Source organism: Eupeodes corollae, chromosome 1, assembly GCF_945859685.1.
Source record: "Eupeodes corollae chromosome 1, idEupCoro1.1, whole genome shotgun sequence".
NCBI classification, from domain to species: Eukaryota; Metazoa; Arthropoda; class Insecta; order Diptera; family Syrphidae; genus Eupeodes; species Eupeodes corollae.
The window spans coordinates 186,024,750-186,313,107 of record NC_079147.1 but is presented as its reverse complement, the minus strand read 5'-3'; the positions used below and the strand labels follow the sequence as shown (position 1 = coordinate 186,313,107).

At 33.5% G+C, this 288,358-nt stretch overlaps 5 protein-coding genes and 2 non-coding genes across 19 annotated transcripts; 3 read left to right on the top strand and 4 right to left on the bottom strand.

The window, feature by feature from the left end:
- Positions 1-73,116: 73,116 nt before the first annotated feature.
- On the bottom strand, positions 73,117-233,652 carry LOC129940075 (kinesin-like protein KIF21A). Of its 9 annotated transcripts, XM_056048307.1 has the most exons (21): positions 233,217-233,652; positions 232,577-233,063; positions 184,252-184,837; positions 93,813-93,951; positions 92,958-93,744; positions 92,688-92,890; positions 92,272-92,620; positions 92,050-92,211; positions 91,796-91,987; positions 91,532-91,734; positions 90,482-91,470; positions 90,035-90,119; positions 89,843-89,937; positions 89,548-89,670; positions 80,729-80,885; positions 80,175-80,608; positions 79,802-80,111; positions 79,121-79,311; positions 78,634-78,699; positions 77,316-77,822; positions 73,117-74,643 (listed from the first exon to the last, which is right to left on the bottom strand). In XM_056048307.1, the coding sequence occupies exons 3-20, from the start codon at positions 184,305-184,307 to the stop codon at positions 77,657-77,659; spliced, it is 4,707 nt and encodes a 1,568-aa protein (XP_055904282.1). In that variant the 5' UTR covers positions 184,308-184,837; positions 232,577-233,063; positions 233,217-233,652; the 3' UTR covers positions 73,117-74,643; positions 77,316-77,656. The 9 variants fall into 9 exon arrangements, with proteins under 9 accessions (XP_055904282.1, XP_055904284.1, XP_055904283.1 ...); XM_056048309.1 differs by lacking the exon at positions 77,316-77,822 and having other exon boundaries at positions 232,577-233,652; XM_056048308.1 differs by lacking the exon at positions 78,634-78,699 and having other exon boundaries at positions 232,577-233,652.
- Trnaa-ugc (transfer RNA alanine (anticodon UGC)) lies at positions 106,399-106,470 on the bottom strand. The gene has a single exon. It is a non-coding gene; the product is annotated as a tRNA-Ala (tRNA).
- On the top strand, positions 115,984-116,055 carry Trnaa-ugc (transfer RNA alanine (anticodon UGC)). Its single transcript has one exon. It is a non-coding gene; the product is annotated as a tRNA-Ala (tRNA).
- A 5,687-nt stretch (positions 233,653-239,339) lies between the features above and the next one.
- Positions 239,340-241,300, bottom strand: LOC129947715 (uncharacterized protein K02A2.6-like). Its single transcript, XM_056058380.1, has one exon. It carries the CDS (start codon positions 241,203-241,205, stop codon positions 239,340-239,342), a length of 1,866 nt encoding a protein of 621 aa, XP_055914355.1. The 5' UTR covers positions 241,206-241,300.
- A 4,122-nt stretch (positions 241,301-245,422) lies between these two features.
- LOC129954276 (interferon-inducible double-stranded RNA-dependent protein kinase activator A homolog) lies at positions 245,423-261,433 on the top strand. 4 transcript variants are annotated; one of them, XM_056068119.1, is made up of 5 exons: positions 245,423-245,582; positions 245,791-246,420; positions 246,479-246,776; positions 247,131-247,268; positions 259,360-261,433. In XM_056068119.1, exons 2-5 carry the CDS (start codon positions 245,813-245,815, stop codon positions 259,606-259,608), a joined length of 1,293 nt encoding a protein of 430 aa, XP_055924094.1. In that variant the 5' UTR covers positions 245,423-245,582; positions 245,791-245,812; the 3' UTR covers positions 259,609-261,433. The 4 variants fall into 4 exon arrangements, with proteins under 4 accessions (XP_055924094.1, XP_055924098.1, XP_055924096.1 ...); XM_056068121.1 differs by having other exon boundaries at positions 245,428-245,582; positions 245,795-246,420; XM_056068120.1 differs by having other exon boundaries at positions 245,428-245,586.
- A 3,765-nt stretch (positions 261,434-265,198) lies between these two features.
- LOC129942159 (ovarian-specific serine/threonine-protein kinase Lok) lies at positions 265,199-272,992 on the bottom strand. Of its 2 annotated transcripts, none has more exons than XM_056050977.1 (5): positions 272,546-272,992; positions 272,254-272,411; positions 266,859-266,967; positions 266,090-266,762; positions 265,199-266,015 (listed from the first exon to the last, which is right to left on the bottom strand). In XM_056050977.1, the coding sequence occupies exons 1-5, from the start codon at positions 272,739-272,741 to the stop codon at positions 265,706-265,708; spliced, it is 1,446 nt and encodes a 481-aa protein (XP_055906952.1). In that variant the 5' UTR covers positions 272,742-272,992; the 3' UTR covers positions 265,199-265,705. The 2 variants fall into 2 exon arrangements, with proteins under 2 accessions (XP_055906952.1, XP_055906953.1); XM_056050978.1 differs by having other exon boundaries at positions 265,206-266,015; positions 272,600-272,990.
- A 3,365-nt stretch (positions 272,993-276,357) lies between these two features.
- LOC129940688 (stAR-related lipid transfer protein 7, mitochondrial) lies at positions 276,358-278,217 on the top strand. The gene has a single exon (XM_056049103.1). The coding sequence runs from the start codon at positions 276,648-276,650 to the stop codon at positions 277,761-277,763; it is 1,116 nt and encodes a 371-aa protein (XP_055905078.1). The 5' UTR covers positions 276,358-276,647; the 3' UTR covers positions 277,764-278,217.
- Positions 278,218-288,358: the final 10,141 nt, after the last annotated feature.

Genomic DNA, 288,358 nt, shown 5'->3' with positions numbered 1-288,358 from the left:
TAGGCTTAAAGTCTTATAAAAAACATCATTTGAGTCTCTAAAGAGTTTTAAGAACTTAAACGATCTCTCTCTACTTTTTTTGCATTCGTTGTCATACCAGCTAGATTTAAAAATTGTTCTATTATTGTTTGAATAGCTGACCGAAGACATTCTTATAGTTTGAAAAACAAAATTTGTAGCTTCATCTATTGTAGACGTTATTTGATTTAGCAAATAAGTTGAATACTGATATAAGTTACTTTTGTAAACTTCACTTTTTTTTCGTTCCAACGAAGCCTTGTATTAAAATTTTCTTCGCGAGTTCTAATAAAACTTTCATGAGGTTTAAACTCACAGGAGACATAGATAGGCAGGTGCATTGAGTAGTTAGCAGGCAGTACTAAAAAATCTTTTACTATATTCAGCCATTCACCTTTTACAAGGCAGTAGTCAATGACAGAGCAACCCTGTGACGATATAAACGTGAAATTCCCATTAATATCCCCTCTAGAAATACCATTTAAGATAAAAAACCCAAAATCCTCAATCAAATCCATCAAACGGTTTCCGTTTGTATTAATAGTTTCGTCTAAAGAGTTTCTTTCAAAAGAAAAATATCCATTGTTCATAAAGGGAGAGTTCTGATAATTCGATATCCTGCCGTTTAAGTCCCCAATTAGTAGAATATTTTCATTATTTTGGCTTAAAAGGAAATTAAGGAGTTCTTCAAAGTCAGAATTCCAATTACTATAGTTAAGGTAAATAGGAACTATTAAAAAGTGTTTTGAATTAATAATAAAGTCTATTACAACCTTGCTATCGACAACTTTAAATGTAATATGTTTTATAAAAATGTTGTTTTTGATTCCACACAACATGCCACCGCTAGCTCGACCAAGCCTATTATTTCTAACAGCCGAAATCCATCTTAAATTAAAATTTTCAAAATACTTAGAATATTGCAACTCTTTACCATCTTCTACAAAAGTTTCTAATAATATAAATATATCAAATATATACAAATAAAAAGAAACAAGAATTATAGTTACTTACTTACTTAAGGTGGCGCTACAATCCGGGGAGGACCTGGGCCTTAACCAACATGCGTCTCCAGCCAGCTCGGTCCCTAGGTAGCGGTCTTTCTGTACTGCGCCGTCCCTCGGGATTGGATTCGAAGACCTTCCGGGCTAGAGCGCTGATTTCCATGCGTTCTACATGACCTAGCCATCTAAGCCTTTGGACTCCAATTCTGTTGACTAGGTCAGTGTCGCTGTACATCTTCTCTTCTGTCGTTATATCTTCTCCTCCATTCTCCATTATGCGTACGGGACCAAAAATTCACCGAAATCTCTCGAAGCATCCTAAGACGATCTCTCTCTTTCTTTCATACGGCCATAAATGAGAACCGGGATGATCAGTGTCTTATAGATTATGATTTTAGATGCTCGAGAGAGGACTTTACTTCTCAATTGCCTTCTAAGTCCAAAGAAGCAGTGAGTTGCAAGAGTTATTATTCGTTTGATTTCAGCGCTGGTGTTGTTGTCTGCGTTATAGCGGTGACTAGATCGACAAAGTCCTTAACTACCTCAAAGTTATAGCTGTCCATGGTGAAGTTTTGTATAAGACGTAGTTGTTCAGTGTCCTTTTTTGATGACAGCATATACTTGGTCTTTGACCCAGGCGTTCACATAAAACGGCAGAGAGGATCTTATACGCAATGTTAAGGAGACTGATGCCTCTGTAGTTGGCTGCAATTTAGAGGGTCTCCTATTTTATGTATCGGGCAAACTATGCTGAGATTCCACTCATGGGGCATGCTTTCTTCCGACGATATTATGCAGATGAGTTGGTGCATGCTCCCTACTAATTCATCGCCTGCCGTATTAAATAGTTCGACAGCGATGCCGTCAGCTCCAGCAGCTTTGTTTGACTTCAGTTTAGATAAAACTGATGATCTTCAAAATTTGTATAAATCTGGTCTATATACCTCAGCGATGGAGAGATGTAAAAGTAGTTTTCATTCCCAAGGCGGGCAAATGCTCGCATGTCAACCCTTAAGATCTAAGACCTATTAGTCTATCATATTTCATTCTCAAAACTCTGGAACGATTGATCGATATCTATATACCTAACAACATTGAGAAGAGACTATCAATGTCTCAGCATGTTTACTGCAAAGGAAAATCGGTACAAACAGCCTTGCGCACTCTGTTAAAAACTATCGAATACTCCCTAGAGAAAAAGGAATATACTATGGTGGCCTTCCTCGATATTGAGGGCGCTTTCAACAACGTTGACACATCCGCTATCACCTCTGCTATGACGATTTTAAACGCCGAATACTCAACCTGCGACGTGATTAATTTAATGCTAAAAAGCAGGATCATCAACTCTAGTTTGAAAGATTTTTGCAAAAAAGGTCTGTCAGTAGAGGCACTCCGCAAGGTGGTGTTCTGTCCCCTCTCCTGTGGAACATAGTGGTTAACGAACTACTAATATCCCTTGAGAGTAAAGGCTACAGAGTGGTTGCGTATGCCAATGATGTTGCTATCGCCGTCACAGGGGAACATCTTAATACACTGAGAGACCTCCTCCAAAATGCGCTCAATATGCTCACTAGATGGGCTGATCACTGCGGACTTAGTATTAATCCTCAAAAAACAGACCTCGTCCTTTTCACACGGAAATACAAGATCCTAGTAATATGTACCTCCTTCAAAAAAAGGTATACCACTAATTTTTACCAATGAAGGCAAATACCTTGGTCTGATATTGGACAAAAAATTAATTTGGAAAACTAATATACAGGAAAGAATTAAAAATCTACAGCAGCTCTTTTCCTTAGCAAGAAAGCTATAGGAAGCAAATGGGGTTTTCAACCTCGCATAACCTACTGGCTATACACATCGGTCATCTGACTAATACTTATGTACGGGGTTGCAGTATGGTGGACTGCACTGGAGAAAGTCACATACTACGACAAACTCAGCAGAGTCCAACGCACTCTGTCTCTGCATAAGCATGGCATTGAGAACTACACCCTCAGCAGCCTTAGACACTCTCCTCCATCTGACACCCTCGACATCTTCAGTAAACAAGTGGCGAGTACATCGATAAGACTCGACGACTCATCTCAATGGACCAACAACAATGTGGGGCACTCCATCATTTTGAACCTCCTTGGTTCTATACCAAAGTAAATAGACTACACTATTCCTAAACCCCTATTTGGAAAAAACTTCCAGGTATCCATCCCATCCAGAGATAAATGGGAAGACAAAAAACTCCTGGATAACAAAAGTAATCATTTTTATACAGATGGATCCAAGAGAAATGAGGGAGTTGGCAGTGGTGTGTACTCATAAAAGCTTAATCTAAGCATCTCATTCCGTCTCCCTAATCATTGAAGCGTATTCCAAGCGGAAATTTAAGCGATCAAAAAGGTTCTCTCCTGGCGAAGAGAAAACGTGATATTAACTTCTAACATCCGCATCTTCTCTCACAGTCAGGCTGCTATCAAATCCCTTGACGGGCGGCATCTCAACCAAATCTCAAACGGCCCTCGACTGTCGATCGTCTCTTATGGAGATGGCGCAGCAATTTAACATTCACTCTGTTGGGTGCCGGGCCACAGAGACATCACAGGAAATTGTAGAGCCAATAAACTCGCTAAAAATGGAACCGTCATACCTATTTCACCTGAAAGGGAGAAGATAGGTATACCGATAGCTACATGTAAACTTCTTATGCTAAAAGAAACAGCTTTTGCGATAGCAAATTCTTGGTGGCACAACTTACCAACTTGCGCAGCCACAAAACTCATATGGCCTTCACTGGGCCTAAAACGCTCTAAAGACTTGTTATCTCAAAGCAGACTTCATATGTTAGCTCCCTAATAGGTGTCCTTACGGGACACTATCTTATAGGCAGACACGCAATACGACTTGGTGTAGCCTCAAATGACTTCTGTAGGAGCTGTATGGACGAAGAAGAAGAGGAAACAATCTCTCATCTCCTCTGCACTTGCCCTGCTCTTTCACTGAGACGCAAACTTCATCTGGGGGACTACTGATAATCCCAGTGAACTAGCGTAGAAGGATAACAAATATCTTCTTCGCTTTATAAAAAGCTCAAAATGGTTCGACTAGTAAGAAGTAATTCTCTAGATTCATGTGGTATCACAATGAGCCTTTCTCTTGGCCTAAGTGTGTGGATTTTAATCCGCAGCCACGTAAACCTAACCTAACATAACCTAACTTGACTTCGTCTAGGTCAGGTAGGCGGAATCATTGATCTGTGTCGCCTAGTTGAGTGGTTCTATATCTCCCTTACAGCGGAATTCGGTTCGTCATCGCCGTTATATAATTTACAGAAATGGTCTTTCCATATTCTCAACATAGACTGCGGTTCTACTACGATGTTCCCCTGATCGTCCTTACCTGCTTCGGTCCGTGGCTGGTTCCCTTGGAAGGTTCTTTTTTACCTTTTGGTGAAATGTACGCACCTTATCCAGAGAAGATTGGGAGGATAACATCGTGTCGATAGGTTATGACACAACCATCTTTACTGACGGCCCAAAGATGGAGTGCGGAGTTGGTTCTGGGATCTTTTCTGAGTCCCTAAATGTAGCCAAATCCTTTAGGCTTCCTGACTTTGCTAGCGTTTTTCAGGCTGAACTGCTGGCAATAAGGGAGGCATGTAAGATACTTAAACAAAGCCCAAACCAAAACCGAAATGCCGCTATCCTTAAAGACAGTCAGGCAGCTGTCAAAGCCATTAACTCCCATATCCTCATCTAAATTGGTCCAGCAATGTCGCGATGAGCTTGTGAGCCTGGAGCGTTACGGACATCTGGTTTCGACGGTGCCACATACCACACAAGCCATAGCCGCGGCTTTATTGCAGGAGACATTCCGCTTAATTTCTCGTCGTGGCGCTATCAAGTGGCAACCGAGATCAAGTTATTTGACACCGCTAGACATTTTTTAGTGGTTTATGAAGAGAAGCCTTTAACTCTTGAGCACTTAAAAACCAATATTCATCAAGTTATATGTCTGATATGCTGCCCAATATATGCCAAAAACTGGTCGAAAATTATTTTAAAGGCATCGATGCTTCCAAAAATTAGAGTGGTGGTAATTTGACCTGTTTTATATACGTTTACTTTTGAAACCGAAAAAAGCATATTTCATAAATCATTAGATCAAAACGATAGAAATAGGAAAATTTATATTGTTTTGTTTTTTAAAATAATACGAAATGGAAGTTTCTTCACAAAAACTACCAACCTATAAAAATACTTGAAAAGATTGGAAAACTGATTCTCGATACCAATTCCAATCATTAGCTTCAGTGAAATACATTGTATTGAAACCAGTTTTTTCTATCTTGTACAAAAAGCGTTGTAGCTAACATTTAGCATAGTTTTTAAAAAAATCAAATCGGTCTTTTTTGTATCAGAAATTAAAACTTCCAAACAAATGTTTAGTATTTTAAGGAACCAAAATGGGTTTCCATAAGACAAAATGAGAAACAATGTTTATAACGTGTTTTTTTCTAAAAAAAGTATAGAAATAAGGAAGTAAGAAACTGGAAAATGCAAAATGCAAAATGCAAAATATACATAAGTTTAATAAGATATTAATGTAAAGCAGCCGTCTGATTTTGATCTTATTTTTGAAATGTTCAAGTATAGTTTTATGACAATAACTATTTTTTGTTTTTATGAAAATTAAAAAAATTGTACAAACATTTTTAAAGATTAACGATTAAAGAAATACAATAAATGAAAGTAACGAGTAACTACTGTGCCGAACAAAAATTAACGAATATACCAACTTTACTTTGCGCATCATTTTGCTCCTTTTCATGTTCAATAAAAAAACATCATTATAATATAAGGTCCGCCCTCTACAACGGTAACATTTCGTGTAAGTGTTATATTTTATTTTGTTTCACTCATTTTTTGTTAATTCCATTTCAAGTCTATGATACTGATGAGCAAGGAAAGGGGTAAGCAATTCGTGCCCAGGTTTGTGTGTAAGGAAGAAAACAACAAAGAAATTTGAAACAAAAAAGATTAGCTCAGAAACAGAAGCCTTTTTCTTTTTCTGATCGCCTGGTGAATGAGAGATTTTGGACATTACAAATCAATTAATGAAACAAAAACTTAGCGCTCAATGTGGCTTTTGGTGGTGAAGGGGAGGGATGTAAGATTGTTTGGATGTGTTTTTAATAAGAGAAATCTGGTCGGAAATTGACATAAAAAAATTTAATGTGCAAACTTTATCCTTTCACAGCTCCATCTTCTGGAACGAAAACATTTCGTGTCAGTGTTTGTACCTCTTTTCATTTTGTTTTCACACTGCTATTCGCTAATGCCATGACAGGGAAGGAAGGGGGTAAGCAATTTTGTGCCTAAGTTTATGTGTATTTAAGAAAACAAGAACTAAAAAACAGATCAGAAACAAAAGCCTTTTTGCTATTCTGACGGACGGGTGCATGAGAGCATTGTAGACATCACGAATTAGCAGCATTGTCAGTATTTTTCAGGGTTGTCCTTTACAAAAGGTACAAGAAAGGTTTACGATCTGATCACCTTACATTAGTTGAGTGAAAAAAGAATCATTCATTAATTTGAAGAAAATAAAGTGAAATTGCGTTTTTTGATTCATTTAATTTTGTATTTCTTGTTCACGTTGACATTTTTAATTCCAAGGGTGAATTATTTGTATTATTTTGTATGTATTAAATATAAGTTTTATTATTATTTTAGTAAAATTATAGCTATACTCAGTGATTATTATTCCTACTTCCAAAATGTCACTTTCAACGTTGTCAGTTGTCATCTAATCTTATATAAAAATGATATAGGCAATTAGTACTCTAAGAGTAATTATATAAAATTTTAGGATATAAGTCAATTTAAACCCTGAATATTTAGTTATTTGCATACTTAGCAAAATTCATTTAATTCTTACAAATGAAAGATAAAATTAAACAATACTGTTGTCCTTTAACAAATTTACTCATTTTAGTTAGTAAATAAATAATTCCGTTTAAGAAGAATGAGATAGTTAAATTATACAGACTTAATATTGTCCTTTTTACATTAGAAGTGTTTCAACATATGATTAATTCGATATTGTTTTTAACATTTAATTTTGTAAGAACTTGTCATTTTTAAAATTAAAATATAAACCCTTAAAAAATACTACACAAAAATTTGTAAAAACTGGACTTGACTCGAATATTTAAAGATTAAATGAAGGTATCGGCTTCAAAATTTATTCATTCATTGCAAAATATTGTAGTTAACATAAGAAAAAGAACTTAAATGTGCAAAATATCGGTTTTATAAGGAATTACTTAACAATTACTATACAATTAAATTTATTTATTTTGACACGAGCCTATTTGTAATTTTTTTATTTTAAGAACATAAATAAATGTAAATGAAAGTAACGAAAACTACTTTCTCGAAGAAAAACTAACTAGTAAAGGAACTTTGCACATCACTATGCTGAATGTTATTTATGTTTCCATTTTCTTGTTTATACAGGCAAACACACAAAATGGCGAAGCCTAGCTAAAACTATTTACCTACATACTAATGCATATAATCCCAAAAATTTGCTGAGAATTAGATTGCTGGTAACGTGTTTTTGTTGGCGGAGGGGGAAGGATGAGGCTTGTAACTTGGAAGATGTATTGAAAGAAAGATCACAAATTGACAAATGAAAACTAATAATTTTTTGTAAACTTTCTTCATTCGTTTCATTATCTAAGCTCCACCCCCTTTTACCTTTTTTATTTTATTTTATTTTCACTCTTCTTGATTGGGAATTTCAGTTCTTGTTATTGATTCCGAGGAGTAAGGAAAGAGGCAAGCAATTTTTGAGCTTGTGGCTGTGGGTAATAAAGAAAATAAGAACGAAATTTGTAGTAAACAGATGAAATCAGAAGCCTTTTTCTTTTTCTGGTCTCCTGGTAAATAAATAAATTTCGGACATAACTTGCCTCACTTTTGCTCTTGTCAGAATGATGAAACATGATCAAAGGCCTTGGGGGAGGGCCAAGGGGAAGGATGTGAGATTGCTTAGGTGTGTTTGGATTCTGATCAGAAATTGACTAAAAAATGTAATTTTTGTGTGCAAACTTTGACAATTGTTTGTAAACTTTATTTATTCATCTCATTATCTAAGCTCGACCTTCTGGAACGGTAACATTTCGTGTAAGTGTTAGTAGCTCTTTATATTTTATTTTGTTTCCAACCTTTCTTTTTTGTTTATTCTATGTCAAATCTTTGATACTGAGGAAAGGACAAATAATTTTGGGATGAGATCAGAAACAGAAGACTTGTTTCTTTTTCTGATCGCCTGGTGTATGATAGAATTTCGATCAGTGATATAGTGTCATGTTTTTACATTTTGAATGACACTACAAGGAAGGAAGGGGGTAAGCAATTTAGGGCTTTAGTTGTGCGCAACAACATTTAAAAGAAAACAGATGAGATGAGAAACAGAAGCATTTTTAACTTTTCTGATGGCCTGGTGCATTAGAGAATTGTAGACATCACAAACACATAAAATAAAACTTTGCTCTATGCTGAATTTTATGTCTTACAATTTTATTGTGGTTAGAAGACTATTTACTCAGTTTCTTATCATCATCGCCTGGTGAAATTGGAAGAAATTTTGACAGAAAGCTTATTTTTCTTAGTTCTTGCGAAGGGTGTAAGATGAAGAAGGTAGACAGGAGCATGATCAGAAGATAAAAAAAGAGGCTGGGATGCGACCCACACTGATAACTTCCCATCCCGTCTGTCGATTTGTCTTGCTCAAAAGATTGTCTATATGTACTCGTATCAATTTATACCAAATTTTCGTACTATTTTTTGTAGATTTTATTTTTTATGAAACTGTTATGGACTGTTGGATTTTTATATAAAAATTACTGAATATTGAAAACAATATTTCAATTTTTTGTAAAAAAAACTTTCTTTTCGATTTTTTTCAAAATTTTCCTGAATGTTAACAACAATATTTTTTGAAAGATAAAAGTGCATTAAAGCCAATATCTCAAAGTTTTAAACAGATGTTTAAGTCGAAAATCAATTTTTACCACCTTTTATTCATTTTTTTTTTAGGTTTTTAATTTTTGTAAAAAATTGTCAATTCGATTTTTCTCAAGATTTTTCAAAATGTTGAAAACAATATTTCTTATAAGTTAAATTAAGTTTGAATCCTAAATTTCAAGTTTTTGAAAAGATATTTGAATCGATATTCAATTTTTACCAACTTTGAGTAATGTTTTTTTTTTTAATTTCTATTTTTATAAAAAAAACTGTCAATTGGATTTTTCTCAAAATTCTATCAGATGCCAACAAAATTATTTTTTGCTGCACAAAATTGTTTTGGAGATGAAATCATATTTTAGTCGTTAAATTTTCGAGCTGAACATTTTTTTTTATCAGTTTTTTTGATCTATAAAAAACCGTTAAATGGATTTTTTTCAAAAAATATACTTCTTTGATATCACGTTACAATACATCATATAAAATTCAAGTCTCTAGCGTTTTTGGTTCGTAAGATATTAAAGGTTAACCAAAATTGTCACCTTTTTTTCAAACTGCTATAAAAAAACTACCCACTTGAGAGCCCTTTCTGCATTTTTCTGCCTTATTATCTGTGTACCAAAATTTATTTGAAGTCGATATCTCTTCTGATTCTGGAGCTATGGAGGATGAAAAAAAACATCGCGAACTTACGGACGCACAAATGTACTTACACGCGCACGCACAGACATCTTTCTAAAAATCTTTTTTTTCGACTCTAGGGACCTTGAAACGTCGAGAAATGTCAAAATTTTCAATTTGACAAACTTCCTATGGGAAGTTAATAAATAAAAATATAATGCGATTCATATCCATTAACGCTATACGATAGTTTTGAAGTCAAGGGAGTTCATAGGAAAAAAAATGATCTACTAGGGGGAGGGGGCTCATGACCCCTATGACCCCCTCTGGATCCGTCATTGGGTGTGAGAACCTGATTTTCGATGACATACACCAAAAGATTAACATCAAAATGTGATGTGAATTTCACTTCAAGTGAATCCAAATACTTAGAAAATAGTTGGAGAAAAGATGATTGCGTTGTTTTTGAGTTCAAATTGTTGGAGATTGCAAAATTTGAAGTCCCAATCCTAAGTTTAATTCAATGAAAACAATTTTTATATTAAAGTCTTAAAAGATTGCATTCCCAAAAAATTAAACCGAAAGTAATAATAAATGAACACTTGATCATTGATTTTTCGTACCATTTGAAATTTTATACTTCTTCTCACTCTTCATTCCAGTGCCTCATAAATTCCTATTTTTGTCTCAACTTTTAAGAATCTGAGAACAAAAATATCGTTTTAATTAACATTTAAACTTTAAAGAATAATTTATTTTTGTATGAAACGAAACGCCCAAATTATTTGACTCCTGAGGCTGATACACACCACATTTTTCCTTTGATTTTTCGTTAAGCGAAACGGCAAGATCAAGGGTACTACTTACATACATCTTTTTTTTAATTTCGTATTTCCTTGAAAACTTCAAAAGTTACCTTGATTATAAAAAAAATTTCATTTAATCTCATGTTCAATTAAAATCCACCTCTCACAAAAAATTCCAACTCCTGAATATTTTCACAAGAGTGTGGTCTTGTATAGTTGCACAGCACATAAAAGAACCTCATATGATCGCATAAACCCTACCCAATATTTTGTTATTAATTTAATTACTTCATCTTTGTACACTTTTAATTTATTCAAGCTCATGTAGGTATTTAATTTTTGTACTGAATTAAAAAAATCTCATAACGCCTATAGCCAATATGATTTTCTGAAACAGGCATCAGTAACAGTACAAAAAAAAAAAACAAACCAACCCCAACCCACATCCCGAACCCAACAAGGGCAACAATTTTATGAACTTCCCATGGTACCAATCACTCAAAACAGAATACTTAATTAACTTCATTAAAAGCGAGAGGGCTGCTTCCTTTTTTACTTTGCAGCGAGTTTTGTTTTATATAATAAACTGCTGCCAACAAATTAATTAAATGTGGCAGGCGGCCAGAGCGGTGGGCACTTGGCAGCAGCAATTCCATCGAAGTTATCTATACTTTTGACAGACAAATTTATAAACGCCTTGACCCGGAATATCGAACATAATTAATAAATAAATAATCGATTGGTTCGTTGGGATTATGAAATGTATTTATAAAAATCAAAAATAGCAATGTGCATTTAAATTAAATAAATCTTCAAAAGTTAAAACGAAAATTAATTAAATTCACAAAAACGAAAAAATTTTATCTGTAATCAACTAAGTCTCTCTTTTGAAAGTCAGTTTTGTTGGTTTGTCAAAATAAAAAGAAAATTTTGTGACCTTCTTAAGGACTTATTTTTGTTTTTCTTTCCTTTGTTGGTTTTGATTTAAATGAACCCTTTTTTGTTATCAATTTTGCAGAGCTGTCCACATTTTTGTCCTGTGTCACACCATTTTTCACATCACAAATTATTTCTTCCTTTTATTTCTCTTGCTTTTGCTTTAACCCCTCACCGTTAAAAAAAAATAATAAATATAAAAAATAAATCAAAAAATATTTATAAATTTATGTATATAGTATATTTTTATGAAGGATCCTTGAAGTTATTTACTGTTGTGATGTTGTTGTTAAGGAGACTCCATTACATCATTCGTTTGACTATTATACTTGATGGCCCTAAAAGTGAGACAGTATGAGATTAGAGGGAGTTGAATTTTTAATTTCCGGGTTAAGTGTTGGCCAAATAAATTTGAAACTTTTTTCCTGTAAGGTAGGGTAAGAGAGTGTATACTGTATATAGTGTACATGGTACATGGCACAAGGCCAGAGGGTGTTTGTTTGTTATTATTGTTGTTGTTATATTTTGTTTGTATGGCCATTACTTTATCCGTCCCAAATGTTAGAAAGTTTGCTTTTAAAAATAAAAAAAATAAACAAAATTGTAAACATGACCAGGAGAGTTTTGTTTTCGTATTAAAATATAAAAATAAAAATGAAAATTCCTGTAAGTGGAAACTTTTTTTTATACATATGTATTTACATGTATGTACTGTACATACATTTTCATCAAATATGATTTTATAGTATGTTTTCCTAGGTTCCTGTAAAATGAGGTCATAAAAGGATACAATTGTGTACCTTTGGTCTACATGGATGCTATAGTTCGAGAAGTTGTGTTGGTATTTTTCCTAATTATACTCGTTCTTTAACAATAGGAACAAGAACATGAGTCCCAAAAGTTAAACTACCTAAATCATATAGAAGAAGTTTTGGATTTTTAAAAAAATTCATGATTCGAGGTCCTTAAAAGAAAAAAGAAAAGAGAACGCGGACAAACTTAATCGTATAATTATAGAAGTTGTCTGTGACTTTTTAATTGAAGTAAAATTTTGTTAAATTTTTTAACATTTAAACAATACTAGAAAAAACCAAGTCCGATGTTTTGAAAAGGCTGTCAAAAACTTTCAATCAGATGTTGGATACAATCATTTTTAACTACTTACATTTCTTATACATTAAAAATTGTGGGTCAACTTTGTTTATTTTAAAATATGAATTTGGATTTTTTTTAGACCATGGTTACTTTAGGTTAAAGTGGCTGTCCGTGATAGAATAGGACATACCTAGGCCAGTTTAATGGCCCATTGTGATAACACATGAATCTGGAGGCTTACTTTTAAGCTTAATGAAACCAGTTTGAGTCCCTTACGAAACTTGAGAATCTTTTAATGCTAATCTAATTTAGATTGTTAAAGAAAAATTGTCCTAGGTAATTCTTGCGTTATTGAATTAGTGCAGGGCATGTACAGAGAAGGTGAAGAACTGTTTATTCCTCTTCCTCGTCCATACAGCTTCTGCAAAAATCATATGAGAATAACCACGAAGCCTCGTGAGCTTTCCTATTAGAAGTTGCCCGGTTATGTCAACTAATTTTGAGCTTATAAATAGCAAGCACCTTTAAATCTAGTGTAGCTCAGTTGTTTTTTGTGACCTGAAACGTACTGATGTTATTCCACCCGGTGTTGGCCTTCTTCATATTGTCCTGCATTAGTTTACATGTAGCGATTGGTATACCAGCATTTGCCAAACGTGGTACCATAGAAGAAACTTCTGAAGCCTCCAGGCTGTCTGAAAACTGCAGACGGCTCCGGGACTAATTCAAGTGAAGATTCGCTGAACTAACACTGGATACTCACTTTCCTAGTAGTTCTTTAACCGCAACTTGCAACAATAATATTCGTTCAAATTTCAATATAACATATCTACAAGGTCTGATCAGAAACGACAAGCTGTAGGCTCTCAACAGCTTCGAACCATTTTAATCCAGATGGGATGATACGAGCCGAACTACAAAAAGCTTCAATCCTAAAGATTTACGACCTATAAGTCTAACATCATTCTTTCTAAAGATCTTAGAAGGATTGATTGAAATCATTTAAGGGCAACTATTGATGGAAGACTTTTGTCTACATAACAGCTTGCCTTCTGTAAAGGTAAATCGGTGGAAACGGCCTTATACACACTAGTACGCACCATCGAATACTTTCTCCATCTTACAGCGTTCGCTATGGTTGATTTTCTTGACATCTAAGGTGCTTTTAATAGCGTGGACACATCTGCAATCACATCTGCACTAATATCTCTAAGCGTAGAGAGTTCGCTTGAGGATTTAATTCATTTGATGCTGAGTAGCAGAATAATTAAAACAAATCTAGGTAACTCTTCTGATAATTCGTTGTAGAAGGACACCGCAAGGTGGTGTTCTATAACCTGTTCTCTGGATCCTAGTGATAAATAAAATCCTGGTCTGGATACGGAGGGTTTCAGAGTGATTGCCTATGTGGACGACGTTGCTATAGCGGTTTCAAGAAAGCATCTGAGCACCCTGAAAGAACTCTCACAAAATGCCCTAGACAAACTAATACTTTGGTCTGATCGGCGTGGACTGGGTGTTAACCCACACAAAACCGAATTAATCTTATTTTTGAAGAAATACAAAATTCCATTAGTTAACCTTCCTTATATTAAAGGAATGTATTTAAAGTTTTCAGACCAAGGTAAGTACCTGGGTCTTATTTGAAAAAAGAAAAATTGGATCTGCAATATAGAAGAAACAAACAAATGGTTGGAAGTTGTGCTATGTCCTTCAAAGCTTCTTCGCAGTGGATTAGCAACAACATTGGCCACTCCGTAATTCTTAGGTATTAAGAATCAATTCCAAAGTACACATTATACAATTTGACATAAATTTCCAGATTTTATACTTTCCATATCTTTCTGGGAGGCTAGGGCATAACTATCGGTCATCTCTAATGAAGATGCCCAACAGTTTAATTTTCACCCTTGCTCGGTGCTAGGCCATAGAGATATTTCAGGTAACTGTAAGGCAGATGAACTTGCCAGGAACGAACAGTACAGTACAATCCATTCTTTTTAGAAGAATCTCATCGCAACTCCAATCGCTAAAACATGATTTCTTAGATTTAGATTGTTGTAACAGAAGTACTTAGCTATTGTTCAGACAATCATTCATGTAATCAAGTAATTTCAAGAAGGTACAGTTTTTATGCCTAGAAAGCACTTTTCATGGCAAGCAATACTCCTGAAGAATTTGTCAATTGCTCCAAGAGGCAGAACCTACCCGTGAAAAAACTTAGTTGGCACAGCAAGGGTTTGAACTAACCTCTGACATGAAAGTCTTAATCACTAGACATTACGTACTGAATCAAAAATCAAATGGGGTGGCGCAACAGTCCGTTGTGAACCAGGGCCTAGTGACTTACAACTCTCAACCATTCCTGTGTGCGAGTACTGTTGTCGGAATGGAAGGGACCTACAATTTAAGGCCGAATCCGAACGGCTAGTTTGAGAAAGCTCTTTTTCATGACAAGAATTACTCTTGAAGGATTTGTCAATTCCTCGCAAGAGGCAGTACCCGCGAAAATTATTTTTTTTTTTTACGTACTGAATACTAAGCAAATAAAGTGCTGCTCTTTAAAACTGTGTTGCTTATGCTTGGTGTTCTTAAACTAGGTGCAAATCCAAAGTAGTTGTTATAGTAGTACCATAAAGCTGATGGTTTATGCGTACGACTGTCATTTTCTCGTGCGAGGAATTTGCAAAACCACTCGTCATGAAGAGATCTTTCTTAAACTATCAATTTATAAACTGTAGGTCTTCTCCATCCCTGACATATTTGCTCAGAAAAAGTTGAGATTTGTAAGTCACTAGGCGTTAGTTCTCTACAGTCTGTTGAGCGACCTAAAAACAACTAACTAAATTGATTTTTAAGATAAAGATACAAAACTCGGAAGAAGCTCAAAAGCAGCAGGTAAATGGGTTATTTGCAGTGATAGTCTTTCAGTACTCGAAGGAATGGTCTACAACAGAAATGACACAATAGTTATTGCAAAATTTCGAGACATATTTGTAAGATCACGTATAAATTAAAAGCTAATTTGGAAAACTGGCCATGTTGCGCAGAGGCAGAGAGCTCGAACAATTCTAAGCCCTCTGCTCTTAAGGGTCGAACGTTTACAATAAAACCTTCCCAAGTCCTGACTTTAAAAGAACTACATACAAAAAATAGTGCCACAGCTAACGGATACTTTAGTGAAAACATTACATTAACTATTTCTTAACACTGAACCAAGTTAATTTTTCTTTTAAAAAAGAACCACAACCCTTTGTTTCTTTTGCAAAAAACAAAATAATAAACAATTTAAATAAAAAAAAATTAGATGTACTCGTATAAATACACTTGTCGGAGGAACGCCTGCGTTTTCCCAGATCTTATTCTTAGTTGCAACGCTAAGAATTCGTCCAGGTTATCTATTCGTTAAAAAAGAATTAATATATCCTTTTTATTTACTTGCGTTAGCTGATGGATTCCTTGAATAAGGACTGACAAATTGATTACTATTCTAGGTCCTGTAATCTAACAAGCAGTTCTAAAAATGTTGGCCCAACAAACACACATTTTCATGTTTTGGATTTCTACTAATTTTTAGGTATTTGTCAGTCTTCGTACTCCCTTTAACTTGTTTTTTTTTTTTAATGTTGTTAATTTTGGTATTACTTCTCAACAATACTTGCTCATCTCCTCAGGACTTAGAGTGCATAATAATGGTACACTGGGCGTATGAGTATTTTTTTGTATTAATATTTTTTTAAGAAAATATTTCAAATGTAGAGAGTAATCACAATACCTGTTTGTCTATAGATAGAAACATTACAAGAATTCTATTTAATTTCTAAAAATGCATACCAAAGAAGTTAATTTTTAGAAGTTCGTCTGAGCTCATTCTTATCTCCTTTTAATATAAATTTTGAATAAACTCTTCCAAGAAAGAAATGTAAACAGAATATCTACCTTTATCCTCAGCTGGTAGTTTTGCATATATATACCTTCCCATAATTCTTAAGTCCATCTTATTAAGATACAGATATTTAAATTTTTAAATGACATTTCTAGGAAAGGAGTTAAAGAGATTCATAAAACCCTAAGGAAGATGCCGTTTGAAGGTATACCTTATACTTTTTCGAAGAACCTTAAATAACAACTAAATCTCTTCCCTTAAGATATGATTTCAATTCCAAATAAAGAATAAAATAGAATATAAAAACTTTAAGCCCGAACAAAAAATAAGATTTTTTGCACTAACAAAATAAAATAATACAGATACAACTCAACCCTTGACAACGACTCAATCTCCAATAACCTCGGTTAAAAAAAGGATTCTATGGAGCAGGCAAGACTCTCTTTCGCATCCACAGCCGTCGCATCGTCGTTGGTGTGTATAAACATATATTTTACGACTTAGGTTTTTATTTGTAGCTCCTTTTTTATTTAGTAATGCCTCATTCATCTTCGTTTGGTCGGAAAGAAGATGAAGAAAAAGAAACAAAAAACAAAAATTGCGGATTGGTTTCTGCGTTGCGTATATAAAATCTAAAATCCTACCAATCATCCAATGTGCATCAGCTTCAGCTTCAGCTTCAACTTCAGCGTCAGGATCAGCAATAGACGCGCTGATGCTGCCATACAAAGTGAATGTTCTGCGTTCTGTCTCTGATGCCATTTCGAATCGCATCGATTCGAAGCCAAAAGGGAAAGATTCATCTCAGAATATTCTGTCGTACACAAAAATGTTAAACGTAAGAGAATTTTTCGTATTCGTATTGTCGTTTGTCGTTTGTCGTTTGTCGTCAGGACGATTTCTTTTTCCATTCACGTTTTTGTTGCGCTGTGTATTTTGTATTTCCGTATAGATACAACAAAAAAAATATATATATGTACATAGGTACTAGAGGTTGCGATGTGGCTGTGGCTGTGACAACAAAGGGATTGTCAACTATCATTGCCTAAAGGACGACATGTGATCAAGAGTAAGAAATTTATTATGCGGATGGGTGAAATTGATTGGAAGGATTTGTTGAGTGGAAAATTTTGTTGGGCTATATATATTCAGATAAGACAGAAAAGATTTTATTTTTGTTTTTGTTAACTTTAAAGTTGCTGCAGGTTTTCAATGTGATTTTTTTCTTGCATTCATTTTCAGTTTCTTATGTGTACTTATGTTCGGGCGTTAATATTAAGCTTCGAATGTATCAACGAACCTCTCAATTTAATGGAAAACTTACTTATATTCGAGGAAATTGAAAGTTTCATTTGTTAACGCTCCCTATTATAAAGATATCCAATTAAATTTATCAGACTAGGCTAACTACAAGGGTCTTAAGAAAGAAAGGTTCAAAAAAGCTACAGTAGCTCTCTTTTCTTGCAAAAAAGATATTGGTAATGAATGGGGCTTATAACCCAGGATCACGCATTGGCATACACATCGGTAATTAGACCGATTTTAATGTGCGGTGTGGCAGTATAGTGGACTGCTTTAGAGAAAGCTATAAACCGCGATAAATTAAATGAAGTCCAACGTTCCTCTTGTCTATATATATAAGCGGATCGCTTCGCACGACCCTATCTGCTGCACTCGATGCTTACTGTACCTAACGCCTCTTGATATATTCAGCAAACAAAAAGCTGTCAAAGTCTGCTATTCGCCTTAAAGCTTCGTCCTAGTGGATTAGAAACAACATTGGCCATTCCGTAGTTCTCAGGTATTTAGGATCATTCCAAAGCACACAGACTACACCATCCTCCGAATGCAATTCGACAGAAACTTCCAGATTTCTATACCTTAAAGATCTTTCTGAAAGGATATGGCTTTCCTGGTAAACGATTCAATGAATGTTTTTAGAGATGGATCAAAAACAAAGAAGGGAAATTAACTCCTTCATTCCGCCTTCCCAATCATTGTAGCGTGTTCCAGGTGGAACTTTTGGCGATAAAAGAAGTCTTGTCCTAGCTTAAAGAAAACGTGATATCAACATCTAATATCCGTTTTATTTCATATAGTCAAGTCGCTATCAAATCTTTTGGCTCTGTCTCTACAAACTCTATAACAGTCCATAACTGTCGATCATCTCTAATGGAGATGGCTCAAAAGTTTAATATACCTTTGCTGGGTGTCGGGCCATAAAGCATTCCAGGTAACTGTTAGGCAGATGAACTTGCCAGGAACGGTACAGTAAAATCTGTTCTACCACATTTGACAAATGCTGGTATACCAATCGCTATTTGTAAACTATTGCTAATGCAGGACGCTATGAAGAAGGCCAATACCAGGTGGAACAACATCACCAAGTGTCAGTTCATATCTGGCCTACACTAGATTTAAAGCTCTCCAAGCAGAACGCGTACAAACTCGATAATTGGTGTCATAACCGGGCACTGTCTAATAGTACCGCATGCCAAGCGCCTAGTTGTAGTCTCAAATGACTTTTGCAGATGCTGTATGGACGATTAAGGGGAGGAAACAGTTCTTCATCTTCTCTGTACATGCACTAGCTCAAAAGCGCCTCAGTGTGTCCTATTTCATAACGGACAGCCACTTTAACCTATAACCTAACCTAAGGTGGTACTAATGTCCTGTGTGAACTAGGGCGTCACCCAACAAACTTCTGCATCGAGATCAGTGTGTTCTAGATTTGTTCAGTTTCGCACTCTAAGTCGGTGAGATCACTTTCCACTTTTGAGCTGTTCTGCACTATATTGTAGGCGTGGATTTAAAGACTATCTGGGACGGAGCATTGGATTCCATGCGCTCTACGTGACCTAGACATTCCACTCGTTGGAGTTTTATCCTTTTGGCTAAGTCCACGTTGCTATAAAGCCCGAACAGCTCGTTGTTCCATCTTCTTCTCAACCCGTCTTCTATGCATATAGGACCGTAGATCACACGAAGAACTTTTCTCTCGAAACGATACCAGGTGCTTTCATCCGCTTTTGTTAAAGTCCATGCTTCTGAACCGTATAGAAGGACGGGATGATAAGGGTCTTATATAGCGAAACGTTAGTCGCTCAAAAGCGCTTTGCTAAAGCCCTATTGACATCACAATAAGTTGTTCCAATTATGTCAATTTCATCAGCATATGCGAGTAATTGGACAGACTATTGAAAAATAGTGCCTCTAGTGTTGACGTGGCAGCTTTGCACTATTCTTTCAAAGACGATATTAAATAAATTACATGACAGACGCATAACCTTGTTTAAAACCTTTTTTGACATCAAATGGTTGGGTTAAATTATCCGTTGCTCATCCTGCACTAATGGATAAGTTTGGCAGGGATACCAAAACTAGACATGGCTCTATACAGCTCGTTCCTATAGATGCTGTCATATGCGGCCTTCTTGGTTTTTTTCCAGGATCTGCCGTAATGTGAATATATGATCGACTGTATACTTTCCTGGTCTAGAATCACAGTGTTGAGGACCTATCAGTTTGTTGAGGTTGGGCCTAAGATGTTTACATATTACGACAGAGAAGATGTTGTAAGCAATGTTAAGTAGACTGGTTCTTCTAGTTGGTGCAGTTTTAACGATCTCCTTTTTTTTACAGTCCGGCAAAAAATACTGAGGGTCCATTAAAAGGGCATACTTTGCTCCGTTCATATCTTAAAGATAAATTGGCGCATGCTCCTCACCCAATTATTTCAAGCCGCTTTGAAGAGCTCGGCATTCAAGCCATCTTAGGTATGCCAATCTTTACTTCGCCTTACCGGGAAGGCGGTATTGTTGGTCGTCTCTGTTGAGAATGGATCATCCTGCCTGACAGTGGAATTCGGTTGGTCGTCGTGGTCCTTCCATATCCTTGGCATTGACTGCGGTTATACTATGATGGTTCTATTATTGTCTTGGGTTGGAAGTTTATTCACTTTATGAACTTCGCTTCATCTGCTAATTAAAAGTTCGAACTACATTGTTGCTTCTGAACCTTTCAACATCTTCGACTTCACGCTTTTCATGTTCTCCCTTTTTCCCTTTGAGAAGTCAGTGTTACTCTGTCCCTTTCTACTCATATGGACCTCGTAAGCGATTCTTGTCCTTCTATGGGGCTCCACTTTGCGTGCCTGTTGTTTGGCTACAGTTTCCTGTCAACATTCCTCATCAAACTAAGCGCTTATTGTTGGTGGCTGTTATTGTTGATTGACTTTATGAAAAAGATAATATTTACGCAAACTAAAAGCTTAATTCATCAAGGCTTGCAAAAAGATCTCGTCTTTTTATCTAGTTAATTTTATGTTTAAAACTATAGGAAGTCATAATTCTTCACAAAACAATTTCTCAAGAAATGTCACTAAACACAACAACACATTGACAATAATTGCAATAAGGATCAACAAAGCATACCAACCATGTAGAAAATAAATATTAAAAAGTTATGTGTTCATTTAACTTTTCTTGTTTTTTTTTGTTTAAGTACATACGAGTGCAGCATCCTTTCTTGCAGAAATTTTGTCTTAATTTTTCTTTGACTTTGCTCATCATAATCATAAAAGTACACACACACAAACATTTATACGTATGTATATGTGCGATATTTGTGTGTGTGAACTCATGATTATGTCTTTTCTAGTTTAAGTTGAGTAAACATTTTTATACGTTTTTGTTTATGTTGTCAAAAAGTGAAGTGGAAACAAGCCAAAAAGGATAAAATAAAGAAGCAAAAGTATACATTATATATATACATGTACATACTTACAGATATGAGTATCCTGCATGTTAAATAAAATAAAACAAAAATATTTAAATTAAAAAAGAAACGAAGGAATTTTTACATGTTTGTGATGTATGAGAATGACATGAGGCGTGATATAGAAGCAATGACAAGGGATAAAAACATAGGGTATGTGTATCATCAAAAAGATATTTGATAGAAGAAATAACATCACAAAAAAATTAAAAAAAAAAAACAGAATTGCTTCTCTTTATTTTCTTTCAAAAACAAAAACCAGAAGAAGAATTATTTCTTTTAACTGAACAAAACAATTTTCATTTGGAAGAAATAGAAAATCAAACAATGGAAATAAAATGATCACATTTTTTCAGAAAATGCATAACTTTTACCGAAATTGATAATAGTTTAACCGTTTCTAGAAGTCAAACTATCGTAGTTTTGGGGTAAATTTTTAAATTTAATTTTAAACATTCTATTTTTGGAAATTGCGCTGCTTTCTACAATTTGTAGAAATAAAACATCAAAAATTAAAAAAAAAGCTAACATGGTAAAAGAAAATCAAAATATCATATAGAGATATTCCAAGTTATTTAGTAATCTTTCCATTATCAAAAGAAACAAAGAGGACTACGCTGCCTATTGTTAAAGTGCTGAAGCACGACTTTTCTAGATTCACCTCCCATAATTTTATTGTTTGCCCTTGCGCCTTGTGAATTGTAGTAGACTCTAATGGGAAGTACTTATTTATTTATAATTCGTTCAATACTTACATTAACAATTCTTAATATATACTTAAAATCTAAACCAGACTGTTGAAAAATTTTTAATTTGCAATTCAAACTTTTCAAATTATTATTTGGTGAATTAATACAAGAGTAAAATTTATTATAGATGTCAATTAATTGCTTCAAAGGGCTATGTACCCCATAGTTTGATCTGCTAAAATTAGTATTCAAAGATTTCTGGAGTCCACCAAGAACTGTTGGTGATGAAATTTGTGCGTTTATTATTCCGACAATAAAACTAAACTGCAAGTACATCCTATGATTTGTCAAAGAAGGAAGATTTATAGGAGAAAGTCTTTGTGAATAAGGCGGTAATGTATGAATATCATGAAACTACGGAAGGGATCGTAGACAAAAACGCAAAAATCTTTTCTGAATGACTTCGCTTCTTGTGACGTGTACGGCGTAGTAAGGTGACGATATTGTACAAGCATATATATATTCCAGGACTGGTTCTACAAATATAACAAATAATTTTAAAACATACGGATCACGGCCAAATCTCTTAATAAAACCCATAACTCTATTTGCTTTTTTAACTATGAGGTTAATATGTTCATTGAATGTTAGTTTAGGATCTTAGACAAAACCCAAGTCAGAAAATACATGTACTCTACTTAAAGGACAAGAATCAAACACGTCACTAAAAACGATTGGAAGTTCAACATTTAAAACAAGACGAATATTATTGCACCATTCCCTGAATAATATTAAGTCTTCTTGCAAGAGAAGACAGTCAGAAGTAGAGTTATTTTTTTTTTTAATTTTAATGTCAATAAAATAAATAGAATAGGACCAAGTTGACTGCCCTGGGGGCACCAGAATTCACAGCAAATGAACTTGGACACTCATTACTAAATTTTACACTATAACGTCTATCTTGCAAGTATTAGGAGAGCCAGTTTATGAAACAGTTATTAAAATCTTGCTATGATAGTTTTAAAAGTAATGTTTTATGACACAATTTATCAAAGGCCTTGCTGAAATCAGTAGAGATACAATCTACTTGTTCACGTTTTTCAAAAATATCTAAACAAGAGGACGTAAAGTTAAACAGATTAAGAAATGACGCTACATACGATTGACTCAAATAGTTTAGGTATCAAAGATAGTTTAGCAATAGGTCGGTAGTTCATTATTTGTTTTTTTAGGACCTTTTTTGAATACTGGTATTATGAAGGAGCTCTTCAAGATAAGAGGAAACACCGAGTTATTTAAAGACGTGTTGAAAAGAACACATAACGGGTGTGCTGAATAGAGCACATTTCTTTTAAATGGATGATGGTACACCCTCGGGATACTATTAAGGACAATATCTTCACTAATAACGAAATTGATATTTAAGTGGGGAAAATTTAAAACAGTGGTAGATGTGTTGGGAAAACTGATAGTATTATAATCTACAAAAGCATCTTTGAATCAGTTTGCAAACATGTTCGCAATTATTCTCGGCTCATTACTATTTGATGTCTAATCAGTCATTAAGTTAGGGTAACCACATGATTTCTTCTTACGATTAACGAATTTCTAAAAACTATCAGCATTAGTTTTAAGGTTAAAGGTTACGTCTTATAATCATTATCAGTTCTTGTTTGATTGTATTTTATCCAAGCTTTGTTCCTTTTGCTTGTTAAGTTTTTAACGTGAGAATCAAATCATGGTGGAACACTCAAGTTATTTCGAGTCTTTTCAAATGGAATCGTCAAAAAGAGTTAAATAAAAAATGTCAATATTTAAGTTACAAAATAAGTAATCCCAATTGATCGTATATAATAAGTTAAAAAGGTTCTAAAAATTACACCTACTAAAGTTGAATTCTAGTTTGTTGTAATTAGATAGCATATGAGGTGAAGCCGTGTTTAAATTAAATGCTATGTCTAATGTAGTTTGGTGGCAATTTTCGTCCACAATTTTGACAGCAGAAGAAATCACAGCTGCTTCAGAGCATATGGTTTCGGAGAAAAATACCAGATCGAGTGTTTCCAAAACGGTTTTTTCACACCATTTAGTTGACTTAAGCCACATGAAGGCATACCATCTGTTAACAAAAACTCGTTTGAAGATGACGCGTTTATTGGAACGTAGAAATTATCGTCGTAAATTTGAATCCAATTAAGATTGGGTTCCAAAAGGATATCAATACTTTCTATACAGTTGTTTAGTTTTTCATAAATCTCGTTCTTAGGAAATTGAAGTCTTTTAAATTAGAATGGCAAATCTGTTCAAATAACTGGGATTTTAGAACTAATATACATTTAAAATCGAAGGGCATCTAAATTTCGCATTAGTATTACTGGCAAACCTAATTTCAATTGCAGCTTATATGAAAGCACACCCGACAGCCCAAGTTAAGCTAAGAAACTCTACTAGGTATGAAGTGCTCAGTTCTGAGTCAATGACAGTGTCTGTAGACAAATTTTTCCTCATATCTCTTGCTATTTCATCTAATATGTTTGTATTGGTTTTCCATATTAGAATATGGAAAGACCACTTCTTCAAATTATATAACGGTGATGACGAATCCAATTCTGGTGTAACTTCAGCCTTGGCGACGTAGATCACAATTCCGCCTACCCCACTTTAACATTAGCATTTCGGTAGATCTTGGGAAAAACCCAGGAACTTCAAACCGACCATCAAATCCACCATCTCTTTATCAATTTTAAAGTGGCATACGTCAGCATCTATAGAGGACAGCTCCACAGAGCAATGTCTAGTTCTGGCATCCCTGTCAAACTTATCCGTTTGTGCAGAATGACGATGGATGTGGGAAAAGATTTCACCGTTGGATTTGATGTCAAAAATGTATTAGGCAAGGCCATGCACTGTCGTGCGACTTCTTCAACATTGTTCTGGAAAGAATTGTGCAAAACTTAACCGTCAACACTAGAGGCAAAATCTTCCAAAGGTCCATCCAATTACTTAGATACGCAATTGATATTGACAAAGTTTGAAGATCAAAGCGTGATGGCAGTGGAGCGTTTTGGAGCATTGCTACGGAAGCGGAGAAAACGGGTTAAATGGTCAATGAGGGCAAGATTAAGTATATGCTGTCATCAAGGAAGAATAAAACTTTTCCATGGACAGCTATAACTTTAAGGTAGTCAAAGACTTCATCACCAGAGCTGAAATAAAGAGAACAGTAACTCTTGCAAGGCGCAGTTTCTTTGGAGTTGGAAGGCAATTGAGTATCAAAGTCCTCTCTCGAGCATCTAAAATCATTATCTATAAGAGACTCATCATCCCGGTCCTCATTTATGACTTGGACCCTTTCAAAAAAAGATGAGAGCGTCTTAGGATGCTTCGAGCGAAAAACTCTTTAGGCTGATTTTTGGTCCCGTCTGCATAGAAAAAGAGTGGAGATTAAGATACATTACAAACTGAACGGGCTGTGTAGCACCACTGACATGGTTAAAAGAATGCAAATCCAACGACTTAGTTGGCTGGGTCATGTAAAGCAAATGGACATCAACGCTCCAGCCCAGAAGGCCTTCTAACCCAAACCCGAGAAATGGTGCAGTAGAGGAAGACCACGACTCAGGTGGCGCACGCAGGTGAGAGAAGCACTCAACCAACTTGTGAAACTGGAGACAGCTAGCTGGGAACCGAATATAAGATAATTTTGAAAAAAAAAGTTTTTCTGAGCTGTAAATATTTCTTCGAAAATTCAAATCTTTATCGTATAAGCATTGCTATACGATTAAGCCAATACTAAGAAACAAAAGCCTTTTCTAGCTAAGTATAAATAGCAGAACTCTGTCTGAACAAAAAGCTGAAGAAGAGCTAAGTATGTAATCTACTCCTAAAAGTTATGGATACCTTTTACGACCACTGTTTGGCCAAACTTATATGAAATACACTTTTTTCATGTAAACCATTCTCATGCAAAATTTTATTAAAGCCAACAAACTAATATTAACTAAAACCAAGTATTGTATTAAGTGGCAGGTCGAAAACCTCTTCAAGCCTCTAACTTCTAATATATCATCAATTATAGTAGAAAAAAGATCCCAAAAACACTCATCTATAAACTGTGATATTGCCTTCACACATGAGGAAAAACAAAACAAAAAATATCCAAAACTGAAAAACAAATTAAAGAAAAATAAAAACACTCAATATGTCTATTCATCAGTTTTTCTCGCCTTAATTCTTATCTTGCAACGCTTCCCAAGCCAAGCGAAAATCCAATTAATTTTATTTTTCTTCTCATTTTTATATTTATTTATATTCATTCTTCAGCTTGTTTTCTATAAATTTGTATCTCTTTTCCTTTTTGTTTTGTGGCCTTTTTCAAAAATACGAATTTCAAAAAAAAGAAAAAAAATAAGTTATCCTGTCGTGAGACGATTTTGTTTATCGTTTCAGCAGTTGTTGTCTCATCAGGATAATGGCACACAAGTAAAGTAACGTAAACAAAAAATGAAAAGCGAAAATAAAAAAAGAACGAAACCCAGAACTTTTGGGAATACCCCGTGTATATTTTTGGTATATTCTTTCCAAAAAACATCCCCGAAGGATAATATTTCAATATTGAGAGAATTAAAAGAGGAATCTGCTTTCACTTTTAGCCCAAGCCATGTCAACATCTGTAAATAATTGCGGTAAACAAATTGCCAAAGCGTGTATAATTTATTGATCACTCGGGCGTATGAGTAATCACACAATTTTGGTGCTTTGAGCTTTTAATGATGGCATAATGTGTATTTGTGTCTGTATTAAGGAATGTATGGCGGCAGCATGAGTGGCATTCGAGTACGCTTTTGGGTAAAGATGCGACGCATTGATTAGCAACGCACAGAGTACTCGTAAAAGTTTTATAATTATCTTTCTTATTCATCCCTTTGGATAGGGGATATTTTTTTTCGTGTTCGTTTTTCTTTTTTTTTTCGTTTTTCTCGTTTGCCTTTTGGATTTTTTATGACTGTATGTGTCTTTCGTTTGACGTTCTCGTTCTCTGTGGAAACATTTCATTTCGAATTAAGTGAATAATTAAGGCTTTCGTTTTGGAGAGATTTTGACGATGAGTATGATGATATGGCGACAACTATACGACAAGAGTGCTGCCATTGCCCCCGAAAATGGGGTCCTTTTTATTATACAAAAGAAACACGATGAAGCAAGTAGCAAACACATAGATATTCACCATACTTTCTCTTCTCTAGATTCAGATTTACAAAGTGCTACATAACACTGGAAGAGAGGGATCAGGATCAGCACAAGAAAGCGAAGGGTTTTTGTTGTTGTTGGATTTCCGTATAACTCGCATCACACTGATTATATTGTACGAGTAACTGTGCCTGTGATGTTGTCCATGTTTGACATCAGATGCATCATTCATCATTCAACGCTCTTCGTTCTTAATTACAGAGTAAACATTTCACTAAAAGCACAGCACAGTATCTATACTACTCCTCGAATAGGACGTAGTCGGAAATTTGCTTCATTCATTCCGGATGCATTTCTGGCAGGCAGGCAAGAAGTATTATCAGACTAGATGTAGATATTATAGTGTTTTGAAGAGATGTCGGAGAGGAATCAGAAGCTGTTTAAATTTTGATAGCAGACTCTCACTAATTAGACTTTATTGCAATTAATTGTGACCAATTTTCAATGAAGGGGATACATTTTCAGTAATTTATTGCATTGTTTATGGAAATTAAAAGAAAATACAAATATCGAACAGATACACGACTGATTGTACGAACGTGCTCTAAAAATTCAAGAATTTTAGAAATCAGCATTTTCGACATAAAAACAACTACGAAAACAATAACAAAAAGAAGCTGGAATGCAGCTCACACTGATAAGTTTCTATTCGTCTTTTGATATTTAAAAAAAATGTAAATATCAAAATTGTTTGAAAGTCTGAAATCAAAAACTTTCTTTGTTCCCAAGAATTTTAGTCAAAAATTAATGATTTAAAAGAATAATGTCAAATCGAACATCAAATTTTACCAATGTTGTTTAAAAATGTTTGTAGATTGTTATTCTACTTGATGAATCAATGATTCTAGACAACTTTCTCCAGATGAATCGTGAAGCCAAATGACGTTCATATATTTTTACTTCCTTACTTAGTTAAGGTGGTGCTACAGTCCGGGGCGGCCCTGGGCCTCAATCAACATGCGTTTCCAGCCAGCTCGGTTCCTAGCTAGTTGCCTCCAGTTTAGCACGCCAAGTTGGTTGAGGTCTTCACCCTCCTGAGTGCGCCACCTGAGTCACGGTCACCCTACTGGGCCGTCCCTCGGGATTGGATTCGAAGACCTTCCGGTCTGGAGCGTTTATGTCCATTCGATCTACATCGAAGGCTCTAGCCATCTAAGGCGCTGGACTTTAACTAGGTCAGTGACGCTGTACAGCCCGTACAGTTCGTCATTATATCTTCTCCTCTATTCTCCACCAAAAATCACCCAAAGAGTTTACGAACCTCATAACTTGGCTACAACGAGGTAGTGGTCCGAGTCAATGTCGGCCCCTCGAAAAGTTCGGATATCCTGTATACTGGAGAAGTGTCGTGTGCCGATCCCAATGTGGCTAATCTGGTTGCCAGTTTATTGATCAGGAGATTTCCATATCCCCTTTTGGATATTAAGATGTGTAAACTGCGTACTAGCAACCAGAACGTCTCGCCCGCAGCGAAATCGATCAGCCTGAATCCGTTGTCGGAGGTGGTGTCGTGCAGGCTGTATCTCCCGATTGTGCCACCAAATATGTCTTCTCTTCCTAGCTTGGCGTTAAAATCTCCTAAGATAATTTAAATGTCATAGCCAGGGCACTGCTCAGTGCTCATATGTCTTGTCCAAGAGCTCGAAGAATTTGTCTTTGGTGTCTTCATCTTTCTCCTCTGTTGGGGCATGCGCGAATATTATGTTGGCGAATTCACCCTTGATGTGGATTGGCGTGATGCGCTCGCTCACACTGTTGAAACTCAAGACTTTTTGCCTGAGTCTAGTTCCAACAATAAATCCAAACCCAAATTGAAGCTGTCTTTGTTCACGGTAGCAGTCGCCGTAGTATACATCGCATTCTTTTAGTTTGCGTTTGCATCCCATCGCACTTCTTGGATTGCGGTAATATCTGCATTGCAGCAGTTTGAGGCTTCCGCTAATTGTTCGGCTGCACGTGGTCTGTTAAGTTACTTAACTTTCTACGCACAGATGCGGAGTTCGTTGTCCTTATTCTGTTTGCGTTGAGTTGTCAACAGTAAATCCGTCCGTACCCGAGGCTTGTTGATGCTTCGCAACTAAGGTATTTTGTACGTGGCCAGGAAGTCACCCGGACGGCACAACCCCCAACCTGGAGGGCCAGATCCTTAGTATAACTCCAAGGACGAGGAGTCAGATAAACCGCTCCTTATAGGCCTGGGCTTCGAATAAGTCGTAGAAGCCCTATTAGGTTTTCACTAACCCTACTGAAACTGTAGACGCCACTCGTGAGTTCGTCCTCAGCCGTCTGGATAAGGAGAGGTGCCTTAGTGGAAACACCTCTTCCCCCCTCTCCCGTTTGCTCCTCTACCCCCCTTCCACAATCACTACCTCCTCTTACATAGGGACGGCATACGAGCCCACGTCATCAATTCCCATCTCACCTCTCACGCTGAAATGGCGAAAAAGCTATCCAGCGTTCCTTTCCCTGGTGTTTTTTCTTATGGTCCTAACATTAATTGACTTCTCACCCTATCTCTTCCTTCCAACGGCCTCTTATTATTATTGTGCTGGATTTAAGGTGTTAGACGACCCGTGTCGATGATCAGGCTGGCTAGGAGCCCAATTAAAAAATAGCTTAGTCTTTTTAATGCAGTATTTCGATACCTTTTGACCTCCGGATAACTAGCCTTATCTGTATAATGTGAATCTCTGTACAGACAGACCCCCTTTATTCGCAACTCGTGGGGCCAATATGACCCAAAATAAACAAACCTAAGAAAAAGAAGATAATGTTAAGACTGATATCCCTTCTAGACCGGGCGATAGGTTGGCGCTAAAGCCTGTTGCCGTTTCTCCTTCGGCCAACACAAAGTAAGAAGCGGTGGCTATCCATGGACCCTTTTCTGAATGCTGAAGGAAGCAACGAGAGTAGAGGTAGTGATATCTTATTCCAGAAATGGCAGAGTTGTGAACAATGGCTCTACCACTACTACTGAGATTACACCTCTATGACAAAAGTCCAGAAATGGAAAGGAGAGACTCTCAAAAACCCAATATAAACACTGGTTGCAAGAACCTGAAGGACTTAAGTGTACTATTGAAACCTGGAGGGATACACCGTAGCAAACCGCTTGCGTTTAAAAGCGATAGGTCTCTGGAGTGGCCACATCGACACCAAAGCGGCTTCGTGTGCACAACATCAGCAATCTCTTCAATCCCACTAACAAGCCGAGTTACGAAGGGCAAAGTATTGGTTGGGAGCATTGATAGAAGCGATGATGATGGCACAATTTCGTCTGATCGTTGGAAGTTGGTCAAAGTTACGTCCTCAGGTGGCTTTTTAAACATTTTGATTGGCCGAAAGCAAACATTTTATAGAAAAATCAAATCGTCATTTTATTTAAGGGTTAGGTTAAAGTAGCTGTCCGTGATGGAGTAGGAGACACACTAGGCCAGTTAAATGGTTTATTGTGATACCACATGAATCCTTAGGCTTTCTCCTAAGCTCAATCAAATCAGTTTAAGGCTTTTGAAAACCTGGGAGACTGATTATGTTAATACGATTGAGGTCGTTTAGATCGTTATAGAAGAATTCTCCTACTTATTTCTTGCGTTTTTAAGCTAGAGCCGGGTATGTACAGCGGAGCAGAAGAACTGTTTTTCCTCTATACAGCTTCTGCAAAAGTCATTTGAGAATAAGGGAGCACTATCAAAACAATACTTTTAGGATTAAGATATCATAAACTCGCACCTCGACTTTAAATTTTTCTATCACATCAGGTTTTTAAAACATGACTCTATAAAAATGCTAAAATCAATTAAAAACGGGTTTTTAAAGGCTAATTTTTTCTTCCATATACAATAAATCATTTCAGTATCTTAATTAGTTTCTGGAAATTAGTATTAGTTATGAGTCTTTACTGGACTCAATATAAAGTTTTGAGCAAACATTAAATTCAACATTTCCATAGTTTTGGAAAAGAAGTTTTGTAGAAAATTTTAAGTGCTGGTTTCGAATCCAATCTAAAATGTTAACTATTTGCTCAAGTTTTAAAAATGCCTGTTTTCACCATAAATTGCGTATTTTGTATTATATTTCAAAAACTTGATGTAATAAAATTGTTTAGACAAAAGATTCGTTACAAGAAAACCGATTTAGCATCTATAATTAATTTTGTCTTCCAGAGTTTTGTAAGAGAGGTTAAAGTAACAACTTATGAGGATTTACGGAATATTATATTTTCAAAGTTATTGTGGATTTGGAAAACTGTCACGAAATTTACTGATCAGTTTATGAATTTTTAAAAGTAATATGTCAAAAATTTGACATATTAGTTTTAAAGTCTGATATGAATTAAGGTCATCAAAACCCGTTGGAAAAGCGCAATCGCATTGACAGTAAGAAAACCAGTGTTATCTTTTAAAAAAAGTAAATTTCGTATCACTTTTAGAAAATAACACATGTTTTATTTCATTTCAAGAAGTGTAAGGTCAATTCAAAAACGATTTCAATTGCGTATTTACATGACTGTAGAGCCAATAGACCTTTCGTTATCGCTTTATAGTATCTCTATGAGATGAGTATACCAAATATAAGCTTTCACAATTATACTCAGTTCTGTAACATGTTGCCCAGTTTTTTACAAGTTTTCGAAAGGCAGACTGGTTGATAGTCAAAGCTGAAGGTCTCTGTCGTCTGTTGTCGTTTTTTCGGACAATAAAAATACGAAAAAAAAACACTTTCATTACGGTTCACTCTGTCTCTTTTAAAGAATCATTTCATTCACGTTTTTAAGAAAAGTATAATAATAATATTCCCTTTACACTTTTTCTCTATTTCCAAAGTATTTAAATGGAAATGGATAGAAGAAGCCAAGGAGCTCTCGCCTAAGTGTACAATCTGCATAAGGGTTGAATTCAGTTTTGGGACTGAAAAACGAAAAATAAAATAGAAATGAACCAAAGCAAAAATACTGAAAAACTTGATTTTATACAAAAGTGACGACGTGGAAAACTTTAGTAGGTATATATTTTATTCATTTCAAAATTTCATTGAGAAAAACACCTTCATTTATTTTTTTTATCATCATCATAATCATCATCATCAGCAGCAGCATCAAAATCAGTAGAAGTAGAAGCAAAAACAGACCTATAACCGATCTCCACCCCTCGTCATCAGAAAGAACCCCATCCAAAAAACCCAGCGCTTCCAAGGAATTTATTTTTGCCATCAAAAGTTCTGCTCCGACTGCTGAGCAAGTCCTTTGCCTTCATCTATACCTAGAGTACAGGGTACAATAGCTTGTGCTTTGCTTGCTACAACCGACGACGACGGCATTGAGGTGTTACTCAGAGGGAAAAAAAAGAAGAAAATGCATAACCTGGTGTACGAGCAAACTCAATTAGGTTTAGTTTCTTTCATTTGCCGTGTCATTTCTATGCTTTTTTGAATGTTTCATAAATCTAAATGAGCATGATTTTCTTCAAAAATGTGAAAAAACGAAGGAAAAATATACGAAAAAAATAAATTTTAGAAGCGTGAAGTATCTAGTTTAAAAAAGGGATGCATTTCATAGTTTATGTTGCCTTTTCAACAGGAAAATTTATATGAATGGAAAATATGTATGTACATCTATATTTATCATGTAATAATTACCTTTAATAAAGTGATTTTTTAAACGGGGAAAGGCTTTGGTATTACTTTGCTTTTTCCGATCCAGACTTAAGGGAAATGAAGAGGAAAATGTACAGCATTTTAAAAGAATACACTAAACAATAATTAATTAGGTATCATGAATTTTCATTAAAAGTTTCTTGTAAGATTTTCTTTGTAAAACATTAAGTTTATAAAATAAAGATATGTAATTTCAAACTTTAATTTGCAGACTTTAACTTTACTTCCACTCGAAAGATTTAAAAAAGAATGAAAAAATACTCAAAAAGACATTTTAGTAACTTCAGTAAAAAAATTTAGTTAAGTTTGATATTAAGCGGTTATCTACTTTGCGGTTTTAAAACTATAGGGCTGGAATTCGACATTTGTCAAACGCCGATTTTTTCAAGAAAGTTTCAGCGACTAAGCACATTGTCGTATTTAGGTTGAGGATCGTCTCAAGCAATTATAAAAAAGAGGCCATTACATCCTCAAAAAATCACTGTTTGGTGCGATCTTTGGTCCGAAGCTGTGATTGGACCTTACTTCTTCGAAAACGACAATGGAACGATTGTCACCGTCAATTCGGAGCGTTAAGGTCATATGATAATAGACTTTTTGTAGCCTGCTATTGAAGAATACGACTTGGTTTGAACAAGACGTTGCCGCATGACATACTACTCGAGCGAATATGGCTTTATTACAAGAGACATTTCCTGGCCTCGTAATTTCTCGTCGTTTTGTGGCAATATCAACTGATCACCAGGATCATACGAGTGCTATAAGCATATCCAACTATTGAATTTATGTGGTTATTCAAGGTTAGAGTTATGTTAAAAAATACCACTACATTTTAATATTTTTCAACGAAGTTCCTTTCAGCATGATTGATGGAAAGTAGGATACGCTAAATGGTATTTTTAAGATCTCTAGACATTTACATTTATTTGAATTAAGAGACAGACTGCTCAATAGGAAATGTGCTCAAGATCTTCACTAAGACTGCAAAACACAGCTTTCGGTGTGACCTAGGGATTAAATTTTATATATATATTGAAGCCTCGGGGCCTCCACATACGGGGGGCCGCCACAATAGGCACTTCGGAAAATGTTTGTTTTCTAACTATTAAACACTAGCAAACATATTTTCCTTTGATATGTATTTTTTGTTTGCTCTTTTACCTTAATCTACAGCCTTGAGTGTTTTGTACATGGATAATTATTTAATTATATTGATCTCAAATAACAAAAATCATTGATCTATATTTGTTCAATCCAATCAGACAGTCAGTGAAATATCAAAATCTTAAATGGCTTCGATAAGAAGAACTTCCAATTCTCTACCCTTCTTGAAGGAGTACACGAATCGCTTAATGGCTGAGCAGGGTGGTACTTGCCCGGAGCTTGGGTATTCAATTCCGTGCCTCGAAATTGTTGTTCTTGTAGATACATGTACATTTAAATTAATTGCTGTATATGAAGAATCGGTGTTCTTCAATTCAATAATTTGTCCATCGGCTGTTCAATTCTTTGATTTCTCGCAGAATTTGTACACGTTTTTCACAGTCAGTACAGAGCCACACAAAATTTTGATTGAGAAATCAAATTTTCATCGGAGATGAAAAGCGTCCAGTTTTTAGTCTTTAAAAAGTTCAGTGGCACTCGTTGGCCTTGTCGGGCTGAAGCTACGAAAGCATTATTCAACAGCTATTTGGAAATCGAAGACGCTCTAACCAGCATATCTTTCAATTAAGAGCAAAAAGACCACGAAAGGAATGAAGCAAGGCACCTTCTTTAGAAGATGAGTGATCTCGAAACCGCTTCGTTTGCAACATTTTGGTTCGATGTCTTAAAGCGTTTCAACGCTACAAACAATATGTTGGAAGACCCGAAAATAATTCTTTAATCAGCAATGCGTGCACTAGAATCATTGAATCCAATTGAAATGATTTTGAAAAATACGAGGAAGCAGCCAAAAAAATATCCCATACTGATGAATATGTACAATCACGCACCCGCACGAGAACGAGAAATGTGAGGTTGAATCCTTTTGATTACGGGAGAGCACAAGACGCAAATCTGTCACCCAAGGAAAAATACAAAGTATCCGCCTTCATTTCAGTGATTGACCAGCTATCCGTTTCTCTCAATGAAAGATTGCATGCCTATGAAGCTGTACGTTCGAGATTCCAGAATCCCATCGAGAAGAAGGTTTGACTTATTCAAAAAGGGAAAGGACTATGGAACAGATCAATCGCCGGAACTATTTTACTACCAAATTCTCGAAAATCAAAATTTCAGAGCTACATTCCCAAACCTCGAAATTGCATTGAGAATGTATTTGGTTTTGATGGTATCAAATTGCACTGGAGAGCGCTCATTTTCAAAAATAACAAAAATAAATAAAAATAACCACTATGGGACAAAACCGTCTATCGAAGCTTTCTCTCCTCTTTTTGCCGAAAAAAGCACGAAAGGTTCCGTTTGTTAACCCTAATTTTAGATAATTCTTAAATATATAAAATGAGTGCAATATTGAGATTAACATACTGATTCAAAGACAGAATGAGTACGACTTTTCTATGTAAAATTATTGTACTGATTTTTCCATTGAATTGCATTGAAATTTCTCTAGAATGGTATAAGTTTTCGTGCGAGGATTACATTATGATTTACATAAGACAAACGCATAATAAACAAATATGAACTGACTACAGTAAGATATGAATGCAGTAAATACAATATGAAACTAATCAAAAAATGCAATCAAACATGATTTGATTCAATACAAATCTAGCTTCAAGGTTATGTAATGAGTACAAACGACTTGTATTAAATCAATAATAATTTATGTAATTTTATTTAAAGTGTGGCAGAAATTTCAAGTTTAATTCACTGAGTTATGGGATCAATACAAGCAACATATAATCATATACATTGAGTATTGCACATAATTATACAAATTCCCAGCTTGAATATGCTACTCATAATCTTGTGCATAATTTTATGCTTGGATGGAAAGCATCGGCAACATTCAACTTCCATAATGCTATGGATAACATGCTTACTCGTTGTAAAACCAGGCGTTCTTTTAAGTTTGTTCTAATATGCGAGCTTGAACGAATTATTTGGGAAGCAGCGAAGTTTATGAAAAATACGAACAAGTTAAATAGAGAAATGTGAGTGAGCAATTGAGTAAAAGACCATTAGCTGTTATTAATCTCCCCAGAAGATATGAAATTCCTAGTGTAAGGTTAGATTACATGGAGATAAACAAACTTTACAAAAATACGTGTAAAGAAAATAAAAGGAACATGAAGAAAATTTAGCGGATTACTTAAGTCGAAGTAAAGATTCAGCCGAGTTTCGGGCTATACAGAGGAAACTAAATGGAAATTCTGAAGTAAAAGTTGCAGCAGCTGTGTCATTGTAGTCGTTAAGTTATCATTTCGCTTCATTTTTAAATTCTTCAACTCAAATATCTTGGAGTTATGCACGACCTTCAACTTGGATTGAGAAATTCGATAAGAGTATAACTGAAAATGAGGTAAGTTGTATTCTACAAAGAGATGGCAAGGCCACTGGATGGTATACCAGTTAAGTTCTTTAAAAATAGCACAATTTTGTTAAAGATCAAATTTACAGAAGCGCTTAACATTATGCTGATATTTAGAACATTTCCCGACAACTTTTTTGAAGGCTTAATAATGCCAATCCATCACGAGAAGTGTGACGTAGAAGACCCTACAAATTAAAGGTAATATCGTTTCTGAATGCAGCCCTAAAAATATTCACAATCGTTCTTTACGGAAGACTGAAAAGTTGGATGCAAGATGAAAACAAGCTTAGAGAATTCCAAAGTGGTTTTTGTAAAGGATAATATCTTTGGGCTTTGTTCACTTGCGCAGTGGAAACTCGACCAAAATAAAAAAAAAAGTACGTCTTTTTTGTCAATTTCAAAGCAGCTTTTCTATCAATAGAAACGCTTCACTATTAAAGCTATTTAACCTAGGAGTGTCAGCTAATTTTGTCAACATTATTAAAAAACTGTACCAAATCACCGTAGCATACATTTAAATCGGAAAAGAAAAATCATAGAGGATTAAAGTGGACCAAGGAGTAAGACGAGGCTGTAATATGAGCCCCTTGTTATTTGCACTTTTTCTAGATGATTTGATTGAGTATCTCAATTGTGGATTGGAGTTTGCTAACAAACGGATCAAAGTGATCAAGTATGTATGCCGATGACATTGTCATTCTGCAGTTGATGGTCAATAAGCTGGAAGAATATTTGCAAGTGTGGAATCTAGAAGTTAATCCGGAAAAATCAAAAGTCCTATTTTTTAAGAATGGATCTGGCAGAACGGCGAGAGACAAGTAATGGAAATATGGCGAAAAATCTTTAGACGTAGTTAAGTCTTATATTTATTTGGGAACGAAGTTCACATTAAATTTAAAATTAAAAAATTCTCAAAACCAAACTAAAAAAAAGAATCTATAATATCAAAAGAATCTATAATATCAAGCTAATAGCGACTGACTTAAAATATAGTGTGTTTAATGCACTTGAAAGCCTATTACGCTTTTTCTTAAGGAAAATATTCTTTCTGCCGATAAACCCCCCAAAATGTATGTATTATTTGGAAACTGGTTTTCCGACACTGTTTATTTTAACCCTTAAGCTAAATGTTGACTACATTGTCAGAGTACTAAATATGGAGGAGCATAGGCTACCGAGAAAGATGATGGAGAATGCGATTTAAACAAAAAAGCTGTCTGTAAAAGATTGAAACTTGTTAGCAGAATCGCAGTATGAAAAAGTTTGCTTATCAACGAAAAGGCAATATTATTCAAAGTGCGTATTGAATCTCAACGACAGAAACTATTTCACCAGCGAATATAACAATTCTATCATTGGATCCATATTTAAGATATGAGGAGAACTGATCAGACTAAACTTTAGGCCCCATCGTAACGAGGTTATTGATCTTTGCAACCTCTGTAATCAGCATGAGTGAGAAGATGTATTACACTTCGTAGGCGTTTGTCCATTGCTGACGGAGATAAGGCGTGTACACGTTGAAAAAAACATTCTGCAAGTTGAAGAGGTTGTGCACTATCTGAATAGTGCGAACTGGATGCGCATTATAGGCTGCAAACTTTTTTCTAGCGACTTATAGGAACTATGTACATACATACGCACATGGTAAATATTTCATTCGTAAGCAATTTCTATACGGTAGAGAAGCCGAAAAAAGTGGATCCGGCCATTCCGCCCGTCTCTTTCTCTGTCTTCGCCCTTGCAGCCGAAACCATTGGGTCGATTGATTTCACACTTGCAAATTAAGGTTGTAAGCAGATGCACGTAAGACCAAAATAAAAAGTTACTCGATACAAATTATTTGATTCAATATTGAATTTTTTCGAGAACCACTCGATAGATTCTTATGGTTCTTTTTCCAAATCTGACTTTTAACATTTGGCTTCTTTCAATATAATACTTATGATTTTAATCCATTGAACCGTTATTTGCTTTTAGAAACATGGTATTTTATAAAAATTCTATTAATAATTTCGAAAATATATATAGAAGACTAGCAAACCCATTTCGCCACAGATGGCTTCGTTTTTTGTAAAATTTCGTTTGGGGATTAAAAGAAGAAGAAAAATTATATTTTTTGTTTTATATTTGAAAACGAAAAATTTTATTTCATTTCACAATAGTAATGAATTTATTTCGATCCAAAGTAAATACTGAATCAAAGCGTTATACTTGTCCGCAAATTTATGTTTCATTGAAGTGCTCTTTATTAAACAACATTTTTTAATTTTTGGTCTGACATTAACACAAACAAAGCTGATGGTTTCCCAACTCGTGAACACGCAACGTATAGCTGCCCATGTGAAAAACAATGATTTTCCAAATTTAGCCCGCAAAAACTAAGCGATTGGCCTTGCGACTTGTTAATTGTCATTGTGAACGCAAGGCGAACCGGAAATTGCAATCGTTTGACTGATCGTCAAACGTAAGATCAGTCGGAATCATTTGTATTCAAGAAATACATACATTTTCACATACGTTCTTTCCGTTAATAATGGTTGCCCTGATCAAATCACAAATCTTTTCACCGCAAGTCGAGTACCGTTGCAAGTTGCGGTGGATTCAAACTACGCAATATCATAATAACTGAACCAACTTTAAGTTGCAAGTTATGTGGTAGAAATCCTGGTTACTCAAGAGACATCAAAAACTCCGTTGGATAATTTACTACATCATCGGGATTTGTTATGGAATCAACGGATTTGTTAAGGAATTAAGGGATTTGTGTGTCAACAAATCGGCAGCGATTTTTAAATAAATGTTGAAATTCAGTGCGTGTACATCATTATTCTTTGCGGCAAGAATTGCTCGTTGACTTAACAAAGCACAATTCTGATAATTCTCACTAATGTTTGGGAAAACAATTTCAATTGAGAGTATACAAATCGGCAAAAGTCGTTGGTAAGAGTAATTAATCCAGTTTTCGCATCAACTGGCACTTTTCTATTTCCAACAGCTAACAACTGCTTGGAAAATTGTACAGCACTTTGATCATTTTGAAGATGAACTCTCTTTTTACGTATTCGACAAAAGCGATGCCGTCAGTCAAGCATTCAATTCATTTGATGGCTTTCCACGGGGAATAACTGGCAACGTCTGCCTGAAATCGCCTGCCAACAATATAATCAAGCCGCCAAAGGTGTTGTTACTTCGTCGAAGATCATTCAATGTGAAGTTAAGTGCTTCAAGTGATTTCTTACGTGCCATTGTGCACTCATTCCAAATCATGAGCTTGCATTGCATCAACAATTTTTTCCATTGCATTGGATCGGGAAATATGGCATGTTTGAGTATCAATTGTGTTTAAATTGAGAGCCAACTTAAGGGCAGAATGTGCAGTACGAACGCCATCTAGAAGAGTTGCCGCAATTCCAGATGATGCTAACGCCAAAGCTATGTCACATCAAGATCGAATAGTGGCCAAAATCAATGAACTGACAAATGTTTTCCCTGTTTCTCTAGGTGCGTCCAGTAAGAATAGAAATTATTGTCCACCGCTTGCGTTATTGTTTCGTATACTTGTTTTTGCTGTTCATTCAGCAACGGCACATTTTTTCGAACGCATCAACATTGTATTGTAGCTCTTGTGCATCGATCGATTTGGCGCAATCATTCCAATCATTTCATCAGTAGCTTGTTTGCCATCGTGAAGCATTGATCTTTTATCCTTCATTGTAAATTTCATACTAGAAATATGGTTTACCAAAAAAGTTTCCCAAAAGCCCTTGAAACGTCGAAATTCTTTTTGAATTTTCAATTCCACAAATCGGAACTTTTACCATAGCTTTCTATGGGAAGCTAAATGGAGTTCACCTTTTTTCTGTTGAAATTTTTCCTGAATTTTGTCTGCTATAAACCTCACCGAGCCCGAGACTTTTTCAACACATACAAAACCGTGAAAATCGGTTCGTGCGTTCTGGAGTTATAGCGTCAGGAAGGAAAACCCGACACATTTTTATTTAGTAGATTCACAATATTCACAATAGGAATTATCCAAATTTGCTTATTTAATATTTTAATTAATTTAATTATGTCTAACGCTATTTTAGGTTCAATGGTTTTAAATTCATTGAGGACATATTTTCACAATTCAACAATTTTTTGAACTAAGCTTGCTTTTTGATTTTGTTCCATTCACAAAGCAAACATTCCACGACTTAAAAATAATAATTATTGTATCTTTACTTTAAGCCTTTCAAATTTCTAATTTACTCTACAAATTGGTTAAATATTATGTTCCTTCTCTTACACCGACCGGTTCCATTTGTTCTGCACCATTAACTTTCATGTTAAACATAATCGACTTTATTAGAATTATAAGCTCTTAAAAGGTATACCCATTACCTTTAAGTTATAACATGACCAATCTCAAACATTAACCAAGCAATTATTATTCATAAAGGCTATGAGTAAGAATTTCTCTAGAGAAATGTCTTATGATTTGAACTCATGTATAAACGACATTAATATTATGTAGGAATTTTATTCCAAAAAGAATGTTTCGTCTTCTAAGGTATCTATGTACATATAAATCCTGATTTAGTTTCAGTCTTTCTCCACTCTCTGTCTCAAGAACAAAAAAAAAAGAGATGTTATGCTATTCAACCTCAATGGGAGATTTTAGTCAATAATTAGGTAGATAGGTATTTCTAGAGTATCTCTTCTTGTGCTAATAATAATAATAATAAGACAACCTTACCTAAGCTCTATAGTAAGTATATCACTGATGTTGTAGACGTTATAACTAAATTATATAAGCTGTTGTTTTATTTTATCATTCCATAAGCAAGTTAGGATACATTTTGTTGAAATAATAAGCAAAACTTTGACATTCTACGCAATCATCAATTTTCGACCACTAATTGGATCCCAAATATATTAAGACTTCTAACTACCTAGTAGCTTTTATATACCTTAGACCTAACCTCAAGAGAACTGTACACCCTATAGGAATTATATTTATTTTCAAAACTTGAACCTTCAATAAACTTGTAACATGAAATTTAATTTGTAAGCCCAGAAGTTGTTCTGACTATTTTCCTTAATAGTTATGCGTATATACTCTTGGAAGATGAACAACTTATAAGGTTGTCCTAATTAAGTTATCCTTTTTCATAAGGGATGGGACTTCTTAATACTTTATCATTTGTCCTGTCGTCGTCGTCGTCATCATCGTTGTCGCCTACGTCTTGGCCCTCTACAAAAGGATATACCAAACCTTAGCTGTGTTCGAAATTGAAATGCGACGAAAGAGGTTTATCAAAAGATAAGTTCATGAGTATATTTGATTTTGATTTTAAAGGGGATTATCGTAAGCTTTGTCGATTTTCATTCATAAATTATTTCAACTCATAAACATCTATCATAGAATTATTTTGAAATCTGTAAGTCCGTCGTCGCCTCGCCGATGGGAATAAACACCGTTTACGAATCTTTTGAAAACAAAAACACACACGGGCAAAGCCATATCACATATGAGCTTTTTTGTTTCTTTTTTGCCGTTAATTTTCTTCAAGGTACCTTTTTCTTCCTTCTCTTACACATTTTTGTAACACAGAGTTTAAGCTGGAAACCGAATTTTCTGGGTTGAATTTTTTCATTGTGGTGGGTGAAGGCTCACTTCAAGGATACGGTGTGCATAACATACCTATAGCATTCATTTATTTCATTGCACCATACCATACCATCATCACCGTTCACCGCTAACAAGGATTCACTTGCCAGAAACTAGCAGTTAAGAGATCCCATAAATTTTGGCGCGCTCGCTCTCTTTACAACCACAAGGTGTTACATGGTGTTGTAGATGGTTCTTGTTTTTTCTTTTTTTTTAAATCTTCTGGCATAAGGATGTTGCCAAAGAAAAGAAAAAAAAAATTAATGTGGATACCGCAATGGAGCGTTTTAATTTCCGGCAGTACGGTATATGGAGTTAATGATGTTGTAATTAAATTCATTAGCAACCCAGTGTTGTCAAGTTAAAAACGTTGTTTAAGGATATTCGAGTGTGCGATTTTATGTATGCCATTTCCTGCATCACCTATACCTATAACTTCCGTGTGAATGTGAAGATATATGGGAATACCTAACAATTTTTCTGGAAGCACCAGCTGTGTTGGAGAAAGAAGATAATTATTATTGGGAGAACTATAAGTCCATAAGTATGTGTAATATACGCTTAATATGAGCACTTGAGTACACTTAAGATATGATATGTTATACATTTAAATAAGATTTTTAAGTCAGCGATCGAGGAGAGGGATGCATTTGACACACTCAGCAACATGTTCTTCCACTCTAGCAAAAGCACTGTGTAAGCTTTTCCATCTCTCCTATTCTACTGGGCTCGTTCCGAGTAGTTGGAAATATCACTAACGTCCCTTCTTTCTAAGCTCATGAAAACGCTGATTAATTATCAGCTTAACAAATATCTTAAGGAACGGAATCTTCTTAGTGACCGGCAATACGGTTTTCGTAGCGATAGATCCACTGGGGATCTCATGGTTTATCTCACCGAATAGTGGAACAAATCTTTTCATCGTTTTCGAGAAAGTAAGATTATTGCACTTGATATTTCAAAGGCATTTGATAAAGTCTCTTCATCTTGCTCTTTTATCGAAAATGCGTGCTTTTGGTAGTGACGAATCTCTTCTTCGTTGGATTAGAAATTTTCTTTCGAAACGTTCAATACAAGTTGTTTTGGACGGATTCAGGTCTGAAACCCATAAAATAAATGCTGGTGTTCACCAGGGCTCCATTTTGTCTCCGACCCTTTTCCTCATTTTTATAAATAATCTCCTGTCTGCTACTTCTAATCCAATACATTGTTTCGCTGAGAGCAGCACTCTTAGCTTTTCAGACTCGTTTCTAGACTCACAACCTTCCTCTTTCGGATATGAAACTGCAATGGCAAAATATGATAAGCTCATTAAATTCCGATCTACACAGCATTCTACAATGTGGAATAAAAAACCGTGTGGAACTTAAGGCTTCGAAAACACAATGCTGTCTTGTATCGTTAAAGCGAGATATACCCTTTTTGCCACTATACATAAGTGGCACTTACATCAACAAAACTTAAAACCATAGTCGGAATGTGCATCAGCTACCACCGTTTGTGAAGCGATCACATACGCGATGTCGCCAAAAATGCCGCAAGATGTCTAGGTTTTTTAAGAAGATGCAAGAAATTTGTCTTTAATTTTACCTTCATACCTGGCTTCTAGGAATACCCATCAGTTTACCTTTGAACCCAACTTCGGCCGTACTATGAAGTACAGAGATTAATTGTTTAGCCGTACTACGCGAATGTGGAATGCCTTGCCACGCTCTATCTTTAACTATGATTGAAATGTTCAGGAATTCAAAATCAATATACACCAACACCTCCTATCTAACCCTTCCCTCTTTTCCTAATGCTCACACTGTGTCTTTGGCATATTAAAGGAATACAAAATCCCTTTCATTTTCGCTTATTATAAAAAAAAACCAGAACTTTTGAACTTCGATATGTATAAAATAAAACATTATAAAATGTAGTCCCAAGTTTTTCTAAAAAATCAAAAATGTCAATGTCATTTCACACACCTTTTATATCATATAATTTAATTTAAAATAGTGTTGGTGCTAGGACACAGCCTTGTGGTATACCGGTTCAAATTTGTTAAATTTATTTAAAGCAATCGACTTTTACCATGTTCTTGCTCAGCATTAATGAGTACACTTTAAATTTTTAAAATTCATTTAAACAATCACTTCGACTGAATTCTGTATTAGTTGCGCAGCATAGTTGTTCAAATGTATATCCCATTCATTCATGTAACAACCTTTACTCTATTAAATTGACAACCAAAAATAATTCCAAACCTCAATAAAAGTTTCACACCTATGATGACAGAAGCTGTCTAAGAAGAAAAATACTACTACTGTAGAAACCATGTTAGTGAGAGTAAGGGTATAACACTACACGTTAAAATCATTGATATCCTGCTGTAAATCCTGTGAAATGGAGTGTCATACTCAGCGATGATGACGATGATGATGATGCACCCAGAGAGATGGGGCATCCTTTCGAATCTATTCCGGTAGAGCATCATCATCATCAGCGTCAGCATTCAGCAGTAGATATTCTCGTTCTCGTCTATAAATCTGCCATAATTGACAATGTTGTTGTATAGGTATGTATGTACTCCTCCGTACCGTACATGTAGCTCGATTCCGTCCTGATTCATCGTAGATACAGAGCTCAACAACAACAAGAACAACAACAAGAGGATTCGGTTAGAGAGAGGATAGAAATGCATTTAGCATTTTAAAATGGGATTTATGCAGACATAAACAACAATCTTCGATAAGGATATAGGTGGGTGATGCGATTCCTTATTTTGGTGATGCACCAGGCTGAAGTTTGAAATGAGGTTTCTATTACACAAAATTTAACAGAAGAATTGATGTTGTAAATGAATAAATAATTGTTATGTTGCTGAGCTATACGAGTTATGTACGTAATACGAGCTACGAGAAGTATGTAGGACAAGCAAAATAATGAACCCCATAGTAAGTTCTACAAAATCGTACATTCCGCATACTTTTCCCTCAGTTCCACTTCCAATTTCAGTCCCTATATCCCAGTTCCATTTTCACTCCCAGCCTCAATCTCTATTCTGTCAATGATGCTTACAAGTTCCTAGAATTTGATGCATTTGTGGATTATTGAAATGCAATAAGTCTTCAATTTGATGACCATTTTCAAAATTTGTAAAATATTTCTTCAATTTTGAACACAAAACGAAACAAAAACTATCATAAACAAACAAACAAATTGTTTTGAAAGACTTGCCTGACAGACCTTTCAACACAAATAAATGGGGCATATTATGACCATTCCTTAAAAATGACGTAACAAATCGAACTTTATATGGAAGACAAAATGTGATGTGTAAGGATTTTTGTAGAAAACTTAATGAACTACACTTTTTGAGGAATTGAAATATTCAGCTTATCTCATTGTTCCAAAAGAGTAAGTTATTGTTAAATTGTTTAATTAGTTTATTAAATGAAAGACCTAGTCAAAAGGCTGAGGGAGTTCTGAATTATTGGTATTTTGGTTTGTTAAAGTTAAGTTAAGTTTAGATTGATGTTATGACAAAGATCTTTCCAGTTTTTGAACACAATAGCGCAATTGGAAAGTAATTAGGTGAACACAAATTAAATATAACATGGAGAACATTTTACAGTCACAGTTCGCAAAACTTAAGCACTTTTGGGTCGTGGATAGGAAAGTTTTTCCAAAAAAAAACACATAAAGTTCAAAAACGTGAACGTGAAATAAAATGTTCACCGAACTCGTGGATTGTGGCACCGTCTTGTTAAAACCACATGTCATGCAAGTCAAGCTCTTGCATTTTGGCATAAAAAGTTGGATATCATCTCACGGTAGCGATCACCATCCACAGCTTCGTTACGATTCGAATCATCTTTGAAGAAGTACGGCCCAATGATGCCACCAGCCATAAACCGCACCAAACTGTGACTTTTTCTGGATACATTGGTAGCTCTTGCAATGCTTCTGGCTGATATTCACTCCAAAATCGACAATTCTTCTTATTTACGTATACATTAAGCCGATTCAGTGGTTCGATTAAACTGACCATAAAATGGAAGAAGCGATGAACTTTCTTAACAGACCACGCATTTTGATAACAAAAGCCAATAATTTGCAAGCGTTGTTCGTTTGTAAGACAATTCATGGTTAAATTAAAGACCAATTTGAAGATGTTTAACGGTGATACAAAACACGAAACGAGTGTCAACTATTTAAACCAGTGCTGCCAAAAAGATTATAGCTAAAAAATCACCCTTAAGATTTGAGGTATGTATTTCGAACCCCGAATATTATGTTCAGCTTGAGAACCTGGATAAAAATTCCATCGCATTTAAAAAAGCAAAACTCTTGTGAAACCTGCATTTTATTAATCTAAAAGCGTTTGGAATTCAATCTTACAAATGATTCAAAAACATTTTTCTGAGACAACCGCATGAATACAATTGATATCAAGGCTTAAGATCCTCTAAACCATTTAATAATTCATAAAAATCTACATTTGTGTATTGAACCAATATCAACCGTAGGGTCAATATCTGATAGAAAAATAGGCAAACATTTTGTAAAAAGCTCGAGATTTTTTTTGTAAATCAGTAGACATTTCTTTTTTAAAGTTGAATTAATAAAACTCTAGCAGCGTTTCGAATCACTCTTAAGATTGAGTTCAATATTAGAGATACAATTTTTGTGGAAGAATTTTCCGATAAGCATGAATTCTTTCGGAAATGTACAAAATGTTTTTATCTTAATTTTATACTTAGCATATGATTTATTTTTAAATTGTTACAATTAGACAACCATTTGTTTACCACCAAAGCTTTGAGACGTTCTTTTTTGTCCTAGAATTTACAAATTAGTTAAAAGCTTCTCTCTGTTACACAAATAACGAAACTATCTTAATTTGCTCGTAGTGAGAAACAATTTCCTGATAGTATTATTTTTCGATCACAATCGGCTACCAAGATCCTGTTATTTTACACTTTGACAAAGGTTCAAACATTTCTTTCACCGCCGTCGGAAAAATTCTAAGCATTGTAAGAGGTGATCTGTGATGCACATACCGAGTTCATGAATAGTGGCATAGGCGATGGGTTACGCCTTAACCAAAGTAGACAGCATTGAGTTTTTGAAGGATTAAATTCTGCAACGTTAATAATTGTCCATTTAATAATACTGTCGAGATATGAACTTAATGAGATTCTCATACGCTTAAGTTGAAGTTGCAAATCCGAAAGACAAGGATGTGAATAGAAATAAATATGAAAAGCGGAGAGGAATGTCATCAGCGAAAAAGTTTAATGGATAAGAATTGGCAGATAAGAGATCTTGTATGAACATGAGGAAGAGATTCGGGGGTCACCAGCAATTATTTTATAAATTTCGGACTCGAAACAATAGAATGCCAATTGTATTGGACGGTTAGAGAGGTTGTTTCTAGTCCAACGAAGAAAAGATTCATCCATACCAAAAGCACAAGTTCTCGATAAGAGAGCTGGGTGTTGGACTCTATCAAATGCTTTTGAAATATCAAGTACAATAATCTTATTTTCTCCATAACTGTTCGGTTAGATAAATCATCAAATCACCGTTGGACTTATTGCTACGAAAGCCATCAACGTTTCCATGCCCAAAGAAACAAGGACGTGAGTGCTAGTTGACGATAGTTAGAGAGCAGAAAAGATTTAACTTTTTAGGGACAGAAGGAAGTAATCTTGCAAGCATTGTAAAGAATATGGCTGACACGTATGGATGGTTAAATTAATTAGAACAAACTTCGATAAGGCCAGGAGAATAATTAACATTTGTAATTGTATATAGTCTATATGACAAACAAAAAATTAACTCTTTATCACATATCAACCTTTAGATCGGTAATAAAGAATACAATAGACAGAGTAACACTGCAAAAATGATAGGTTCTAGAAATCGTTTACTTGAGAAGATCACTGATTTGTATTTTGCAATAAAAAGTTCAAGAAATTGCACCAGGTAAAAAGAGTGTTGAAGAAACGAGTAGTCTTTGGTAGAAGTGATCGCCTTGATTATTTTTATGTCGTCAGCATAGATAGAAATATCAGAAAAAAATGATGCTACTCACGTCATCAATGGCAGCCGAGATGGCTGCCCTGCGAATGCGAAATTGGATCAGACACCAAGTTTATAAAAACAACTTTATATGGACGATTTTTTAAGTAAGTGTTATTCCATTTAATAAGAAATGTTTGAAAACTTAAATAAATAATTTGGTACCTGATATTGTCAAAAGGCCTTACTAAAATCAGTGGTCATAACATCGACTCTGAGCCAAGTTTTGCAGCCAATCTTTGTAAGATAATTCGTGGTGGACCTGCTTTTAAAGAAAACGTGATAAAAAGGGAAACAATAGACTTCCAATGCAATTAAGAAAATCGTAAAGAATACTTTCGAAGAACTTTGGTAATGCAGAAAGTTTAGCAATTGGACGGTTATTAGAGATATCATCAACCCTTTTTGAAAATGGGAATGTTAGAGGATTCTATCTAAACAGACGGGAGACGGGACTCACATGGTACAGTAGAGCATTATTGGGATCCCATCTTTATCATAGAGCGAGCTTAACTTATCATAGATGGAAGGGGAAAGAGGGGGGTTCAGATCTATAAAATTCCAGATCAGGTTATTATTTGTGAAGGATGGAATAGGATCAAAAAGAATTACTATGATTTTTGTATAAAATGTATATTATGTATGCATATCATACACTGTTGAAGAAGGTTGAGCGTTAAGGGAAGACCATATAATTTCTTTTGACATTATTGAATTGGTGAAAACACTTTGGTTTAGTGATATGACAAGTCTGCATACGATTTGGGACTGGTATAAAGCTAAAAAGGCAGCACAAATATTTTAGAGGCGTTTGGAACTTTAGTTAAGTTTACCATAGCATTTTTCTGAAAGAGCTATTTCGATAGGGGTAGTTAAAGTGGTAAAAATGAATGATGTTTATAGAACCGTATTTAGTTGATGACAATCGACATTACAAAAGTTGAAGGTGGAACAGTTTTATGACTCAATTGTTTTAGAAGTATCATCCAGAATGTTGTTGAAGACTATGTTCTTGATTGTTCTTGATATGTAACAAGATCTATGTAAACCGTAGTACTATAAATATTTAAGTATTCATGGAACCTGGTGTAAATATTATTTAGAGTAAAAGGATCAGTGGTTTTAAAATTTATGAAATTTATTAAATTGTTTTTATTTCAATAAATAATGTTCTCAACAACAACTGTTTCGATCTATTTATACTGTTGTTCACAATCAACATCTAGAAATAACATTAATTAACACTGGGAAACTGCAAAACCTTCATTAATTAATGTCTACTAAAAATCTTGAATGCTTTCTGGTAATTCTAAATAAGAACTGAATTGGACATATCTTGTAATGATTGCATTTTAAAATAGGTTGTACAGTCATTTTAAGTCGCTCAAGACAGCAGAAGAGTAGGGGAACCGAAAAGGACGTAAGATAATACAAGAGGTGGATGAAGGTCAAAAATGTAAGAGTAGTTGAGGCACTATGTGCCCTTGGCAACAGCTTAATTGCCTTAGTGATATAAAATGTTAATACATTCAAATTTGAAACACACATACTTATATAGCAAGGGGGCTCAAGGCACAATTTTAACTGAATTCAAGCAATGGTACATTCCTCGGGGAGTGATTCAAAAACTCTCAGTGAAAGAGTCTTTACTCTTTAAGACTCATTATTAATCTCTGACTTTCAACTCGTTTGGCCATTTCATGGTTTCTCTATTAATTAAGACCGAATTTAAAATTTCACTTTATTGCAAATACATTGTTTTAAAATCAGTACCTTTTCCTTCCATTTAAAAATGACTTTTCGGATTTGATAATTAATTTCACAACTTTAAAATACTTTAAATTCAATATTCTATGCTTTACCATCTATACTTATCTTCTTTTAGTTAAAAACAAAACGCAAAGAACATACATACAACTTTAAGGAAATATAACCCAATGCTCATACCATCATTATGGGCAATTTCAAAAGAACATTCAGATGCTACGGAATGCTTTTTTAAAAACCTCTTAATTACATTCATAGAGAGCGAAGCACAGCAGTTTTAATTATATTATTTCGTTTACCCAGAGAACGCCATTTACGTCTTTTTTAAACCCAAAAAAAAAAAAAAATAAAAAAAAAAACTTCAAGACAAAATGCAACAGAATTCCTTTTGAAAATATGTCCTCAAAGGACACGAGACACTACACGATACCACGAAAACCGGACCTCAAACCGCACAAAATTCCACATCATACCCAGCACCCAACCCAATCCAGTTCAGGCCAAACCGAGAAGAGAAGAATCTGCACAAACCACCATACCATACCAACCAACCGATATAATTTCACACTGAATAAGTTCCATTTGAAAATTGAGCTGTATCTTGGAGGGTTTTTCATTTTTTATTTTTTAATTCGTCCTTTTTGTTTTTGCTACTTTGGCATGACCGCATCTCGCGGCGTATCGCAAAAATTCAGCGAGGGAATCTCCCATTGAATTCAAAGGGAATTTTAGTTTTCTCATTTTTTGGGACAACTCGAACCCAACGACCACCAAGTCATCATCTCTCTTTTGGTTTCTTAATTTGCTCTTGTTTGATAAACACCCCGTTTGGTATACTACACGAATTTAAGGGATTTGCAATTCAAGGATCTTAAAACTGCGAAACAGTATTGGTGATGGTGATGGAGATGGTAATGGTGAATGAGGAACAACTCGTCTTCTGTCTTGTCCTTGTCTTGGGCTTTATTCTTTCAGCCATAGGATAAAACAATTCAATTTGGCAAACGAAGTAAGAGAATCCGGTATCCGTTGAGCTGATTGCCAGAAAAGCTGCCGGCAAGCGAATATACCAAAAGCAACTACTACTTCGCTATTTTGTCTTTTTGTTTTTTTCTTTTAGTCAAACCGAAGCGAACCGAAGCGAAACACACACAAAGTTAAAGAAAAATATACAACTTGGATGACGGAGTGGAGGCTACGATGACCTACAGGCTTTCGATTGAAAGGATCAAAGAAGGAAACTTCTTCGTTTCCTTCTAGATAAATTTTCTGTCTTCGCTGGCGATGGATGTAGATATATTTTATGATATTATACCACCAACAGCTTGTGGTTTTAGGAATTTTGTGGCTTCCCAAAAGTACGGGGTTATGCGACGCTACGACGCATGAAGATGCTGACGCTGATGCTGAAGACCAACGATGAAGATGAAGACGAAAAACGCGACGCAACGGTAGCAGTTCAGACAGAGGCGTTATAATACTTTGGCGAAGGTAGAATAATAAGTTTGAAATTTTCAGTGATTTTGCTTTCTTTTTTAACTACTTTGTTGGTCGCTCTCTCTTCTGTAAGAATTAGACGGATGGGGTTTGGTAATTTTGAAATTTTTGTTCAACATGCACTCGATATAATTTGTGGGGTGAACAAAGAAAGTAAAAGAGAAAGAGAAGTTGGTATCTATGTTGTATTTGTCGAAAGTATTTCAGATTAAATCAAAGTGAATTCATGCACAAGTCAAGCTTGAAGGCAAAGCAAGTTTTCAGTTAAGAGAATGTACGAGTAAGGATAAGATTGTCAAATATGATTATATTATCTGTTTGAAAGACTTTGGACTGATTTTTTTAAAAGCCAAAGAAAGCTTTAGAAAGAGTTTTCCTAGAATTTCTTTAAAACTGACCAATAGAGAAATTTGTTTGAGTGGAGTGGTGAAGTGCTTGTATTTTCACAACTTCTAACACATATCCTCATTTACCTCGAAAGTTATAAGTTGTTTCATTTCAATTTTGTAATCGTTATTAAGGTTCATATCGGTCAATATGAAGCCCGAAGACTTAACACACTGGGCTGGTAACAAGACGAGGCTTCAGAGAAAAGCTTTCAAAAACGAAAGTAAATTGAAAAAATTTCAAAAATGTGATAAAATACTATTATTATTGATGTTAAACAATATTAGAAAATAGTTAAACTACTGATCGATAAATGAATTGCAGACAATACCTAAAAGAGTCTTTCACCTTTTATATTTTATATATTTTAGCGACCGAATTCATGAAGTTCAAGTATGTTACTAGTGGCCCTCATATATTCTTGTGAAAGGCCTTCACACTTTTTAAAACAATATTGGTGAGGTTCTTGCACAAAATCAATCAATTCTTTTTTGGTTCCCAAACATAAACAAATTGGTACGATGGTAAGAATTCAAAAATCTCAAAACAGAATCAACTAACAACAAATATTTATCGTTGGGTAAATATGCTTTTAGCATTTAGGTTAATATTTTGTTAACATTTCTCAATGTATGTTCTTTCAAAAGTTATATGTGTTGCCAAACTTTTGAAGTCTATTTACTTCTAGCTTAATAAATGGCCCCCAACAAATAATAACACTTTGAAACTTCAAAAGACACTTCGTAAGAATCGGTACAGAGTAGTGAACTAAAGTACTAAGACTACCGTGTAATCGGGTCCAATCTATGAAAGATCGGAAAATGTTTTGTTCTTTTACATTTAAAATTCACTTATCATAGTACTTTCCCATAGCTTTTATGCCATCAATTAATGAGGATTAGTTCTTCTTTGTCTCTGAACATTGTCTTGTAACATTTAAGACAATCTCCAATTCGAAATCGGTGTGACATTGCAGTCACAGATTGTGTGATGCAACGTGCTCAATTTAAAGGTCACAATGTAGAAGGCACTTTTATTGTTCCCCTAAGGACTTTGTTTTTAAATTATTAATTTGTTCAGCATTTGTTTTCTTCATATACCGCACCTTTGTTGGATGCTATAATTCCAAACGGGTTTTAGTACTTGTATCGACTTCTTTTTTATTAACCAGTACATTCTTCCGTACTTCTAGCTCAGGTTTTCTCTTTTCTTTTAAGCTTTGCGTCCAGAGTCAAGGTGTTTGTCAGGAATGAAATAAAATACTACTGTAGTTTTCTTGATTAACTAATTCCATATTCGTCGTTCCATTTAATAAACTGTAAGTAATGTGTAACCGTATTTGTTGGAAATGGTTTAAGAACTTTTACGAGATGTTCAGCAAAAAGATCACATTTTTTTTCGAATCTTTTTTAAACGCTTTGCTGCTGACTTCCACAAACTGTATTTAATAGAAGCGTCTGCATCAACAGACTTTTCAAAAATGTTTTTTAATCTGAATCATTTTTGAACTCACTGATTCTTTTTTTTAGCTCGTTGTTTTGGTGTTCAGGACCGTCTCATTATCTGGAATTCTCGTAGTTTGCCATTTTATTCGAGCAACAATTCAGTAAAGGATTCGTTTTAACTACTCTCTTTTAACTTGAGCTCAATGGAATGGGCTGATTCACGTTCAAGCATTTACGTAATTTTTTCGCAGAAAGGGGGGATACTTTTATGAGCAACAAGAACTAATACAAGAGGAAGATCCAGCGGGGGACATATTATGGGTATAAAAAAGATCTAAAAAGTTCAACATATCACCGTCAGACTTATATTGATTAGCTCAATAGGCGATTTTAACGCAAAAGTTGGTGAAGTTTCAGAAAATAATCAAGTTGGAATTGTGAGAACATCGAAAGACAGAATTCTCAACGGAACCAGTTAAGAGGACCCCTGTGAAAAATATACATTTGTTGGAGAACAAGGCTAATCAGTATTTGATTATGGCTTTGTAAGAGGCGAATGGTGGAATAACCATGTTGTCTATTTTAAAGTGCCAAAAGAACCGACCACATGCCAATCGTGGTGTACTTTAATATGCTTAGGGTGGTCAACTTACAACTTGGATCTTCTACCTAAAAAATATAATTTAAATCTGAATTTGAATTTGAAAAAGTATACTGTTGATGTCAGATTAAGGACTAAAATTTTGCGTAACCATTTTCAACAACTCTTGAATAATACCACAAGGAATATCTTGAAGTTTCACTATGCTCCACCTGACTACTACGAACCTGTCCTGGACTCACCGCTTTCGGACGAAGAGTTTTCACTAGCTGCAGCTGGACTCAAAAATGGCAAAGACCGAATACCATTTGAATTTTATAAGTACGCGACAAATAACCTTATCCAAAAGTATTGTTGAGTCATTTCTAGCAAGAATTGAAGAATTTGCGATGCTCTTATTTAGAAGCTATACGGACTTGGTATGACTCAAAAGTTTTCAAAACTAATTCAAAACATGAACAAAGACACAAAGTCGGCAGTTTGGAATGGAAAAAACAAATACGAGTGGTTTTTTAACTCAATCTGGATTCCGACAAGGTTGCACCCATAGTCCAGATTTATGTTAACCTGGTGATGCAAATTCTCCGAAACTCTACAACTTATGATTAACAAGTTAAAAGATATCAGGAACTGTAAAGAAGGGAGTTGAAATATGAAAATGGTTAGGCATTTGAGTGAAAAACTAATAATTGAAAAAATAGCTATAGATGCTACTTGGGAAAATTGCTCCAATAACAGCCAAATAAGCCACAGCTGCAAGTAAAGCGTTTTTGACATACGGAGGAGTTTTTCATTTGAAAAACTTTTAAGGTTCTTCTTCAAAGAATCACGACGCATATGTTACACAAAAGAAGAGGATGTTTTGAGGTATCTCATGAGCTAGCATGAAACATCCGATATGGATCTGAATGTACATGCAGAGAAATTAAGTTCTCGAAAGAAATTGCTGTATGAGTTGATATAGATCTAAATATGAAGAAGATGCTCCCTCCACCGATCATTATATAATCTTCTTGATTTATCTCTTTAAACAAAAAATTATTTACGAGATGAAAACGATAGAACCTAAATATCACTTTTGTTCTGACTGCGAGGGAAATTATTGGATCTAAATAACGAAGCGATCTTCCAGTCTCATGTCAGCATTGTAACCGAAGACAAAGAAAGGATATCATAAATTTTCCAGGGCAATGTCCAATCTTGAGAGAGATAAGACGAAAAATATTCGGCAATAAGTCTTTAAAGGAGGATTCGTGTACTTCACTGTAAAATATGATGGATGTTTATAAATTATACACATAATTCAAGATTGCACTTAAATATAGGAACCGTTTACAGACCAACTATTTAAAAAACACTTTTATTTAGAAAGAAAATGACAATTTTACGCAACTAAAAATAAAATATTTACTAACTTAAGGATTTAAGGATTTATTAATGGGAATGTCTAAATCTAATCAATCAAAATTGGGTGCTTATTCGAGTACAAATGATTGCAAGAAGTCGGTCAATCTTTTAATAGAAAAATTATCGACGATTTACTTCCAAGTTTTGGCAGATATAAATTCCGTATTTATATAATTGGTTAAAATGTTTTCTGAACAATTTGCTAATGCTAGAAGATCTTCCAAAGTCTTCCATTTACATGTCGTCTGTTTATGTGTAGCATACAGGATCCACAATGATTTCCTTAGAAACAATACTCGAAACAATGCTCACATACAATTAACATACAAATACTTGAAACTTTTTCATAACGTCTATTCCCTAGCGATGTTGTTCTTATAATTCTCCCTTAAATTACTTTTTTAAGAATTACATTTTTCAAGCTTCCACATGTACAACAAAAAATACACGCTTAAGATAACTATACTGGAAACTCAAAAAAAAAAAGAAAAACTAAAAAAAAGTTCCACATACACTACAGTGCACTGAAGAAATCATAAAATTTTCTCACACAATTTCTACAGTTTTCCATTCAGGCAACACTTTTGTTGAAAATTTCAACGAAAAGTTAATTAAAAGTTGGCAATATTTTCCAGTGATTAAATGCTATACACTCTACATTCACCATCAAGATAAAACGAACACTTATTCAAATTATAACTACAAACACACACACACGCGGAAACTATACACACATATGTTCATATGTATATTTGACTACTTTACACAGTTATTCATCCAAAGCTAAGCCTGATTCAGTGTTAAAAGGAAATTAATATTTTTCCGTCTTATTTCCCATTATAATGGAAACGGTTATATGCCTCCCGGAAATACTCGCGTTCCCGCTGTCGGTCTTTGTCTCATATATTCCTTTCTCTTCGTTTTTTACTCATACTCTTTCACGCTTCATGAATAATTTACGAAAATTTTAATTGAAATAAAGACACTGTGTTTATGTTTGTGTGTGAGTGTGTTTGTGAGTGTAGTCAAATGAGGGTTTTATGGTTAATTATAAGCTTAATCGTTCACAAGATAACCTTATTGGGTGCTAGGATGGATAGGATATATGTTATATAATTTTTCATACAAAAATATAGACGAAAATTGTTTCTTTCTATTTAAAAGAAAAATAAGGTCGTACGTCGTCGTTATAAAAGTTGCTGTCGTCGTCGTCAGAATGGATGAGAAGTCGTCTTCATTTTTGAAAAGGAACATTTTTCTTTTCCTGTTTTTGGTTTTTTATTCCTTGGTTAACTGGGAATGTAAAGAAAAAGTTACTTTAGTTTTTTATATTTGTGTTGGTCCTTGAGATGAACATCCTGTTTCACAGCAGGGGGTACTTCTTCTGACGAGTAAATTAAAATTTACAGCAAAAATGTTGCATCAACTGAGAAGAAGGATTCTGCAAGGACCAAAGGAAGAAGAGAAGAAAAGAAAAACTTTGTGCAACAAAAAACCACAGGAAGTCGCTTGAAAGCCATTTGAAATAAAAATACGTCTCGTTTTGTGAAGTTTAAGGGTGCATTTAAGATTTACATACACATACATTATAGTACAGTGCCTACGAGACGAGCAAAGTACACATGAAGAATTAAATTTAGAGGCTTCTTTCTGAAGGCAAAGCTCTGCACTGCAAGGAGCCTTCATTTCTTTGTTTATTTGTTTGTTGTTTGTTGAGTTATTTTCTATAAGAAAAGTCAACTGTCTGCTGTTGACACTTGAACTATTTAGTTCCATTATAACCGTTTTGCTATGTGTTCTATTGACGTTTCGACTTCTCATTGTCACGTGGTTCACTGTACACTGTTCACCAAAAACTGCTGGAATGCAATATATTTTGTAATAGAAAAATTTTGGACGGAAAAGTTGTTTTTCTTCGATCGAGTTGAGAAATGAGATATACAAGTATTTTCTCTCTGTCCATTTTAAACTGATCTAATGTCCTTCTCACACCTAAACAAATTTTTCAAGACCGTTGGACATATTTTTTTTATTTATAGACCATCAGGCGTAAGAACTCTTAATATAACGACCGAAAATGGCCAACACCAAAAATTTGCTCATCTTAAGTTAAATAAATACAACATTTAAATGAGTGGCTGAGTTCAATTTAAAAGTTTAAGCATTCAAGAAAATGGCGCATGCATGCTATAATTAGTGCGCTGTTATGATACATGCAATAATTTTAAACTACGGGTATTGTGGTTACCTCCATGGTATTTTGAAATTATATAATTTAATAAATCAGGTGCATAAATTACACCAATTAAAAGTTGATGAATGAAGGCAATATCATTATTAACACTCCTTTGTGATAGAGGCTTTATTTGAAAAAGCTATATCCGATGTTTATAAGGATCTACGTATATCGTACATAAAGGTTTATAAGATTGATAGCTATAAGATAAAGTAGTAGAGTACCCTGGGAAACTTATGATTTGGCAATTAAAGGGTTTAAGTAAGAACTTCAGCTACAAACCTTCAGTTTAAATATGATGATATCATGAGACCATATGCGGAACTTGATTATCTACTCTACCTAATATCTCTTGATATACGAGAACACACAGTCCAAAAAGTCTGCATATACCAGCTTTCTTTTTGTTGATTATAAGATAAAATATTTACTACAACAATATATAAAAACAGGTTTTTGAAAATCACAATCACAGTTTTTTAAAACTTGGTAAAAAGATGAAGGTAGAAATTAACTTTTTTTCAATGTTTTTTTTACATTTATTTCTAGTCCTTTTTTCAAAAAAACACTACGCGTACTAAGCAAACAAATAGCTTCAAGTTCTGCTTCTCACCTCAAAGCTTCATTACAGTGGGTTAACAACAACATTGGCCACTTCGTAATTCTTAAGTATTTAGAATCGATTCTAAAGCACAGATGCTAAATCATCCACCCAAATACAATTCGACAGAAACTTTCAGATTTCTATACGTTTTTTCTGGGAAAATAAAGCAACCCTGGAAGATGAGTCAATTTACAAAAAACTTAACTACATTTAAAACGATCATGATTTTTGTTATCTTGTCATAACAAGGCACTGTCTAATAGTAAAGCACGCCACTTTTGCAGAAGCTGTTTGGATGAGGAAAAAGAGCAGCCCTACTATACACAAAAACCCAAGAACTAGCTAGGAGAATTCTTCTATAACGATTTAAACGATCCCAATCATATTAACAAATTTGGTCCTTATGAGAAAATTGGTATTGGCAGAGAGTATTGGAGCATTCACACAAAAATGTTTTCAGCATCTGCTACAATTTTTAAAAAATTCGCAATGACAGTTTTTTTAATTAGAAATAAAAACCTAAAAAAACATAACTCAAAGTTGTTAAAAATTGATTTTCGACTCAAATATCTTTTCAAAAATTTACGACTATGGCTTAAAATTAATTTTGCCTTATACAAAATATTTTTTTCAAAATTCTGTAAAATTTTGAGAAAAATTGATTTGACAGTTTTTTTTACAAAATATAGAAACCTAAAACAAAATTAACAACCGTTAGTAGAAATTGATTTTTGACTAAAATAACTTTTCAAAGCTTTGAGACATTGCCTTTAAACTAATGTTATCTTATAAAACATATTTTTGTAAACATTCATTTCAACATTCAGTATAATATTGAGAAAAATCGATTTGCCGGTTTTTAACAAAAAATAATTACCTAAAAATTACTATTGTTAGTAAAAATTCGTAAAAATTGATATTCGACTTAAATATCTTTTTAAAACTTTGAGAATTTTATTTTATAAAAAATATTGTTTTTAACATTCAGTAATTTTTTTAAAACAGTTTTTTTCATAAAAAAATAAAATCTACACAAAATAGTACGTAAAATTGGTAAAAATTGATGTTCGGTTCTTGATACTTCGTTCATAATAGAAAACATTGTCTTCAAATTAATTTCATTCATGCAATTTGTATTTGTTTACATTAGAAATAAAAACTCTAAGGAAATGCTACTTAAATTGGTATGGGAACTTTTAATATAAAAATTTGTAAATGTGGCATTAATTCAAGTTCCTTAATAAATAATATACTTACTATTCTCTCTCAATGCGTCAATTGTCTCTTCATCGTGTATGCAGAGGCACAGTGTGAGAACTAGGAAGATAAGAGAGGGTTTAAAAGGAGATGTCGGTGCACATTGGTTTTGAATTCCTGAATATTGCAATGACTAGGAAAGACAAACTGTGGTAAGGCATTCCACATTCGCGTAGTACGGCTAGGGAACGAATCTCTGTATTTGACAGTATGACCGAAGTTGGGCTCGAGGGTATACTGATGAGCATTCCTAGAAGCGCGAGTATTACGGTTGACCTGTTTAAGGGGAGGAATGCAACTGGCTATTTCACTAGAGCCTAAGCCGTCAGCCAAGAGACCTTACGACGATGTTCAAGCGAAGTAAATGAACTTATGATGATATTATCACCTATCAATTTAAATGCTCTACGTTCAATACTATCCAATAGGCTTAAGTAAGTTGCAGGAGCACCAGTCCAGAGATGGGAGTTATATTTAAGCTTTTGGCGTACGTAAATCTTGTAGATAACAGCCAGATCAGAAGGGGTAAAATCTTTCTTACTACTTGAATTGATCGATTCGAAAGGTAATTACTAATCCAATGAAGTAAGGATTCATGAAAAGTGAAAGCACGCATTTTCGATAAAAGAAACTGATGACAAACCCTATCAAATGCTTTTGAAATATCAATTGCAATAATATTACTTTCTCCAAAACGATGTAAAGATTTGCTCCACTGTTCGGTGAGATGAACCATGAGATCACCAGTGGACCTATTGCAACAAAAGCCGTATTGCCGGTCATTAAGAAGCTTTCGATCTTCAAGATATTTCTTGAGCTGATAATTAATCAGCGTTTCCATGACCTTGGAAAGAACGGAAGGAACGTAAGTGCAATCGGTCGGTAGTTAGAGGGTGAGGAAGATTCGCCTTTTTTGGGAATAGGCTGGACAAATGCCGTTTTCCATCCGCTAGGAACGAGACCTGAGCAGGAGGAGCAAGGATAAAAAAGCTTACGCAGTGATTTTGCCAGCGTTGAAGAACAACTCTTCAGAACAATAGCGGGGATACCATCCGGACCAGCGGATTTATCTAAGGAATCTTGCCACAGAACGAGTGCGAAAAAAGATTGGTCCCATAGAATCACTAACTCGCTCAAGTACAAGCGGAGTCATGACACTCACTGGCAGCGTAGAATTGGCGGCGAACTGCCTAGCAAAGAGATTAGCTTTCTCTAAAGAGCTAACAAATGGAGTGTCATTAAAAACGAGCGTAGGAACCGAAGAAGAGGAAGAATTCCTCATGTGTTTTACAAATGACCAAAAATTTGTACTGCCTTTGGGACATTGCAGTAGTTTTTGCCGTAAAATTTGGTCCGCCTAATATGGGCGTTGCAAGCCTTCCTGGCTTGTTTGAACTTATTCCGGCTTCCTCTTTGACCCTAATAACCTCTTTACAGCTCGCATCAAACCAAGCGTTTTTGCACATGTTATCAGCTGAATAATTTGAAGCATGATCCATCATGTTAACGTTTGGCAGACTTACAGGGTGATTAATTAAATTAAAGAAACTGCATTTTCTTTACATACAGATAACAAAGAAGGCAGATGCAGAAATAACGTTTTAAATTGGAGTGGTTGGTCTTTTTGTAGCAACTTATTAAAAAAGAAAATTTTTCTTTACGCCAAATATCTCAGGAATCCATAACTCTAACTCCTTAAATTAAATTTTATATTATGTAATATAACGTGATACTAAATAAATAAAATTTTGAATAAAATTCAAATACGTTATTTTTATAAATCAGAAAAAAGTAAAATAAATATTTTGTACCTCCAATAAATTTCGAACAAAAAATTATTTTATAACAACGATATCTTATCAAATTTTGTGAAAAATCAAATTGATAATTTTTTTTTCAAACTTCGAATAATTTTTAAAATCACTTCAAGTTAAATTAAAGCAACTGATATACGTGGCTCCCAACCAAGTGAACCTGTTGAGAACGAAAAGAAAACCAATAGTTATATTATTTATTAGGTTTATTCCAATGAAGGTTTAAACGAAAAATGAAGAAGTTATACATTTTTAATAGCTTAACCAGTCATAATAATTATTTTGTTTAGAAATAATGTCTCAGCTAAAATGATGCACTCAGTTTAAAGGTAAAATGTATACTGAGGAAGCAGCTCGTTTTCAATATCATTCGTGCTTCAATCCCATTATTAAATATTTTGAATTTGCGTGAATGGGACGCCATAACAGTATTAAAACATGCGAACTAATAATTAAATATTTTAAAGATGCAAAAATCCAACGAAATATTGCATAAATTGTAAAAACTTCTCCGACAGTGCAACATATAATTGAACGTTATGTCCGTTAAATCGGAATAAAAACAAAAAAAAATGTTCCGATAGTGATTGCCGATGGATTGTAAGAAAAGTGGAGGAAGATCCTACTTAAAGTGCACAAAAATTTGCCCAAGAAGCATATAAAGTGAGAAAATACGCCGGATCTAAAGGGATGCCGATTTTAATGGAATGCCCGAAAAAAGTCCTTTATCAGCACTAAAAACAAAATAGAAAGAATCAACTTTGCTTGTGAGCATCTTAACATGGACGAAATTTTTAGGAACACCGTAATATTTACTGATGAAAGTGGATTTAATCTTCACGGATCGGATGGTAAGGGGTACGTTTGAAGGCACCCAAATATGGAGCTGCAGCCGAAGAATTTGCGTGGGACATTGAAACATGGTGAAGGCATTTTATGGTGTGGGGATGTATGTATTCTTCTGGCGTAGGAAACATGGTTTTTATCGAATGTAATATGGATAAAAACATGTATCTAGATTTGTTGATGCAAAACTTGTTGCAAAGTGCTGAAAAACTCAACATAAAGGACAGTTTCGACTATATTAAGATAAAAACCCTATACACAAGTCTGGAACTGTGCAAACTTGGTTAATCTTTAACTGCCCTCATGTCATGCAACCGCCTGCCCTGTCGCCAGACCTAAATGCCATTGAAAATTTATGGTCGAAGCTGGAGCGCGAAACTCGAAAACATGCGATTTAATCTAAGGAAGATTAAAAAAAGGTTTTTTTGGAAGAATCGGCCACCATATCCTCGGAATACACCTTAAAGCACGTTAATATACCAAAGAGACTGGAGTTGGTGCTTAAGCAAAAAGGGTACCCAACGAAATGTTAAGAAGATTTTACGACTTTTTTCAACTGTTAAAACAGCTTTTTCAATCAATAAAAAATTTTGTTTATTGTCAAATATTGTATAATTTATATATTAAAATTTGTTTTGTGCCTTTTAATAAATAATTATAAAATATTTTTGTTTTTTTTTTATTAACACTTTGTTGATGCACATTTCCAAACACAGGTTGAGAAAGACTCTGGTATCGAAATATAGTTTTTAAAAGAACGTTATTTTTGGTATAGAGAAGACTTTTGAAAAATCGTTTTAAATGCTTTATTCCTTTTGTAAATAAAAGTAAGAAAATGCAACTTCTTATGGCTTAAGTGAATTCTATATAGAACTTAAGGTTTATTTCCTTTAAGTGAAAATAATATTGCTTTTCAAAAAATGTTCTTGTCGAATTCAAATCACACCAATTAAATCTGTTCGAATTTAAAGCACTTGGAAATCGGTAATGTCGAATTGTAGAATACGCAAATTCACTTCGTTTTGAGTTCGAGAAAAATGAAATTGATATTGATAAAAGTGAATTTATTTAGAATCGATTTTAGTTTTATTTCGAGAGAAAGTGAAATGTAGAACCTATAGCTGCTATAGTTGGCACTTTATCTTTGGAAAAATGTAAAAGTATGGTTAAGATATAAATTATATTAAAACTTTTCCCGCCTCCTTTACAGAATATTAAAGAACATTTTTAATCTGTTTTTAAAAACTCGTCTTTATGTTAAATGTGTGACACCACCCTGATTAAAAGTATGGGTCTACCCTTGAACACAGATCAGTTAATGACATCTCACAACATGATCCATTAATATCAACTTATTCAACAATTATAAGTTATTTTAAAAGTGAATAATCGAAATCTTGACAAAAAGTCAGAATTAAAATGTTGCAAATTTGGGAAATACTGAAAACATGCTCTAAAGCCCTACAAGTCCGTTTTTTGAAAATGAAGTGTAAGCAGTAAATTTTGCTCAATTAAATTCGATTTGAATTAAAATTTGTTTACAATTCCTCAAGTCAAATTGCGACGAAATAATAAAAGTCCTTTGGAAGGTATTTTTCGCCATAGAATACAATACATTTAATGGCTTTTAAGAAATTTAGATTTTTACTGAGGTAATACTCAACTCTTTATCTGGTAGCAAACTATATCCTTTTTCCCGTAATTCAATACCACTTTGTCGAATAATTCGTGTGTATTACACATAAAGTTGTCCAATTTCCAAATTGGTTTCAACTATCTAACCGTTTGCTGGTATTTGTCTCAACATCTAAGTGCGCCAAAGTTCCTTTTTGATTCCATATATCGCCTTTTCTGTTACAATTTAGACAACAAGAAAAACAGGACGAAAAGAATCCAAATAAAATACCTACATGTTACTCGTATATGGACATTACACTTCAAATTCAAGTAAGTTTTCTATATATAGTTTTTTTTTGCGGACTTCAGAGTTGTGTTGCATTTGGCGATAGAATAGAATAAAGTCATAGTAAAAGCATTGTCATTGTCTCTTTCCGAAAACAGCATTCTTTTTATTAACTCTTTCGAAATTGACAAAAATAAATTTAGAAAAAATAGAAATACAAAAAAAAAATCGTAAAAGAAAAAACAAATTTAGCAAGAAAATAACATTTTAACTGATTCTGAAACTAAAGAATCCTTTATGGTCCTTTTTTGTGTGTTACATCCCACCACCACCGTTATAGTGGAGCTTCTGTTTATTCACTGTGTCGTTGAGAAAAACAAATAACTAAACGTATGTACATTGTACACACACTCACTTTAAAGTTTATTCCTTCTTTCGTCCTGTGGAACAAATAGCTAAAGTTTATTGTCCAACATAGTATGGTGCACTTACTACTCTTTATATGTATGTCTTTTCGTTACAAAAAGGAACTACGACAATGGCTATATAACGATACGACCGCCATACGAGTACGACAACAACCCAAAAGAATATATCCTACGTCAAGTTAAATAGTGAAAAGAGACAACTCCTCGAAAGGAATTTATGTTTCATGGAGCATCCTTATTGAGAACAATTTCCTATTATAGTTTTGGTTTGGACGATCACAAATATACTCTAAAGCTTTAGTCCAGCTCCAGCCCAATATACCAGCTTCAGACCAATATACCCAAAACACATATACATACATATGTACATATCTATACAGATATGTAGGTTTACAAAATGCATTGTTGTTTGTTATAGAGGATATCATTTAAGGATAAAATATATAAAATATAAAAAAAAAGAAAACACTCGAAGGATAAAGGATAGCTCACTTATATATCGATCTTATATTGGTACAAGGGGAGCCATTTAGGGATTTTTTTTTAAGGATATTCCAGAATAGTGAACACAAAAGACGGCTTGGACGAAAACGACGACGACGAAGTCTCAGAAGACGAAAAAGTGAACACCATAAAAGGGACAATTCTACAAATAAAATCCAAATAAAATAATACATTATGAAATCTAAAATGTTGTCGTCGTTTTCCTACAATTCGACGAAAATCAAACTCCTGAAGTGACTTACAACCGTGAGTCATATAATTCCTCTGCTTCTTTTTGTAGATTCTAGCTTCTACTAAACTTTGATTCACTGAGATTTTTATATTGAGGGTTTTCCTTTCCTTTTTATTATTTTTTCTTTGTGGTTTTTATAGACCCATATAATACCTTCTCTTTGAAATGTACTTTCAAGAAAAGCTGAATTTCTGGGAAAATTTTAGAAAACAAGGTGCATTGAGTCTTATTTAAGGAAGTCGATGTTTTCAAATATTGTTTCGTTTCGGTTTTTTTTTTTAATTTTATTTTCTTTATAAAAGCACATTGCATTGAACATTTTCAACTCATGGCTAAATAACTATTTAAGTGTATAGATGTATAGTATTTTATATAATGTCAAAACGAAATATTTCATTGTGAGCAAAAGCTTATTTAAAAATTAACTTAGGAAGGGTTGTGATGCTCTTTTAGAACAGTTTGCTGAATTAAGTATTTTAGTGTGAAATTTTCTTATAAAAATAAATTATTTAATACCCACAATAAGCAAACAAAATCTGCACCACATCATACAAAGAATATTTCATTTAAGAATCGATTAACAACAAAAAAAAAGTTTTCTAAGAGACTTTTTTATAATCGAATAATCGAAATGTAAGTATGTTAATCTTTTTTTTTCTTGGAAGAAATATTATTTTGAAAACTATTATGCGTTCATATTTGTTAGCTTTCAAAATAACTAAATATTAAGTGTTTATTTACCATCAAGATACCTTTCTTAAATGAACTGTTCAAGTTTCTTGATATTCTTAAGTCGTTGATCAAATTTATATCGAAGATAAAAAAATTCAAATTAAGGATTGACATTAAATAAGAAAGATTTGAAAGACAGAAATGGCCTACAACTGAGATGAATATAAAAAAAATATATACTTTTCTAATAGGATACACACTCTGTGACGGCGAACAACATCAATTAAGACATTTTTAAGCTCAGCTGTATTAACAATTCTAGTGACAATGATCTTTGTAAGCTCAGCCAAGTTAATAACTTCCGATAGTTTAATAATTTTTCTTCTAAGAAATGAAATATAGATCAACAATTAAATGAAATAATTTTGTAAGCTTAGGTTTAAATTTTTCAGCAAGTTAAAAATTATTTAAGAAAACATTAGTTTTTCTATTGATGTTGTTTTAGAACTGAGCTGAATACATACAAACTATAGATAGTTTGAAATTCATTTATAAGCAAGTTTGGAATTACTAATGATAAATTTTGTTTACCCGTTTTACCATGTTTTTCTTATTTTGAAAATCTATCAGGTGTTTCAAACGAATAAGATTTTGCTTCGAATTTAGAATTGATTGTTAGAAAGATAGGCTTGTTCAGAAAATTTCTCTAAATAAATGTTCCCATTCCTGTTATGGAAACAGATTGTGAATTCTGAGCCTTCGATTTTCCTACTAAATGTATGGTCAATGATTTCCGTGCTACGACTTTTACTCCTCCTCCAATCGATTTTTTTATAGGAATTGAGTAAGCGGGTAATAAAATGTCAATCACCGTTTTAAAGCAATTTTGTTTTCAGTCGTCGAAAAACTAAATTTTTAACGTTTTTGTCGAGGTCGAGGGAAAAGCAAAAGGGTTTAATGAGTCAGAAAGAGCCAAGACAAAGGCTATCTTCTGTGATTACAGCACCTGATAAGCGAATTATTTTGAAGTTTCCAATTTACACGACTCAACAGAAAAAAAAAAAACGGTATAAAAGCAAGCGTACGGACTGAAAAAAAAAACTGCTTCTTAACCAACTTTGAAAGACACAGCGCCTCGATATCTGCATAGCGCATATGACCTGGACGAAAGAATGGCAGTTTCTAGTGTTTTCAGGGGGAAAACAAATAATTAAGAGGGTTCCGATGGATTCGAAAGGAGAAGCAATATCTTTAAGGAAAAGCACCAGCTGTGCTGGTGGTGTCATGGTACGGGGAGTCATTAAATACTATGCCACTATTGAATTGCAATTTCTTACTTATCGTATGAATGCCACAACATACATTGTTATAAAAAAGGCAATCCCTACAATAAAGGATATTTTGAATTAAAGGCCATAAAATGGATTGAGCTTCAAAAGATGCACTTACTAACCTTACCGCCATACTCGCCCGGCCCTTACATTTTAAAAAATGTTTGGGGATGGGTAGTACGAAAGGTATACGAACTTCGAACGCAATTTTCATCTGAACCAGAAGGAATAAAAAGTGCCTGGGGGACTTTTTCATTAGTTTTCATAAAGAAACTATAGGATTTGTTACCCAAGGTGCTTCCTATATCTAAGCAGCACTGGGGTGCCAGCACGTAACTTGATACAATCGAGGATTGTCGATCGTCGATCAACTCGAAACAAATTATTTTTGACAGCACGTAATTTGAGACGAGTTCCATTGTGGCTTTAACTTAAAAAAGTCATTGTGAACTATAAAAGATCTACCAGAAGACAGAAAAAGGACATCAGTTCCACCAGTTCTATACAGCTTTGTGCAACATTAAATCTCCTAGCCAGTAGGAGTTACCAAACCAGTGTTGGAACAAATGTGTTGCTAAGTCTGGCACAGACAACAGTTTCCAAGTTCTTTCGCCGAACGTTGAGTCTACTGGAAAATAAGTATTGTCCGCAATGGATTAAATTTGATAGCTCTAAATTTGGAGACAGGATGGAGTTTTATTATATTATAGAAAATTTAAACTACCGGGAATACTGGTCTGCGTTGGTGGTGCTCATATTTTCTTCCCTTGGGCAGTTTTAAGAATTCCCCCTTGGTCAAAATCTCAGTCTGTTTTTTTATTTATTGACATATTATTTTGTCTTTCCGTTTTCCTAACACAAAAATCATCCCGACGATAACTAATTTCTGTCGAGTGAAAACTTTTGTTTCAAACGTTAATTTGAAGTTTGTATGCTGCCGAATCTGGCGAAACAATCGAGGACACTCGATTGAACCAAAATGTGTGCTGCCAACGCTCGATTGTATCGACTAAACTCGGTTGTATCAAGTTACCCCTGTCTAAAAGGATAGCACGCCACGTGGATGGGGGTTCCCATTGACTTTTGCAGAAGCTGTGGTGATGAGGAAGAGGATCAAGCAGTTCTTCTTCTTCTCTGCACATGCTCAAAAACTCAAGAATTACCTAAGCGAATTCTTCTATAACGATCTCAATCATATTAAAATAGTCAGTCTCTCACGTTCATAAGGGATTCGAGCTGGTTTTATTGAGCTTGAAGAAAGCCTCAAGATTCATGTGAAATCACAATGGGCCATTAAACTGGCTTAAGTGTGCAATACTCAATCACGGACATCCACTTTAACGTAACCTTACCTCACATATTACACAATAAGATGTACGAGGCCATGGTTTTCTGTTAGAATTCTATTAATTGAGTTACTACCTTAGCTTAAGCTTTTTTCGGGTATTATCTAAACTTTCATTTGCTAATAATTCATTTCAAACGTTTAATTTGCTGAAATGAAGCTCCAAACCCAAGAAGCATAGGGAAGTTTTAATAGGTTTTTTGGCAATGTGCAGCGCTACATATATGTATGTATGTATTGCTAGAGCTTGAAAATTAATGTATGTATGGATCAAGTCCCAAAGCTTATAAATGTCGAACTCATTAACAAAACTGGAAATCATTGTAAGTAAAATTGTTCTAGACAAATTTTCCGAAATTCTAGTTTTCCTCTTTTTTAAACGTTAAAGATTCTAGAGGGTGTTTTTCTTACAACTTTATATATATGTATGTAGTTTTAAATCGAACTTAAAAATTAAGTAAAATTTGAAATCAAGAACACTTGAATTACAACTTTACTTCAAAAGAAGAATGATGAAAATCATTTGATTAAAGCTGAATAAACAAGTTAAGAAATATAGACAAACACAGAAATCTTTTTTTATAACAGTGCATTCACAAAAAACTAAAAATACGAACTATATGGCAAGTTTTGCATTCGTAAGAAATTTCTAATTCGAGATTTTAATCACACATGACATTACAATGATAGGAGCCCCTACAGCCTAAACTGTTCACGTTAGGACTTTTTTTATTTTCTTCTTAAGATATACACATAGTCCAGAAAGTCTCCGTACAGCAGCTTTCTTTTTTATGATTCGAGATAAAATATACTTTAACAGTACGGGTTTTGAAAATCACAATCACAATTTTTTTAATTTTGGTAAAAAGGTGAAGGCGGAAACTATTTTTTTTTTCATTTTCAAACCCACATTAGTTTTTGCATGTATTTCCAGTACCTTTTTTCAAAAACAAAAAACACTAAAATTAGGCTGCTGCACATAGACTTTTTGGACTAAGTGTAGGTTAACATACAAAACTTGGTCAAAAACTGTAAATTTGAATTGCCTCAAAAACGAAAGGATAGATTTTTATAAAATTTCCTTTATATTTTTATTTCTTAACATGTTTTTCTTCAATAAAAAAATATGTTTGCAATGCTCCATAAGAAAAGCCCCATAGAACCAAAATTATATTTTTAAATTTTCTCAGTATCTCATAAACCGATTTCAATAAAGCTGAAAAATGTCAATTTTTTTTAAACATCTCAAAAACGGGTAAACATTTCTTTACGAAAATCAAATATAAAATATACATAAGTATGTTCTAAAAAACTGCATGCTTTCTTAAAAATTCTTTTTTTTTTAAATTAAATTGCATTTAAATTTTTGAAGACAATATAATAATAATAATTATTATAATAATAATAATTATAAAAATAATAAACATAATTAAAATAAATGATTTAGGCTTTGTGATTGTGATGAAATGCAAAGTTTAACCAATGCATCCAATTCTATGGACATGGACATATGGACATTCACTTAGAAATTAGTCAATCTGTACTTTCTTTACTTCAATCATAATTTTTTTAAAAACCTCGGTTATCGAAGAAAGCACTTTATTCCGAAAAATTGAAGCCCACCAAAAATAGTCGGGCATGTTTTAACTAGCAACAGAGCTAAGATGCAAATGGAAACTTACTCCCACGTTCCGAATTTCGATCGAAAGCGAATTGAAATCTCTATTCAATTTCACGTGAAATGAAATTGCATGTTCTTCAATTCGATCGATTTCCAAAACTTCGAAATTGCTTCGAACTGTCAGAACTTAAGGATCATCCATTTTTATTTTGTTTCTGAAGTAAAATGTTTGCTGTTTTGAAAATGGATGCAATATTTTTGGCAATTTTAAGTGAAAAAATGAAGCCGAATTCAAGAGAAAAAATAACAAGACGAATTTTGCGAGAAAAGTGTGTGAAAATTATGTAGAATTGTTTTGACAAATAAAGTAAAATCTTGACGCTTTTTTATATGTTTTAAGGGAAATATAACCTTTTTTAATACCTTCATCGATTCCTTCAATTCAAAAACTTTCTGCAACCCTCCGATTTCTAGAAGAAAAAAAGCTGTCCAAAATCAGTTCACAGAAATAAAAAATGTGATTTGAATACGTTCAAAAAATGTAACAAACCGAAATATAGAACATCCGAATTGTGGAAGAACCAAATTCACTTTCCCAAAGTGTATTCACAACAAGTGAAATTGGCGATAAAGGGCAATATTCTCCAGGTAGATTAACCCATGTTAATAAACTTGAAGCACCTTCTTCTGAATCGATGAAATGATGAACCGTGCTGGAGCCTACATAGTGGATGCTAATTTGTGTCCTGTTTTTCATAGTTATTGTAACTGTCGAATTTTAAATTTTCAAAGTCGAATTCTCTAAGATAGATAAATAAGTTCTACATTACAGTCCCTGGCCATATTATTAGACGCACTTTAGATTTTATGCAAAATTGTAATTTCCAGCTAATTTAATCAGGTTTTCGAATATTGTAATGCATTCAAATTATGTTGTATGCAGAATATAAACTACTTCCCAGAAATAAAGTAACAGATTTAAAGAATTTTTATAAATAAATATTTTCAGTTTTTGTATTTTGTTTTTAAATATTTTGTTGAACCTCCTTTTGCTTTAATAAGAGCCTCAATTCTTCGCGCCTAACTGTCAATGCATGATTTGACTGTTTCCTGCATTTGTGCGTGATGATTCCACAAGTGAATTACTCTTTCAATAAGTGACCGCATCTTTAGCTACTTCCCTCTTCATCAGCTCTCACTCGTTTTCAATGGGTCCAAATCAGGGCTGTTTCCCGGCCAGTCCAACAAATGGATGTTTTCTTCCTTCAAATAAGTTTTAATGGAACGGACTGTATGACATGGAGCTCCATCTTGCATAAAAATGTAATCTTACATCCAACATTACAAATATTGCGTATAATCTAATAATTATAAAAGTTCTGCAGTGCGTCTAATAATATGGCCAGGGACTGTAGGGTAGGACGGTAGGTATACCATTGTCCGTCTTGCCTACCTCAAGAACCAATAGAGAAATCGATTACAAAAACAATTGTTTTACAAATAATAACACAGAAAGATGCAGAAGAGGCTCGCACAAAAAATTGAGTTCGTGCTATTTTACCATTTAAAAAAAAACTTGAAAATTTTGGTTAACCCAAGATATCTCAAGAACGAATAAGATTAGCGACTTAAATTTTATATTATATAATGTGGTGTTATACCAAAGAACCTTAAAAAAAAAATCAATTAACTGTTTTCTTATAATTCAAAAATTCTGAAAAAAATAATTGTCAAACCGAATATTTTATGAACAAAAAATTATTTTGTCTTCAAAATAATTTCATACAAAGAAAAACAAAGTTTTTGATATCTGGTCAAAACTACTAAAAGTGGGTAAAACTTCAGTTTCGACTTAAGTATCTTTTTCAAAACTAAATAATTGGCTCTAAGCTAGTTTCATTCTATACAAAATATTGTTTTTAACATCCCCTTACATTTTGTTTAAGATCTATAAAAAATAGTACGCAAAATTAGTAAAAATTGAATTTCGATTCTCGATATATCGTAAATAAACTGATGTATTGACTTCAAAATGATTATTCTGTGCAAAATTTTCCTAAAAAAATCCAATCTGTACTTTTTTATATAAGTGATAAAAAGTTTCAAGAATTGCTAATTGGTAAAAATTGGTTTTCGAAAAAAAATCTTGTTAACAATCAAAGATTTTGAGTTCAAACTTATTTTATCATTTTTGAAAATATTGTTGGTAGTTTTTAGTTATTTTTTTTAGAAAAAGTTCATTTGACAACGTTTTTAACAAAATACAAAAACAGCTGATAAGAAATAGTTTTCGACTCAAGTATTCTAAAATAAAGATATTAACATCAAATCATCTATCGCGCACAAAAGATTGTTATGATATATTATATTTGAAAGTTTAAAGCGAGACAAATCGACAGACGGGTTGGGAAGTTATCAGTGTGGGTAGCATCCAAGCCTCTTTTTTATTTTGTACTTAAAATTGATCTATACTCAATAAGGTTTATTCTTGAAGACCTAAGCTGTGCTTCAAAAAATATTTGCCCGCTTTGTATTAGTTACAGCTTTTGAACAAAATTGTTTGCTCGCTTTCGTTCAACGTTTTTTTCCACTAACTAATTTTTTTAAAAAATATCAATTATAAGGTAATTGGAAGTTGGTACCCGCAATAAGTGTGAATATTATCATAACTTGTTACTTTTAAATTAACGTAAGTGTTTAACATCAAAAGAACAAAAATTTACCAGCGGTAAAACTACTTTGAAGGATGTAATAGAAACAAATTGTAAGGTTTGATAAAAATTCGGTTATATTTTAAATGTTTAAACAAAACAATCCTTAGAATATAATATTTTGTGAGCTGAATCACACAGAAAAACTGCTGTTACATAATAATTATGTTTATCCTTTAATGTACCCAAATATGAATCAAGGTTATATTTCAAAATCATTAATCTTATACCATAAAATCTATACCCACTAGAAACACTTTTTATCACTTTGCTTCAGTTAGCTGAATTGCTTAAATCGCCACTTAAACACTTAAAATTTTACCTATAAAGCAGTTTTAACCCTTAAATATTATATTTTTAATGGTGCTTACAAACCTTAATGACATTCGAACATAAACAGATCATAAAATGTCATCTTAAGAGAGGGAGACATAAAAAGATAGTATTAAAACAATAAATAAAACAACATCGAGTTGAAATAACTCTGGCTTACACATTTATTGTGCAAAGAGCGCATTTATTATTATTATTATAGTTTTTTATTTGTTATTATTACATATTGTCTTTGTGAATATTAGGGTTTTGTTACATTGTTTTCTTTATGAGTTCTGTAGGCGCATGTTTTAGTATATAATGTATAATGTAGTATGAGATGTTATTAAATTAAACATAATTTGTTCATCTTTTACAATTTTTTTTGTAGCAAATAAAAATATAAACACAATTATTTTAAATTTATCATATTTTTTCTATAGTCCATATTTGTTAAAAATTATATATAGGTACATTAAAGTGTTCCATTAGTTTTGTATCTTTTTGTTAGCTAGTCAAGTTGAACTGTTATAAATATATAGTTATTAAAGCAAAATAAAATATCTTGGAACGTATACGAAGATTCAAACTAAATGAAATTAAATAATATAAATTATTATCAATATAATATTTGATATGCTTACAAAATATGAACAAAAAGTTGTTTATTTCTTCATTTTTCTCAAATCAAAAATGACTGCTTACAAAATTATTGAAAGTATATTAAATAGTTTTATATTTATTAAGTTAAAAATACTTCGTTAAATATGATTTGAGATGTGCTTACAAAAAAAAACTTATCGAATAGGAAAAATTATTCAATCTCTTATTGTTCTAGACAAAGCTTACAAATTAGTTACATGTGCTTACAAAAAATATTGAAAAGCTTATTGTTATATTTGTTCATTGTTTTAGTTACAAAAATTGTTTGCATTTATATATATGTATGACTTAAAAATTAATTTGTGAATTGTTAATAAAGTTTTTGTTTCTGCTTTTTAATGGAATGATATGATATGTAAAATAAAATAAAACAATTTAATTAACTTAAACGCAACAAGACCATACCATAAAACAAATAAAATAATATACACACATTAATGAATCATAATTTATTGCCAAATGTCAGCAAATTATTTGATGATGTTGAGAGATTATTGTGAGCTGGACGAAGCGACGAACGATAAACTGGCGAGTTAACTCGATTGGGAAGACTGCCGCGCAGACGCAAAGGAGCATGTGATAGATCTGAACGACTACGAGCGTTCTTGCGAACAAAATTAACAATAGCCGATGGTGACGCCGCCGTCGCCGCGGGTGAGCTGCGTCCACTTGGTGCAGGTGTTCTTGTGTTGTTGGCCCCAGCATTTGGTAAAAATGTTCCAGGTCCCACACGAACTGGGCTGTTAGTTGCGCTTCGCAGTCGTCTCTTTGCCAGATCCAAAAATGTGCTGCTGTTTGTGTAATACGATGATGCCGGTGATGACGATGATGATGATGGTCCAGCTAGACCTAGCGTCGACGAGGACAGTCGTTTCAGGGAGCTTCGTAACTTCGAATTGCTTCCGCTGAATTCAGCGTCATTCGTCGAGTTTGTTCGCCGCAAATCGGCCGTTTGTCAGCTACTATCGAGGGAGCATTGCCTCTTAAGGGCATTGGTGAACCGCCACATCCGCACTTTGCCATCACTGATCGATCCATCCAGATGCACACATACACACAAAATACCAGACACGAGACGATGATAAAATGATGACAGGCGAAGGACATCACATTTGAACGAAGGATGAACGAAGAACGAACGAACGCAAGATACGCAAATTAAAACATGATGCCATGTGTGTTGTGTATGTGCACGCATATCACAAAAAAAATCATGTGAAATAGACGAAAACAGGAGAAAAAAGAAAGAAAAAAAAACAGAACGAAAATAACATAACCGAACAACAAGAAGAAGCAAAAATACAAAAATATTTAACAATTATTTTCAATAAATTTTTTTAAAAAATAAATAATTTTTTTTTTCAAAAAAGCAGCTTAAAATATTTTGTGTATAGAAATGAGGTGAGATGAGATGAGATGAAAGAGTATTGTATATGAAGAAGGACAAATGGAAGTGGTAAGGTTTATTTTCATTTTTGAAGTTCAAATTAGAAGAATAGAGTTTAAGGAAGAAAGAAACGAAAAATAGTAAGAACATGCGAACTTATAAAAGTAAGAAACAGAAAGTTAAAATTCAACATAAAAGCAATTCGAAAATAAATAATGAATGCAATAATCAATTTCGGACTTTTTTTAAGCAGCGAATGTTACAGCTTTGGTAAGGTTTAATGAATAGACAAAACAAATTCTTTGATCCGATGTTTTCGTTTAAAAATCGCACGTTTCAAAATCTAAACATCAAACGACAATTTAACGAAAGTACAATAGGAAATTCAATTACAAAGTGCAAGAGGCGTTTTCAAAGAACGAACAAATTATAATTCTAGACTCAAAAGGCAATACATAAGTCTTTCTTAAAAACTTAACGAAGAAACTACTTTTATTGTGCACTTTTTGCTTCCTTTTATCTTATTTAGGAAAAATATTCCCATAGTAAAGTAAATGAGTTGTTTCCATTGATGTAAGGTTAAATTTGAAATAGTTTGGTATTTTTAAAAAGTGGAGTTACACGAAGGAGTGGAATGCCAGACAGAATTCGTGAAAATCATAGCTTCCCCCAAAAACTTTGAGTCGGATTTAGTTAAGTTCTTTATATTTTTATATTTTTTTAAATTTAGAACACCGTAATATTACACTGGCCGATTAGGCTTTCTTGCTGGCAAGAAAGTGGTTTAAATGGCCTTCGATGGCTTCAATTCAAATCCAACTTCAAAATTAATGGTTTTTAAGATATCACTTTTTTAAATTTGAAAAAAACACATATTCAAGGCTTTTTGAGGTTATCTTAAATTATTTTTTTTAAATTAAATTATTTCTTCAGTATTCAGTTAAAATATTTTCATAATTTCATAAAATATTTGAAAACCCTGCATAAATTGTTAGATCTCACCTGTCTCAGCACATTCTGAAAGGAATGCTTTAACATTTATGCTAAAATTGTTTTCAACAGACAAAGGCAAAACGGTTGGAATGTAAATTTTCTCCTTATAACAAATCTTTTGTATCAAGTTTCCGAAGAATATTAAAAAATATACGTTTATTTTTAAGTCTTGAGTTTGTATACGAAAAGAAGCAATAAGATTAACTCCAAAACTATGAAAGAATTAAATTCAGTTAAATGCTTAGAACTTCATGTAGAGTCAATCAAAGATTCAAAACTAAAGGAAATTTCCAGAAACTGATTTAAAATGTTTCTTTGTAAAATTTTTAAAGAGGTATATTCTTAAAAATATAGGGATATATAGAAAAAATTTTAAGGGAATATTCGAATTAGGGGCATCGTATTTCTTTAACAAAGCATTCTTTTGTTCAGTTCTTCACAACGAACAAGTCTACAATATTCTTTAAGAACGAATTTAAAAGTATCTCTATTCTGTTTCCAAGCTTACTTTCGTTAAACTAAACTTTGGAAATAAATTACATATTACAAATTAGTTGAAAGTTGTTTTCGCAAAATCTAAAAAAACATACATATTTTCTATATACATCTAGCATACTAATATGCCGCGAACAAGTCCGACAGGCTTGATATGAGCAAAATATCCATTATTCTTTTACAATATTTCTACCGATAGGAAACTGAACACTTTACTAAGAAATTTTATACTTTCTCGTTTACGAAAATACCTATTCAGCAAAGGAAATTCCTATTCAGCAGAGAATATTTTATCCTTAACTTTGTCTAGACATCTTTTGTATCAAATTTCTTCAACTGACAACAACTGACTACATTTGCTTACAACAAAAAAACAACAGACGGACTTAACCAAACCCAATTAACCATCATTATTCTAATTACAATTTGTCTCTTAGTCAGAAGAAAAACCCCAATCTATTATTTAGCTCTTTGTAAAACAAAATAAACATCTACTTATAACTTTTGTGGTGGAATGACTTATATAAAAACAAATATTAACAACAAAACATTAATAAAATATTCAATTACAAAAACATGCCTTGCAGCAATAAAAGTCATCATCCACCATGATGTGTACTAGTTAAAGATACAGCAGTATTAAAAGCAAAAATATGTGATGCATGTGAATGAGAGAGAGAGAAACAGAGACTGAATGTATATTATATTTTAAACCTTTATGTTTTTTTTATTTTTTATGATGGATGCATAAGTGAAAAATATTGATTTTTACGTTAATTTAAAAAAAAAATAGTGAAAACAAAATACAAATAAGAAACTTACATCAAATTGTGAATACTGAACATCAAAATATAGTAATTTGATTTTGCTGAATTACGATTTTCGTATGTTTTTTTTACTATACAAAAAATGTTTCAATGACTTCAACAGATGACATTCAGCTCCCTTACTCCATACACACACATCCACACACACCACCACAATATCACAGAGGGGGTGTGCTTAATGTTTTATGCGTGGTTTTGCTGAATTTGTATGTTTTTTGTTTTTGTTAAACAAAGCAGAGTGGAATAAGAAGTCATTTTTGGTTATTTTGGTGTAAAGGTGGTATAAACATTTCCAAAAACTGGAAAATGGATTAAGCCTCGACCTTATTATCTTTTTTAATTGAACGTTGGTGGTAATGATGAAGTATGCCAAGTTAAACCGTGCTGACATGAACACGCACAATCACATTTAGAACGCGGACAAAATCCGCTTAAAATTAAATTCACCAATTTTATCAGCAGCACAAATATAAGACTCCAAATGATTGAACGTGGCCAAAATCTAAATTATATTGTATTGTAATATATGCGTGACGTAGTATTGAAATTTTGATTTAAAAAAATTCATAATAATAAACAAGAAAATACATAAAATAAATATTCATATACATACAATTGCAGAATTAAAAATGCTGAATTGAGAGGTGAAGACGTTTTTAAAAGCCACATAACAACAAACAATAATTATAAAAAAAAATAATTTGTAAATTATTTTGTTAAAGTGAGAGAAAGAGAGTGAACATACATTAAAATATCGCGCTGAATTCAATAAAAACACAAAACATCTGCTTGCAAACCAAAAAATATACAACAAAAATAACTCAGATGTAAAACGTGCAAATTTTTATGATGACAACATGAACATGAATTTGAATCTTGGTTTTTCTATGAATGAATATTTTCCTTCAAATGTTATTTTGTTAATAATATAATACTTTTTTAAAGCAAAATTTAAAGCTGCATTAGTTAGAAAAGCAATAAGTTAAATAATTTAATAAATTAATTGATAATTTCATAGTGCTGAATAAGTATTAAGAAGAATTTCAGTTAATTTTATTTAAATTTTTTTCACCAAATATTGACGTCTTCTTATTCAGCACTATTAAAAAATTATCAATTTATCATCCTTGCACTACATATTATTAAATTTCTAACTACTTAAGTGTGTAGCTGAATAGGATAAAATTTGAGCTGAATTAGGATTTTTGCTTTGGTAGTAGTAGTAGTGGTATTGAATATTAGTATTTCAGATTATTTTCGTTTTCTTATATATGTGAATATATTTTGTTTATGATTATTTTTTTTCAATTGACGTTGTCATTTGCGATGTTGGAAAATTTTCTTGTGGTGCAAAACGCCAAATCCGTACTTCACCCGAGCTAAATTCATGAAATTCATTTGAAACAAAAATAAAATCAATAATTAACAATAATATTTAATGAAAAATAATGAAAAAAAAAGATTTAAAAACACAACACACAAATAAACAATAAAATAAACAATAGAAAATACAATAAAAATCATATAAAAAGAAGAAAGAAAAAAGTAGAGAGAGAAATAATTAGATTAAAATGGATTTTGTTTTTGTTTTTGAAGATTATTTTTAAATTGTTGGTTTCGAATAGAAATATATATTTATAAATTTATGGGTGGAATGGAATTGGATTTGATTGCGGATTGGATGAAGAATTTGGAGTTTTATTTTATTTAAATTTGATTTGCTTTTTAAAATTTTGATTTATATAAATTTTGAAATTATAAATACTACTAACTAAAATTAAAGAAACATGAAAAACTCACCTTGATGCAGTGAAAACACGCTGACCAGATGCAACAATGTCATTTATCATTAAATCAGTCTTCAATTCGGCTAAACTTTCACAGGTTTTGACATTCCATAAACGTATAATGCCACCACGACAGCTAGAAAGCAACACATCACCGGAAATAGCCATTCCGGAAACCCATCCCTTGTGGGCGTTGTTGAGGGACTAAATCAAAACAAATAAAGATAGATAAATCAGTCTTCGTTTTAATTTTTCAGAGCCAAATAAAAAAAATGCTGAATAAAATAAAAAAAAATAAATAATATTCCGCTGAAATCGAGAAAAAATGTTAGTAATCCGTTCGTCGTTTGTAGAAATTTGAAATAGGTAGGTTTTCTTTTAGTTTAAAGACGACACACTTTCCCTATCGCGCTTACAAGTATTACCCCAAGCGTTTTGAGTTTTAAAGCTATAAAATTTTGCACATTCAAGAAACATACCAATGAGAGAAAGTAATGAATTTATGAGCGAGATTGAAAAAGAGAAAGTTAAATTCGAATTACAAAACAATATTTATTTCGATTACTTTGAAACGAAGTGCAAACATTTAACAGTGCGCTGCTGAATATACCGAGTTTGTTCATATATTTTTTTTATTCTCCAAGCACCAAAAGAAAGATAGTAATTTGTTGGTGGATTTTTAAGATAAACTTACCTGCTTGAGTTCTCCGCTTTTAAGGTCCCACCGCTTAATACCGGAGTCTCTACTCCCTGAAAACAATTCAGCATCAGCTCCAAGAGCATCCTGAGCAACAGCCAATGCTTGCACACCATCATAATGTGGTGGTTCGAGATTCAGCAGTGGATAAACAACACCACCGGCTGTCGGAACTTCGAATACTTTAACATAATGATCTTTGGAACCGGTCGCAACAAAATCTGTGCTTCCACCAGGACCCTCCCAAGCTGTAACACACATAACAGCAGCCTGATGACCACCGGATAGTTTTCCCAAACAATTTAAACTAAAAACAGATAGAAAACAAAGTTAATAGGTGCTGAATATGGTGCTGAATTAAGTAAATTACCTTTTAAGATCCCAAATTCGAACTTTATCCGATGCTGCAACATACAAGTTACCCGAAGCGCCCAAACAAAGTGCTGTTATTGGTGATTCTCCAGGTATTGTTCCAGTGACATTAGCATTACCCGGTAAAATTTGACCCGAGGAACTTAAAGTCTTAATTGGTCTTGAATTGCTCGTACGCAAATCCCAAACTCTTACAAATGGACCCGAGGCAGAAAATAATAATCTTGTGCGATAGTCATTTTGTACAGCAATAACTGGTCCAGGATGAGTCGAGAGACAATGTTGGGCAGTTTCTTGATTTAAATCCCAAACTTTAACTGTTCTATCAGCAGCTGCTGTATAAAGAATATCATCATCAACTTTAATCGATAGAACTGAATTATTATGGCCCGAAACAGTATGAGTACAATAAAGTGGTACTCCAATGCGAATCTAAAAAATAAAAAAAAAATAATATCGAATTTAAGTAAAGCTTTTTTTTTAAATAAAGCGCGCTGAATAAGAATTAAACTCGCTGAATAGCAATAAACAACATCTTATTAGTTTTCTTACCTTTCCAGTAACCTTTTGGATGCTGCCGCCTGGAGCTGGGTCTTGTGTCCCGGCTCCTAATCTTGCAAAAACATCACCTCCTGCGTTATTATCTTCACGTGATATCATCTTTCGGTAGACTGGTGGTGACTGTGGTGGTGGTGTGACATCTTCCTCCCTTTGGTTTTTGTTTTGTTTGATTTTTGCATTTTTTGCGATTTTTGTTTTTTTTATTGTTCGGGGAGGATTTTGCAAGCGTTTTGTGTAAATTTTGTGTCGGATTTTGAAATTATTTTATTATTTGGTTTTGGGGGGACATTGTTTTTTTTTTAATTCGAGGGGAGGGGGTAAATTGTTTGTTAAGTTATTAAAAAGGAATTACAAAAGGTTTTGTTTGATTTATTTTTATTTTTGGAATAAAAAGAGACAAAGGCAAAAAATCAAAGCATTATGGTTAGTGTTATTTTATTAATTTTAAGGAAGTTAAGCATTTTTAATAATAATTATAATAAATATATGAATGTATTTTGCAAGCACACAACATAAGTTAGTATTTCATCTAAGTAATATTAAGAAATGAACAACAAACTTCTTAACCATAAAAATAAATACAAAATATTTAAAATGCAAAAGAAATATGAATTTTGTGAGTGGGACCAAATGTAAATGAGCACCAGGAAAATACAAAAAAGAAAAACAGAGAGTGCTGAATTGAAATGAAGATAGATGCAACAAAAATTACAAAGCAAAAAGAAAATGAACGCAAATAAGAAAACAAAAATAGAATGAGCTTTAAACTACAGAGGTACATAAATATACGACGAAGAAAATGACGACAACCAAGAGAAAACGAACGTGAAGCCTAGATCCTAGAATATGAGATGATGGTTCTGTAGATGGAGCTGGAGCTGGCTGTTTATAAAGCAGTAAGGGATGATTTTCATTTGCTTTGAGGTGATTTTAGTTATAACAAAGACTGCATACAAATGGAAAAATTATGAGTTTGTCTTCTCTTTCCCTAAACACACACACACTTACAAATATAAGCTTACATATAAAGATTGAGGATGAAAATTTTTCTTCTCATAGAATACGAACGAGCAGGGTAATTTTACGTTTATGTGCTGAATTTATTTTAAGTGACTTTTATGTCGACAATTTTTTTTTTAACTTTTTGTGTATTTTTGTAAGCAGCACTTTAAAGAAGTTTTATTTTACCACCGGAAAAATAATGATTCGTTGTTGATAGAGAGATATAGAGAGGGTGGTCTGGGCGGTGGGTGTGGTGTAGGTATATTTTTCTATTAGAGGAAGGGAAATTATCAACACAGCAGCAGCGAAGATGTTTTTCTTTTTTTTAATAACAATTTTCAAACGGATATTATAACGCAGACAGATTGTGATTGTATAATGTGAGGGGGAGGAAGAACATTCTGGGGAGAGAAGAAAGGCCACTTGTTTGAGTTTTTCACTTTAAAAAAAGTAGTCCTTCCCTAGTCTAGAAATAATGCATAATAAACCGCTTCTAAATATAAAATGGACAAATAATAATGTTTGTTTTATGTTTTTCATTTTTACTAGACTTTGTTTCTTCTTCTTTGAATTGTATGAAGAAGAATGAAAACAAATATTTTAACTAAATAAAAATCATAACAATTTTTCAAAATCCTACGTGATTTTTTAAAATAAATTGACAATGACATGGACTTTGACAATGAAAAGAAACAATAATTTACTTAAATCGAAATTGTAAGACATTTTAATTAAAATGTGTTCCCGACTAAATTCATGCCAAGTGGTTTAATTTTTTGAATCTACACGCTCCATTTTTTTTTTGAAACGATATTGATAGGAGGATCTCATTGGTGTGATAGTCAACGTCTTATGCATTGACACTGTTAACGTTGACGGTGCGTTGGCAGAGAATAAACGTGACTTTATGAAGATATCTAAATCAAAGAAGTATCCTTTTTCAATAAAATCCTTGATGATTTTCTAAATTTAATGATTTCAAAAAAGGATTATATCCCATTCTTCAATAATTATCTCAAATATACATATGTACATATGTATATAGGATTTCATAATTTTTTTCAAAAATCTTCATACGTGTTTGATTTAAGCTATCTTACAAAAATTCAAAAAATGATAACCATTTATGCTAAAATACTTTTCAACAGAAAAAGACAAAGCAGTTTGAAAGTAAGCTTTGTTTTTGAAATGAACCCGTACTAAAATGATCTAAATTGTTTCTGGATGACAAAAAGATTTTTTTGCGGTTTCAAAAGTATAGGACTGGATTTCGAAATCTGTCAAACAAATTTGTTGAATCAAATTTTATTTTTCCAGTTAAAAGGCTGACATTTACGAAAATGGGATCGATTAATTATCTCACAATGCACACAAATTGGTAAAACCTACTACAATAATGGTCATTCTGCCACAGTCACATATCGTGCTTTAAGAGGAGATTATAGTTTACATAATCAAAGCAATTGGAAAAATTGTGGTAAAATTTTAAGAGACTAGATTGGTTACAGATATTGTAAGTCCTGGGTATCATCGTTTCGGTCGTACCACTAAAAATATCGCTACTGCAAGTGAAAGTCTTGCCGAAAACTGTGTCGATTCGTCATCGTTCTCAGGATTGGATGGACGGTGATTTTGCGAACAAAAATTTCTTCAGCGACGAAGCACAACTCTCATTCGGTGGGTATGTTAATAAACAAAATTGTCGTACTTGGGGTTTTGAGAATTCTCAAGTAATTGAAGTGAGGCCTTTACATCCGCAAAAAAGTCACTTTTTGGTGCGCTCTTTGGTACGAAGGTGTGATTGAACCTTACTGCTTCGAAATCCACGATGGAACGATCACGCCCAATATATGTCATAGTGTCGAAAATATCCTCAAAAGAATCGATGCTTGCAATAATTCGCGTGGTGGTCATTTAAATGACGTAGTTTTTCACACATAATGTCAATGTTCAAACTTTATAATGAAAAAGGAATATCATGAAAAAAAATATTGTATGTTTTATTTACGTTTAATTTTGAAACTACAAAACGGATAACTCTGTATAACAAATTTTATTTGAAGTCGCATTCTCTGCTGGATCTTGAGATATGGACGACGAAGCATGGTAACCCATACGTACCGACATCTCTCGGAGACATCTTTTTAAAAATAGTTTAGATTTTATTGACCTTAAAAATTCGAGAAATGTGAACATTTTCAATTCGACAAATCGGACCGGCTATAATAACTTTCTACGGGAAGTAAACCACCTAATTTTGCTGAACAGTAAATATGTACAAAAAAATACCTTACAGCAGAAACTACGATGTGTAAAGTTCTATAAAAATTGAAACAGTTTTGCGAAAATATTAACAATGTTTCAAATTTTAGTTCCTTAACGTAAAGAATGCATACGCCAATTTCTGAAAAACAAATATTTCTCGATAAAAGGAAGAATCTTTTTCAATTCATTCCCTGGAAAAACCGAGTTCAAATTTGTTATGGATATTTTTTAACAGAAATCAAATTATTTTGAGTGAAAATCATGTGCATGGACTGCGCTATAAAACCAAAGTCAGAATTTATAGCTATCAATAGCAAGATTATACTATGCTCACTTTATTAGAACTTTAAAATGTCAACAATTTTTCAAAAAACATTATTTGTTTCACATTCACTCAGAAGGATTTTTTCACTTTTCGAAAATTGTATGAAATTCTAAAAAATTTTTTTGTTAAAATTTTTATAACTGTAACGATTGTTTTAGTTAAGTTTATGCATCATGAAAAGAATTAAATTCAAATTTTACTGGAGATTTACATGGTTTTCAAGGTATATAACAAGACCAGTTGTAGGTACAATAACTGACGTGTCAAATTTTTACTTTAGCACATATCTTTTTAAATTTTCCGATGAATTTGTGCGACATTTTTTACCTTACTTATTTCTGTAAACAAATAAAACTGTTTTTGTTATAATTAAAATGTTTTCAAATAAAATAAAATAAATATTTTTTGTATGAAGAAAACGTATTTACATCTTTTGAAATAAGAAATATTTAAAATTTTGAATTATTTCCTTTTTTTTAATAAGGCATCAAGAGTGAAACGAATAATGCGAATGTGAATAAATAGCATTAAAAAATATTTGGTCAACAGTTTTTTTCCTAAAAATGTTTGTGTTTGTGGTTTCTGAATTTTAGTTTTGTAAACAATCCGAGTGTCTTTTGACACATTTGGCACAATATAACGATGAATCAGTTTTCTTCACTTTTTCGTAGATCCTAAATTTTGTTTGATTGACAGGAAATAAAAGAATAAAAATGATTTTTTTTAGAATATTTCTTTTACTTTAAATATAATCGTTGTGCGCTTAGAGACTTTAAGTATAATACCGAAATACAGCATGTATCCGTAGCTTAGGCATAATTTGGGCTTGTGGTTAAAAAATAAATGTAAATGCTAATTATTGAGTTTAATTTTTAAAAATAACTTTGCTTTAATTTGAAAAGAAATGTAGTTTGAGCTACGAATTAAAAAAACAATTAACATAACATCTTGGCCATTTAATAAAGTCAATCAAAGTGAATTATAAACAAAAAAATGAATATTGAGCTAATTAAATTTAATCAAAATCATTTGAGTCATTTACAAAAATATAACAAAAGAATTAAAATCCTTTCATCCGTCAGTGTATAAACGTGTATAAAGATAGCAAAAAAGGGCTTACGAATTTAAAGTTTTTATTTCCTAAACGTTTCTAAACAATTTTACCGATATTATCGCGTAATGCGTTTAAATTACCATTTTTGTACTAAGCTTTGATAATCTCAAAATCTTGTTCAATTAGCGAGCGATCCATTAAACTTATCGGAAATGAGAAACATTAAACTAATATTATATGACTTAGAATGACAGTTGACTTTTAATGGTGTTAAATGCCAGCAGCGCTATCAATTTTAAACGAAATGAATTACTCTTTACAATAACGCATCAAATTTAAATATGGTAATCGGATTGAAAGCTTTTTCTAACCATGATTCCAACGAAAATGAAATTTTTTCATTGAAAAAAGTGTTACCTCTGGAAAAATTTCAATTGAAAACAGTAATTTACTGTAAATCTCTCTCGAGACAAATTTGAAAAACAAAACCAAATAAGAATGCATTACTATATATTTTTTCTATAAAAACAAATTATGAGGATATCTGTAGGGCATCATTCAAATTTACCATGTTTTACAGAAAGAAAAGAAACATTTTTTTTCAAGAAAAGCTCCCTTATCCTTCTCTCATTATCAAAGAATTCTTATTCTTCTTTATGTAATATATAACAAAGACCGATATTTGCATTGTTTTGATTTGGCTGTAGGTTTGCAGTCCCTTGCTTAAAAATGTGTCCTGTAATATAGTTTGGGAAAAACTCTGATGTCGAAACTTAGTTTTTGATTGTGTCAGTTTATTTAAGAACATGGAAATGTAGAACACAAAAATTCACTTCGTTTTGAGTTCAAAACAAGGGAACTTCAGAACTTTTATTTATATTTTGAATCGATTACAATTTTATTTCGAGTGAAAGTGGAATGTAGAACCTAGCTGTATATTATTATTAAGTTTTACAATCAATCAGAAAAAAAAAGAACTCAAATATCGAATCTACACTTAGGAACGTTGAAGACCAGAATTTAAAGTAAAATTTAAATTTTTTGAAGACTTGGTAAGACACTTTTTAGGTTTTATTCTGAAGGGTAGTCCTACCACATTTGATTTGAAACTACCACAATATTTTATAGGACTATAACGAAATTGAAAACACGAATTTTTATCGTTCCTAAAATTAAACATGTAAAAGACCTGCTGCTTTAAAAACGTTTTGGCTTAGGAGAAATTACACAACTTTCTATGGCACCAACACGACATAAAATGTTACGTTTTTCTTATACAAATCTTTTTAATCTGTCGTTCCCCTTTAGTTTGGTTTCAGATAAGAAGTGCAGCGAACAGCAAATTGCGTATAAGTTTCCACCGAAAAATGTTAAGCAACAAACTACTGATCATACTTTACACGAACATAAATTCGAGATACACAAGAGTTAACAATTGTGCTAACATTTACATTTTAGGCAGGACCAAACTTAAAAATTCTATCCAAAATTGTATTCTACTTTCACTTGTATCTAAAGTGAAGAAATTATATTTGTAACTCGTGTAAAATCATACCTCACTATGGATAGTTTTACCAAAAAAACGCCCCTATTGAAATCAATCCGCATTTTGATAAGCAAAGAAAACTAATCATCTAATCGATTAAAGAACAATCAGCGACTTTTTTTGAGAAAAAAAAGTTAATTCCAATATTTTTTTTTTGCTAAAAATAAATTTTTTTTGTTTCCTGATTAAATAATGTCAACAAGTGAATCTCATGACAGATTTCTTACAGAATAACGTGCATCGCATAAGAAAGACTGTACAAAATTTCAAATTTTCTAAAACAAAAATCTAGATAACCCTTAATAAAAGCTTATATCATATCATTTTTGAAGACAAGAATAATATTTTGATACATTTTGCTACGGATAGTTCTAACTATTGATCAAATAATAAGAATATCAACTAGTTTCCAATTACATTTTGCAAGAACTTGTTATTCTAAAATAGGTTTTTAGGAAATAAAAACCCAAAATACAACATTTTTGCTCAATACCTTTGTCAAGCTGATAAATATGAATAACCGAGCAAAAAAGTCAAATCAAACTAAATTTAAATCCTTAAAAAATATACGTACATACAACATGAGGTTAAAAACAACACCTAACAAAATTTGTATGAATTTGAAACAAAAAAAAAACTAAAAAACAAAAAACACTCATTACACACCATGCTTAAATTACACTGGTCGACAAAATACCTTTTTTTCAAGAGCTTAAACAAAACAATACTTTTTTAAAGGATTAAGATAATTTTATTTCGAATCTCGCCTTTGAATGCTTCTATCACATCAGGTTTTTAGAATATACCCCTTTAAAAACGCTTAAAACAATAAAAACGGAGTTTTTAGGGTTAATTTAAAGCTCAAAATATCTTTAAACAATAAATTGTATGATGATTTTGCAAAGTACACATTTTTTTCTTCTATAGATACAATTAAAATCATTTTAGTATCTTAATTAGTTCCTGGAAATTCTAATTGGTTATAAGTCTTTAATTGGCTATGAATGTAGTTTTGAGCAAACCTTGATTTTAAAATTTCCATAGTTTTTTTAGAGTTTTAACTATTTGTTTAAATACCAGTTTTCAACATTTTTGATATATTTTTGTTACATTTTAAAAACTTGATATAAAAGAACTGCTTAGACAACAAATTCGTTACAAGAACATAACTAAAGTTTAAACTGTTTTGCCTTTTAGTGTTTAAAACCATCTTACCATAAAGTGTTGAGTGTGTTTCTTAAAGATTTTTTTAAGACAGGTGAAATATAAAAACTTATGAGCATTTTTCGGACATTATATGAATTATTATAAATATTTTAACTAAATATTAAAGACAGGGATTATAGATTTTGAAAACTATCACGGATTTTTCTCGAGTTTTAAAATATGTAAAAAACCTGACGTGATGAATTTATTTTTATGTCGGATTTGAAGCAAAACCCATTGCAAAAGTTAAAATCTATTGTCGACCAGTGTTGTTCCTGAATTAAAACTAAAAACCAGCACACAAAATTACTTTGCAGTAAATTTGCCCTCACGAAAAAAGAAGAATATATTTAAATATATTACTATATTTTACATATCAGTAATTTTTTATTTATTAAAATTATAAAATTATTCCTAACATCTTAAATTATTAACTTTTATTCATTAAAAAAATAACAAAGAAAAAAAGTAACAAAACAATAAATTAGTAAAACCAAAAATTATAAATCAAAAGAAAACATTTTTGAAACATCAACAAAACAAAAAAGGAAACATAATGAAAAGTATGTATGTATGTATCGACGACGACGAAGTAAATGTTTTAGTTGGTGTTGTATTTTGTTTAAGTTATTTTGATGTAGAATGTATGAATGTAGTAAAATGATTGATATAAAATTGTTACATTCATTTTGTTTATCAACTAAACTAAAGTATTTGTTATAAATTAAATTTATAATTATGATATTTTCATCGATGTTATAATCATCATCATCATTCTTATCATCACAATGCTCATCATCACCTAGAAGACGACGACGAGGACGAAGTAGAAATCGAGACACATTTTATCATCATCTCACGAGACAAATCAAAATATACTGAAAAATTAAATTCGAAGAGAAAAAAAAGAAGAAAAAATATAGAAACAGAAAAGATAAAATATATAACAAAAAATAAGAAAAAGATACATAAGTAAAATTAAGAAGTGAAGAAAAAAAAAACAAACTTTAACACACAAAGAAACAACAAAATTATTTACACGTGAGTCTATGACAAATGTAAACATTGTTGTAGATAATTAAAGAAAATCTAAATGGTGTGGATAAATTAATAACTCAGACACAAATCAATGTAAATAAAATTAATTAAAAGAAAATTAGGAGAAAAAGAAGCGCACTAAAAATGTTTTCTGTAAAAGCAATAAAGTCCAGATGTCATATGTACAAGAAAATAATTAAAAATCATCTTCATTTCGGTTTAAACCTCTCAATTTAACAAAATAATTAAAAATTAAAGTATTCATATTCATAAACGATTTAAAGGAAAGGAACAAACGGATAGATATATAGATAAATATTTATATTTACAGTCAATATTCATTTTTAAATTGTGTTTTGTGTATATGTACTTACAACCCTGGTGATCCTTTGGTTGGAAATGTCCTTCGGCTAACACGTGGTGAGACTGGAATCGCTGTTGCTGCAGCTCCATTGTCAAGAGTCTTTCGTGTTAGCGATGGTGAGTTGAGTGATTGTCTAAATAAAGTAGAATGTGCCAGAAGGAAGAAAAAGAAACAAGGGTGCGACATTAAGGACAGAGACACGGTTTCTTGTTTAAAGTGCAACATATAACATTTTGAGTGTGTAACTTTAAATGATTGATGATTTGTTTTGTTCCCATGCATAGGAAGACAAAGGAAAAGCTTACTTTAAAGATCCAGGCGCACTTGGGACACGTGCTAATGGAATAAAGCTACGTGTAACAGGTTCCAACTGAGTGAAGGATTGTGTCATTGGATCATCCTGTGAATACAAATTAAATATAAATCATTAAACAAAAGAATTTAAAGGATTCAGATTTTATTGTTTCACTTCACGACAAGAGAAATAACAAACTCACCCCATTGTGACTGACTTCAGTGTCTCCAAAGAGAAGTTCTTGTGGTTGGGCTGTTCGTCTTCTTATCTTTGATGTCCTTTCAGTCCTTCAGAAAACAAAGACAGACAAACAAAAAAGAAAAAAAGAAACAAGCAAAAACATTAAGTCAAATAATTATAAATTAACTTTATTGAAATCTAAAAAATTCTTGGAATTAAATAAATTTCAAAAACGTATTTTTTGAAAATTCTTTTTCTTCATCATCAAATAAAACAGCTTCAATGGAACAATTATCTCGAATAAATTTTGTATTCATTCCAAGTGGAATTTCGATTTTTCTTGAACTTGTACTTGAGACTGATTTTTTCAATTGATTTTGATTCTTTGGATAACTTTTGAGAAAAAGAAACCATACGGAAATTGCATTTTTATTTAAATAATAATAACAAAATAATAAATTATACTTACAAATCAATAGTTGGTGCTGGTGAAGGACTTCGGCTAGATGAACGATTTTGTACAGCACCTGGTCCAGGTATAACTCCATCCCAAAAACTAGAGTTACTAACATCGGCCAATGGAATGTCGTAGGTACTATTGCTGTTTAGAGATTTTGTTGATCCGCTCATATTATTAGCCGAAGTTAGATTGAGAGTGTCGAAAAGATCAGTTATTTGAACGGAAGGATTTTGAGCGAGGAAATGTTGCAACAGCTGTTGTTGTATTCCACTCTCTTGTTGGACTTCCTTCAGTAGAGTTTCATGCTCGATCAGACGACCTTGCGTGAGAGCTGTATCGCAGGTTTGATCTATGGCATTGTTGGCTAATTCTTTTAGCAGATATTTTGCCTCTTCTACACTCTTGACATTCTCAATCATACTCTGCAAAGAAGCCAAATCATTTGGTGGATCTTTACCTTCTTCAAATTCCATAATGGCCTGTTGGACATGGGTTATGTTGTCCTGAATGAAATTCAAATTGGCCTTCAAAGAGTCCTCTTCGCTGGCCAAATCTGCAGATTTATGTTGACGCTGGCGATTTCGAACGTTGGCTATGTCCTTACTCAGGGTCTCACGTTCGTGTAGCAGTCTTTCCAGTTCTTTTTCAAGTTGAACAACAACTTGTTTGTTGCGGGCAGCACGATTAATGCTTCGATGGAATTTTTCTAGCTTCATCCGAGCATGACGTTCGGAAAAGATCGAAGATTCTTTCTTCGGTGGAACTCGACCTGATGCTTTGAGACTTAGCATACCCTTTTGGCTGCGACGCAGAGCTGTTACTTGCTCGGTTTTACGCTTGAGAATTTGGTCTTTGGCTTGGACTTGGGCTTGTAAGGATTTCATGGTGTTTTGTTGTTTGCGCGATTCTTTGCGCAATTGTGCGATTTCACGGGCTTTGCGGGTTTCTTCTTCTTTGTGGCGATTGGTTTCATCCGTCATTTTGCGAATCAAACGGGTCTAAAAGATAAAGTTATTCAGTACTTAATGGGGTGGATTTTTAAAATTATAGTAAACTTACCTTGATGTTCTTTAATTCAGCAAGTTCATTGCGAAGAGTTCTTAGTTTGGCTTCCTGCGCTTGAAGTTCTCTTTGCTGTCGCAGGTGTTCCCTTTGGGCTGCTTGTAGTTTTTTCAACTCTCGTTGCATATCATTGATCTTTCTTTCATATTCATCTCGAACTTTTTTAACTTTATCACTTGAAGGCGATGTTTGATTCGAACCTAAAAACAAAATTATTAAATTACCTAAATGGAATGCTAATGCTAGAATTTCAAAACCTACCCATATTGGCAAGAACTTGATCACGTTCCTTTTGGGTGTTCATAATTCTATTGTTAAGGACATTTAGTTTTTCTTCATAATGCTGACGCATAAGTTGCATCCTCTGTTGGGATAATTCTAGCTGTTCGATAAGTTTTGACTTAAGTTCGATGTCAGAACTGATATCGTTGAGCTCAGCTTGGATTTCTCCAGCTATTTGGAAGAAAATTATATGAAAATATTTCTTGGAGTAGAATAAGTTATATAAAACTTACCTTTATCATCAGATTCTGTGTCACTATCACTATCTGAATCGTTGATATTTTCAACATTTGAATTATGGGCATCTTCATTGAAGCCTGGCAGCGAACGGGACATAAGCATTTCACGATTTTTTTCCAACTCTCGTTTGGCAACATTGATTAAAGTCTCTGGGTCTACACGAAAACAAGAGTCAGTAAAAGAGACGAGGATTATGTCTTTATCTTTAAACTTACTATCAAAACATGAATTCATTTTAGAATTATTTCTTGGACTTAGGGCAGTGGATTTCTTTAATTGTTGATACATTTCTTGGGATTCAATAAGTTTGGCTTGTAGTTTCTCAATTTCACCCAAATAGCCAGCAACCATGTCAGTAACTGATTTATCACCATCAGATTTGGTCCAACCATTTGTTGCCTTCTCAACCATCAGTTCTGTGTTTTTCTCGGTCAGAGCATTGATTGTCTCCTGCATGGCTTTCAATCGTTGTTGGAGGCGTTTGTTATCGGCCATAAGCATTGCATTCTCATGGAATGTATCAGAAATTGCTGAATTGCCTTCGGCATCGATACTTCGTTTGCCCTTAAATTAAAGTATTTTATTGTAATGTTGGTCTTACATTTAGGCTTTCAGCCCAAGATGGACTTACCTGTTTGTATTCGACAAGTTCCAATTGTAGAGCAGCGATTTCTCTTCGAAGTTGTGAGATAGTTCTTGAACTTTGATCTTGATTAAGTTGTACCTTATTCTTTATGTTACGTGCACGATTGGCATATTTAAGGGTGTTCAAGGTCTCCATGAAATCTCTGTCACTTGGTGACACACAGGCAATCATGAGTGTTTGACTGTTACCTAAAATAAATAAAACAATAAAAAAACATAAACTTTGAATAATCTTTCATTTCAAGTTAGATCTTACCTCCTAGAGAATCCTGCAGAAGTCTGGTTAGTTTTGAATCCCTATAAGGTACATGAGATGCCTTCTTTGACTTATCACCCAGCGCAGATATAACATTACCCAATGCTAAAAGGCCACAATTTATGGAAATTCCCTCCCGGGCTCGTTCGCCTGTTGCTCCAGTTCGTTTCAATCGCTCCGAACCGGCCAAATCTACAAAATGAAACTTCGATGTCAAAGTTTCTAAATCGCCCTCAGGTAAACCACACTCCTCAGCGGACATAACTCTCTGTCTGCGTATAAGAATCGTAAAGAGAGCATGTGACCTAGAAGATTGTTCATTCATTTGGGTTGAAGCTGTAGTCCGAGCTAGGGCACCTTGTTGAAGGCACTTCAGAGCATCTTGTGGCCCGCCGATAGGCTTAATGGTTGCTCCAGCAACTGTTATCCCTCCAGTTCCATCTTCGTGGATTTTAAACACTCGTCCCTTATTATAGGGATCTAGAAGATCAATAATGTCTTCATTATATAGCTCCATAAATTGAGCGGCTACACTAAATTGCACTCCACCCAGGGAAACACCATCTTCATCGACTACCCCAGCTTGCATACTTTCGATCCCTTCAAAAATATGACGCACAGCTCGGGGTATGATTCCCAATTGTTGTTCAATGAGATCACGATCGAAACCTGTGCCCATTGTGAATGTTTTCCCCGATCCAGTTTGACCATACGCCAAAACTGTGGCATTATAACCTTTGAGAGCGCCATCTACAAGTTTTTCTACACAATTTGTATATACTTCAGCCTGGAAAAGGGATATTTTTGTTTGGAATGAAAAGAAAAAAGAAGGTAGTTTAAGAAAGAGAGACTTACCTGTTGTGAATTTATATCGAAAACATAATCAAAGGTAAAAGCTTTGTCGGTACCCAGGACAACATGAGGTTCACCTGGTGTCACTGTGGTACAGATACGGCACAAATCGATTACTTCACGTGGAATTTGCGGTCGAATTCTGAAAATGAAATGGAAAAGTAGTTTAAGATTTTTGTTATACTGTAAATATGAAATAAGGGAATCATTCGTTAAAAAAAAAACTGGATTGAAAATAGCAGCAGGAAATTTTATGTGCCCGGGTAGCTCAGTCGGTAGAGCGTTGGACTCCAACCCGTCAAATCTTCGGTCGATAAGTCTTCTTCCGAGTATCAGCAAAGTTTTCGAAAAGATCATTAATAGGGCTCTGACTAAGTGGGCTGCGGACAACAAAATAATTCCGGATAAACAGTTCGGGTTCAAGGCGGGTCATGACACAATTCATGCTGCGTCTAAACTCGTTTCTGATATCCAATGGAATAAATCAAAACAACAATGCACAGGTGCTGTTCTGGTTGATTTGGAAAAGGCCTTTGACACCGTATGGTTAGAGGGTCTTTACCTAAAACTGAGCAGGCTTGGCATAAGCAAGCCATTGTTGTACATACTTTATGATATGCTTAACGGTAGAAAGTTTGTTGTCAAAAGTGGCAATGTAACTTCTACCACAACATTCTCAATTAAAAATGGTCTTCAACAAGGAGCGGCGAATTCGCCGATTCTCTTCAGCATTTACACCAGCGATCTGATAGGTAGTCTTACAAAGGCAATTGCGTACGCCGACGATCTAATTGCGTACAGAACGGCCCGAAAGGTTGAGGTTATTAGAATTCTCTTGCAGCGTGATTTCGACAAGATTCAGCGATATTGCGACGATTGGAAACTGAAAATAAATGTCCAGAAGTCAGAGACAATTCTGTTCCGGACTCCGTTGGCTAGGGCCACGAGGGATACGTGTAAGAATTGGCGCAAGATGGTCATCGTTGATCTTCACGGGCAGCCATTGGCGAGCAAAAGTGTAGTGAAGTACCTCGGTATCTGGTTAGATCAGTATTTATATTTCGACAGACATATAAATGCTGCTCTGACCAGGGCCAGAGGAGCCTTCGCTCTGACGAAACGGCTGTTTTTTAGCAGTCGGCTTGACCCCAGAGTGAAGGTAATTTGCTACATGGCCCTCATACGGCCAATGATCGTGTATGGTTGTCCTGTGTGGTTCAACGTTGCCCCTTCCCAGATGGAGAAGTTTCGGGTGTTCGAGCGGCAGTGTTTACGACGCTGTACCGGCTTATATCGAACAGCCGAATCTTCTTATGTGCATTATTATTCCAACGAGGTCCTGTACAACGGGGCTCGAATCAACAGAATTGACAATTTCGTGATAAAACTCGTTCGAGGTCACATTGCAAGAGCTATGTCTTCGACCAACAATTTAATTTTCGGGGCGTTCTATCCGAACGACGAGTATTTAGAGAGTGCACGCTTGAGCGGCTTCATTCCACCAGAGGCATTCCTCTTTTTAGACAAATGCGGTCTGATACAGGATAGATTGGCAGTCCCGTTAATCTACCACGTCAGACGAAGAACCGTGGATAGGCGACTCCTGTACAATCGGGACGTCATGGCACAAGGCGGAGCAGAGCTCCTTCGGTTCAGTAGGGCTGTGTCCGAACGAGACCGAACTGATAGGGTGAAGCAGGAGAACCAGTTTTGGTGGCTTCAATCGGCACTTGATAATGGGTAGGTCGGGATGGGGTTTAAGCCTTGGCCGGCTTACATACTTGTTTTATAGTTTTAGGGTTTAGTTTTAAGTAGAATAGGCATGGTGGCACAAAAAAAAAATACAAAAAAAAATTAAAAAATAAAAAGAAAAAAAAAACAAAAAAAAACAAAAGAAAATTAAAAACAAAAAAATCAAAGAAAAAAAAAACATGGAATAAAAAAAAAAAAAAAAAAAAACATAAAAAAAGACAGTAAAATATAAAATCAAAAAAGTTAGATTTGCTGCTGTGGTTGTTCTAGTTTTAAGTAGTTTATAGGTAGAATAGGTAGTTTAAGTTAGTTTTAAGTTTTATTTAAGGACCTAACTTTAAGTAGTTTGTAAGTAAAAATAAATAAAAAAAGGATATTGATATTAGTTTTTTGTTCAAATTTTCTAATAAATACAAAAATAAATGAAATAAAATTTAAATGAAGTAAAATAGATCTTAGGGCCGAAAGGCATTAGTTTTAAGTGTTATAGTTTAACTTAGAGTGTCCGTATGGGACCATTAAGTTAGTTGTAAGTTATGGATAATTAGGCTAGTTTTATGAATTTTTGTCTAGCTTTAAGATAGGTTTAAGATTGAATAAATAAAAATGAATTAGAAAAAAAAAAAAAAATGTAGAGCGTTGGACTTTTAATCCAACGGTCCAGGGTTCAAGTCCCTGCTCGGGCGGCCTTCTTTTTTTCTGTATTCTTGTTAAACTATAAAATTTTACAATGAAAAGCTATCCTAACATAAACTGCTTCATTAAACTCAAATGTTCTTTTATGGATGATCCTCTGAATGAAATATTTCCAGAAATTTTAAGAACGAAAGGAAAACTTAAACGTTTTCTAAAAAGTATCCCACGAAATAGACGTTTATATCGCATTTTTTTACAAATAAAAAGTGTTCCAACCAATGAACCGAATGAAGAAAAAACATATTTTCAGTTTTAACTGGAATAAAAAGTTCCACATACGCCCTAGTGCACACCTAAAATAGATAATTTTCTTTTTCATACTAGGTAGAGGATTTTTATTTAGGTTATTAAATCTTACGAACTTTATTAAGCTTTTATTCATAATCAAACAAAATCCATCGTAGGATAAATCATAAGTTTCTTACAATTAAACGAAAGTGTAACGAGCTAGAACTATGCATATTCGTGTTTAATTTACCAGATTAATTTTCTAAGTGACCTGTTCCAAACAGTTCGCCATTGCAAGTCATTTCTATTGTGTTCAAGAGTTGAAATTAATTTCTATTGAAAACGTCTTATTCCACGGTTGAATGCTAAATATTTGAAATTGTGCAATTAAATTATTTAATAAGTCCTAGCTCTATAGCTACATTATGTATATCAATTTCGATGTTAGGTTTTGAAGATTAATCAATCAAGCAAATATTTATAATTTACGAACGTTTTTGAGGCTAGAGAATCCTGCCAAATATTATGGTGTTGCTCACATAATGAATATGAAAATAAGCAAAGTTAGTGAATTAATAATAATTGTGTCCAGTCTTGCTTCTTTTAACCTTCTAAAGCCTTTTTGATGGGCAAAACTAATTGTTTTTTTAATTTTAAAAATTTTCAGAGTTGAAATCATAAAGTTGTTTCCTAATTTTCAATTTAACAAAGGAGAAATTTATCAAATGAAAAACTCTACCAAATGCTTTTAAATATCAAGTTAAATAACACCGGTCAACAAAAATATTGTAGGCGGCAATTTAGTTTGAATCTTATTCAAAAATCAACCTTTAATAATTTGAAAAAAAGCTTTCATAAGGCTTTCTAAAGCTCAGTAAATTCAAGAACGTAGTTTTTGTTAAAATAAAATTAGTGATACATTTTTAGTATCTTAACTTCTGCTATGGAGACCCTAAACGTCGAATACTCAATCTGTGATTTGATTAATCTGATGCTAAAAAGAAGGATCATCAACTCTAAGATGGAACATTTCTGTATGAAAAGGTCTGTCGGTAAAGGCACTCCGCTAGGTGGTGTTCGTTCCATTCTCCTGTGGAACATAGTGGCTTACGAACTACTAATATCCCTTTAGAGGGAAGGCTACAGAGTGGTTGCGTATGCCGATGATGTTGCTATCGCTGTCACAGGAGAACATCCTAATACACTGAGAGACCTCCTCCAAAACAAACTCAATATGCTCACTAGATGGGCTGATCACTAGGGAATTAGTATTAATCCTCAAAAAAGAGACCTCGTCCTTTTAACACGGAAATACAAGATCGCAGTAATTATTCCTCCTTCAGCGCACTGCATGTCTCTGCATAAGCGGGGCATTGAGAACCACACCCTCAGCAGCGTTAGACACTCTCTTCCATTTGACACCCCTCGACATCTTCAGCAAACAAGTGGCAGCGAGTACAGCTATAAGAATTCACGCCTCATCTCAATGGACCAACAACAATGTGGGTCACTCCATCATTTTGAACCTCTGTGGTTCTATACTAAAGTACACAGACTACACTATTCCTAAACCCCAATTTGGAAAAAAAAATCCAGGTATCCATTCCATCCAGAGATGAATGGGAAGACAAAAAAACTCCTGGATGACAAAAGCATCCATTTTTATACCGACGGATCCAAGACAAATGAGGGAGTTGGTAGTTGTGTGTACTCAGAAAAGCGTAATCAAAGCATCTCATTCCGCCTCCCTAATCATTGTAGCGTCTTCCAAGCGGATCAAAGAGGTTCTCTCCTGGCTAAGAGAAAACTTGATATCAACTTCTGATATCCCAATCTTCTTTGAAAGTCAGGCTACTATTAAATCGTTTGACGGTGTCTCAACCAAATCTCAAACGGCTCTCGATTGTCGATCGCCTCTTATGGAGATGGCGCAGCAATTTAACAATTACCTCTGTTGGCTGCCGGGCAACAGAAACATCACAGGAAATTGTAGAGCCGATGAACTCGCTAAAAATGGAACCGTCATACCTATTTCACCTGAAAGGGAAAAGATAGGTAAGTCGATAGCTACATGTAAACTTCTGCATTTTATACTGAATACAAAAAACTTAGGTTTTAGAAAATAGGTAAAGAAATTTTATAGTTATCTTTCCGCAAAGTTTAAAAACATGACTCACTAGTAAGCTCTGTAAGTTGAAGCACTACAAAGAACAGCGTTTCTGAAACGCAAACAATTTCAAAGAAATCTGATAATTTGTAATCGTTATCTTCATTCATTCTCTTATTTTGCTCTGCCGCCGGGCTTAATGCGTGACTGACTGAATATCCGTGTTTTTCCCGAAATGCTTGGAATTTTAGGCGCTCAAACTACTATTTTTTAAATAAGTAAGTCTGCAAGATATTTCTGAAGCTGCTTTTCCATGAAGTTAGAAGAAATTAAATTGGCCCAAATACAATTTTTACTTTTATTTGAATATTTTTTCAAGACTACCGCATTTAAAAAAAATCATTCAGAAGACTCAAGTACGTTAATGGAGCACCAGCCCAAATATGAGAGTTATACTCAAGTTTTGGCCAAATGAATGCTTTGTAAATTATAGCCAGATCAGAAGGGGTAAAAAACTTCTTGCATCGTTGGAGAAAACCTAAACACCTAGGACTGATGGTTGTTCTGTTTCCACGATGCAAGTACAACTCATGGAAAGTGGCATTGGGGGAGGGTTACACTTTTGCGACAGTAGACAGCATTGAGTTTTCGAAGCATTAAACTATACACGATTTTTAATTCCCCATTGAACAATGCTGTTAAGGGTATGTCTCCCGCAGAAGCGAACTCAGAACTCATGTAAATGAATTTGAATGTATTAGTGAAAGATCGTTACTCTCTTCATTATCAAATTCAAAATTTGAATTTCCAATTACTCTATATTTGCCTCTTGATCTTTTTTGTCTCTCAGAGCGAGGGATATATTTCCGCACAAGCAGCCAATCAAAGAAATAAGAAATAGAACAACGTTGCATGATAAACCGGTTTTTTTTGGTATGTCTAGTTAGGTAGATTTGTTGTTGTCTTTTGCATATGGTTCGAATTTTATAAAGCAAGTGGGTATTTTGCTATCGAAGGAGATGTTTTTTTCTTGAATTTCTTTTTTTGGTCGACATTTTCTTATTATTGAAAATACCTATTTTATTTTAATATTTTTTTACTTCCCATTGGAAATTATTGTAATGGGTCCGATTTGTCAAATTGAAAATTTTGACATTTCTCGAGGTTTCAAGGTCCCTAGAGTCAAAATAAAAGGTTTTTAGAAACATGGCTGTGCGTGCGTGTGTACGTACGTTCGTACGTCCGAACTTTCGCGACGTTTTTTTCGTCCTCCATAGCTCAAGAACCAGAAGAGATATCGACTTCAAATAAATTTTGTTATACAGATAATAAGGCAGAAAGCGCTCTCAAGAAAATTGCGTAGGTGTTTTTTTTACCATAGCAGTTTAAAAAAAAAGGTGAAAATTTTGGATAACCCTAAATATCTTACGAACCAAAAACGCTAGAGACTTGAATTAAATTTTATATAATATATTGTAACGTGATATCAACCAAGTATATTTTTTGAAAAAAAATCCATTTAACGGTTTTTTTATAAATCAAAAAACTGAAAAAAAAATGTGTCACCTACCAAATTTTACGACTAAAATATGATTTCATCTCCAAAACAATTTTGTGCAACGAAAAATAATGTTTTTCAAATCTGATAAAATTTCGAGAAAAATCGAATTGACAGTTTTTTTATAAAAAATAAAACCCCAAACAAAAATTAATAAAAGTTGGTAAAAATTGACTTTCGACTCAAATATCTTTTCAAAACTTTGAGATATTGGCTTTAATTTACTTTTATCTTTCAAAAAATATTGTTGTCAACATTCAATAAAATTTTGAGAAAAGTCGAATTGACAGTTTGTTTACAAAAAATTAAAAACCGAAAAAAATTAACAAAAATTGGTAAAAATTGAATATCGATTCAAATATCTTTTCAAAAAGTTGAAATTTAGGCATCAAACTTTTTTTATCTTATAAGAAATATTGTTATCAACAATGTTGAGAAAATTGAATTGACAGTTTTTTTTATACAAAATAAAAATCTAAAAAACTTTACTCAAAGTTGGTAAAAATTGAATATCGATTCAAAACTCTTTTCATTTCATTTTTATATAAAAATCCAACAGTCCGTTTTTTCATAAAAAATAAAATCTACAAAAAATAGTACGCAAATTTGGTCAAAATTGATAGAAAAACTTATAAGCAAGACAAATTGACAGACGGGATGGGAAGTTATAAGTGTGGGTCACATCCCAGCATCTTTTTTGAAATAGTTTGACAGGATTGTGCACACTGATAACTTCCCATCACGTCTGTCGATTTGTCTTGCTTAAAAGTTTGTCTATCAATTTTTAGCAAATTTGCGTTTTATTTTTTGTAGATTTTATTTTTATGAAAAAACGGACTTATGGATTTTTATATAAAAATCACTAAATATCGAAAACAATATTTTCTGTGAAATAAAAAAAGCTATTTGAGTCGAAAGTTTTATTTTTTGTAAAAAAACTGTCAATGAGATTTTCTTCAAATTTCTATCAAATGTTGAAAACAATATTTCATATAAGATAAAATTAGTTTGAATCCAATATTTCAAATTTTTGAAAAGATATTTGAGGTGAAAATCAATTTTTACCAACTTTTGTTAAATTTTTTTTTAGGTTTTTAATTTTTTGTACAAAAACTGTCAATTTGATTTTGTTCAAAATTTGACTGAATGTTCAAAATTTTCAATTTAACAAATCGGACCCATTATAATAACTTCGTATGGGAAGTTAAAAAAATGCAATACCCAGGAGTGATAGTACGCAAAAAAAATCAGAGGATGGGCGGGCGAAATTCTTTTGCAAAGAATTCTCTTCTTGAGCGCTGAGATGCAGTGGCATTCTTGGGAACTGGAAACTTCATTGTGTGCGTTTACAAAGAAATTTGTTGTTAAAAAATGCAAAAGAAAACAAAATATATGACAGCGAATTCACGATACCTACAATACCTCTTTACCCTTTTTTAGACCTACACTACAATGTGCAACCACAAAACTTGCCGAAAGTTGAAAGTTGAACCAAAAATCAAATTCTGCGTATACGATTGACTACGTAACACCCAAATCACGAGTCCATGACCTTACATCATACCACAACTAGAAAAAAAAATATTTCTAAGAAAAGTCTTTTTTTTGTTGTATTTTCTGTTATTGTATACCGCAAGCAAAACAAAGAATACAAAAACTAAATGAGCCATGAGACCAACAACAAAAAAAAAATCTGAGAGAGGATGGGCGGGCGAAATTCTTTTGCAAAGAATTCTCTTCTTGAGCGCTGAGATGCAGTGGCATTCTTGGGAACTGGAAACTTCATTGTGTGCGTTTACAAAGAAATTTGTTGTTAAAAAATGCAAAATAGACCTCTTTTATAAAAATTAAATTAAATAAACAGTAAACGCAAGAACTTTTTACTTTTTTAAATAGAATAAACAAAATGCCAAAAAAAAATAAAAAAAATATTTTGGAATTATATAAGCTCCCGATCCCTCACAATTGCACCACAAATGTTGTTATATTGAAATGCATTTTTAATTATGTTGCGAAAAATATTTTTTTTTTTCAAAATCGATAGTAAGAGTAATATATATGGACCTTTTTTTTTTAAAAAAAATTAAAACTAAAAAAACAAAAATCAGCTCGCCCCATGAATTCGCAAAAAATTTTGGAAAAAAAAGAATGCATTTTGGATTTTTTGTCTAAAAAAGTTACTATAACTATTTAAAAAAAAAAAATTTAAAAGCAAATATCTGAACATATATGTTGAATTTGAAAAAAAGTTAAATTGACTTAGCTAGCTGTTATACTTTGGAAGTTTTATCAAATATTGCACCTATGCCACAATGCAAATTTGCCCTATTTTTCATAGTTTTCTACAATTTTTCTTGGAATAAATAAATAAATTAAAAAAAAAATAAAATCGATACTATTTATAAAAATTTATTGTTTTTTGGAAAAAAATATAAAAAAAATAAAAAATTATATTTTACACACTGCCCCATTGATTTTCGCAAGTAACTACCTGAATTTAATGATTTTTTAGTGATTCTAGTGCTGTTAAGGAACAAACAATTTTTTTAAATTTTTTATTCCTTTGTACATATTTAGCCCAATATATTTTCAATCAAAACCCGTTTATTTCGTTTAAATATTTAAAAAAATGTGAACGCTACAAAGCTAAGCGCAAAGCACCAATCAATTTTTTTGCATGCGACATGCCCTTAAGTTCAGGATTTAATGAGCTTATCATACGCTGCCGTTGGTAGTCCACATCCGAAGAATAAGGATGAGAATCTAAAAACGAATATGAAAAGCTGCTTTTAGCTTTTAGTGGGTTAAAAGTTTCTGACAAAAGATCATTTATAAAAATAAGGAAGAGCGTCGGAGATAAAACGGAACCATGGGGCACACCAGCGTTTATTTTATGAATATCAGATTTGAATCCGTCTATTACTACTTGAATTGAACGGTCTGAAAGGTAATTTCTAACCCAACAAAGAAGAGATTTATCAATACCAAAAGCACGCATTTTCAACAGACCTAGTAGCTAGCCCCAAACGACCATACGCAGCGTCGAAAAACCATGAATGGCCACGTGAATAAGCACAATTCCCAGATTTAGGAGCACACCAATCCAATCGAGTTGTACAAGGTGCCAATGTATCAACAAAAAGTTACTGTTTGGTGTGGATTTTTTGTTAGAGGCGTCATCAGCCTGTACTTCTTCGAAAATTAGGTTGGCCAGGCCATCACTGTCAAACATCGATCGCTATAGGTCGATCATTATCAATTTTTTGTGACCTGAATTGAGTAATTTTCAGACAGAATAATGGTTTCAAAAGAATGGCGCTACGTTGCACACAGTAACATGTCAAGACGCAATCGATATTCTGCACAAGCTGTTTCATGGTATGGTTTGGTTACCTCACGTCGCGCCGAGGCGAAGTGTGATAGTGCGATTTGACTTTTTTAGATCTTTTATTGTAGGGCTTTCTGAAGTCTCTAAACTTAAGTCAAACAAAGGTGCTGGAGCTGACGGCATCGCTGCCGAACTATTCAAAGCAGCAGGCGATGAGTTGGTACGGAGCATGAACCAACTTATCTGCAAAATATGGTCGCAAGAAAGCATGCCCGATGAGTGGAATCTCTTTGGACTTAGAAGGCAATGGAGAAGTAAAGTCCTCTCTCGAGCATCTAAAATCACCATCTATAGGACACTCATCATCCCGGTTTTCATTTATGGCGCTGAGGCCTGGACCCTGTCAAAGAAAGATGAGAGTGTCTTAGGATGCTTCGAGAGAAAAATTCTTCGGGTGATTTTTGGTCCCGTACGCATAGATGGAGAATGGAAGAGAAGATATAACGACGAACTGTACGGGCTGTACAGCGACACTGAATTAAAGTCCAACGGCTAAGATGGCTATGTCATGTAGAGCGGATGAACATCAACGCTCCAGCCTGAAAGGTCTTCGAATCCAATCCCGAGGAATGGCGCAGTGGAGGAAGACCGCGACTCAGGTGGCGCACCCAGGTGGGAGAGGACCTCAACCAACTTGGCGTGCGAAACTGGAGACAGCTAGCTAGGGACCGAGCTGGCTGGAGACGCATGTTGGTTGAGGCCCAGGTCCGCCCCGGACTGTAGCGCCACCTTAAGTAAGTAAGTAAGTTTCTCAAGTCTATGCAAATAAGCCTCAAAGTACATTGGTACTAAAAGAAAACATATTCGATTCCATCTGTAAAATTCAGTACAATGTATGTGTCCAGGTCACCGAAAATTGCATCTTTCTAATGTGCGCAGTCATTCAAACGATGTTTAATTACACATACATACATAATAACAGTGATAGGGCTTTCAAATAAAGATAAAACATTATTGATATCTCATATACAGCATATTTTATTCAATTTAAAAATCGATCCATCTCTTAATAAAAAACCCTTTATGCACAATCAACAAGCCACTTGACTTTCGTCTAAAAACAAACTTTAAAAAAAAAAACAAAAGTGTTTGTCAAATGCCGCTTACTTTATTGTGAACATTTAGTCAAGTACAACTCAAATGTACAAAAATGTATAAAATCTAAACAGCATACTTCACTTTTTTAACGTGTGTAATCACATCTCATACCTGCTGTCCTTTATTATTTTATACAAAAACATCAAGTATACTGATTACATTTTGTAATATACTTAGTGCACTCATCTCTCATCTAACAACAACAACAACAAAATTAAAAAATTAAAACATTACACATAAATAAATTTCTCATGTAACGAGTTATTGGTAAATAGTCCTTGACCCCGTAGTACATGCCTATATTTAAACTCGCACAAAATTGCTCGAAACAATTTTCAATTACAATTTACCACCGTACGCCTCCAACTCTTCCCCTCGTTCCGTTACTGCCACCTCTGCATAAAATCTCATTACCTTACGCATTTAAAATTATCAACAAAAAAGGAACTGCCTACATACATTTTATAAAATGATATGATGTGAATTTAACTTAGGTTTAACAAAATTAAAATGTCAACTTGCAACAACTCTCCGATGCCGCACGCCCCCGCCACAGTCGCCGCCAAACATTCTGACAGCAAATTTTTAAATTGCGGTCCTCCATTCTGCTGCCTATAAACATACTTCCATATGTACGGCGCACGACTCCCAATGACCAACAACAATTGTGCACCCTATAACCATACTACCTCGACACAGCTCAGCTCAGTTCAACTCAGCTCGGCTAACAGACCACCACCGTCATCAGTATTGCTGCCACAACAGACATCGCCTTCAATTACTGGAAAATATGTTGTGTATATATACACATTGGATGTCAAAAGCTGTGCACTTTGACATTCCGGAAATTTTCGTGTCACAAGCGTAAACACCGTACACATATTGACGTGGGCCTGCTTGAACCCTAAAGCCCAGAGTTTATAACTACCTTTGTGTACACATCATGCTGCATGGAAAATAAATACGAACCCATAACCAACGAAAAAAGAGAAATGAAAACTTTAGGACCTGGCCGCCTCGCCGCCAAAGTGAAATGGCTCTCGAAAAAACATCAGCGAAGCCCAAAAACCGCATATATGATGCCAATATGTGTATGAAAACGAAAACGGAAGCGGAAGGGTCTCTGGCGGTTTGTCCCTCCTTTCTGATGGGATGCAACAACGTTTACACATTGTTTAATTTTATTCAATAAAATTCGTTACTCTGTGGTGGAGATAGAGAAGTCCTCTCATCGCTGACGAGGAGCGGAGGGAGCCACTAAAAAATTCTAATTGAATTAAAATGTCTGTGACATTATTTCTGCTGGCTACTGCCGGTCCTCACAAGTCTCTCCTGTGATAAATGATGCTCCTGCTGATGATGATGATGACGCTTCGGCTTCTTGTCCTCGCGGATAGAGGATGTAACTTTACGACAAATTCATGAATTTCATTGTTGTAACACCAACAAAATTCATCACCTACTAACCATAAGGATGGACCTGGCCTGACGGGCAGACGGACGTCAGGTTGGCTTTGTTTATGATACGCTGCAGTTATTCCATCACGCATGTATTACAATACCTTCAGCTTTTTCGTGACAGAAGGGAGGATTACCCTTCGTACTCAATAGAAAGGCACTAAGTTCATTAAAGATTCAACAACTAAACTTTTTTTCTTTTGTTGATGTTTCAGTTTGTGATGAATTCTTTGGACGACAAAAGCTTTTTGAATTAAACACACAGAGCCTTTTGGAAAAATGTTGAAATAAATATTAAAAAACTTGGAGATGCCGGGGATCGAACCCGGGGCCTTTCACATGCAAAGCGAACGCTCTACCACTGAGCTACATCCCCACGATGAAATTGCCTTGTCAAAGTTTGTACAAAACTTAGTGGAATGTTACACAGTGGTAGGATATATTATTTGACATTTTTCTCTGTTATTCTAAAAGTTTACTTTTAAAGCGAAAAGTTGTCAATATGAGAACTTTTCAGATCTTACTAACTGATGATAATAGAATTCCGCAACTACAATTGACAAGATGGCAATTCTAATTTAAGCAACTGTCAAAGGTATAACATTTTTGTATAAACTCTGACGCAATTGCGTCAAGTGACACTTGATAGTTTGTTAATTTGCAACTTGACAATTGTCAAAATCTGTTCCATAAACAATTAGACAACTTTTAAGAATAATAAGAAAATACCAGGCAGTTGTCATCTGTTCGTTTCATAAAGAAATTGTCAAATATTTGTCGACAATTGTCAGAAATTTTCCGAACAAATTTTACTGTCAATTCCAAATACTGAAATTGACGGAATCGATGCTCATATAACACCAACGGAACTTGATTTTACTTTGCAACAAATAAAAAACAATAAAGCGTCTGGTATTATGGAGTTCCTGTTGAATTTTTCAAATACAGTAGTAAAGAATTAAAAGAATGTATCCTCGACCCTTACAACTCACTCTATGATAACAGTTATGTACCAACGAATTTTACGAAAGCTGTTATAAATGTTATTTACAAAAAGGGCGACCCAGATCTTCCCGAAAATTATATGAAAATTATCTCCATTTTAAATTCCCTTCGAAAAGATTGCACCGCGATACTTTATAATAGGTTAGTTGGATGGATCGAAAACACACACAAATTAAGTGCCTTCCAAGCTGGCTTTCATAAAGGTTTTCCAACTGTTGATCAAATGTATGCATTGACAAGTATCGTAAGAAATTATCTCGAAAAAATACAGAAAACTTTACGTATGCTTTGTAGACTCTTAAGCAGCTTTTGACACTATTAACAGACAAGCTTTATTTTACAAACTTTCAAACATGGGAACGTCAAGAAAATTCCTACTGTTATACTTGAATTTTCTTCGACATCTTCAGCTGTTGTATGTGATGGATTGAAGATATCTGAGTGGTTTGGTACTTCCTCAGGTGTTCCTCAAGGATGCATCTTGAGCCCTCTTTTATTTGCCTTGTTTATAGATGATGTTTCATCCATTCTACCTGGAGGTGTTGTGTATGCGGGGAATCTAATCAAAGTAGGTACTTATGTATGCTGATGTCCTAGTACTTATAGCTGAAAATCACTACGCACTACAGCATCAAATAAACAAACTAGTGGCGTACTGCAACACCTGGAATCTTTTTATCAAAATACAAAAAAAAACAATGGTTATGATTTTTGAAAAACGAATGAGCAGAATAAGACCAGAGGAAGGTTGGAAGATTGGCAACGAATCGTTGGCATCGAAACAGTAAATGAATTTAAATATCTAGGTGTTTTATTAACATACAATTTAAACTTCTCAAAACATGCAAAAGAAAAATGCAGCGAAACTAAACTAACACTCAACTTAATGTGGCCGAAATTATTCGGAAATATAAACGTTTCAATGCCACGTAATTCAAAGTACTCAATGCAAACATCAATCCATGTATGATATATGGTAGTAAAGCATTTGGTTTTACCCAATTCGAAGAGTTTGAGATAATTCAAAGAAACTTTTTCAAGCGAATCTTCAAGATACCTATGTCAACTCCAACCTATGCTACCTATGTAGAGTCAGGACTACCCCAAACAAATAATGGCTTAAGCACTACGATCGAATGCATCACCTTTTAACCCTTTCGGGACGCTATTCAGGTGATGAAGTTACAGACATTTTTTATTTCAGAATTTGTTAAGGGGCTGTTCATGAGTATAATTTATATAATAAAAAAATAATTTTTTTATGGGCGTGACCAGGGGGCGTTGGTACATATGTGTACCATTCGGATAGTTTCGTGGTACAATTAAATACCATTCGGCCTGTATAACACAAAATACAACACAGTCGTAATTTTGGGAATGAACACATAAACTTTATTCTTTTTCTAAAAATAATAATAAAACAGAAATACTGTTGATTATTTTATATAAGATAATATGAATAGGTACATAAATATATTTAAAAAGTATGATATGGTGTAAAACAATGTTTACATAATGGAATTTCGCATTCCTTGCATATTGTTTTGGTACGCGTTTGTTTTTTAGACTTCGCACATATTACGCAACGTCGTCTGGAAGTGCCTTCGATTGGCAGATGTCGAGACCCTACTCCTCTCGCTGGCTGACGACCTCGATGGTTCGATCTTCGTACCTCTGTTTTTTCGAGTCCTTGAGCAACCAAGGCCTCTGATAAATTTACCAAAAAAGTTTTGAATGGCATTTTTTGTCGATTCATTTCTGAGTGAATAACCCATGCGTTCACTGCTGCCATCATTATCAGCCGGTAAAAAACCTTCTTCCACCATTTATCAGATTTTCGGTCGTATTCGTAGAGGCCGCTCATTTGATCTGCCACATCAACGCCTCCCATTATCTCTCTATAAAACTTTATCATTTTAGGGTAAGGAACTTGAATTTTTTCACCGGTCCTCAAGGTTTTTGTAACAACTTCCATATCATTGTTATGGCAGTTACTAAGCACTATAACCTCTTTAGTATCTTGCCATTTCACGCATAAAAGCCCACCTGAAGATCCTTTGAACTCAGCCTCTCCCCTCTGCAATTTTCTCCCAAATTTGGGAACGTTTTTTCGATTGCACATAATGGTTCCCACCGATAGATATCTAATAGATTCCAATAATTTGACCGATGTGAAAAAGCGGTCAAAACATAGGTTTACATCTAATTAATTTATCGTGCTAGCCAATTTATGTACGACTCTCTCGCCCAAAGTTCCCTCAAGTGCTGCTAACTGTTTTCCGCTGTAAATGTTAAAATCATACGTGTACCCAGTTAGGGCATCGCATCGAAGCCACATTTTTATTCCACGTTTTACAGGCTTTAGGGGCATGTACTGTTTGAGGTTACTGCGCCCTTTGAATTAAGTCATTGACTCGTCGATGCTTTGATAAGCGCTATCTTGTCTGCAGTTTTGAAAGGTTTTTTTTTTCAAGCATTCAACTAGATCATTGACATGGTAAGTCTTGCAACAGTCAGCTGGCTTTTCGGGTGGCGAGAAATACATTTTTGATGTAATCATAAGGAACCGATCGCGAGTTATAGCATTTCTTACTGCTTGGTTTCCCAGCGATAAATGGGTTGACCAATAATCCTTTAGGCTTGGCACCCGGTTGTGGCACATTGTAAACATACAACCAATGATTACTTCTATTTCATCAGCGCTGGTTGGATCCAGTCTTGCAGCGTTTATTTTTTGATGATCTGCGATGAATATCCAAGCGTTCGTTTGTGCACTATGCAATATATATGTAGACAGATCTTGACCAAAGTTTGTGGAAAATTCGAAGGATTGAGAACGATCGGTGAATGGTCTGTGATATATTGCATGGTCGTGAGGGAAAAACTGTTTTTTTTTTTGTAACAAATACACCGGTGACTATAGTCCAAATTACATCCCCAGCTTGTGTATCACCTGTAGAACCGGCTTCACGATGATTGCTATTACTGATTTCAGGAACAGATATCTCTTCATCTGAATCTTCTCCAGAGCTTGAATCCTGGTAGTCTTCTGTTTCGGATTCATCACTTGGATCTGGCCGAAACGAATCGTCACTATCAGAAGAAAATTCTGCTCCACCCGAATTTTCTCCTTCACTATTCAATAATCTTTCAATTTCTTTGTTGTCCATTGAAGTCTAAGAACGAAAGTAGTATAATGCAGTAGCCAAAAATTCCGAACGGTACTTATAAGTACCAACATACAGGACGAATGGTACACTATTGTACCATGCACTTTTATTTGATGATTATTATTTTATTTTGATCCAAATCACTTACCTTTTATGATATAATCGCACTTTATAAATTTATGATGTATGTAATCACAGTTTTTAACCAAAATATTTGATTTTTATGCACTAAACTACAAAAAAAAAAGAACACAAGCTCGAGTTTCTGGCCTTACGTGTGAGTAAAAACTTTCGAATAAAATAATGTACAGTAACTGAAATTTCAAAAAGCCGTTATATTTTGTTCGCAAAATACTCACTGACGACCTGGTCAAATTTTAGTTTGATTATGGGGGACCTGCGAAATTTAAGGCATGTTTATAAACGGTGATTTTTTAAGAGCTTGAGAACTTTTTTCTTCGAATTTCTTCGGAAATGTTGTCTTCCAAAGCTGAAATAGTTGCTGGCTTATTTGTGTAGACTTTAGACTTGACGTAGCCCCACAAAAAATAGTCTAAAGGCGTCAAATCGCATGATCTTGGTGGCCAACTTACCGGTCCATTCCTTGAGATGAATTGTTCTCCGAAGTTTTCCCTCAAAATGGTCAGGAGTAATAAAGGGTCCTCCAATCAACTTTTTTGAAATGGGCGCAAAAATTGTAGCTTCGACTGTGGGGCACGTAGCACCGTTCTGTTGAAACCAAATGTTACTAATATCCTTCTCTTCAATTTTTGTGAACAAATATTCGCCATTGATTGTAACGGCCACTCCTTCCTCATTTTCGAAGAAAAATGGCCCAATTATGCTTCTGGACCAAAATTCGCACCCAACGGTTACTCGTTTTGGGTGTATCGGCTTTTCAATGTATGCTTGCGGGTTTTCTGTGCCCCAAATGCACCAACTTAGCTTTAGCTTAGCTTGGTGGAATCGCTGAGGAACGTTGTGGATATTTTAAAAAATACTTGATTTCATTCAAAATATACGAATATAAATGCTTCTTTATTGACCCTAAAGTAAATTTAAAACCTGGAACCAAAAAAATAGACCGTTTGTAAATAGAAGTATTTGGAAGTTCATCAGCTGATTTTGACAGCGAATTTGCGCCTAAAAGATGGTAACGTATTTTACATCGCAATTAAATTTAGTTGTCTTACATAATACGTTGCCCAACCAAGTTGGGTTGTAATCCATAGTGGGTATAAAATGTCCCTGTAGAAATTATGAAAAAGATCGATGGAGTTCCGAAGAACACCCAATGTTAAAGATTATAAACCAACGAGTTTTACCATTATGGTCAACTGTACCTATATAATATATCTTTCAAATATAACGGGTGTTTTTTAAGAGACATAAGTTGACAACACTATTTTAACTTGCGGCTAACAACGCTTCGAAATTGTGGAGGATTATTTTTAAAATTGTGGTTATTTTTATTCTTTATCAGCGAATTTTGAATTATAATCCTCAAGTAGTTTTAAAATTGGCGCGGGTAGATTTTGGCGCCCAGTGGCGTAAATTTTGTTTTGGTGACACCTGTCAAATCTGGAAAAACTGACTCAGGACCTCAAAGCTCATGACCATACTCCTAATGCCGTTTGTTCGCTGACTGGGCTTCGAAACGTTTTGAAGAGGACCCCAATTTTGGCCGAAAAATCATCTTTAATTACGAGGCGCATTTTTGGATCAATGGCTGTGTTAACAAGTAAAATTGTCATATATGGGACGACTTAAACTCACTCGACGTTCACCATGTGATAATGCATCCTCCAAAAGTTACCGTTTGGTGTGGATTTTGGGCCGGAGGCGTAATTGGTCCGTACTTTTTTTTGAAAACGGCTACAGCAGCGAGCGCTACATAACGATGATAACTAATTTATTAATTAATGAACCATATGGACCTAGACGACATGTTGTTCCAGCTTAGTGCCACACACCAAACAAGATTCACATTTTCTAACGTACCAGGTACGAATGTAGATCAAAATTCTGTAAATGATACCTACTGTCCGGTCATAATTCTGGATTTTCTTATATTTATATACCATAGTGCCTGCGGCATGGCAGATCGGGTAGTTGGTGATTGTCTAAAACTTGGTTTAGGCCAGCAATGCAACTTTCTTGCCATGTCGAAGTTTTTGTTTTAATCCTCGTGGTGGCCTGCGGCAATGATTTGTGTATCCCAATATACATAAGTTAGCAAAAATTGCAAGGGCGAAGTTTCCTGATCTTAAGGATAGGTTACGGAGATTAGCTACAAAATCCGAAATTACAACTCGGATAGTTAATGATAACTCGTTGACGAGTTTCGGCTATTGTACCCGGACAAATATTGGTTTCTGGAATGTAAGGAAGCTTCTGGACACAGGAAATGAAGTTCCGCACAATGCCAAATTCATCCACTTACAGAGAGAATTTATGAGGTACAGGATAGATATATTAGGGTTAAGCGAAATGCGATTGTTGGGATCCAGGAAACGATCGAGAAGCTGGAGCTGGGTTACTCCTTACAAAACTGGCAACCAGAAGCCTTATTTCGTGGGAGCCCTTTGGGGAAAGGCTTATCAAGACTAGGTTTCAGAGTAAAATACGACCCGTCACCTTTATACAGTGTTACGCACAGACGGAACTCGCATCTGATGAAGAGAAAAAATGCTTTTATAGTCAAATAGGATCCGCATACAACAACACTCCCCGCGGAGATATAATTTTGGTTATGGGAGACCTCAATGCTAAGGTTGGCATTAACAACAATGGGCTAAGGCATGTGATGGGTGCCCACGGAGTCGGCAATTGCAATGATAATGGTGAGAGGTTCATTGACTTCTGCAACACCAATAGCCTTGGTGGCACTATGTTTAAACACAAACTCAGTCATAAAATTAGCTGGGTGTCGACGGACAGGCAAGCGTCTGCCAACCAAATTGACCACTACGCGATTAGTCGATGCTTTAGAAGTAGTCTCTTGGATATACGAAACAGAAGAGGCGCCGATATGGGACTTGCCCGTGACAACCACTTAATGATAGCTACCCTTAGATTGCGTACAGCTACATTTCGAAGATCCAATGGAACAACACGAGCCCCCAATTCAACATCGCCTGACTTAAGGATCTATACACCCGTCAACAATTTAGGGACCACCTGTCACACGAAATGAGAACAATCAGCAGCATAGTACATGACGACATAGAACACCATTGGAATGCTGTGAAAAATATTTTCATTTGAGGTGCTGACAGAATCAAAAATCAAATCAAATGGGGTGGCGCAACAGTCCGTTGTGAACCAGGGCCTAGTGACTTACAACTCTCAACCATTCCTGTGTGCGAGTACTGTTGTCAGGAATGGAAGGGACAGAATAGTCGGTCGGAAAAAATTAAGCAACAACACTTGGCTTTCAGAAGAATCTTGGGCAACGATAAAAGAACGCAAACAGGTAAGGGCTCGAGATCTTACAAACTGTGAAAACTGGAAAGGAATTTGCGTTCTACCAGATGTTGCCAAAATAGGATTAAAAGTTATACTGGGACGCATCAGAGAACACCTTGAGGCCAAATAAATATTTTTCGCCACCGGTGGAAAAAGTGGAGAGCTTTCAATACAATGGATGCATCGTTTCGTATGGAAGGTGGAACCGAACAAGACGTCATCTGTTGCATAGGCAAAGCAAAAGCGGCGTTCGGTAAGCTGTCCAAAATTTGGACGAATAACTCTATCAGCTTAAGAACAAAGCTACAACTCTTCCGCACAAATGTGGAATCTGTGCCTCTTTATGGGTGCAGCACTTGAAAGGTTACGTCAGCCATAACAAGAAAGCTGCTAACCTTTGTAAATAGATGTCTACGTAAGGATTTTCTGACTAAACCGTATTTCAAATGAGGTCCTTCATATAAGGACAGGTGAAGAACCTATAAAATCTCTAATACGAAGACGTAAGTAGCAATGGATTGGACATACGCTTCGAAGAGGTAACGAATGGAATCCGCTCACACAAGAAGAAAGAAGAGCTGGACGACGAGAAGCACAAGAGACTAGGCAAGAATTCGAGGGAGCTGAAACACATCTCCGGAAACCGTACACGATGGTGCGTAGGCGTAGTCGAGGCGCTTTGCCCCTTAACAGGTCTGAGGACCTTAGTAAGTAAGTAATATACCATAATGCTATATGAACAAAACACTGTGCGTCATTATACTGTATTTCAAAAGTTCTTTCAAAAAACAAAAATTTACAAAAATACTATCTAAAAGTCAAAATATTGACATGTTCATCAAAAAAGTTACTAAAAATTCAACGATTAACTAATACACATTTTTTTTGTATTGGAATGTTTTTCAAAGTGGTGTTACCTACTAAAAAATTGTTATGATACCTTATTCACAGAAACATCTTGTTCTAAACATTTTGTACTTCGAAATGATAATTTTTACATCGTAAGACCTTTTCTTTTTGTCAGACTACTCAACTATTTTTTAGACTATTTACCGCATTTTGAAAAACAGAATATTGACTAACCAGAATTTGGTACTAAAGACCATACTGAATTTTGTTCATACAGTACTTTGAACCATACAGTATTATCGACCCAAACCCAATTAGATATAATAACCCCCCTCCCCCCTGTTTGACACAATATAGGATATATGGAAAGGGCGAGGTTGGGTATATTCAAAGGTTCTTTGTCTAAAATACCCTGACTGAAATCCTTCTATCATGGCACTGAAATACTTATACTAAATATATTCAAAGATATAACACAAAAATTAATAATTTAAATATATTCCTTGACTTTTCTATCAGTCTGACGTTTTTTGAACATACATACATACGTTCATAATTCTTTTTTTGTAAAAATAATAAATAAATAATAGGAAAATAAGCTTCAGAAGAGAAATGGGACAATTTCCAGTTTATATTAAACATTCCATCAGCATAATGGTAGATTATCTTCAATGGCCAATTTTCATACTACTTCCTATGCTATGGATTGGTGATTATAAAAATTTAATTTCCCTTCTTTTCAAAATAATTCCAACTGACGAAAATTATTCTGTAGAAATTAGTCAATCTTTATTATTTCTTATAATTTGTGGATTTTTAATTGGATATTTTTGTCATCGTAACTATCGACTCAAGGAACATCAAAAACGTTATGAAATTTTAAAACTCGAAAATTCATTTGTTGATACTTACGAATTTCAAGAAATTCAAATCAGAATGTTGAAAAAAGTTGATGAAGTGCTTGAAATGCGAAAAAATCAATGGGAAGAAAAACAAGAAGAAGCAAAGATGAATGAACTTAATATTAAACTGTTTGAAGATTTCGAGGAAGAAAAATATGAAACGGCTCAAAGTTCCAGACCCATTATCACCAGTACGGAAACAAATTTAAGTCCCTCATCAAGAGTAAGAAGTCAGAAGCTTCAATTCGAAACTTTACAGAAACAACAATGTCGGAAACCCAATCAAAAGTATTTGTTTAAAAAATCATTATCAGATGGTGAAACTTTTAGAAGAAATAAATGTTAATTTAATTTTCTACTAAGAAAGTTACTTCCTACTATCAATAAAACCGTAAAACTGTATTTGTTTATGACAATTTCTATAATAATTTAAACAATTAAAGTTGGTAGAGTAATGCGACAATTGCAAAATAAGTGACTATAAATTTTTATGAAGGGGATGTAGCTCAGTGGTAGAGCGTTCGCTTTGCATGTGAAAGGCCCCGGGTTCGATCCCCGGCATCTCCAGTAGTTTTTTAAATTCAATTCGGAAGAAAGCCAAAAGGTTCAAATTTGTTGGTAGCAAGTCTCCTTTTTCTGGCTCTAAACTCAACCAATTTTGTCAAATAAGGTGTAGAATTGTCTATAGAATGTGTAAAATTTTTTCGGACGAATTCTTTCTTACGTTATGAGCTAAGCCAGTGGATGACGGAATATTTTTGAAGGCATTGTGAACAGAGCCTATAACTCAGCCCATATACCCCAGGAACAGGAGACCTCATACCGCTGAGAAAAACTCATTCCAAGAAAAATGTAATAGTTTGCATCAGCATCATTACTTTTCCCGTTTTGGTTAGGGGTCAATTTACCAGTTGTACTTTTTTCACGCTTCGTCAACGTGGATGAAGGTGTAGCCGATTTTTGTTTTGACTTTCTCAATGGTTTATTCATAAGGAACCAGGATGAAAAACTAAGTTTTCGACGAAAGGTAACAATAATGACTAAGTTCCTATCTATGTACACAATAAAAATAAGGGGGAAGGTACCAACTTAATTAAACGATTTAAGATAATTTTAAAAAAGGTGAATTATGGGTTATTAAATAACTAGGATTTTAAAATAATCTGGATGAAAAATAATCTGGGTTTAAAAATAATCATGGGTTGAAAAATAATTTTGGTTTAAAAATAAACTGAGGTAATAAATAACATGGGTTAAAACATTTCCAGGGTTAACCTGGATGAAAATAATATGGGTAATAAAATAGTCTGTGTAGTTAAATAAACCGGGTTATTGAAAATAATCTGGGTTTCAAAATATCTGGCGTTATAAAACATCCATGGTTAAAAAATAAATCCATTTTTATGGATTCTTGGGAGTAATTTAATTCTTGTATTGAGAAGTTATTACATTCTGAAATTTATTTACGCTATGAAATGAGGTAAATTCTCAAATTTGGAAAGTTCAATAAGGCCTAATTTTAGAAGTTGGTCTCAATTCCTTAACTCGTACAAAAATTGCCTGTTTCTAAGTACCTATATAGCTTTGTTTGGTGTTTTACAAGGAAGACTAAAAAGCTTTGTAATAAAATTACCTTTGAACGTTTCAAAGTTACAAATTTTAAACTTTGCAAAAAGAACGACTATTTTTTAAGAAAACACATTTTTCCACGAAAGGTTAGTAAACTTTGAGAGCTTTGTTGCTTTTCGGTAAGGTGTTGACTGAGATGCAGTGTTTTATTTAACTGTTTCCAGATAATGGCTATTTAAGTTCAATTGTTCTTCTTAGAGATCGTATGAAAACCATAGTTTTCGACTCATCAGTACTGATTCTAACATAATATAATAGAAGATTGGTCATCAGTTGTAAATGTTCCGGAGATTCAGAAAGAATAACGAGATCAACGGCATAAACCATACATTGATTGTGGTGTTAGCAATTTTTACTCCTCCTGGAAGATCATCTACTACATCGATTCAAACCCATTTGAATATGATGGACTCTTCCAAACTGCTGGATAGGTATGTGTAAACATTTCTTTGATCACCTTTATGAAGATATTATACATAAGTATACAAGGTCAAATGGTGCGCCACCGCTTTGAAGTCAACAAAAAAGGAATACACCGAGCTTGGAACGCTTAGATAATTAACGATAGTGTTAATTTCTGATGTACGGGGGGTTACTATTTGGGCAATTATTTCATGGAGCCATAAATCATCACACAAAAATTCCAAAAAGGATCTCCATCTAAACTAATACTTAACAAACCACAATAATTTTACCCTACTTAGAACACTTTACTATTCATTTGAATGCCTCCGACTTAATGGACACATTGTGTATAGTATTAACCTTAAGTTAGAACTTATTTATTTGTCTAAGGCTTACATTTTTAGGTATGTATATGTATTTTCTGTAGCCCGAGAAAATTTGTGAATGACTCGAAATCATCATGTTCGTTTACCCTAAACAAATCTTAAAATGTAAACACATAAATCAATCAAAAAACAAAACATTCTGATGGCGAACACAACCGATTGACTGTTTAAGGTGCAACCTCACGTCAGCTTCATTATTGCGCGTTCTGTCAACTTAACATTTATTATGTTAAGCTCGTTTAATATGTGTGTGCGTGTGTTTGGAAAAAGGGTTACCATGTGAACATTTTTTTGCTTCTTAAGGGCATTTGTTTTTAATAAAATGTGTACAAAATATCGAGTTTGATTCTTTAAGTTTTTTTTATAATATGACACAAGGTTTTTGGTTATGAAAAAACAACGTCATCATTTTCTAAACAGAAAGTATTTTAACCAACTCTCTATTTTTCATTCGTTTTATGATATTACAACTGTCATGCTTTTAAGTTTTTCACCCGGTTTATTCACGGTGCTTCGATTCGATTGCCTCTATAAAAAATTTATAAGGAATGTATTATTTTCATTCAATTTCATTTGTTAAATATTTTCATTTAAATGTACAATGGGATTTGTGAAATAAGAAATCAGAGTTGAGGAGAAATGATTTCAAACAAATTCCTACACTTTTCCAATTACTTTAAAATATAATTCAAAAATTTCAATTACTAATTACATGTAATTAACATTATTACTAAAAAATTTGCTGAGTTGATTTGAATTAGAAATAAGTAATGAGATCATATTCATCAATTCAATCAATTTTTAATGGAAAAAAGGTAAATTACTTGTAATAGAAATTAAAGTTGAAATTAATTACGAAATTACAAAATTACGTTAGTTATAAAGGGTGATTTTTTTGAGGTTAGGATTTTCATGCATTAGTATTTGACAGATCACGCGGGATTTCAGACATGGTGTCAAAGAGAAAGATGCTCATATGCTTTGACATTTCATCATGAATAGACTTACTAACGAGCAACGCTTGCAAATCATTGAATTTTATTACCAAAATCAGTGTTCGGTTCGAAATGTGTTTCGCGCTTTACGTCCGATTTATGGTCTACATAATCGACCAAGTGAGCAAACAATTAATGCGATTGTGACCAAGTTTCGCACTCAGTTTACTTTATTGGACATTAAACCAACCACACGAATGCGTACAGTGCGTACAGAAGAGAATATTGCGTCTGTTTTTGAGAGTGTTGCTGAAGACCGTGAAATGTCGATTCGTCGCCGTTCGCAGCAATTGGGTTTGTGTTATTCGACCACATGGAAGATTTTACGCAAAGATCTTGGTGTAAAACCGTATAAAATACAGCTCGTGCAAGAACTGAAGCCGAACGATCTGCCACAACGTCGAATTTTCAGTGAATGGGCCCTAGAAAAGTTGGCAGAAAATCCGCTTTTTTATCGACAAATTTTGTTCAGCGATGAGGCTCATTTCTGGTTGAATGGCTACGTAAATAAGCAAAATTGCTGCATTTGGAGTGAAGAGCAACCAGAAGCCGTTCAAGAACTGCCCATGCATCCCGAAAAATGCACTGTTTGGTGTGGTTTGAACGCTGGTGGAATCATTGGACCGTATTTTTTCAAAGATGCTGTTGGACGCAACGTTACGGTGAATGGCGATCGCTATCGTTCAATGCTAACAAACTGTTTGTTGCCAAAAATTGAAGAACTGAACTTGGTTGACATGTGGTTTCAACAAGATGGCGCTACATGCCACACAGCTCGCGATTCTATGGCCATTTTGAGGGAAAACTTCGGAGAACAATTCATCTCAAGGAATGGACCGGTAGGTTGGCCACCGATCATGCGATTTGACGCCTTTAGACTATTTTTTTGTGGGGCTACGTCAAGTCTAAAGTCTACACAAATAAGCCAGCAACTATTCCAGCTTTGGAAGACAACATTTCCGAAGAAATTCGGGCTATTCCGGCCGAAATGCTCGAAAAAGTTACCCAAAATTGGACTTTCCGAATGGACCACCTAACACGCAGCCGCGGTCAACATTTAAATGAAATTATCTTCAAAAAGTAAATGTCATGGACCAATCTAACGTTTCAAATAAAGAATCGATGAGATTTTGCAAATTTTATGCGTTTTTTTTTTTAAAAAGTTCTCAAGCTCTTAAAAAATCACCGTTAAGTTATTCAAATAACAAATCATTCTTTTCTACTTAACACGACAACGATGACGTCAATTTGACTTGAATCATTGGTGACGCCACCGCCGCCGGTCGGTCTCACAGACCGTGTTTTTCAACAGGAAGAAATTTGTTATTATAAAATTAAAAGTTTATTTTTTCTTTTTCAATAAATGTTATTTGGATTACTGCAAAAAATATTTTATCAATCTTAGCCCTTTTACTTATCTCTTAATTTTTTAAAATAATTTAGAGGTAAATGAATAAACATTATAATAGGATTTTACAAATTTAATTATAATCTAAAAACAATACAAAATAAACAATAAGTCGTAGCATAAAATAATTTCTGTAAGTCTCTTGAATTTACTAAATTTAAAAAAATAAAAACAAAATACGTTCCAGTAAAAAATAACGGGTTATCCAGTTGCGGTTTCAAAAGTATAGGAATGAAATTCGACTGAAAATATCGCCACTGTAAGTGAAAGCGTTACCGAAGACCTCAATGTGTCGCGTCGGTTAATGGTCGATCTCCGAAATTAGGACTGTCTTACTACACATCATGGCGTCTTTTGCATTTGGATCTTCCATATAAAAGCTCACCTAACACAACAACTGAAACCAGCTGACCATTCACAACGTCGTAGATACGTGTACTTGAACAAAAGGCGGTTAATGGCGAATTTAGAACAAAAGTTTATTCAGTGACGAAGCACATTTCTCACTCTCCTATTTGGGGTTCTAAAAGTCCTCAAGTAATTGCAGAGGCAATTGCATCCACAAAAATTCACTTTTTGGTGCGCTCTTTGACCCGGAGATGGGATTGGACCTTACAACTTAGAAAACTATGATGAAACGACTGCCACCGTCAATTCGCAGCGTTATGGTCATTAGATCACCGACTTTTTTTGCCTGCTATTATACGACTAGGAGAATATATGGTTTCAACAAGACGGTCCCACATTTCACACAACAGGAGCGAATATGTCCTTTTTTGTGTGGCTACGCGAAAGCCCATTTTTATGCAGATAAACCTTCAACTCTTGGGCACTTAAATACTAACATTAGTCAAGTTATGGCTTAGATACTGCCAAAAACTGTGTCAAAAACTAGTCGAAAATTACATCAACAGAACTGATGCTTGCAAAAATTCGCGTGGTGTTCATTTAAATAATGATGTGTTTCGCACATAAAGTCAACGTTCAAACTTTATATTTCAATACAAAATTACGTTGTTTTAACTTTATAAAGGTTTTAAATGTTTTTAAAATTGACAAAATAATTATTCTGTGAAATTTCAATAAGTAAATTTCACCTCTATTCGAAATCAACTTTCTTTCTTAAAAAAACGTCAAACGGCAACCCTGTTGTAAATTAAAAGCGTGTTGTATAGTGCAGAAAAATTAGCAATCCATGCTCGTTGATTTTTCAAAAAAAAAAATACTATCAATTGTGTTTATGTTTACATAAAATCAAAACACGAAACCAAAAAAAAAATTAAGAAAAAGTACAAAAAACTTAACAAATTAATGTTTAACTAAAATTTGTATAACATAACATGATCATGCGACAAAATGATTATTTGTTTAAAAGTTGTTTCTTTTTTTTAAATTTGTTGATGGATGTAAAAATGTACTTTTTTGTCAACGTTTCTATAGCTGTCATCGTTGTCGGTCGTGTTAGTTACTCGATATGTAGAAATTTCGCTTGTTTTCGTCATTGTCGGTCATGCAGTGTCAATTTTCATTTAATTTTATTTATTTGTTATTGTTGTTATTTTTGTGAAGAAATATTGTGTAAAGAGATACAACATAACTAATAACTATGCCTTAAAATTCTATATTGACAGTTCGTTGTTTGTTGCTTAAAAAGACGGGAAAGAAGATATACATTAAATATTCTTGTTAAACAGTGTGGCCGATGGATGGCAGTGGCGCGCGGTGGCTTATAGAAACACGATAATGCAACGTGTTTTCTTCACACTTTGGTGCTGCACGTTTTACATAATTATGGCGTTTTTTTTTTTTTTCATACGTAAGTAGCAATAAACTTACTGACGTTTTATGATTATACAACAAGAAAAAGAATGAGTTGAAAAGGTAATAGGCATACTCCGCGGAAGTCTCAAAAAAGAATACAATTAATTATGTTTATTCAGACGGAACACTATTGAGAATGTTGTTTCTTCCATTTAGAATCAAAAGTCAATGGAAACACCGCCACCGGCCGCTTCGCCGACCTTAAAAGGCAAACGATTCGCCTCAGTTAGTTTTTCGACTTAAATACTTTTTTTCAATAAAGAAGGAAACAGGTGTGTAGGCATTGTATTTTTTAGTTAAATGGCGCCCGGGTAGAATGTACAAGTGACTTTTCTAAAGATTGGTTTGTTACTGTTTTTTTTTCAACACTGTTTATAATATTTTTTTCATTTTCATACACCATTTATGTCAAACATACGAACATAGGTTACGCAAGGTTAAAGTGGCTATCCGTGATGGGGGAGGACACACTTAGCCTAGTTTAAATAGTCCATTGTGATACCACATGAATCTCAGCTTGAGTCCCTTACGAAACGTGAAAGGCTGATTATGTTAATATGACTGCGAACGTTTAGATCTAGGTTGTTCTTGTTTTTGAGCTAGAGCAGGGCATGTACAGAGGAGGTGAAGAACTGGTTCCTCTTCCATACAGCTTTCACTGGTTCCTGTTCCATACAGCTTCCACAAGTCATTTAAGAAAACACCTAGCCGAGTTCCGTGCTTTCCTATAGATAGCAAGCACCTTGATCGCTTTAAATCTAGTGGTGGTATTATTCCACTAGTTGTTAGCCTTTTCATAGCGTACTGCTTTAGCAATAGTTTAAATGCAGCGATTGGTACGCCAGCATTTGCCAAACGTGGTAGGATGGGCTGTACTGTACCATTCCTAGCGAGTTCACCTGTCTTACAGTTACCTGGAATATCTCTATAGCCCGGCACCCAGCAAAGATGAATATTAAGCTGTTGTGCAATCTCCATTAGAGATGATCAACAGTTACGGACTGTTATAGAGTTTGTAGAGACAGAATCCAGAGATTTGATAGCAGCCTGACTATCTGAGAAAAAACGGATGTTGATCAGATCACATGTTGATATCACGTTTTCTTTAAGATAGGACAAGACTTCTTTTAACGCCAAAAGTTCTGCCTGAAACACTTTACAATGATTGGGAAGTCGGAATGAGCGCCTTGGAATTGATTCTAAACACTTAAGAAGTACGCAGTGGTCAATGTTGTTGTTAATCCAATGTAACGAAGCTTTGTGGCGAATAGCAGAGCTTACAGCTATTTGTTTGTTAAGAATATGTTAAGAGGTCTTAGGTAGAGTAGGGTGTCTAGTGCCCTAATCTGCGGGCCGTGCAAAGCGATCCGCTTATACATAGGCAAGCTAGCTAAACGTTGGACTTTATTTTGTCCTCGGTTTATTGCTTTCTCTAAGCGCTTTCTCTGCAACACCGTACATTAAAATCGGTCTGATTACCAATGTGTATTGCCAATGCGTGGATCAGGTATGTAAGCTCCATCTATCACCAATAGCTTCTTTGCAAGAAAAGAGGGCCACAGTAGCTTCTTTGACTCTTTCTTTCTTATTTAATTTATTGTCTAAAATAAAACCCATGTATTTAGCCTCGTTCGAAAACTTTAATTAGATTTCTTTAAGGGAGGGTTAACAAATGGAACTTTGAATTTCCTCGAAAATAGTTCTAATTCGGTTTTGTGTGGTCCCAGTCCACACTGCACCGGTCAGCTCAGAGTATTAGTCTGTCTAAGGCATTTCGTAAGAGTTCTTTTAAGGTGTTAAGATGCTTTCCTGAAACCGCTATAGCAATGTCATCCGCTTAGGCAATCACTTTGAAACTCTCCGCACTCCACCTTGCGGTGTCCCGCTACAACGAATCATCAGAAGAGTTGCCCAGTTTTGAGTTTATTATTCTGATAGTCAGCATTTATTGAATTAACTCCCCAAGAAGATGTGATTGCAGATGCTTCAACGTTGTTAAAAGCACCTTCGAAGTCAAGAAAAGCAACTATAGTGATTTCTCTATGATGGAGGGAGTATTCGATGGTGCGTACTAATATGTGTAAGGCCGTTTCTACCGATTTACGTTAAGAGTAGGCATGTTGAGACATAGATAGAAGTCTTGTCTCAATACTTGCCCTTAGATGGATATCAATCAGCCTTTCAAGGTCTTAAGAAGAAAAGATGATAGACTTAAAGGTCGTAGATATTTGGGAATGGCTTGCGAGTATTTACATGCTTTGGGTATAAAAACAACTTCCACCTCTCTCCATGGAAAATAGAATAAGTTATTTTTTGATTTACTTTTTATATTTAAATGGCGCCCGGGTGAAATTGGTAAGTGACTTTTCATAAGGTTTGTTTTACTATTTTGTTTTTAGCATTTGTCAACTTTGTATTTGTATTTGTAAACAGAATTGGGTGATGTTTTATGTTACTTTTCATATTTAAATGGCGCCTGGGTAAAGGTGAGTAGTAAATTCAGAACTTATCAATGAAAACCAGCATCAAAAACAATGGGTACTTAGATAAATTACATTATAATATATTCACGAGACAAACAAAAAACATGATATTCAAAAGGCGACCTTTTAGAATTCATTTAAATCAACGAAACCATACAATAAAAATGTATTGTGTATGCAAACATTGTAGGATTGTAGGTTAAATATATTGATTAACAATAAACAACTATATGAAAAAGTAAATTACCCAATCTTACATCCTTAAGGCGAAGTAATTATCATTTAAAAACATATAAAAATTGTATTTTAAACAACATTTATACGAATATTAACACATTAAATGTGGAAAATTAAAATAATATCATTAAAAAATGTAATTAAGAAAAAAAAAATATCTTAATAAATAATAAAACAAGGAACCAAAGGAAATTGATCCAATTTTTGTATTTATTTATTATTTTTAACATTTTTTTTTTCTTTTAAATAAATAAGTTTAACTCGATCGAGTTTTTATATGTTTTATTTATAAATCGATGGAAAACAAAAACAACATCATCCACATCTCCAGCCGCAAACATATATACAACTTTTAACTGTCCTCATCCTGTTTCCTGCGAGAGACTCGAATCGAGTAATGTAAATTACTTCCGAGCGTTTGCAGTTAATACGTTTTATTTTTTCTTCGCTTATATTTATTTTGGTTTTTTATTCGAAATATTATGATGGGCAAATTATATTTGTATGCCTTTATTTAATTTTTTATTTTTGTGCCAAAGGTGCGGTATGAAATCGCACTTCGTATTTAAATTGAGGCAATTAAAAGTCCTTACATTTATTTATGGCTTTTTTCAATTTTTTTAATTTAAGAAATCGCTGTATACTTTAAGACCACTGGAAACTGCAATAATGTTCGGAAAATTTTGAATTGAAGGTGAAAAGTTGTAGCATAGGGATGTGGCTTGTAAAGGGTTAAACAAATACCATTTTCAATTAAATCTTTAAAAGGATTTTGGCGAGACAAACAAAGCCAAAAGAACAAAAAGTGTCTTATAGTCAACTTCGTAGGTCTTAGAAAAGCTTAAGATTGGCTTTCGAGGACTCCATATTGTAATCCATATTTTTGTATGGTCAGAATCTTAGAGCGTTCTTAAAAGAATTCTCTATAGGCCACAGCGTTTAGGGACTGTCATTTAAGCTGGGGTCGTAATTTTGAGTGAAAATACTTAAAATTATGATTTTGTTTCACAAAGTTTAAATTATTTTGGTTTTCTAACTTCTCATTAGTCTTGATATGACTTATGGATCTTCATTTGAATCTATCTGAAGTTATATCGTTTTATAGTTAGTCCTGATTTGAACTCAAACGCACGATTCCTCCTTTCTAGGACGATGTTAAAGAAGACACATGACATCGCATCAATTTGTCTAAAGCCTTTTTTGACACCGGAAAGTTCTGTTAAGTTGTTTCCAACCTTTATTCAGCAGCGCGAATTCTCCATGGCCATTCTGCAAAAACAGACTAGTTGCGCAGGGATGCCCTGTAGATGCTGTATTATGTGCACTTGTAATTGATGAAGAGATGGTGGGTGTCGATTTGATGTTCTTGGATATTTTTGCAGGATCTGCAATAATGTGAATATTTGATCAATAAGTTGGTGCATGCTCCTAGCCAAATTATCTCTAGCTGCTTTTAAAGTCAGCTTGTCTGTATGTTTGCAGTTTAGATATAGCAATTTTTACTTCGTCTGATCAAAAGACTTTTGAACTTCATTTCACTTTTTGAACCTCTCAAACATCTTCGATCGCACGCTTTTCCGTTGTTCCTCTCTAGCTGATTGAAGCACAGCACTTCAGAGACGGCTTCTATGATTGCATCTTGCTAATGTTGACACTAGTTCTCGAACAATTCATTGGCCAGCAAATGGTGTTAGAGAGGAATTCATCAACACTCGACTTCTTTGTAGACGGTTATTTTGCTTATTCCGCACATAGAAGCAACCCTGTGATATTGGGTTAAATTCTAAGCCCAAAGTAGTATACACAAAAGTTGTTGTAAGGAACTTAAACGTATTTGCCTCTTGCCTTTGCATTATAATTTAAATTTAAATAGTATTATCCCCTTCAGTGTGCGCTTCTTATATAAAAAAAAGTCCTTGACATACACAATATGGCTTTTGTAGCAATAGATCTACTGGTGAGCTTATGGATTATATCACCGAACAGTGCAACAAATCTTAACATCTTTTTGGAGAAAGTAAGATTATTGCACTTGATATTTCAACAGCATTTGATAGAGTTCTGCACCACCTAAGTAGATGCCCCAAAAACAAGTTTAAATCTCTTGGATAGAATACAAAATAAGGGCTTTAAAAATAATACGCGATAGAACTATAATCGAAACATTTACATCGCTAAAATCGCCGAAATGTTGCATGCCTTTCGTTGTTTTATCGATATTTTTACAATTATCATAAGCCTGTTGCATTCCACCCCTTAAACGATTCAGTCGTAATACTCGCACTTCCAGGAATACTCATCAGATTACCCTTGAGCTCAATTTCAGGCGTACTGCCAAGTATAGAGATTCTTTCTTAAATCGCACATCGATAATGTGGAGTCCTTTGACCAACTCTGTTTTTCACTCCCATTTTGATGTTCAGAACTGTTCACCGGTGTCTTCACCGGTATCTTCTCCTAAATCCTTCTTTATTTTCCTAATGCTCATACTGTGTTTAAATATAAACATATAAAGGTTACGAATAACCCCTTGAGTGCCTGTTTCACTACTCTTCAGTCACTATTTTTAACTCCTTCGTTTCATTTACAATAGCTATTCAAAAGAAACATTTTGTTTCTATAAACGTTCAAATTCCAGTGAAGGATAGCTTTGATGTCTATGGATTAAAAAATTTCTACAAATTCAAAAATTTGTGTACATTGGTGTACATTGGTTTTAAATTTCTGAACATTGCAATGACAGGGAAAGATAGAGCGTGGCAAGGCGTTCCACATTCGCGTAGTACGGCTAAAAAAAGAATCTCTGTACTTCATAGTACGTCCGAAGTTGGGCTCAAGGGTAAACTGATGGGCATTCCTAGAAGCGCGGGTATTACGGTTAAATCGTTTAAGGGGAGGAATGCAACTGGCTATTTCACTAGAGCATAGTCCGTTAAAATAACGGTAAAAAAGGGTGAGGCAAGAAACCTTGCGTCGATGTTCGAGTGATGTAAACGAGTTGATGATGTTAATATCACTAATCATTTTAAAAGCTCTTTTTTGAATACTGTCCAAGAGGCTTAAATAAGTTACTGGAGCACCAGCCCAGAGATGAGAGTTATATTCAAGTTTCGGACGTATATAGGTTTTGTAGATTGTAGCCAGATCAGACGGAGAAAAAAATTTCTTGCAACGTCTCAAAAAACCTAGACATCTTGCGGCATTTTTGGCAACATCGCGTATGTGATCGCTCCACAATAGGTGGTTGCTGATGCACATTCCGAGGATGTCAAGATTTTCTGTTTCGTTGATGCAAGTGCCGCTCATAGATAGTGGCAAAGACGGTTTATCTCGCTTTAACGATGCAAGACAGCATTGCGTTTTCGAAGCATTAAATTCCACACGATTTTTTATTCCCCATTGTACAATGCTGTGTAGGTCGGAATTTAATGAGCTAATCATATTTTGCCGTTGCAGTTCCACATCCGAAGAGAGGGGTTGTGAGTCTGGAAACGAATATGAAAAGCTAAGAGTGCTATCGTCAGCGAAACAATGTATTGGATTAGAAATAGGAGACAGGAGATCATTTATAAAAATGAGGAAGAGGGTCGGAGACAAAACGGAGCCCTGGGGCACACCAGCGTTTATTTTATGAGTTTCAGACTTGAATCCGTCCAAAACAACTTGTATTGAACGGTTCGAAAGAAAATTTCTAATCCAACGAAGAAGAGATTCGTCGATACCGAAAGCACGCATTTTCGATAAGAGAGCAAGATGCCAAACTTTATCAAATGCCTTTGAAATATCAAGTGCAATAATCTTACTTTCTCCAAAACGATGTAAAGATCTGTTCCACTGTAATAACAAAAATTGTAAATACTTCGCAAAATAACAACATTTTCCAATTTCCAGAAACGACTTTGCACTTTGCAAATTTAAGTTTGGTGAAACATAACGGGCGATCCATTTTGGGGATTCAAAAGTATAGGGCTGGAATTCGACATCTGTAAGACTAAGTCGTTAAACCAATTTTTTTTTTTCAGTTAACATCGCAACAACAAATTATTAAAACCTGCTACAAAAATGGTGATTCTGCCACAGCCACATATCGTGCTTTAATAAGAGATTATGATTTACATAATTGTTCAACTACACATGCAAATGCCAAAATTGTGAAGAAATTCTAAAAGACTCGATTGGTTACAGATATTCTAAGGCCTGTGCATCATCATTTTGTAGCACCAAAAATACCGCTGTTATAAGTGAAAGTATTGCCGAAAGTGACGATTCGTCGTAGTTCTCAGGAATAAGGACTGTCATATGGCACATTATGGAGTATTTTGCATTTGGATTTACACCTACATCCATGTAAAGTCTAACCCACACAACACCTGAAGCCAGCTGACTAATATTTCTGTAATAAAGTTTATGTTGGTTACTAACCAAAAAGTGGATAATTTTTTGACTAAATGGTTTTTAAGATCCTTGATGGAACATTTCAAAGTGATTCAAGAAATAATAAAGTACTTTTGTGCAAAACGACTGAAAATATGGTGGTGTTTTATTGACTTCAAACATTTTTCATTATAACCTATAGCCAACAAACAGTTTTTGTTTACTCCCTGATTTAAGTTTTTTTTTATGATGATGTTGTTGTTGAACTGACGCTTATTATTAATCCTTGGACAATGCATAAGTTGCTGTATTTAATCTTTCAATACGCTCCAATGGCGATGACGACGCGACGTTGATAATGATGATGCTTCTGATGCCGATTCTGATGATGCTGATGATGATGATGATGCTGGCGATGGTGATGGTTTTGTTCTCTTGCATTTTACTTTAATGTTTAATTTAACGAGATCCTTCTCAATAATAATAATATGAGATGGAAAGAACGGTAATATCGTCCTCTTTTTGTCCTTTCTCATCCTCCAAAGGGACTTGCCTGTCCTCTGTCCTACGCAGAAAATGCGGTATTTGCATATTTTTCTTGTTGTTGTTGTTTTTCTTTTTGTTTTATTTTTACTGCAGAACAAAATATTTATAGATATTTTTTTCAACAAAATTACCTACATATATACATACATACATTCATCTATACATACAAAACATACTTGTATATACAACAAAAATAAAATAATGAGAAAAATTTCTGTACGCGGATGTTTGTAATTGCGATTAACGGTTTTTAATTTTCTGCCTGTGCAGAGATTAAATATAAATTTATTGATTTTGATAAAAAATAAAAACGAACATAAATGGTGAAATGTTTTTTAATTTTGTTTTTCTACACAAATTACTATAGGTACATGACATATAATATAAGGCGACTGTTTCTGGTGTCTTGAACATGGAACACAAGTCTGCAATCGTCAGTGTAAGTACATATAATACAGTTATGTTTACTAGAGTTAAAATTAATTAATTTACTATATTTTGTATGTGTATATCCCGCTGGCAAATACCACAAAATATTGATATTTCCTCATATGTGTGGTACAACATACAAACATATTTTGAAAAACTTATTTAAGAAACCAAAAACCAAATGAAGTAAGAACTAAAGTGGTTGATTGCGGCCAATGGCCAGGGTCGGTTCTTTTTTAAATTGTATTATTTTGTAAAAAGTTCTGTTTAAACGCAGTAAATATCAAATGTATGCACATATTGTTAACATTTCATTGGATATTGGAATTTAAATTTTATACGAAAATATTGATTGAATTTGTAGTAAGTTTAGTTTTTATTTGCTGAAGGAAAGGTATAAATTTGTGAATTATCAAAGGGTCTGAAAAAAATCGTATATTTCGCTTAACCATTCAAGATTATGTGTGTAAAGTTTGGGTTCAAATTTCGAAGTATTTCGGAAGAGAAACGCCTTGGTAAAAGGGTGAAAGACGATATCGATTACGATGGATCTGTTAACGAGTTATCAGTATTTTTTGAAATTTTTAGCATTACAGAACTTCTGTTCATCCAGTTGGAAGGTATTATGTGGATTCATGTGTCAGAGTGTACATGTTTTTTGAGACCTGTAGTGTTTCAACTTTCAAAGCTTAGGAGTCATAGTTTTACGATTTGTGAGAAAGATGACTAAAAAGTTCTTAATTACTTAAACCTCCGTTTTTTATTCAGTATAAAATGCTACTCTTTGTGAACTACGTTCCGAGAATAAGAATCTTACCATACCGAGACAATGCTGCAACACGTTTTTAACTACATTAAAATTTTTCTGAGCCTTTTTTTTCTTTGTTAATAACATTTAAAATATGACGAAAACATATTTTAAAGATTTTATGCTCTTTCTTTGGATTCTTGAGGGGAATGTCCCCTATAGATGATGAAATGATTCAAAAATTTTAGATTCGAGTAGGCAAGGGCGGATTCAGCCTTTTAATCAGAGGGGGGTCACACACTTAGATGAGTTTTTACTCACTGCTTAAAAATGTTAATTAATAATGTTTTATAAAGAAGGCTAACAAAATTTAAATAACATAATGTATATCTTAACCTCACATTTGCAGATTTGAATTGCTAAAGTGGCAACTTTAGTTATAAAATTATTTTAAAACACTGTTGTACAGCGAGGTATGGTCTAGCTAATTAATTTGGATGAATCCCTATTAGTGCGAAGAACGCTACAAAAATTCAAGAGAGACGATCCGATATGGAGAACTGTCGGGCTTTTTTTGACGTAGTTTTTTTCTGACTCAATTTTTGGGAGTCTATTATTACTTTTGCTATTAGTCTGGTTACTCGTATTTTGACCTTACAGGAGGCAACTAAACTTAAAAATTGTAGAGAGAATATACAGTGTCGGACAAAACTAAAGCACGAAATCATTTTGTTTTGAAAAAAGTCAAATAAAACTACAAATTAAGATATACAATTTTTGTTTTTTATTTATTTTAAATAACAATATTACTGTCTTAAATTAACGATATTTAGATTTGCTATAATTATTTACATATTAAAAATACTACAAAATATTTAGAATTCTTATGAAAAACGATTGGACAAAACTAAAGCACATTTCACTAACACAATCTTTAAAACTATTTCAATTTCAATATTTAGTGGCATATCCTTTACTTTTTATGACGGCAGCACATCGATAAGCCATGGAGTTGATAAGATTTTCTATGTACTGGCTGGGGATATTATTCCAAACACTTTGAGCCTGTTGAAAAAGTGAGTCTTGGTTTTTGCAATTGGAGCGATCAATCCTCTGATCTACAATTCCCCATAGATTCTCTATGGGGTTGAAATCAGGGATTGTGCTAGCCATTGCATTACCTTAACATTATTTTGATTTAACCAATCCTTCACAACTTTAGCAGTATGTTTAGGATCGTTGTCATGTTGAAATATCCATCTCAATGGCATGTTTTCTTCTATATAATGATACATGACATTTTGAAGGATATCTCTATACCTCTAATTGTGTGGATCGGTCCGACTCCTTCACAGGAAAAACATCCCCAGACCATAATACTACCCCCACCGTGTTTTATTGTCCTTTTTGAATAGCGAGGATTTAAACGTTTACCTTCTGGCCTGCGTACTGTATGAAATCCGTCGGATCCTTTCAAATTGAACTTAGATTCATCAGAGAAGAGGACCGTCCTCCATTTCGCCGCATGCCAGTTCATATGTGCTTTTGCAAATTCAAGTCTGGCACGTCTGTTCTTCGCAGAAATAAATGGTTTTTTTCGCTGTTCGATATGATCGGAGGCCATCATCAACCGCTCTTTTCCGGATAGTCCTGCATGATATTTTTAAACCCAATTCTTTTTTAATAATTTCCGATGATATGAAAGGATCTTTTTTAATAACCCTGACGATTTTTCTGTCTTCGCGATTTGAAGTTTTTCGCGGTCTACCACCACTATGAATAGTTTGCACTATTCCTCGAGCACGAAAACGTGAAATTATTCGGGAAATCACTGAATGATTAATACCTTATTTTTTGCTTATGAATGTAACTGATTCACCATTATTGAAATCAGACACAATTTTTTCCTTTAATTCGTCAGAGTACTTATCGCGAGCCATTTTAAAATCTCGATGCAATGCTTACGACAGATGACGCGGAATGGTGAACAATTCACTTTTCTTAGTTGCAATGGAAAAAACATAAGTTATTTTTGTTGTTCTCATTAAATAACTGTAAAATATAGACCATACAGATGAGTTATTTTAAAATAGGCTACATGTGCTTTAGTTTTGTCCAATCGTTTTTCATAAGAATTCTAAATATTTTGTAATATTTTAAATATGTAAATAATTATAGCAAATCTAAATACTGTTAATTTAAGACAATAATATTTTTATTTAAAATAAATAAAAAAAATAATTTTATATCTTAATTTGTAGTTTTATTTGAGTTTTTCCAAAATGAAACGATTTCGTGCTTTAGTTTTGACCGACACTGTAGGTGCATTTAAGTACGAAATTTCTCTAAAAAAAAATTAATTTAAAATAAATTAAGGTAAACAAATAAGTTGGGATGAAACGTTTGTGTGGCACTCACAAAATACACGTTTCAGAATCTCTTTTCACTTCAAATTTCAAGATATTCAAAGCTTTCAATTAGCCATTAGTTTAACAACTCTCACTTTTGCTGTTTTTGGGACATTTTTATTCTTGAAATTCGTGTTTAAATCCCAGTTCTAGAGCAAATTCGCTTCAAAAGTAGATTTATTTAATTTTTTAAGATCATTTAAGATCTTTTGTATTTAACAAAAAATCAATTTTAAAATAAATAAATTGTACGACTGTGTCGCAAGAACTTGCTTTCCTGCATTTTGAGATTTAAAAATGTAACTTATTTTTGTTTTGAAAATCAATTTAAATTTTGTCTAAAAAATATTGTTGGTAAGCACTAAATAAATTGCTTATAGATATACATTTTAAATTTTAATTTCGTTAACGAGTTTTGTAAACAAAATTAACTAATATTTTTTTTTTTTTAAAAAGGAAATTTTTGATCATTAAAAATCATCAATTCGATCATCGACAAGAGATTATTATTATAAGAATATTATTGAAATCGGTCCATTTGGTGTTGAGAAACCTTTAAAAAATAAGGGTTTTATGAGGGATACCTTTCTGGAGCAATACCAAAATATGTTTTTCTTACAGAAAGAAGACAAATTAAGAATACAAAATTTCGTGAAAGTTTTAAAAAAATCACATATTTTTAAATTGACAATTTCTTATTCAAGGTTTCTTCTTAAGAACCTGAATATTTGCTCTTTTTCTTAGAAACAAATTTTATGAAAATAATTTAAAACATGACTAAAATTTTTTCAAATTCTAAATTGAGTGAAAACAAAAAGTTGACCCCCACTGGTTTGTCCATTGGTCAAAAGTTGATTAATTGTTGCTGTGTTTTTGGAAAAGGGCTTAATATCCGATTCTATGTTCTTGGTCGAGTCTTCACTAAAAAGTAGGACTTCTAGGAAAAATGTTTAGAAAAGTAAAATAGAATTTTTTTTTTTTTTGGCTCAAATCCATTCACGCAATACGATTAGTTTTGAATTGAAGGGGATTCCTACAAAAAAAAAACACATTTTTTTCCAAGACTCCTACGACTCTCCCCCCCCCCTCCTGCATCCGCCATTAAGTGTAGTTTGAATAATTGAATATCTTAACTTTAAGCGTCCAAACAGTTTTTTTTATCACTTCGACCTTGTAAAACATTTCCCTACGATTAAAAAACCTACAGTAAAAAGAAGTATTTTTTCTGCAAATTTTTTTTAATTTTTGATAATATTTTTATGTTGAATAAAATAACATTTATTGATTGTATTAAGCATCAGGTATGTATATTGATTTTAAAAAAATACATGCAATAAATGGTCGATCACTTTGTGGCACCGCTGGCATTTGACACCTGTCAAATTCAGCTCAGTTGAATGTTTGCCATGAACAAATAAATTCAATAACGGTTCTGGAGCTACACAAAAATGTGTTGTATCATAAGAAGCCGACTTTGATAAAAAAAAAATAGACAACATTTTAAAAAATCTAACAATTCCATTTAGAGAAAATTTTAAATTTCCAAACATTTTGTATGGGGAAATACATATAATTTGATGCATTCATTCTTCCTGAAAACTGAAATCTCGTCAAATTTACTTTTGTCTACGATCGAAAATTAATCCGGAAATAAAATAATATTTTTTGCGCATTAAAAATATAATCAAATAAATGGTACTCAACTGTCATTGTAATTGTTTTAATATTATTTGAATGCTTGTCATTCACAATAATTACAATCGAAAAACACGTTAAAGTACAGGGTCCGGAAAAAGATCTCCCATATCCACCTTGTTGGCACCAGACTTCTTCGTGGTTCCTAGCAAACTAATTTAAGTTTGGTAGGAGGAAGGTCTCAATCATGTGACAGTAGTGACCCGCATTAACTGTTACTTTTTGCCCATTTTAAAATAAGGACCTAACATACCAAATTTACCAACAGCACACCAAACTGTCACATGTGACCACTGTGAAGTGGTCGCTGATGAATTTCTTGAGGGCTTTCTGTTGCCCAATATCGGAAATTTTGTTTATTTACAGTACCCGATAAATGGAAATGGGCCTTTTCAGACGAAATTAAAACAGCATCAACGGGAACCACCATTACGGATATATTGCTCTACGTCAAATGAGCGATGCTCATCTTGCCACACAATTATGATTACTAAAAATGGCACGTAGACCTCTCTCTATCTATACCCGGAATACCATTTTACGAGTATCTATAAATAACTTTAAATATAAACCTAAAAAATACGGGAGGTTTTTTTTTTGCCGGAGCCTGTATTTAAAATGACTTCATTACTGGTAATTCAAACGTATACACTTTTCGTGTATAAATCAAGAGTTGCTGATGATTAGAATTTAAAATAATTTGATTAACTAAACTCTTGAAATTTCTAAAACTATCACTCCCTTTTATGGAAAGGGTTGTTCTTAAGTTTTGTTGGGAGAGCTGAAAGAAATTTCATTAAATACTTTGAAATGCAGTTAAAGAATTAAAATTACTTATTTCATTTAATTGAAAACGTCAATGAGCGTAAATGTAGTTTAAAACGAAAGTCTAAGCAGTAATGTTTACTTTTTTTCAGTTTTTTATATCTTCCCTGAAAACTGAGTTTTTAACATATTTTTCTAGCTATTGTCATTTTCCAACCACTTAGATTCTTCGAGTTCTTCAAGACTTTGGTAGTCTAAGTAATATCCTAAGAATTAGTATCTTGTGTGGCACAATGTAAAGCAGTGACATATGAAGTGAGTAGTTTCCTAGTGGTTTTATATCCAGTAACTATGCTCAGAAGTAATCGTGGAGATTTTTTTTATTGCAATCCTGTTAGATTTTTATAAAAAAAATTACTGAATGTTGAAAACAATATTTTATAAAATAGAATTAATTTAAAGCCAATATCTCAAATTTTTGAAGGGATATTTGAATCGTTAATCAATTTTTACTAACTTTTATTTCGATTTATAAAAAACCGCTGATTTGATTTTTTTCCAAAAATATACTTGTTCATTCATTTCAAGTCTCTAGCGTCATTTGTTCTCGCGATATTTTTTTTTAAAACCCCTTATTGCATCTTTCTGCATTATTACCTCTTTAACAAAATTTATTTGAAGTCGATGTCTCTTCTGGTTATTGAGCTATGGACGACGAAAACGTGTACACACGCAGTCACAGACATCTTTCTAAAAATCAACTCTTGGGACCTTGAAACGTCGAGAAATTCGTCAAATCGGAACCATTACAATAACTTCCTATGGGAAGTTAAAAAAATTTCAAAGAATTATCTTAATTTTTTTAATATGGTAGAAAAATGACATGTGTGAAATAAAATATCGGATGCATGCTTTGTTAAATGCATTATTTATCATATAGTAAATATTTTCATTGACTTTCGCTTTCAGTAGCTCTTTAAGAAGCAGTTCTTCACCTCCTTGGTACATGCCCTGCTCTAGCTCAAAAACCTAGAAGAATTCTTCTATAATGAACTAAATCATAAACATAATCAGTCTTTCAAGTTTAGTAAGGGACTCAAATTGGTCTCATTAAGCTAAGAAGAAAGCCTACCAGTGGCGAAGGCACCATATAAGTCGATTCCTATCGACTTACCTTTTGTAAATCTCAATATCAACAAGAAAAACTTCATGCATCATGTATATTAACAAATCATACAACAGCAACCCTTGTGACATCGACATTACTTACAATAATTTAATCAACATGTACTTTCTTCTTCAAAGGTATGCCGGGTTATTATTTTTTCGCTGAATAGAGCAAAATTTGTTTTCTATCCCGTTTCCTCTTTTACTTCTCGCTAGGCGAGTGCTTCTTTATTCAACCAACGCTTTCTTAAGCATAGAAATAACCCGATGTTCACCGCCTTTCCTTCGATGAATTTCTATGTATCTGAAAATTCACTTGCTTGTGCAAAAACAAACAAGATTGTTGGAAATGGAGAAATACGCATTGCGCATGAGCATGTCAGGTTGAGCCTAAGCAAAGCAGTGCGTTGACGCACTATACTTGTTATTCATAGAGCAAACAAAAATTCATCCATTCTGTATAGAAAAAAAGCCAAACGTAACCCGTCTTCTATCGACTTATTCGATATTTTCCTTCATTCTCGGCGGATGAAGTTAAGAAGTAGGGGTTGCCACTTAAGCAAAATTGCGTAGTGGAATTATTTTTGGCAGAAAGTTACTGTAATTTTTATTAAGTGGCACAAGTAGCCAACATTAATGAGGCAGATTTGCAGTGCAAGGTGTATAAATAAAAGTGTGAACAAAATTTGAATTGGAAGTGATTTGTGAAATGTGGTTGCATTTTGTTTAAATTTTAGTAACTTAAAAGTCACAACGGCTCTTATAGGAATAGATTGCTGTTTTAGAGATTTTCTGTTAGATGAAAATAATGACTTTGAGAAACTTCATTCCTTAAAGAAAAAAAAAGTGGTAGAAATAGGACACTCTACCCCTCCTTTGAGCTTATCCATTAAATTAGAAAGCAAATATTTCTGGTGTTCTTTTCAATTTGATTCCAAATAAACAAACGGATGTTGAAATCGCAAAGAGAGAAATAGAATGTTTTGAGTCTTGGCTTGGCTTGGCTCTGATTTCATAGAGAAATTTGATTCAATTTGAAAAGTCTAACCGCCATTGAAAAGGGTATTGCTTGAAACGGATTCAAAACCGCGCTATAAACGCTTTTTTGTACACAAATTAAAGATAATATTATAGGTCAACTTAATGCAAGATATAAATCTTTAACTAATTTAGTATTCTTAGATTAACATTCTTAATAAATCGAAATAGGATTCTTTTGTAGCAAAAATGCCGTATAAAAAAATGTCTTCTTTAATAAATATTTTTCATGGAATATTCGATTGAATGAACTTAAAGTTTTTGCATACAACTCCATCCCTTCGTCACCTTGAAGATTAAGCACCCAAGTTAGACATGTTACGCGACACATTTCCTCAAATTTTTTATTTGAGTAGATTGCTTTCCACACTTCCGAATAGTGTTACTTCAGTTCTGAGATCTTTTTCAGCAAGTACATTTCTGATATTTTTTCTAGTCCCTCATTTTTCTCCGACTTAACTTTATAAGTCACGCCTCGCCACTGAAGCCTACTTCATTTCGGACACACAATTGAACCTAACCTAGCTCTTGAATTGTTCTGGGCCTATTGACACGTAAACTTTTAGTTTTCAATATGCATAGTGTCAAAGCACATTATCGTGGCAGCCAATTGACATCTCTACGAAGAAAAAATGGAATAAAATGGCCACTGTTTCGTATAAAAGTCTCTCTTTTGGGGTGCATCGGCTTTTCAAAAATCTTTATTGGATTTTTGTTTGCTTAAATGCTGAAATTTATCTCCTTATCGAAGTTGATTATCTTCATTTCAAAATGTTTTAAAGAATGAAACAAAGAAATGTCAAATTAATTTAGTCAAAAACCTTGCTGGGCCGCCTGTTTTACGGAAGAACTGATTTTCTTATTGCACAAAATATTTGTTACAATTTTGTATTTACTGGATGAAAGCATATAATTAAGAAATTTACAACTCATTATAATAATTCCCTATCGAAGCTAAAAACAAAACATAGAATTATCACATCTAATTAACGACTTAAATGCCTATTATCTACATGATAGACTTTTCGATATGGTTTCGCTAAGTTATCATCTTTTCCCTCTCTTCTATATAAATTCAACTCATCCACCAACAATTTGAAATCTTTAAACTTCCATAAATATATTCTTGATTGTTATCAACAGAAGCAACAAGCTGTCATCACCAGTAGCACATCCCATTAAATAAAATTAAGACAACCAAACTAACCTAAAAAAACATCAAAATCAATTAATTGGATTGGAATCGACCAGACTTTAGAAATTAGTTTTTTTTTTATTTTTGTCTGTCTGATGCTTATTGACATCGAACAACATCAACTACCATCAATGATGATGATGATGATGCCACTCCTTCTAATTAGCTTCTTCAAACCGCACGGCACTGGTCTGGCCAATTTCGTGCAATTTTTTTGTGACAGTTTTGAACAAAACACAGAAACTTTTGTACATCAGAGCACAAATGGATGGGTGTGTTTTTGTGATTTACAAAGAACTTGTAGCCCTCCCTATTTTATAACCTGACAATCATACCCTACGTCATTGAAATCTCTACTCAAGCGGTCATGGACATTATCATCACAAAAAAACACAAAAAAACAACAGCAGCAACAAGTTCTAAGCCATCAGCTAATTATTGCAATTAGCAGTATGATTATATTTTTATTTTTAATTTAATGCACGATTTGTTGTTTGAACTTAACATCTTAATTGATTTCTATTTAAAAAGAGTTCTATAGGGTTTGAGTTAATTTCAGAAACGAAAAAGACTCGCATCAAGACGCGATGTGACACTATAATCTTTTGTCCAAAAATACTCACTGCTTCCATTTATAGAAGCTAATATCTATCTATAGGGCCCCATCACATCGTCACGTTAATAATATAATGAGCACAGCTATAACGACGTAAATTTTAAGCCAATTTAAATGTTACCAGTTAAATTAAATAGTTAATTACTTAATTAAGGAGATTTTCGGTTGGAATCTCGCCTTATGCAGACACTGTGCCAAGTAAATAATTTCATTAAACGCGATGTACCATAACCATTATATGTATGTTTGTATATGCATAAGGGTAAGGGACAACTTTTTTTTGTGTGTGGGTGTAAAGTATTGATGTCGTTTCGAATGAATGCAAAAAACAATCCACGGCACGATAGCCTAGGACAAGGTTTGGCTCTGAATTTGGAGAAGATGGAGGCACTTAAACCCCGAACAAACATAACCATTATCATTTCCCTATCGCGTCCATTTGTATAACGTTTCGCGAGATGTTAGGGGGAGCATCCCTTCTTATTATGGACCTACCCTATCCCCTTAAATAGGTGTCTTTTTTATAAGAGCTTATAGAGCACAAATAACAACACAAAACAATTGCTCTGTAACATTCGACTTAAGTATGTTGAAAGGCTGACACGTTTACCACCCTCTCTAGAGTGAGGTAGGGCGTAGGGTTGTTGAAAACGAGCAATAACAACAACAAACAGAATAAAAACGAAACTTGTGTACAAAATTACTATAATTAAAATTTAAAAAAATGGAAAGCAAACAACATTACAGTTAACTTTCCAACAAGATTATGGTAGGGTTGAGTTTTTTACTTTTTTTTTTAAATTTGTAACAACTCTCCTTTTTTTAATTTCTTTAAACCAAACCAATTCTTTTTTGAAGGATATTTTTGTATTTTTTTGGGTAGACGTTGAAACCTTGCCTTTGGCTTGGCATCATCATCATCAAGCAGTGAGTAAGAGTGTATATAGTATAGAGGCTGTGTGGTGTTAATTGACAATTAACACATCAAGCGTTGCTTAATTTGGATTTAAATTAATATTCGTTGAAAAGCCATGACCAATGGAACGTGGAAAAGAGTCCAGTCCTTGAGTTTTTAATTGATGGTTTTAAATGAATTTCACAGACGAATGTTTTCATTTTTTTGTTTCGGTACTGTTTGGTTCGGTTCGGTTTGTTTCTGTTTTTTTTTTCCTTTTTTCATTATTCGCGGCATCTGGTTGTAAAAGGTTTCACAATCGCAGCAGAAAGGATTTCAAGAAAGGACTTTTCACACACTTTTAGTGACTTTAAGCTTAAAATTCTTAGAAAAGCTTTAAGCAAAGTTACGAACCACTTACATAGGGTATGTGCGCTAAAAAATAATTTTGACAAAAGCTTGAATTTACAAACTTTAGAAGTTATGTAAAGCTTAAGTAATTTAAAAATACGCTTTGAAAATTAAGAAAAAGGGATAAAGGAGTTTTGTCACACATTTTTGGACTGAATTCATTGACATTCCCTATCATCTTCGAAAGATAATTTCATTTCAAGTTTTGAAAGTTAAAAACTTCGGTTTAGCTTTTTAAATACTGAATATATCTCCACCAAGGCAAGGACTTAAGTCTACAACAGAGGACGAACTTTCTATCAATAAAAGTTTAACTTGCATTATTGGTGCTAGAAAAAGTTGTATTTTTGCTAAGAAAACTACAAGAAAATATATCAGAGCAAATGAATCCCCTAGCAAATGTTGAAACCTAACGAGGTGAATATATTTTTTCGAAGAACAATAATTGCTTATGACGTTAAAGTTGATTTGGTACAAGAAGTTCTTTAGTTCTGTAAGTTTTGAAGTATTAAGAAATATGCCTTAAGTGATTTCAAGACCGATGATAAAAGAATCTATATGGAAGAGCTTTACAAAAGCAATGTCTATTTTTGGCATCCCTGTCAAACTTTTCCATTTGTGCAGAATGAAGATGGAGAACGCAAGCTGTTTTATCAAGACCGGAAAGGATATCGCTGAGATATCAACTGGCCACTTATTGAAGAAGTTCTGAACAAATTGTGCAAAACTCACTCGTCAACAATAAAGGCCCAATCTTGCAAAAATCCATCCAATTACTCGGATAAGCTGATGATATTTACATAAATGGAAGATGGCCCTGTCAGTAGGCCCTTTTTTAGCATTGCGACGAAATTAGGGAAGATGTGCTCAATGAGAGCAAGACCAACAAATTGAACAACGACGTCTTGGACAAAACTTTACCATGGAAAGCTATAACTTTAAGGTAGTTTAGCACTTTGTCAACATAGGCACCACTATAAATTCAGACAACCCTGAAATAAATGGAGAATAACTCTTGCAAATCGCTTTTTGATTTTGAGCTTAGAAGACAGTTGATTAGTAAGGCCTTCTTTTAAGCATCTTAAGTCACCATCAATAAAACACTTATGACGTTGAGGCCTGAAACTCATCTCAAGGCAATTTGAGAACGTCTAAGCATGCTCGGAGAGAAAAATTCTTCGGATGAGTTTTGGCATCGTCTGCATAGATGGAGGAGAAGATAAAACGACGAACTGGGACTGTACGGACTGTACACTGTGACAATGATCTGGTCAAAAAAATACAAGTCCAGCTACTAAGATAACTAGATCATGTAGAGCGAATGAACATCAGTGTTCTAAAACACAAGGTCTTCGAATCTTATCTCGAGGGACGGCAAGTGGTCCTGGGAGAGGACCTAAACCAAATCAGCGTGCGAAGTTGAAGAAAGCTAGCTAGAACCGAAGGTAGTACCCGTGGCATGATGGTTAGTTGGACTGTCATGCAAGGGGTCTTGGGTTCAATCTCTGCCTGTGCCACATTAATTTAAAAAAATTAATTTGCGCGGGTACTGCCTCTTGCGAGGAATTGACAAATCCTTCAAGAGTAATTCTTGTCATGAATAAAAGCTTTGTGAACCGGATCAGAAGGAGTAAGAACTTCCTTTCATCGTGTAAAAAAACCTTAACACTTTTTGGCAATGTTGTGGTGATTCCACAAGAGATGGCTTGTGAAGCAGATACGATGTAAATGTCACCCATAAATGGCGGCAAGAGTGTGACGATTTTGTTAAACTAGTGAGCATTGGGTTTTCGATCTTTACGATTTTTCATTCTTCGTCAATATCATAATTAAATGAGATCATCATTCGTCAGTGTTAGAGACAAAACGGAGCCCTGGGAAAAACATCGTTTATTTTGTGGATATCAGATTTGAACCCTCCCAATACAACTTAAGTTGAACATTTCGATAGGTAATTTCTAACTCAACAAGAAACAGGTTCATCAATCCCATTTTCAACTAAAAAAGCCTGATTCCAAACTTTATCAAATGCCTTTGAAACATCAAGTGCAATAATCTTTCAATCTTCCTTCAAAACAATGTAAGGACTTGTTTCACTGTTTGGTAAGATAATGTATGAGATCACCAGTGGATCTATTGCTACGAAAGCCAAACTGCCGGTCATTAAAAAGCTTTGGTTTTTCAAGATAATTCTTAAGCTTTAAATTGTTCAGCGTTTTCATGACCTTGGAAAGAAGGGTTTTAAGTGCAACTGAACGATAGTTACAGAGACAGAAGGATTGGCCTGTTCTCAGAGTCAGACTGGACAAATGTTGTTTTACACCCACTTGGGAAGAAACCTGTAGAGTTGGTCACATAGGAAAGTTTTAAAGTAATGGTTTTTAGCGGGGATAGTAATCCAGGCTAGCGGATTGCGCCACTGTAAATACATCACTTGTACGATCTTACTGATCTTACTGAAAATACTATTATGAAGGGTGACTTTTTAGCTATTATCTTTTTGGGAACACTGGTTTAAACAGCAGACTCGCGTTTCGAGTTTTGTTAAACTGTCAAACATCTTCATTTCGGTTATAATTTAAATATGAATCGTCTAACAAACGAACACTTGCAAATTATTGAATTTTACTATCAAAATGAGTGCTATGCTAAGAAAGTTCATCTCGGGCTTCTTCCATTTTATGGTCAGTTTAATCGACCCACTGAAGCGGCTATTCGGGCTGAATGTGACTAAATTTCGCACCAAATTTATATTGTTGGACACTAAACCACTAACACGCTAACGTAGAGTGCGAACTGAAGAAAATATCACAGCTGACCATCAATTATTGATTCGTCGATGTTCGCAGCAGTTGGGCCTCTGTTACTCAACAACGTCGAAAATTTTGCGGAAGGATTTTGATGTGATGCGCTTCAAAACACAGCTAGTGCAAAAATTGAAGCTGAACGATCTACCGCAACGTAAAATTATTGGTGAATGGGCTAAAGAAGATCCAATTTTTTACCGAAAAATTGTGCTCACCCGCGAAACTCATTTCTGGCTCAATGGGTACATAAATAAGAAGAATTGTCGATCAGGGAGTGAATATTAGCCAGAAGCATTGGAGGAGCTACCAATCCATCCAGAAAAAGTCACAGTTTGGTGCAGTTTATGGGCTGGTGGCATCATTGGACCGTACTTCTTCAAAGATGATGCGAATCGTAACGTGACTGTGAATGGTGACCGCTACCATGAGATGATATCCAATTTTGTTTGACAAAAATTTAAGAGCTTGAGTTGCATGACTTAGTTTCAACAAGACGGTGCCACACAGCACGCGCAACAATGGACTTATTGGGAGGCGAGTTCGATAAACATTTTATTTCACGTTCGTGGTCATTTGGCCACCTAGATCGTGCGATCTCATGTCTATAGCGAGCTTCAATTGACGCATTGTCAATGATCAGTCAATGTCAACATTTGGATGAAATAAACTTCAAACATTAAATTATAAGGACCGTACTATCGATTAAAATATAGATTTCATGTATTTTTCTGAATTTTATGTTTTTATCGAAAACCTTTCTCATAGCCTTTAAAAAACCACACCATACATTGCCCAGCGTTTATTTAATTACAATTTTAAAATTAAACTATTTTGCCCACCCTTTAAACATGGCACTAGCCGAAATACATTATTTATTTTCTGGTGTGGTTGTTCATATTAACCTTAATTAATAAATTGTTTAAACTCTCCACTAAGTATTTAAATGAGATTTTACTGAAATGTTAATGTCTCGGTCAATATTTTCCCCTTTCCCAGTCCATTTTTAACAAATCACAAAAAACACACCACGCCGCCGCCGCCATATAACGATATTACTTGCAAATTTTGTCATGTGGCCATACGGACCACAGAGAATATCCGGGGTGGCTCTTGTATGACTAACCCTATACCTATCCCCCAAGCATTTTGCACATAGGTCTCGAATGGTGGAGTAACTATAGCAACCTAAACACATGACTAAAGTATACAACACATAATATTTTGAAACAATACAATATGCAAGTATACCCATAAATGTGATCAACCCCATTAACTGCATGCGTAACAAATCAAGCAAACCCTACACCCAACATCCCTCTGACCAATTTGTCTCCCCTAAGAGTAAAAATGACGATGGCTAGGGCGACGACGACGACACGGCGACAACGTCGGACATTTTAACGAGCAAAAATAGCTTCTAAAGGTCAGGAGCTGTAATACTGAAACTGAAAACCGTTGATGCATCATGACAACGACGACGACGAACCCAACAACACTCATCCATGTATGATGACTTCATTTACATCAGAGACATTCAAAGTTAATCTACTCAATGTTGATGCACCCTCTTCTTGCTTCATTCAATAGTGATATAGATAGTCTTATTGAAAGAGCGCAAAACGAGATTAAAATGAGAATTGATTAAATTTTGTCATTTAAATGATCTAGAATTTCATCTTAAATTAAAAACAATTCTTTTGAGCTTTTTGAAAAGCAATCTGTACATAAAAGCGTAGGGTGTGCAGGGGAGGGGGGTGATCAGATCGAATACAAAACAACAATTCCAAACAATAGAAATTGATTTGTTTGCAATAAAGTTGATGCATTTGTATCTTATTTCATCAATAAAGCTATTTCAATAAAATTTCAGATGATGACAAATAATTATATAGTCAAGTCGATACCCCATAATGAGACACATATATGTATATGTATGTGCATCAACAAAACTGACTTTGATTAAAATATGTACTAATTAAGATTGAGGAGGCGATATAATGAGATAGATTGTGGGATTTAGTTCACTGATTTGGAGATTGTTGATGTTAAGTAAGCGACTTTTTGTTGCAATTATTATAAGCTTGAAGTCAATCTTCAATGATGTATTTTTAACTTATTATTTTTTTTATCTGAAACAGTTTGAAACTAAACGAGCTTTGTTTAATGCGATTTTTTTACAAATCAAAACAATTATTCAAAACTACATTTTTCGTTTTATACAAGTTTTTGAAATAATAGGTCTTTTGTATTTAGAGGTTTCAATTTGAATAGGAAGACCTTTGGGAAGTTGTCATTTATGAAACTAGTATCTTTTGACTTCTTCCATTTGACATGCACAAATAACGCTTTTAATAAGGATCGAACCGTAAGTCCTTTAACAAAGCATTCAAAATAAAGCACTTTCCCGGCTGGAGACATTTAAGCTGGTTCACACAAATTTGTGTTATTGACAATAAAGTTAGTGATGTTGGAATCAAAACCGTGTGCATCGCTAATTAACAACCAAAAATGCTTCTTCTAGAAAAACTAAGATTGCTCAATCTTTGGAATAAGGAATTCCACAAGCTACATATCACTCCGTTTATTTTGCAGGAAGATGTGGGACTTAATGCCTCCGTAGAACTACGTGGGGGTCGTTTTCGACCTAAGTTTTTTTTTATTTTCAGATATTTTAAAAACTAATGACTATTTTAAGCTATCTCTCCAGGACTTAGTTGCTTGTAAAGTTTTAAATTGAAATCTAAACGTTAAATTTATTTAAATCCAAGATGGCATTGCTTTTTTTGAATTTGGGTATTTTTTTGTATATTGGGTCGTTTTCGACCCGTCATATATTTTCCCGAGGAAGTAGTAGAAGATCTTGTACAAAAAGGCTTCCAAGCGCTTGATGCAGTCAATCTATTTAAGAATGAGACAATTAAAAACTCCTCTGGAAAATCAATGACAAGTAAGAGGTTGCTGCCTTTATTCATGCTTACTTTGGACTACTAACAAAGTCTCGAGGAGATTTATAAAATAAGATCAATATTGTGCATAGATGTTAAAATTGAACCACTCCGAAAATCTAAAGTTGTTCCGCAGTGCAAACGTTGCCAAGCTTTTGGTCATACCCAAAAATACTGCAACCGAGAGTTTGCTTGTGTAAAGTGCGAAGGAAAACATCCAACTAAAAATTGTCCTATGAGCAAAGATCAGAAAGCAAAATGTGTGAACTGTAAGGGTAATCACCAGGCAAGCTATAGAGGCCCAGTTGCCAAAAAATTCCAAGAGTTCAGAAGCAAAAATACATCCGCTAGAGACGAACCCAGAAACACAGTAAATAACGATTTAACTGCTGAAAACAATACTAAGAAGGAACCGCCTAAAAAGGCTGTTCAAAGTAAAAGCGATGAAAAGAAAGCCTATTCTCAGATTGTTAAAAATGTGCGGAAGAATAAAGAGACTTCCATAAAAGAAATGCTACAACTTATTCTTAAAAGAATTGATAAACAGGATTTGAATATCAAACTGCTAAGCGGAAAAGTCGCTCTTAAAAAACAATGATGGACAGAACACTTAAAATCGCTACATGGAATGCAAACGGTCTTATACAACATTCATCCGAATTAAAAATCTTTTTAGATCTAGAACATATCGATATTTGCCTGGTGTCCGAAACTTATTTCTCCAATGGGCAAAGTCTAGATAATGTATTAGAAAACTATTCATGTTACCACGCTCGACATCCAGCTGACAAGGCAAGAGGTGGCTCGGCGATTCTTATAAAAGAAAGCTTAAAACATTATGAAGTAGCCAAGTTTACTAGTGAAAATATGCTAGTAACAACTATTAGTATTGGTATGAAAAAGAAAGAGTTTAAGATAGCAGCATCCCCCCCCCCCGACAGAAGATGACTATACAGATCTGTTTAATCTTCTTGGGCATAACTTTCTTGTTGTCGGAGACTTCAATGCGAAACACACCCATTGGGGTTCAAGACTTATATCAACAAAAGGCAAAACACTTTTCCAAGCAGGCCGTAAATACAATTGCGAACTCTATTCCTCCAGGTCGCCAACTTACTGGCCTTCCGATACTAACAAAATACCAGACCTTATTGACTTTCTCATAGCTAAAGGAATCAAACGGAATCAAATTAGTGTCGAAGGTAATTATGACTTGTCATCAGATCATACTCCAATGATTCTATCACTAAGTGAATCGGAAGTACTAGAAAAAAGTAATCCAAAGCTTGTAAATAAGAAAACAAACTGGAATGATTTTAGAGAAAGGCTTTTAAGTTTCATAAATTTAAGATCTCCCATGGATACAATCGAGCAAATTGATCATGAAGTGGTACAATTTATTGCTGATGTGCAAAAGGCCGCTGAAGAAAGTACTTCAACATTTTCTAATAGAAGACAAAATGAAATAAAATATCCTTTAGAGATAAGAGAGTTGATAATAGAGAAAATAAGAGCTCGAAGAAAATGGCAAAATAGTAGATTTCCAGATGATAAAACAACGTTTAACAATCTTAAAAAAGAAATTTTCAAATTCAAAAATGATTCACTCAGTACATTCCTAAGGAATTTAACGACTGATGCTTCAACCGATTTTTCGCTATGGAAAGCAGCCAAGCGCCTGAAAAGACCGCAGTTACAAAACTCGCCCTTGAAATCTCAAGATGGGAAATGGATCGGTGCTGAAGTAATTGTCATACCAAAGCAAGTTAAACCACCCACAGAAGTGACGGCTTACAGACCAATATCGCTTATACCAATTATGGCATACATTTTTGAAAAACTGCTTCTGAAGAGACTTAGCAAAATCATGGAAGAAAGAAGGTTAATCCCAAACCATCAGTTTGGCCTTAGAAATAAACATTCCACGATAGACCAAGTTCATAGAATATCGGATGTAATAGAAAAAGCATTAGAAGAAAAACAAGTATGTTCAGCTATTTTATTAGATGTTGCTCAAGCTTTTGACAAGGTTTGGCATGAGGGACTTGAGTACAAACTGCAAAGGGATCTTCCCAGGCAGTACTTTGAAATATTAAAATCATACATCTCAGACCGATTGTTTAGAGTAAGGTACGATCAAGAATACTCGGAATTGAAGAAAAAAGAAGCCGGTGTACCACAAGGAAGTGTCCTAGGTTCTACCCTGTATTTACTTTACACAAGGGATATTCCAGTTGGTAATCACACCATAATGGCTACTTTTGCAGATGATACCGCAATTTTGGTACCCGAAAAATGTGTCTCTAAGGCAGCAGTAAAACTACAAAATGCCGTCGACACAGTGAGAGCTTGGACCGAAAAATGACAAACAAAATCTTCACATATAAACTTTACAAATAAAAAGATAAACAATATTCCAATAATCATTAATAATCAAGCTGTACCTTACGCCAATACGGCCAAATACCTTGGAATAACTTTGTTTAAGTGGAAAGAGCACATCAAAAAGAAAAGAGAATAACTAAACTTGAAATATAGAAAAATGCACTGGTTGCTTGGTAACAACTCTGATTTATCAATCCAAAACAAAATAATGCTGTATAATCAAGTACTAAAGCCTGTTTGGACCTATGGAATCCAATTATGGGGCTGTACAAAGAAAACAAATACCGAAATCATCCAAAAATTCCAAAACAAAGTCCTTCGTGGAATAGTTAATGCAAGTTGGTACATAAGGAATACCGATCTACATCGTGACTTACAAATAGAAATGGTTACAGAAGTTGTTAAAAAATACGCTGTATCGCACAACCAGAGACTGCAAAGTCATACTAATTCTGAAATGGAGTCCGTCTTGAATATAAGAAATCATGTTCGGAGATTAAGAAGAACCAAGCCTCATGAGCTTATGGTCTAAAACAACATGGGAAAGTATTAAAAGTTTAAACTTCCCCCAAAATGATTGTACAAAATTAAGATAGAAAAATCGGAAGTCGATCCTTCAAGATTGGTCCTGATAAAGAGGTGGTTTTAGTGGTTAAAAGTCCCACACTACTTGGTGTCGAATACTGCCAAGTGTCTTTTGAAGATTTCCTCCTGTCAAAAAAAAAAAAAGAAAAAATTTATTTTCATATTATGTGTGGACATTTCTTTTCGAGTAAATTGAAAAAGGGACTGAATTTTATTATTTACTTAAATTCAATCAAAAAATAAAGCAAGAATTTCGGTAAAATGTTCAGTGGTTGTTCAAGTTTCTTCAGGTAGTGATGAAGATTTTGTTCCTGAGGAGTATGAATACATTACGATACAATTACGAAAGTTCTACGTTTTGACGATCCAACCAGCAGCACACAAAATCAAATGACCGCAATTGATAAATTTGCACCTATTCACAAACTATTTAACAAATGGGCTGAATTGCTTCCTTTATTTCACAACCTATCACCATGTGTTACGGTGGATGAACAGCTACTAGGTTTCCATGGCAGATACTCCTTTAGGCAGTACATGGCTAACAAGCCAGACAAATATGGCTTAAAGTTTTGGGCTTGCACTTGCACTGAAACATCATACGTTTGGAGGATTCAGCCGTACCGACTAAAACCAGTTGATGGTAAAGCAAGCTGAAAAAAAATCAAGATGAACGCGTCATTCCGGGGCTAGTCGAAGGATTGAAGGGCCACAATATTACAATGGATAACTTTTTTTCCTCATACCAACTTGGACAAAAATTGCTCCAGAAGAATCTGACCATGGTCGTCACGATGCAAAAAAATAAAAGAACTATACCACCGAAACTTTTAATAGAAAAAAAAACGACCGCTATTTCAATCAACTTTCGCATTTACGGATTCCACTACACTTGTTTCGTACATGAGTAAGAAAAATAAATGCAGTGGTACAAAGCACTATGCACCACAGTCTTGAATTAGGACCTGAACCCAAAATGATACCGGAAATTATACAATTTTATAACAAAACAAAAGGTGGTGTTGACAATGCCGATAAAATGTTATCCGGCTTTAGTACAGAACGAAAAACTAATCGTTGGCCAATGTGCGTATTTTCGAACACTAAAGAGACATATCAGCATTGAATGCTTTCATAATTTGTACTCAAATCGATCCCGAGTATCAGGCATCTCGTGGCAAGCAAAGCTGGAAAAAGTTTTTGCACGACCTAGGTGTTGAGTTGACTAAAAACTATATACATGTTCGCTTACTCTTCAGGCAACTATGAACAATGAAAGTGAACATTTCTATCCAGTTGCCAAAAAGCAAGGATTTTCTTCTCCCCTGCCAAAAAAGCGTGGTAGGTGTTTCATTTGTGTTGAAGAAAATTCAACAATGGACAACAATAGTAATAAAAGCTTCCATAAATATCTTTGAGTATTTCTAATAAAATATCATTAAAAAAGTTCCCGTTTTAAGAAATATTAATTTTTTGTGTAAATACCTTAACGTAACGTAGAATCAGTCGTTTTATTTAAACGTAAGCCTACGGTTAAAAAGATTTAGTCAACAAAATATCTGAAGTCTTTCGATCACAATCAAAGTTCGTTATCCGTTAGTGGGTCCTTAAAATCCATCAATATTTTACTTATTTTCATTGAAAAATTATTTTCAGTGATGAACCCCGGCAATATGGCATTAGGATTGGGAAAGATCCAAATGAAGGCTTCTCCATACTCAATGTTAAACGAGGATTTTTATTAATTTATGGACAGGATTTGAAGATACTTTTTGATGACGCAGCGCTTATTTTCAACAAGACAGCCTGAATCGCGTTACATGCTACTTGTCAAGCAACGAATATCTTGAATAAGCACGGAACAATGAAGTCACCAAAATCTATACTTAACAGAATTTCAGTCAATTTCAAACTTTTTTCAGTTTCTGGTTTTCAATGATGACATTTTGTATTTCATTTCGTTGCGAGCCCTTGCAACTTAGCAGCCGTGAGCTATTAAAATCTCACCGCACATATTTGCAAATACAAAAAAAAAATAAAATCATCACCTTCTAATGAAAAATTAATTTTATACTCAAAATTACACACAAATAACATAAAACGTCTTCCGAAATGAAACTTAATACATAAGATAGTGTTCAACAAAGCGAATATTAACGCCTTGTTGCTTTGAATCTCCATTTATAACCCAATACCGACATCAAACCATCCACTGGTTGAACGCATATTTAATCAAAAAATGCATTTTACATAACTCTTAACTAACTATAACAACAACAAACAAAACCTACAAATTAGCAAAATTAATTATAGATAATACACAATAGTACAACCTCTGTTCGAAGTCATTAAACAACAAGTTGCCTATGCACCTTCATTTGACGATATAACGTCAACGACAACGACACGATGACGGTAATTACCCACTATTAAGGTCTTAACCACATCGCTTGCAGGTTTGAAACAACAACAAAACCAAGCCGCATACAAAATTAAATTAAAAAAGAATAAACTGAACTTATAAGTATGCGGTCTTCACCGCGCTCGCACTTGAACCCCAACTTAAAACAACTCTATAAAATAAGTCTCAATCTCCCCCAACACAAAGTGACACTTGATTCAGAATTAGCCATAGATCAGCGCAACAAACGGAGCTAACTTCACGTGCGCGCCCATATGGAACTGTGGCGGGCATATATAGCCCTCCCCTATAGCTTTCAGTTTGGTAGTTCTATACTCGGAGAGCGGTTAAATCTAACGTCAAAAGAAATCTCATGTATTTCAGATCAAGTGCGACATGCAAGATCAATCGGATTCAAAGAAAACTTAAAAAGTATACAAAATCTGATTCGTCTCGTAGTCGTATAGTCCATAAAAGGGTTAAGCCACTTAGGCTGTTTTAACCTGACCGTATTCAGTTTCGCTGATTCATTTAACAAGCCATATAGATATTTAGCACCAGCTAACAACAAAATAACGTTAAAATCAGACTCGAATTCAAACAACTGGAGGAGCTCCCACTCAAAAGTCCAAAGATGATAAAGTTAAGACCTTTTTTTGTTTGTCAAGTTGTTGTTGTTTATCCAAATCTCAAATGACCTTAGTGATTTTTTTTGTTTGTTTAAATAAAATAATGAACGGTTGTCTTATTGTCAATGATGTATGTATATCTAGAGGGAGTTAATAAGAGGTTGCCTCACACAAATTGGCTTTACATGTCAAATATTGAAAGCCAGGTAGCATTCTCGGTAAAAACAGGTGAGGCCAAGTCAACCATGAGGAGGTTATCTCTAATGTGAATCTCATATTCGCTGTAAATTGGACATTTATTGTGTCGTTAGATAGATTTGTATCTGAACATAGGAACACATATATCTACTTTATTATGAAAGATTGCCTTCTTAATTTTATTTGTTTTTAACTTCTAAATACATGATAAAGTGCTTTTAGCTTATCTGCATCCGCACCTACCATCAAGGCCTTCGGCAATTTTCAAAGAAAAGGTGATATTGCAATCGAATTACGTTTGGGCATGCATCTTGTTTATGGTTAGATAGTAAATTTTAAAGTCAGTCGTGTAGTCAATGCTTCAAATTATTGAGACACTGACAGCTGTAAAATATCTTTGCATTCTAAAGAAACGACAAACGAAGTTCCAGCATACAAAAGACTCCAAACAAACAGTTGGAATTACACAAAAATATTTAAGGGGCGGATATATAACTATTTAAAAATGGTTATCACCAAGTACAGACTTTCAAAAAAATGAAACTTCTTTCATCGGACCTTAAATAAAGTATTGTAGGTACTAAAAAATAACACCAACTTTGACGACTTTGAGGGCTTTACTGTTTATGTACATCACACAAGTTCTTGGATTCTGAGGAGCTTGGAAGTTAAGGTTTTAAACGTTATAAGTAATTTTTGTTTAGTTTTTGTTTAAGATCAAAGATAATATAAATATAAATTTTGCTGACCAAAAATGAAAAAAATTCGAATTTACTCAAAAACGCATCGTAAGATTTTTAAGAAAATTTTCTCTTAATTTTTGTTTTCTTAACTTGGCTCCTTCAATAAAAAAAAGTATTTTTATTCTGCTCCAAAAGGGGTACCCCATATAAAACCGTGTTTAAATTTTCTCTGGAACTAAGCAAGCGATTTATGCAAATGATTTTTTGAATAAACTTTTATATTGGCTTAATACATTTGATGATCAAAAATATCAATTTTTTCTAAATTCGATAAATCAAGAACGGGTAAACACTTTTTAACAAAACACAAAACGTTTATTTATTATTATTATTATTATTATTATTTATTAATTTAACAATAAATGGACAAATTAATATAAAATCAGCGGTAGCTCCATAGGCTTTAAGCTGGGATTTTACAAGAAAGGGCATAAGAATACTTATATTTTAATAAAGTAAATAATTAATTCATATATAATTTAACATAATAAGTATAACTTAGTTATAAATTTGAAATTAGTTGTAAATATTTTTGCTAAAGACAGTAATTCCTTAGTTTGCTTATATAATTTTGATTTCAGAAGAGCTAATTTCCAGCAGTTGTCTGAAGATTTAACCATTTCTGGAATTGCTGATACATTAGCATTTTCAAACATTGACGAAACAGTTTCAATTTTTTATAAGATCCTTAATTATTGTTTGGAAAAAATGTACCTTTAAAGAAAACAAGAAATACAAACTTTAGCCACCCTTGATACACGATTTAATTGCATGTACTGTGTAACAAAAGATTTAAGGTATGGAAAACTGATTTCAAAACTTTTCTTTTTTTGTTGTACTCTTTAGCCAATTTAAGTCTCTTTCTAATTTTTGATATGCTAGCTATGTTACTGATATCGAAAACTTTTTGAAAGAGAATCCTAAAAAATTTTGGAAACTTGTAAATAGTAATAATAATAATAATCATAATCTTCACTCTTTTTCGCAGGCTAGCTGTAGTCATATCCCTGTGCTACAGTATAAGGTCCTTGATCTTTTATCTATGTTGAATGATGACTGCTCAACCGGTCCCGATGGTATTCCCCCGAAAGTTTTAAAAAAGTGAAGTAATGCTTTTGTTGAAACCTTTACCTTCTTATTCGAACTTCCTCCAAAGACAATCAAATTTTCCATTATATAGAAAAAGTCATTTCTAACACAAATTTTGAGGAAATTCAACAAGGCGGTTATAACAAACTACAGGCCCATTGCAAAGCTTTTTTGAATTCCTTAAGTGTTTGAACCAGTTGTTTGTGAATGTGTAACAAAATTTTAGTAAGAATCTCATTTGCAAACAGCAACATGGTTTTGCGAAAAAAAAGATTAGCCGTTCAAAAAAAAAAAAAAAGAAAAACTCTGTCGCGTCTCCACATTTAAAGATTTAGGTGATCATTTCTGTTCCACCTTAGAATTTACACATCACATTTATTTTATTGTTAATAAAGTAAGTTATATGCTTGGTTTTATAAAACGCTGGGCAAAGGAGTTCAATGTTCTTTATGTTACTCTTTCTTTGTAAAATTGTCATGTTTTTCCTCATCTTGAATATGCTACGCAGGTATGGGCTCCCTATTACGAAATTCATAGAAAATGTATTGAATCAATTCAACGTGATTTCATTCGCTTTGACCTAAAGGATATTCCTTGGGATGATCCTTATGATCTGTCCTCCTCTATGAACACCTTATTCGGCGGGAACTGAAGTAGAAGGATTTAAGGCTGTATTGATTTGTTGACGTTGTCGCCACAAAATCTATACGTCCAGAAATTAGAAAAATGTAAATTTGACAAAAACCGACAATTGAATTGTTCGAGCATTAAACTTCTATGTAGGGGAGAGTGGGTACGAAAGTAACAATTTGTACATTTTGTACAATAACTTTTAAACCAAAAGACATAACAAAATAAGACAACATATGTATTAATAAGTCGACATTTGGCTACCATAAAATAATAATTTGCCATCCAACTTTATCCTTTTCACGCGTTAATGCTGGAAAAAAGAGATGAAAGTCAAATGTTACAACCGTCCTTTATGTCGTACCGATTGTAACAAGATGAGAGGACGGTTGTAACACCACATAAATTTAATGAAATAAAAGAGAAAATCGGTTTAACTTCAGACTTATTTATGGTATATCACCCTTGAGATACGTAAAACTAAGTTTAATCACAGATATATTAATCGTAGTAGGCAACAAAAAAAAATCAAAAAAAAAAATAGACAAACAAATAAGATTCTCCTTAAAAAAAAAAAAAAACATAAACAATCTTCGATTTTCAAAATAAAATAAAAAACAAAATAATGTAAGACGTTCAACATACATAAATTACTGTTCTATACATGACTAGCAGTTTCGGCATTGGAAAAAGATCTGTTTTGAATTATCTCCCACACACCTAGTGTGAATCCACATTTTGTAGGAAGTACATTGGACCCACTGTTCCTTCGGAATGGATTCAGAAAATTTTCCAAGGCAATAAAAACTGATGGAATCTTCTTCTACACTAGAACTTTTCGCCTCAAATGAATTCTTACGATTTGATGTTCAATTTATTTTCGGCTTCTTAATCTGATTTGGCTTGGATTTGTTGCTTAATTTTTTCTTAGCTTCTTTTTCGAACGCATCAAAACAAGAAATGTCACATGTTACAAACGTCCACTCAAAAAGTGTTACAACCGTCCACATCTAGTTTTTTTATATTGAATATGAAATTAAAAAAAACTATTGGGTCGATCACAAAAACCTTAACAGCATTGAATAAAGGAAAAAAATAACTCTAATAACACAGCTACCACTTTATAAAAACGATGTTATTCGAAAAAGTACAACGAAAAGTAACACACACAAAAATTTTACGACAGGACCCAAATTTCATATTTTTAACTTTATCTGGCAAAATTCGGTACTTTGACGTTTGGATTTTTTTGGGTGCATTCAGGACCGAATTGCCAAGATTTCTACATTTAAAAATGAACGTATACAGTCTCAGGGTGTTTTTAAAGTTTAATGTTACAACCGCCCCGTGTTACTTTCGTACCCACTCTCCCCTACTTTGTTTCCTTAATTGAGTACCATCTTTTCGTATTTATGGGATTCCCCCTACAAATATAAAAGATATATTTACAATCCTGAATCCTGAAAAAAGGAGACCCTCTAAACTGCACCAACTATAGAGGAATCAGTCTACTTAACATCGCCTATAAAATCTTCTCTGCCGTAATATGTGAACGTCTAAAGCCCACCGTCAACAACCTGATAGGTCCTTATGAGTGTGGTTTTAGACCAGGAAAGATCAAATATTCACATTACGGCAGGTCCTGGAAAAAAACCGAAGAACACCAAATCGACAACCACCATCTTTTCATCGATTTGAAGGCCTCATGACAGCATCTACAAGGACGAGCTGTACAGAACCATGTCTTGTTTTGGCTTCCCTGCCAAACTCGTCCGTTTGTGCCATGGAGAATTCACGCTGCTCCATAAAGGTTGGAAACAACTTAACAGAACCTTTCAATGTCAAAAAAGGTTTTAGATAAGGTGATGCGCTGTCATGTGATTTTTTTAACATCGTGCTTGAAAGAATAGTGCAGAGCTCACACGTCAACACTAGAGGCACTATCTTTCAAAAGTCTATCCAATTACTGGCATATGCTGATGACATTGACATAATCGGAGGAATCCGCGTGATGTCAATGGGGCTTATGTGAGTATTGAGGCAAAAATGGGTTTACCGGTTAATGATGCTAAAACAAAGTACATGCTGTCGTCTAGAAAGGACATACAACACCGACGTCTTGGTCAAAACGTCACCATCGACAGACTTATCTTTGAAGTAGTCAAGGACTTCGTCTACCTAGGCTCCGCTGTAAACGCAGAAAACAACACCAGCGCTGAGATCAAACGCAGAATAACTCTTGCTAACCTCTGTTTCTTTGGACTAAGAAAGCAATTGAGTGGTAAAGTCCTCTCTCGAGGGACCAAAGTGTTGCTACATAAGACCCTTATCATACCCGTCCTGCTGTACGGTGCAGAAGCATGGACCATGACAAAAGCGGATGAAAGCACCTTGGGTCGCTTCGAGAGAAAAGTTCTTCGTGTGATCTACGGTTCCGTATGCATCAAAGGGGAGTGGAGGAGAAGATGGAACGACGAGCTGTACGGGCTGTACAGCAACGTAGACTTAGCCAGAAGGGTAAAAGTCCAACGACTAAGATGGCTGGGTCACGTAGAGCGCATGGAAACCAATGCTCCGGCCCAGAGAGTCTTCGAATCCGCACCCACAGGACAGCGCAGTAGAGGAAGACCGCGGATCAGGTGGCGCGCACAAGTGGAAGGTGACCTCATCCAACTTGGAGCGCGAAACTGGAGACATCTAGGTAGGGACCGAGGTAGATGGAGAAGTTTGTTGGGTGTCAAACACACAATTTTAGTGTCAAACCAAAAACAACGGAGATATTGATCGACACCTTCGATGGTTGCCATCGTTTCGATTACATTTCGAACCTTTTTTAACTTAACGGCCCATCCCCTCGTCGTTCCCCTATTTTATTAATAATTGACTCGACTTGCAATAGCTTGTTGTGCCAAGATTTGTCAAAATCTCCTATAGTAGCGTCCAGTGGAAGGTAATTGCATGAGAGAGGTGAACAAAGAAATTTTCATAATTCATTGCAAGTTAATATCAATAAGTTGCAATGAATTTTCTTTTATTCTATTACATTCCTCAATAATCATAATAAACCGTTCTTCAGTTGAAATATGAGAAAAGAAGCCAGCGGGAGTCTCTAAAGGTGACATTTCTTTTGGGAACTCTTTAGTCCCTAGAATAGGATAATGGGTTTCATTGTATGGTAAGCAAGACTCCTTCCTTCATGACAGTTTTTCTAGTTCTTATCTGTTTAAGACACCTCTAGAAGCGCTTTCAAGCCTAACTTCCCCATTTTTCGATTTAAGTATTTCATCCTCACTCTGTAGTCCAACAAGGGGAACAGCACCAACATACTTTTTGTAAACAAAAATATTGACGAGATCATTGTTTTTCACTGCAAGCGAAAAGATCGAATATCAATATTTTTTTGACAGCACAAGTAAAAATATTTATATGACTTTTGGATTCGATTGTTCTTCACCAGAAGGGTATCACTTAGGATTTTTGTAGAAGAAATAAAATATTTATGAGAAAAATTTGACTATCAGGGACAAAATTGTACTCATATTTAAATGTAAAAACAATTGTACGACATATCATATCCTGCTTTGTAAAAGTACACGTTGTACACTAGCCACTTGTTAGGTACATTATTTTTTTAAAGGAAGTTGCTAAGCCCTTATTTTTATTTTCAAACATTTCTCAAGCTATTTCTTTTGAATTTTCAATTTAACAGCTGCTAGTTTCTAGGAAATTTCAATAAATGTATGCAATTGTTTCATTTGAGATAGTACCGAAGTTAATGTTGTATTTTTGTATGTGGTACATTTTTGAAATCAAAAATTGTATGTTGCTCAATAAAATTAAATTCCATCCGTACAAAACTTAAATAAGACAATATTTTGAATTTGTTATTTGTATTCAATTAGTGAAAGTAGTTATTGATTTAAACTAAGGCCATAAAATGAAAATGATTTTTTTTTACTATTTAAAACTTTGAACTTCTTTAAAATGAAAAAAGTTACTTATATCGAGTTTTCCAAAAAAGACTAGACAACTTTGAATTTTATTTGTAAACGCATTCTTCCACTACTCATCGAACTGTTCTTGTCGATTTATTCAGTATTATTTGACATTTTCATCATGGTAAAGTACACAAACGAGCAACGTCTGCAAATTATGAACATTTTCTGCCGAAATTCGGAGTCAGTGTCCTCAATTCGGTCTTAATTCTGGTACTTAATTCTAATACTAATCTAATAATAGAATACATGTTCGCTGTGTGTTGTTTCCGTGTCAGTGAGACAAAATAAGTTGATGAAAGTGTTGAAAATATCGGTGCCGTTTAGGAGTCCGTAACAAACAAATAACAATACAAATCAGTCAATTCCGCTCAGACACCCAAAAAAAAAAAAAAAGCCGACAACAATTGAATCCGATGGATTGTTTGAAGCGTATGTACGGTCTTGAGCAAATGAGCCAATATGAGAATTTCATCTTAAAATCATCTTCAGTTTCGACTCTTGTTGTTTTCTGAATAGATTCGTTTGTGTTATTATTCGGGTGCTTCTTGAATCACTCCATCTATAAATAACTGCCCGCATTGGGATATATCGACTTGGACGGCATGTAGTTTCAATAGGATGTCGCCACAAGCCACATAGAACACCTAACAAACTTGTTATCTCAAAAAATGCGCCAGTCGTTCAACGATTTAACGACCGTAGACTATGTTCTTCGGGCGTACATTGAGTCATTGATTTATGCCAGCAAGAGAAATTGGCAGACTTCAAAGTCAACAGTGAATGTGAAATATAATTCATTTCACTCAACATGTTTGGCTGAAAATCTTAAATTGGGTCTAACTAATCTATCGCTGCAAATGGCAATATGATTGAAGTCGAACTCGCAGTCAAATTTACAACATTACTTCTCATACTACTGCTATTGATAACTTTGGAACATCGTTGCTGTTCTTGGTTTCATCATAAATTATAATTAGTTATTCTTATGTCGTCTATATCTTCCTTGTTTTTTGTTATTAATTCTGAATTTGTTGTGTAATAGTTTATTTTTTTTACCGTCGGAATGGTGTTTTTTGTCGCCACAAAACCAAGGAAAAAAACTCGCCCTTCTCTGTTATAGAAGCGGACTACGTCGACGACGGACGAGACGTTACGACGCTGTCAATCAAGAACCCAACTCTGCCCACTATCATCATCACTGCACTCTTGAGAATATAGCCTCTCGACCTTCTGTCGACCATGAGGAGAAAACTTCTAGTGAAATTGTAAACAAACAAGAAAGAATATAAACTAAAAACTCGAGTCACGACTATTGTCAGTCGGTAGTTGAATGCACCCTATTTTACATTAAACCATTGTGCTTTTTTAAGACGTTTTTTTTTAATTCAAAAAGAAAAAGGAAAGAAAAAAAATTATTTTATAGGGTTTTTGTTGATAAAAGTTTTTTTTATTTTTTATTTTATATTTTGTTTTTACAATGTTAACATTCATAGTAATTTTGTTGGCAGTTAATTAGTAAACAAAAACGAATGGTAAAGTACCCACAAGTATAACATTTCTACTTGCAACATTCAAGGTGCTGCTTTTGTAGGTTAGAAGTTGGGATTTTGTTTAAAAACATCGATCTTTATTTACAATGGCAGGTCCCTTAATAAAAGGTGTTTAAAGAGAGTTTGTGCTTATACCCGTTAGGGAACCATTTTCGTCGTCCGTACATCAAGTACCAGCAGAGATATCAACTTAAAATAAATTTTGTCTGACAACAATAACACCAGAAAATGCAAAAAAAATGAATGATAATTATATAAATTACTATAATAATAATAAAAAAAAAAAACACTTTACATATCTCTCGAACCAATAACTCTACAGACTTCAATTGAATTTTATATGAAACATCTTGACTTTATACAAAATAAGTATAAATTAAATAAAAAAAAATCAACTGTTATTTTTATAAATAAAAAAAACTGATCAAAAATATTTGTCATCTCAAATATTTTGCGAACTTAAAATAATCCAGTAGCGAAACTGCCTTAAGGCAAACAATGCAGTTGTCTGCGGCGCCACTCAGCTAGGGCGACAAAATTGGTCGAACAAATTTAAAACTTAAAAAGAGTTACACAGGCGTGTAATTATTAAAGAGCTAAGTAAAATAATTAAATTAAAATTATTTAAAGGGGTCAAGCCTATAACAAGGGTAGCAATATGGTTGGGATCAATAAAGTTACGAAGGGAAAAATTCTTATAAAGTCTAATTTAAGACCTGTATAACTTTTTTTCGAAAACACCTAACAGGGCTTTTCTACTAATTTATAATTCTGGAATCAGAATCGCAGAAAGTGCAGAATTTCAAAGCTTCAAAGCAATTCAACTAGGCAAACGTATATACAAGTTTCAATTTGTTTTTTTTTTTTACGATTATTTGGAATGAGTTCTTAGTTAAATTTAACGTACTTTTAAAAATGCTTAGGTCAAAATTCATGGGCTTTTTTTTAACATGCTTAAAACATTTAGAATAACTGCGGTAGAACTTTCAGGCAGGTTCTGAGGAATTTGAAGCATTATACAGGAACGCTAAAAATATTACTACAAAGATGAATATGCAAGTAGATTTCATTGTGTCCGATCCGAGACGCTTACGTAGTAGCCATTATCAGTCTTAACAACCTCAATTAATTGATCAAAAATTTAAGCTTAACTTGATTTTTTCTACTACGTTAGCAATGCGATGTTATATTCAAATTATTATTGTGCACTAAATTGTTTCATTGTTTAAATAAATTATTATAAAAAATTAATATTGACCATATATTTTCACTTTAAACAGTAATTTTTTAACTTCAAATAAGAAGTTATTGTAATGGGTCCGATTTGTCGAATTGAAAATTTTGACATTTTCTCGACATTTCAAAGTCCCCAGAGTCGAAATAAAAGATTTTCATAAAGATATCTGTGCGTGCGTGTGTAAGTACGTTGGTACGTCCGTGCGTTCGCGACGTTTTTTTCGTCGTCCATAGCTCAAGAACCGGAAGAGATATCGACTTCAAATGAATTTTGTTATACAGATAATAAAGCAGAAAGATGCAGAAAGGGCTCTCAAGAAAATTGCGTGGGTGGTTTTTTTACCATAGCAGTTTAAAAAAAAGGTGAACATTTTAGTTAACCCTAAATATCTCATGGACCAAAAACGCTTGAGACTTCAGTTAAATTGTATGTACATAATATATTGTAACGTAATACAAAACAAGTATATTTTTGAAAAAAATCCAATTAACAGTTTGTTTATAAATCAACAAAAACTGAAAAAAAAATTTGTCACCTCAAAAATTTTTCGAATACAAAATGATTTCATCTCCAAAACAATTTTCTGCAACGAAAAATAACGTTTTTAACATCTGGTAAGATTTGGAGAAAAATCGAATTGACAGTTTTTTTATAAAAAATAAAAACCTAAAAAACATTACTCAAAGTTGGTAAAAATTGAATTTCGACTCAAATATCTTTTCAAAAATTTGAGATTATGGCTTTCAACTTATTTTAATTTATAAGAAATATGGTTTTCAACATTAAAACATTAAGTAAAATTTTTACAAAAAATCGAAAGTTTTTTTACAACAAATAAAAACCTAAAAAAAAAAGATAAATAAAAGTTTGTAAAAATTGATTTTCAAAACCTTGAGATATTGGCTTTAAACTACTTTTATCTTAAACAAGATATTGTTTTTAAAATTCAGTTAAATTTTGAGAAAAATCTAATAGATATTTTTTTTACAAAAAATAAAAACTTAAAAGAAAATTTAACAAAAGTTGGTAAAAATTAATTTTCGACTCAAATATATTTTTAAAAAATTGAGATTATAACTTCTAACTAATTTTATTTTATAAGAAATATTGTTTTCAACATTCTGAAAAATTTTAAAAAAATGGAATTGAAAGTTTTTTACAAAAAATAAAAACCTAAACAAAAAAAATTAATAAAAGTTGGTAAAAATTTATTTTCGACTCAAATATCTTTTCAAAATTTTGAGATATTGGCTCTAAACTACTTTTGTCTTCTAAAAAATATTGTTCTTAACATTCAGTTAAGTTTTGAGAAAAATCTAATTGATAGTTTTTTTACAAAAAAATAAAAACTTAAAGGAAAATTTCACAAAAGTTGGTAAAAATTCATTTTCGACTAGAATATCTCTTCAAAAATTTGAGATTATGGTTTCCAACTAATTTTAACTTATAAGAAATATTGTTTTCAACATTAAATTTTGAGAAAAATCTAATTGACAGTTTATATTGACTTATTGTTTTTTTTTTTTTTTGAGTACTCAAAATGTTGTTATTAATAATTTGTTAAACTTTTCGAAAAATCTAAAGACGGGAACGGATGAGTGTGGGTCTTATCCTAGCCTCTTTCTTTTCGAATAAGTGCTTATATACCGAAGAGCGGTTCAGAAGGCGGTAGCATTACGCTTGAATTACTTAATGGAACTGGTATTTTGCTAGAGCAAACGGTTAAAAAGTGGTCTACAAATGAAATTCCGACGGTGTTAAAGAATCGAATATATTAGTTTCACCAATCACTTTAAACGTTCTTACTTAAAAACTCTATGAACACTGTTCAAGCGACTTAAGTGATTTTCTGAAGCAGCAGTCTAGAAAACGGAGTTTTACCAAAGCTTTTTAATCTTGTATCTCGACATTTTTCTCAATATCGCGTATGTTTCACAACACATTGGTGTAATGCATATACATTAGTCCAAGTAATCCTTGAAAGGTAGATCCGGTGTTGCAAGGGCCCCTTATGATTTTAGGACAATAGTCAACCAAAGATGGTAATATGACAGATGAAGGTCTCTTAAAATCGTTTATATTGAACACCTGACCTTAAGATATTAATTCCAACCAATTCCTCTACATTTTTTCAATCAAAACGTTAATTTTTTTATTCAAATACTTAATAATAAATATAACCTTGATAATCCGATTCAAGGCTCAATTGCACAGTGTTTAAAATGACACTTAAGTGGTCTGCAAACTTATTTGCATAAGTGCCAATCAACACATTTCTCATACATTCCTACTTCGATCAAAATCAGTAAAAGCATAGCTCGTATCTAATTTCTTAAGACAAATCACAACCTTTCAGATCCTGGTCACGAATAAGATAAGATGAACGCAAAAGTTGTCAAGTTTTCATGATCGCCTATAAATAAAAATAATATCACTCTAAACAAAATTTGACCCAAATAATAAGAAGTTGCTATAAACAAATCTATGAAATCATTTATCAACTTTACACTTGGTCTTTACAAAACATATGTATAAGATATTTATACCAAGACACACCATAATTTTCTAGGCGATAACTGTCTAAATGCTTTTCAAATTTCCCATAAATCAAATTAGATAAATTCTCTAAAACGCAACAACTCTCAAAACCCACTTAATCACCCAAAAGAACTTATTTATAAATCACAATCAGCTCTAAAATAGCATTTGCTTATATGATTTAGCTTTGCCAGCAGCTGCTCGTTGTCGTTGTCGTTTTCGTCGTCGTCGACGATCGTTGTAGTCTTTTAGTCTCCACCTCCATCCACCTACATTTTAAATTTACAAACTAAAAAAAAACTAGGAATCACGATTTTCCACATTCTTAAGTATTGACACAATATCCGTGCATATTAACAGAATTATTATATCATATACATGAGCATTGAGCATATGCTTTAGCTTTGCTTTTAGAGGGCTTATTGGAGTCCACCTACATTCGATGTTTTCATTTAACTTGTTTTTTTTTATTTTTCTAACTTTATCGCAGTTTTCTTGGGAATTTTCATCACGCAATGCAATTTGAAAGCATTTAAGCGTGCTGCATTTGATTTCTTGTTAAACCTCGTGTACCTTAAGTATTTCGCATACCTCAAGTCCATATACACGCAATTCATATATTAAAGAATTTTTGTAATTGTGAAATTTAATTAAGCGCCTTCTGCTCATCTGAGCACAGCAATAGCAACTTCATTACAATAACTACAATTTGATGAAATCTGAGCAATTAAACTTGTCATTAGTGCATTACAATGCAACTTTGAATTAAAATGTATTAAGTTCTCAAAATGTTCTCATCGATACTTAACACACTATGAAGAACCGAACGTTACTAACGAAAACATTCAAGTATCAAAAATTAGTATTTGTACAAACGAAAAATGATTCTGAGATAGCAGCTATTAATTGAACTGCGAGGCAGTCTCCAACTAAAGAAGACTTTGCAGAACTTCTAAAGTTGTTAGGACAATTATTTCTTATAGCTGGCGACTTCAATGCTAAAAACACACACAAAGCGGACCTAGGCTTATAAAAGCAAAGACTAAAGAACTGCACCAAGTAGGACGTAAATACAATTGCGAATTTTTCTTCTTTTAGTAAGCCAATATGTCCGTCTGATTCTAACAAAATACCAGAGTTTACCGACATTATCAAAGTTAAGGGCATCAAAAGAAATCATAAAAGTTTCACTAGGTGTTGCGGAAATAAAAGAAAAAAATACTGTTAAGCTCGTGATTAAAAGAGAACAAACTAGAAAGAACTTAAATGTTTTATAAAGCTTTTCTGCGGAAGAAAGTACTCTAACTATTTCGAACTTGAGAGAAAAATAAATAAAATAGTCTTTCAAAAACACTTAAATATTTCTGAAAAGTCTTACGACAGATGCTTCTGTCGAATCTTTATGGAAACCAGCAAGCGTCAATAAAATCTCAAGATGTTAAACTAAAACAAAACTTTTTGCTAAACACCTCTCGAATGTTCTGTAATTATCATTCCCATCAAATACGGCTACAGATTCCTTACAGTTTGTTGATAGGAACGACGAATATGAAATTCTTTTTTTCATGGTAAAAGAACTAAGATCGCTGTCAAATATCTGGACTCTGTCTCTACAAACTGTATAACAGTCTTTAACTGTCAATCAACTCTAATGGGATGGCACAACAGTTTAATATTCATTTTTGCTGGGTGCCGGGCCATAGGGACATTTTAGGAATATGTAAGGCAGATGAACTCGCCAGGTAGGGTACAGTACGACGTTTTGGGTGAAGCTGACATACCAATCGCTACATGTACACTATATGCAAGACGATATGAAGAAGTCAAACCTCACCACGTGTCAGGTCACAAAAAGCATCTGGTCTACACTAGACTTAAAGCAATCAAGGTGCTTGCTATCTCTAAACAGATCGCATAGAAGCTCGATATTCAGTATTATAACCGAGTACTGTCTAAAAGGAAAGTACTCCACTCGGCTAGGCGTATTCTTCAATGACTTGTACAGGAAACTTTTTTTCACGTCCTTTGTATAGCCCTGCTCCAGCTCAATACTATTAACTTCTCAATACTATGAACCTAATCAGCTGTTCAATTTTCATAAGGGACTCAAATTGGTGTCATTGAGCTTAAAAGCCTCAAGATTAATGTGGTATCACAATGGGCCATTAAACTGGCTTAAGTCGATCCTACTTTATCACTGACATCTACTTTAACCTAACATACACCGAAACTAGGTTAGACATTTAAAGAAAAAATGACATTTTAAAGACTCATATCGCTTATACCAATCGTGGCAAAAACTTTTCAAACAATGCTTCTGAAAAAGCTCAGCAAACTAATAGAAGAAAGAAAGCATTTAAAACATGATAGAAAAAGTACATCGATTTACGGATGTTGTGGAAAAGGCAATTGAAGAAAAACAAATATGATCGGCTTATTCTTAGATATTGTTCAAAGCTTTGGCCAAGTTTGGCGAACTCCATAGGGACTACGAAATTTTGAAATCTAAAGTTACGAACCTACTTCGTAGAGTACAGCGCACCAAAATTGCTTGGAACTCAAAGCAATAGGAGCCGGCTGAGGTGTACCGCAAGGAAGTGTGCTAGGACGAACCTTGTATCTTTTATATACAAGAGATATTCCAATGGATACCAACGCACTGCAAAGCTATCTATCTGGCTGCCTTTGCTGATGATATATTTATATTAGTGAAAGAGCAGTTGTAAAGGATACTCAAAAATGCCAAATGCAGTCAACTTTGGGGCTCTAAAGAAAAAAAAAAAAACAAATCCTGGACCTATACAGAAATTCCAAAACAAAGTCATATGTGGCGTATTAGATGCTTCTTGGGATATAAGAAACAGGATCGTTATTTTCTTTATAAAAGATAGGAACTTCGAAATGGAGACAGTCTTAAATGCACGAGACAATGTTCGGAGATTAAGAAGATACAAGCCCTATGAGCTGATGGTCTAAAAGCTATGGGAAAGTATTTAAACTATAAACTTTCACTCAAGTGAATTTTAAATTAAGAAAGAAAAATCATTTGTCATCCTGATTAACCGCTACCTTCAGTAATGTAATATAGTTCCACACAACTTGGCGCTAATTGTTGCCGAATTTCTTTGGAAAATTGCCATCGGATAGAAGAAAAACAATCGATACTTCAATGAATAACTTCAAAATTTGAATACTTCTGTCACTTTACATTTTTTTTTTACAATCAAGTGAAAACCTGATATTTCAGTAATTTGTTTTAAATTTCTAATACTAAGCAAGATATGGTTTCGATTCTTTGAATTTTTAGTACATATAGTTTTTGTGAAATTCATCAATTAAACTACAAGTATGTTCTGTTTTAGTACAATCTGTTTTAGTAAATTTTTTGTTGCTTGGTTATAACTTTTTCAGGTTCTAAGAAATTATTAGTATTAATTTCAATTTTGTGTTAACATATTTATTTTATTATTGATTTCTATTTTAAAATTTTATTACTATTTAAAAGACTATCCTTAAACTTGAAATTCCTTAATATTAGCTTAGTTTTTTTGTTCAAAATAAAAATTTTTCCTTTAGACTCATTTGGTAACTCTGATTTTAGTACAATTTTAGCACATTTATGCAAAGTTATAAACTTTACTTCAGTTACAGAAGTGCGATCATTTCATTTTATAGTTTGAATTGAAGCATTCATTTAGTACATAATCAATAGCAATACCATTAGAGTTGTGATTTGTAAACATGACATCATTTTATTGACCTAGTAGTTTTCCTCTTCATATTTTGAATGTTTAACTGACATGTTGTCTGACAGATTACCTAAATCTTTTCTTAACCAGTTTCCATTTTTACTAGGAAGCTCTAACCAAAACTTAAAACACGCTTTCAATTTCTTACAATAAAATCACTTTTATTTTTTTCTTTAATGATTTAAAATGGCACCTGCTCTGCTTGTCATTTACCGTACATGTCCTCTACTTTTACTTTTAAATATTCCAAATCAAAAAATCTTTCAATCACAATAAATATGTCAATATTAGCTCATTTTTGTTTTGTTCATTTATCATTTCAATACTCAATTCATTTGTTAATTAAATATTCATAACATGTACCAATAATTATAGCCTCACGATTTGCGCGTTAAATTTAATCATAATAATAATAATAAAAACAAAACGTGTTTATGTTAATTTTGTATTAAATACACAAAAAAAAATAAAACTAAGTGATTTAATGTGTGGTTCATGTGTACAGACTTGTTGACGCGATTAATATTGTATCTTGTTTGAGGTTTTGACATTTAGTTTAATTTTATTCCACTTAAGAACAAACAAATATACCTATAGAATTAACAATTAGTACATTTTTAGTACAACTCTTAGTTATCGATTGTTTACTAATTTAATTTTTGTTTAATGTAGCCATTTTCTAAATATTTGTAATCTTTTAAGAATGAGAAACGTTTGCAACCCATTTTCGTACTAAAATTTATATATTGCCTATTTAGTACTAAAATTCTTCTTAAAGAAATTTAAATTTCTCTTTCTTCCTAACAAATTTTGTATTAAAATAAAAAACTAATGGGTCTTGATGGTTCCAATAAAATACAAATAATTTAGAGGGGGAAGTCGGTTCTTATGTCTTCTTTAAGACGCCAATAGCTTGAGGAACATGTGTACATGTGTACAAAGTAAAAATCTGACACCGTCCGAAGACTGACTTTGCTTATAAGCTAATTATACGAAAATTTAGAATGTTTCGAATCATTATACATTTTTTGTCTTTCAAATGAACTACGTGCTCTATTATCCTTCGTAGAGATCTTAGCAATGTTAAGTACTAAAATACTTTATTTTTTATCTTTGCAACACTGCAACACTATGATCGATACCAGTGTAGAGTCTTTAGGCAGATCAACGATGGACCAAATATTCACATTAAGGCAAATCCTCTAAGCCACCAACGAAGTTTAAGCCGAGATGCAGCATCTTTTCCTTGATTCAAAGCGAAATAAGATAACACAATTCACGAAGAGCTTCCATTGGCGGTTTCTAAACTGGGGATCCGGTAAAAACGGATCCAGCTATGTCCATGACGTTTTAAAATACAAGGTGCAACGTACAAATGGAGGTCATGGAGCAGACAGTATTCAAGACTGTTGTTAATCTGGAAGGCGATATCTTTAACAGTTCTCACAACTGCTTGCTTGGTTTTACGGAATATATTGATATCTTCATCCGCTCAATATCTCAGGCTTAGACTCTCCAATGATCGGGAGACAAATAAGTAAGATAATAGAAAATAAATTACGGAGCAGCATTTTGAAGCATACCTGGAACCAAAGAATAATTTAGTACAATATTGTTGAGAATCATATAGCATATGTTACCCCAAACAGTAATAAATCTTATCAAAATAGACTTGACTGTCACTCACTTTTAAGTGACCAACTTGACAACGAGATGTCAGCGACCTCAGTCAAACTTTCGATTAAAAAACAAAAGATATGCCTTTTTAGGACATCTGGTGTACTAAATACATAAAATCAAATTCACACAACAAAGACCGACAGTTTACATGTCATTCGACGTTCTTCAAAAATGGGCATTGCCGGAAGTAAATGCATTTACTTTGTCATTTCTTCAATTTCTGACACAAGACAAATGAAATAAAATCTGTTCTAAATACAGGAAGTCCTTATTAACCAAACAGAGCTCAATTTGTGTGTACTCCAAGAATTTATATAGATTTTTGTTCTTCATATTAATTTTTGGCAAACAATATAAATTCAAAACACACCCCTATTCGGATTAGTAAAGTATTCATCAGACAGACATCATTATCGCATTAAAATATTAAATTAAGCCCCCATTTCCACAGATGGACGGCCAGCAGCGCATATATTCATTCACTGTGACTTCATCTTATCTTAGTGTCTCACGAAAGAAAAAACAAAAACCGTGACTTGGGAAAAATAAATCAGAAAAAATAAAAAGAATCACAGACAATTGAAAAAATCAAAAAATAAATAATTTTTGTCAACAAATGACTTTTAAAACAGTGACAGTGACATTTGGCTATAGCTGTCAGTGTCAAACATAACAACCTGTCAACATCTATCAAGTGCGCGCTCATGTGCTGAAGTGCGAAATATTGGTTAAACTTCAAATTAATATTCAAAAACCATACAAGGTGCATGAAGCATGATACTCGTTAAATTATTATTGTTATGCCAAATTCAAATGCTGTCTGAAAATTAAAAAAAAAAAAAACACAATACTTAAATATAAATATCCTTAAGCCATTTGAAATCCGAGGTTGTCGTTAGGTGCGGTTTAAGCAGGCGGAGAATGTCAAATTATACTTCTTTTATTGTTGTGTGTTTATTTTTGTCTCGGTTTCAGTCAAGGCAACTTGTCGGCTATCTTTGCCCCAAATTCAAATGAAATTGAAGTTTGTCAAAAAACAATTTAAAAAAAAATAGACACAAATTTCAAAAGTAATTTATGATTTGCATGTGCGACATTGGCAAAGGTTCTTTTTTGTTGTTGTTGTTTTTTTCTGAGAATTAATGTTTATTTGGTTTTGGTCGCCAAATTTATTTATTTATTTTTTTTGCGAACGAAACCGAAAGTTTTATGTGTTTACGTTTATGTTTGAATTGAATTGTTCTTTGACTTTGACTATATAGGTTATTGACTTGCGGGTTGAATTTGCATATAAAACAAATTTGGAAACTAGCCAAGTGGAAAATAAAATTAAAACAAAAAAAAAAAAACATTAGAGTGAGTGGGCTGAAGTCGTTGATGACTAATTCATGCCCTATACGCATTTGATGTGTCCACTGGTTTAGTTTTTGATTCATTTGGGAGACTACGTGTCGTTGAGAAAAATATTAAATCTTCCATATATCACCAAGGTTAGATCGGGATCAATTCAAAAGTAACTGAAAATTAAAGAATGAGTTGCATATAAATTTGACGTTTGTGGGCGGTTTGGCCAAGTACTTTTTCGGAAATTCGCTTCTGCCTTAGTTTTTTTGTTTAGGTGAGTCAATTAAAATTTGTTAAATGACTTTAGTTAAGTTTAGTTTATTTCATCCAACAAAACAACAAGACTTTTCTAAGCATCCTCGCTGCAACATTTAAGTTAATTAAGGTCAAAATGTTAGAGCGGTGATGATTTGCCGATACGTTACGTTCATTCGTGACATCAGCCTTTTTCAGGCTAATAAAAGGCAAGGTTTTAAATAATGTGCACCTTATACCATAGGAAGGTACATCAATGCTCCAGTGAAGCCTTTTCACTTAAACTCTTTTTAAGTATTTTTGGATTTCCCCAATACTATTAAGAGTGAATATCATCTAACAAACGCGACGGACAGATTTTAAATCATTAGGGTCACTAAATTCCCGAGAATTGTGAAATATAAAACCCAGCATTGAATTGCCTTGGGCCACTTAAATGTCTATATATTTTAAAAAGTTTGGTTTTTGATTAATAAATAAACCGAAACCGTTTGTCAAGCTCACTGTTTAAAGAATTGATATGTTTGTTTTATAGGCGAAATAATTTGATAAAATATTTCGACAAAACGTCTAACTTTGAAATTTTGCAATGTTAAGTGTTGGCTACTTCAAAAATCAATATTTCTTGGTTAATAGATCTTCCAAGGCAATATGAAAGCTAAGGAAGGCAGCATTCTTTGAAGCTGAATCCAAGAGATTAGCGTCTTGTAAAAGCGGAAGGGAGTTTTGGAAATTGGCAAAGCTGAACGGAAAAAAGTGTTCAATCCATTTCAGTATAGGTTCTGATCAGCTGGCAGATCACTTTCAGAGTTTGTTAAATCCAACAGAAGGGAAACTTGTTTTGCAATACGCTACTCCGGGTTTTTAAAATGAAACTGTTGATGCTACAATAAAACACCAAGAAGCGGTTTCAGCTTTAATGAAACTTAAAGATGGGAAAGCATGCGGACCGAATGGCGTACCAGCAGAATTTTATAAGTATCTCACAATATTTATCAAACGACACTAGAATTCAAGGAGTGAATCATTTTCTCGTTTCATAAGAAAGGTAGATTTGCCGAGGTGTCTAATTATAGAGGAATATTCTTTTGGTTTTGCAAAAACGTTTTAATAAATGGATAGAAGACAACAAGCTATTAAAGAAGTTTCAAGAAGGCTTTAGAATAGGTTATTCGACGGTTAATCACATTTTTACCCTTAAAAGTATTGCAGAAACATTCCTCAATAAACCAAGAAGCTATATACGTTTTTCGTTGAATTTAAATCTGCATTAAATATGATGGGTAGACATGCGCTTATCTACGAGCTGTATAGTAACGGAATGTCATGGAAGTTTGGAATAGTAATTCAGAATCTTTATGCAAATACTATTTCTAAGGTATGGAATGGAGAAGAGTTGTGGAGAGGTTTTAAAACACAATGGGGAGACACACAGGGCTGTATGTTGAGTCCGTGTCTGTTCGCCTTGTTTATTGAAAATCTTACTACGTGGCATAGACTTCGCCGGACAAGTAATAAAAGCATTGCTGTTTGCGGACGATATTGCTCTTCTGGTAGCATCACCTGAATCATTGCAGTTAATGATAAACCGCCTCTATCAATATTGTCAGCTTTGGAGTTTGATGGTTAATCTTAATAAGTTCAAAATTTTAATTTTTTAACAAGGAGGAGGCAGCAATTCACTGAAAGAAAAATTGTTCTATAATGGAGAGGTCATTAAAGCTGTCACGGAATTCAAATACCTTCATTTAACGAACAATTTGAGCATCGAAATTCATCTAAGAAAGAAACTACTAACTAGTTAAGGCTAAAGGTGCAATTAATACAACTTGGAAAAGTTGTTTTTCTAACAAAAGTATAGCACATAGAAGCAAGTTCAAGATATTTGAAGCGGTATCTCAATCTGTCATATTTAACGCGGCACAAACTTGGGGAACGAAACAGTTGAGAAATTTCTCCGATACTTTATTAAGCGAATTTTTAGACTGCCATCAAATTCACCCAACTATGTTATTATGTTGGAATCAGGATTATCACCTATATGTTCATACGAACCCTTAAAAATGCAAGTCGATTACATCTTGAGAGTTATGAAGATGAGAAATAATAGGCTTCCGAAGATAGCAGCGCTTTAAGTAATACGAACCAAAACAAGTTGGTGTGCTGATTGGATAAATTTGGCAAGAAAATGGGGAATGGAACTTAACCTTTTGTGTAATTATTAGGATGATTTAAAAGCTTCTTTATACCAGCAGTGAACATAAAACAACGAGAGAAATACTTGAATGACGCCTTAAGATCTATAAACAGGCAGCTTTACTGTCGACTAAATCACAACTTGGCAGATAGATTTTATTTTAGGGACGATAATAGCATTGTTTTTTGTTTGTAAACTTGATGAAAAAAACTTGAAATCAACGTTATCAAAATAAAAACCAATCTAATCAAAAAATCTAATAAAATCTATGTAGGTGGTAGGAGTTAATCGAACACCAGTTTTGATAATCATTCAAGATCTTCTTGTAATAAAATGCAATCATGCTTAGTTTGTATGCACATACATACAAAAAGGCATTTGGAAATTGGAAAATGCATTAGGAATATCATTGACAAAAATCAAGAAAAATAAGAGGACTAAGATGGCAGCCTTGCGGCACACCCGAGGTAACAATAATCGTTGTACAGGGATAAAGTTATTAGTACGAAGGTATTGAGTAATACCCTTTAAGTATTTAGAAATCTTGTTTAAGAATTTAAGATGGAATCAAATTGATAGGGAAAACTTGTAGGCTTAGATCGATAACCGGAGACAACACCATTTTGTTGACAGGTAGGAATAATATTTTCAAGAATTAGAGTTAATCTTTTGTTAATAAATTTTTCAAACACTTTTGGAATTGTACTAATTTTAGAAATCGGCACTAATTTCTGACGTTAAACAATCTTAGTTATCAATTTTCAAGAATTTTCAGAATTATTAAGTTGAACACCAAACAAACAAATTGAAAACGTTTAGCATAAAATTAACATATAACGAAAGAATCAGAAGAATCGTGAGCCCTTAGGTTAGGAAGAACATTTGACTGTTCCTTAAAATATAACTTCTATTTTCTATGTAAGCTTTATGAGCGTTAAAACAAGTGGACTACTTGTATAAATATAGCAGACAATGAGACAAATTCAAATCTGAATCGGGTTTAAAAGTCTCCAAAACAAACTTTGAGTCAAATCAACAAATCTCAGAACACCAATCAGTTATCTAATCTTACCGGCTTAGCAGAATGGAATAGATACCTTCCTGCAGAAGTTAAAATATAAACGAAAAAATTCACAGTCAATCGTATGCTCTACATTACTTAGTCACAAGAGTACAAATTTTAAGAATAAAAATGGTATTCCTTAACATAATTTGACTAACACAGTTCACGTATTGAATTGAACTTTAAGGTATAATTGATACAAAGTAAAAACTATGTTAATGGGACAACTTTGAACCGTGAGAAACCCTGAAGCTTATTTAATCTTCATCAAATCTATGATAATCAATTTCTTAAAAAATAATCAATGTTTTTTTTTTTAATTAATATTCAACAAAAATTAAAAATCTTCAAAGAAAAATAAAATATTTTGCGACTTTAAAATTTAAAATTCTTATGAAATCAATTTTAATTGGAATTTCTCTTGACACTGACCAGTTTTGGGTTAGGTTATTAAGAATGATAATCCTATTTCTACTGAAAGATATTGAACGTGTAAAATCTAAATAATGTCAATTAATTTTTGTTGACAACTGGATTTAAATCCAGAAAATCAGCTAAGGTATTTTGTTGTTAGTTTGTTATGTATATCAAATTAATTAAATTGTGGAATTCTGTTAATATATTTCAACAAAAACAATATCATCCATATGTTTGGAATACCTTTTTTTGGCAGCCATATCTAAGGAACCAGTGGAAATAGCGGCTTAAAACAAACTGTGTTATTTAAATAAAAGAGTAAAAATCTCATGCCTAGTTAAGTGTCTTGCTTTGTACGTATTGCAATGGTTGGTAAGTTTTGTGTCGAATACCTATATAGTACAAATTGTGTTCTGCATAAGTTCTTACTGTTACTTACAGGCCAGCCGTTCTGGAAACCCAGGTTGCTAAAAACAACCGAATTCGATGCGCTGTCCCACTTTATCGAGAGAATTTTGTTCCACATTCCACACAGTGAGGTCTTTTTTACTGGCGTTTTCAGCTTCAGACACCACCCGAAGGAAGGTTAGTCGAGATTTTTGCTGAGTTTAACCACACCGACAATACTCTAGACTTGTTTCTTACATCTGATTGTGGTAAGTGTGTTATAGCCTCTACCGCATCAGACCATTGTTTCACATCTGCAAATTTGTCATGCCAAAAACCCCCAGTTAAATAGAAAAACCGTATGGCAATATGAGAAAGCCAACTGGAACGGTCTCAACGACTGCTTCAGGAATTTTAACTGGTAGGTAGCACAGATATGGTTACAAACATAATTTTTTGTGGAATGATAAATTTTATCTCGAGTAGGGTAAAATCTATCAAGCCCAAAGAAAACTTATGGTTTGATTCGAGCTGTAAAGAGGTTATTAAGATCAAAGATGTAAGTTTCCGGAATTTGACAAAGCCAACCCAACTAAAGAAAACCTGAATAAGTTCAAATAATCTTAAAAAACCTGTAACGGACATATTACACAACCAGAAATCACGGCAAAAAATACTGTCCCAATGGTAGTAAAAATGCCTGGTAATTTGTAAGAAATGTTCGCAAGACTAGGTCCCCAGTTCCGACGCTCGTTTCCTATGACACTTCTTATGTAAGCTCGATTGATATAGCCATACTTACTTTACAGCACAGTTTGCTGTTAATTTGACGCTGCTAATGAGTGGGTTGACTCCTCCTATGGTTGAAAGCAACAACGATTCTATGGGACGAATCTTCTTTCGCACTCGTGCAGTTGCTAAAAGACTAAAAGATCTTGACATTCACAAATCCGATGTCCTGGAGGTGTTTTCCAACAAACAAAACCACTGCGTAAGCTGTCAATCTCTCTTATTCTATACGTCTCTTTCCGAGGGGATGGAAAATATAATTAGTCCAACCTGTCCCTTAAAAGGCGAATCTTTTCTCGTCTCTAACTATTGTCCACTTGCACTTACATCTCTTCTTTCCAAAATCATGGAAACGCTGATTAATTTTTAGCTTAAGGAATATCTTGATGGTCGATAGCTTATGATCGGCAGTATGGTTCCTTTTTAAGCAATAGATCCGAACAGTGGAAATCTTATCATCGTTTTGGAGAAAGTTAAGATTATTGCACTTGATATTTCAAAGGCATTTGATGGAGTTTGTCATCAAGCTCTTCGATCAAAAATGAGTGCTTTTGTTATTGAGAATCTCTTCTTTGTTCTCAGCTTTTCATATTCGTTTTTAGATTATCATCCTTGTTTTTCGGAAATGGACTACCAAAGGCGGCGTATGATAACCTCATTAAATACTGACTTTGACAGAATTTAAAGCTTCGAAAACTGTCCCAAAAGCGTAGCTCTCCTAAAATGCCATTCTCCATGGGTGGTACTTGCATCGAGGAAAATGAACAGCTTTCAGTTCTAGGTATGTGATTACATGCTGATTGTTGTAGAGTAATCACATATTCGACATCGCCAACATTGCTACTAAGTGTTTACATTTTCTCCGACGATGCAAGAAGTTTTTAACCCTTCTGATCTGGCTTAAATTTATACATCCTAGTCGTCCGAAACTCGAGTACAATACCCATATCTACGCAGGTGCTCCTTTAACATACTTCAGTCTCTTGGACAGAATTTAAAAGAGAGTTCTAAAAATGATATGTTAACGTTGTCTAGCTGAAACTTTTGTATCTCTCTAGCACCGTCGCGTAGTCGTACGGTTTCATGTCTGTCATTATTTTATTGCTACTTTCATAAGCAATGCTCTAGTGAAATGGCCAGTTGCCTCAAACAATTCAAGAGTAATATCTGTTGTTCTAGGAACGCTCATCAGTTTAATCTTGAGCCCAATTTCAGACGTAGTTTAAAGTACAGAGATTCGTTTTTTACTCGCACTACACGAATGTGGAATGCTTCACAAGACTCGATATTTATAACTCATTGCAACTGTGTGTGTTTTATAAATTTACAATCTTCATAACATATTTTTAGCCAGGAATGAAATACCATATGCTTTTTTTTCTAAAAATCGTTACAGTAAGAAAATTGATTGCTCCTTAATTTGATCACGATTTCTCGCATATAATAATGTAGAACATCATCTATTGGCGATCTTTTTTCTCTTTGAGGCATTTTCCATATCTCTCACGATCTTGTAGAGTAGAAGTTCACACAAATCACCAGTAATCTCACACTCCATCAAAGACGTACTACATCGCACATAGGCGACCCCCCATGAAAAAAGTTAGCCGATCATTAAATTATTTTTAAAGCAAAAAGAAAATCGTGACCATGATCACTTTACGTTGTTTTCCCGTTTCAAACGCGAAAACGGCACTTCTATCGCAAAAAAAATATATTCCATTCAAATTTGAAAAACAAAAAAGAAAACAAAATTTAATCTAAGAAAATAAAATTGGCATCAAATTTAATGTTAATGGTGCGATCGGCCAGTCAGCCATGAGATCATCACAATCTAAGATTTTTGCACGAAAACGAGCATCTAGCAAGGCACGATTCGATGCACAATTCTTTTCATTTATTTCGTGTGGGCTTGAGTATGAGTTTGAGTTTTAGTTCGAGTACGTATGTAAATTCCATTCTAACAAACCCAATCGATAAAACAACTAAAAAGGCGACCGCGCGCAGGCGTGAAACATCTAATTGAACTTTTTCATTTCATATTCAATTCATCTTTTTGAAAAAATAAATAAAACAAAATCAATTGCAAGGCAATCAACAACAAGTGGAGATAAATCCAGGAAAAGCCATGAGAGTTGTTTTTATTTATTTGTTCAAACTTCAAGCATTTGAACAGAGAACTTGAGATTAAGATAAGAAGGTGAACCTGAACGAACGAACGAACGGAACTTATTACCTGTTTAGGCGGCTAAGTTTTGGATCTTTATTCAAGATGTGGTTGGGAGTACAGTGGGGCGGTATCAGTTGAAAGTCCGACTTTTACGAAAATCGATCTACTACAAAAATGGTGATTCTGCCACAGCCACATATCGTGCTTTAAGAGATTATTGTTTATATAATCATCCAACTACGACAGCAATTGGCAAAATTGTGAAGAAATTTAAAGGGACTGGATTGGTTACAGATATTGTACCGTTTCGTTGGTACCACTGATATTATCGTTGCGGTAAGTAAAAGTGTTAAAGAAGACCCGAATGTGTGGATTCCTCGTCCTTCTCGGGAATTAGGATTGTCTTATGTCACATTTCAATTTGGATCTAAGCCTACACCCATATAAAGTCCAGCTCACACAACAACTCAAGCCAGCTGACCATTAACAACGTCGTAGATACGTCGAATGGGTGCTTTAAGTTTTTCTTCAAAGAAGAAGCACATTTCTCACTCGGTGGGAATGTTATTAAACAGATAATCCACAAGTAATTAAAGGGTCTCTCTTCAAATTACTTGCGGATTTTCCACGTGGATTCCATCCACAAAAAGTCACTGTTTGGTGCGCTACCTGGTCCTAAGGTTTGATTGGCCCTTACTTCTTCGAAAACGACGACGATGGAACGTCAACCGTCACCGTCAATTCGGAGCGTTAAGGTCATATGATAATGGATAACCCTGCAAAAAGTTCCCAATTTTGTATTGAAGACTCATCGAATTGCCATGAGACATTTTTGTTTTCTTCAAACCTTTTTCGAAAATGTCCTGATGTTTTCTGTAGACTTTGATACAAATTAGTTTAAATATACAAGCGACTTAATAAATCTCGTCTCAAGTTTTGAAGCTCTTTTGCCCATTGTGTGTATCTTCATTCTTGGTGCTTCTGCCGCAATTATAAGCTTTGTAGACTTGAAGTGTTCAACTGACCGTGTTGTTGTTGTTAGTGGCGCGTAAATGAACTGTTGTAAACATTGTTGGAACTTTTTGCTATGGAACTTATGATGAAGACTATTATTAATGGTTTTATGATTTTTATTTTGATTTTAAGTGATGTATGAGATTGCATACCGCCGATTGTCAGTTTGTTTTGACTAAATGTACTCAAACAACTTGATATGTTGGTAGGTATGATAATACAAGCTGGAAATGCTGATTTTAATCTTTTAAGTTGTTTTGCATTGCTTATTTTATAAATGTCTATACTGGTATATTTGTTATTGACACTCGGGACATATAAATATTAATTCAATTAACATAAGTTGCGGAACTTAGTGGATATTTGTTGTTGACTAAAGCTATGTTTTGTTTTATTTCTATTGTAGACAAATAATTATTGGTAAAGGAACAAATAATACTATTTACTAAGCACTCAGGGGATTGTCACATTAAATACATTTTTATAAAAATGTGATTTTACATTATGATTGATATTTGTTTCCTTATGACTTTTTTTTATTATAAACATGATTTTTCTCTTTTAGACTATTTACAGAATTTTGACCTTACAGAATTTAGTTCATACAGACGTTTCACATACATTATTTAAATTACAGTATTGTCAACAAAGTTGTGAAAATCAACCAAAACTAGGAATTCTGTACGAATCGACGTAAGACGATTCCGATCGAGTATATAACAAATTTTTAAGAAGTCCTGTGCTGCCAGTGAAAACCAGTGTAACATTGCCTTGAAGCCTCAGAGATACCATGTCTGCTCAGTTTTGACGACGAATGCCAGCAAGCGCACACAACTAAGCAACTAAGCTGCTCACGAGCTCTACGAGCAGAACAGGAGAGGAACATCGGCTTCTAAAACGAAAAAAAGGAGAGCATGAGAAGCGCGCGATCGAGGAGATAGAGGGATGGCACAACAGGAATGAGGTGCGTAAATTTTACCAAAAGTTAAACAAAAAACTCCCAAGGGTACCAGCCACGAACCGAAGCCTGTAAGGACGATCAGGGAAACATCGTAGTAGACAGTAGTCTATGTTGAGAATATGGAAAGACCACTTCTCCAAATTATATAACGGCGATGACGAACCGAATTCCGCTGTAAAGGAGATAGAACCACTCAACCTAGGCGGCACAGATCAACAATTCCGCCTACCCGACCTAGACGAAATGAAGATAGCTATATCTAAACTGAAGTCAAACAAAGCTGCTGGAGCTGACGGCATGGCTGCCGAACTATTCAAAGCAGCAGGCGATGACTTGGTAGGGAGCATGCACCAACTCATCTACAAAATATGGTCGGAAGAAAGCATGGCCGATGAGTGGAATCTCAGCTGAGGCCCTCTAAATTGCGCCAACCACAGAGGTATCAGTCTCCTTAACATTGCATACAAAATCCTCTTTGCCGTATTATGTGAACGTCTGAAGCCGTTCCTCAACAACCTGATAGGTCCTTATCAGTGTCGCTTCAGACCAGGAAACTCCACTATCGACCAAATATTCACACTACGGCAGATTTTGGAAAAAACCCAGGAGCTTCAAATCGATACCCACCATCTCTTTATCGAATTTTCCGCATATGACAGCATCTATAGGGAAGAGCTCTACAGAGCAATGTCTAGTTTTGCTGTCAAACTTATCCGTTTGTACAGAATGACGATGGAGAATGCACGCTGCTCTATCAAGGTCGGAAAAGATCTTACCGATGCATTTGATGTCAAAAAAGGTTTTAGACAAGGCGATGCACTGTCATGCGACTTCTTTAATATCGTTCTAGAAAGAATTGTGCAAAACTCAACCGTCAACACTAGAGGCACAATCTTCCAAAGGTTCATCCAAGTACTCGGTTATGCAGATAATATTGATATAATTGGAAGATCAATGCGTGATGTCAGTGAAGCGTTTTTCAGCATTGCTACGGAAGCGAAAAAGATGGGTTTAGGGGTCAATCAGGGCAAGACCAAATGCATGCTATCATCAAAAAAAAGGACACTGAACGATGACGTCTTGGACAAAACGTCATCATGGAGAGCTGGAATTTTGAGTTTGTCAAAGACTTTGTCTACCTAGGCACCGCTGTAAATTCAGACAAGAACACCAGAGCAGAAATCGGACAATTGAGTAGTAAAGTCCTCTCTCAACCATCCAAAATCAATCTTATAGAGACTCATCATATCCCGGGTCTTATTTATGGCGCTAAGAACGGCACCCTTTCAAAGAAAAATGAGAGCGTCTTAGGATGGTGAGTGGAGAAGAAGAAACTGGAGGCAGTTATTTAGGAACCGAGCTAGCTGAAAACGTATTTTGGTTGAAACCCAGGTCCGCCCAGACTTTAGCGCCACCTTAAATAAGTAAGTAAGTTGTGAGAACTATTGAAAGTAATTAAATCATAATTTTGACTTCCAAAATAACTTTGACAACATAAAAGTTTAGTCGTTTTTAAAAGTCAACTGACCCAAAGTCAGTAAGACTGCATTGTTCTTGGCTTTATCAGGTCTGTTAAGCCATTTAAAAGTTTATTTTAAAGGCAAGGTAGTTTTGAAAGTCAATACGATATTTTAATGCAGTTTTTGAATGCGATTAGATCGAACAATCATCAATTTATCGAATTTATCTTGCTCACGTTATGGTTTTAGATTGATTGTGGTTTCAGGGACACCACAAACTGGAAACAACAACTCATCCCAAGAAAAATGTAACACTGATAATCGATTGATGTTTTATGACCTACATACCTTCTCCCGCTTGGTTTAGGGGTAGTTCAAATAACTTTTAAATATTTATAAGATATAATCGATAATAATACTTTAAATGGAAAAGTCAGTTTGCTTTTTTTTGCTTGTTTGTTTGTTTGTTTGTTTGTTTGGCCGTTCTTAACGTCGGAAGGGACCTTTAATATGACATAATTTTTTGTGTTGAGTTAGTTACGAGGCTGGAGAGTGTTTTAAGACACTTTTTATCGCGGTAATTCAAGCAGATCCACCGATAACACTTATATTCAGATATTCAATATATTCTATTTTAAGAACACTTACTAGTAGCACATTAGTAGGATTTTGAACTTATTATCGTTGCCTATCGTAAGGAGTTTCTTCCAATGACATAAACGAAAAAAAGCATGCTGAAGCAGTTTTGGAGATGGTCGGTTAAAACCTGGTCAATGCCGAGGACTATGTTACACTAAAGGAAGGTTTTTTGAAATTTAGTATAGAGTTAATCTGAACTCAGTGCTCAGTGTTTTTTTCTGTCAAATGGCGATTCTAGCACGAAGAAACGATTTTGTTTAGAAAATGAATTACTAAATATTGGATGAGGCAAGAAGAGATATGAAGAAGTATTGGTCAATATACATACAATGCCATGGACTCAGAACAGAGTACTTTATACCCAGTAATACTAAAAGTTGTTGGGGAGACCTTGAAAAGCCGTGCTTCATCATTTTAATAATAGACAGCGTCACTTTTGGTTAATTTCTTTATTTCTTATGATTTTGAAAAGCTTACCGAATAATTTATGTACTCGTATTCTTGCCCCTTCAATGTGGTTACGTAATATTTTGATTTTGTTATATAACGCGGACAAAGCTACTACCCGTAGCTAGTGAGATATAAAAAGATAAGACAGTTAAGTTCAGAGTGACAATTTTTTGGTTCCCACAGACTTAAATGAAAATGGTAAGTGTTTTCATACTTCATAATAATAATTTTCAAATAGGGTGGTGCTAGCTTTTTTAAAAGGCAAACAAAACTGAGACTAACTACAGAAAGCTTGACGCATATAATTAATTTTGAACTTTTAAACCAAAATTTGGCTGCGGGAGGTCCCTCACGGGTACGCTAGTTATATTTATTTTGTCATATCCATTAGATGTATTGTGCACGGGTATACATAAATCAATATTCACCCTTTATCAGATCTTTATCTTGAAACTTAATTCTCCTTGTATCTACTTGAAATATGTTACGAAACTAGAACTGTAAATAATGCGGCGCCACTTCATAAAAAGTATTCCTCAGCTACCCGTTTTTTTTTTTTTTCTATTCATATTCAAGTGAGACGTGAAAAGAATATTAAAGTTATAGCTCAATAAAACAACCCAACCCTACTTAACACATCATACGATACATGATAAGATGATGATTATGAAACACTATTCCGACGGATGCACATAAACGTCATAAAATTCCCATTTCCCGTCGATAAAATTAATTTTTTTATATTTTTATATGATTTCATAAAAATATTTAAAAAACAAATAAAACTTTAAAGAACACTCACCTAACAGCAACTCGCACAGAAGTATCCTTATCGTCCCCGCCGCCGTCTGAATACATTTTCTTTTCAAAATTTGAAACTGACGATGAAGAACCACCATCGGCTAGACAGCCGCCTGCCTGTGTTGATGATGATCCAGCCGTTGAACCAGCTGAGGACAATGATGATGGCGACAAGGGGATGATGATGTTGTTGTGGTTGTTAATGATGGGGACAGCAGAGATCGCGGTCGAGACCGAGGCGGAAGTGACGGATGCTGATTGACTGCTATTACCGCCTGATTCTTCAGCTCCTGCTGCATTAGCTATGGCGGTGACGGTGATGTTTTTTAAATGTGGTATTCGTGTTTGTTTCTTGTTCTTATTCAATGATGATAAAGATGCATCTGTATCTTCTTCGCTAACGTTCTCAAATTCAAAGTTCTCGTTCTCCTCCTCCTCTTCCTCCTCCGCCTCCGTGGGTGATGGAGTGTCTGCTTCCGTTTTGGACGCCGTTATGTAATATGAATTTCAACACTTTGAACAATAATCAAACATAAGAACAAAAAGTCTAAAAATTCCCTTCCGCTCCTCTCAATGAGCTGTGTCACCTGAAATTAAAAGAAATTGAAAATTTCAATTAATATAAAAATGAAAATGAAAACAAAAATATAAAAACAAATGATGACAAGTTGCGTTTGCATTAATTTTCTTCTGTCAAAAAAAAACGCAAAAAAGACTTTAAAAACTGTGCGTTATGCATGAAAATCTGGGGGCTATTTTCTTATTGAAAGAAAAATAACAACAACAAAACAATCTTAAACCAAACGCTATTATATTTAGCTTTTAGCAGTCATAGCACGCAACGCACACGTATACTTTCATTAACAGCCACCCGAGATTCGTCCCGCTCCGCGCCACCTAGTGCTTGTGTGCTGCATGCGTTTGGACGATTTTCGAGTGCGTGACAGATGCTTTAGTAATTCATACTCAACTCATACTTGGGTATAAAGTATCTCTACCTGTGTTATGTTTGGAGCTAAAAATGTAGGAAGAAACAGCCTCCAGGTAAGATAGAAATAGGTTCATTTAGACGCCATTCATATTAAGAATCTAGAACCTAGCATCAGCAATACTGATTATGAAAAGGCGTCTATTTCTGGCTTGGCTTATCGTAATGGTAAATTAAAAATTCATTTTCAAAGTGAAGCGATTGCTTTGAACTGCTATAGCAACATTTCTTATACGAGGAGGTATACGATATTGCACGTTTAAAGCGGGTCTGTTGTTTGAATCATGACGAATTGCGTCGATAGCACGACGACGACGAGGCGACGCACGAGTGGGGAGTTTTAGTGTTGTTTTTTTTTTCTAATTTTAGCAGAGTTCGTAGTATATTTATATCTCTTCACTCTAGAAGTTGACCTGATCACCTAGACAAGGTTTGTTTTTAAAAAGCATAATGAATCACTTTTATTTTGTTTAAGAGTTGTATATAAAGTTTGTAGTCTATCCAAATTAGGTTTGCAGTTCTCTTAATGCATTCATGCATCTTGACAAGATAGTGATTAGTTTGAATGGAAGATCACTTTTTAAAAGAAGCAATGCGAGCTGGAAATTGTTTCTAATTAGTGTTATTGAATATAGACGTATACGATAAATAACTTTAGAAAAGACTTTTGGGGAACATAAACTAAGAAATAAAAGTGGCGCCCAATTGACTTTGATGTCTGTACCTAATCTGAATGTAGATTAAATCTATTTTTGTTTTCGTAGGAGAAAACCACATAATTTAAGAACAATATTTTAGTGAGTGTTCTGACAACTTTTTTATACAAATCATCTTGACATAAAGACAGTATTCTACTTTGGGAGAACAAAATGAGTGATTTAACAACGTTGAGAAATATTAGGCCTTGTAAAGGTTTTGGCTTAGAAGCTTAAGGTAAAAGTGTTATTCATACATAAATATTTCTTACTGTATATGATAACTATTCCCTTTGTAAAAATTATCATTTTGAGTTCTTAATGTAACTTAGCCGATGGATAAGTCCAAGAAAGTTCTAGCTAGAGTCTATCGTATGGACCGTTAGGCTTTAAATTTGGAACGGATAGAGAATATTTAATTGTTTTTTCTTGAACTTTCGCTGTTGTGCTAGCTTTTTTTGATTAAACTTCGTATCTGAAGAGTAATTTTAAAAAGACTACCTCTGAAGTTTTTTTGTAGTAGCCGTTGCGTGATGGTTAGTGCCTCGGACTGTCATGCAAGGGGTCTTGGGTTCAACCCCTGCCTGTGCCACCTAACTTTTTTCACTGGTACTGCCTCTTGCGAGGAATTGACAAATCCTCAAAGAGTAATTCTTGTCATGAAAAGTGCTTTCTCAAATTAGCCGTTCGGATTCGACATATAAACTGTAGGTCCCTTCCATCTCTGGAAACATTAGTAGCATACAGGAATGGTTGAGAGTTGTAAGTCACTTGGCCCTGGTTCTTCATGGACTGTTGCGCTCTAATTTATTTTATTTACCTCTGAAGTTTTTGTGAAAGAAATCCCAAAATAATGGAAATAGATTTTAATGATTTTTTTGAGAACATTATCTTCCTATAACAATGCGCTTTTGGCAGATTAGATTTTGTTTCTGCATTTGTTTAAGGATTTCTGTAAAGCGTTTGAAGCCAATGATATAATTGTAATATATAATATAATATAATCTCGTTAATTAGCAAATATATAGGTTATCTTTTCAAGAGCCGGTGTAATGAACTGTGCTTTTCAACTGGGCGTCCACACTTCTTAAATTTTGAAGTTTTAGACTGTGACATGTTGCTTCCAAATTAAGGCCGAAGATAATCTTTAAGGTTTGGAGATAGCAATATGGATACAATCAAATGTGTATTTTTCGGCCTATTCTGTTAATTCTGCTTCGCTTACCTTCCAGCTTGACGGAAATCTAATAGGAATATGAACAATTTATATAATTTTCCAATTTATATAAACTCCAACATTTTGTCCTAAATCGAACAGTTGTAGGTTCACTCTAGAGGTTAGAGGTACATGAGTCTTGATAATTTTTAGCTTTACTTTTTAGTATTCTAGCTTAAGCTTTCTATTTTAATTAACAATTTCCATTGAAAACTTACAAACAAAAGTCTAAATGAAGCAACAACCACGCCTACTAGATGCAATGCAAGATTGATTGGCACCTGGCTCACATAGATCTTAAAGAAAAACTAACCATTTATGCTAAAACTGTTTTTAAAAACAAGTAAAAAATTGGTTTGAAAGCAATTACTCCATTTGTAAGCGTTTGTCCTCTGATTAAGGCTTCAACATCAAATTTTTTAAAAATATTGCAAAAATAAGATAATAATATTCAAAACGGGTATTTTTTTTTTAAATGTTTGCAGAAAATTAAAAATCCAAGTTTATATTCGAAATCGGCACTAAAAAATAGCTAAAAAGCATATTTTTCAAAACTATTAAATTCATGATGGTTAGTGCGTTGGGCTGTTCTGACAAAACGGCTGTTTTTTAGCAGTCGGCTTGACCCCAGAGTGAAGGTAATTTGCTACATGGCCCTCATATGGCCAATGATCGACGCTGTACCGGCTTATATCGAACAGCCGAATCTTCTTATATGCATTACTTTTCCTACAAGGTCCTATACAATGGGGCTCGAATCAACAGAATTGAAAATTTCGTGATAAAACTCGTTCGAGGTCACATTGCAAGAGCTATGTCTTCGACCAACAATTTATCTTTCGGGGCGTTCTATCCGAACGACGAGTATTTTGATAGTGCACGCTTGAGCGGCTTCATTCCACCAGAGGCATTCCTCTTTTTAGACAAATGCGGTCTGATACAGGACAGATTGGCAGTTCCGTTAATCTACCACGTCAGACGAAGAACCGTGGATAGGCGACTCCTGTACAATCGGGACGTCATGGCACAAGGCGGAGCAGAGCTCCTTCGGTTCAGTAGGGCTGTGTCCGAACGGGACCGAATTGATAGGGTGAAGCAGGAGAACCAGTTTTGGTGGCTTCAATCGGCACTTGATATTGGGTAGTCGGGATGGGGTCTTAATCCTTGGCCAACTTACATACATACTTGTTTTATAGTTTTAGGGTTTAGTTTTAAGTAGAATAGACAAAACACAACAAAATATGAAAAACAAAAATGTTAGATAGTTAGATTTTCTGCTGTGGTTGTTCTAGTTTTAAGTAGTTTATAGGTAGAATAGGTAGTTTAAGTAAGTTTTAAGTTTTATATTAAGGACCTTATTTTAAGTAGTTTTTTAAGTAAAAAAAAAAGTTGATATTAGTTTTTTTTTCAAAATTTTCTAATAAATACAGAAATAAATAAAATATAAATTGAAGTAAAATAGATGTTAGGGCCGAAAGGCATTAGTTTTAAGTGTTGTAGTATAACTTAGAGTGTCCGTATGGGACCATTAAGTTAGTTGTAAGTTATGAATAATTAGGCTAGTTTTATGAATTTTTGTCTAGCTTTAAGATAGGTTTAAGAATGAATTAATAAAAATGAATTTAAAAAAAAGTTCGTTGGGCTGTCATGCCAGAGGTCTTGGGTTCGATTTCTGCCTATGTCATCTAGATTTTTTTTTTCACAGGTACTGCAAAATCGTCATACAATTTCGCGACCTTAGAACAAAAGGGTTGTAACTGACATTTATTTTTTTTAAAACTGAGTTATACATGTGATCGTAGTAAATCGCGTATGCTTTTTCGATTCCTTTCATCCATATTAGTCTCTTTTTTAGTTTCTTTAATAGTCAATACAAATTAAGGAAACAAAGCTCTAAGTACCTTAAATTATAAAAAAAAAACTTCGTGGTAACTAGAACATAGTGTACTTAAAAAAATTAAACAAAATGCAGATTGAACTTTGTTGCTTTAAAATATTTAAACGGTTCACGTACTTAAAACTATGTATGCTATGAATTTTGTGATGAATTTGATCAGAAATGCATTTTAAATTAATTCTTTATACAATTCAGTTTCATAAGTTTGTGCTGTATGAATTTCCAAATTTGGGTTCCAAATATTCATACATTTTACTAAGTAAAAGTAGATATTTCTATTTTAAAAGTAATTAGTAAATCAATAAGTGTTTTGTTCTAAGTATATCATTCATTTAAAATGTCCTCTTCTTCAATAACTTTTTTCAGATGAATTTGCATTTGCTATCTATTTTTCAACTACGTTTTGCTAAATTATAAATTATGTTGTAGATTTTCAAATTCAGATCAACACAATTTATTTAAAAAATTGTGTTTTCAAAAACTCCAATCTTTGTTTTCTCAAAAGTGACTTGATTGCGGTTAGAGCCGTATTGTTCTAAGGTCACGATTTATTGTTAAGGAAAACGTGTAGCTTTACAATCAACATTTTTGGTTGTCTTAAGCATTTTTAAAAACCTGATTTGATAGAAACATTTTAAGACGGGATTCGAATTCGGGACAACTTAATCATTTAAAAAAGTATAGTTTTGTTTGTGATACAGATCAAAAGAAAAAAAGCTTTTTTAATATTTAATATTTGACATTACTAATAAATACAATTTAGTTTAATTTAAACGCATTTTTAAAAAAAAACTTGTATTTGGCCCACCCTTTACAGAATCACTCAATAAATATTATATTGTTCATTACTCATAATTAAGTAACCACTTGTGAGACACCTTCCGCGATTAAAATTTGTTTGATAATACTTCATACAATTCCAAAATATTTCAAAGCATTTCCATTACTTTCGTTTCTTGCACTTGATGATATTTGTTATAATTACGTATATTTTTATCTTCCTTCCGAGTATTAACAAATTTTCTTCTATTTATTAAACACTAATATTCACATGTTTTCAATTATCTTCAATTTAGAAAGTTTTGTTTATTTTTCAAACTATAGAACGCAATTGTTATCAAAATTTTGTTTACCAAAGATAAGATAAAAAATATACATTTGAAAGATTTTTCAGATATAGACACCAACATTTATAAGTCGTAACCTAGACTTTCTATATGGGATTTAAAAATCGGTATGATGTATGTATTGGAGAAATTATTTATCGACAACATTGGTAGGTAAAGTTTTCTTATTGGCAATAAAATTGAATTTTTTATATGCGTTTTAAAGGATTAAGTAAAATCCAACTTTAAAATCATTGCATCACTTCATGTTTTTGAGATATCACTTTTTAAAATTCAAAAAAACACGTATGCAAGGCTATTTGAGGCTATCAAAATGTATGAAGTAGCTATTTTTTAATAAAAGCCGTGATAGTTTTCAAATCTTTTATCCCTTCAACTTCATTAAGAGTAAATTAAAGATTCATAACTAAAATCATCATACAATATATTGCAAACGAGACATTTTCAGCTTCAACTCAGCTTTATTTTATATTGTTTTAGCATTTTTAAAGAGAAATATTTTTAAAACCTTACTTACTTACTTAAATTGGCCTTACAATCCTGTGTGAACTAGGGCCTCACCCAACAAAATTCTTCATGTAGCTCGGTCCCCTGCTATATGTCTGCAGTTTCGCGCTCCAAGCTGCTTTCATCCACTTTTGTCATATAGTCCATGCTTCTTCACCGTATAGCAGAACGGGGATGATGAGGGTCTGATATAGCGACACTTTGGTCCTTCGAGAGAGGATTTTACCACTCAATTGCTTTCTTAGCTAAAAGAAACAGCGGCTAGCAAGAGTTATTCCTCGTTTGATCTCAGCGCTGGTGTTGTTTTATGCGTTTAAAGCGGAGCCTAGGTAGACGAAGTCCTTGACTACCTCAATGTTACGTCTGTCGATGGTGACGTTTTGACCAAGACGTCGGTGTTGTAAGCCATTTCTTGACGACAGCATGTACTTTGTTTTGCCCTCATTAACTCACAAAAGCCACATTGACATCACGCTGAGTTCTTCCGATTATGTCAGCATATGCTAGTAATCGGACAGACTTTTGGAAGATAGTGCCTCTAGTGTTGACGTGTGAGCTCTGCACTATTCTTTCAGGAAGACTGATTCCTCTAAATTGGTGCAGTTAAGAGGATCTTCTTTTTTTAGAAACGGACAAAAAATACTGAGGTTACATTCATCAGACGTGCTTTCTTGCGAACATATCTTACAGATAAGTTGGTCCAGCTACTTTAAAGAGCACGCCATTTAAGCCATCTGCTCCAGCTGCTTTGTTAGACTTCAGCTTAGATATGGCAATCTATACTTCGTCTAAGTCGGGAGGACGGAATTGTTAGTTTTCGTCATTTTGAATGGATCATCATCCTGCCTGACAGCGGAATCTAGTTCGTCGTCGCCGTTAAACAGTCTGCAGAAGTGGTCTTTCCATATCCTCAGCATTGACTGCGGTTCCACTATGATGTAAATTTCGTTTCGCCTGTTCATAAAACTTTCGAACTTCATTCCTGTTTTTAAACCTCTCAACATCTTCGACTATACGCTTCTCATGTTCTCTCTTTTTCCTTCTTAGAAGACGGTGTTCCTCTCGCCTCTTCTGCTCATAGAGCTCATGAGCAGCTCTCGTCCTTTTATGCAGCGCGGGCCGCTTTGCGGGCCTGTTGTTTGGCTGCATTTGCCTGCCGCCATTTCTCATCAAACCAGGTGGTTGTTTAAAACCTAGCACGTCAGAGGCGGATTCTCTGATTACATTTGAAGCCCTAAGCATTTTTCACGGGTACTGCCTTTTGCGAGGAATCGACAAAGCCTCGAACAGTTATTCTTGTCATGAAAAGTGATTTCTCAAATTATACGTTCGGATTCAGCTTGAAACTATAGGTCCCCTCCATTCCTGAGCACATTACTCGCACACAGGAATGGTTGAGAGTTGTAAGTCACTAGGCCCTAATTCTTAACGGACTGTTGTGCCAACTAATTTATTTATTTTTAATGTTTATATTTGTAAGAATTCTCCAAACGCAACAATTAGTTGCCATCAATAACATTTAAAACAATAATATAGTAGCTCGATTTGTTTATATTAAATAGTATATATGGTAATATAATCATAATCCCAACAATTCTTAATCAAATAAAACCCATTAACATGCTATACCTCTAGCATAAGGGATAAAACGTGCATTGCATTATTTATAGAACATTTCCTATTTTGTTTTAAACTCCTTTTACAATAAATTATACCTCGCGTGATTTTACTTTTTAAACAACATGAAAAATCCGATTTCCCATCATGCAAAAGGTAAGCGAACACAGGTTATAAACCTACAATCGATTGAAATTCAACCCTTTTTGTTTAGTTGATGTTATATGTATGTATATGTTGTTTTTAATTATTCCTATCACATAGCAATAATATTAGAAATGTCTACTTTATATATCCGTATTCAAACAACTAATTCCTCATCCTTTTCCTTTTCCTGCTTGACAATAAAAAGAAATAAATACAAAACAAAAATCAATGATGCACTATACTAAGAATATTGTCTAGCCGTCTACTGAAAATCACTTCCTTCCTCTCCTACAAAAAAGCTGACACAGAACCACCAATCTAAAAAAAAGGACAATTCTAAAAAATAATAAAATAGGTAGAAATATCCATTGAAATCAACATTACAATTCATCTGCACTGAAAACATGACAGTCAAGTTCTTGTTCTTTGAATGAGTGCAACATGCAGCAAGCAGGGTTGTTATAAGGTGTTTTTGTTTACTATAAACTCTGCTTATTCTTATACATACCTATGAGAATACACATGTCTTGAAACTTACTTAAGTGTGGTTTTACGAAAATAAATTTTATGGAACTTAATAATTTCTCATAAGACTTTAAAGATCATTAGGTTTCATTTAAAAAAAAAAATTAACCATCATTTTTTATTTGGAGAAATAATTTTAAAAGAAAATATTTTTATTTCAAAATATTCAAAATGTTAAAAATACCAATTTACCACATATTACAATAAAAATTTATTACAAGCATTCTTGAATAGGCAAGAAGGATTGGGCAACAGGTATTAGGGATAAACTTTTTAAAATTTTATTAACGTCCGATTCTTTTAGTGATTTTTTTTAAAAACATACAATTTTAAGTTTAATATTTAAGTTTAATATAATTACGGGTATGTAGATATGTGAAAAAGATTCTTCAGCGGTTATTTTTTAATTTGTTTATTTATTGATTTTAAAACAAATTAAAACTCAAAATCCACGTGTAGATGGAAACATTATTTCATCGAACTGTCATTGTCATTTTATACAGCAAACGCAACATTTTTATCGCGTGAAATGTACACGATCGCAAGGTTAAAAATTCGGAGTCGGTAACCGCATCTTTAAGAGCTTTAACTTCAATTTGCAGTGCTAATAACAATTTTAGCGCAAACATTTTAGTGTCCATAGTATACTAACTGTGTAACAATGAGAGGTTGGTGGAAGCAACGAAAATATGACTGACGTTCAGGCGCTCATAGGAAACGGTCCAATTCAATTAATTGCATGGCGTTCTCAAAAATTGTGCATAGCTCAGACCACATTGTGAAGTATTTTGCGTAATGATCCGGTTTACAGACCAAGCAAACTCAAGAATTGTATCTCACGGACCATTTGAATCATACGTACATTCTCCGATTGGGAGCTTGAGAAGATGCGCTAAGATGATGAATTTCGTCTTTTTAATAAAGAAGGTAATGGCTTGGCCAATAAGCAAAATTTGTGTTATTGACTGAGTGAAAATCCAAATTTGTCTCATGAATCACTACATCCACACAAAAAATAACTTCTTGGCCAGCGTTTTCGCTCCATGATCACCGATTATTATTGTTGACCCGAGTTGGGAGATATGGACTTGGCGATATGTGGTTTTAACAGGATGGTGCCACAAGGTACAAAGCACACCCTACAATCGATTTATTGAAGACTAAGTTTGATGAGCATGTTATTCCAAGAAATAGGCCAGTGTTTCCTTCTTCTTACGATTTAACGCTTCTAGACATTTTTCTTTTGAGCAATACTTTAAGTCATTGGTTTAAACTAATAAGGCGATGTAGTTTGAAGACCTAAGAGCGAAAATGTGTGACTAATTCATCGAACTAATTTACTACTTGAAATGGCCATGTGAACAAAGTCTAGTTACATTCATAAATGCTTTGAGTTACATCTTAAGTTTTTTTTTAAATTAGCCGTTCAGATTTAGACTAAGGCTGTAGGTCCCCTAAGCCCCTGACATTACTTGCACACTGGAATGGTTGAGAGTTGTAAGTCGTTGGGCCCTAGTTCTCAACGGATTATTATGGGCTGTGTGTTCCCAAAATTTGGTGATTATATCTTCTAAAAAGGATACTATGGTTTCAAGTAAAAAATATTGACGTTATGAAATGGAAAGTGTAATCTTTTGAATTGATCCATACGCAGAATATCTTCAAGATCCTAATACGGAAAGAAAGTGTACAGAAATTGCAGATGAATGAATACACATAATTTTTGTCCAAAGTGCATGAAAAATTCAAAACAGTATACGTTTTTTGTTAGAAACTGTCAAATTGATTTTAGTTCAAATTAGTTTCAAATTGATTTTAGTTCGAGAACACTTTTTAGCTAGATTTCACACAGAAACAAATTTGATTTCTATTTTTATATAAAACGTTATAAATAATGTCACTATTATTTAAAGTTTTCACACGAAGCTTAATATCTGGTTTTTATTTTAGACTATACACTAAACTGGAAACGTAATATACAAGAAAGAGTCCAGAAACTTTTAGAAATCTATACCTTCCAGATCTTCCTGGAAGGATGGGGAATTCATGGAAGGCAAGTCAATTCACTTCTATACAGATGGATCAAAAACTAATAAGAGATTTGTTGGAGATGTGTACTCTAAACGACTAAAATTAAGCCTCTAATTCCGAAGTCAAAAAGTCTTGAAATGGCTTACAAAAAACCTGATATCAACATCTGATATTGATAATATCAAATGATATGACACAAAAGTTTAACATTTACCTATGCTGGGCGCCGGGCCATAAAGACATTCCAGGAAATTGTTAAGCAGACGAATCAGCCAAAAGATACATCACAACCCATTCTACCACATTTGGTTAAAGCTGGCATATATTGCTATTTAAGCTTTTACTAAGACATTATAAAGAAAACCGAAATAATAGCACCATCTGTCAGCTTAAAAAAAATATTAGGCCCCTATTGATGCTTAATATCTCTTAGCAGACTGCATATAAGGTCGATAATCGGTGTCATAAAAGGACACTAATAGAACAACGCGCCACGCGGCTAGGCGTATTCTGAGAACTTTTGCAGAAACTGTATGGACGAGGAAGAAACAATTCTTTAACCTCTCTGTACATTGCCCTGCTCTAGCTCAAAAACGACAGACCTATTTGGGAGAACTCTTCTATATTGATCTAAATGATCTCAAACTCACTAATATTTATTTGTCTTTCAATTTCAATTGGTTTCCTTGAGCTCGGAGGAAAAACTCAAAATTCATCTGGTATCACAACAAGCCAACAACTTACCTAATCCATCTCGGACAGCCATTTCAACCTTACCTTACATTATGATGGTTAAAAAAATTAACAATAGATCGATAATGTAGAACTTGTAACAACCCTGTGTTAGACAAGTTGCAATTTGAATAGTTCAGCAAATCACAGAGGTGTCGTGTTGCATTTTAAAATCCAAACTCTAATACAATGACACAAAAGAGCATAATATTTTATATAAAACAACAAAAATGCAACGAAAAAACGGTACACGCGCAGCGTAGGAGTCCTTACTTTGTTTGTTGTATTTGTATTTTATCCCCATAGGCAGACTTTTCGTCGTCGGCGTCGACTTCCAATTCCTATTTTTCTTTCTTTTTGCCTGCCTTAAAAGCAAAGCAATGAATGTTATTGCAGAAAAATGAATGAACGAAATAAACAAACAAACGAAAGGAACTTTAAAAGAAGAAGGAGAAGACGACAGAGAAACGAAAAAAGAAATAAAAATAAAAGCAGGTGAGGCATTTTTCATGAATGGAAACGTAAACACGAACGCGAGTTGGTTGCTTTAATTACATACTCACGTTAGATACAGCGGCACAGATACGGCAAACATGGATGATTTACCAATAGCAAGCAAACCACGCGATATTTATTATCTCGTTTTTGCCGTCGCGTCGTCTTGAGTTCGCGTAAGTCATAGCAAATTTATTTCGTTTTCAAAAAATAAAAATATATCCTACAAACTTATTTTCGCCCACACATTACTCGTATACCTAACCTACCTAACCTAACGAAAGATGGAACGTCCATCGCGTCGAATTGCGTCTCAGTTGTAGTCGTGTACTTCGCATCGCGTCTTAGACACTTTTCTTTAAAGGAGGACAAGATGAATGCACTGTCCTCAATGTACATAGATGGAAGAACACTTAACTGTGTGTAGGATAAACTTAAGATACAAGTTCGAAGATATTTTGTTGTGTGTTTTTTGAAGATAGATACTTTTTTTTTCTCAAGAGAAAATCGAAGCTTAAGGTTGCTGCTGGTCGATTGATAGATTGGTTAGGTAGATACCAGTATCATGTCTTGCCTACGTACAAATGGAAAACTATTTGATACTCTTTCTTTGTTAAGTTTTGTGTTAATATTGAAAACAGTGTATGCAATATACACATGCATTAGATGTGCATAGACTAGATGAGAATATGAAGATACAAAAATTAACTATAGTCTCGAAGCTAAAGTTGTAATCTTAAGAGTTATCTCGGAATTTCTCGTTTTTGAAAGAATTATGATCATTTACAGAATTATTTCTAACATATGTTTTAAAAATTTAAGGATTTTCATTTTGTTTTGTTTTTTCATATGACTTTATCTTTTCATTGAACTAAAAAAGACTTTGAAGAACTGCTAACGTTGATAGGACATAACTCCCTTATTGATGGTGATTTCTACGTTTAACACACAGGATGGAGATTAAGGCTTACAACGGCAAAGGGTAAACGACTATACCAAGAGATCGTGAATAAAATTGAGAAGTTTATTTTTCAGGATTGCTAACATAGTGGACATCTGATTCTTACAAAATAACAGACTTGACAGACTTTTTCGTAGTTAAAGGTATTAAAAGAAATCATTGACATAAGTTTTAAGGGTATTTACGATTTATCATCATTACATACTCAAATAATTGTATCTATGATTAATTGACAATTTTAGAAACAATCCCACGAAAAGAATTGAACAAATTGATAATGAAGTTGAACAATTTATTTCTGATGTACAACAACAGGCTGGGAAGGAAAGTACTCCAATATTTCGAACTTGAAAGAAAGAGAACTCAAGTATCCTGATGAGCTCGAAGTAAATGGCAAGCTAAGAGATTTCCAGATAATAATATAAGTCTTTAACCGTCTACACAACAAACTAAATAAAATTTCGTGTGTTCAAAAAATCAGTGAGTTCTGAAGAGTCTGAAGACAGATGTTTCTTCCGAATATTCTATGTGAAAAGAAGGAAAAGTAGACTTAGAACACAAAACCCGTCAATAAAATCTGAAGATTGCAAATGGATTGAATTGGATTGGATTGGAAAAAAAAACTTATCTTTTTGCAGAACATCTCGAGAATGTTATTAAATTATTCCCAGCAAATGCGGCTAAAGATTCCTAACAGTTGGTTAAAAGGAATGAAGAATGTTTCATTCCTTTTGTCACGTTTTGAGAAATACCTAATAGTCGTGTGTGAACAAAAATTAAAGTCTTATCACTGCCCAAGTATTGAAAGAAGTGTTTTCGATAGCCTTTAAAAATTTATATTAGAAAATTGCAAAACATTGTAAGAGACCAATTTCGCTAATATCAATCATGACAAAAGTTTTCGAAAAACTGCTACTGAAAAGGTTCAGCAAAATAATAGAAGAAAATTACATTGAATTAAGGATGTGATTGGAAAAGGCAGTTGATGAGAAACAAGTATACTCGGCACTCTTAGCTATTGCTCAAGCCTTTGGCAAGGTTTGGTGCTTGGGACTTGGGTACAGCCTTCATATGGACTTCTCCAAGCAGTACTATGAAATATTAGAATCTTATGTTACGAACCGATTCTTGGAGTACCTACGTTAAGATCAAAATAACTCGGAACTAAAAAAAGTAGAAGCCCGTGTACCGCAAGAAAGTCTCCTAGGACCCACCTTAACTTTGTATGCAAAGCTTAAACGGAAAGAACCAAATACGGGATTATCCAACCATAACTTGACGAATATTAGTTTTTTATTGCTCAAGATTTAAACGTTTATCATCATAAACAAGGTCTTTCACGTAGCCCCACAAAAAAAGTATCAAATCGCATGATCTTGGCGGCCAGTTGATATCGACACGACGAAAGGGATATGGCTCTTGTAATAAAGCCATATTCGCTCGAGTTGCGTGGCATGTGCCACCGTCTTGTTGAAACCATATATTCTCCAAGTCGGATTCTTCAATAGCAGGCAAAAACAAGTCGGTAATCATGTGACCATAATGCTCCGAATTGACAGTGACAGTCGTTCTATTGTGGTTTTCGACGAAGTAAGGTCCAATTACACCTCCGGACCAAAGAGCGCACCAAACAGTGACTTTACTTGAGGATTCTCAGAACCCCAATTACGACAATTTTGTTTATTAACATACCCACCGAGTGAGAAATGTGCTTTGTCGCTGAAGAAATTTTTGTTCGAAAAATCACCGTCCACCGCCTGCGCCCGTTGTTCAAGTACCCATTCGACGTATCAACGACGTTGTGAAAGGTCAGCTGACTTCAGTTGTAGTGTGAGCTGGACTTTATATATGGATGTAGGTGTAGATCGAAATGCATAATGTGCCGTTAGACAGTCTTAATTCCTGAGAAGGACGAGAAATCGATACATTCAAGTCTTCGGCAACGTTTTCACTTACACGATATGTGGCTGTGGCAGAGTCACCATTTTTGTTGGTTTAACAACTTAGTTTGACAGATGTCGAATTCCAACCTTATGTTATTTGAAACCGCAAAATTAATAACTCTTTGCATAGAAGAATGTAGTGAACAAACTTATGTTATACATATAAGCACGAACTTAAACCCCTTCGGACGTATCCAACTTTGAAACCGTACAGAGGAAACAAATGCTGAACCCACCCAAAAATTCTAAAACCAAGTTATTCGTGGAATTATTACAGCTCTTTGGTAAATAATAAAGAGGTTAAGAAACACGCTGCATCAAAAGATCAGCGACTGCAATCATACCAATTGCGAAATTGAGACCATCTTCAATTTTCGAAACTATGTTCGGTGATTAAGAATTACCAAGCCTCATGAGGTAATGATCTAAGAGCTATGGGAAAGCATTTGTCGTCTTGATTAACCGGTGGTTTTATTGCGGTAAGATTCCCTCAATGCTCTCTACTGATTCTTATCGAGTGTCTATAAAAGATTCATATTTATATCATTTATTTGCCTTGTTTCTCGTTATGGAGTACATATTGCCGAAAATGCACCAATTGGCCATAAAAAACTTCATGAAAAAGTTATGGTGCTCCAAAAGTGGATGGTATCCTTTTCCCTAGCTTATGGCATAACTTCCTTATAACCATCCATTGAATTCACATAGAAGATACTTGATTTTTGTAATATCAAAATGAAACTCCATATTGGAAAACTCTAAACAGTCATTGGCTTTCCGAAGTTCATTTAGACTTAATCTTGAAGTTGAAGTCATTGCGCACTAAGATCGTCTCTACGAAAAAAATAACTTCACTTCCCTGAATATACGTATGTGAGGGACAAGAAGCCATTGTTTGGGGGATACAATTGGAAAGGTTTTTCTTTTCGGTCTTGCATTTAAAAAGCTTTTACTAAAGCATACATCTTTTTTTGTTCGTTAAAATTTTTGCATATTTACGCTGAATAAAGAAGAAGAAAGAACAAAATCTGATCTATTCATAGATATATCTTTTATCTAGTGGCAATTGTTTACGGACAATTGCTTATGCAGTTCATATACCTCGCTCGCACGCAAAATCTACGATAGACCTAAGTATAGCTATAGGTACATTAAATATACCGACTTACTTAATCTTCATCTGCATAGAATAATGGAATTTTTTATTGCATAAGAATTGAATTGAAGAACTTGTTCAAGTATGAAATTGATTTAAATTGTGGTTGAGCCCTGAATTTGTGTTAACATTAATCAAACATTACATGAGTGCATTTTATAGAATGCATAATGCACTGAATATAGTAATTAGTTTTGTGGGTTTATTCCTTATTAAGCCAAACCAAAACGTATACACACACAAAAGTTTGTATCTGTGGGGTTATTTGTGGTTATTTTGCTGGAAATTAGGACAATTTTGAATGTAAACTATCAAAAATGGAGCCATAAACATAAAATTTGCGTTTAATGCGGATGTTCGTTTATGCATAGATGTGATACTTATTTAGGATAAACACATATTTCTTCATAATTTGTATACAGACACGAAATGTTTCTTTTTTCTGATTTATGAATAGTAAATCTTACACTAATAAACATGCCCTAAATTTGTGTTTATATGCAAAAATAATTCGAAATGTTAGTTGATGTTTTCAAAATATTTTGTGCTTATCTATAGTATAGGTGGTACAAAATCGTATCGTCACCTCCTAGTGGTACCCGCTGGATAGCCGAAAGGTGAACTAACGACGAACGTTGGATCCATCGGATCCAGAGCAATGACACCTGAGTTACCTTCTCAGGAAGTAGGAGCAAAAGACCAGAAAGCGCTCTGAACAACTAGTTCCAACGATCTCTAGTCATGCGCAGGCCTCACAAGCCTGCCATGAAAGGAAATTTTAAAGTGTGATGAATACACAAGTAAAAGCCTCGGATTATCGGACTGATAATGTTGACAAACCCTCCCGCAAACGAAAAACAGACAACGATTTACGTGTATGTACATGGAATGTGCGTACACTCAACCGGCCACGCAAAGCAGATCAACTTGGCGATGCCTTCACCGAACTCAAAGCTGATGTGACAGCCCTCCAGGAAATGCGATGGAAGGGGCTAGGCAGTAGGAAGATTGAAGGCTGTGATTTTAATATGGGAAGTGTTTACTCGATGGGAGGAAGTTGCTTATTTGGACGTGGTTTTGCTGTCAGAGGGAAACTAGGCAAAGAGTTTTAAGCTTTCGGGAAGACGACAATCAGCATTAAAGCCAAATCCCACCACCTGAGCCTTATCAGCGCGCATGCCCGGACGGAAGAAAAGGATGACAATACCAAAGAAGAATTCCACGATCTCCTCGCCAAAACATATGAGCAATGCCCCAAAAACCACGTTAAAATCCTCCTGGGAGGATTCCCTCGCCCACATATTCAAAAAGGTATTTGGCGGTCCCCCGAGGATAGAACATGCAACCAAATCGATCATGTTGCTATTGACAGAAGACACTCCTCTAGCATACTTGGCGTTCGTACGTACAGACCAGCTAACATAGATTCCGACCACTACCTAGTTGGTGCTAAACTGCCGCTTGCTCAGAAAGAAAGAAAGAAAAAAGCCCATGAACAGCGTGAAATCGAGGAGATCCAGTTTTAACAGGAAACAGGCGAGGAGCTTTTATGCAAGAGTCAAAAAGAAAACAACGGGATTCACTATCTGCCCTGGAGCCTGAAAAGGTAATGAGCGGAATACCGTAGTCGAGATTCAGTTAATGCTAAAAATCTGGAGAGATCAGCTGCTTAATGGTGGTGAAGTCAACGATTGCGCCAGCGAGCAGCCACGTCAAGTCTATTTGGTTGCCGATCCAGAGTTTCTTTGGCCTAAGCAAGCAGTTGAGGAATAAGGCCCAATCGCGAAATACTACAGACACTGTACAAAACCTTAATCATCGCAGTGTTGCTGTATGGTGCAGAAGCATGGACTCTCTCCCAGGCGGATGAAGGATCTCTTAGTATCTTCGAGAGTTCTTCGTACGATCTATGGTCGTGTCGACAGCAAAGTGACATCTGACGGAGAATATATAGTTATAAGTTTTACGAGCTGTACAGCGACTTGCCACTGGTCAAAAAACTGCGTGTTCAACACTTAAGATGGCTAGCGCATGTCGGGTGAATGAACATCGGAGCTTTAGTCCGTAAGGTATTCAACGCCAAGCCTGACGGACTAAGAAGCAGAGGCAGGCCTCATTTTCGGTGGAGTGATCAAGTTGAGGCCGAATCACGTAAACTTGGTATTCGAAACTGGAGGCAGTAAACTAGAGATCGAGTAAGCTGGCGAAAGATATAACTTGGGCCCAGAAGCACAATACGCTGTAGCGCCAACTTAAGTAAAGTAAAGTAAGTAATCTATAGTCAAACAGTGAACGTTTTGAGCCAAAAAAAAACTGTACCATCGTTAAGAGATTTATTTTCGGCGATATATGGTTGCAAAGAAGTCCAGACATAATAAAGACAACATTTCTCTAATTATGAATGAAGTAAAGGCACTTTTAAGAACTAGAACTAAAGTCTTTTATTGACTGTAGTTAAGTCATGACTTTGGCTCCTTTTTAAAGTCTTTTGACTTAACTTTGGCTTTTAACATAGACTATTTCAAAGAAAAAGCAGTCATGAAAATAAAAAGTTTGATATTTAAACTAAGTAACAAATATTTAGCAAAATTAATTAATTTAGCTTTGAACTAAAAACTTAAACACAGTAATTCTTTATATAAAAATTTAAAAAACTATTGTCATGAATATTTATAATTTAATAAAATAACTAAAAAAGAAACTGCTTTGAAAATTGACTTCCATTTAAATTGATTTTATAAATTCAAGGAGATTGACTTTGAGTCCATTTACCATAAGATTGACTTCAAGTCAGTCATAAAAATGACTTTAACTTTTTTATAAAAAGTCAGTCAAAGTCTAATCACAAGTTTTAAGTGCAAATTAAAAAATTTGGTCACCACTCTGGTCTTCCCAAGTAGACCATATTTCTTTACGCAATTGATGACAATGTTCAATAAAGTGTTTATTAAAATTGTATCGCTATTTTGTTTTATTATTGTAAATGGTTTTATTTTTCGAATTGAAAATTTTTACATTTCTCGAAGTTTTAAGGCCACTTAAATCTAAATGAAAGATGTTTAAAGAGATTCCTTTTTGTCGTTCATATCTCAAGAATCGTCAGAGACTTAAGCATGGCATGCGGCAAATTAAGTCATGAAAATTATCTTAATATATTAAGATAAATTGGTCATACCGACCGTTTCGTTATATGGTTTCGTTATATCTTAAAGACAGATTTTATATCGCCATGCTTTATGTCAATTTAAAAGCGATTCTGATATACCTCAAGGGAGTCCCTTGGTCCATTGCTGTTTATTTTATTTATTAATATTTTGGTTTCTGTTTTATATAATTCTATACATGTCTATGTTCAAATTTTAGAAATATTAACTCCATCAAGAACTGTAAAGACCATCAGGAAGATCGTAAACAATCGTTTGATTTTGAATATTAACAAATGTAAGACAAGCAAACACAAAAAAATACTTCGCAAAATTAGTAAAAACTGAGAATAAATGAATGTACTGACTTCTATTTTTGTACCTAACACAAAACGATTATCGATATTTTGTTAAAATTTTAGATAAAAATTGACAAATGGACAAGAACTTTTTCAAAAACAATTTTCCCAAAAATTTATTGATATTTAACTGAGGTGCTGTGTAGTTCAATTCAAAACATGCTTTGATAGTCCAGTTTTTTTAAAACTGATGCAACTTCATTTCTTCTAGTAAAAAAAGGTATTATTACGAATAAGTCTAAGGAGTTTAACCCTGTAAATATGTTACCTACGTGCGAAAAAATATTTAAAGAGTTTGTTGCTGATCAGATTTAATAATATTTATTAATTGATAAACAATCTGGATCAGGAAAAGTTCATTCTGAAGTGAAGAAGTGGAAAAAACAAAATGAGTTTGGAAATTCGTTAAAAGCTCTATTTTGTATTTAAAACTTACGATAGACAGATCTTGATCAAAAAATTGTGGTTATATGGTTGGCGTGGTCGTGAGTTGGTATGTAAGTCTTATTTGGCGAATAAATGTCAGATAACTAAAGTGAATTATGAAATATATGTATGTATACGCGATTAATAATAATGATCTGGGCGTTCCACAAGGTTCTGTGCAAGGGGTCTCGCTTTTTCTTTTGTACATCAATGACATTAATAAAGGTCTGAAATATTGTACTGTAAAGCTTTTGGCAGACAATAGTCTGATCTACATTTCTATGAAAAATTTTGAAACATTGTGTCAAAGATTAAATAAGGACTTCAGAAGATTGGATGTGAGTAAACCTTAACGTATTAAATTTCCACTGAAGACCGAAATAAATGTGTGCATGATGTTTAATTAAACTAATAATCTTGTTTCTTTAATCATTTTTGATAGGGGTTATAGAGCCCAATCTTGACATTAAGATGGGCTTATTTAGCTTTAGCCAGCATGGTAAACAGCAACTCTATCTAAATGTATATAGTATCTAAACTAAATGCATTTCAACAAAACAAACAATTTATGAATCTCAAATAAATTTCCTAATATTTGAGACTATTCAAGCTTTCGCTATAACAGTTTTAACCTAATTAGATACACAAAACACTTAATAGAAATAAATTATAATTAAATTAAAGATAATAATCGGCTGCCAGTGTGTGGGCAGTTTACTTTAATTCTATATAATATCAAATCTATTAAAAGATACAAACGTGTGCTTATATGTACATGATTTGAAAACAGCCGTTTCTCATTTTATCATCTCACATCTCGCATCACATCTCATTTCATCAAGAATATTCTTCATTGTCATGAATCTTAAAACATTTTGCAGTTCATTAAGATTCAAATCTTATACTCCGTATATTAATTCACCATCTGTGATATTTGCTTGTTAATTTGTTAAATCTATATTAATATCGACAAATTTGTACAGTTGTTGTTTCTTTTTATGTTTCTGTTTGTTTTTTAGATGGGTTGTCCTCCAATCAAAATATTAATTTCACACGAGAACTTTAATCGAAATGACTTTGCATTGAAATCGAAAGCCCACGGACCTTGTTTTTTTTCATTCAAATGATGATTGAAATTTGCAAGTCTTTTAAAGTTTTTTTTTGTTTGCATATTTGTTTATAAGGGCAAACTAAAGATTCATAAAAAAATCTATCCAAATTGACACAAGTCCAATTGAAAGAATCTCTCGTCACCGTCGTAACGGGAACTTGAGTCGTTATAGCTATCAAACAATAAAATGTAAGTTGAAAATGATCTATTCGCTTGGAATTGAACATTTGTCAGTTTAGTTTAAAACAAAATTGTAAAAAATTTAACGAAATTCAGACCAGAACGATTTTTAATGAAATAGACTCTTTTTAAGAGAATATTTTAAGTAAATACAAAGTCCGACAAAAAGATATCCCACATTTCAAAAGGCAATGACAAATAAATGAACAGAAAAATTTTACATTAAATAAAATAATCTTAGTTTTTAACATTACCATTTTATCTATAAATAGCTTTAAATATACGTCTGAAAATACGGGAGGTTTTTTGCCGGACCCTGTATTAGAAATAAATTATATTTCATTTGATTTTTATAATGCTTTCCATTTTTTAAATTTAAGCCAAACAAAATAAGAACTGAACAAAGGGTTTCGTTCGTAGAGTATGGCCTTACTATTTGTAGATCTTCGCGTGCAGCAGATGGCGCTATATTTGTTGGCACTATTTTTTTTTTGCAAAATAAACAAATATTATAGCTTATGTCTATTTACATATAATTAAACAACTTAATCGGGTCAGACTGCAGAAGCTACACGATATTATTATTTAGTTTGACAATTAATTGTTAACAAAACTACAACGAAGCGATGTGTAAAGAATTAAAAACTCAATTTTAACTAGTGTTGAAGCCCAGAATGAGAAGCAATATTTTAATTTTCTTGTCCTTATCTTTTTTCAAAGCTTTCCAAGATACTTTGAAAAAAATAAATACGGAGCCGCCAAAAAATCTGTAGGCATATAAATAAAAACAAAACATGATAAAACATACTAAAATTAGACAGCTAGGGGAACATATGTTGCTGCTTCAAAAACGCTTTGGCTTAGGAGAGTTTGCTTAGATTTCTATAACACCCCACAAGGTACAATATGCAGCATTTTCTTTAAAGAAATACTGTCCACAACGTTTTTAATTATATCGCGTTTTTTTTACAGTCATTTTGTTTCAGATGAAACATGAAGTATCAAGAAGTTCAGTACACAATTAAAGGCGCAACTTTTTACAGAAATATGAAAAACGATAAACAACAAACTACTTATCATACTTTACGAACATACCTACGAGATACACAAGAGTTATCAATTGTATCAACATGTATATTCGCGACTCGAGAAAACGTCAAAATTCTATCTGCAGTTGGATCCTTCTTCTTCTTTTTCTGCAGTAAGGAAACTGTATTTGTAATACGTTTAAGATCAAACTTAACTCTGGATATTTTTGCCAAAAAACGCAAAAAATACAGAAGTAACCATTGAATAAGTTTTTGAAAATGATCAAGTTTTCTCTCAGATTTTTTTTAATGGTGAACAGTGGTTATTTCAACTACAATTTTTACACATGTTCTTATCAAACTTATTTTAAACTTTGAAAATTTTGAACGTTTAAAAAGCACTGACATCAAAAACTTTTACTAAGAGCAAGTATGTTCGACGCCAGTAGTTGACATAACTTGATATATTCAATTTACATCACCCACGCAACTCAAAACAAAAATATTCTTCTGAAGCATCAATTAGTTTCGCACAAATTTAGCAAACACTATCTAAACATACAAACAAGTCGAATATATCAGATGCTTAATTGAATATGAAAATAGGCGTTTTGTTTAGATTTTGGCGTAATAAGACGACAGATGCAATGTCGTTGTTGAAAGGAAATATGAAATTTAATTTGTATATATTTGAATGATGATCAAACAAGAAAAGAGGCTGACTTCATTTTGATTGTGAATTAAATAAATATAAATTCGTTGATGATATTGATCTACTGACCAAAGAAAGGCATAAACTGATTTTTGAAAAATTGTGATCTGTTGAGTCAGAAAAATGATCTAAATATTATAGATGTGTCATGAGACCTTTTTTAGAAATTATGCAAGAATGTAGGCTTTGATTTATGGAAATTCGAACTAAGGAAAGAATTATGACATAATAATATCTTATAATTCAAGATGTCAAAAAGGTTAGTTCACGCCTTCATTTTGTAATACTTGATATCGCTAACTATCATTTTTTCATTGAATGAAACTTTTAGACTAATGTATTTATTTTTGATTTTATTTAAAAATTAAAAATTAAATTAATAACTTTAAGTAAAAAAAAAGATAACTTTTTGTAAATAATATGATTCATCCTTTAAACTATGTATTTGCAATTTGGCATTTTAAGAATCTTTCAAACGTCAAAAGTGAAAACCAGCACTTTGGAGAACTTGCAGATGATACATTCAAATATTTAATTATAAATTTTGTGAAATAAAATACAAATAGATAAATGCTATTCTCCAAGATGTTTATTTGATGTTTCTAACAAGAAAATGTTTGCTGTTTAATATTGTTACTAAAACTAATTATTATCAAGTGTTGTTCATTTGACAGTTGTACGTCTATCTGTTTTAGCGAAATTTCAAACAAATTAAAAGAAGTTGAAGTGTATGTTAAGCAATAAATTTAGTGGTGCAACAGTCCGTTAAGAACTAGAACCTAGTGACTTAGTGACCTTATGTAACTATGTTCAATATCTTTTCACATAGTTAAAAATGAAACAACTATTACTAAGTTATTTCCTCTGTAACTGAACCCGATATCTTTAATTCCCAAACTATTCTGACTAATATATTCGTCATAACAATATCAACATAATTTTGAAAATACATGTATGCATTAATTCACTTGTCGAAAAAGCACCAACGAAAATACTAATAATAAGTGGTTATCACGACTTATTTGAAATACCAGAAAAACTATTTTGGGAATTGTACCTACTTTGTTACATTGTTTCAGCAGCAATAAATAATGGGAATAATCGCAGACACCGACAGTAGTTAAACGATCAGCTGTTCGAAGTTATCACCGATATCATCAAAGTAAGTTTTTTTTTGCTTTTAAGCTTACGCTTACATTTTAATATTACGCCTGCAAATTAGGGTATCTGTATATTTGTACCACAATTAAGGAACGCCGCCAACCCTTTAAGTGAGAGATTAAGAATCATCTAGTTTTTGAATGCTTCCTATAAATTTTTTACTGTGATTCTACTAAAGCGGCTGAACAGAAGAAGCATTGCTGGGTCTTTTTTTGAAAAAAATAAAAAGCTATTTGCTTTTTGGGTGGATATTAAAGCTGCATTTGACTCAGTTGATCGAAACGCATTGATGTTCAAGTTGTTTGAATTCGGGATGTCGTTTAAGTTTGGAAGAGTTATTCAGAACTTGTACGCAGACACGGAAGCAGCGGTATAGAATGTAAAGCAGGTATCTGTGCTCTCAATCCTAGCTTATTCGCACTATTTATAAATGACATTACTGACGCATTACCAGGAGGTGTTAGATATGCTGGAGAGGTCATTAAAGTATTAATCTTCGCAGATGATATATTCTTGCTGGCAAACTCACAGCAATCCTTACAGCTTATGATAAATCGACTTTCGGAACAATGGTACTTCAACAATGAGAACATAGAAAGAGTGAAAGAACACAAATACTTAGGAGTATATTTTACCCAAAACTTAAGTATGGAAAAACACCTCAACGAAAAACTTCTTAAGGCTAAAACCGCGATTAACGTGGCATGGAAAGAATGTTTTAACAACAAAAACATTGCGCATAGCATTAAATATAAAGTGTTCTAAGCAGTATCCCAATGAATACTGTTACACGCAGCCCAAGTGTGGGGAGCAAAGAAATTTGAGACTGTGGATAAACTCCTGAGATTTTATTTAAAACAAAAATTCGGCCTTCCTTTATGCACTCTAAACTACATATGATAATGTTTGAAACAGGCTTATCCTCACTCTTCATAAAAGCGTTGAAGCTGCAAGTCGATTACATTCTGAAAGTACTGAATATGCTTTACAAGCGATACAAAGCAAAACAGGATGGGTTAAAGATACAGGTGTAACTTTAAATCTCAGTGAGATGGAAATCGTCACCGAACCAGGGGTGGAATCGGCTAAGGTGATTGTTGATAGTCAAAATAATAGAATTTGATCTACGTAAGGTGATAGTCAAATTGATACCTAAAAAGCTGTCACAAAAAAATGTGATAGTCGTTTTCAAACAAATATGTTTATTCCGAATAGAGCTACCAGACGCTTACACAAACGACTGGAAAATTTTCTTGGTTAACTTTGTTTCTTTAAGGAAAAAACACATTCTTGTGGCCGACAAAGCTCCCGACTGTCGAAAAAAGCAAGAAAAGTAAGTATTTTATTCAAAATCAACCAATTTGAAACTTTTATTTAGATATTTTATAAGAATCAATTTAAAATTTCACCAAGGCAACAACGAATTTTGACAATTTGAAACTGAAATTGTTCAATCGAATTGAATTGAGTTGAATCATTTTACACAGACGAAATTATTTGATTATAATCAACTATCAACTAGATTTAACCCCAGGTAATTAGGCGCCTGGATGAAAATTTTAGAAATGTGTTCACAGAACAGGCATCCAGCTCACTTCATCGGATGATCTATAGCAGGTTGAATTATAATCTTAATGAAAGAAACTACTTTCAGGACATAAATACTGTAGAGCAAATCTCCAACATGTTTCGGCTAAGAGGTAAACTGCTAAACATAAATTACGTTCCACCTCGCGAAGATCTACCACTACTATGTGATAATTGCAACATGGCTGAACGAGGGGACATTTTTCATTTTGTCGGAAGATGTCCAGTCCTGAGAGAAACTAGAAGAAATTTACTTGGTAGAGACTTTTTATCCGAAAAAGAAACTTTAGCTCTCTTAAATGAAGTAGATTACAAAACTTTAATACGGTTAAATCTTTGTCAATCGGGCAGACGGCAAATCCTTTCTTTAAAGATTGTTAATGAAATTTTACAAATAATTGCAAGTAAATAAAAATCTATCTAATCTAATCTAAATCAAAGTAAGTTTCGAAAACAACAGGTGTGGAAAGACCTTTTTTTAAATATTGAGCGCGCACTAAGGGGGTTATGAATACCCTTATAATCACAGTGCGAGCAAGGTAGGACAGAATTAGAATCGAGATACAGATGCACATTAGTTTTGAGAGACTGCACATCGTAATGAGTGGAAAATATTGACTTTGGTAAAGCGTTACACATTCGTGTAGTGCGTTTAAAGAAAGAATCTTTATAGAACGTCCGAAATAGAGCTCAGGGGTAAACTGATAAGCATTCCAAGCAGAACGGGTATTACAAACTTTACCGAGCTAGTCGGAATGCACCTTTCGTTCTCTTCGAATATACGCTTCTATTTATGAGGCAGGGCGTATCAGTGTGTATTTATCTAATGGGTTTTGATGGCCATAATTCAAATCCGACTTCAAAGTTAATTTATCACTTTAGGGTTTTGAGAAATTATTTTTTTTTAATTCTGATGATTTTCAAATCAATCCCTTTCTCTAAAATTCAGTTGAAATATTTATATAATTTCATACGATATTCAAAAAATCTTCATATAAAATAATATTGAAAACAGATATTTTTAAAACTTAAGCAAATAGTTAAAATCAAAATTTAAATTCGTAACCAGCATTTTAAGTTAACTCCAAAACGTATTTATCAAAACTATAAAAGTATTAAATTCAAGGTTTGCTCAAAACTTCACATAGAGTCAAGTAAAAACTCATGAGTAATGAGAATTTTTAGAGACTAAGACTGGCACGTTTTGTTTTTGACTGATATTAATATGGAGATAAGTTTTGACGTTTGAAGACAAAAAGTTATCGCCTTTCGAAGTAAAATAACACCATTTTATAGTACTTTCCAGTCATTTTCATTCCATGTTATTATATTTGATAAAATTTTGGACTTTCAAAGTTAAAAAACCCCTGTGGTACATTGAAATGACTTTTGTTTCCAAATTTCAATTTTTCTCGAAGAATTTTTTCGAGGCGATAGTTACAGAACATATGTACTGGATTTAAGGAAACTTAATGGTCGTGACGTGCGAATAATTGTACAACCCAAAAGCAATACAACGATCAACTAATCGAAGTTATCAGCGCAGATTCCGTAGAAAGTTTCAAAAACAACAATATTTCGTATTTCATACAATTTCACATTAAGATTGCAATCTTATTATAAGTGAAGGCTTTACAATATTTAAGAATGTTTGAAAATGTTTAACACAGCAAGATATTCATAATAATTATTTAATTTTAAGTTTATGTTAATAGAAATTAAACATATTCATTTTTATTCTTTTTGCTTAAGTATTACTGGCCAAGTGTTTAAAAAGACGGTTTTTGAATGTGAATGTCCGTTAATGATGCTTCTGATCGTTGTTGGAAAAGTGTTCCATAATTGAGTGGCATGGACAAAAAACGTACGCTCTGATTACAGGCAATAAAATCTGGGTTGAATTAGGACCGCGGTTCTAAGTGAACTTCCAAAAACTAATCGGTTGTACAGGTACTCAGGTTGACGAGACTGCATAATTACATGTAAATGGATAAGTGACCTAAACTTTAAGAGATTATCGAAAGTCAGACCTACTCGAAATAACTTATGTTGAAGATGTATGTTGCAAGATTGTTGTATATGACATTAAGTTTTCGTCTTGTTGAGGAGTCAACACACCAGAAAACCTGACATCTGTACAACAAAATGGGTAGCAGGAGTGCTTTGACAAGTAACATCTTAGTTTTGACAGGAACATACTTTTGGGTTGGCCATGATAGACGCAAAGCACTATATAGTTTACCAATTGTAGTAGCTGGTATCCAGTAGCTAGTATCCCCAGATTCCTGGCCGAATGCACATAGTCAATGGTGGAAAACTTGACGTATCTAAAATGCGTTTGTAAATGCATAGTGTCTTTGACTTCCCTGGGTTGAGAGATAGGTTATGCTTTTGAAAGCCCACTAGGTCTTCATTTATATGGCTTATAGCATTACTTATGCCATCTAACGGACTGCATATGTATAATTGGAAGTTGTCTGCGAACATATGAACGTTGCAGGACTTAACTAGATGAGGAATTTCATTGACATATATCGAAAATAATAGCGGCCCAAGAGTGGAACCCTGTGGGACTCCTGCAGGAACTGCAAGATATGACGACAATTAGCTTCTCACACCCACACGTTTCTGACGATCGGCTAAGTATGAGTGCAAAAGAAATCATCTCTAAGCTTTTTACAAAGTGTAAAGTGATCAACCGTGTCAAACGCTTAGGAAAAGTCATACAACGTTAAAAAATGTGCACAATTAGTGTCCATCGATCTTCGAATATCATCTACAACAAGTAGAATAGCAGTTTTGCAACATCTGCTTCCTCGAATACCTGATTGATTTGAGCTTAAAAGGCGGTTTGTATTTAGGTATGCTTGGATTTGTTTTAAAATCGACTTTTTGAAACTTTTTGACAGGTATGGAAATATAGCAATAGACAGGTATTCAGGGTTAGCAGAGTTTTTTGTCTTAGGAATTGGAAGTATCTTGGCATTCTTCCATAGTCTTGGATACTCACAAGTACTTAATATAGAGTTGAATAAAAGAGTTATACATTTTAGGATTTGAGGCAGAACAATATTCCAAAAATTAGGATTTACTTCATCTATTCGCACCGCGTTCGACTTAATAGTTAAAATAGACTCTACTATATCTTCTTCGGTGAAATGAATAAAGTAAAAACATTGTTCAGAATCATAAGAATTTTCAACAGTGTGGAGAAATGAAACCCCAGCTTGTAACCATGTAAAATGAATGGTGTTTAATGCCTTTTGGATACAAAGTTTGTGGAACTTGACAAAAACAGTAAAACAAATTGAAAATCTGTAAACTTAAACTATTAAACATACACCTTCAAATACGATAAAATGTAGATTTTCCTGAATAGATTTCATGGTAACTGTCGTTATTTACGGAAGGAACCGCAATACAATTATGGCTGGAGTTTTCTTTTCAGCATATTGTCTTGCTTATTGTTGTTGCTTGTTTGTTTATTTCAAAATGAACATGAGATTACATGCAATTGCTCCGAAAAAAGTTTAATTTCATTTCTGATAAATCAAACTGAGAAATCTTAAATTTATCAACATGTAAAATTTTAAAATTCATGCCATTGGGAAACTTTCCCGCTTGTTCTACCAATGTTAATATCACTGAAAATTGTGAAGGCATCGTAGTTAGAAGAATTTATAACAATAGTTAAACAAACGATTCTAAAGGAGAGCTTAAACAAACTCTGCGAAAATAATAGTTAAATATTGTCCGGGTAAACTTAGAGCACTTGGTAAAATCAATGTAAATAATTTTTCTAACTTTTGTGTTCAATTTAACAAAAGGGAAAAAACATGGAAAAAGTTGCACACTAACAAAATGATAACGATTGATATTAATGAATAAACATTTGAATTTTAAACATTTCGACTTCTTAACAGCAAGAAAAAATTGAGGAATAGTTTAAACCCGTATATTAAGTCATACATTTTTTATATTATAAGAAGTTTTAAACCTTTTTGCGATGTTCATATAGAGTAGCAACAATTACATAGACAAAATTGAATAACTAATTCTAAAAATTATTAAGTTAACTCGAAATTTATTGCGCTAGGGTGTAGAGGTGGTGGTAGGTAAGGTGCCCTATTCTAATATCGAAGTTCACAAAACCTAAATCAAGACTCTAGTATAATAGCGTGCATATAGATTTTATAGGCTTTTAATAGAATGTTTGGAACCAGAAAACCAGTATTAATATCGTTTTTACAACTTGCAAAGGTTTCTAGGTCACAAATTTGTACAAATATTAATATCAAAAGAAGCTCATATTTAATGCCTATTTCTATACATGTGTTAGAATTCCCTCGAAGGAAGTAATTTGCTTTTAGTGAAATTAGAAGAAAAGTTTTTGTTTTATTTCGTAACTCATTGTGTCATGAGCGTATATGCCCTCTATACAAAAATAAAGGATAATGATCCTTTAGCAAACAACATCACGCAATTTAACTATTAAAATTTAGTATATGTTTGCCATTAGTGCCAACTCTAATTAAACAACACAACAAAAAAAATAAAGCTCAAACTCAAATTTAGCAAGAAACAAAAAGTTAGTGACACATCAACTCGACAAGTTAAATTAAGACAACTTAATATTATTTAAAACAAAAAAACTTAACTTTCATTTAAAAAGTAATTTAACTTACTCAAGGATATTCAATTTTGCTGACATTGTTTTTCTGTATTTAATCAATTGCATATCCTTGATGCCGAAGCTATATAAGTTGCTAATTAGTTTCAAATTAACCTAAAACAAACTTTAAGTTTACTATTTCTTGTGAAAGTTCTCTATCCTTTAATCAAATATTTATACACAGACCGGACGCATGATGCAGGGGGTTTCTTTATTGATTTTTCAACATAAAAACAAAAACTAAAATAACCTCATTTTAAGGTAGACTCTTGTGTTAGTCTTGATATTTGTGTGGAAAGAAAAAGTTAAATTGGCTTTCAGGAGAAAGATTCAATGTGAATACCTAACCTATGTCTATATATGTATAAAAAGTATCCTTAAATGTGATGAGACATTTTCCAAACCAACATTATTGATTCTTTTTCTCAACCAAACTGTATCAACTTTATTCCTTACATAAGTTTGTTTGCTTTCAAAGGAAAAAAAAAAGAAAACCAATTTTGTCGCAGAGACGTTAGTATTAGTATACGGACAATGGAGAATTGGATAAGAAGGAATTTTCCTCTTTTTTCCAGCATAAGAAAAAAAGTAAAAGAATTTTCTGATGCATAGGTTAGGTACTATACCTATACCTAATAAAAGTGGCGACTTGACGATAGACAGGAAGTGATTATGTCAATAGAATTTTATTTGAAGTGAACACAATAAGGAAATGACCTCTGGAAATCTATGCCAAAGCTTTTTTAAGAATAAATTGAAATCCGTTGATTTAGCAAGTTATTACACTGAATAGGGATATTGTTGTATGAAGGAGTTAAAAACCACATGCACGCGTTAATATTGAACAAAAGAAACCTGAATCTTAAATAATTTTGCTTACATGTCAATTATGTAAAAATATGTGTGTTTCTTAAGAAGCTGTTGACCTGTGGAGCTTTGTTAGTTACCTAAAACCCTAAATTGGAAAGCTTGACAATGCTTTTAAATAATTCCATTTTTATTATTTTGACACTGACGGGTTTTAGATTGTCATTTGTAGAGTCAATGAGTATAGCGAACTTTTTGAATTTGCTGTTTAATTGATCGATCTGCTTAAAATTGTTCCATGGAGTATATTCCTACTTAAGCTAGCCAGACTCCGATTGAAATACAATCGACAAAGAATAGACATGAAATCGTTCCATTTAATACACCAGCTTTAAAGTAGAACTGCAATTACTCTCTGTGAACAGTAACCGATGGTAGATTTATCAAGGGACTGTATGGAGGTGATAAAAGTCCATTAAGCAATGGGAAGCATAGAAGACTAAATCTTAAAAGTCTACGTTGAATACTTTCTATTCTATCAATATGAACGGAATAGTATGGCGCCCATACAATGCCAGCTGGAAAATCAGGGTTCTCTATTCAAACGTGAAGAATTCAACAATTGTCAATATTTAAAACCAAAAATGTATTAAGATGTTCTTGTTTTCGAAAAATTTTAACATCATCCGCATAAATTATCGATATCGAATTATTTAAAACAGAAGAAAAATCATTGATAAATAAAATAAATAGTAATGGACCAAGTTGACTCCCTTGAGGTATACCAGTATTGATTTTAAATTAACACGAAGGGTTTCTCCTCCATAATAAAACAGTCGTCCAATTTTACTTAATTTATTAAGAAGAATCTCACGACAATAATATGTCAAATTTCGTGGTAGATTATGTAAATATACAATCGATTTGAGAGTGTTTCAAATGCATACACAAAAAGTTGAGCATTGTTAATAAATTAGAAACATTCATGTATCTTTAAAGTATAACACGTATAGAGGCCTCAGACATCAAAAAATTTAGTTAGTTAGAAATAAGAGAAGAAGTGCTTGCAGAAGGAAAATCCTTAAAGTCAGTCTTAAATTGACTCTGGTAGATAACTTGAAGAGTTAAAGGTCGTGCTAGTTGTATAACAGTCAAATTAACTTTTACATAAATGAGGGTTCATTTTTAGATCACACTCAGTATTTGAAATGAATTGAGAGTACAGAAAGTTTAAATGAGGCACAAAGTCATTTGGCAGTTCTTGGTAAGCGTCTAAGCGTCTCATCACTCTTCGATATATTGAACTTCACCAGAGTTTATTACTTTTGTTTTCTACAATTTTTAAATGAGAATAAAACTATTACGGGCTATTGTTTAAAGTTTTTAATTAGCGCAGTTAAATAGCATCTAAACAACAATCATTTAACCCAAACACAAGTTTGAAAATAATGCATCCTGTTTGATTTCTAATAATACGTTGAGCTTGATTTTTACATAAGCTAAGTGTAGCCCAAACAGTTCGTATTTTGAGAAGAACTTTAAAAAGAAATGTTGCATCCAACAACATTTAAGAACTCAGTTCACAATTACCAACTGGTCGCGTTGTTCGTTACAAGAGCTTACACTTGGCGCTCTATATACGGGAGCAGAATTCGGCACAAATATATTGATATATGTACAATTATCTCAGCAATTGAAGTCGCACTACCACCTGCTTCGTTTTCCCTTCACATTTTAGCAGTTAGAGCAGCTTAAATTAGAAAACGATAACTAAGCGAAAATCATCTTTTGTACCAGGTGCATTTTCATCTGGCTTAGTTTATAAATAAAAGTGCAAAATCTGTCAGTTGTCTGTCTTGAAGCTGCATCTAAGCTTTTTTAGATTTTTTTTGAGGAAAATTAAAGGACTCATTTGATACTGAAAGAAAAATAAAATCAGAGAAATCTGGAATGACAGAATGCGCTACTAAACGGCAACTTTTTGAACGGAAACTTTCTGCTCCATAACTAATATAACTTTGCTTCAGCCGGTTTTACGAAAAACATGATCCTTTTTTGAAATAAAAATGCTCACACAAATATTATTCAAAGTATCGTCAATAGCTGACCACTACTTTCTAACATCTTTCAAGCAGCGTATGAATGCCGCTTCGAAAAATTGTTCATCTTTCGAGGCGATCCATGAATCAATCCACTTCTTGACTTCTTTATAAGATCATCCATTCCTGACAACATTACTCGCACACAGGATTCAAACGATTCATCGACTTAATTCTTGAATAAAGTTCATCTTTTTTGGACGTGATCTTTACACAAAATATGCCATAATGTGGTTTGAGCGAGATTGATTGATTAAGATCGTTTTCGACACTTCCACTAACACGTTGTCTCTCTGACACGGAAACATACCACAACGAATAAGTAGACTCAAATTTCCGTGCTGGACTCTGAATTTCGGTAGAAAATGTTTGCACATTGTTAAAAGATGTAAATGTTCAATGATTAGTGAATGGGTGTGTTCACAAATTAAATTTAAAGTTGTTAAAAAGTCCCTATTAGCAAACCTATTAAATATTGTTCTTTCAATGAAAATATTAATTGAAAGAAAATTGAATTTGGTCCGCCCTTAGATTCGAAACACAACAAATTTGTATCGAACTTCAAGTATATTTTTCACCATCGTTATACCTAAGATTCAATTTCATTTTAATACACGAAACCAATACTTGTTGTCCTATTGGAAAGTAGATACAATGAAATGCAGCACTTTCATTAATCAACATCAGTCTGAGTCTGAGACCTGAGACTGAAATGCATGAGCCATAATTAAGTCTCGACTTTGGAGAGATTGCTTTTTTTGCAAATGTAATACTCTATAAGTTGAAGCATGGTGCTCATGTTCTTCGTATATCTGCATCTTTTGACAGATTTAATCATTTAAGTCTCCTTTTTTATTTTTCTGCGCTACAAAAGCCGGTCATTTATAAAATTCGCAGACACTGAAGGTATTAATTTATCGCAGACGGTCTTTCGCTTTGCCTTTCTTTATGTGTATCGCTCATTGTCGGCAATAGTTTACAGTCAAATGGCTAGGTACTTGCATCTTTTCTCATTATCCCAGCTAAAACGTAAGACAACGTAAGACAAATGTTTGATTTACTTTTCTCCAACCAGCAAATATAAAAAACTATCACATCAGGTAGTTTTGTGAGCTCAAGCCATTTTACAGTCTTTTAATCTTTTTCCTTTCATTTAGACTTTTTCTTCTTCATTTATTTGAATTCGATGCAATTTTCTCAACTCTAATATTATAATTTATTCGATTTATAATTGGGAAACTGTTACTTTCACGCGCATACACAAAACCTTATAATCCAAAACGCATATAAGCATTCAACATAAAGGTGAAGTGTGTGCTATACCGCTCTCAAAATTTATTATCTGGTTTTTAAGTGGATGCGGTTGTCGTTCTTTTCGTTTTCCCAAATGAAATCGATTTTTCACTTTATTTGTTTTTTATTGGTATCTGGAACGATTTTCTTTTTTTATCTGAATTTAAAATGCATTCAGGTGGCCTTTCAAGGTGTAAACATCCGATAAAGATTAATTTAAACTAGGTCTTTTGATCTTACAAAAGTTACATATATAAATATGTATGTGTGTGTATATAATATGATGATAGTGTCATAATTTGAAAAGATTAAACAGTCCCATGTGTGTTTTAGATGGGAATGTTTTGAAATTTGATACTAGGTCAATGCATTATGGTGGAGGCTTGAAGAGGTTATTATGTGGTTTATTTTTGCTTTCGATGGAAGAATGGTGACGGTATTTAACAGAAAACAGATGGATTTTAGTAGAGCAGTGTAAATGTGAATATTAAGTCTTATATTGAGTAACAGTTAACGATAATGAGATAACAACAAAGCGTAAATAACTTCATAAATATTTTTAATTTGACAATCCATTCACATTGGGAAAGAATTCGTTAAATTTGGTTTTTGTTTGACATGAAATTTAATTTTTTTGTGAATGGAATGTACATTCCTATGAAGGTAATTAATCCCGTACCCTTTTAGTCAGCTTCTGGAATAATGACTCTATAGGGTTAATATGATCTACGGTCCCGTATGCATCGAAGGGGAGTGGAGGAGAAGATGGAACGACGAACTGTACGGGCTGTACAGCGACGTAGACTTAGCAAGAAGAGTAAAAGTCCAACGACTAAGATGGCTGGGTCACGTAGAGCGCATGGAAACCAATGCTCCGGCCCGGAAAGTCTTCGAATCCGCACCCACAGGACAGCGCAGTAGAGGAAGACCGCGGATCAGGTGGCGCGCACAAGTGGAAGGTGACCTCACCCAACTTGGAGCGCGAAACTGGAGACATCTAGCTAGGGACCGAGCTAGATGGAGAAGTTTGTTGGGTGAGGCCCTAGTTCACACAGGACTGTAGCGCCACCTTAAGTAAGTAAGTAAGGGTTAATATCCCGTGATTGCGTTGGCCATGTGACTTGAAAGATTTGTATTCGTCTTTTCTATGTTTTGAGATAATTTAGCCAAAGTCTGGACGTGTGTTTAGGTCTATTGTTCTGTTGAAATACGAATCATTCGACAATCAATCTTTATTCAGATATCACAGCGTTTTCTTTCAATGTCTTCAGACTTCTCCCTGTTCATTTGTCTAATAACACGAGCCAAATCTTATCTTAAAGAGAAAAATCCACAGATTATCATGCCACCATGCTTGACGGTAGGAAATAAAAACTCTCCGTTTTGTGCCAAATACTCCATAAAACTCTGCTAACATATTCTTCCACCCAGTCTTTTTACTTTGTGGACCACTTAACAATTTCACCTTGTTTTGTGGTCCAAGAAGTGGTTTTTTAAACTGCAACACATCCAATTGATCCAGTATTTCTTACCTGACTGCTGTCAATGACAGTGGCTTGTTTAATATTTTGGGCGCAGAGGAGCAGGAAAAGCTTGATGAGGGTCTTATATAGCGGTAGGTCCTATTTTGATGACAACATGTACTTTGTTTTGCCCTCTTTAACCACTGAACGCATTTTTGTCGCCTCTATCTCAATACTCACAAAATCCCCATAGACATAACGCTGAGTTCTTCCAATTATGTTAATGTCATCCGCATATTCCAGCAATTTGACAGACTTTTGAAAATGCCTCTATTGTTGTTAGGTTAGGTTAGGTTATAGTGGCTGTCCAAGATGGAAACGGACACACTTAGGCCCGTTTAATGGCCCATTGTGATACCACATGAATCTTGAGGCTTCCTCCTAAGCTCAATGGAACCACCTTGATTCCCTTACGAAACGTGAAAGGCTGATTATACCGATATGATTTAGATCGTTTAGATCGTTAAAGAAGAATTCTCCTAGGTAATTCTTGGGTTTTCGAGCTAGAGCAGGGCATGTGCAGAGAAGAAGAAGAACCATTTCTTCCTCTTCCTCGTCCATACAGCTTCTGCAAAAGTCATTTGAGAATACGACTAGTCTCGTGGCGTGCTTTCCTATTAGACAGTGTCCGGTTATGACACCTATTATCGAGCTTATATGCGATCTATTGTTGTTGTTGTGAAGACATCTTTCAAGGACGATGTTAAAGAAATCGCATGACAGCGCATCAACTTGTCATCGCAAGGTTGTGTTTAGCAGTTGTTTCCAACCTTTATGCAGCAGCGAGAATCCTCCTATAGTTATTCTGCACAAGCGGACGAGATTGGCAGGTATGCCAAACTAAACAATGTCTCTATACAATTCGTCCCTGTTGATAATGTCATATGCAAAAATGTTGGGTGTAGATTTGACTTTCTTGTTTTTTTTTTCTGGAATTAGTCGTAATGTGAATATTTGATCAACTCTGAATATTCCTGGTCTAAGGCCACACTGGTAAGGATCGATCAAATTGTTCACGTGGGCGCGAGTAATTTAGAGGTTTCCTTTTTTCAGTTACAAAACTAAAGTTCCATTCTTAGAACTTCTTGTGCATAGGTTAGGTTAAGTTGAAGTGGCTGTCCGTGAATGAGTAGGACACACTTAGGCCAGTTGAATGGTCCATTGTGATACCAAATGAATCTTGACGCTAACTTCTAAGCTCAGTTGAAACAAGTTTGAGTCCCTTTCGAAACGTGAGAAGCTGATTATATTATAGGGTTGAGATCGTTTAGATCGTTTTAGAAGAATTCTCCTTGGTAATTCTTGCGGTTTGATGTACAGAGTAGGTAAAGAAATGTTTCCTTCTCTTCCTCATCCATACAGATTCTGCTAAGTAATTTGAGAATACGCCTATTAGATGGAATCGATTATCGAGGTTATATGAAGCACCTTGATAGCTTCAAATCTAATGTAGGCCACATGTGTTTTGTAAACTGACATGGGTTAATGCTATTCCACTTTCTTCATCTTGCATTAGCAATAGTCTACATGTAGCGATTGGTATGACAGCATTAGCCAAACGTCGTAGAATGGGTTGTACTGTACCAGGCGAATTCATCTGTCTTACAAATTTCTGGAAAGTCTCTAAGGCCTAGCACTCAGCAAAGGATAATATTATACATTGGTGCCATCTCCAATAGAGATGATCGACAGTTATGAAATGTTATAGAAATTTGTAGAGACAGAGTCCAGAGACTTGATAGTTTCCTGACTAACTGAGAAAATACGGATATCAGAGATTGATTTTAAGTTTTCTTTAAACCAAGACAAGACTTCTTTTATCGCCAAAAGTTCCGCCTAAAACACGCTACAATAATTGGGAAGGGGGAATAAGAGAATTAATTTCAGTCGTTCATCTGTATAGAAGTGGATTGATTCGTCTTACAAGAATGATTTATCCTCCCAGAAAAATCTGAAAGCTACAGGAAGTTTCTGTCGAATTGCAGTTGGAGGATGCTATAGTCTGTGTGCTTTGGTATTTATCCTAAATACTTAAAAATTACGGAATGGTCAATGTTGTTGTTAAATGTTAACCCACTGCGTTGAAGTTTTGAGGCCAATAAGTATATCAAGATGTGTTAGGTATCCAGTGCCGCAGATGGGGTCGTGCGAAGCGATCCAGCTATCCCATGGGCAAGCTGGACGCTAGACTTTATTTATTTTCTCGCGGTTTAAAGCTTTTCTAACGCAGTCCACCTTACTGCCACACAGTACATTTAAATCGGTCTGCTTACCGATATTGTATAACCAATGTGCAATACGGGGTTGTAAGCCCCATTTATTACCAATAGCTTTTTTGACTCTTTCTTGTATATTACGTTTCCCAAGTACTGAGCCTCTTCTGAGAACTTTCATTGGATTCCTTAAATTTAGGGACAGTTAACAAATGGAATTTTGTATTTCCTCGAAAATACGACTTATTCCGTTATGTGTGCTTATTTTCAGTTTCTTTAAAAAGCTAAGCAATCAAGCCATTTGCTCCGTCGGCTTTGTTAGAATTCAGACAAAATTTGTGAATCTTTACTTGGTCTAAGTATGAAAGACTGTTGGCTTGCTTTTGTCGTCTATATTAAATAGATTATTCTTTCTGAAAGCGAAATTTGGTTCGTCTTCAGCATAGACTGCTGTTCTGCTATGATTTTTCCACTTTGGTCTTTGTAGCCTTAGTTTCTAGGTTTATGGACCTGTGACTGCTTATAAGACTTTTGAACTTCAGTCCCAGACCTAGATTTTATGATAAAGGCAAATGTCATAAAGAGAACTCGAAGCATGATTAAACTTAGTCAATTTGACATCGGACTTAAAAAACATAAGAACACAATTTTTACACATCTAAAATATAAAGTTGCAACGCAGTGCATTGAAAGGCTTATGAGATCAGTTGCAACAATATGTTAACCTAGCCAATAGAAAATCCACCACCCCATTCTGTTAAGACGACAATTTAAACCCAAAGCTTACATTTGTTACATTTTCCACATTGTTAACTATCTTCCTGGGATTTTTCACTTGTAAATACAAACATAAATAATATACATTTACAATATACTTCACAAATAAAATAAACTATTGTGTAAATAGCATCTTTTATTTGTTAATAAATGCAGATATTTTCCACACCTTTCACTCAATTATTTACATTCCATTAAACAAAACTAAAATATAATTGTATTCTTCTTAAAATTAAAAAACAATGAGAAATAAGTGAGAGGCGTCATGCCCTGGGAATTTTCATCATTGCATTAAAACAAAAACAATGCAAACAAACGCAAAATTAAATCAAAAAACTAACCACAATGATTATGTGATGTGTGTATTTTTCAAAAAGCTTTATTTTAATAACTCAAATTGGAATGTAATCGTCATACTAATAATTATAATGATTATACATATGATTATAAATTCAAGAAAGAAAGAAGGAAAACAAAACTACTTGTTACATCATAGCTCGAGTTTTGCAACTTTATATTTTATTCAGAGCACTCAAATGGTATTAATCACAATTATTCATCACCGTTCACCACCACAAAAGTCGCGTCTGACAGATAAGCTCTAGCTCTTACACGTATGTTTTAGAAGCAACCTAGCAGCCAGCCCAGCATTTGCTAGCCAGCTAGGTGTAGGTACCTATATTGTGGTAACATTTGTCACTGACAATGATCGCATGTTGATTTGTTTGTTTGTTTAAAATATACTTAAAAAATAAAATATATATAATATTTTACATTCAAAAAGAATATATTCACTTTGCATCATTTCTGTATTTCTTTTGTGATGTTTTGTTTTATTCTTAATTCACAATGATTATCTCAACACACTTATTATTGACTGATTGTGATTAATTTTTGGTTCGAATGAACTTTGAAAAAAATAATTAACTTATTTTTGTTCTTTTGTTTGTTTTTAATTCAATTAATATATTTCTATACCAATGCCTAGGTGGAGTCCGGTTGTTAGTTATTTTTGTTTAAATTAAAGCTTTTAGCCGGGAGGATGAACAAATTAAATAAAATAATGATTTGCCTTTTCTTCGTTCATCATTTAAGTGATATAATAGGTTTTTCAAGGAACAATGACGAAACCTTAAGTTGGTTTGGTCATCAAAGTTAAAAGATTAGGAACTATGTAGAAGAATCGAAAAAATAATCTTTTTTTTTAACTTGAATCGGGTTTGATATTTTTAACAATTATTTTCGTGGAAATAACCAAATTAAGCCTTTTTCTGACGAATTTCTTATACTAAGGCGTTGAAAATTTGTATAGTCAGTTTATTAGATTTTGGTAGAGTTTGATTTTTATTTTAAATTTTCTCTTAAGGTTAAATCATAAGCTGCTCGACCTTTTAAATATAAATATCCTTTGCAATTTCTTAAAAAGGGGTGATTATTTCCAAAACACGTGTGTATGATATTGGAGAAGCTTTGCAATAATACACATTTTACTTGAATTTATATTATACTTTAGTGATACGTGAACCGACATAGAAGAAACGTCTTGGACAACACGTCACAATGGACTGCTATAACTTTGAGGTAGTTTAGGTCTTATTTAACATAGGTACCACTATAAATTCAGACAATGATATCCTCGCTGAAATAAAAGGAGAATAACTCTTGCAAATCGTTGCTTATTAGACTTAGAAGGCAATTGAGTAGTATAAAGTCCCCGATCGAACATCTAAAATCAGCATCTATAAGACGCTCATCATCTCGGTTCTCATTTATGGCGATGAGGCCTGGACCCTGTCAGAGAAGGATGAAAGCGTTTTAGGATGCTTCGAGAGAAAAATTCTTCGGGTGATTTTTGGTCCCGTATGCATAGATGGAGAATGGATGAGAAGATATAACGACGAACTGTACGGTCTGTACAGCGACACTGACCTAGTTAACAGAATTAAAGTCCAACGGCTTAGATGGCTAAGCATGTATCCAATCCCGAGGGACGTGTCGTGGCACAATCGCACCTTGTATGGGCAACCGGAAAAAGCTCAATAAAATCTGAACCACTAAATTGATTTTCATGAAATTTTCAGAGAAGATTGATTAATACAAGGAAAATCAACTATAAAAAAAAACCACTGCCACGCCCACAAGAAGAGGAAATGGCTTTTGACCAAAACATGTTTTTTCTAGAATCCAATATTGAAAAAAATATTGAGATTATATACATTTATTTTAAAATCATGCTTTTTTTTGGAAAAAAGTAAGAAACTTAAAGTTGAAATGCCAGAAAATGTAGCTACTTTGTGTTTTTTTTTCATTGAGTTGAAATCTTGTTTAAAAATCTTTCATTTAACATTTGTGGCCCTCAAAAGGTCCATTTTTGAAGCAATCTGTCTCAAAGAATTAAGAGTTTTTGTAATGACTATTTTGTTCATAATTATATTAATAAGTGTTTAGCTTCTTCACTTGTCAAATAATTTTTGGACTTTGGCTGAGGCCTTAAAAATGGAATAAAGGGATCTGACGACATAAGGAACATATGCAGGACACCTTCGTTTGTAGCCGACCTTGAAATTATCCTTCTATTTTTTTTTTGTAAATGTATTTTCAAATTCTCCATCATTTTTACTTTGGGAAAATGTTTTTTGATTTTTTAAAATCCTACTTTGGTTAACAGGTTTTTTTCGCTATTTCGCCTCTGTGCGGCGGCGCAGAAGAAGAAGACCGCGATTCAGGTGGCGCACGCAGGTGGGTGAAGACCTCAACCAACTTGGCGTGCGAAACTGGAGACATTTTTCTAGGAACCGAGTTGGCTGGAGACGCATTTTGGTTGAGTCCCAGGCCCGTAAGTAAGATACGTGAACCGTGTCGTGAAATAAAACCAAGTGAAACTCAAAACATATCACTCTGCTTATACTGTGTAATTAGGACAAGTGTATGGCCTTATTAACTTACTATAAGAAGTTATTGAAATCGGTCTGACTTGTCGAATTGAACTTTTTGACATTTCTCGACTTTTCAAGGTCACTCGAATCTAAATAAAATATTTTTAAAGAGATATATGTGTGTGCGTACGTTCGTACGTGAGTACCTTCGGGAAGCTTTTTCTCAAGCATTTCTCAAGAACCAGTTGAGTATCGACTTCGAATAAATTTTGTTATACAAATAATAATGCAAAAAGATGCAGAAAGGATACTCAAAAAAATAGGGACTGGTTTTTTACAGAAATATTTTAAGCCGAAATATCTCACGAATCAGTAACGCTAGCAGCTTCAATATCAATTAAGTTGTACATATATTATATTATCACGAGGCTACATACAAAAAAAAACATTACGAAAAGTTGGTAAAAATTGACATTCGACTTATGTAAATATCTTTTTAGAAATCAAAAATATTTGCTTAATACTACGTTTCCACCGGGCACTTAACCGAGATTTAGCTAGATTTGTCACAAATCTCCTTGAAATCTCACAGATTTACAATAGAAATTTTAATCTCCTCAAATGAAGATTTCAAATAAAACTCATTGAAATCTACTTGAAAACATTAGTTTGTCAAATCAAATAAACTTTTGTTTCGGAGAATAATTGTTGAACCGACAATAAACAATAAACAACTCAAAAACGAAAACGAAAGAAATCAAAAACGAAATAAAATGTAAGTATACAAAAATAATAAATACATAGGTACAAGAATAAAATAAAACTAATTACGATTGGTTGTTATGACAACGTCGAATTAATCCCCTTTTCTTTGGTGGAAACACCTCATGATTTATTTTAAATCATTTGCCTTAAATCTCGGATTATTTTTTGGTGGAAACGTACTTCATCTCATTAAAAATATAGTTTTCGACATTCAGTAAATTTTTTTTGCAAAAAAAAACATATAGAAAACATTACCTACTATAATTTCGTAAGAATTAATTTTCTACTCAAATACCTTTTCAAAAATATAAGATATTGCCTTTAAACTAATTTTATCTTTTAAAAAATATAGTTTTTGCCATTTAGTAAAAATAAAACAGTTAGTTTCATCATAAAAATTTAAATCTACAAAATATAGTACACAAAATTGGTAAGAATTGATATTTGATTCTCGATATCTCGTCATTAAATGAAGATATTGTTTCAAAATTATTTCATTTTATGCTAAATTTTCTTAGAAAAATCAGTCTATGTTTGTTTTTTAATAAGAAACAAGCATCTAAAAATCTCGTTAGCTAAAATAGGTTTTGATATCAAACTATTTCTTCATATGCAAACTATTGTTAGTAACTTTTAGTTAATTTTTTAGAAAAATTTAACTGACAACTTATATAAAAAAACAAACGGGAAAACTAACAAAAAACTAATAAGAAATGGGTTTCGACTCAATTATTAGGAGAACAGAGAAAGATAGTAACTTCGAATGGTTTACCTTACACAAAATATTGTTATGGATATTTCGTTAAAGTTTGTTTTAAGACAAATCGTCCGTTGAGAACTAGAGCCTAGCGACGTAAAGCTCTCAAAAATTCCTGTATGTGAGTATTGTTGTCGGAGATAGAGGGGTCCTACAGTTTTAAGTCGAATCCGAACGACTAACCTGAGAAAGGACTTTTCATTACAGGAATTACTTTTGGAGGAACTGTCAATTCCTCGAAAAAGGCAGTACGCGTGATATAAAAATTAAGATGAAGACAGAGATTGAACCTTATACCTCCGGCCTCTGGCATGACAGCCCTGCGCACTAACTATCATGTAATGGGTGCTGCTGTATTTCAAGTTACCGAAATCTACTACTTCAAATTTTAAGGAAACTAATGATTGGGATAATTCTGGAGAGCGCATTATATAGTGTCATGGGTATGTGGCATGGCTTCCTAGATCGTGCGATTGATTCCATCCCAGACGATGGACGCCTTAAAATACACTTTTTAGAGCTCTTAAGGCACGAGTACGATAACTTTGGCGCCGAGATATAATAACGGTTTTTGGTAGAGGGGCTTAATACAAGCATTTTTTACTATGGGAGGGGGGGGTCTATCTCCCCCCGTTTAGGCGGTAGGGGCAATTTAAAAAAACATGTACTTTAAATGGAAAAAAAATAATTAAAAAATAACGGTAATACTTACAATTAAGTATTATACCTTTTTTTAAAGCCAACACTTGTGTCTAGTAGCTTGTTTTTAAATCAAGTCAAAACTATGCATAGTTTGCGAAAAACACTGTTTTAAACTCAAAATTTGGTAAAAAAAAAGTTAAAAATATGGTTTAGAGTGTAATATTTCAAAACTTTTAGATTATCTACAATTTTTTTTTTTTAGAATACATTGCCCTTATTTATTTTTGATCGAAAACTGAAAACTAGATGATTTTATGTCTTTTAGTTTTTGAGAAAATTGAAAATAACCACAACTACTATTTTAATTTAATTCTTTTTTTTTTGCTTCAAAAATCTTATTTTGATAGTAACAATGGTAGGTGCAAGTTTGGTTGTATGCAACAGTGGGATCCGCAACCCCCCTGCTTGGGCTCACTATAGGATTTGGGGTGGGTGCGAGTTAGGGTGGGTGCAAGGTGGAGAGGGTGAAAGGTTCGGTGAGTGCATGCAAAATTTCATATGCATCTAAATAAACTGGATATAAAAAAAGTAATTTAATTGAAATATTTTGTTTTGGTAATTTTCAATTTTCTCAAAAACTAGAAGACATAGAAACATCTAGTTTTCAGTTTTCGTTAAAAAATAAATAAGGGCAATGTATTCTAAAAAAAAAAATTGTAGATAATCTAAAAGTTTCGAAATATTACACTCTAAACCATATTTTTAACTTTTTTTTTTACCAAATTTTGAGTTTAAAACAGTGTTTTTCGCAAACTATGCATAGTTTTGACTTGATTTAAAAACAAGCTACTAGACACAAGTGTTGGCTTTAAAAAAAGGTATAATACTTAATTGTAAGTATTACCGTTATTTTTTAATTATTTTTTTTCCATTTAAAGTACATGTTTTTTTAAATTGCCCCTACCGCCTAAACGGGGGGAGATAGACCCCCCCCCCTCCCATAGTAAAAAATGCTTGTATTAAGCCCCTCTACCAAAAACCGTTATTATATCTCGGCGCCAAAGTTATCGTACTCTCCCCGCTCTTAATTCTTCCCTAAACTACACGTCAACAAAAAATTATTCTTCGTTATGCGATGGTATACAAAAATTGATTTCACTTACAACTAAGTAGCAGAGGTAGATCTTACGACAAGTGCTTAGATTAATTCCATGAGAAAAATTGTGTTAAAAAACATATGTTCGTTTCAACACTAAACCAATAATAGAAACAATCTTCGTCTGCAACTTGTATTGTAATTTCAAGTGTATTGAGAAGAGTATAAAGAAAATTAAAAAATAAAATAAAACACTTATCAACTACACATTCTCTAAAATAAATATTTTCTGCCAACCGATGGAAAAAGTGGAGAGCTTTCAATATCTTGGAAGTATCGTTCCGGCGTTCGGTATGCTGCCAAACATTTGGAGAAATAACTCTATCAGCTAAAGAACAAATCTACGATTGTTTCGCAAAAATATCGAATCTGTGCTTCTTTATGGGTGCAGCATTTGGAAGATTACTTCAGTCATAACAAGAAAGCTGCAAACCTTCGTGAATAGATGTCGTCGTAACATCCGAAGGATTTTCTGGCCAAACCGTATATCACAGTTTAGGAACCTATAGATTCTATTATACCAAAACGTAATTGGCAAGGGATTGAACATACGCTTCGAAAAGGTAACAACTGCATTGCAAGCCAAGCAATGCATAGGAATTCGCTCACACAATAAGGAAGAAGAGCTGGACGACCGAGAAGCACATGGCCGAGAAGTCGAAGCGGAATCAGCGTCACTAGGCAAGAGTTGGAGGGAGCTGAAACAGATCTCCGAAAACCGTACACGATGGCACGTAGGCCCTATGCCCCTTAAGGGGTTCCCAACGGACTGAGGGCCTAAGTAAGTAACTACACATAGTTTAAGGAAAAATTACATACAAGATCTCAGAAGTAATTCAAAGAAAGTAAAACACTTCAAACGGTCGTGATGGATCTTATATGCGAGTAAACTATGATCAAAACATCTCTAATTTGCCTTTTCCGTTGCACTATTTCATTTGTGAAAATGTTTGTTATTTACTTCCAATAGGAAATTATTGTTTTCGATTATCGAACATTTTTGACATTTCTCGACATTTCCATACGATCGTACGTCCGTCTGTTCCGGATATCATTTTTCATCTTCCATATCTCAAGAACCAGTAAAGATATCGACTTTAAATAATAATAACGTTTTGGACATCTAGTAAGATTTTAAGAAAAACCGAAGTTACGGTGGTTTTTACGAAATTAAAAAATTGTTTTTCGACTCGAATATCTATTCAAATATTTAAAACATTGCTTTCCTTTTTTTTATATTACACCTACACACAAAATATTATTTTTAGAATCTATTTAAATTTTTAGAAAAATCCAGCTGTCAGTTTCTTTATACAAAATATAATAATCCACACAAAAAACTGAAAGTTGGTAGAAACTTATGTCCATATTTGGAATATTTGAAGAATAAATGAAGGTATTTACTTAAATATCATTTCATTCTATGCACAATTTTATTTTCCTATGATGTTGTTCTTAGAAAAATCCCAAAGTTGTTTTCTTTTTTATAGTTTCAAAAATGCTGCTTAAATAAATAAAAATTAAAAAAAAATGCAAGCAATAACTTTTTTTACAAAAAACAACAATAAAACTGATAGAAAATGGTTTTCGACTCAAGTATTATCAGAAAAGAATCTATTGACTTCAAATGTTGGTATCTGACACAAAATATTCTTAATAATAACATTATTTTGTTAATGTTTTAGAAAAATAAACAGACAGGCACTGGTGGGAAGTTATTAGTTAAGGTCGGATTACAGCCTCTTTTTTCATATTTATATTTGAACCATCCAAAAATCATACAATTCATTAAAAATGTCATATTTTGGTCGACAAAAGCATATTTTTGCCTATAGTACCTACATACCTAAAAGAAAAGTATTTAGATAGGTACCTAGGTATTTATCGATCATCTTAGCCTAAAACATCTGCAATTGCAGATAAATAGGTTGATAAAAAGTTAGGTACATAGGTATAGGTAGGTATGTACCTGCCTCCTTGTTAAAAGCTTCTCAACTCACAAAGCCACCAATTGCCCTTGAAATCTTTGTTTTTTATTCGTTGCAAAATCTTCAAAACTTCTTGAGATACTTCTAAAAGACATGTCATAAAGTCTACGTCTAGATAAGTATGTATACAACATAGGTACCTACCTATCTCTTTACCTTATAAGAACAACCCTAGCAAGCAATAAATAAGCAACTCTGCATCGTATGTGAGGTAGGTATGTAGGTACCTACTTGTACGTGCCATTTTATGTAATGGTACATGGTAGGTTTATTTTGTTTGTGTCTCCACCAAAAAATTCACCTGTTTTTGTTTTCACTCAAAATTCCAACAACATTCTTCTCGAGTTCTTTGTTACTGCTTTTCAACATTCAACCGACAAAGGTTAATGTAAAAGGCAGTAAAAAAAGGGCTAAGAACAACTAAAGAGGCTTAACAGAAGAAGACGCGATAAGTATAAACTCAATTGGAACACAAACTCAAGAAGAGCATTGTGAAACCTGAGCCGAACTCAATCACATGTTTGCAAAAGAAAACAAAGAAATATGTTTACCCATCGTGTGTGCATTGAAACCACCACAGCATAGCAGAGACAACAAAAATGCCCTTCAAAAATAAAGATGATAATCTCAAGAAATAAAATAAAATATGTTATAAAAATAAGCAAGGGAGGAAAAAACATAGGCATAAAAACAACAAACAAAATTTTGCAGCTACCACAACAACAAAAAACCACCATCAAACTCAAAGTGGAAGTCGATGTCGAAGTCGAAGCCAAGTCCAACAAAAGTCTCCCGGTGAATTCCGAATTAAAAGGGAAAATAAATCGATATAAATTTCCATCTAAAACACAAACAACAATAATTCTCTCAGTGAAATTTCCTTTCTCCTTTTCTCAATGAAAATTGAAGTCTGCTGCACAGAGCATTCAAAATAACGCTACCTACCTACCTATAAAAATAAAAGTTATGAATGACAATAATGCTATAAATTTTACAACAAATTCCGTTATTTACCTGTGTTTATAATCCAATACGAAATGCAATTTTTATATAATTATATTTTAAACTGTTATTTGTGTGTGCAAACGAAAAGGAGAACAAAAATAAAAACACCACCGGCTGCTCGATAAATATGGCGTTCTTCGTCCACCAGCATCGATTCGATTTAACGGCACTCGACAGACAACGCAACGGTGAATGCGTGTATGACACTTCAAGAAATGACAGATGATGACAAAAGATAACGTAATAGGTACTAACAAAAACAACAACAACTGTTATGTAAAAAGGAAAAATAAAAGAATTAGTGTTTTTTTTTCTTTTATTTACCGTCACTTGTCACTTGTTTTTCTTGTGGATATTCTTTCTCCCGGGAATTCTTTCTATTGGAAAATGTTCTTTTCTTATTTCACATTCACGCACTCCATTGTGTCTAGGGATTAATTATTTTCTTCTTACACAATTCTCGGAATTAGCAAAACAAATTTTTCCACATTTTTGTCTAGAAAAATAAAAGAATGAATAAACTTTTAAATAGAAAAAAGAATGTGTTCTTCAGAGAATGAAAGAAAAGAGACACCAAGTAACAACAAACTTGCAGAAATGGACTTTAATTGATTTTTTTGACTTTTTAATTTTCTTTCACTTTACTTACAATTTTGATTAATTTTCTTCTTTCTGCAATGAAATAATAAATAAATAAAACACAACCAGACCGGAATAATCACGATACACGGACGAAAAGAAAACGAACGGCAAAAATCAAATTGCGGTATATTTATTAAATTTATGTACCTAGCTCTCACAAATCAGGTTGACGACGATGAATTAGGTATATTTTTCTTTTGTGGATGATACACCGACAGTCGACACCGCAAAACAACTTCTAAACAGCACAAAGATTGAGAATAATACCGACATAGAGCGGAGACGGACGAATATATTAAAATATGTTTCTATTTTCTTCTCATATATATGTATTAGAACAAGTTAAAACATTTCTTTTAATTAGAATTGAATTAAAATTAAATTTCATGGAAGAAGCACTATAACGATACTATGAACCGACTCCGAGCACAGCTGATTGCGCAGTGTTCATGACTGAAGGTAATTTTTTCGCATGAAGTGGTTTTTTCGATGTTTTTTGTTCTCTTTTTTTGTGTGTTTCTTTTGTAGTTGAATGTTAAAGAGAAAGAAAATGTATAAAGAATTAAGAGAGTTTATTTTGCACAATATTTCCTTGAAACATTTTGCATATTATTTTATAACAATATAAAAGAATTCTTTAATTTGATTTGTTGTGTGAGAAATGACTTTATTTTAGAGCATTACATTGATTTTGTTTGTATTAAAATTGTTTATTTTAGTTTAAAATTCAGTACGAAAACAAATGCTGTCGGATTAAGAGAAATCATTAATGGAATCAATAAACAAGTCTCTTTAAGTTTGGGTGTAAACATATTTAATAGTAGATAAGGGGGTTGGGATTTTATTTTTACCATTCAAGAGAAATGTGTAATTCACAATGGTTTTTTTCTTGGTTTTAAAATTCAAGTTTCCAGTTCGATAAAATATTTTATAATGAAATAAGAAATGTTTTCATATGACTAAAAATATTCAGAAGTAACTAATTTGTTTTGTTTAGAACAAGTATTCAAAATTCAAAGTATAACAAATAAAATGGTAAAATAATTAATATCAACATCATGACAGTTAACACTTTAGGATTTTCGAAAGAACCTTAAGCCTGAGTAGATTGAAATTTAAGTTAAGGCACTGAGTTAATGAGGCAATTAATGGGGAGAGTGCGATTACTCAGGCGAAAAAGTTAAATGACGGATTTTTATAGAACAGTTAAAAAGAATCTAATATAGGAAGGGGGTCTATCTCCCCCCGTTTAGGCGATAGGGGCATTAACAAAAAAATATGTACGTTGAATGAAAAAAATTAATTTAAAAATATTGATTATACTTAAAATTAGGTGTTATACATTAGATAGAGATTAGATAGACATATAAATTCTTTATTTTTTTTTTATTCAAGTTTAACAATAATTCTTATTTAAGAATAAGGACTCAGCAATTCTGCCGTCTGCCTGATTTGACATTTCATAATACAAGAAACATATAATGGGATATCCGCCAAAAGTACCAGATCGTCTGCATACAGTTAAACTTTAATCAAAGATTCGCCAACATCCTGAGTTAGTTTAAATATCTAGGTGTATAATCTAAACTAGAGCAATCATGCGTAAGAGAAAACTGGGCCAAACCTGATGTGGCCCAATTTTTTAACAACCAACTTATTGACCACTCATCAAAGTACAGAGTCTTCAATGCAACAATAAATTCTTGCTTATGTTACGGTGTCCAAGGCTTTGGATACGCTCAAATAGAGGAATTTGAGACTTTACAAAGATACTTTTTTAAAAGACTTTTTAAACTGCCTAACGCTACACCTACGTACCCCATACATATTGAATCGGAAATAGCACCGATATATATTCAGAATCTGAAACGGCACTCCGACTATTTAGCTAAGGTTCTGAAAAGAGAAAATGGGCTTCATAAGACGATCTTGATTAGACTGCTCCGTAAAAATCCTTTTCCCTTCAAGGAATAGAACGCGCTTTCTGCAGGAGTTGATATAGTACTCTCTTTAAGGGAAAATAATGTAGAGGAATGGCAAAATATGTTCGCGGTTTTCGATAGCTAAAATTGATGAAACACTTTATTTAGAACACCTGCAAAGTTCATCCTCATCCGCAAGCAGAAACATATAGTACAAGCGCTTAAACCATCAATTGTCATCAACTTCAAACTATTTTTGTAAAGAAATGACTTCGGAACTATCGGCACCATTTTTAAAGCTAGAGTCGAGATCCTTAATCTCAACTTTTTTCCCGCATAGATCGGACCTCTCACAAATTTGCACTCTCTGCAAAAGAAGAGACGTGGAGGATATAAATCATTTCAAAGCAGTTTGTCCAATATTAAAAGAAATACGACGGCTATACTTCCAAGTAAGTTTTTGGTCTATGGACCAACTTATTGACATTCTTAACGGGCAGAGTGGTTGGATCTGTTTAAATTTTGCAAACATGCTTTAGCTTATAGAAGTAGCTTTTGAGCGGTCATGTTTGCAGCTTTGGCGATTGAGAATTCAATATTTTTTGTGTTTCAAATTACGGCAAAATTGAACTTACTAAAATTGTTTTTAAAAACGGAAAAGTTTATTTTGAAGATTTTGTGTTTCAAATCACGGCAAAATTGATGTTTTAAGTCTCAAATCAATTAGAATGCAAAATTGAAAAAAAATAGAGCTTTTTAAACTCATATTTTTTGTGTCAAATGTCAAATCATTCAAAATTGTTTTATTTATCTTCTTTTTATAAATATTACAGTTAGTAAATTATTCATCGGTTATAGTTGAAAATTGTTAAGAAAAATAATTAAAAAAACAGTTTTTATTTTCTTGTACTAAAAACAAAACAAAAAAAAACTTTCATAATGTTAAACTATTTTTAACTGATCTATCAGGCAGACGGCAACTACGCCATGTTCTTATATTCTTAGCTTTAAATTAATGTAATTTTATTAACAAAATAAAGAATTTAATATAATCTAATCTAATCTCTATAGGGTGGAGCATCCTAGTGAACCATTAAATATTTTATGATTAAAAATTTTAAGATTTAAGATTTAAAATTTTAACTCGTGCTCTAAAGATTTAATTTGAAGCTGCGGTCGGTAACTCGTTATTTAAACAGTTAGCTTCTGATGATAATTGGTTATTGAGGTTCCTATAAGTGTTCCTGGAGGATGTTGACAAAGCTTTAGAGATATGCTGATTGTAATTTCTTTCATCAATTTAAGCAGTAACATTTGCAAACATAGAGCTCCATTCATTGACATTTAACTCCAATAAAGTTAAGTTAGCTTCATGTGAGATAGCTAGCTGACTTCATTCTTTAAAAGGGGTGTCATTAAATGGCGTTAGGCTTAACAAGATGGTTTTATGAAGGCTTAGCAAGATGGTTTTATGAAGGCTTCTTTCATCACTCTTAATAAATAATCAGAGTTCATTTTGAGGTTTTGAGTATATATTGGCGTAACGCAAGACTCCACGTAAATAGCACAATTTGGTGTTGAATTAGGTAATCTAAACAAGCGTTTGAAAAAATGACTTTGAATTGCTTCAAACTTCTCGAGAGCCAAGTATCCAAAACTTGAGCACAGTACCACATACAAGTGTTGACAGTTGCTTGAAAGTATTATACAAGTGAAACACACGGCTGACAAGATATAACTCACTTTATTATGATAATGTTGATGTCATATAAGCATGTACCTACTTAGTTAGTGTACATGTTGTTATACTGTATAACACTTACTCTAACATCTCCCTTTTAATATATATTAATATAATACTAAGCTTTTTAATATATCTAATCATAATAATGTAAAATATATACCTTTAATAATATATATCATAATTCATAGCAATATATGTATGTAAATTTAAATATTATGTGGTACAAGATCAAGTATTTTATAGATTTCGATATCAGTATTAAAAAAAAGTGTATTTTAGTTATAATATGTTAATCGATCTGGTGGCCTGAGTGGTCTTCCAGATCTAGATGTCATTGGTTTATTATTTTTTGAAGCTAAAATATGATCTTCGTTATCACATTCAGAACTCAAAACTGAACCATCACTTGATGGACTACTTTGTGGATCCAACAAAGTTTCAACAATTGGTTTGTTCGGTGGCGAGGGAACCTTTCTAATTTGCTGCCTATTACGTCGATAAATCTGATTATTTTCATCCTGAATTAAATACGATCGAGGCTCTGAACATTTCTCCTTAACAACTCCCGGGTACCAAATTGATTTAGGAATTTTCTGATAATATATATTTTCCCCATTCTCTAATTCTTTTAAGGGTTTTGTTGTTCGATTATAATATTTTTTCATTGTTTCATTATTAGTTTTAAAGGCCAAATTAACCTTTTGCTCATCTACTCTAACAGGCTTTAAATTTTCAAAATTGGTTGGAATTTTAGTTTTTAGTTTTCTATTCATCAACAATTCTGCGGGTGAGTATGTAGTAAAATTCGGTGTTGCCCTGTAATTTAAAAGTGCAATATATGGATCGGAATTACTTTCTAAGGTTTTTTTCAACAATCGTTTTATAGTTTGAATTGATCTTTCTGCAAGACCATTTGACCTCGGTGTATAAGGACTAGATGTGACATGTTCAATGTTCCAAGATTTGCAAAAGTGGTTAAATTCTGTCGACGAAAAAGGTGGTCCATTGTCACTTACCACTATTTTCGGAATGCCGTGCCGAGCCAATATAGATTTAAGTTCCAAAATTAGTTTTTTGCTAGCAAAACCACTATTTAAAAGAGCGATTTCAATATATTTAGAGTAATAGTCAACAACTAGCATGTAAACTTTCTTTTGAAATTCAAAAAGATCAATTCCGATTTTGTGCCAAGGCAAGGGGAAAATTTCATGGGACATCAACGGTTCTTTGACGTTTGAAACTCTATACTTTAAACATATTTCACAATTATCGACTATGTTCTTTATATCTGAATTCAAATTTGGCCAATATACCAATGATTTAGCCAGACTGATACATTTTTTAGAGCCCATATGTCCTTCATGTATAAGATTCAAAATTTCTGAACGCATTGACTTTGGTATAACAATTCTGTTGTTCATAAAAACAATTCCACTGACGACGTGAATTTCATTTTTTATTTTAAAATAGGGCAGTACTAATGGATCTATGTTATTTTTTATCTCTGGCCACCCTTGCCTATAATATTGTTTAAGCTTAACTAAGATTTCATCTACTAATGTTTCTTTACGAATTTGATCTAGTTTTTCATCACTGACTGGCAAGCTTGACGACACGAGATTGCAATGTATTTCCATTTCATTTTCTAATTGAGGTAATGCTTCTTCTAATAAGGCTGCCCTTGACAAAGTATCAGCAATGACCATATCTTTTCCTGGCTTATAAATTACTTTTAGATTGTAAGCTTGTAATTTCAGCATCATTCTTTGAAGTCGCGTAGGCACCTTATACAAAGGTTTTTCAAACAATGGTATAAGAGGCTTATGGTCTGTTTCAACCAGAACTTCTCTTCCAAACAAAAATTTGTGAAAGCGATTGCAGCCAAAAAGAATGGCGAACAATTCTTTTTCGATTTGCGCATAATTTCTTTGGCTTAACGTTAAGGTGGCTGATGCATAAGCAATGGGTTTATTTGCCTGCTGTATGACAGCTCCCACAGCTGATTGAGAAGCATCAACAGAAAGTTTTATTGCCTTACCATTGTCAAAGTAAGCTAAAACAGGAGCTTTTGATATTAGGAGCTTAAGATTTAGAAACTCATTTTCATGCCTTTCTTCCCAATGCCACTCAACTTCTTTTTTAAGCAACTGCCTTAAATGCTCATTTTCAATTGCTAGCTCTTTAATAAATGAGCCCAGATAATTAACCATACCTAAAAATCGTTGAAGGTCTTTAACACAACTAGGACGAGGCATTTTCATAATAGCTTCTATTTTACTTTCATCGGGTCGGACCCCAAATTCATTGAAAATATGACCAATGTATTTTATCTCTTTAACTCCTATACAAGACTTCTCTCGATTAAATTTTAGACCTATTTCCTGAGCTTTTTTGAGAACCATATTCAAATATTTATCGTGCTCCTCTTGAGTGGCACCGTATATTAAAAAATCGTCTATATAAATTACAACATTTGGTATGTGAAAAAATGCTTTATCATTTCTGCATGAAATATTTCAGGAGCCGCATTGACTCCAAATGGTAATCTAATAAACCTGTATCTACCAAAAGGTGTATTAAATGTACATAGCTTAGATGATTCTTCTTCCAAGGGTATCATCCAAAAGCCGCTATTAGCATCCAAACTACTGAAATATTTTGCATTTGAAAGGCGAGATTTTACCTCATCAATATCTGAAAAAGGAAAATGGGGACGCATTATTACCTTGTTCAAGTGTCTAGGATCCAAACAAACCCTCAGGTTTCCATTAGCCTTTCTAACTAACACAATTGAGTTCACCCACTTTGTTGGTTGATTTTCTTGCACTATCACCCCTAAATTTTCCATTCGTTTAAGCTCAGTTTTTAGTTCCTTTTGTAAATCAAATGGTATTTTTCGTGGTGGTTCCACTACCGGTAAAACATTTTCTTTTAAAACCAATTTACACTTGTTTTTAAGACAGCCCAGCCCATTAAAAGCTTCTTTATATTTTTCCAAAAGCATATTTGAACCTTTTATTCCTTGATTTTTAGCACCACGTACAATATTAATATTTTTCACCAAATTCAATTTAATAGAAGTATCTAAACCTATTACAGTTTTACAATTCATTTCAAGTATATAAAAATCAAGATAAATACCATTGTTCTTAAAAAGACAATATAATTTACATTTTCCTTTAACTCTTAATTTTTCTCCCGAAAAGGTTAACAAATTAGTATTAGTTTCTTTAATCAAGTTTTTGTCCAAATTTAACATTTCAAATTTCTTTATTGACATTATGTTTCCCTCTGCTCCGGTATCTACTTGAGCCACCACCACTTGATTGTTGATGTCAATGTCTACATTCCATGCCTTGGTGTATGTTGAACTCATTATTTTTCCTATAAAAAGGTCTTCTTCAGATGATTGTGTAGCTGATTCCCCTTCTGCTTCTATGTTACCGATTGTTTTCTTAATTTTATTTGTGTTGCACATTTTCGCATAGTGATTCTTTCCCCTGCACTGCTGACATGTAACTCCCCATGCAGGGCATTTATTGTAAAAATGCCGTTGGCCACATCTTCCGCATGTATTTAGTTGATTATTATTTGACCCGCTAGGCTCATGCTGAATTTGATTTTTGGTTTTGCGGAAGTTGTTGTTTCTTTTTCCTTGGTTGCTCCATTGCTGTTGTCTCTCTCTTTCTCGAATGCTGCCAATAAACTCTACTTTGCTGTTGTCTTCTCCATTACTTCCATGAATAAATTCTTTAGACTGCTGCTTTGCTATTTCCAGAGATTTAGCAATTTGGATTATTTCTTCGAGATTTTTTGATGATTCATTTAATAATTTTTCGCGAATAAATTGATGACTTTGGTTTAGACCACAAATAAATAAGTCCCTAACCAATTCATCTTTAAGAGTGCCAAAATTACATGTTTTGCTTAGATTTTTAAGTGCCGTTAAGAATTCATCAATCGACTCAGATGTACTTTGACGTCGCGAGAAAAAATTAAACCGTTCCATGATAACATTACATTTTGGAAGGAAATATGCATCAAATTTTGTAATTAAATCGGCATGCTTTATAGTTTCCTCATCCACATCGAAAGAATCAAAGATTTCAAAAGATTCAGGTCCTATGTGGTGAAGAAGTAATGAATTTTTTCTGAAGTCTGAGTCACTGAGAAGATCACTTGCGGCTAGAAATATTTTAAATTGCTTTTTCCAAATTTTCCAAGCAGCCGCCAGATTTGTTGACTTTAAATCAAGAGGACGTAAGGAACCACTATCCACGGCCACTTGCTTATAATTATTATTAATAACTTTGACTTTATCTTCTGTCATTTTGTTTTAAATATAATTAATTTTCGATTTATTTTCTTCAATTTTTTTTTTTGGTTTACATCTGACACCATATTATACAAGTGAAACACACGGCTGACAAGATATAACTCACTTTATTATGATAATGTTGATGTCATATAAGCATGTACCTACTTAGTTAGTGTACATGTTGTTATACTGTATAACACTTACTCTAACAGAAAGACCCGATATTTTGAAACAAGATCGATTTTTGGATTTGCAAAAAACTTTGGCAATGCAATTTTAGCCTCTTCAATTTTTTGTTTGACGTGCTTAGAACAAATTTAAATTATGTGTAAGCAAAACTCCAAGATATTTAAACCCTTTTAATACTTCAATGGGTTTATTATTGAGTGACCGGCAGCCTTCTTTTTTGATGCGTCTCAAAAATCGTCATTTTGCGTTGACGTGAACTCTCAGAAGGAGTTCAATCTGTTTATTTGTGAAAGGATTTTCGTTTACTACAACTAAATTTTCCACGTATAGCAAAGCTTTCACTTGGATATCGGTGAAGAGTATTCCTCCTAGAAGTTCATCACAGATATCGTCGTTAAACAAAACATTATTGGCCTGAAACTGAAGCCTTTTGGAACACACTCTATTGTTGCAAACCAATCCGAAAACTCTGATCCATCCCATACAGAGGCGCTTGATGACTCCAAAATTTTAAAATTATCAGGAATTTTCGAGAGATTCCTCGTAATGAGAGCTTATACATTAAAGCCTGTCTGTTGACCTTATCAAATTCTGCTTTGAAATCTACAAAACAAGCATGCAATTTCTTTTTCTTTTCAATAGACTTTCTGGCAATCCTGGTAAGTGCAAAAATGTGATCCACCGTTGGAAAGGCCGACCGAAAGCTTGAAACTTGCTTAGACGATTAGTGTTCTCGATCCAATTGGTGAGCCTTTCGTACAGAATTGAAGTCAGAATCTTCCTCATAGAGTTAAGCATAGAAATTCCTCTGTAGTTTTCCGAAATATTTGAATCTCCTTTCTTGAAAATGGCAAAAATAACTGCTTTATTGTAGTTTTTTGTGCACTTAAGCATCATTATATAACTTGTTAAAGTATTCCACAAGATGGTTTTTAAATTGGTCAGTGCTGTTTTTGTAAAACTCGACAAGAATCCCGTCTACGCTGGAGCTTTGTTATTCTTCGCCTTACTCAAACTTGTTTCCAAATCACTCAAAGTTATTGGACTATCAAATTCACTGACTGTGAAAGTGTTTTAATATGAGCAGCAAGTGTCTCAGCTCTGAGAGTATTCACCATATTTCTATTACGTCCACCCAATTTACTTTAATTTACATTACTCCAAAATTCCTTTGAGTTCTTGCAGTTAGTTCTTCTTTCTATAAGCTTGTTTTTAAATCAAGTCAAAACTATTATTTTTAGAATTCATTGCTCTTATTTGTTTTTGATCAAAATCTGAAAACTAGATAATTTTCTGACCAGAGGAGTAATAATTGTAAATACTACCATTGATGTGTTATTATATGCAGATGACCTTGTCATACCGTCTGAATCACTAGAACATATGCAATTAATGATTAATCGCTTATCGTGTAACTTCCAAAGATGGGGACTAACAATTAATACAGATAAGTCAAAAATGATGGTATTTGCACGCACGATATCCAAGAGTTAATAATGAAAGGCAATGACTTATGATGGTCATTTTCTAGAAACAGCTATAAACGTAAAATACTTGGGAAGCCAATAACTCTTAAAACTTGCTTAACCTATCACCGAAAAATGTGTTTTTTCAACAAAAGAATAATTTTATTTGCAAAATATAAGATATTCAATGCAGTAGTTAAATTAACTCTTTGCTATGCTTCTCAATCTCAAGTTTGGGGGTCATATGAGTACGAGGAAATTGAGAAATTCCAGAGGAATTGTATAAAACCCCAAAATACGCCTTGTTACGTTACTTGGAAAGCAGACTACCAAAACTCTTACATAGCAAGCCGCAGACTGACTTCATAATAAAGGTATGTTGTCATTATGAGGAATCAAGTCTTTAAAAAAAACTATTTTTGTATGAGTTGAGGAATAAGGACTATCCAACTGCTGAACGAGTGTGAATGGAAAACCCTGAGCAATTTCTTAGAAACAGTTTACAAGATAAAATGTTATTAATATCAGAATACCTTTGAGAGTTTAGTTCTTTTTTTGTTGATTATTGAAAATTTAATTGCATTTTAAAATAAACATTTATAAACTTGTCAACCAGGCTGACGACCGATTGTGACCATTTTCAGATGAATGAGTTTGGCAGTCCAAGATAGATTTAAGAGCTTATTACTGCCTCCAAATGACTTACTGACTTTCCAAATTTTTTTACATTTAAAATTTACTATTAAATGACTTTATAATATCAAAATAACTGCATTCTGATTAAACTTCAAGACAATAGAGTTTTAAAATTGACTTCATTTCATGACTTTTAAAAGTGAGTTAACATCAGGTTAAAAGTCAAAGTAATTTTAGAAGTCAAGTTCTTACAATTCTGATAAACCATAAGAAAACGCTACAGGAAAAAAGGATTTTGATATAAGCTTACTAGTTCCTAGTATTTAGCTGGATTCATCTTCAATAAATATTTCATAAAGGAAAACTTTGGTTATTAATAATATTTATGAAAGCTGCAAAAATCTGGTGAAACTGTCAACGTTTTTTTAGGGTAATTATGGTACAGATCAAAGTAAATTTACAAAGTCGAAGAGTTTAATAAATGAAGAAAAATGATTTCCTACTTTCAAGAAAGAGATAATTCTAGACTTAATCTAAACAAAATTATAATACATTTATACATATGTTTTCGTAATTATTTCAGACATTGGGTGGAAATAAAACCTTTGAGCAAAACGGAAATTTATCTCATCACATAAATACCCTTATTGGCCATCACGCCACAATGGAAATTACAAATGATTCAAGTATGGAGTTTGGTTGAATTAACTTTTCAAATTAGATATCTGGTAAATTAAAAATATTACAATTAATTTCAATTTATCGGTTAAAATTCCCTTACGTTTGAAAAATATGCTTAATATCAATTTATATTAGCTTTGGCATAAATAAATGGCACATAAATTAGGTGGCGCAACAGGCCATTGAGAACTAGGGCCTAGTGACTAACAACTCTCAACCATTCCTATGTGAGAATTAAGTTGCCAGGGATGGAGGGGACCTACAGTTTTATGCCGAACCCAAACAGTTAATTTGAAGAAGCACTTTTATGACAAGAATTACTGTTGGAGGATTTGTCAAATCCTCCCAAGACAGTACCCGTACTTTTTTTTAAATTAAGGTGGCACAGGCAGGGATTGAACCCAAGATTTTTGGCATGAGAGCCCTACCCTTACGTTTGAAAAATATTCTTAATATCAATTTATATTAGCACATACATTCATAAAATTGCAATGATAAAATCTTTTCTTCTGTTTTTTTTCTTTTTTGAAGTCGCAGATCTTTTCGGATAAGCCAACCTATTTCATCATATGAAATTCAGAATTTCGGACCAAATTTGTGTCAAAAGCACTACAACCTAGTACTGAGTTCAGAATCTATGCATCCAAGAAATGATAAATTTTATCATAGAAAATAGCATAGGAAACATTGAAACAGAGATAAATGAAAACTGTAAAAACTAAGTTTATTTTGTTATCCCTTCGAAGCTTTAAAAATTGGGCATTTAAGTTCACACATTATTTAAAGCTTGCTTAAATAATTAGTTGTGCTCTTATTATTTCGCCATACTAATAATCATTTTAATAGTATTGTTGTTTAGAAATTCACCTTAAAATTCAACGGTCTTAATTCATTTAACTAAATTCTGTTAAAATAAATATTTTAGTTTTGTTTATTTTTAGAAATATTACTTTAATGTCACTCCAATGCTGTCATTTTGACAGCGTATGGTTGTAGGTAATGTAATATAAAGCTAATTAGCAAAATGCGCGTTTATATTAGTTATTAATATACACTCAAATTGAGACAATGCCTAATCGTATTTTAGCGGTTTATTACAATACAACAATTTTATTGACAAAAAAGATTATAGCAGAAATTCCAGGCTACTAAACAAACTTAATGTGCTTACACCCAAAAACAAATCAAATTGTCAAACCACTCATCTATTACAATTATACTTTTAGCTGTCAAATTGGTTTGGTTTGGAGGAAATTAATTTTCACTTCTCCTCATTCTAATTTCTCATAGAAAAGTGAAAAGTCCAAGCGCATTTCCCTGTGGATTTGTTAATTTCTCTTTACTTTAATCTGCAGAGCAGAGAAATATAAAAAGAAATTGCAATTTAAACAAACTTTTTTATAAAATTAATAATAAAGTAAGTAAGTAATATTGTGTCTATGTTGTTAATCTAAAAAGAAAATTAATTTTCTATGAATATGCGTTGCGTGTGTATGTCTCTTTTTTTAATTTATCGATTTTTCAATTAAAGTCCTTCAATTGATTTTCTTGTTCATTTCACTTAATTGTACGTGTACTTCCGTCCTTCCTACCCTCTTATGTCCTTGGATTATGCGACATTTAAGTAAGTAGTGGAATTGTTGCAATATGGCCAACTGTGAACATCCCCCACAACCAAACAGCGGCTATGCTCCGCGTCGTTTGTATCAAAATCAAAATGGAACTGCCCCACAGCCGATAGTTGGCGGGAAGGGATTACCCGTAGCCGGGGATAATATCGATCAGTTACATTTATCCCATCAATCTGGTCCGCATTCAATTCAAGGCTCGGCACAACCACCCAAGCAGCAAGTTCATGGTGGGGCAAAATTTAATAAGAAGGATAAAACCGCGGAGGTTATAGCGAGTATGGATAAGATGACTATTGAGGAATCGTTGAAGTTGCACGATTCAAATAATTTGGCTATGAAAACTCCGGTGTCGATTCTGCAGGAGTTGCTGAGTAGACGTGGAATCACTCCAAGCTATGAACTGATTCAAATGGAAGGCGCAATTCATGAGCCTACTTTTCGCTATCGTGTCTCCTTCAACGACAAGGAGGTTCCATTCACTGCAATGGGCGCGGGACGCTCTAAGAAGGAAGCCAAGCACTCTGCAGCTCGTGCATTGATTGACAAACTCACCGGTGTTCAATTGCCCGAGAGTCAAGCTAACGATGTCGATGCTAATTCTAATTGTGGAGGAACTGGAGTAGAGTAAGTCTTGCATCCCAGTTTGAAATTCATCAAAGTTTTAAATTATTTTCTTCTCTAGGTCAAAGGGATCCTATACTGAGAAAGTTATGGGCAATCCAATCGGTTGGCTGCAAGAGATGTGTATGTCCCGTCGCTGGCCACCACCAACCTATGAAACTGAGATGGAAGTTGGCTTGCCTCACGAGCGTCTCTTCACCATCGCGTGTACCATTCTCAATTTCCGAGAGATGGGTAAAGGCAAAAGTAAGAAAATCGCTAAACGCTTTGCAGCCGGAAAGATGTGGCAACGTCTTCAGGAGAATCCGCTTGATAATGCCCAAATAAATGACTCATTCAGAACCGGATTAGACGATGAGGTAAGTTTTAATTTATTACCAACAAACATTTGCTATTTACAAGGTTTTGTTTGCCTGTTTAGTTGTTTAGTTAGAGGGGGGGTTGTGTGGGCTGTCCTGAGTCTGATTCTCCCGATGACATAGTTTGTTTTTTTTTATATCTATTTCGTAAATGTGGGCGTTTGATTTCGCAATTTCTTGCAAAACGAAAAATGAAAACAAAATAAAACAACAACAGGCACACAAATTCTTCTTCAATTTCATTCACTTTGTCTCTCTCTGTCATTTAAATTAGCTTTAAATTTATTTTATGAAATAATTTCTAAAATTTGTGTGTTTGTTTTGTCTTTTTTTGTGTGTTTAAAATTTTCGCAGAATCGCAATTTTTCAAATTATTATGGTGATTTGAAGGATATGCAAGTGCCCACAATAACAAGTCAACATAGTCATAAAGTATCTCAGTTTCATAAGTCATTGAAAAATGCTGCCGGGGAGAAATTAACTAAATTGCAGGTGAGTTACTAAAATAACTGATGAAAAAAATTATTGTTTTCCAGCGATGTCTTGCTTTTAAATATCAACCATGTTTTTATGGGCTTCAATATTATAGTATAGTGAAAAAATTGTCACAAAACGAAATGCAGTTGTCCCGTTTTTATATTTGAAAGTTGATTAACTGAACACTTTTCGGAAAGAAAGAACTAATTTTAACTTAATACAATGGAAAATTTTAAAAGGATATATTAACAAAATATTAGGCATACATTATAATTAATTTATTTTCTAAATTCTTAGCTAAATGAAATAAGAACAAGAAGGGAAGGGGTTCGTGCGTAGATTATGCTCTAACTATTTATGGATCTGCGCGTGCGCTTTGTATGTAAGCCACTAACCTTTTGGAAAATAAACAAAAAATACAGCGTTGTAATACAAAATAAGAAGTATGATTTAAATTTTCGTATCTTTATCTTTTATTCAATGCGTGCCGAGATACTTTTGGTTTTTTTTTTATAAAGAAGTCATATTACAGTTGCCACGGAGCCGCAACAAAATTGTATAGAAATATAAAATAGGAGAAAACATTTATTTTTGTCGTGTAAGTGTATGGACATTTATAAGTACCTGGGTTACCAAAATTAGACCGCTGAGGGACCTTATGTTGCTGAGTCAAAAAAGCATTTGCTTAGGAGAGATATTAGAGCTTTCTACGACACTATACAAAATGCAGTATTTTTCTTATACTAATGTTGCCAGCGCTTTTAATTAGTTCACGTACCCGTGGAATGATAGGTAGTGTGTTGGACTATCGTCATGCCACAGGTCTTGGGTTGAATCCATGAATGTGCTTTTATTACAGGTACTGCTTCTACCGAGGAATTAAAAAATCTTCCAAGAGTAATTCTTGTCATGAAAAGTGCTTTCTGAAATAAGCCGTTTGGATTCGGCTTAAAACTGTAGGGCCCGTCATTGTTGTATTTGTAATTTTAACAGTTAGTCCATAAATAGATGTGAAAACAAACAAAAAAACACGATGCCCTGGGCTTTGCAAAGCAAACACAATATGGGGAGGCTAAAAAGTTTTTTCTTTGTAGTTTTTTCGATGAAAAAGTCAGTTTTAAGCATTAAACTTGCAGTCATTTTGTTGATAGCGAACCAATGTACATTTTTTTCTTGAAAAAGCAAGTTCAACATCAGTCTAATATAATTAATTCACTCATTTACAGCAATCACTACGAAATTATTTAAATTTCATAATTAACCTCGGATTATTGTATCAAAGATGCGTTCGAAGAACTATCAAGTTAAGGGTGCGATTTATTGGATTCTAATAAATTTTCGTTAATGAACGACCCAAATATTTTTTGCAAGTAATTAAAATTTGTATCTATTTAATTAGTCCAAGTATATTTATAGTTTTTTGTTTAATGATTTAACCTTGCCACTATTTTTCCATTAAATTTTGATTAATAAATATTAAATTAAAAAAAAGTTATAATCGAAAAATACCTTATCCATAACATTCTTGATTGATGGAAGCATACATGTATTTGCTATAAAAAAAAAACTATGCATCCAAGGAACACCAATGTTTAAATAAAAATCAGAACAATTATAGCGAACCTGTTGAATAAATGCAGAGCAAATAAAATGCAAATTTTTACATATTCTACAAAATTAAAACGTCTTAAAATCGTTCTGAATCCATGCACAACTCATTCAATAGATCATGTAATCGACATGAATGTTTATTGTTGACGTACAGACGTTCTTTTAGTGAATTCCCACAGTTTAACGCAAAATATAATTTTCATTCATCCCTTTAAGATGCTTTACACAAAGCAACCTATTTTTAAAGCATGGTTCCCTCAAATTTGTATTCCAAAATTTAACTACAAACGAAATTTTAACTCTAACATAGTCCCTCAAAAAGATATTTTCAGGAATATTTCTGCAACAAACAAAACTAAAATTTGGTCTTGCAATTAGCGAACTGCTTAAGTGATGAAAATACTAATCTATTTCAGGAGTATGAACTAGCTAAAGTTGGCAATGGAACTTCCCAAGTATGCTTTTCGTAGTATTGTCTGTACAAAAAAATACGGAGGCACCCGCCTATTGTCTCCACCTGAACTTCTAACGTCGCCAACAAAATGCTCTAACTATTATAAAAAATAAATAGGGTGGCGCAACAATCCGTTTGAGAACTAGGTCCTAGTGACTGAAAACTCTTAACAATTTCTGTGGGCGAGTACTGTTGTCAGGGATGAAAGGGACCTACAGTTTTAAGCCGAATCCGAACGGCAAATTTGAGAAGCACTTTTCATGACAGGAATTACTCTTGGAGAATTTGTCAATTCCTCGCAGTACCCGTAAAAAGACTTTAGGCCAATGGTACTACTCTACGCAAACTACAGCTGACAAAATTGTCTGTTTTGTTGTTTTACAAAGTATTGAGTTACACTTTTGTCCATTTCCAATTATACTAAACCAGTTGTAGCGCATGTTGCTTTTGCAAAAAATGTAAGTAAACAAAATACAGCACTAATAAATCGTTAAATATGTATTTGGTCAATTTTATTTTATTTAATATACATTAACTGATGTAATAACACCTTTAAATAATTTGTTGGCAGCAGTGTTTGCCTTTTCAGATTGTCATTCATTTTTCTGTCATCTAATTATATTTAGTCACTTCCTTTCTAACCTTAAACCTGAGCTTACCCCTTTGCTTTTTTCTATATTATTATACGATTAATTGAAATAAATCTTTGCAATCATAGAAGTATTAAACTTAATTACATTAAAAACACTTATTTGGATTGAAATTAAAAACCTATGCAAATCTTCCAATTTAAGACCATGTCAGCACTTCATATTCTGTCTGTTAGGATTGTTTCGTTTTTGAACGGAGCCCAAAATGAAGCATTTAGATGTGCCTGAGGACTAAAATGAAACATTTTGATAGGCCTGAACACTAAATAAGAAGAATGTGTTTGGTTTTTGCATCATTTCATGCACACTTTCTCACATTTAGTCTACAGTTAGCTTGTAGGCAAACCGAAATGTCAGTCTAAGATTCCCATTTTGTTAAATGGAGTATTTTTGGTTACGACTCAATGGCTGCGTTCAATCTCAGACAAATAGGGTGTCCGGATACCTTTTTGTTAGTGTTTTACGCGTCAAATAACAGCTAAGATGTCAAAAAAGGAATCCTAAGATATCCAAGAATTTCTGGGGTATGTAGGAATCTGACAGAACAGCTGATTCAATACATGGTTGAATTTCAAAAACTTGAAAATCCAAGCGAAAATATAATTCAACTTTTTTATCTATAAAGTGTGACTACGCCATAACAAACTAAAATTTTAGAACACATCCTTCGTTCAGTTTTCTTACGTCAATGCTGAAAATTGGTGAAAAGCACTGATTGACAAAACAAATTACCTCTCAAAACAAAACTATATCATCCGTTATGTTTTTGTGGCTTTTTTTACAGTTAAGCGCCTCAATAGAACATGTTTCAAATATTAAGGGGACTTAACCCTACTTTTTTTGTATTTCATTTTTTGAGCCTAAAACAAGTTTTTTTTTTTGAATTTATAACACGGTGAACTAACAGCTAGGTATGTAAGTATGTATGTATATATGTATGCAACCCCCTGCTTGGGATCACTATAGGATTTGGGGTGGGTGCGAGTTTGAGAATATGCAAAGTACTTTTGCATTTGATCACTAAAATCAAAGTAATCGCCAACAAACAAAAGCAAGCAGGGCAACATTGAACAAAAAACAGGAAAGAATGTCAAAATCAACAATTTTTGCATGTTTTGCATGTGAACTTTGAAAATTGTGAGATCAAAATCTAACACCCTGTTCAAATAAAACTTCTTGCATGTATGCATGCATATAAGAAAAGAATGTATTCTATGTATATAATATTCTATTCAAACAAAACTAACTGTTATTATTATTTGTTGCATCGCATCGCATGACAAGTATAGTCCCGTTTTTAAATCATTCTCGGTCGTTTTATGTATTTTAACTTTATAAGAAATTCAATTGTAATAAAGATCTCGAGCAGTGAACATCACCTATTGTGTTTTATTGAAAGTGTATTACAGTAATCAGAAGTGGTTAAAAAAAAAATTCCACGCGGTTTTCAAGAAAAATCATTAAATTTCGAATTTTTATTAGTAAAAAGTTTTTTTGAAAACTAATCATGGCTGCAGCACGTTCCGAGTCGTTTCTTGAAATTGCATCAGTGCAAAATTTAAAAGAAAAGTTAACCATCTTGGGTTTGCCCACAACCGGAGTTAAAGCAACACTAAGAGTTAGGTTGCAAGAAGCTCTTGAAAATCTGGACGATAACCGTTTGGAGGATTTGTTCCCTGTTGATGCTTTAAATGGTGATGGCGTAGACGACGACATCGCCGACGACGACGAAGGCGAGCAGCGAGAAGCAGAGCACCTCGAACGATTACGTGAAGCAGTGAGACGTAAGGAAGAAATAATTTTATTACAAAAGAAGTTAACGGAACTGAATAAACCATCAGATGAACCCAGATCAACGTATTCGTTCCGAGACATCGAGGATTCGATTTCCACATTTTCGGGCGACGATAATTACCCCGTTTCAAGGTGGATTAAGAATTTCGACGATTCAAAAATAATTTTCAATTTGAACGAATCCGAATGCTTGGTCTATGCAAAGCGTCTCTTACGAGGAACCGCTAAGCTTTTCCTGAGGTCGACGTCTTGCAGATCATGGTGTGAGTTAAAAGCTGCCCTACTGATTGAATTCAATCAACATCAAAGCGCTACGGATGTCCACAATGCTCTTCGAATGCGAAAAAAACGAAGAGAGGAAAGCTTCCAACAATATATACTCATAATGCAAGAAATTGCCTCAGCCGCGGACCTAGAAGAACAGGACCTAATTCACTATATTATAAAAGGTATCCCTGAGTCTTTCTACAACAAGCAAATACTACTAACCGCCAACACAATAACGGAACTGAAGAACACATTAAGAAGATTCGAAAAAATCAAAACTGAATTCCAACCGTCGACATCCAATTATGCAAAGGCCTTGCCACCACCACCACCACCAATAAAACCTGATGCGAAGCCCCAACCATCCGTGAAGTGCTACAATTGCTGCGAAAAAGGGCATTTTGCTACATATTGCCCAAAGCCGAAGCGCGAAAGAGGATCGTGCTTTATTTGCGGGAAGAAGGATCACGTGGCCAAAAACTGTCCGCAATCTAATACCGTTATGACAGTAGTTAGTACGAAGCCGTGTGAGGAGAGTCAATCAACTATGTTTTCGAACAATTTTATTGGAGTAATGGAGTACATCTTCCAAAACAATAATGCTTCCATATGCTTCAAGATGGACGCCATGACGCTGATCGACACTGGAAGCCCTATCAACTTCATACAGCAGCAGTATGTCCCATCTTTCTTGATGACACCTATAGACGATTCTCAGCATAACTTCTATGGTATAAACAAAAGCAAGCTTGTCATATTCGGTAAGGTATTTTGTAAGATAAAATTAAATGATGTGTATATTTTTTCGTGTTTGCATGTAGTTAAGGATAGCAGCATGAACAATGTTATTGTGTTAGGTAGGGAATTTTTACAACAAAATAATATTAAACTCAAATTTGACGATGAAATGAATTGTATTTTTAAAAATAATTTTAAACAAGAAGATTTAAATAACGAAGTTTTTGAAATCCTTAATATCAATAATAATGATAGCCGTGATGAGACGGATTCCTTAAACATTAATGAAAATTTGACATTCGAAGAAAAAATTAAGATCAAACAATTGATTCTCAAGAGTGGTGATAACAAAGATAAAGTTTTGAATACTAAATTAGATGTTGAAATGAATATAAGATTAACTGATACGAAAATTGTTTTCAATTGTTGTCCGAGGCGATTGCCATACGCGCATAAGTTAAAGTTGCAAGTAATTTTAGATGATTTAGTCAAAAACAAAGTTATTCGGGAAAGCAATTCACCATATGCTTCTCCAATAGTACTGGCCAAAAAGAAAAACGACGAATTTAGACTCTGCGTTGATTTCAGGCAGTTAAATAAAATAACGCTGAAAGATAATTTCCCGATCCCTTTAATAGAGGATCACCTAGATAGACTTCGCGGGAAAAGGTACTTTTCACTTTTAGATTTAAAAAGTGCTTTTCACCATGTGAGAATGTCAGAGGAATCGGTGAAATATACGTCATTTGTAACGCCATTTGGCCAGTTCGAATACCTCAGGATGCCATTCGGGCTAAAAAACGCTCCGGCTGTGTTTCAGCGTTTTATAAATTCAATTTTCAAAAATTTAATAAACACTGGCAAGTTGTTAGTTTACTTAGACGATTTGTTAATTGCCACCGAAACAAAAGAGGAGCACTTTCATATTTTAAAAGAGGTAATGGACATTGTTTCAGAATATGAATTACAGTTGCGCATCGATAAGTGTCTGTTTTTATTTGAAAAAATTAAATATTTAGGTTATGAAATAACGGCTGATGGAATAGGGCCAAACTCTGATGGACTAAAGGCAGTTGCAGAGTTTCCATTACCTACTAATGCGAAACGCATGCATTCCTTCTTAGGCCTCTGTTCATACTTCCGAAAATTCATACAAGATTTTTCAATTTTTTCAAAACCACTGTATGATCTCTTAAAAAGTGACGCTCCTTTTGTTTTGGGTGAAAAAGAATTGCAAATTTTTGAAAATCTTAAACAGAAACTTCTCAATGCTCCAATCCTTAGTATTTATAGTGCATCTGCGGAAACTGAATTGCACTGCGATGCAAGCAGCTTGGGGTTTGGTGCAGTTCTTCTGCAACGTCAAAAGGACAAACTGCTCCACCCAATATTCTTTTTCTCTAAACGCGCGACATTGCAAGAAGCCAAATACCATTCGTATGAATTGGAGACGCTTGCAATCATATATGCACTAAGAAGATTCAGGATATATTTGTCTGGGATAAAATTTAAAATAATAACAGACTGTAAATCGTTGACATTGACTCTTAATAAAAAACTCCTTAATCCTAGAATATCTCGCTGGGCGCTAGAGCTGCAAGACTACGACTACGTCGTAGAACATAGGGATGGAAAGAAAATGCAGCACGTCGATGCGCTGAGCAGAAATCATAACATTCTAGTGCTTGAAAGAGATTCCTTTGAACATGCTCTAGCCGCGTCTCAACAAAGAGATCCAACAATTAGACGTTTAGCAGAAATGCTTGAAAGAAGGGAGAGTTCAACCTACGATTTGATAAACCGTCTCGTCTATCGCAAGGTCGACAACAAAGTGTGTTTCTATGTCCCTTCTCAGATGGAGAGGGATGTTATTCAGACGCATCACGATTCCCTTTGCCATGTCGGTGTAGAAAAGTGCTACAATTATTTGAAAAAGTCATACTGGTTTCCTGGCATGAAGATGAAAATAAAAAATTACATCAAAAACTGTTTGAAATGTATTCACTTCTCTGCACCGACTGGAAAGAAAGAAGGCGTCTTGCATCCCATCCCCAAGGGGGATAAACCCTTTCAACCATTCATATTGACCACTATGGTCCGTTGCCTTGCCGCGTTAAAAGCAAGAAAAAACACATCTTTTTAATTATTGACGGTTTCACAAAATTTACGAAACTATACCCAGTAAATAGTACCACTACGAAAGAAGTTATAAGTTGTTTGGGAAATTATTTTTCGATTTATAGCAAGCCGAGCCGCATTATATCCGACAGAGGGAGTTGTTTCACTTCCGAGGATTTTGCAAAATTTTGCAGCGATTACAGCATTCAACATACAAAAATTGCCACCAATTCACCTCAGTCGAACGGCCAAGTGGAACGAATCAATCGCAGTCTAACGTCAATGCTTTCAAAGGAAAGCGAATCAGAACCAGGAGACTGGACAAGGCATATTCATAAAATAGAATTCGCGTTGAACAACACCGAGAATAAGAGTACTGGGTTCAGTCCTAGTGTTCTCCTTTTTGGTGTTCCACAAAAGGGTACAATAAACGACAAAGTAAAGGAGTATCTTGAGGAAATTATTATTGGTAATCAGTGCAGAAATTTAGATTTGGTTAGGCAGACAGCAAGCGAAAACAATGAGCGTAGTCAGGAATCTAATAAACTTTATTTTGATAGTCATCATAAGAAACCTCACCCATATAAACTTGGGGATTATGTCATGATCAAAAACGTTATCACTACTCCGGGTGTCAATAAAAAGCTTTTGCCGAAATATAAAGGACCTTTCGAAATAATAAAAGTCCTTCAAAATGATCGTTACTTGATAAAAGACATCGAAAATTTGCAAATTTCGCGTGTTCCATATGAAGGCGTAGCTTCGCCAGCAAACATGAAACCATATGTTTCCGCATAAGAAAAATCATCTTTATTGATATTCATTGTTTCAAAAGAAAAATGTATTTATGTATACAATTACGTATGTATATGTTCATATTTGTTTTACTTTCTATGTAATAAAAGAAAAATGTCATTAATGTAAACGATTTATTGTATAACTTAAATATATATATATATACACATATATCAAGAAAATTACAAATCTGTAAACGAAAATGTATGTAAATCATTAATTTCCATTATCGAGTTAATTTCGTTTTATCTTTATAAATCGAGGACGATTTAAAATCAGGACGGTCGAGTTGTGAGATCAAAATCTAACACCCTGTTCAAATAAAACTTCTTGCATGTATGCATGCATATAAGAAAAGAATGTATTCTATGTATATAATATTCTATTCAAACAAAACTAACTGTTATTATTATTTGTTGCATCGCATCGCATGACAAGTATAGTCCCGTTTTTAAATCATTCTCGGTCGTTTTATGTATTTTAACTTTATAAGAAATTCAATTGTAATAAAGATCTCGAGCAGTGAACATCACCTATTGTGTTTTATTGAAAGTGTATTACAAAATTAATTTAAAATAGAAATAAATGTTTCCTCGCTTTAAAATTGCTATAGTTATTAATTATTTGCACATAACTATCAAATAAAAAAAAGCGTGTCGAAATTCGTGCTGCGGTTGCCGTTATGGAAAGTTGAGCCTTTTGTCTTTAAAAACTCAAATCTTCAACCGAAAAGCATAGCATTAGCATTACTACAGCATACCTAACCATTTTTATTTTCCAAAGCAAGAATATGATTTAGAACACCGGGAACGAGCGGGATGCTCAAAAAAATATGAAAAAACTTGTTGAGATAAACAGGTAAGCAAATTTAATGCCCGATAGTTTTGGTAAACGGTTAACAAATTTGGATCCAAAAAGGGAACTATTCATGGAGAATTGAACTTCGCGACTCTCGGTGGTCCATAACTACGACGCGGATACGATATTTAATGAGACTTTTCACACAAAGTTTGGAACACCAAAATAAGTTATAAACAAATTTTCAGTTTACTATCTATCAAAGTTGTACCAATAATGTTAAGCAAAGACATGAAGGGACATAAGTCAACAGCAGTTCCTACTCTTTAAACTTTGCTTAATTTTGTTTAAACTTGACTTAAATAGAATAAATTCAGTGAATGATTCACTACGGAATTTTTGGCAAAAAGCCGCACTAATTCATGTCTTTTAGTAAAATTTCTTGCCATTTCTTATTTTCATAAGGACTAATCGAACAAAGAGAATATAATTTCTCCAAGAAAATGTGTAGAAGCAGAAGAACTTAATCATCATTTTATAGCAAATTTAAGTTCAAATTAAGTTACAATACAAAAAGCTGCATATAAAATAATAATTTAGCAAATAAATTAAAACAAACAAAAAGTTGGACCCTAGCGTTGGACGTTAATGCAATCGAGCATATAATGGATGAACCGGGACGTAGATCAGCTTAAAAGAACTTTAAAAATATTGGGGATCTTAAAACGGACCTTCAAGAGCAATGGCAAAAAATAAGTTAATAAGAGAATTTCAATCAGACAGTTAAGGCAAATGTTGCCGGGTAAGGCAAGTTTCTAGGATCTGTTTGGCCATCTGCCAAAAACTTTCCTTCCAATTAAGGCAACTGTAATGGAAAGTTTACTGAAAGGTTAGTCAAGAAAAATCTCCCTAACTATCAAGTCAAGTCTACTCATATCAAAATGACAATTGATCATGTTTTTTCATTCAACTCAAAGTTAAACTTTATTACTCTATGATTTATCTATTTTCTGCACAACTTCATTTAATGCTTTCTTTAAAAGGGTTCCTTGTCAATTTTGAAAAGAAATAACCAATATTTCTTTGCAATACAAAATACAAATCGTGATAGACTTGTAGCCTGCTTGAATAGTGTTTTGTAGACACCAATTTGTGGGTACTTTATACTATGAACTTAAAGTAAAGGTTTGCGAAGTAAAGTTCTAAATTTAAAATTCATGTTACCTGGAAAACTAACTATAGTCTGTCCGATAAAAATTGGCAGTACAGGGAAGATAGGGATATGTGCATCTCGTTCGCACTCTTTTCCTACTCATAAGTACCTTTCTCAAAAAAACTCTTACAGGGTTGCCGTAATGCGCATTTTGAATTTGAAAAAGCTAAACAAAATAACTGCAGGGTTACCATTCTTCTTTTTTACATTGAAATTTCATTTCGTTCATAATTATATATGAAAATGAAATAAATGAAATGAAATATTTCTTTCTAATAATACACTTTTTCGCTGGCGACTGGCAAACTTAAAGCCAAGATTTTTTGTCAAAATCGTGTGCAAGTAAGACCTGCTGATTTTGTTGATGTTGACATTAAGTTTTACCTCATTCAGTATTTTGTCAAGCGTCGGTAATTCATTATTAAAAAAAAAATTGGTGAACTATTTGTCTAATTGCACATTTATCAAAATCATCAATTTTAATTTTGCGACCAGATTGGTTTTTCTTTTTTGGTGGTGAGTTGTGGCCTTTGGTGCTGTTTTCCTTCAGAAGTCTGTATACTTTTCGTTCAGATACAGAAAAAATATCAACAACCTGCTTTACAGCCTCGGTTTTGCTTTGCAGGTTCTTACAAATAGCTTTTGTCGCCTTAACTATTTCTTTTTTTTTGTCGGCACTCAAGTCCTTTGAGCCTGTTGATGTTGAAGCCATTTTTAATTTGCACAACAAAAACACAACAATAAAATACAAACAACACCACAAAATCATAAAGATAATATACAAACAAAACAACAAAGGCACAACACTAAAAAACAAACCACACAACAATAGAACAACAACAGCACAACAAAATTATTACAATAATGCACAAAAATAACTCGCAAAATGAACAAACCTACCGCCCGGCACAAGAATGTACGCAAATAATATACTTCCTCAAATAAAATGGCTTTGATTTTTATAACTGCATTTTAACTGATTTCCAGAACTTTAAAAGAAATGCAAAAGTCAAAACACAACACGATAACACTCATCGTTAAGAACTTTTAAAAAAGCTCTCAAAGCAAAAGCTCTTCAACAGAAACCCATTGAAAAAGTAAGAAAAAAATACGAAGTGAGTTAAGAAATTGAAAAAGGCAACTCTGAATGTGTGTGATTTAATGAGGGTTGAAAAGCAGCAGAGAACGATCAGTGCATGCTCAAGTGTGTGCCAGGTAGGTCGTTGTGGGATCTACGTTGGATGCCATCGAAAATTCATGCGTGTTTTATTAAACTTTTTAAAGGAGTTTCCTACAATTGGGTATGGTGTAGAAAATAGCGCGCCACTGATTTTTAAAAAGCTCTCCCATAAGGCCTGTACTGCCAATTTTTATCGGACAGACTATAGTTACCTCAGTCAAAATGTACGTTCAAATCAATGAAGTTGACAACAAACGAAGTCCCTTATGTTCCCTGAACCTGTCTAATGCATTGCAAAAATTTAATTATTATTTACATGTGCCCGATTATTCGTGAGACCACAGTACTTCACTCATTAGTAATTATATATATTAGATATCAAATCTTGAACTGAAAAACTTTCTAAATATTTCAGACACTAATTTTCTTATATTTCAGATTGTGTGCACACTTTTTCAATGAAAAGCTTTATTTTTTTCTCATTTCAGAAAACTTGCCTGAAGGCTCCTTCTCTGAATCATATCCAACTTCTTGCTGACATTGCTCAAGAAAATCAATTCGAAGTAACTTATGTTGATATCGAAGAGAAAACAATATCAAATCAATGTCAATGTTTGGTACAATTATCCACATTACCAGTGGCAGTTTGTCATGGCTCTGGGGCCACACAAGCCGATGCACAACGTCATGCTGCTCAAAATGCTTTAGAATACTTAAAAATCATGACCAAAAAGTGAATTGAAATGAATTCCTTCATAACTTTATTGGCATTTTAAACAAATTGCAAAGAAAACAACTTAAAGGCCAACTCTTCTTGTAGCAAGAACAATAAGAACCAAAAACACAACAAAAACTTTTAAAAGAATGTTTAAAATTCGCAGAGGAAAGAAGAAAACAAAATTTTATTAAAATATGTAATATGTAACTCAAATTACTATTGGTCGTGATTTTCTTCTCCAAATGTTGAGAAAGTGGAAGAAAAAACTTTAATTTTTTTTGTTTAAGTTTCTTTTTGTTTGTTTTCTTTTTAACACAAAAGAAAAATAATTATGTAAATGTTTTTGTTTTTTGGTCTGTGAAAATCTGAGATAATTTGAATGGACATTTTTGTTGTTGTAGAAATGCTCATTAGCTTTGCCATGAGTTGGAAAATAATAAGATACAAACAATTTAAATAATTTTAGGTGTTTTTGAATTTTAACAGATACAAGATTCAAATTTGTTTTAGAAAATAATTGTAAATTTAAATCTAGATTTGTTTCAATTTTTATAGCATCAGAATTAATACCAATCTATATTTATCTCATATTTACAACTCATGGCGAATACAAAAACAAATGAGCATATTTTACACAAAATAAGAACAAAACAAATGTCTCAGAATTTCATATAACTTAAATATATAATAATACAAAAAAAAAAACAAAAGAATTAAACTATAATAATCAACTAAGAAATTTTAACTAAATACATAAATAACTGGTATAAAATATAATATTTAAATTGTGTGTGTCTAAAAAATAAAATTTAAAAGTATCGATATTAATTCTTTTCACACTAGAGGCTTTCACATAAAACAAACAAACAAAATCATAATATCCTCTTCTAATATCATCCATTTGCATTCAATTTAATGTAAGTACATAAAACAATGATGAATAAATATAAACAAAAACACAAATAAAAAAAAAATAAAACAAAGAATTTAACATAGTAAAAGCGGTTTATAAGGGATTTATATTTTAAATTGTTAGTTATTTATGTAACTAGTTTCAAATTAACCATTGCTATAATATGAATACAAAATAAGAAAAAAAAAGACAAACAAAAGGAAATTCATTTGAAAGAAAAACAAAAAAGGAATTCGAGAAAGAAAAAACAAAAAAATATGTAACATCCATAGTTGCAGTCTATGGGTAAATGTTAAAATTTGTACAAGCTATACTTTGCATAGAGCTAATGAAGTTTTCCAATTATTGTTGTTTTTTTTTATATATTTTTGAAGAAAACAAAAAATTATTATATATTTTTTATTTTTAACTGCAAATAAAAACAAAATATACCTATAAAGTATGTATATCCAGTAAATTTTGAATAATGACAAAATTGCAACTATAAATCTCGGAACTGAAGAAAACCAACAACACAAATAATACATAAAATATAGAATTAGAATTTTTGAGAATAAAAGCAAAATGAAAAGTAATTTAAAATTAAAAAAGGAAAACAAAAAAAGAATATTAAATCTAGACGAAAATAATAAAGGAAAATCATACATTATTTTAGTGCAAAGTGTAGAGGTTGTAATTTAAAAAAAAAATCCATCTTTCATGCAACAAAATGGAAGTGGAGAATATATAATTATTGTATCCCCTTAAATCCTTATGTATCACATAAATTAAAATAGATTTTAAGTAAATTGCTTGTGAATTTTCATTTAAGTTTTTGAATTTTTTAAAAGAAACTCGAAGAATTAAATGGAAATTTAGGAAATATGAATGAAATTTTTGTGTGTTTTTAGATATTGTAATCAATAAAATTAATATGCAAAAGTTAAAAGAACAGTTTTTTTACTATATTATGCAGCAGTTTCTTAAAAGCAAAGGAATATATAAGTCTAAATGAAACATTTATAAAGCTCTCTCAGAATCAAATGCACGACTGGGTCGCTCCTGTATGCAAAGAGTCTGTTTAAAGTACCTACAGTCACTGGCCATATTATAAGACGCACTGCAGAATTTTTATAGTTATTAGATTATTCGCAATATTTTTAACGTTCAAGAATGGATGCATGGTTACATTTTTATGCAAGATGGAGATCCATGCCACACAGCCCGGTCCATAAAAACTTATTTGAGGGAAGAAAACATCCCTCTGTTGGACCGGCCGGGAAACAGCCCTGATATGAACTCATTGAAAACGTGTTGGAGCTGATAAAGAGGGAAGTAGCTAAAGATGCGGTCACTTATTGAAAGAGTAACTCACATGTGGGATCACTACCCATAAATGCAGAAGATTTTGCAAAAAATCTAAAGTGGTCTAATAATATAGCCAGGGACTGTATATAAGATTTAAAAATATACCTTGTAAATTATTTTGTCTTCAAAGATATAAATGCCATTTGACTAGTCAAAAAAACCGCGTGATTCATCCCAAGACACAACTCATCCCGGAAAAAAAAATACTTGTAAGCATACTCAACGAAAACAATTGTTTGTGTATTCAACTAGTTCGTTCAAAGCTTTTTCCTTTGGATAGCTTTATTTCAGTTTCATATTGGAAGAATCAGGATGGAAAATAAATTATCTGAAGATAAGAAAGAGGAAGAACATGTATGTTTAAATTGTAAAGCGATACAACGGATAAAGAATGGCGTGCTCAGCTTTATGCAGAGACATGTATATGATGATAACTAATCAATGTTATTTATACCTATTACAATCCAATTACATTCCTTCTTTAACACAAGTTTTCAGCGCAAACATGGAGATATTAAGTTCAGTTTATTTTTTTCGTTAAATTTTAGAAGAAATAAGTATACGAACAAGAACAAGAAATTGCTATTCATGTGTTGTTTAGAGTCAGGCTCTTATGCGTTGTGGATTTTAGTTATGAAGATACACTTAAGCAATAGTTGTAGAGGTTTTACGTAACACCTATACAGGTATAATACATATATATAAACGTATACATACATTGAAAAAGTGATTCAAATAGAAAATACACATACTTTTTCTGGCCCGTTTCTTAAACTTGTACTAAGTACTTATTCTTTTATGAATGCGAAGGCAAATAAAATATGTGTGAAACAACCTTATTCGTTAATCCGATACTATGGCGCTACACGGATGGCCATCGTTGGTATTTACAATAGTTATTGTTATAAAAATACATAAATATGTACCAAATGCATTAATTTGGATAAAAGATAGGAATGTAATTACAATTTTGTGAAAATAATGCGCTCTTTCAGGCTCATGCACAGTTAAAATAATAAAAAAAAAACTATTTTAAGATTCAAAATTTTAGCTGAAAAATAAGTTTTCTTCAAAAATTTAAATGCATTTTATAAATCAAAAAAACCCTTGATTTTTCAGAGCTTTTTTTTATATATGCAATTTTTAATTTTGTTCTAAAAATATTTTTGGTATGCAGTTGTTTAGTGATTGTAAATATTTGAATTTCGTAAAAAAATGTTGGCCCATTTTTAGATATAGAATTTTGAAAAAAAAATTCAATATATTTTTGAAAATCCAAACAATACAAAATTGCACTTTTGGTAATCAAATATTGTTAATGCAATATAAGAACTTATTGAAATCAGTTCATAAGCTGCTGAGAAAATTAAAAAACAAAATAACGGTTCTATGAGCGGTACTTTTCCTGGGCGATACAAAATTATGTTTTTATGCCAAGTAAAAAATATAAATTTTAGAGAAAATTAAAAAAACATCGATAGGTTTGTTTTTGAGAAAAATCGAATTATCGTTTTTTGACCAAAAAAATTGTATAGGGGCCACTGTTAGTTTTGATCTTAAAAAAAACGCCTAACGCGAATCTGCTCAAAAACTTTACTTCCAGGTTTTAACTTAATCGACCCAATGGTTTGGGCTGTAGGAACGTGAAAAGACAGACAAACCAGACCGGACGGAATAGCGGGACTCACTTGTCCCGACTTCCTACCATCGTAAACTCATGTTTGATACAAATCTTGTATTCGAAATACTTGCAACATAGTTCCTACAAGTCGCAAGTAAAAAGTTATATACATAAATGTTTACACAATTGTAGTGCCCCATAAAAATGATGTTTTTAATACAAATATGATTGACAAGGACCAATATATTCGAAACAAAATGTCAGAAAAAATATAAAATGCAAACAGAAAAACTACAGGAGAGGGTCAAGTCAAAAGCAAAAATGTTGTCGGTTTATGAAACCATCATACGAACATGTTCCTTAAAGTATTCGATAGAAGGTTGCCGAAAGGTAAATTCAATTGTATTACTTTTTTGTAGCAAATATATTCACGTATGTAGATTTCGAACAGTTTCATATCGAACTTAAGAAACATTTTCTGGCGTTGTTGTTTAAGTTGATGATCCAGGAATAGGCCGCCACCTTCTTCTTCTTACCAGTGACTTATGGCGACTAACCATTCCGAAAATCCTTCGCTTTGAGTGGTACCCTTCCTTACCTTAACCCTATAGTATTTTAAAAATTCCCTCTGGAAATTCTTTATATTCAAAACTAGCCTAAGCTAAAGCCAACCCTACTGAGGAAAACCGGAATAATTTCAAACTGCTAGAAAAACTTGTAACGGACATATTCGACGTATTAAATTTTTGTCTGACCAGAAATTACGGCAAGAATACTACAGCATCCCAAAGGTATTAAAAATGTCTGGTCAATTGTAAAAAATGTGCGCAACACTACGTCATCGTCAGTTCCTACGCTCGTTTCCAATGACACTTCTTTTATAAGCTGGATTTATAAAGCCAATTTGCTTGCAGCACAGTTTGATATTAATTCGATGCTACCAATATTATTTTTTATTACCATGTGGAGGAATTGGCTGGTTTTCGTTTAGGTGGTTCACTTATACCGACCACATTTCTTGGAAAAAGCAAGCGATCAGAAGATTTAAATATTGTATTTATTTCTGCGTTTCCAGATGGCTTTAAGTATTTATCTTCAGTTTCCATTTCAATTACTCTCGAATTCATTACACATCTCCTTCCTAATCCTGTCCTCTCTAATTTGCTGGCACTGTGTTTAATCATCATAAAGGTATTCACATCCCCTTGATTACGCGCACAATATAAAAAAACATCAAATTAATAGATATAAATAAAACATTTATGCTATCCGTTAAAAAAATAAATTTTTTTTTAGAAATTTGGAATTAATTTTTCTTGAACTTGTCTTATTTGGCTATCAATTATTTATTATATGAACATTTTTAGAAAAAAAAAATGTTGAGTTCCTAAAAGAGCACCGTCAAATAAGTAGAACCGCATCATTATATTCTGGACAAAAATTAAAACAATTTTACCTTCCGAACACGGTATTTAAATTTTCGTTAACAACTTCTGATTATGAAATAAAATTTAGATACAACTTGGATCATATTTCAATTCTATTAAAATAAAAACCCATTGAATCTTAGAAAACAAATAATAACTTAATAAAACATACAACAACAAAAATCGATTGGACCTGCACAATTTTACGCAATCAAAAAGAAAGAAATAAAACTCATCCAAATTATCAAAAAAATGTCTTTTTGTTTTTATTATTATTATTATAAAAATAAGAAAAGTTGAATTTACCAACACAAAATCATGTTTTTCTATTAAGAAACAATGCAATATGCATTAACAAGATATTTATTTTGTTTAAAGATTTGTTTTCAACTTCTTAAATACCTCAATGGCCATCAAAATACAAATAACAAAAAAGAGCAAAAATAGAGATTACATTACCTATGAATTTACATAAAAAAAATCACATTCATTTTAGATATACATACATTATTATATTATTTTATATAAAAATTTTGTATATTTGTGTGTTTGTTTAAGGCAGCAGAATATAAAAAGTTTATTTCTGCTTTAGTTTTTTAATTAATGGCACTCAAATACGATTACTTTAAATTACCCTTTGCTTACTGTTAAATTTATTTTAGTTAAAAAATATAAAACAGTAACAACAAAGGGTTATCAATGTTTTTCTTTTTGTACAAAATCGGATGCTTCTTAAGTCTACGAGTTACGAATTAAAAATAAAAATAGAATAAGAAAATACTCAATATACATATGTAAGTAGATAGATTTATCGCTTAGCGCGTTTTTGTGGTGGTTCCAGGAAGTTTTCATCATCCGAAACATCACCCAAGGGATCAATCTTCATGAGAGCCTTTGCCTTTGAGATAACGATTTGATCGCGCAGCCAACTATGGCCTAAAACATAATCAATAGAAGGCCGCGTATTGGGATCAACTGTGAGCATGTCTGTGATGAGAGATTTGGCACGTTGGGAGACCGTCTTCCAAGCAGGATGAGAAAATTTGAATTTTCCCTTTTTAATTTGATCAATTGCTGGTGAACCATAATCATCATGAAATGGCAGTGTTCCACTTAAGCTAAAAAGTATATAAAAAAAGTCTTGATACAAATCTGAAAAAGTAAAAAAAATGAAAAAGAAAACCCTACAAACCATGTGAACAGCACAACACCCAAACTCCAGATATCAACTTTTTTTGTATAAGCACCACGTCCCTGGGTAAGTAAAACTTCCGGAGCAACATACTGTGGAGTACCGCATAAAGTCCTCATAACAGAGTTCTTTTGTACGAACTTGCTGAGACCAAAGTCAGAAACCTTCAAGAGGGTTTCTTCGTCTGCGGACTCTAGCAACACATTGTCCGGTTTGAGATCACGATGTGTAATGCCTTTGTCATGCAAATACTTTACTGCGTGGCACATTTGATAAAAGAAAAGTTTCGAAATATGATCATTGAGACGTTTCTTTGTCGTTATTCGCTTGAGTAGATCACCGCCTTTCATAAACTCCAACACCATATACACTGAATCGGGTTTGTCAACAATATCATGCATTTTTATAACACAAGGATGTGCCAAAGCTTTCATAATTTTAGCTTCATTCATAACCCTTTCGGGATCGTTTAGATTATTTACTTTGGTACTTTCAGCCAGCATATTTTTCATAACATGCTTCATAGCATATTTAATGCATGTACGACGATCGTACACAAGTCTTACAATTCCACAAGCACCAAAACCTAATTTCTTACTAACATAGTAAGACGATGTGATTTCTTTGGGAAGATCTTGACCTTCGTTAAGGTTGGAATCTTTAAAAACAAAAGCTTCAAAAGAGAAACAAACAAAAAAAAACACAAACAAGAACGAGATTAATTGAAAAACTGATTAATCACAATAAAATCACTGGTGTTATAACTTACCTTGACAATTTGGATGTGATAAAGCAATGATGTCATCATTTTGTAGGATTCGACATTTATTTGTTCCAATAAGTTCACCATTAACAAATGTACCGTTACGAGAAAAGTCCTGTAGATTTTATTAGTAAATTTGTTAATTTTCTTTACAAGTCAAATGAAGTCTTATTTTGTCACAGAATGTCCTGGGAGTGATGAGAAAAAGATCTAGTCAAAGAGGTATATGCACTTTTACTCTGATTCGTTTGGCCAAGGAAACCTTTAAATCGTCTGAATTTGTAACCTGAATCTTTTTCTAGATACTAAAAACAATTCCTTATATTTAAGATATTAAAAAATCTCTGAATTCTGTATCAGTAAATCTTGAAAAAATAATCTTGAATTTTGTTAAGAAGAATGTTTTAAGTATTAGACGAATACGAACAAAATCTTTAGAGTTTTAAGAAAAACTTTCAATTTAAACAATTATAGAGCAATTTCGTCGCTTTGAGAACTTAAATCAGTTTTGTTATTTGAATCTTGACAATTTAAGAAATAACTCCACAGAGGAAATTTACAAAAGAAATGGCCATCTTTGAATGTTTTTCTATAAGCCAGTTTCTGGCTTTAGGTGGGTCTTATATTCCTAGATATAATGCAATCGGTTAAAATGTCCCATAAGGATTAGAGACCTATGTGACAAGAAATGATAACGAATTTTATCATCATGTGGTTGCTTAGCTTGAGCCTTCCGGGGTTTACCATCCGGCTTTAACAAATATTTATTCATCGTAGAGAAAATAAAGTTTGGTGCCAACAATAATAATACATTCAAATAATACCCTAAACTAAATTCCTAAGATAATCCTAAACTAAATCTCTTAAAGAACCTTAAAACTACACCTAAAGTAAACAATTTCATATGTTCAGGATACCACCCTACTTAATTTCTGATGTCATTGACGAAGTTCTGGTCGCCTTTTTTCGCATTTAAAACGACCCCAACTGCAGGATTAGAAACAATACTCAATTTCTTACCACTTGACTTCTTATATGCACAAGAAACACTGCAAACCATCGCCTTATGGCTTGGTCAAACCAGTTGCTGGGAAACTAGCCAAATAGGAGATGCACGAATTTTACAGATATACTTAGGGAACAATGTGAGCACACACTACATGACACCGTGGTTAATTTAACAAATCCTTAACAACTAATTTGCCTGGTAGACTTAAATAAGTCGACTATATTTTTATATACCGACATCTTGAAAACAGATGGTAGGAGGAGGTATCTTTTTGGAAACAATTGATCTCCCTAACTCCTTTAAAATCCGCGATCAAAGCATTGTCCTTCAGGCCGAGGTATTGTCTGTGACTTACTCTGCTTGTAATTTAAATAAATACAAAATAAATTGGTTGGCGCAACAATCCGTGGAGAAACTAATGGCTTACAACTCTCAACCATTCCTGGGAGCCTAATCCGAAAGGCTAATTTGAGAAAGCTCTTTTTCATGACAAGTATTACTTGTCGTGCTGTTTCCAAAAACTAGCGGCCATATAAGGGTACATTTTTAAGGTGATATTCTATATCACTTTTTCTTAATTATTCCTTTTATAACAAAAATTGTACACATCCAAAAGATGTAACCTTTAAGTATTATGATGTCTTTTCCAAATTTTATGAGAACTCTGAGTGAAACAAACATTTTTCAATCTTATTTAAATAAAAATAAAATTGCATTTAGCTCCCTTTCGCACTATGATATCACAGTTGCAGAGCTTTTTTTTACTAAAAAAAGCTTTAGGTTTTCATATTAAGGTTGGTCTTTCGACAGGTTTTTAAAACTTTAAAGGTATGATTTCAGATCACATTGACCGTGGTCACTGGGAAACTTACATGGCTACGCAGGTTATAGCGTATAAGGTTCTGTTTAGATCGAAAATGAAATGTTGTAAATGTGATCCTTAGTTCGCGAAATATTGAAACTGTACATGTAAAGCGGTTCGTTAGCTAGAACGGTCACTTGATCAAAGTGAATCCAGTGGTGGTCATCTGGATCTGGTCTAGTATATGTATGTTAAGATTTTCCTCTTTTTTCCTACATCGCTTTATGTGTTCTTCTAAGTGTATAGCAATTCTTCTCCGAGTTTATCCTACATACCAACCATGACCTGCAGCTGGATATATTTTTGGATTCTGCATAAGGAGTTTATTGTTTAGTGATTGGGGGTAGTTGATCACTTTTTTAGTTGGTTAACATCTATATCTTTATAAGGCTTTTCCTACTTTATCAATTACACTTAAGAAATATGGTAAGAACGCTTTTAAACAACATCTTTCATTTCCCTCGTCAAAGTTGGTTTCCACATTCTTTTAATCTATAGTTCAAGCCACAAAAAACATCTGGCCAACACTGGATTTAAAACGTTCAAGGTGCTTGCTCTCTCTAAGCAGATCGCATATAAGCTGGATAATAGGTGTCATAACCGGACACTGTCTAATAGGAAAGCACGCCACGAGACTAGGCGTATTCTGAAATGACTTTTGCAGAAGCTGTATGGACGAGGAAGAGGAAGAAACGGTTCTTCGTCTTCTCTGCACATGCCCTGCTCTAGCTCGAAAACGCAAGAATTACCTAGGAGAATTCTTCTTTAACGATCTAAACGATCTAAATCATATCGGTATAATCAGCCTCTCACGTTTCGTAAGGGACTCTAACTGGTTCCATTGAGCTTAGGAGGAAGCCTCAAGATTCATGTGGTATCACAATGGGCCATTAAACTGGCCTAAGTGTGTCCGTTCAGTCTTGGACAGCCACTATAACCTAACCTAACCTATAGTTCAGGAACAAAAAGGAAGAAAAAGTGTAGACAACCGATTTCAAATTTTCCGGATGATGGTGGTGTTTGTTTCATCTTCTTCGATTTTTAATGTAATTAAAATTGACACAGTTCCTTATGTATTGTTCCGTTAACCTAGCCCAAGATTGTAAAAAATATACAAATTTATTAGGGCATTCTTAACTCACAATTGGCTGCAGAGGATATTCTTCTTTGTAAATTCTCTGTAGGGTATACAATTTTGGAACTTGTCACACCCCGCCACATGAAAAATAAATGAGGTGGCTCAACATTTCATTGAGAACTAGGGCCTAGTGACTTACAACTCTCAACCATTCCTTTGTTAGAATCATGGGATGGAAGGGACCTACAGTTTTTATGCTGAATCTTAATGGTTATTTGGGAAAGCACTTATCATGACAAGAATTGCTCTTCGATAAACAATACCCATAAAAAAAGCTTTAGGTTATACAGAAATGGTTTGAACCCAAGAACTTTTAACAGTCATACTCACTAGCCCCACCATTACTCGGAGTAATTCTTTGTAACCACAAACCCGCCGGCTTAAGTAACATTCTCAAAAAACTTAGGTCTACTTTCGCGATCTCTCTCAAGGCTAAATATCAATTTTGCAGTGCTTAAATGACTTAAATGTGTTTTTCAGTGCCGTATTTTGCTATACTTAATGTAACGGGTTATCCATTTGGCGGTATAGGGCTAGAATTCGACATCTGCCAAATTAAGTTGTTAAAACAATTGAAAAGACTGGATAGGTTACAGATATTGTAAGGCATGTGCATTGTTTCGGTCGTACCACTGAAAATATCGCTGTTGTAAGTTAAAGTGTTGCCGAAGACCCGAATGTGTCGATTCCTCGTCGTCCTCTGGAATTAGGACTATCTTACATTTACATTCATGGCATTTTTTGCATTTGGATCAACACCTACATCCATATTAAGTGCAACTCACACAAGAACTGAAGCCTGCTGACCATTCACAAATCGTAGATACGTCGAATAGGTTCTTGAGGGGCGATTTTTCGAAACAAAATTTTCTTCAGTGACTCTGTGGGTAAGTAAATAAACAAAATTGTCGTATTTGAGGTAATTGAATTAAGAGAGGAGAGTAGAAAAGTCACTGTTTGGTGCGCTCTTTGGCCCGGAGGGAGGTGTTATTGGAACTAATTCTTCGAAAACGTCGAAAGAACGATTGTCACCGTCAATTCGGAGCCCTATGTTCATATTCTATCAGACTTTTGTTTGCCTCCAATTGAATAATACGACTTGAAGAATATGTGGTTATAACAAGATGGTGCCACATGCCACACAACCCGAGCGAATATGGCTTTATTGCAAGAGACATTTTCTGGCCGCATAATTTCAGTAGTGGAGATATCAACTGGCCACAAAGACACTTAGAGAAATACTGTGTCTGTGCAGATAATCCTTTAACTCTTGGGCACTTAAAAACCAACATTTGTCAAGTTATGGCTGAGATACCGCCGAATATGTATCAAAAATTACCTCAAAAGAATTGATGCTTGCAAAAATTCGCGTGGTGGTCATTTAAATGATGTATTGTTTCACACATATTGTCCACGTTTTAACTTTATAATAAAAAAGTATCATGAAAACAAATTTTTTATGTTTATTTACGGTTACTTTTGAAACCGCAAAATGGATAAACCTGTAAATTTAAAGATATCAACCGCAGATTAACAATCCTACTAAAAAAAATTAACTAACATAACCAAACAACACCATTGTATGAGATTTTTTAAAGTGTATTTTTGACGAAGACAATTGTAGATCTCTCTATAAACATATTGACGTGTTAGCTTTACAAATTTGAAAAAAAACACGGTTAAGCTCAAAAGCAGATAATATTTCTATTATTTTGAAAATTGCTGTGCAAATTAATGCAGGAGGCAGAAATCTCTAGCTTATTGTATGGTTTCATAAGCTGGACACCTAAAAAACAAAAAAGGTTTTTTTCCTATCCCAATACGAACGAAAATACATCCATTCAAAGGGTTAAATTTCGAATTGAAAACGTTATCTAAAATCTAATTCCTTTCGACACAACAAAACGCAAAAATCAACAAGTCTGAAGTTACCGATTCGTTGACTTTTATCTTCTTTCAAAATGTTTATTTATCTTCTCATTATGTTTAATTTATCTCTACCTACAAAAAATTGTAACTTTATTCTAAAAAATAAACAAAGAACTCAAATTCATATCGAAGTTTGTATTAATGTATCCGAGGCTACCTGAATTGATTTGGGTTCATATTACGCATTATAATCCATCCACAATAAATCATTTAAATGAGGAACAACTAATCCCTCCTATCATCATATTTTGTTCCCTCAAAACCATCTGCCTCTTCTCTGTCCCTTGCCCTATCTTAAGGCCATTGAACATTTATCCAATGGGATAAGGATCTTATTTCAAAAGGAAAAGAAATTTGAATTCCAGTCACATGGTGGTGTTTATTTTGTTTTGAATTCAAATTTGAAAAACAACAACAAATAGAAAGAAATAAGAAGAAAACTTAAGACAATAGATTCACTTACCTGAATATAAACTGGCTTCGAGAGATCACAATTCTCGCGTCTAATTTGGAAATGAACTTTTGATATGCGACACAGCATTTTCTCAGGTAGTTCTTTGAGTGTTAGCACCAAATCGTTACCTTCACCACGACCAGCTGCAAATTTTTCATGACACAAATCTGCAATAAGACCAAAAAGAAAAGAAACAATCAAAAGTGGTTCCTTTTTCTTTATATTTTTACAACAAACAAAATTCAAGAACATAAACTCAAGGTACATAAAATCAAAAGGAAGACAAAAACACCAATTTTACCAACGTAAGGGGGGGACGAATTTGTTATAAGGATTTTATGTTTAACTCTCGTACCCAAAGTTTTAACTTTGATATTTTTCCCATACAGCCTGCCCCAAACTACATTTTCGATGGGTTGGGACTCGAGTTGAGTCCATAAATTTGAAGCTTGACTTTGGGTGGCTCCCTGGGTATCGGGGCAGTTTTCACGGGCCATTTTCTTATCAGCGTTCGTCTAGTTGTTTTTATTGGAATGATTTGTTTTCAGGAATTTTTTGAATCTGTTAAAATTATTTTTGAATGGGATTCGACATTGAAGATGAACGAGGATGACTGATTATAGACAAAACGCGTTAACAGTAGGCTTTAGAATACAGGATTATCCTCCGAGCTTTGACTACTTCAGCAGATTAGATTCACACTTCACTAGAATTGCTCCCGTTCCCGTTTTCCGTTGAGTTTTTGTTAGTATGAGTTGAGTTTATTGTTTTTTTCAGCTGTCACTTTTGTAGGATGGCGGTTTTTTAAATTTTTTGTTTTTGTTCTGCTACGAGGTGAGTTTCATATAAATAAAATGATCAGGGTTGTTATATGGAATAAGTTTAATGCTTCAAATTATAGGGGGCAGTATTTTGGGATTTAATATTTTCAGAGAACTTGATATGGATTAGATTTTTATTTGCTGCAAGAAATATCATGTATTAGGTGATGTTCAGATTGATCACTTTTAAGGCAACTTTTATAGTTTTCATAGTTTTATCATATTCTCACTTATCACGTTAAAGGGCAGAAATGAGATAGGAATTGTAAGTTTAAGTTGGAAGTCATAGCAAAGGATGGATTACAATGTGGAAGGCTAGTGTCTTTTTTGTTGCTAATAGAAAAAATTATCAATTTATTAAATATAAAAACAATTTTGGACAACAGAGAAAAGACGTTCCATACGATATATTTTTGTTTGGTTTGGGGATCAGTGTTTTGATCTAAGGAACCATCATCCTTACGCTTGTTGTTACATTCTTTGCAAGCGATTATTTCTCAACAATTTTGGAAAATCCAATCAAATTTAGGAGTCAATAAATAAAAACACTCTAAAGTTATTAAACTTCAACTTTTTCAAAACACGCTGAAGCTCAAAGCCAGAAAAAGTAAAAAAAAATGAATTTAATAAAAAGGAAATTGATAAAGTAGTACCCGTGGCATGATGGTTAGTGCGTTGGACTGTCATGCCAGAGGTATTGGGTTTGATCCCTGCCTATGCTAAAGTCTTTTCACGGGTACTGCCTCTTGCGAGGAATTGACAAATTCTCCAAGAGTAACTCTTGTCATGAAAAGTGCTTTCTCAAAGTAGCCGTTCGGAATCGGCATACAAACTGTAGGTCCCTTCCATATCTGACAACATTACTCGCACACAGGAATGGTTGAGAGTTGTAAGTCACTAGGTCCTAGTTCTCCACGGACTGTTGCGCCACCTAATTTATTATTTAAATTGATAAAACTAATTTTCTATTATATTCTTCATAAACGAAACAAACCAGAATGATGTGTGTAGAACTCTTGTCTTTTTGGATTTAAAAAACAAACATTCTTTGTTATTTTTACAAAACGTGCTTTAAAAAAGTGGATTTACATGAATCTGCAAAGATCAGATGGGCAGATAAATGTCGAAACCCTTGAGGTTTATGCATAATCTCAAGTGGTATAACTCTTTTTTTTATTTCCTACAATAATAATAAACATTGGAAACTATTTTCAGACAGCCAAAAAATATTGCTTTAAAAAAGAAGTGGCTATAATTATGTCCACAGAATTTTTCCATCGTCTTCAAATGATATTTAAAAAGGTTAATTTAATTCTTTATTGAGTAAAACTCATTAAAAGTTGTAAAAATATTTCAAAAAATGTTGAAATCAGTTGCATGAACCTCACAATTAAATAGACGACCTTCTTTGGTGTCAAAAGTCTAAATATTAAAAAGATCTGAGAATCATGATAATTTAATTTCATTCCACTTTTCAACAAGGCTTTCTTTCCAGTCCAGTTTGGGAATACAAAGATAAATACAAACTTTGGATTATGAATACTTTTTTGTTTATAATAACTTTCGTTCTTCTTTTTGCTTCTAAGGACTTTTAATGAAACATTTGGTGATCTGTCAAAAGTGCAATTACAAGTTTAACACATTTGTATTTTTTTATTGTGAAAGATTTTAAGTAAGAGCTAAGGTTGGAAACTTTCGCATAATTTAACTCCGTATATTTTATTGTTGAAAGCTTTGCACTTATGCATTTTTACAAGGAAATTAAACCTCCTGCATCAGATCGGGAATACTGCTTTGGTACCAAAATTCAAAAATAAAGAAGAAATGTGAATCTTTTTTGCTACGCTTGTAACATTGTGGCAACACTAATATAGACGTAGACGTAGATGCTTTAACAAAGTTGAACATATGCGGCTTCACTATAATCTTTGCTTCTTCATTTCTTAAATTTCCTATAATGCAGACGTTAATATCTTCTGCATTTTGGCCTTTTCTGTCTATCTCGAAGATATGAATTTTATATTTAGCATCCATTTTTTTGCAGAAATCAAATGCAGATTCATGTTAAGAAAAAGTTATAATACACCTATATAATACAACTAAAATGTGTTTTCCACATAAAGCTGGCGAAACATGACCAATTCAAAGAGCCAAATGGACGTGAGCCGAGTCAAAATCGAATGAAGGAACTTAGGCGACTCGGTTTGGCTCTGTCGATCCATTTAAATTTTTAGCAAGTCAAAAACAGCGAGTCCAATCCAACAGTCCCAGACTCAGCTCTAAAGTGTGTGTGGGATTTCAACAAGCCAAGTAGTTCTTTCTGATAAAACAATTTCGGCTTGTCGTCTAACAACTATCCAATAATCCTGGCAAGAGTACGATAACTTTGGCACCAAGAAAAACTAGTGGTTTTCGGTAGAGGCCCTTAATAAATGAGAGGGGGTCTATCTCCCCTCATTAAGGTGAGAGGGACAATTTCATTGAAACTTATGATCCAGAAAAAATTGGAGCAATCAACTTCAAGAGAAAAATAACCCTCAAAAAGTTTATTTTAACTTGTTTTCATAAATTTGTTATTTATAAAATACTTACTGAAATAAGTTTGTTATAATGTATTATAAAGTGTGGAGTTCTGGCTTTTAAATAAGGTATAAATTTTGTAAAATTTTGTTTGGATTTTAAGTACAATTTTATAAAATTGCCCATCTCGCCTAAATGAAGGGAGATACACCTCCCTTAATAGTTAAAAAATGCTTATATTAAGCCTTTCTGCCAAAAAGTGTAACCAACAAATTAATATATATGAATTACTTCCAAATAAATCATGTGTGGCTTTATTGAATACAAATCTGGCAGAAATGTCAAAATGAACCATTTTTGTAGATGTGAAATTTATAAAATTTATTTAAAATAGTAAACAATTTTACCTCGCCTTAAAATTGCTATAATTATGCACATATATCTACATACAATAACAATCGTGCTTCGAAAGAAAAGTTGAGCTATATAGTTACTAAACACACCTAATAGTTCACCTTTATTATTTTCAATTGCCCAGTTTATATATCTAAGATTTCTGAGAATTTTCATTTTCAATTGAATTATGAAAAATCAATTCTCCGAATTCTGACTGTCTAAACTTAAACTGACCAAATATATATTTACCATACTCCTTATCAACAAATTGACATTTTGCATTTCAACTCACCTTAATACCCCATTCATGAGAAACCTGCTCTGCTCCAAATGTTGGGGCAAAATATAAAAACATTTTGACACTGACATTTCAAATGTCACCCTTGTCTCCACCCCACCACAAAATAGAACAAAATATTCAATTCTCAAATATTTAAACCGTGCTGCTGATAACCCCACACGGCACAGGCACACATTTCTTTTCTTTGGGGGTGAGCTACAATTCCATCAACAGCAACACATCACATCAAACGACATTCGAACAAGAAAAGAGAACGACCTGCAGAAAAATATAGAACACCCTAATCAATTGAATTAAGAAAATTGTAAAAGAATTTAATTCTGGACCGCTTGTGATTGAAGCACTCGAACTGTGTTACGCAAGAAATGCTCAATCGCCTGCTCCACAATTTAAAACATCGCTCCAATGTTACCCTCCGTCAGTGGTCATATCAGTGTGAGTACATTTTTGCCCAGCGTTCGCGGCGTGCCCAGCAACTGTTGACCTTCTACCATCGGGTATGGGGCGAGACCGGATTCAAGGAGCTGTTGCGAAGCTATCGCACTCAATTCCAGCCTCCGATACAGGGCCTTATGTTGAGTGCCGTTGGGGCTCTGGCATTCGATTGGGACAACGAACGGATCCAACTCAACAAGTTCGAACTCTGTCAGTCGGACATGGACTTCATCGACCGTGCCGAAAGAGCTCTTGTGTGCGAGGTATGCAGTCAGTGGTCGAGAACGGTCTGTTATTGTGCATCGAACACAGACGACCGCATATGGGAGCCCTATGTGACCAGGGACAACTACACAATCTGGAAGCGCGAGGAGAAGCCATCTCTGTACGCCTACAAGATTTACGTTCACTACGACGACGTCTCGGCCGATGACTTCCTCAACGTCCAGACCGACATCGAATATCGCAAACAATGGGACTCAACGGCTGTCAAGCTGGAGGTAATCGAGTGCGACACGATGCCAAACTCCAACAGCCATCTGATATACTGGGAGATGCAGTGGCCCAGATTCTTCGCCAATAGGGACTACGTTTACTGTCGACGCATCCTAACCGACAAGGAACACAATGCAATTCTAATATACAACCAGAGCACCAAGCACCCCAAGTACCCTGAGGACCCACAGAAGGTGCGCGTTAACGAATATTGGAGCTACATGGTCATAAAACCCTACAAGACCTTCCAAGAACCTGGAATTCACTATGTGTTGACATATTTCGACGACCCTGGGTTGGCGATTCCCGCACGAGTGAAATCCTGGGTCACCCAAAGCCAGATGCCTGACTTCCTCAACAGACTCTACGAGGCAACCAAGGAATACGCCCGCAATCGTTCCCAGTCAAAGACAAAACAAATTTCCAGCCACTTCAAGATGTCAACATCTGAGTGCCGAACAAACGACGAGGATCGAGGCAGTCGACTAGACAGCGGCGGTGGTGGTGGACCTAGAGTACCGAAAATTGAGCCAATACAGGTTGGGAAGTAGGTAGAAGTGCACCTCTCCCGGTCTGTTTCTTTTCTTATTTTTTTTTTTTGAAACGAGACTTGTTTTCATATTTTATCACATCCCTCTTTAAGCTAATTCCAATCTAACTATTGTTATACAATTTTCCCTAATTTACCTCTATCTCTCTACCCCTTCTTCTCTTTCTCTTTTTCGAGTAAGGTTCTATATTTTATTAAATCCAATTGGCGGTTGTTAACGAAGTGCACTAACGCTAAGTGCATGGCATTCGAAGAAGTTGCAAAAAGTGTACATTTTTTTAAATATTGAATTAGTAGCATTTATTATTAATTTTGATAAACGATCTTTTGATTTTTAAGATTTTATCACGTGTTTTTTAATTGAATTGGAGAAAAAAACAAAAATGTTAAAGTATTTTGAAGAGAAGAGAATTACATAAAATAAAACACTAAAATATCCTGTTTTCTTATGATGATGGTTTGGGTTTGATTTGCTTTTGTGTGGACATTTTTGGGTTGGATGCGCATTTAATGCATTTTTATTTATATGTACCTAGAAAATGCTAGTCTTGTTGCTGTAATGGGTCATTTAGATTCGTCATTCCTTGTTTTGTAAATAGCAAATATAGACAAACACATTTATTTTTTTAAATTTTTATTTGGCTTGCTTGATGTACTAAATTTAGTAAATTGTTTATGCGAAAACGAGACCCAGAGCCAGAGCGGGTTGAGCTAAAGCTTTTAAAAACATTATTGCTTTAGGTGTGAGTTTGTGAGACTGCTATTTGCAATTGTGATGAGAATGTTTTTTTTTTTTTATTTCTTCAATCAAGTCAATATGATGGAAAATGTAAATCTAGTGTGGTTTGTATCTGCATACTAATACATTTCTGTCTAGAGATGATTGGTGAAGAAGCAAGGGCGGGTTCAGACTTTTTATGAGAGGGGGGGATGTCAAAAACTTAACATAAAAATGAATTTTTGGACACCGCTTAAAAATTTACTTTTTATGTTCTGTAAAGAAGGCTGACAAAATTAAAATAACGTAATGTAAACCTTAAATTTCAAGGTTTAAAGTGAAAATTTTAGTTATTAGATTTTCTTAGAACATGTTTGTCCAGCAAGGCAAAGCATGGTCTGACTATTTAATTTGGACGACTCCCGACTGTAAATATAAAAAAGCATTCCAAGATTCCAACTGTTTTGTAAAGAGCTATACTACAAAAGTTCAAAAGGTTTTGGGCGTATTCCATGGAAAATGTTAAAAATTGTATTAAATTGTATTGTAGTTTAAAAAAAAATATATGTTATGTTATTGGTGCCATAGCAAAGTTATATAGCAAAGAACGTTACAAAAATAAGAGGCAATAAACCACAAAATGAGAAAATTTGGCAGAAAAACGTAATCTTTTTTCGTGTGAAAATAAAACAGAATCTAATGTAAGGAGCTTTCTGGCTTTTTCGGTCTCAATTTCCGGGAGACTATTATTACTATCATTACGAGCCTGCTTACTCGTAGATTTGAGCTGATACAAAAAGAAAATTTCAAAAATATTAATGTTTTGCGTGATCGTTTTAAAAATTTTGACCAAAAATAAGTCAAACAATTATGGCGACACAACTTAAAAACTGGAGAAAAATGTATGGTTCTTGAATTTAAAGAAAACTATTTAATTGTTCTAAAAATAAAAAAAATATGTTGTTGAGAAACTATAGTGTGGTACACACAAATTACACTTGGCAGAATCTCTTCTCGCTTCAATTGTCAAGGGGTTCTAAGCGCTAATAGATATGAAACGGTTATTTTTAATTTCCCATTGGAACTTAATGTAATAGGCCCGATTTGTCGAATTGAAAATGTTGACATTTCTCGGCGTTTCAAGGCCCCTAGAGATGAATTAAAAGATTTTTAGAAAGATGTATGTGCGTGCGTGTTAGTACGTTCGTATGTTCATACGTTAGTTACGTTTTATCGTCGTCCATAGCTCAAGAACCAGAAGAGATATCGACTTCAAATAAATCTTGTTATACAGATAATAATGCAGAAAGGGCTCTCAAAAATATTGAGTGGGTGGTTTTTTTTACCATAGCAGTTTGAAAAAAAAAGGTAACAATTTTGGTTAACACTAAATATCCCACAACCAATAACGCTATAGACTTGCATTAAATTTTTTATTATATATATTGTAACGTGATACCAAACCAGTATATTTTTGAAAAAAAAAAAAAATCCAATTATCTAACCGTTTTTTTTATAAATACAAAAACTGAAAACAAAATTGCCACCTAGAAAATTTTATGAATAAAAAATGATTTCATCTCCAGAACAATTTTGTACCAAATTTTGAAAAGAATCAAATTAACAGTTTTTTTTTATGAAAAATGAAAACCTAAAAAAAACATTACTAAGAGATGGTACTGAATTTTGATTCAAATATCTTTTCACAAATTTGAGATTATGGCTTCCAACTTATTTTATCTTATAAGGAATATTGTTTTCAACATTTGGTAAAATTTTAAGAAAATGCGAATTGACATTTTTTCACAAAAACAAAAACATAAAACAAAACATTAATAAAAGTTAATACAAATTGATTTTTGACTCCAATATCTTTTCAAAAATTTAAGACATTGCTCTTAAACTAATTTTATTTAAAAAAAATATATTGTTTCAAACATTCAGTACCACTTTTTGAAAAATCAAATTGACAGTTTTGTTACAAAAAATAAAAACCTTTAAAAAAATTATAAAAGTTGGTAAAAATTGATTTTCCAGGCTTTTTTAAAATTAAAAATATTAGCTTCAAACTAATTTTACTCACAGAAAATATACATAATTTTCGGCATTCAGTAAATTTTGTATTAAAGACCAACATTCAGTTTTTTTTATAAAAAAATAAAATCTACAAAAAATAGTACGCAAAATTTGGTAAAAAATGGTGTCGATTCTCGATATCTGTTGAAAAGTAAAAGGTATTGACTTCAAATTCATTTCATTCATCCTATTTTATTTAAGAAATAAGAACTTTTTAGAAATGCTACTAAAATTGGTAGAAAATTGGCTTCGACTAAAAATTTATTTAACAAAACTAGATTTTCCCACTAAACTATTTCTTTGTATGAAAAATATTGTTGGTAATTTTTAAATTTTTAAGAATAATTTAACTGACAACTTTTTTAACCCAATACGAAAAACTACAAAGCTTTTAAGCAAGACAAATCGACAAACGGGATGGGAAGTTATCATTGTGGGTCGCACCCCAGCCTCTTTTTATTATTAGAATTGAACGCAAGTTTCAGGAATTTAAAGGTAACTTTAAAATGTGTCAAGAAAATACGAAACACTGTTTTCTCAGAATAAAATACTAAATTACCGATCGCTCATTAAAGGTTCCTTCTTGTTAAGAGTTGTTATATGTACATATGTACATTGTACATATATGGATGTATTTAAACAAAAAAATATACGCTTTAACAGTTTGAAGATTCAGAAAGAGCTATTTATTTTTATAAGTAAAAATAAAACAAACAAATAAACAAAATGATAAGCTTATGAAAATCTAATTCTAAAGTAAAAGAAACAACAGGTTTAGTCCAAGAGCAGTAAAATGCTTCTGCCCGATAGAGCCTCAGTCTTTAAATAAGTTGTCATTTCTTCAGAACTGGCGTATTTCCAAATAATTTTTCCTTCATCAATTTTTTCTAGTATAAAGTGATGTATATAATGGTGAATTTGGAATGAGCTCTCTCTGTAAGCCTATCAACCATATTGCTTTTGAAGTCGCTGCAGTTAGTGTAATATTGTCTGCTTCCGTCCATGAGATTGTACTATTATAAAGCAAGAAAGTATAACCTGTAACAGAAACGGATCGTCTCTCATATGTGTCACTAGTTCAATCGGCGTAACAAAATCCGAAAACATGACTTCCCCAGCGGTATAAAATAGTTTCATTTGGGCTGCTCCTTTTAGATAGCGCAAAATCTGTTTTACTGCTGTCCGTCCAGTGGGCTTTTCCCGGGTTCTGTTTGTATCTACTGACTTCGCTTAAAGCAAAACTGAAATCAGGAACTTAAGCTGAAAACATAATAATTCCCACAGCTTCTTGATAGGGTACTTTTTGCAGCACACTCCGATTCATTTTATGGGCACATCTCCTTGTTGAACTTTTTGGTTAGCATCTAAAAGTGTTTTCGCTAAGTTACAATCAAACATATGGAATCGATTAAGAATTTCATAGATCTGTAATATTTGATCCAATTAAATTAAACCTTTTTTTCGACCGATCACTGCCAATTTAAATGCCCAAGAAAAAACGGGCCTCTCCTATGTCTTTGATTTGTTTTTTAAGTCCTTTTTCAATTCCAACTTCTAGTATTTATCGTTAGTAAATATAAGAAGATCATATACATATATAGAGCACGGACCTATTGAAAGTTGCCAAATACTTCTAAATTAAAAGAAACGACAGGTTTTTTTTTAAATTCTTCTTAAGAATCTAAATATTAGATTTTAAAATAATTTAAAGAATCACTAAATAAATAAATTGGGTGGCGCAACAGTCCGTTTGAGAACTAGGGCCTTGGGACTGACAACTCTCAACCATTCCTGTGTGCGAGTACTGTTCAGTCAGGGACGGAAAGGACCTACAGTTTTAAGACGGATCCGAACGGCTAATTTGAGAAAGCACTTTTCATGACAAGAATTACTCTTGGAGAATTTGTCAATTCCTCGCTAGCAGCAGTACCCGTGAAAAAAAAGAATCACTAAAGTTTTTCTAATTTTTAGATTTTAAGAATACTTTTAAGATTATTACAAATATTTTAGTTGTTCTTGACAGACAAGTCCTTTTTTGATGAATTGAATTACTTTATGTTCTACAGATGGCTTTGCTTATAGAACTAAATTGCATGAGCTTGATGAGGTTTTGCGGCGCAATTGGAATAGATCTGAATTTTCAATTCATATTGTGTTGGAATAGATCTGAATTTTCAATTCATATTGTGTTCCAATAAAAAAATACTCCCCCCCCCCATGGATCTACTATTGCAAAGGAATTGAGCAAGCGAATTGAAAAAAAAGAAACTTCTATTAACAACACCACCCTGGCGGTAACTTAAACGAATATTAGAAATGTTTGGAAATAACACAGAAATAAAATATTTATTTTATGCACAAAAACTTACGTCCAATTCCTTGACAAAGTTATAGTCTCAAAAACTGAGTATATTTATAAATTAGAACTCGATGGTTTAAAGCGTTAGACCTCTGATTTAAATTTCTGCCTGAGATAGGACTTCGCTTTAATAGACCCCCAAATTCGGGAGTAAAGGATATTAGATCTCGGTTCAGCAATGCTTTTAATTCTTCCAAAAGCCTTATTTTAAGATTCATTACGGTTTTGGATTAAATTAAAGACCACAAGCACATCTAATGTGCAATATTAAGTATATAATATATTTTTTAGAAAATTATAAAAACATATGGACGGTTTGCCAAAAAGTTATAAATACCAGCTGTAAAATACTTTCATAAAGTGTCCGTTTGGTTTTGAACATTATCATCTGAAGAAATATTTGAAAAAATTAAACTTTTATTAAGATTGTTGCATTTTTCATTTCGACAAAAACTTTTCGGCTAAATCTACTAAACACACGATTTCGTGAAACTTTTTAATATACAATTTTTTAATATAAATCTTTAATATCTGAATTAATGGTTTGAGTTTTTCAGAAAGAGGTGAAAAATGAAATCGAAACCAATCTCCTTTGATCTTTATTCAAGTAAATATGTTTATTTGAAAAAAAAGTCAGAATATCAAAACTAAATTCTAAAATAAAAAATGTCCGTTACAAGAAAAACTGGCAGTTATTTTCGATTCAGAACTAGGATATTACAAAAAATAATAAACAAATATTAGAACTTTGTTCCATTCAACTGTGATTTAAAATTCCTGAAACTTAAAAACCGAGTTGTATAGATATAGTTAGATGTGAAGAAATGTTCGAGTTCAAAATATTTTTAAAATGAAGTTCCAAAGATAAAACTAGACTAAATTTCGTCTAAGAACTTGGCCGTTGTTGATGTTTTTATTAGTCTTCAAAAATATTTAAAACATGGTAAGTAACATCGTTATCAATTGAAGAACTCAAGACCAAAAGTGGTTTGACTAATTTTTGTAATTCTATTTAAAAAGATCTATTGGTAGGGAGGCCTTTCTTTATATGAAATAATAAGTTGGGACAGAGCTTTTCATAACCTAAATTATTTATTTCACAAATTAACTGGTAATTATAAAAGTTTGATGTTTTTTCTCTCTTAAATGAAAACATACCTTTTCTAATGATTTTTTATCCGAATTCGAATCTGAATTTATCCATCACATCACGTTTTTGGAAAAGTTGAACTTCAGAAATTTAAAACCGCTTTTTTCTAGCACTTTGTGAAGAAATTAGCTATTAGTAATTCTTCGATATAATCTCGAAGGCAATATTCACATTAGACTCTTTTGAGGCAGTTAATTTTGACTTGGTATCCTACCTTTTATTTGATCCTTAACTAGATAAGGTCAAGTGAGGAAAACTTTTGTATTTAATATTTAAGGGCGCCTGGCGGAGAGAAAGCTGAAGCTTATGGTCTATGATTAACGCCAAACGCTAAAAAATCCTTGCCAGACTGGTATTCCATATCTGACTTATTCCTAGAAGTTTTCCTGTAATAATTTCGGTTAAAAATTCGAAGACTCTTAAAATTTATTTTCGGCTCTTGAACAATATTCATAGATATTTCATAATAGAGCAATTCTGATGTCAGAATCAAATACAGAGAATAGAAAATCTTGTTTGATTGAATTTAAAAGAAAGAATTGATGGAACTAGATATATAATGTAAATATGTATATTTTTCATTTCAGGTTCGAAATAAGGGCATCACAAAAAGACGCATTGGAAAAAGTAGTTCAGAAACAAGTGTAACCAAAAGAAATCAAAAACTGTAGTACATCCGAAAATAAGCACTAGGTCCAGCTATCATTGAAGGCTCTGTAAAATCTTATTACTTTTTAATATAATAAAAAGGATCCTTCAAAATAAGAGTTTTTTGTCAAGTTCAAGTCAGTCATTTACGAACAAGCCATTTGGCACTTTCAGTTGATTAACCTGCAGTTCGTCAGTTCGTTAAGATGCTTTTAATAGGAGGTGACTGTTTACAAACTAGAAAAATGTGAATTTTGCACACAAAAAAAAATGACCAACTGGACGGTTGAAATCTCAGATCAGTACTTTTGTCTTGAGATCCTCTCATTTCATTGATGTAACCAACGTTGTATACGAATAATTTTTCACAAAATTATAAACAAAATTAAAATATTAAATAAAATTGGACAGAAAACAAAAAAATCATAGAAAAATAAAGTTCAACTTTTAGTTGAATAAAAAAACATGTATTTCTGTCATTTTGACATGATCTGACTTGACTTGATATTTAGGGAGATTCTTTTTGACTGACATTCCAGTCAAATGTAATTTTTTGACAGCTAGCCAATTAGATACCAGAAATTTGCCTTACTTTCAAGTCGCCTCAACCTTGCCATTATGTCAAAACATTGATATATTGATGATAACAGTCACTTAAGACTTGAAAAATAACAACCCTTTTAAGGATTCTGTACTTCAAAATGATGTAAATGTATAAAAAAACAAAACCATACAGAATTAAGTTCATATAGAATTTTGACTTAATTAACTTATGAACCGCAGTATTTCGACCCCAACTCCCTAAAAAATGTGTAACTTAATGATGCTTTTTTAACTTCCCATAGGAAGTTATTGTAATGGGTCCGATTTGTCAAATTAAAAATTTTGACATTTCTCGACGTTTCAAGGTCCCTAGAGTCGAAATAAAATATTTTTAGAAAGATGTCTGTGCGTGCGTGTGTACGTACGTTCGTACGTCCGTACGTCCGTACGTCCGTACGTCCGTACGTCCGTACGTTCGCTACATTTTTTTCGTCGTCCATAGCTCAAGAACCAGAAGAGATATCGACTTCAACTAAATTTTGTTATACAGATAATAAGGCAGAAAGATGCAGAAAGGGCTCTCAAGAAAATTGCGTAGGTGGTTTTTTTACCATAGTAGTTTGAAAAAAAGGTGAAAATTTTGGTTAACCCTAAATATCTTACGAACCAAAAACACTAGTGACTTGAATTAAATTTTATATAATAGACTGTGACGTGATCTCAAAGATGTATATTTTTTGAAAAAAATCTATCTAACGGTTTTTTTTCTAAATCAAAAAAAGTGAAAAAAAAATTTGTGTCCTCCTAAATTTAACGACTAACATATGATTTCATCTCCAAAACAATTTTGAGCAACGGAGAATAATGTTTTAAAAATCTGATAACATTTTGAGAAAAATCGAATTGACAGTTTTTTTTATAAAAAATAAAAATCTAAAAAAAACATTACTCAAAGTTGGTAAAAATTAAATATCGATTCAAATATCTTTTCAAAAACTCGAAATTTAGGTTTCAAGCTTATTTTATCTTATAAGAAATATTGTTTTCAACATTCAATAAAATTTTGAGAAAAACCGAATTGACAGTTTTTTTACAAAAAATAAAAACCTTAAAAAAAATTAATAAAAGTTGGTAAAAATTGATTTTCGACTCTAATATCTTTTCAAAACTTTGAGATATTGGCTTTAATTTACTTTTATCTTTCAAAAAATATTGTTGTCAAAATTCAGTAAAATTTTGAATAAAATCGAATTGACAGTTTTTTTTATAAAAATTAAAAACCGAACAAAAATTAACAAAAGTTGGTAAAAATTGAATATGGATTCATATATCTTTTCAAAAACTTGAAAGTTAGACTTTAAACTTATTTTATCTTATAAGTTATATTGTTTTAAGCATTCTGAAAGATGTTGAGAAAAATCGAATTGACAGTTTTTTTTACAAAAAATAAAAACCTTAAAAAAAAATTTATAAAAGTTGGTAAAAATTGATTTTCGACTCAAATATCTTTTCAAAAATTGTAGATATTGGCTTTTAACTACTTTTATCTTTCAAAAAATATTGTTGTTAACATTTAGTAAAATTTTGAAAAAAATCGAATTGATAGTTTTTGTACAAAAAATTAAATACCTAAAAAAAAAATTAACAAAAGTTGGTAAAAATTGATTTTCGACTCAAATATCTTTTGAAATCTATAAAATATTGGCTTCAAACTAATTTTATCTTATAGAAAATATTGTTTTCAACATTCGATAGAATTTTGAAGCAAATCGAATTGACGGTTTTTTTACAAAAAATAAAACTCTAAAAGAATTAATACTAAAACTTGGTAAACATTTACTTTCGACTCAAATAGCTTTTCAAAAATTCAAAATATTGGCTTCAAACTTATTTTATTTTACAGAAAATATTGTTTTCAATGTTCAGTGATTTTTATATAAAAATCCAACAGTCCGTTTTTTCATAAAAAATAAAATCTATAAAAAATAGTACGCAAATTTGGTAAAATCGATACTAGTACATATAGACAAACTTTTAAGCAAGACAAATCGACAGACGGGATGGGAAGTTATCAGCGTGGGTCGCATCCCAGCCTCTTTTTTAAGTTTTTGTTTTTAAACGAAAAAATGTATGCCTAAATTAACAAGACTCGAAACACATATCTTGCAAAAATTTATTTCAAGTGGATGGCCAGTATGGAGGTACAGCCGACATAAGGGACTTGAAGCTAAGGTACGTTTCTAGTAACGTTATTCGAAAGTTGACTGGAAAGTTAGTAAAGAAAAATTGCTCTTACTATCAAGTCTAGTCTGCTTACATCAAAATGTCAGCCGATCATGTAAAGGATCCTTGTTACAATACAAAACAAAACTTTCTATGGACTTATACATTAAGTAGGGAGTTTTTTTATTGATAGTAGTGTATTGGAGATTTTTCTTGACTAATTTTTCATTCAACTTTAAAACAAAATTGGATGCAATTTTCTTGAAAGCTGGCTAATCAGATGCTAGAGACTTGCCTTTACTTCAACTCTTTTATGTTATCTAAACCTGCCCAATCAAATCTGAAAATCTATCTAGTTAGGCAACTAGATAGTGTGAATTTACGTTCAAAGAATGGGTAGGTTCAGAAAAAATAAGTTACTTTATTTGAAGTCAACTTTCATTCTTTGCCAAGTGTCATGAATTTTAAGTTCAGAACTTTACTTCACAAACTTCTACCTTAAGTTCATAGTAAAACTACCAATAACATTATGGTCTACAAAACACTCCTTTCAGATAAGTTAAAAGTCCATCACGATTTGTAATTTGTATTGTACAAAAATATTACTCATTTACAGAAATAATAACATGGAGTTGTGAAGAAAATAAATAAATCATATATGTAGTAATAAAGCTCAGCTTTAAGTTGAATCGAAAAAGATGATAAACTGCCATTTTGACATATGTACATTAGGGTGACCGCAACTCCCGAAGAAATTTTTTTTTGTCGAATTCGTTACGGGGGAACCCCATAAAACGATCAGCCTTTGCAGATTTTTAGCTAGCCAAAATTTCAGCTCGATTGGATAACGGTAAATGCTGCCGACACGCGCTCAAAGTT

What these genes read in the sequence shown, in the direction of transcription:
- LOC129940075 (XM_056048307.1), bottom strand. Translation starts at nt 184,307, where the DNA reads ATGTATTCAGACGGCGGCGGGGACGATAAGGATACTTCTGTGCGAGTT. An exon ending in TCAAGTTCTTGCCAATATGG is followed by an intron (nt 91,735 to 91,795) that starts GTAGGTTTTGAA and finishes TTTTGTTTTTAG; the next exon opens with GTTCGAATCAAACATCGCCT. An exon ending in AAAGCGGAGAACTCAAGCAG is followed by an intron (nt 79,312 to 79,801) that starts GTAAGTTTATCT and finishes GTTTTGATTTAG; the next exon opens with TCCCTCAACAACGCCCACAA.
- LOC129947715 (XM_056058380.1), bottom strand. Translation starts at nt 241,205, where the DNA reads ATGACAGAAGATAAAGTCAAAGTTATTAATAATAATTATAAGCAAGTG.
- LOC129954276 (XM_056068119.1), top strand. Translation starts at nt 245,813, where the DNA reads ATGGCCAACTGTGAACATCCCCCACAACCAAACAGCGGCTATGCTCCG. An exon ending in GAACCGGATTAGACGATGAG is followed by an intron (nt 246,777 to 247,130) that starts GTAAGTTTTAAT and finishes AAATTTTCGCAG; the next exon opens with AATCGCAATTTTTCAAATTA. An exon ending in AGAAATTAACTAAATTGCAG is followed by an intron (nt 247,269 to 259,359) that starts GTGAGTTACTAA and finishes TTCTCATTTCAG; the next exon opens with AAAACTTGCCTGAAGGCTCC.
- LOC129942159 (XM_056050977.1), bottom strand. Translation starts at nt 272,741, where the DNA reads ATGGCCCGTGAAAACTGCCCCGATACCCAGGGAGCCACCCAAAGTCAA. An exon ending in TTCGTCCCCCCCTTACGTTG is followed by an intron (nt 272,412 to 272,545) that starts GTAAAATTGGTG and finishes GTCTTATTGCAG; the next exon opens with ATTTGTGTCATGAAAAATTT. An exon ending in GGTGTTGTGCTGTTCACATG is followed by an intron (nt 266,016 to 266,089) that starts GTTTGTAGGGTT and finishes TATACTTTTTAG; the next exon opens with CTTAAGTGGAACACTGCCAT.
- LOC129940688 (XM_056049103.1), top strand. Translation starts at nt 276,648, where the DNA reads ATGCTCAATCGCCTGCTCCACAATTTAAAACATCGCTCCAATGTTACC.